Raw genomic sequence first — 288,358 nt, 5'->3', positions numbered from 1 at the left:
GCATTATATCATTAAACACGAACATTATTGAATTGAAGCATGTTGAATTATTTTCACTGCTCATTTAAATTTTTTTTAAAAAAATGTATACATTCTTTTAAACGTTGATTCCTGCACGGTGACAATGTGAGGCTTTAAAACATTACTGAAACGCATCTGTGAGTTTTGATCATCTGGTAGTTGAAAGAGCATCAAAAAGTAATTTATCTGACTTTTGGAGACGCTGCAGAAATTCCAGAAAAATCTTCCGGGGCACACTGCGAATATATTGTTTGGAAAATCTGAAGAGTTTGAGTGTGTGCAGCACTGGAAATAGGATTTACCTTTTGAATTTGGCTAAATAAAAGTGACAAAAAAGCAGAAAAAAAGTTTGAGGGTGACATACAAACTAATGTATGAAAAAAAACTCCACTGTCACATTTATTAATAGCGTGTTTGCATTTATTTAAAAAAATGCTGCATTTGTTTACACTTTAGTGATTTTTTTTTGCACTCTTGTTGATCAAATTGGTCACGAAGGACCTCAGTGCTTGTTTGTGCACATAATTATGTGGATTTTTATCTCACATCAATAAAGTGTTAATTTTAATGCAGAAAAGTTTAATTTGTTGTTAATTAATAGTGTTCATTTGGACGTTTTGCTGCTTTTACGCACTACACGTTAAAAATAAAAACACTTAATAAAAAAAAAAAAAAAAAAAACACCCCTCCCCGTTGTCACATTATTACTGTGATAAATGTGTGATGTTTTGGCTCAGGTTTTTGAGCTCCGCTGCTATTTTAAAACTTTTTTTACCTCTCCCTCCTCCTCTGATCAAAACAGTGGAGAGCTGGGAGCTGCTCGCTGCGCGCTGATTGGTCGCCCGCACCTCATTGTCACGCTGTCAATCTGCGTCACATGATCCGGCCTGTAGGCCTATTAACACATGAGCTTGGCGAACAAGTTTGCAGACTTCTGTTTCAGAGCCGAGGGAAGGACTGATCAGCAGAGAGAGGAGCGGAATCTCCGGGCACTTACAATCACTTCTGCCTCTCAGGGCGAAACTTTTTTTTTTGTTTTGTTTTTTTTGTTTGTTGCTCCATCCGCTTATGAGACTGCTCAGCACCACTACCTCCCTGAGCTTTGGTGTTGTTTTTTGAACTTTTTCTTCTTATTTTTTGGCGCCTGACAAGAGACCGGTAAAATGTATAACATGATGGAAACCGAGCTCAAGACCCCGCTCCCGCAGTCCAACTCGGGCTCGGCGCAGGGCGCAAAGAACAACAGTGTCAGCGACCAGGAGCGCGTCAAGCGGCCGATGAACGCCTTCATGGTCTGGTCCCGGGGGCAGCGGAGGAAGATGGCACAGGAAAACCCCAAAATGCACAACTCTGAGATCAGCAAGCGACTCGGTGCCGACTGGAAACTTCTGACCGACGCCGAGAAGAGACCATTCATCGACGAGGCCAAGCGTCTTCGGGCCATGCACATGAAGGAGCACCCGGATTATAAATACCGTCCCCGCAGGAAGACCAAGACCTTGCTCAAGAAAGACAAGTATTCTTTGCCCGGGGGACTGTTGGCGCCCGGAGCCAACGCCGTCAACAACCCGGTGTCGGTGGGCCAGCGGATGGACGGCTACGCGCACATGAACGGGTGGACGAACAGCGCGTACTCCCTGATGCAGGACCAGCTGGCCTACCCGCAGCACCACAGCATGAACAGCCCCCAGATCCAGCAGATGCACCGGTACGAGATGGCGGGCCTCCAGTACCCGATGATGTCCACGGCGCAGACCTACATGAACGCGGCGTCCACGTACAGCCCGGCGTACACGCAGCAGACCACCAGCGCCATGGGCCTGAGCTCCATGGCGTCCGTGTGCAAGTCCGAGCCGAGCTCGCCTCCCCCGGCCATCACGTCCCACTCCCAGCGGGCGTGTTTGGGGGACCTGCGGGACATGATAAGCATGTACCTGCCCCCCGGCGGGGACAGCGCGGAGCACTCCTCCCTGCAGAGCAGCCGGTTACACAGCGTCCATCCGCACTATCAGAGCGCAGGGACTGGCGTCAATGGCACGCTACCGCTCACCCACATCTGAGGGGCGAAGAAAGAAAGAAAAAGAAACAAAAAAGGAAGACTTTGAAACTTTTTAAAAGTACGTCGGATACTTGAACTTTTATTCTATTTTATTTTTATTTTTTTTTGGTTGCTTAAGAAACAACGTTCAAGGAAAGAAAATAATAAACAAACAAAAAAAAATCTTCTGAGTTTGTCCATTTTGAAATGGATTGAAACTGAGCGTTGAGCCCATCAAAGTGAATTGTATTGCTAAGGGGCGTTTTATCACAAGTATAAGCAATCAAGCCTATGTAGAAGAATTGGACTTCTATATTTTAAACGATGCCATATTTTCTCTCTGTGAAAAGGCATAAGACGAGCCTCGTCAAGGGGCTGGTGTATTTCAGACAAGCTGGATGGGAAGTTGGTTCATAAATGTTTACACCTAATTTGTAGAATGTCAGTTGTCTCGACTGTGTCCAAATTTTTGTAGTCTTTTTTTTTTTTTTTTTTCTCCTCCCCATTAATAGGTTAAACGACATGTTTTAAGACTGTGCGGGTCTCAAACGCAAGTTTTATTTATAGTAAGTTTTTTTTCATTTTTGTTTTTTAGCTTGTGAACCTGCTGTTTCGTCATGTAAAATGTTCATATTTTGTTTTTTTTTGTAATATGTTGTGTTCTGTGATGGTTTTTCTTTTTTTTTTTTTGACAGTGTCATGTTTACTCATTATCTTGAGCGAAAAAGGTTTTATTTAAACTGACGTTTCTACATATTTTAAGACCATCCTCTATTCTTAAATGCTGAATAAATTTCTACGAAACGTGATTTTGTGACTCCAGTCTTGTTTGTGTCGAATCTGTGCTTTGGAAGTTGTTTTGTTTTATTTTGCTGATGCGTTCAAAGTCGCTTGACAAATGGGGGGCAAACAAATTGAAAACGCATCAAAACTTGTTTTTTTCTTTCTTTTAAATAATGGAATTTTGATAGAACCTTAACTGATCCAAAAATATAAATTGTTTTACATTATCAAATAACTTGATCAAATTGAATGAACAACTTGGTGAACAATCTAAAAGTGATCTCTTTCAAACAAACTCTTCAAATGAACAATATGGTTAACATATAAAACATTTAATGAAATTGGCTTCAGTTTTTTTTATATTTAAATATGTGCCCTATAGCATTTCATTCAAACTGTTCCTGAAAACCTTCATATTCTTCCTTTAAAACTTGTTCTCATAAGTTAGTGCAGGTTATAGATATTTTTTTCCACTGTACTTTCTTGAAGTGAGATCAGACTGAACAGTTTGCAATACATTTTTTTATATGAATTCACTTATTTTGCAAAAGTTAAAATCTCAAGCAACTGAAATAGGGTCTCCTTAATATTCAAACAAGTTAAATTAAGATATAATTCAGAGGCATTCTGCATTAAAATCTGTAATTTGTCTCTGTTAAATACTGTTAATGTCTTAATAGTGAGAATGCTTTATCTTCCACAAAATTCACGACATTGATAAATATACTTCAGTTGTGCTCATGTACACTTCAAATATAGAAAAACTGTTGGTAGCTGAAGCATTTGGAGTTTGTCCTGTCAAAAACCCAAATCAACTGATCAGCGTCACACACTTTTATTTTGCAACAAATCACAGAACCACCATTAACATCCCCTTTCCTGATGGCGCTCGCTGTGACTGACGCTAATTCAAAGGTGTTTGGAAGAATCGGCTGGCCTGCTGCTGCAGTGTACCTTGGGATGAATAAGCCGCGGCCACCAAGAGGGCCGAAGCAGTGGCGGTCCTGCTGGCCTTCCCACACTCCCTGCAGGACTTGATCCACAGCTCAGCACAGCAGCCTGGATTAGCCCCACACACCTTTGTGGAGGGAAAGATTATCCAGACCTCCCTGCATTCACTGACAGGGTTTAAGTCACTCTAGCGTGCCAGCAGCCACCCGTCACCTAATCGCACTCTCCAACTCATTTTTTTGTAATTAAGCAGCTTTTCTCTCTTCCTGGTCCTCGGTGTCAGGGGTTTGAGCCGAGCAGCGCTCCGCGGCCGCCCATCAAACTCATGACATTCATCTCAGAGGGGGGTGGGGGTGGGGGTTATCCACCTGCCTATTTCTCTTGAAAAATAAACAAGTTACAGGTTAACCTGGGGAAACAATTCGGAGATTTAAGCGAGTAGAAAACTCGTGCTCAGGTTCTTTGAGGTCTGTGGAGTGAAATGTTTGAACAAAATGTGCAGTGGGATTCAGATTTGGTGTCCAGAAAACTGGCCCAGATACAAAGTTCCCTTTAAATGATTTCAAAAATCTGCTTCAGGAATAAATGTGCGTCTCCACTTTGTGTTGTGTTGAGTGCTCTGACAGTTTGGCTCTCCAAAGTTGAGCCCCCCATCACCCCCCCCCCCCCCGCTCTCTCCCTGCTGAGTGCCCGGAGGGCCTCTCTCTCCTGTCATGTGGAGCTCTGTGCCCACTCAGCAAGTGCAGGCATATCCCACTTCCATCTGCCTATGACCTCACAGCCCCTGTTTGTTTAACCCCCTCTCCAAAAACTAACCTAATTATAGCCCTGTAGAACATGGATTCAGCGGATTCCCGGTGGATCCTGCCACTGTGTGTCTGTGCGCACCTATCCGTGCGTGCGGATGTGCGCAAAAAGGGCCGGAGCCCCAACGGCTGCGGTGCCAGAGGCCGCGTTATCGTCCGTCCTGTTTCTCCTCAAACTGTGTCGGGACATGCCCCGCCAGTCTCGTACGAACGAGGTGGCAGACGCGGCAGGAGTGCGTTTGTAAGATGTCTTCTTTTACGTCAGTGGAAAAAACTCATTACACAAATCCATCTGACAGGCTCATGACGTCTGTGACATCACCGCCTCTCCTGCTCGACTGGTTTGACAGCAGAAACACACCTTCAGAACACACGCTCGACTATTTTTTTTTTTTATTTTCCTTTTTAAAATCTCACGCTCAAATCTGAAACCTCCTCTGAAGTGCAGACAAGACATCACCGAGCAGCATAGTTCCAGTGGTAATGGATGAGTGGGTGAATGCTGCTTGGGATTCCACCTGTGAAAGATCCAGACGGGGATCTCCAGGCGGCTCTTTTGATTTTGACTCGAGAAAAAAATGTCGAGTGGCCTGTCCAGCTTGGGCAAGTCTGTCCACAGCGGTAGGACCTGTATGAGGTATTGAGATTGACAGAGGAGTGGTGTGTGTGTGCATGTGTGTGTATGTGTGTGTGTATAGAGGTGCGGGGGTTGGGGACAGGGGGGGTTAATCTCCCTGAACTGGGGCAGATGTTGTTAACGAGCTCCTCTCAGGTCGGCTCCCTGCGTGGGAAAATGGCATCAAATCCTCCTGGGGTCAGGGCTTTTGGGCTGACCCACTGAGAGCCATCCCTCTCCACCGCACCGGCCTGCGTGTCCCTCTCCATTCATCCAGACACTCACTCACTCATTCACTGACAGCACTCACCAAGAGACACTAGAAAAAAAAAAAAAAGAAAATCACATTTGACCATTTTTTTAAATCTTTTTTTTTACACCTCTCATCCTCTGAGGACATCCCAAATGTTCAGGTCCTCGCCTGAACCGGCAGACTTGTTGCGTGATGCGAACGTCTCATTAATGATTGCTGTGGTTGGCGCAACGTGCCTTACACCACCGCACGGAATGCTGAATGGGAAACGCTTCAAAGACAAGTATGCCGCTACTCGAGAAAGCGGCCTCCGCCCAGATGCAAGTTACTCGCGTTTATGTCAGAGGAGAGTAAATTAGATCAATTAGGGCCTTATAGACTTTCAGGCGCCCGGGATGCTACAGAGTCAGGACTGAACACAAGTCGATGGCTTAAAAGTACTTTTAGACCAAAAATTAGGCTCAACGTTATGTCAGTGATTTTATTTTTTAGATCACGCAAACATTTTTTTTTCATTCACATAAGGACTAAAAATTGTGTGGTGGTGGTGGTGGTGGTGGTGGTGATGGGGGGGGGGGGGGGGGGGTGACAAGCACCATCATGTAGTTCGACCTGTGAGCACACTGAACTCAGCATTCACAAGTTACCTGTGATGTGGCTCCTTCTCATCAATCACATCCAGAATGGGCACGTCTCTGTACCATGTCATGTCAACATGCCCGCTCTCGGGTTGATCCCGCCTCAGGTTTTAATGCGAGGGTCATCCATTAGGGTGTTTGACTCCTAAGTTGTGTTTACCTTGTGCCAGCAGGTGTGTTGTGAATATGAGACTTGTCAAATATAAGACAGGATTATGGACGCTTTTGTTCCAAACAAAACAAATACAAATCACACGAGCAGCTGAAACGGGAGGAATCTGTTTTTCTTCTTTCCGTCTGGGTTGTGTGTTTACAGAGGTTTTTTTTTTTTTTTTTTTTCCCCCGCCGAGGATCCTTTGACATTTTGCTCTGCTAAGCGCTACTGGGCTTTACTTGAACTTGTTTTCGCTTGTGATTGAAGTCGGAGGAACCACACATACGCATGCACGCACATGCATGCACATACGCATCGCTCGCAACCCGAGGAAGAAACTGGATTAAGAGGCTTCTTCCTGAATAACCTGTAATGACAATTACATTCAAACGGTTGGCCCCAGTGTTCGCTCTGGAAAGCTCAGACGCCGAGCAAGTCACTGTTGTGTAAAAATCTCTCCCTGCTGCAGATGGTCGCTTTCTGTGGCGGACATCACTTTGTCTATGAACAGTGGAGCATGTAGGGTTGCTTTTTAATTTGCCAAACTAGAGTTCTGACCCCACTTCTGACCCGTCTTGGAAGCCTTAGAAAGAAAAAAAAAAAAAAAAAAATTGGGCCAAGTGTATGTGTGCAGATGTATGTACTATGCCTAGGGACAGTGAAGTATGGACGAGACCGCTGCAAGACAATGCAGAGTCGGGGGAGAAGGACTTAAGGGGGTGGCGAGGGGGAAGATTAGGCCACTCATCTAGGCCACAGATATTGATTAGTGTTTGTCGAGGACAGCGAGAGGGAACCCAGATTGACAGACGCACAAAGGCAGTGCGGTGACTCTACTCCATCAGAACCCCTCCGATCATGTCACTTATTGTCAGGAGCTGCGTTCATTCCGCAACCTGTGCGCACGTGTGCAGACCTCCACACACACATGCACAAGCAACGTCAAAATCACCTCGGAACGTGTAAAAAAAACCAGTTGTTTTTATTGAATTCGTTCAAAGTCGAGAAGATCTTTCTTTCTTTTTTTTCCTTTTTGTTTTCTCAGGGTTTGGGCCAGGTTGAAGGCTTTGTCTTCTTTTAGTGTACCCACCCCCCCCCCCCCCCCCCCCCCATTAATATATATGTGTGTGTGGTTTATGGGAGTGTAACCCTGGGAACATGGGGGGAGGTGGGGGGTGGGTGGGGGCACACTTAGCTGCGGGTCAGTCCTGACTGACTCTGTCACTTATTGATTAGTTGCCATGGAGAGTTAGTCAGGCCATCTCTCTTGGAGGTGTGTCCCCGAGGGCCAGCGGCACTGCCCAGATGAGCCTGTGGAGGCTTTGTCTGCGGGGGTTCAGTGTGTGTGTGTGAGTATATCCTCTGTACACTATATGTGTGTGTGTGTGTGACCTCGCTAACTCTCACTCACACTTCCTTCACCACCCCCCCCCCCCCCCTCCTCCCCCTTACTGACCTCCTGTGGCATTCCTACCTGCGTTGCTCTCACGTGTAGGACCAACTCCGGCGTTAATCTGCAACGTCTCAGAGCAAATGCGTCGATGTTTATGCATAGACCTACTCCCAAGGGATCTGCAATAATGGGGATTGTAAACAAATTGTCCAAACTTATTGAGCTGTGAAATCCCTTTCATGGCCCCTGAATTTGCCCACTCATATGATCCCCTCTCATCTCGGTTTCTGTATTGTCCTTGTTCCTATCAGAGTGTAAAGCGGAAGGATGAAAGCGGGACAGGGAAGGATAATGAAGACTTCGTGGGGCTTCACCTGCGGTGAAAAGTTTCAAAGATGAATCTCAGAACATGGTGGAGGTAAAAAAAAACAACCAAAAAACTGCATTCATGACACTTTATAGGTAAAGCGAAACATTTCTCTTAATTCATTGTTATAATTCTCAGGAACATTTTGATCAAAGTAATTTATTTTAGTATAACGTCATTATTTGGTCAAGTTTTTAGTCAAGTTTTTAGTCATTTTGATATTTTAACAAGTTAATGGCCGTGATCAGACACTAAAGACAGTTTACACATGTTCATACAACTCTCCTAATTGCTGAAGCCTATTTTGCAGAAAAAAAGAAAAAAAAACCCTGAAAAAGTAATATGGGCGGTAGCGAACAATTACCTGAACTATTCCCAATAACTAAAGTTTTTGCATCACTTATTGGTTGATCTCTTAAAAGATTTTAATACCATCGGTAAACCATTGACCCACATCATGCATAGAGACTGCTAAATGCAGAAAACGTTGTTAGTAAGTAAAGTCCATTTACAGATTTTACAAATTACAAATTCATCACTTGAGCATTGATATTCTGCTGGACTCCAGGTGTCAGTCTTCCGGTTTGATAGATAGATAGCGATAGACACTTCAGTAGCCCATATACAACAAAAAATAACAAAAAGACAAGAACAGGCAGGTTACCAACTATATACAACATTTTGAATGAGACAAGTTTTATTATTTAGTACAATAAGATTAAAAAAATATGTTCCAATCACACGTTAAAAAAAGATGACTTGACAATGATTTACACTGAGATGCACCCTAACCTATCTATCTATCTATCTATCTATCTATCTATCTATCTATCTATCTATCTATCTATCTATCTATCTATCTATCTATCTATCTATCTATCTATCTATCTATCTATCTATCTATCTATCTATCTATCTATCTATCTATCTATCTATCTATCTATCTATCTATCTATCTATCTATCTATCTACAGACACACACACACACACACACACACACACACACACACACACACACACACACACACACACACACACACACACACACACACACACACACACACACACACGCACTAGAGAACCACTCCTCATTTCCAGACCATAAACATGTGAAATGTGGGCTTTGTGCTTGATTTGCAGTCGGTGTCCGTACAGCTGCAGGTCGGCCCCCGACTCTTCACACAGAAAACACCATGTGTCAGTGCGTCCGTCTCTAAAATTAGTAACCTCAGAACTTGCATGTACCCATATTTGCTGTGTACAATCATCAGTATTGATGGTATGTCGTCAGACTCCAATAGAAACTCCGACCAGCACGGCTGCTGTTAACCTGCAACTGATATTCACTTTGTATTTTGGCAGGTTTGCCCACAAATGCACATCTTCAGACTATTATTTTAGTTACACTTTGAAGATTTTGAGTTAAAGTCTGCAGTCTTTTAGATCTTTTACACACGCTACTTTTAGCTTTAAGCTTTTATTCGTGCTCCATGTTTTGTCTCGGTGTTTCTTCTTGTGAGGAGGTTTTTTGATGTGTACTGCTGTTATAACATACTTTTCCATCATTTAAGTATCTATTTTTGAAGCGTTTAAAGTTACAATGATTTCACCAGAACACAGTTTTTATGCTTTTAAACTTGGTCCTAAATAAATAGACTCTTTACAGGTACATCAGTGCATCTTGTTAATATCTTATCGTTGTTTGCAATGGTGAGGTTTCATTTGTGCAGCAAGCCAACATTGGCTTTTGTGTTTTTGGCTTGACACTGTGCACGGATTCTATTCAAATAAACAACTAATGCCAGATAAATGCCATGTATTATTGCTTTGTGACCTTTTTCTTTCACAAACAGTGGATTTCTCAAGATGTTCAGACACTTTGGATGTTCACATGTTCATGCTGGGGTTTCCTGCATTGCGGCTCACACAGTGGTGAAGCTGTTAACCTCATAATGAGAAGATCACTGGGTTTGGTTTCAGGCCTTTTTGTAGGGATGCACCGATGCCACTTTATTTCAAAATGGGTACTGTATGAGTACTTGCATTTGAGTAACGAGTATTTAGGTCAATACACACTTTTATTTATTGAATTTTTCCCCCCTACAGTTGTTATTTGAACAACATTCCTACATTGTGATGTACTGACACTCAAAATGAGTTATTTTATGGCACTGTCACATATACTATAAAAAGCATGTCAATAAAACTTTGTCATAAACGGTTTCTTCTACATTAATTTAGGAGTTTCCTAAATCCTGGCTGCTGCTGCTTCAAATGTACCTTTTTTTTTTTTTTAATTGACGCGGATACACACCGCCTTCAGAGCAGAGTCCTGCACTGGGTTGGGTTCCCCGGTATCAGTATCAGTGTATCCCTACTTTTTTGTTTGGTATTTGCATGTTCTCACCATGGGGGGTTTCTCCAGGAACTACAGTTTTCTCCAACAGTCCGAAAAACTCCCAAGTTGCCTGTGGAAATGAATGCAAATTTGTCACCGTCCTTCTTTTGTTATTCACTGTGCTCGACCTGAACTCTGCCTTCACCCATAGTCGGCTCCGACTGGCTTCAGCGTCTCATGTTGGATGGTTTTCGTGAATTGTTTGTGAAATGTTGTATTGAATTCTTTTATATCTGGGCCTGTCTGTGATGCTTTAAAATATATATATTTTTTTTTTTTTTACCATGTTAATTACTCTAGGAAGTTGAGTAAATCGGACCAATCAAGATTTTTTTTATTTTTTTTTAACATCTTACATATTACATGTTTACTCTTTTCAGTTCAATTTAGAGATTAGTAGATTAGAGATAATGTCTTTCAGTTTCATTGAATGCATTTCAGACAACATCCCAATTTTTTCTGGAATAACAGTTTCTATTCTGATTAGCAGGTCTTTTTTTCTTTTTTCTTTTTTTTTTTCAATGAAGGTAATCAGATTTTCAAGGAAGAACTCATCCTCCAGTTTTAATCAGTGTTTGTAAAATTTGATACAACAACTTGAGATCAGGAACCATGGAAACATGCCAGGCCACTTTACAAGAGTGCACGGACAACTCGACAAGTCCATACAACAACCCAAATTGCCCAAACTTATTTGGGAAGTGATAAACGTGGGTGGAAAAGTTTTCGCTCAGGACTGTATTGTGTAAACATCCTCAACGGCGGGTCTACTTTTGATACGGCGGATTCCCACCACTTTTTACGGTTTATGTAGATTGCCATTGGTTTATTTTCATTGGAAATCATGAAAACCAAGGCTCGTTACTTTATTTTATCAAACACGCAACAATGTTTTTGCGTGTAAATGAATGTAACAGCTGTTTCAACTCTCAACTCTGTGTTTTAAGAGGGCTGGAAATCTACATGCGTGATTTTCTTTTGCAGTCGTTAGTTAGTCGTCAGAAAAATGCGAACTTCTTCCTTAAAGAATATGCACATAAACTTCTTAACCCGAAACTCGACGACAAGCCCCCACTGCCCCTCCCCGATATCACACCTTGGATGCATAAACATGCCTGCGCTCCACACATCACCCCACCCCGGGGGGGTTGCATGGCTTTAGTGCCGCGCTGTGACACCAATCAGGGGAGATGGCGGGCTTCTTTGTCATGCAAACACCACTCGCTTCTTGTCTTATTCAAATGTCTTGCCCTCTCTCTTTCTCCTCTCCCCTCACTCTCTCTCAACCCCTACCCCTCTTCACTCTTCACTCCCCCCCCCCCCCCCCCCCCCCCCCCCAATCCCGCACCCGTCTTCCCCTCCACCCCCGGACTTCAGCCCTCTCTTTGCTTTCCATCTCAAGTCCAAGTAAAGCCTCGCTGAGAGAAGAGGCAGCCTCTGGGCCTCGAGCAGCCCAGGCAGGCCTCTCTCTCCTGGGGGTCAGCCTGTGTCTCAGAGCATGGGGCTGTTTCCAGGCCCAACCAGTCTATTTCATATTCAAATGTTACAATCAGGCCTCTGACCCACAGGGGGCTCTTTATGGTTGCGGCCCCAGGTCGCCGGGTCAAGATGGTGATTTAATAGCTCCGGCGGAGGAAAAGAGGTGGGGGAGTAAAGTGATTTAGGGGATGAATGAGTAATAAAAAAGCATTTTTCCTAAGTTGTCATGTAAATTTCAATCCTTATTCAATATGAGGCTCCCTCCACACTAGAAACCTTCCTCAATGGCCTTCTAGTGGACTTTAGTCTCTCAGGACGAAGAAAGTCCATTTTCTGCTTTCGCTCTTGACTCTTGGTTGGTGTAAACAGTAGCTGATGGCGACGCGGCCGGGGCTTAGGATGAAGATAAGGAGACGTTAAAGAGTCATCGTGCTTGTATGGTGCCACTGTGTCTCAGATGTCCTCGTGCTGTGGAGTGGCCTGTTATTCCTGTCCCCGAGGGTGTGTTCCCAGCACAGCGGCAGCTCCAATAACACATCGGAGTGTCGCTGCATGTTGACGCGATCAGGAGCTGGTATGATTTAGAAAAAGAAAGAGAGTAACGAGTGTGGCTTTTTTGTCTACAGGTGGATTTTTTTGCGGGAGACACTTGGACCTGTTGCAGTAAATCTCAAATGATTTTTATCTCTTAGACTGGTGTTTCCTTTTTGGCACCACATTGAAAACGTAGCTCGTACTCACGTGACACGGTGTGTCCCCTTCAGGCCTTACAATAAAGTTAGTCATTTTAAAGACAAACTCTCACAGCCTGTTTGACAGCAACACTATTTTGATTTCTTTACCTGTTTTACAAGTTAACATTTCCCTGGATGCAAGCCCAGCTCTGATGTTTGCATGTTACATTTATTTTGAAGAGACAATGCACAGTTGTCTACTGATTTATAAATAGGCTCGAATTAGAATATCGATGCCAGAGGATAACGTATGAACTGATTAAAAGATACCTTCAGGGTGAAAGCAGTAGCTAATAATTATAATAATAATCAAAAGGGGGTTGATAGGCACTGTTTGAAGTTTTTAATAATGAACAACTTAAATGTACAGCCAAAGGTTCCAAATCAAGTGACGTTTTATGCATTATTTATTTATAATGTTGCAGATGAAGAGTGATATGAGGAGACACATTTTTCTTAGATTATTTCGCTCACACTTTCACCTCTGTGCATGTTGTAGGGAAATGAACAACATATCAAATGAAACGATGAAGAAATGCTCGGAGAAAGCTAATTTTGGCTCTGAATGCTATAATCATTGAACTCAGCTCAGTTTATTGAATGCAAACCAGTTACTGCCACAGTTGTTTGTGGCGTTTAGGAAAATGGAATGACGAAATATTGATTCCTTAATGAGGAAACATCAACGTTGCATCTGTCTATCCCATGACGGCCATTTTTTTTTTTTTTTTATAAATCCGTCACCTCACGCTGATGTTTGCAGCTTCCAGTAGCAGCAGTGGCCAGAAGCAGAAGGCTCAGATGAGGTTGAGGGGCCACTGCAGGGCAAGGTAGGGCAAGCCTCAGTAGGCACAGCTGTAGCTCACAGTCATTACTGCTCCTCTACTGCTTTAGAAGAAAAGGGCCTCTCCCGCCACATGGCCAGTCTGCCACGCCTGCCCCGGCCGCTGCCACACACACACACACACGCACACACACACACACACACACACACACACACACACACACACACACACACACACACACACACACACACACACACACACACACACACACACACACACACACACACACACACACACACACACACACACCCAGGAAGGCCTGGTAGCACCAGGCAGCACCACTCGCACTTTGCACTCCTCTCACGTGTGGCACGCCGGCAGAGCAAAACAGAGAGGCGTTGCAGGGCAGCGGCGAGGCTGAGGTGGAGGGGAAGGACTGGGTGGATATGGAGGTTAACCCAGGGTGGGGGTGGGGGTGGGGGGGGGTGAGGGGGGGGGGGGGGGGGGGGGGGGGGGCTCTGTTCCTTCCCCTCTTATCTCACGACTGACCATTCTCTTTCCCATCCCTTCCCCTCCTCCAGCCCCGCACTCCCTCCTCCTCCCTTTTGTGGCCTGTGCACCTGCAGCCCTTGAGTCTGGGCAATAAAGCTGAAGGATTTGTCTCCTGGAGGTTGGAGGAAAAGTGGGGCGATCATTAGACGGCATGGGGAACACAAAAGCAACAGGTTCAAACTGTGGTTGTTTGATATGGTGCAATGCCATATTTCAGAGTGATGGGCTTGATGTAATGCAGTTTGACATGGAGAGAGCGAGTTTAAGCAGATTTAAGACCAGATTTACACACTGTTTGGGTTTGTGTCAGCACGGATCAGGTTGATGATTGTAACGACTCATGATGAGCTTTTAAAGCTGGGCACTTCCATTTAGTGGCCTCATGTATGTAATTTTAAACAACTTCTCTGTTAGGTGACAACTTTACATCCCTTAACGCTTAAGCCCTGGATAAAGCCTTTTGTACTTGTACCTTTTCGAGATCTTAGCTTTAATAGTTTTAAAAAAGTCAGCTTTTCCACTAATTAAAGACACATTTTTTTTATTTGTACATCTGTAAATGGACTAAAAATCATGTTGGAGATGCATTGTTTTCATTAGAAAGTGATAAATAGTCAAAAGAGTAGTGGTCAAATAAAAATGAGCTATTATTCAGTGTCGATTACTTTTTCTCCATATTCTATTTGGGAAATCTCAGCCTTTGACTTATTTGATGCTTTCTAATGATAAAAGCACAATTTTAATCTGTAAATCTATGGTAAACCTAAGATATATTCATCAACAAATTAATAAACTTACTGACCATTCTTCTGTGTATGTTATTTGTTTTAATTATTACCACGTTAACTTTAAATTAAGTGACAAGTCCACCTGCAAAATGTGTTTTACTGACGTTGGTTGGCTAAAAACAAAATGAATAAAATATTTTACATTTATTCATCTTAACTAAGAATGGAAACAAAATGCCTCAGAAATTGCATGCAAGACAAAAAATAAAAAAGATTTTAACGTGTATTTTCCAGACCATTCCTTTCTAATGTAATCTAATATAAAATGAAATATATTATCGGAATGTGTGATGTGTTGCACTGGGAGTCTGGTTGGATATTCACAAACTCATATCAAGGTAAGTGTGGTACCATTGTGTTCCTTTCTGATCAAACTGAAAAGGTAGTTTAGGTTAATAGGGATATATAAATGAGAGCTAAATTTGTTCCCAGCGATGTTCTGCAGAGTTTCTGTTCATTACCCCACCTGTTGTAATGTTATGTTCAGTCATGTAGAACTTTTCTCTCACCAGTTGCATGCCAGACCCCCCACATTGTAAATCGGCGCAAAGGAAAAAAGATTCAGCTCTTTCAGAAAGCGACCATGAAGGCAGAGGAAATCACTCTAAACGGTCTTAATTCTGCCATTAGATGAGAGGCAGCGCTGTGGGGATTGGCTGGCCCTATGCTCCATATTCACAGAAGCAGGATGAGGCTGGGAAGCCCGCTGAGAAAATGGTGTCGTAATCAGGAGCCAGCAGTTCTGCCTGATCAGGTACACTAGCCCCTCTTCTCCTCTCTTTTCCTCAAACCCCCCCCCCCCCCCCCCCCCCCCCCTCCAACCCCTGCGCCCCTCATTTCTCTTCCCCTCCCTTGCCCCGTAAGGAGATCCTAATAAGAGTTTGGATGTGCCGGGCTCCTCTCATGTGAAGATCTGGCAGGAGGGAGCAGAGATGAGGCCTGAGGTGGGGGGGGGGGGGTTGAAGCTGGAGGTATAGAGTTCTGATGCAGGAATGGTGGAGGATGGGGGGGGGGGGGTAGTTTTCTTTTTTTTTTGTTCCCACATTTGATTATTCAGGTTGGCTGAACTAAATTCTAAACCCATAAAATTCGTATCCCCTCTGGGGGACCATTTGCATATATTTCAGTGCCCCCTCCCTCGCATTTTTCTTTCTCAGAAAGTGAAAGAGAGGGTGAAGCGACCAGGCCTGTCTGGGCTTTAAGATGTCACCGTGGTGTGAAATATGGGCGAACAAGCAGGGTCTTTGAAACTCAAACTAACCCCCCATCATCCTTTGAGCTTCTGCCACACATACATGTACAGATCCAGTCATCCTCCTACACTCCACTGGCGACTTCCCTTAAGTAGGAATCAAACGTCAAGTCAGTTCCATGGACCTGTGACTTATTCTCAACTTGTTGCTACTGAGAAGCTTTCAGGTGACGCGGGATTCTGCGGCGCGCTCTGGGGGGGCGATCACATCAGGACGCATTGAGAACGTAGTCGATTTCATTAAAGTTTGCATTCGTCTGCATGTTCGTGGCTTGCAGACTCACCCACACATGAAATCTGGAAGCATCTGTTTGCGACGTATGCACATGCCGCTATTTAGCAAATAGCATAAGCCATTAGATGTCAAACTCTGCCATCATATCAGCGGGGCAAACGGCTGGAGGGCCGAGGCAAGTTCCAGATCTTTGATAAACATGTCAAGGCAGCAAAACCCGGACTTGCAACTGTGCCAGTTTTACTTTGTCGATGTGGGGGATTAATTTTCAGACAAAAATGTCTGAAGCCAGGTCTTAAAATTCCGTTTAGGATGTGTGCCCAGCAGTATAAAGATGAAGGGAACACACATGTAGCCGGGCACACGGAGAGGCAAGCGGGTAGAAGGCGGGCTTCCATATCGCCAGTCACCCATAAGAGACACCTGTTCGTTTGTTTGGCCAGCGAAGTCGAGGTTTTGTTTTTCAGCTGTGCCAACTAGGCCCCACTGGCACTGGCTTTACTGCCCATCTGTATGGATGGGTGAAGTTAGACGATGGTCTTTGTAAAGGGGGAGGAGGAGGAGGAGGAGGAGGAGGGAGTTGATACTTGATGGCATTTTGGTCACATGGGGTGAGTTGCTGTCATCCCTTAACCCTTCCCCCCCGGACCCCCTCTTTCCCTCCACACCCCCCCCCCCCCCCACACACACACACCCCTTCCCGTGCCCACTCCCTGGTGCACAGGCAGAATGCAGTGTCAGGAGGGTGAGCACTGAGCGCCCATTGTGTGTGCTAACCAAAGCGGAATGCCCGGGTGACAAAAGGGGGAGGAGTGGGCTCAGGGCGCACAAAGCCAGGGGGAGGAGAGGGGTGGGAGAGGAGGAGGAGGAGGGGTGGGGGTGTGGGGGGGGAGCAATCTGCTGGGGGCTAAATAGACCCACTCAGCCCCAAAAAACTTGAGGCACCCTAAAAATCTCCTCCACCATCACCTCCCCCCGTTGCCTTCTCACCTACACTACACCCCCCCCCCCCCCGCCCCCTCCGCCCCCAGGCTCCGGGGTGTACAGTACAACAGACGACTGAGGTTTTCTCACATATTCTCAGCGGCATGAAAAAGGGGAACCTACAAAAACAGAACTTTCAAACTATTAGGTGTTGGTTTTGGGCATAATGAGTCATGCCCTGAAGGTGTAAAACAGGATGTATTTGCCAAACGTAGTCATGGTTTCCAGTATCCGTCATAAATCAGGGACGTCTCATTAGCCTATTTTACCTTTATTTACAAAACACACTGGCAATCTCACAACTTGAAGAACTTCTAAAATTCAAGTGTTAGTATTTTTTTATTGTTTTATTATAAATATACAAGACTTTTTCTGTCTAATTTCAGCCATGGACCATCCCGAACACAGTTCTGTCAATGAGTGCTATTACCATGTGACCTGTGAGTTTGTTTCCATGTTTGTGTCTAAAACATGGATACACGGGTGGGGGGGGGGGGGGGGGGTTGGGGGGGGCACGTGCATGTACTCACCTGCCTATACCAGAACCTGGGAGCAATCTCATCCGTGTAGTATGGCACGTCAAAACCAACCTCTCAACTCCCACGCAGGACCCGGGGCAACAGTGCGGCCACTTTAAAGCAAACCCTGAATTAACTCCTTCTTTATATCACCGTCTGCTCCAAGTGCAAGTAGGAACAGATCAATTTTAAATAAGCACCTTATTACTGAAGGACCTAATACAAGTATTCAAAGTTGTTGGACTTGCTTTTTTAAATGGATGTCTAAACGGTCATTCGTCACTTCGGTCCTGTGTCCATAACTGAGACAAGACAAGAGTGACGTTTCAGTAGAAGACCAAACACTGAGCAGGTTGTTAGTTATCAAGACCCCACTTTGAATGGCTGAATCCAAAACTTTGGTAATCCTAAAATTCACTTTTGTATTATTTAAAAAAGAAAAAAATCTAAATCAAATTCAAACAGTTTAATTACTTTTATTTATACGTCTTGATTTTCCTTATGTATAAAATGAGGACACCCCAAGCGTTTATTTTAAAAGAAATCTTTCTTTTTTTTAAAATTTTGGTCCGGTCAATCATGGTGTAAATGCCCACACAGGTAACCATGTTGCCTTTGCCACAGCGACCACGGGGTCAAGTCGCGGAGACCTTTCATCCCTTTGGGTCTTTCGTCTTTTCCAAAATGATGACTGGGCAGATCAAAGGGGTGCCCTAAAGAAAACTCTTCAGGGTGACACCCCCAGCTCCCTGCCTCTCTCTCTCTCCCGCTGCTCCCCCGTGTGCACTTAACATCTGAACCCCCTCTCCTTCTTTCATTCACGCAAACCTCGGCCTTTCCCGTCGTATTTACATACGCTGCTGCGGGGCAAAGGTATCTTCCCGTTTTATCTGTGGTGAGTTCATAGGAAGTGGCTTGCTGGGTTGTTTTGGTGTATGCGTTGTTCGTGAAATGCAAAGGGTCAGATGTGGGCCTCGGGGGCGTGTTTAGGTCAACGAGTGAGCCTTCCAAGGTTGATCCCAACAGTTTTTTTTTCTGCTGGTGTGGGTGTTTTTTTTTTTTTTTTTTTTTGTGGCAGCCGTGTGCGACGCTCCTGCGCATGTGCACATGCATGTATGCACATTAGGGTATGAATGTCAGGTGAGTATGAGCTGTCTGTGCTGTTTCAGTCAGAGCCCCTCCATCAGTGCTGACCCAGGCGGCCATCATTGTTCTCGGGCTGCAAATCACCCTCTGCCGCAATCAGGGCCCTGACTATGCTTCCCTGAGCCCTCTCCACTCCAGATGATTCGTCTACTGATTGGCCTAACTGGACTCCTGTCTGTGGTGGCAGATTAGCATGGATTGTTTTTTCTCTGTGGCATACAGATTGAGTCATGTTAGCATTCACGCCACCACACAGTGTCACAGGGCTCCCTGGAGGTTGCGAAATGTAGAGGAAAGCTTGACTTCACCCATGGCTTTGATAACTTTTGCAAGAGCAGAAGAAATGCCGGTGGCGGACAAAATAAGCACAGACTGGCCTAAGAAAATTCAGACTCCCAATGACATCCAAGCTGTATTTCTTTTATGCTATACAAGAGAATCTTTGATGTACCCTCTGAATGAAGAGCGCTTTGGTTTCTTGTTGATCTTGTTGCACCAAAGGATTTAACTTCATTTGTCCACCCTGAACGTACCTGCGTTGCTACTGTGGCACGCAATTATGTGTTCCTTTGAAGTATTCTACTTTCCTACATGAATCGGTCAGGAAATATGCTTTTGATCTGCATCGGGGTCACAAGAATAAGCAGGAAATATTTGCTTAACCTAATACCACACCGATAATTATGTCATTTAATGTCTTCATTGGAACCAGCCATTGAATATTTACAGTGAGTGCAGTATGAAATGATGTACTGATGAGCACCACACTGCCGTTCCACCCAAAAAGATGCTATGCGGCAACAAAATGTGTCAAAATATATATATATATGCTGTATATGTGGGATGTAAACAAAAACCTTTTGGGGATTTTCTCTTTATTCATGTTTCGCGAGTAGAACTTTGCCTATAGGCTTGTATTTCGAAGAGTTATCTCACTTTTTCTCTCTCTTGTTTTATTGATTTTTAAATCCACCTATTACAGGGTAAGTCTAGAGTGAAACTTCAGGTATCCAAGGAGTTTCTTCAACTACAGGACACACTGTTCTCCTCTCTGTACTTTTGGGAGGAATTTTCCAAACTTTACTGTCCTATCTCCTCTGGTGATGGACATGGCCCAGTGTTTTTTTTTGTTGTTTTTTTTTTTTTGCTCCGAACATTTTCCTCCACTTTCACACACCACGATACTAACACATTCAGTAGCTGATCAGGTGAGACTATTTCCCACCTAGAACATTGGTAGCTTGAATTCATGGTTTCTTGCTGTTCACACAGTGGGGGACCATTAGCCTGAACACCAGTAGCTGGCATCTCATTGCCTCCCATGGAGAGAGACTGGCTTATCTATGCAGATGTTATGGCAAAGACAGTTGTCTGTAGCATACAGCCGCAGGGGGTATGGACGAAGGTGGCAAAGATCTCACTTTGACGTTTTGAGATGTAGACGTTAAATGAATTGCATTTCATTTTCAGAACATTTTTGGTTGTCGATGGTGTAATTAAAGTTCTTGGTGAAGATCCTGCAGCCTGTTAACACAAATGACACAAGGGGGTCAACTTAATATAACCTCACCTAGGATTACACAAAGTTTGATTTGTGTTATGGAGAGTTTTTAATGACTTAAAATAGGTGAATAAGCAAGTCTTCATACTCACATAATTTTTGTCCTTCCAGTCTTGTGTATATCTCATGTGAAACCCAGCATTCGATCTCACAAGGTAGACTGGACGGCACGCGCGTCACATGCAAGCACACACGCAAACAAAATATTTATATGCTTTCTGGAAAAATTCATTGACAAAGGCCCTGTGTACACAACAAGGATAGATGGGAAATGGCGTTGTTTTTCATTGGCCTACACACAGAAATGCCAGTAACACTGAAAGGCTGTAGTTTGTGTGTGAAGCCACTAGTTAGTGCTATGCTTTCTGCAATCATATAATCACCCATGCATTCACACCAAGTACAATGTAAACATTCACGCGCTCTTTCCTCATCACATAGGCCCCCTCAGTATCTGGTGTTTGGAGAAAATTTGCCTCTGCTTGTGGTCCAGATGATGCTGTCATGTTAAAGTAAAATTCCATTTTCCCAGTTCACATGAAGTCAGAGATTTTTTTTCCAAAACTGCCACTTTCAGTGACCCCCATCAGCGCTGTGCAGACAAACTGCCAAAGCATAATGAAAGTTTGTCGTTTTCACGAGAAGGCATAGTGTAAATAAGGCCTTACATCCCATTCTTACAGCCTGACAATAAAACTCAAAATGTGTTGATTTCCCAAATGAGGACACACACCACACACACACACACACACACACACACACACACACACACACACACACACACACACACACACACACACACACACACACACACACACACACACACACACACTATCCCATAGCTGACTGTGTTCTGTTGTCATGGAGACGGTCATTGTGTAGGCCTCGTGGAATCCTGATGACATCATAGTGATTCCAGGCTGTGTGTGTTCAGAGATCACCGGGATCACAAATCCAGCTCAAGTCACCAGAGTGAGACGGATGGACTATACAGCAACAGAGTAGGAGAAACTGAAAATAAAAAAAAAAAACAATAAAAAAAACAAACAAATAAAGAAAAAATGTTCGTTTGTGATGCATGTGTTCATACTATACTTCTCGGGTATAGCCAGAGTTTATGAAAAAAAAAAATTAATATCAACTGACTGGAGAATCACAAGTGCAGGCGCTGGTTTCCTTGTGGTTAAAGGAGTGCACTTGTGTGCTTTGTGGCGTGCAGGCTGGAATCCCAGTGCAGAGAGGTTACCACTGTATTTCCTTGAGCAAGGCCACTTTTCATAGAGATCCCATAGTGTTAACATTTTATAAGTACACATTTCTTTTCTTTATTATTTCATTTATAAGTGCTGAGTGTATATTATCCCACATTTGTATTATCAAGAACAAATGCGGAATAATATTTTTTTCTAATCCAAATGTTTAAACAAATGATATGCATTTTATATTACATGCATTTTCAGTTTGCAAAATCACTCAGTTGGGAAGTTACACCAAAGTCAGCATGAGTGAGTGTGTTTTGCAATGGTAAATTGTCTTTCCTGTTTCAGTTCATTAGTGGTGTTACCACGAAAAGATAGTAGCAAATCAGAGATCGGAGAAATAAGGAACAACTTAAGATACTGCCTGTCAAACGTCAAAGTCCTCCTACTCCCTTAACCTGCATGTGGTAACCGTGCCAATCAACAACACAACAATGTCGGCTCAGGGTTGTGTTCGTGCTACAGAAGTTACTCAGCTTGTTTCAACAGATTTTTCACATTCTCTACTAAGGCCCTGTTCACACGACAACACTGTTTCATGGAACTGCATTAATTTTGGCTGATCATCCTCGTGTGTTTGAGAAGCCTGAGAACGGCATAGTTTGACGTGTGGATGAACAAGATGCACATTTGCTGAATACGATGATGTCATTGCCCCACCTCTCGCCCTGATGACCCTGCGATCTTCTCTGTGACGTCTCTTAACAACGACAATGGTGCGCAACATGCGCTAGTATCATGCTGCTGAAGCTACTGATACTATTTGGTTTAATAAGATGAGATCTTGAATTTCTTAAATAGGATTTTTTTTCATGCACTGTGTCTTCTTCTCCGGCTTTGGTGCATTTCTGTGGCAGAATAACCTGAATAAAGTATTTATCTATCTCTCTATTTATCTATTGACAAAACCTTTGAAAGTCTGCTCATGTGATCATCCAGGCTATACATTCAGTGTGTGGATGACGCCAACATTAATGTTATTAATTTTCCTGGCATCAGTATATTCAAATGAAAACGTGATGTGATGCCAAATATTGCATTCACCAAAATCATAAGGCAGGGTACATCCTGGACAGATTGCCAGTCCATGACAGGAGAAACACAGAAAGACACACAATCACACAAATTCACAATCTGGGATGGAAACAGAGAAACATGAGAAACTCATATGCAGTGGGAGACTATGAAAACTCCCCCAAAGCCAGAAAATTGAACCGGGGATTTTCTCACTGAGTGGTAACCATGGAGTGGCCATCAAAATCTCAAGTCACATTATAAAAATACTGCAAATACATTAGTGGGCTTGTTGCTTATTACAATGCTTGATTAGAGTTGATGCAGGTGCCAAATTAATGAATTCAATGACTTGCAGTTGTTGACTCCACCTCTTAAAAATGACTCAGTACTTCTGACAGTAATCAAAATTAAATTACAAGAGTAGCAGTGGCAAAAGAGCTAAATCTTTATGTAAGTTTTAAAAGAAAAAAGGACTGATAGAAACATAAGTACTGATTGGATTTATGTTTTTAAGTAAATGTAAACTAGTGAATAAACAGTGAATATTTGTCTTCATTATTAGATAATGCCTTTTGGGCTGTGGTGTGTCAGAAGGGGTGGGGGATTATCATATGTGTGCACACATATGATAAACCATTTTCATCGTAGTAATATGTCAGAATAAATGTGACAAGGTGTGTTATAGTTTCTTGTCAAAAACAGAATCCTTTTCAAAGTGAAAATAATCTTACTGAACTTCATTTCAAACCCAATGACTTTCCTTTGTCTCCATCTGTAGCTTGAAATCATTGAAGATTATTACGCTTGTCCAAAAATCTACCTGAATACATTATCCATCCATCCATCCATCCATCCATCCATCCATCCATCCATCCATCCATCCATCCATCCATCCATCCATCCATCCATCCATCCATCCATCCATCCATCCATCCATCCATCTATCCATCCATCCATCCATCTGTCCATCCATCCATCCAGCTAACCATGGGTAACAGCAGGATACACCCAGGACATGTCTCCAGTCCTTAAGTACACTAATGACATACTACAATACTACCAACCCCCCTTTAATGTTAGAAACTTAAACATTAGGCTGCCTCCACTGTATGTTAGATCAACTTAATCACACCTGTCTGTATGTTTGTAGATTACCTTGACTGTTTTGTTGCTGCTTCGCCTCATTCAAAAGAACATCAACTCCAAGATTATAAGGTACTTTCTCTTAATTAGCGTAATCTGACCTTAATGGGGGAATCAGTCATTAAACGGTGCCACATGGTGCTGACGGCTCGTGGGACGATTCACTTAATCACGTAATTATTAAAGCTACGTGCACATTAAAAAGACAAGCCCGGGTTTGTGTGAGGTTTACATTCCTAGGCGCAGTAGAACTTTTCACAAGTTTTTTTTTTCCGGTGACTTTGAAAGCAGTACAATATTGAATCTAACTTTAAAGTCGGTTTTCCAGAAGTGGAAAACTGTTTAGTATGGAACGCACTATGTGAGCTCAGTGAAACACACTGGTGGCAGTGAAGGAGCTTGAACTCAGGTGCTCTCAAACCAAACAATGACAGAGGGTGCTGAAGGCTAACATTTCACTGACTAAGCCATGAATCAGATCAAGAGCCTCTGGAGGAATTGCACATGAGGAGGAGGAAGAGAGAGAGGAAGAGTAGTCGAGAGAGAGAGCGAGAGAGAGAGAGAGAGAGAGAGAGAGAGAGAGAGAGAGAGAGAAGGAAATTGCCCTCGGTGTACATATCCTCATGTCTGATAATCCCCCCTCATATGTCTGAGCAAGAGTCTCCTGACATGGGCGTAATGGTAATTATGGTGATTTACAACTCGTTCCTCTGGTTGCTTGCATGATATTGCAATAGTGTGTGTTTTTTGTTTTTTTGGGGTTTTTTCCAGGCAAAAGCACCAAGTGAGTTCTGTCTCCTAAGAAAAGCCTCACTTTGATTTTTCGCTCACAGTGCACGGTACTTAAGTACAGACCATGTCATGTAACAATTTACTGGTATGACAATAAATAATCCTTGAATCCTGTTTGTCTACTTGCATTTTTTTTATTATTTTTTTTACCCTTGCACGATAAATGTCAAGCAATGTTGAGCGGGTACTCCAGTGTTTGCACAATTCTCACATGTTTATTGACGTATGATGCATGCATGCACTCATATTGTGTAATTTACCTTTGAAAGACGTGGCATGGAGTCCAAAGGGTAAACGGGTGAGGGGGGGTAGGTCAGCAGTGCCTGGCCCAAGCACCCCTGATGTACCCCTCGAGTGTCTACTACCCCTTGGACGTTCGCTCCCGATGCCCCAGAAACCCGAGCTGCGGCCTGTTAAGACAATGAGTGGAACACGTGAGACTCTGGCACATGGTGGCTAGTGTTACCTACTCACTTTGCCTCACTCTGAACTTTTGGCCCTGGGAGCAACACCTCCCCACCCCTATGACTCCTCTGTGGCTCGACTTGCCTCCCCGTCATGAGCCCTTCCTTCGTTGGGTGTCTCCCTCTTCCCTTGCATGCTCCGTGCGTCTTACTATAATTATTTGTGTCTGACAGGTTTGTGGCATGCACTGTCTGTTTGTTATTGTTGCTACAGTAGTGTCCCTTGGTATAGGTTCCTTTTCAGGCCTTTTCAGGTCTTCAGGGATCTCCAGAGTGAATCGCTTATTGACGGAATTCTCCCAGTTTTGCACTCCGGTGTGTTTGCTGTCTGTCTATCCAGACAAAAGGCTGGCTCGGCCTCTGTCATCAGATCTCCATCCATCTACAGTCCACAGTTGAACTCCTTCCACCAGGCAGGCAAACCTGCCTTACAAGTCTCCCACCCACACCTATTGGACCGCCGTCCTCTCACCTGTGCAAATATGAAAGAGAGAGCGAGCGAGCGAGAGAGAGAGAGAGAGAGAGAGGGTGGGTGGAGAAGTGCGAAATGGAAAGATATCCCAACCTTTGGTTACTAGGTGGGGCTCAGAAAAGAATACCGCACAGCTGAGCAAACCTCCATAGCCATAGGACTTCACCTGTACACTGTCCTCGCTGTTTTCTCTCTTAATCCATTCTCTCTTTCTGTAACTGGCCCCACAGCACTAGTGGGCTAAGGTGCTCTTTTATGGCCTCTGAATAGAGATTTCCTTTGAGGATACGGAGTAGATACACTCTCCAACGTCACTTTTGTACCCTGGTCACAATGTACAGTGATTTACTCGCTGCCTTAGGGGACACATACTCTCTTCAGAAGTCTTCCTGTGTAGGTGTGGGCATTATCTGGTTGTTATTCAGGAAATCCTTTTATCTAACAACATCCGCATCAGTTTTGACTTAATTTGAAATGCAACCTATAATCTTGATCACACTGTAGAAAACCAGCTCGATGACAACCGTTGAATGGGAGCAACAATGCCAGGAAGCTCAAAACGAAGTAGGTGCCAAACTGTGAGGACGTTGGAGGGGAAACAAACTGAAAAAAAGCATTAAGAATAGGTTTTGAGCACATTTCTTCCAACGCTTCACTAATGAAACACAATGCAGTCATCAACAGCGATGTGCCTGACTGAAATGTCAACGTGAACCAAAGATGACCCACATGTCTGCTCTCTTCTCTTTGATAGGCGAACTGAGCGGATATGAATCTCAAGCAAAATACAAGGAATTGAAAATCAAGCGAAAACTGCAACCGACCGGAAAGTGAACGGGTGAGTGTGAACGAGATGCACTTTTCCGTTTACTCGAGTCTTTTACGACTGAATCCCAAGTTCAAAACAGGACACAGAGTTTAGTTGTGTTGGGATTGACTGCGTCAGGAACTTTTAGTGATGGTGAAGTATAAATGAAGCATATCACATGAAGTCAGGCAGGCTCTCACACCTATTTGCTTTCTGCCTCTCTCTCTCTCGCTCTCTCTCTCTCTCTCGCTCTCTACTTTGCAGGTTTGGGCCTGAAAGACGTGCCAGACCTGCTGCCAAAGCAGCGGCCTCCACCTCACCCTGCAGACATGGCTGAGCACACACGCATGCATACACACATAAACACGCACACATATGCTATGTACAACATTTTTTTTTTTTTTTTTTAATTGTGCGCAGCTCCTTTTTAGTGTTGTCAAGCACCGAGGCATGCTGTCCTTCCTCATAGGTCTGTGCGACAGCCGGCATTATCTTCTAAAGACCCTCTCCTGTGCATATCTACACACACACATGCATTCTTGCCATCTTCACATTCTGTCTCTCTCTGGCTCTGTTGATGGAGTTGTCCCACACTCTCACGTCACGTGTCAAACCTCGACTTGACTGCGCATACGTTCACATAGCCTTTCTAAAAACAAACACACACACACACACACACACACGGTCTTACGTTCGACTTGTCAGTTATCTCTCAGGCATGGCCTATTTTTAAAACTGTAACACACCTACACGCATTCTCCCATGCGAGGCCACGCCCACGGCGGCCCATGTTATGCAGGAGGTCTGTCCTGGTATTGGAAGACACCCCTGCACAGTTGGACGGGACAACAAATTTGCCAGGTGAAGTTAATCTTGACACCCGACACGAGTGGCCTTTCTTTAAAGTTGTTTTCACCGCCGCCCCAGAACTTAATGGCACGGCACCCACTGATTATTGCATGCGCTGAACTAGTCTGGTAATTGCACAGTACATACCTGTCCAGGGTGTAAGCCCATGTGCTGAGCATGGGGCCCCTCTGTTAGATGTCCCACTATATTGTCATAGCTGAAGGAGGGAGTCTCCTATCTGTCAATCAGTATCAGTCATACAGTGCATCCCCAGTCTGTGACTCATACACGCAATTAATGAGGTTGTTTTTAATTCATCCTTCAATACAGACTTCAATCAACTTAGAAAAATTCTGCGTCAAATCACCAATTACTGTCTTCTTGGTAGCTTAAGATGGCACGTAATAAAACAATCTCCGCTTCCTGTGTCATGATGGTTTTCATGGCATCAGAATCAAAGCTCACTTCTTCTTCTTCTTCCTCAAGTTGTTTTTGTGAGACGTGAATGAGTCAGTCTCTGTGCATACCTGTGTTTTCCTGAAGGTCACAACTGTGGTTCCGCGACAAGTCGTCTGAAAACCACAAAAGTGTTGCAAGCACAACAGAAATATCTCACGTTTGTCAGTTCCTTGCACTTATATCAGTCTGTCTCTTATCATTAAAATCGAAGACAGTGCTTATCTACAGTTTTTTTTTGTCCCCTTTCGCTTATCTGACTGCTCATCAAACACCCACTCCAAGACAGTGCGTGCATGTGTTGCCGTAAAATGTGTTGTCTCACTATTTGACTTTCAAGTAACAATTTTTTTTCCCTCATTGATAAGCATTTTGACACTCAAGCCACATTGCAGATAAAGTTTGGTAAAATGTAAATAATCTTTTTATGGTTGTTTTTATAATAGAGAAGGGCGGTTTAAGAAAAACAAGGAGTGAATGGAAGTTAACAGAGATTAAGCAAATATCAGAGTATTAACAGTTCATTCCAGGGAGAAGCAAACTGGAATGAGGAGTGGCCACAAAAGTTTGTCACACAAGTCCTGTCTAAAAATACTCCGTTTTACTGTTTGGTAAAAAAAAAAAAAAAAAAAAACCCTCTGTATTATTCTTAATAACTTACCATACCAATACTTAAGTTAAAATGACTTATTTATTTTGTTTCATGATGCACCAGATGATTAATAGCCTAATTGTCTGAACTCTTACAAAGCAGGCAGGTCCAAGATCAAATTTTATAGGGCAGATATTTGTCTTGGCACAAACAGAATAAATACGTGCAACACGCAATTTCTATCTTTGACTTGTGTTGGCAGCCTGATTATGAAGGGTTTCATTTATGCAAATTATGTCAAGTGTGGACCAATCACAGCCTTGGTGTTAACCGCATTCAATTCCATGTTATGCAAACAGAACAACACATTTTCCCAAACTGAAGAGACATAGAGATACACCTTTTATGATAAAGTTTTCAGGGGCTGTTAGTATATTTTAACATGATGACATTTGGCTTTCACTGGGGACAATTTGGACACACCTGGTCTGAACTAATGTCAGAGTTATATCATAAAAAAAAAAGAAAAAAAAGTGTTATAATATTATTAATAATTCTGCATTTCCATATAACATCAACAACAGCAACGACAATAATAATAATAATAATAATAATAATAATAATAATAATAATAATAATAATAATAATAATAATAATAATAATAATAATTGGAGTGCCCAAAAAAGACAGGATCTAATCAAATAAAGGTATTAAGTAATATTAAATTGATACATTAAAGCCGGTTTGCAGATTCAACCTTCATTTAGGAGTTTGATGCAGGAAAGGGATATAAAAAGTGATTCATCAAATACATGTTACAAAACACTCAGATCTAGCCATGCGTCAAATTCCATTAAATTAGTGTTACTTGCGACTATTGGGCGTACAGTAAAAGAAAACCCCAAAAATAACACTGACTCACACAAAAGCTTTTAATAGACCTTTGACAAATCCGTGTGTATGACGAGTTAGATTTTTTTTTTTCTTGGGTGACATGTCCACTAAACCCACTTTACAAGGCTCCCATTAGCTGTGAGGTGTTGTGCTGGTTAGGAGGTGCTTGTTGTTGTCACTGATAGCCGCAGGCCTGTGGCTCTTCCTGGGTGACAGTAACAGGAGCTAAAACCTGTAAATCTTCATGAGACCTCCTTCCTCCCCTCTAATTCCTCATTACCTCACGGCAGGTTGTCCCAGGAGAGATTTAGAAGGCCTTCGGGGTTGCTCCAGTGGACAAGAGGTTTTTTTTTTACTGAGTGTGTGTTAACCGATGCGGTGAATGTGAGACCACAGGGAAGGACGGCGGACTGTGGCTTCAGGCCAGGTGTGTGACCATTGACCACAAGCATACAAAACCGTACGGGGTTTGCATCCCTGGCTGGGGGTGAGCATGTGTGGTTTCATGCTTGAGGTGGAAAGGAGCTGCTTTCTCTACCATCTTAAAATATGGAGACTGTACACCTAATTGGGACAAAGCAAATTCTAAATCTACTCCTCTGCTCTTAAAAGTAATTCCTGTCGCACCTCAGAATTTCAGGGCGAGTGTCACATTTTTCTCACTCTGTTAATTCTGCGTAAATGTTTACACACTAATGAAAGGACTCCGGGTTTTCTTATCCTTTGAGTGTAATCTAACACCCGGCCCCTTCAAGCTCATCTATTTAACTACCTGCCTGTCTGTGTCTTAACCTGTGTCTTTAAACAAACCTATAAAATCACTGTTGGTTCTCAACACTGTTCAAACAAGCACTTTTTTCAGCACTGGGGCCTGCAGGGGGATCCTCACGTCATCTGTTTGCTAGCTCCCACTAGTGGTGAAATATCAGCACTGTCAAAGCCCACTGACAGGTGAAAGGACTTTGCTTCACTTGTTTCTGTCTGGCATTTAAACCTGAACAGGATAACTATCTTGTTCTCCTGCTCTCAAGTGGAGGGAAATCCGTCCACATTATTTGGCGCCAACTAAATGTTAGTTTTATCACTGAAAATGATAATAATAGGCCTAATAACGAAATAAAATATAATAATACAAGCTCACAACATGACTACTTTTTCTATTCAAGTATACATTTCATTTCTTATCTTGCATCAAGCCAAATGGATGTACTGACAAGTGGCTGTAATGACTTTTCCTTTTCTCCAAAACTCTCCACTCTGTGAATGCGAGTTGTTGTGGTGTTGAAGTGAAGCATTCAGCAGTTTTGTGTGATCCCTTCGATGGCATTGTGTCTCCTGCGACGGTGTTTACTGATAATTGAGTAATTACCTGTAAAAGATAGCACTCCCGCGGTCCCGTTCAGCTGCAATCTTCCCATCTTTGTCCACTGCAGATCGGGTTTAAGCTTGGGAAGAGAGTAAATACAACAGTTTAGCACTGTGTGTGTGTGTGTGTGTGTGTGTGTGTGTGTGTGTGTGTGTGTGTGTGTGTGTGTGTGTGTGTGTGTGTGTGTGTGTGTGTGTGTGTGTGTGTGTGTCAGTGTGTGCGTGTGCGTAGGTAGCCACAGCATGCTCTTGCTAAACTGGTCTCGGCGACACCATGAAATCACAGGAAAACAGGGAAGTGATTAAAAAAAATCATTTGCCAACTCAGACAAGATGATGGCCGGACATTCAAAGTGACACAAAATCACAGGGCCATAATTTGACATTCCTTTGTGAGTTTCACAATCCCACGATGAATGGAAAGTTGTAACAGGCACTTTCTGCGTACTCTAGTGGCCTCACCCACAATGGCATTTGAAAGACAAACAGCCGTGCGTGCTGCTGGCCCGAGCTCCACTGCAGTGAAAGTGTTCTTTCTTTTTGACTTACGGTGGGCAAAGTTCAGCATAATGCCCGTGTCATTACAGTGCAAAGAAACCTTTGTAAGTCAACCCCATCCTCTCCTGGTTGTCCTCGCCACTTCTCTTTGTCTTAAAAGTCTTTGAACTTGCACAACTTCTTTCTTCTTTCTTTTTTGCCTTTGAGAACCAATAAAATATCATAGCTTCTTTTTCGTCTTCTTTTATCAGTGAGAGAAAAAACATCTACATGGATTGTGACTCCGAACCTTCAAGGATTTATCTCTCTTTTTTTTTTTTTTCTAAAGGGAATAATGAGAATATTTTTCCAATATTGTTGCAGAGCAGCCCATTGTGTTCACAGTGTAAAGTGCTTTGTGACTGTCATGACCATTTAACAAACTTCTCGTGATAGTGTCCTGTATACGGGCCACATTTCAAATCTTGAAATCCAGCTTCATGAAGCTTATTTGAGTCCGTCATATCAAGTGAGGATATTTCATACACTTTCCAGGTTTTCTTTAAACAAAAAAATGCTCTTATTGGAGTGTTATTGATAATAACTCAGAGAATGAAAAGAGATTTGTAACTATGAAAATTTAAGCTTTAGATAAACTTTTCAATGCTCCTATGGAATCTATTTGTCGTCAATGAAAAACATTTTAATTACCAGTTTGATTAGAAGGAATGTATACAATGACTTGAGCTGCTTCTGTAACCTTACAGTCACCTGGCATATTCATTTGAAATCAAAATTATGACAAATTATGAACCACGAAGAAGCTGAGTGATCCTCATATTCTGTCGACATCATGGTAAATTTCACTATTTCCGTGTCCTACTTTCTTTTCCTCTTTCTTAGGTTTTTTTTTCCCCCCTTTGAAAAGTACCTGCTTCAAACTGGGCCTCAAACCACAAACAAGAGGTACAAACTGGAATATTCAGTTACGGATTCATTTCCATTCGATTGTCCAAAAAGGGGACGAGAAGAAGTAAGTGATATGACTTAAGGGGATCATATTAATGTAACACACACACAATAATCCCACAGGACTTCCTTCCCATTCCCATTAGAAGCCACACCCAGGAGGACGGGTAACACGAGAACACCTTTCACAGGGTCAGATTGGAAGAGGTGGGAAACGCAGGCAAGGTGGATTATTTTTTTTGTGTGTGTGTGTATGTGTTCAATTTCTCCAATTTAATTTTTACACCTTAAAACTATACTAATTCTATCACTGGCAGAAAGTATTATCCACTTCAATACTGACATTGCATGATAATCTGAAGTGCCTCATGCACCAAACTGATCTGCCACTTGCTTTTTTTTTTTTTTTTTTTTTTTTTTAATCCCCTCCAGCATTTGCCTGAGGGCTTGTGCTCTCAAAGGGACAGTAATATGCACTGATGTAATGTGAGCGATAGGGATCTTTTGTGGGTGCGTTATAAATTGTACCATAATGTGAGTGTGCAGGGAGCTCCGTCAGGGTAGGGGTGGATGTGGTGTGTGTGTGTGTGTGGGGGGGGGGGGGGGGGGGGTGTCGCACTGAGAAGAGGAGCGGGGTGGATCAAGCAGTGTCACTGGAATCCACAGTGTTGTGAGAGCCCCATACCTTTCAGCTTCATTAAACCAATTTCACGCCGAGGTGAGCTAAGAGAGGAAGCTCTGAATCTCAGCAGCGGCAACAATGGTGCATTGAAGGGATGAGGCGAAAGTAAATTAGGTACCACTTCACAGACGGCAAATTAAAATCTGAAAGTTGGATAGGAAAAGTTGAGGGTAGATGATTATGTCTTTATTGTGCCCTCTCTCCTCAATCTAGAAAACCCTCCCTTCCTTTTAGCAACCACCTTTGCCCCCCTCCCCCACCTCCACGTCCCCACAACCCAATCCTCTAAGAAAAAATAATGATCTATTTCTTGTCTGGTAATTGGTTTCTAAGATGCTCCCACTCAAAGACCTGATTTCAAATAGCAAGCTGCTTATGACCCTCCTTTCAGCTACTTAATTTGCTTGAGCTTATCAGTAAGATTTCATATCCGGGAAAATCATATAAATTAAACATTAATATCAGGCTTATTTCTGCGCAATCACTGACCTCCAACAGCCATTGAGCCACTTTATCAGGGCCCGGGACTCAGTGTTTGTCAGTCAAACTGATATGGAGGCTTCAACACTCAGCGTAGCATACACTTTAATGGTTTCTGGCAAAATATCATCATACATACGTTTTTACTAAAGCTTCACCAAAGATAACTGTCTTTACAAATAGATTTTAACAAGCAGTGGCGTTATTATTTAAGTGCAGAAAACAAAGATTTAACAATTGAGCTTATTTGACCTGTCATCGGGTTCCTGGTCATTGCTGATCAGACGACAGGAACTATGAATGTATGATTTAAATGTTTTTGTCCCATAAAAGTGAAACTTTGTGCAGCTTGTTATCTCGATATGTAACATTGCATCTGTTCCAACAAGGATCATTCAAAAAAAAATCTCAACAATTCGATATTACCCCGAGACACAGAATGATCAGTATTATTGAATACTATTTACATGTTTGAAGTACTTTGTGTGTATATGTGAGGTTTAGTACTATAAATGATTTATTTAAAAAAAAAAATGTCTTGTTACTTTTAGAGTAATGTACATCATTCGGTGGTGGTTATTCCTTTATCACAATTAAGTATATTATTCAGTATTTATTATGGCAAAGGAGGTTCTGCATTAAAAAGTGAGCAGGTACAGTGCACAATATGCTATTGATTGGTTGTCCCAATGTACGTACACTCACATTTGTTCACTTCCTGCAACGGATTTGTTGACGCCAATGTTGACGTCCAGTTGGATTTTACACTATGAGCATGTGCGACATTTGTGGTGGGCGTTAAAACGAGCTCTCCCAGTAGCTGGTGGGGTCACTCTGGGACCACGGGGCCCCCACACAATGCCCTGGCAGTAGCGGGGCTTTTTTTTTTTTTTTTTTTACTAGTCCTCGCGCTGCTGGCTTTACGAGAGCCAGACAGACGGATCCCCTTCACGCCATAAAGCCATCAACAAGGGAACAAAGAGGGCAGGTGCTGAGGGCTGCATTGAGAGCTCACCTGCACCCAGCGGGAGAACACACTGCGTCCAGCCAAGCCAAGAGGCCCTCCACATTCACATCCCCACTCATCAGGCACTAACGTGGTAGCATGGGTCCACCAGAGAGGCATTGTTTCTCTTCACAGACAACGGCAAGTCGACGGTTGAGAGTGTAGACGTCGATGACAGTGCATGTACGCTGTGGTAAATGATTTTGCTCAATGAATGTTGGCTTCTGTAAGACTCCAAACAGGCTAGAACAAGCTGCTGCTAAACTCTGTAATTATCCACATTTGACAGGTAGAGGGAGTGAGGGCTTTTGGGAAGAAGCCAAATAAAACTGCTTCCCAGATTGATTTTTTTTTTTTTTTTTTTTTCCTTCAAGAGGTAGTTGTAGAGGAAGATGTGACATATCAGGTGTTTTTTTTTTTTGTGTACAGCATGAGTGGGGTATTACAAAAGGAAGAATTAAAATAGATTAGAGAAAGTTAAGTGGATTTTAGAGAGAGTCGGAGGGCCTCAGACAGACCGAGGCATATGGTAAACCAAACCCCAGCCACAGGTAGGCATGGCATCAGGCAGGCAGGCAGTCAGCGGGGGCAGCCTCAGAGCCGCCGCCTGCCGCCGGTTGAAGTGACAGATGTGTGGTGAATCTTTAACTCCACCAGTTCCCCACTGTCGCTGCATCTGTCCCTGCCTCTCTGCCCCCTCCTGTGTGAAAAAAAAAAAAAGGGTTGACTTTAAAAAGAGAGCTATCACTGGACTTATTGATTAGTCCAGGCTGCCCTGGCTGGATTCATTTAATGACCTCTGGGAGTCATTATTGGCGAGTCATTGTCTTTGTGATTAGTTCACACTTTCTCTCATCATATGGCAATCCTGCTGTTGCAACCTCAAGGGTGACATCCGTGCACGAGAACAAAAGCACACTTGTTGACTAATGCAAAATAAATGTAAAGAAGTTTGATTTTTCGTTTACATATCTAATCCTCTTTATTAAAAAAAAATGAGGTCACTGAGGGAGCAGTGCTCAACAACAACATAAATAAGAGGCCAGCGTATGTTCTCAACTGAAACAGCACCCCCTTTCATTGTCTACACTCAAATCCTACTATAGAAAAACATATCACTGACAGTATAAATGATACATCCCACTTTATTCTCATTTACACATTCTGTCTAATCTCCTCAGACGGCCCAAATGGCAGGGACAGTGTCCCTCTCTCTTTCCCCACTCAGCCATGGCACTGGCAAGAGATGGTTTATTTTAATTGAAAATTAGCAAAACAAAACAAGGGCAAGAGGATCCCTGAATGGGGCCCCTTTCTCCGGGAGCTCCTGTGCCGTTGAATAATGCATATGGGAGAAAGTAAACAGCAGCCGCGGGCCTTGCTGAGGGAACAATGGGCCGCACACAGTCCAACCAGGGCGCCTGATTTTATTACTGGCCTGTCAATCCCCCCAGCCTGGGAACTGTGGGACCTAGGCCAAGCGGCAGCTGCTGACCGCTCCACACTGACCCAACACTCCCATCAACCTGCAGGATGAAACTCTTCACACCGCTGCATACCTCCACTGACTGCACTGTCCACTCCTAATCTGTCCATTCACACTCTCAAAGAGGGTGGATTGAATCAATTTCCTGTCCGATTGTATAAAGCATTCAGTCTTCTTCATCGGAAACCAGTCTTGTGAGTAAGTCGAGGGATTTAATTGCTGTAAAAGTGCAATATGAACTTTGTTGCCAACATTTTAGACTGAAATTCCAAATGGGAATTTGAAAAAAAAAATTGAAAAAAAAGAGTAAATTGCTTCACACTTGTTGACTGTGGAACACCTTTCTGGGCTCATGAAACTATTTTGATTAAATTTGCTGGGTTTCATATCAGCTCTGATCTCGAAGGCACTGGTCTGGGGTCACTGTGGCCACTTGTGAACTTTTTCCTTCCACTAGAACATCCTTTGTGTGCGGGTTCCCTTTCTGGGCACATTGAGATTCTGGTCTTGCTTCTGGCTTCAGCCAAGTCCCGGTTGCCATGCCGACTGGCAACTGGTCTCCCAGGATGAGTAATGATGTGATGTGGCTGTGCTCTAAAGTCCCAACAAAGACCTTATTACCGCTGCAGCACCTCATAACACACTATTGTTGTCAAGTGCCCCTGATATTAACCTGCCTGCACCGGGGCTTCCTCCCTTTACATAGAAGGTGTGTGTGTGTGTGTGTGTGTGTGTGTGTGTGTGTGTGTGTGTGTGTGTGTGTGTGTGTGTGTGTGTGTGTGTGTGTGTGTGTGTGTGTGTGTGTGTGTGTGTGTGTGTGTGTGTGTGTGTGTGTAACAATTCTGAAGGCAGGTTCTGATAAAAGTTGGCTAAAAAGAGCCTTACTCACAAATTAACGCTGACTGAAGTTGATAAACTTCAGTCTTTCAGACTTTACACAATACCAGAAGTCATATTTTATATTTGACTAGTTTTCTTGTATTTTCAGCTTAAAGTGACCTATTTTCTTTCCCTATCTGAATTTCTAATGCATCCATCAATGGCTTATAATGGATTTAACCAATTTAATGTTGTAAAATGTAGTGTACACCTGGACACCATCGCCCAAGCAGGCATACACACACAGAGGTATGAACTCTGCAAGGTGCATATGTGTGGACTGTAATAGAACCAGATCCACCCTGAACGTCGCAAATGTAGTTATATTAAAATGACTTGTTTCACTGTAAAACCTGACGTGTGTGCAATCTGTTTAAACTTCTCTGACCGCGAATGTCTCTTATACTAAATCGAACATCCACTCATCCCGCCAAACAGCATCCGCAGGCCTGTGAACCGTCCCCAGTGGCGAAGCCCCAGCCAAGTGTGAACAGCCATAAAAGAGGGATGTGTGTACATGTGTATGTGTGTGAGGCTGGGGGTGTGGGGGCTGTGGGCTATATAGGCAGGATGATGCCACAGGATGTTTGAGTGTTTGACTTGGTTTAACAACATCCTCTGACTGAGACACCACAGGCTGCAGATGAGGTGAGAGATAAAAAGCAACTGTGATCCAGGCCTTCACTCTGGCCATTGTTGCTGCTTATCTCTAATGTAGTGCCAATAATGAGGAGGAGATAGAGGGCGGCGTCACTGATAAAGAACAAAGCCACTTTTTTTTTCCTAATTAAGGTGAATTTCAACATCCTTGTGGCATGTGTAGGAGTTGTGTTCATTCAGTACATACACGTTTAAAATCAATCTCTAGGAGAACTTCATTACTACTTAAAGTTGGAATTCATTTCACACATTTTTGCAATAATTCAGTTCAAATCCGCTTAGCAAAGTCTGATGTTTTTGTCGTCCTCGGACGTCTAAAATGGACTGGTTTGAGATTGGAGGTGTATTCGTTTCGGGCAGATGAGGCACACACTCAGGCGCATCACACAGGATGTCTTGTCCTATCCAGTTTCCGTCGTGGGTTGCACCAGGAAGGTTATCAGCCCAAGAAATCACCACTCCAAGCTCTCGACTCCACACTGGGGGAGGGGCTTCTGGCCCTTCTATACATCACTGTCACCGTGGGAAACTGCATCCATCAAATAAAGTCAAGCATTTACCTGTAAGGCTCAGGTGACAGTGGAGGAGGGGCTGGATTGGCCGAGCGAGTGGGTGTGGGTGGCCCCAGGGTGACAGAGTAACCCTGAACCTGTGCTGAGAGCAATGGAGAAGCACTGTTCGAGTTAGAAGGGTGATCATTATAGTCTGGGCTGGCAGTGCCCCCTGGTACAGGTCCAGCAAAACTGCTCCCCCTTTTCTCATCCTAATAATATTCTCCTCACCACCACCTTTGAAAAACGATGTCCTCGCCACAGTTTACTTATTGTTCCTACCTGGTTAGGTTAGTCAATACATATTATTCCATGTTTTTTATTATTATCAAGCTGCAGATACGTAGCCTATGCATGTGTGCTTATGTTCATTCACATGGTTGTGAAAGTCTGAGCGCCCATATGTGCGTCAAGTGTAAAATGAACAGGGTGTGGCACTTCTTCCACCATCATGACTATGTCATATTTCACAGAAAAACCCACTCTTATTTCAAAATTCTTAAGGAAGTAATTAAAAATAAATCACCACCCACACATTTATTAGAAAATCCGCTATAGATACTGTAGGGGAATTAATTACACTCCAAAGTCATTAAAAATAAGCCACGTCTCCTTTCTAATTACAATCATTCTTTAATGTGATCACTTTGAAAGTTCATCATATTTCTCACACTCTAATGACGCTACCTTCCATCACAAATACCATGATTCTTTTGACGTGTGATGCATTATTTCATTTAGTTTCCTCCTGGATAAATCACTTGTCTGACAATGCAAAACAGAGCTGGAGACACCTCGGTTGATAAGAGGGATATTTAGTTACACCTGGTGATATGTAGATAAGATTAAATTTGAGACAGAGGGATGAGGGGATGGAGGAAGGGTGGGGGTGGGTGTGGATAAAGTTTTACCTTGCTGGTGCATGAAGGCCAACATCTAAAGGTGGCTGGGGCAAGGGGTCGAGCGGCTGCCTATAAGACCTGGCCTGGACACAGACTCTCGGGTAAATTCAGAGGTGAGGGCTCTGAGCTGGGTGTTAAACGTTGTGGTCGAGATAATCCTTGGATTTGGGCCGAGGCAGACTCCAGGACGGGGATGTCGTCTGCTGAGACTGGGCCAGAGTGGATGGCCGAGGGGTCGAAGGGTCGTGTTTACCTGCGGCAGGTATTTCCTCTGGGAGCTGATAAGACAGAGGGAGGGGAAGTGCTCTGTTCCAGGTGAGTGCAGAGGGGCCCGCAAAATGACACCATACACAATCCTTACCTGAACCTCCCCTCTCTCTGTCAGGCTCCACCTCTACACACATAAACAGGTAACCTTTAATCTTCATGCATTGACCTGCTTCTTCTTCATTGTCGAAATGCTGCAACCGGATATATTTTCCTTATTTAAATTAACAATAATAATAATAATAATAATGATGATAATGATGATGATGATGATAATAATAACAATAATAATAATAATAATAACAACAATAATAATAATAATAGTAATAATAATATAATATTGTCCAAAATTATCCATATTTTATCTCTAAACTTTGTGTGTCAACAAAGTTGTTTTTTTTTTTTTTTTAATGCCAGCTGCATTATCATCTATACTCAATGCTATTACTGAGTTTCCTAAATTGTTTGACTCATAATCAAGGAACATGTGAGAGGCTTCGACGTGTCCCTGCAGTAGGCAGCTGTGACATGGCTAAGGTGTCAGCCTGTTTGTTTTCCTTCCTTCCGCTTCCTCACCTGGCTTCGGCTCGAGTCCCTCTACCCTCGGGTGCTGAGAGGAGTCAGTGAGGTAGAACATGTTAACAAGCACAGCCTCAACCACTGCACTGAAAGACACCATGCTCACCACACGCGGGGTAACAAAGCCGGGTGGGAAGAGGTCATGGCTGGTAAGCAGTCACCATTTTAAAAGCAAGTAAAACAATGCTTGACATGAATATGTGAACTTCTTTTTGACGCCATCACGTTTTTATGGACGGCGAATAATCAGTCATATCAGCTGATAAATTTCGACATGACTGTAAATTCAGGATAAAATGCTTTATGTGAAGGTCTCCTGTTCCAATAAGTTTGGGAAGGCCGTCTGTGTAAAATTTGCATGTTATTCCTGTGCGTTTCTGGGTTTTGCCCAGGTGCTCTGGATTCCTCCCACAGTCCAAAAACATAGATTTGAAGATAAATGGTGACTCTTAATTGGCTATAGGTAGGTATTTGAGTGTGAGCAACAGTTTTTTTTTTCTCTGTTTGCCCTGTGATGGATTGGTGACCTGTCTGTAGTTTCCCTTGCATTCCCAGGTGAGGGTGTACCCTGCATTGGCACGTGACTCCAGACCAACCGAAATCCTCATGAGCAAATAAATATGTAGAAGATGGACAGATGGATGATTGCATGTATAAAATGCAGACAAAAAAACCTAAAAAAAACAAACACACATCTTTTATACCATTGTCAGCTGAGTGTGTGCTGTCTACTCTGAAGATTTGAGGTGTGTGTCTTTAGTTAGCATAGCTCATCTCGGCAGAGGAGGTGAGAGTGGGGTGTGAGGTAGGTGTGCAGTGGTACACTCCTTCTCCTGCCTCCTCTTCACCTCCTCATGCTCTCTCCTTCCATCCCCACAGAAAGCCTCATTAGTACCAAGGAGCTGCTGAGGTAGCACACGGCTGCCATTGTGGCCAATCCAAACATCAGGTCCTCTCCACCCGAGCCCCCCACTTCAGAACCCCCGACCAAATCCCATTTTCAGGCTCTGCAGCTGCCCTGCTCTGCCAGAGCACTTAGCCGTGTCATTCTATCCGGCTCTCCAGGCCTCAGAGGAAACAGGCCTGTTTTGTGCTTGGTAGTCTCTGATATGACTCCAGAAATGGAAATGAAGCCATGGATCTTCATTAGGAGAGGCAGGTGTCCACAGAGATTCAGCCCAGGTGAAGGAGTGGGGAGGGGGTGACTCATGAGGATGAAGCCGGGTGAGAGGGCATTGGATTGGTAGGGCTTTCGATCCTTAAAACCCAATGATAGGCCTGTTACCCTCCCATACACTGGCTCTCTCTCTTTCTCTCGCATAGACAGAAACACACGCACATACACACTTCTTTGCCATCAACCCCCCCCCCCCCCCCCCCCCCCCCCACCCCCCCGCCCCAGAGCCACATCCAGCTCCTCCACCCCAGCACTTAATTGCCCATGTAATGAGCTGCAGTGAATGGGATTACTTGTGTGGAGGTACTTGAGGACCCTGTGCATCGGGGGCACCTCCTGCAGGCCCTCATCTCCAGGGAATACATTTAGGATGATGTTTTCTATGAAGCGCAGGGCCAAAAACCTCAGCTCTCCCTTCTGCATCTGGTCGAGTTGCATTAGGCCCTCCACAGCTCTCCCCCCCCCCCCCCCCCCCCCTCCTCCTCTACCCCTTCACCCCGCCGGGGCCTTTTGTTTCCTTAATTATTCATTACAGAGAGGTGGCCTTCGCTTTGAAACCTGTGGCGGTGGATGATGCTTGGAGCTGACCCACGAAGCACCAGAGCATCCTGGAGCCTGAGACGTGTCTTTGTGACAGGACACCTGTTATTTCTCCATCCTGTCTCAGCTTGGTCCCCCTATCCTTTAACAACACAACCAAATTGAATTGAATATATATATATATTGCAACTTAACTAGGTTTTATGTTCATTTAAAGAATTTAAAGAAGGAATTTACAAAATTGATCTTGATGTTTACTTTTTAGAAAATCAGAAGGCTTTTGAGATACTCCTGTGAGTTACGTATCGCAAAAGTGAGTGTACTTTCCAGTTGATGTCTGCGTGTGTCCAGAGTGTGAAGAAGCACTTTCCTTTCCATGGTGCTCGGGGCCGTTTCTCTTCTCACGCTGTTTTTGGTAAAATATTAGCCCCCGCAGGCCTGTGCAGGGCGGCTGACAAATAGAGGGCTGTTGTCCCCCTTCTCTCACAGGGCTGAGGGTTAATGATCCCAGTTTCTGGGGTTAAAGCTTGCCAGTAGGCCTTTCTCCCGCACCCCAACAGATGTTGCTAGGACTTTAATGTGGTTATCAAATCGGAGTGCCCTCTAAGCCCCGGGAGCTCATTGTGTGCTGGTGCATTCCTGGGCCTCGCCGTGGTGACAAGGCATCCTGGGGGCCAAGCTGGGCTCCCGCTGAGCCTTCCAGCAGCCCCTCAGAGCTGACAGCTTGGGCAGCCCCTCTCCCCATCATACCACCGCCTCCACCGGGGCCTGTCTGTTTCTGCCCCTGATCCTGTCCCCTCAGTGTCATAAAGTCATCCCTCCATCGCCCCACTATCCCACAGTGGCCCTCTCAGCTCATGCTCCACTCTCAGCAATGGGCCCACTCTCACTCTCACAGGCCCACTCACATTCCTGGTCACACATTCATCCAGCTTAGACACACATATGCCCACCGTGATGGCAAACAAAGAATCCTGGCAACGGCTACAAGTGTGAATGGTTGTAAAGCTGGTGAAACTATAACGATATGGATATATGTGAACTTTTTTTTTTTTCATATACAGTACTAATATTTACAAACTCCCTCTCTGTTCAGGTTCCAACGACAGCTAAAACATCCCACTCAATTTCCATGAGGTGTGAAAACAATGAGAATCAATCGGATTTTGGGAAAATATGATCGATCTTATAGAGTGCCCAGGGAGTATCCTACCATCGCCTATAGTTAGCTGGGATTTGTTTAAGTGCCCAACGGCTCTGCACAGGATAAAGCGGATGCAAGACAGATGTTTTAAACACTCCAACAAGTAGTTTCAGAATAATTATGGACAATAAGCTTGGGTTCCAGCATTGGAACAACTCAATAAAATAATCCAGGAAACTCTGTCCTTACAAAGATGTAAAAACGTTCCTTTTCAAAGAAAGCCTATTTCTTGCTGAGCTGTTGAATTACATCTGTGTGGACAGAACATTTAAGGCAAACAGAAGTTTACGCCACGCGACCAGTGCTTCAGCCGACACGAAATGAATTCTGTTGCTATCATCTTGAGTAATGACGCAAACACGTTTTTTTTTTTTTTTTCCAAAGTTCTCTGTCTGCAAAGGGCTGGCACACTGTGGTAAACAGTATGTGACAGCTAATTTAAAATTGTAAACAGGTTGAGTGTTCGTAGGTGTCACAGACACTTCCCAAATGAATAGAGAACGGTCCTGGAGGCGATACCAGAGCCCTCGGGTCAACCTGGGTTTTTCTCTGCCCTTTTCTGCATGTACTGTATCAATGGCAGCAGCTGTGAGATTGTTTGTACACAGATGCAGGGGTGCTTGATGATAATTGCCTTGCAGCTGCACTACAGGACTGAAACTGGATGGGGGTTTTTTTCACCCCCCCCTCCGGTGGCTCATATTGTGTGTGAAGCGTACAGAGCAGGAATGTGAGAAACAGCCCTAATTAAAGTGCCTTGTAACTCAATTAAGGACTCTTCCTCCAGAGTCTCTCTGAGCCTTAACTGCTATCCTACACCTGAAGAGGATCAGAGTCTGTCTTGAGCCCGTGGCCTCGGCAGCCTCAGTCACCTGGCCTCAGGCTTTTAGTGTTTAACCAAAGTCTGGAGTGGCTGCACTGAGAAAGGGGGATTTGTTCGGTGGAAAGAACTGTAGGTAAGATGGTGTATGAGGCGGAGCGAAGACAGTGAAGTGGAATAAATGAAGAGCTGGTGTTCCACGGAGGGCCGTGAACCTGGTTACCACTAAGAGGTGAGACACTGATTACAGCCATGAGTCATTTTTCATAGGCTGTTATCAACTCACTGTGCACAAAAGATGGATGGTTGACAATTACGCTCATGAAAACCTCACATACCCTTTTTGGCAGGAATAGAACGCTTAATAAAATCATTTCACCTTCATTTCCGAGTTCTACGAAACAGCTGCAATTTATGAGACCACTAAATAATCCTTTTGCTTTAAGATGTTTTCTAAATATCTTTAAATGCCGTATTACATGTTTATATAGACATATTTTTAGAGGAATCGCTTTCTAGGAATCCCTTAAAAATGCAGCTGGCTGGTAGCTGGAAAACGGAAAATATATTCCAGTCTTTTGAATGATGACAGGCAACAATCAAGGTGCTCAATTAACTGTATAATGATTAAGACATCAATTACCAATGTGATTGATGAGACCAAATGATCCGATTCATTTTCTTCATCCAGCGTAAAAAAAAAAAAAAAAAAACCTCATAGCAGCAAAATGAGAAAATTTGTTGATTAATGGTTATGATGTGCAGGAGCCTCTCAGCATAATAACTTGTGCAATTCAATATAATAAAATCACAGTAAACACTCAGAGTTATTGGATAAGATTTTACAAACACATGAGAATTGGACATTTAATTTAACAAAAAAAAAACACAGGCTGGTAATTAGTAGCTTATAGTCGACTTAAAAGCTCATACGGTTATATAAATAGCCTTAAAAAGCCAAAGCTATTGAAAGTTTTTATTCTCCTCACATATTTTTTTCTCAATTAATGTTTTGTATTGCGTAAAAGAGGTTAATGTATCAAATGAATGTTTTTCTATTCTCTATTGCCATTGATGCTGATGATGTTCCTCTGCCCCTCGAACAATAGCCAAAACAATGTTTGAAGAGCGCCTTGAGACCAGCTTGGACTACGGCTTTAGTTTTTATTCTGTTCATGTTGTCAATGTGTAGAGGGATAATTGAGGCGATCTTTGACTATGGGATCTATTTATACAGGGCATAATTCCCCCTGTATTCAGGCATTATCATGGTGTCAGAACAAGCACAATGGCACAATAAGGTCAATATAATGAAACTCCAAAACAATATGGTGTCGTTCGTATAATAAAATGTGAGCCACTTGTGGTTTGTTTAGACTTGAAGCAGTTATTGTTGAAAAGTACTTGTTGAAAAAGTACAATTTTATCAAATGACAATTAAAAATACAACTCGAGGGACAATGATAGTTAAACGTCATTGTAAGATGATATTACATTTTAAATCTTTATAAATATGCCGGCTTTTTACTTTGAATATGATTTGGGGTTTTTAAAAAATATATAAAATATGTGTTATTCATGCAGAGTATTTGAAATAATTCAAAGAAATGTTTTCGGGATTAAAAATATATATATATATTTTTTTTTTTTTCTGAAATGTAAAATCATGACATATAATCATATTCATCATTAGTCATTCCAGCTCCTTTAGAGCTTGATGTTGTATTGTGGTAATGCAATTCTAATGACGATTTTATTACTTGTTCTGAACTTTGCTCTAAACCCGATATTATTTGTGCTTTATCTCTATTTTCCTTAGTTCATGGTTGTACTCGGCTGCATCTGGAGCCAAATTTACATCAGTTATCCACTTTTTCACATTAGCGATTTGACAAATACCCCCTTTATAACAGCCCCATATCATTCTGCTTGACTTTCCCCTGGGTCTGAATTCAGTTATTGATTGCCTGTTCAGTTTCACTTGGAAAAGGTTGATAAAAGGAGGTTTTCACTTTCTCAATTCGATGTGACAGCTCCCTAACAAGAATAATGGAAGGCGCCCATTCACAGGCAAATCAAGCTAATCCAGCGTGCCCCTCCACTCTCAATGGAGAAGTCACAGTCCTTCCCGGCCCATTCCATCACAAGCCTCTCTCTTCAGAAACCTTCAAAGTTAGCCCAACTTCTCCAAAAGACAACATTGCTCTTTGTATGTCCCTCTCCTTCACCATCAAACGGATAAATAGGTCGATAAATGTATACAAAGTCAGAGGCGAAACAAAACTCAAGCATATAATTGGTTTGTTTTATGTGTAATCTGATTTCAGTGATTCCCACTCCCCTATTCTGTTCATTGTCAGAAGCTGATGGATTGTTATTATCAGACCGCTTGATGTGAAATAAAAATCCAGCCGGCATTAATGAAGCTCATTTTGTTGCTCATCTGTTTATTTCATCCATTTTTTCCCCACCTCTCATATGAACCCGGAATCTGGAAGTACATCTCAGCTAGTGTCATCTGCTACAAGATCGCACAAAAGTATTTCACTTTCTCATTCTTTTCGAAGCCAAGCTTTCTCCTCAAAGCTGTTTTCTTTAGCTTTGAAATGTCATAACCAGGCACGCCTGCATGTCTAAATGAGTCACAAAATGTGAGTATGTGTGCAGAGCAATTCTAAATATGCACAGAAAAAAAAATGCACTGCACGCATATTTCCATGCTTGAATGGCGAGTGAAAAAGATATATCCCAAGGCAGACAGAGGGACCGCTGCAGGAGTAACTAGTTTGAAGTCTATGGGCTTCATTTTTCCAGATGCAGCAGGGAATTCTGAAACTCTACAGATACTATTGAAGGCCCCCCCTTGTGTTCTTTAACAGGGTCTATTGACGGTAAGCAATGCATAAGAGTGAATTCTGAAAGTAAACTTAATGTAAGTGTTCCCGTACTTATATTTACATTTTTAAAGAATGTCTCTGTTTTGGGTCAAGAGATGACAGAGGTCTCATTCACATTTTACTGAGGAGTGACTTTGTAAGACTTTGGTCTGGCCATTAAAGTGCCACAGGTTCACTCCCATTCTGCTTTTAGATGAGAGAGAAAAGGGAGATTAACATGATTTTGCTTTATCCACCACATTCAAGCCTCAAAACCATAAAACACAACCCAAAGGCATCCCCGTCCTGCGCTGAATGTGCACTTGTTACTGCTCTCAATTCGGCTTTCAGCCCCCTCTAAAGAGACAAGGCCCAATCACAATATTGTCAAGGCTCTGTTGGTTTTCTGGTTCAAATCCTTGTTCACGCTGTTTGCTGAGTACTCATCTGCTGTGACAGCCTTCAGACAAACAGTGAGTCCTGAAAGAGGTCTCCCACAACCAGATCTTTCCTGCTGGGCAGCGGCTGAAATGTTCCTTTCTCTCTCCATCAAGTGGAACCCGGGCTATTGAGTTGGCCCCTGGGATCCTTCCATTGAGGTGGGCTATGGGCCAGTGCGTTGCCCCTCCTTGCCCCAGGCCACCCTCATTCTCCCAGGACACCTGTACCCCTAAACCCCATCGTGGGAACCTCGTAGCTGCCGCTGCCACCTGAGCTGCTCGCTGTGCCAGCTGGGCACATCTGACAACACCATTGGGGAGTCAAAGCAGAAAGACCAAAGATAGTCACAGCGTGCCAGCGTGTTTGAGCTCTTAGAAGTTTTTTTTTCGTTTTTTTTTTTTTTTTTTAAATGGAAATCCGTTGTTCTTTATTGAAGTCAGGCAAGATTAAGGAATCTCTGGAGAAGTTATGAATCAAAGTTGTGTCAGTACGTGATCTATAGCAACCATTTACAATTTGCATATCTGAAAAATACACTCACAAAAACACATTTCCAGCCTCAGAGCACAGTCCTCCCTCCTCACACACAGCCTCCCTCATGCACCCTACCCTCTAAATCTCCATGGCACACTGCAAAAAATGGCATCAATTAATCAACATTCATGAACCGTTTACTTGAGCTCTCCTTTGTGTGCTGCAGGGCCTAATCCAGACAGAGACCAGGCTGTTCTGCAGCAGTGCAGACTGCGTCACTCCACCCTTTGTGGGAGAACCCATCAACTGGTGTTTCAGGGAAATGTCTCCCCCCACTGAGAGCCTAACCTTCCCCCTCTCTCACCCTCTTCCTCTTGTGCCCTCTCAGTACTCAGGGCAGGAAGCTCTATCTCTTAGAGGAGGCCATCCATCCATCTCGCCTCTTCCAATCCAATTCACAGCCGCTCGACATGTATGAAGACATCTGTCCATATTTGATCAGATATTCCATTTTGCTGCAAATGATCTCAGCCTCCATCCCCACCCATGAAGAAGCAAGCTATTTAAATCTGCTGATACTTTACTGCATAATAACCTGCCAATTCTTTGCCTTGCAGAAGAAGCAAGTTTAATTGGGCTGTGCATTTAGAGCTCTTCTACAATTACACAATTACAGCGGAGATGCATTTCTGCACGTTGCGATGTTTGCCCCAATTTACTGCACTTTTCATACAGTTTAACTCTGGTTCTCTTTTCAGGGGATGCAAATTTGGCTCATTTGGCTTCAAATGAAGCATAATTGCTCATATTGAAATCCACACCTTTCTACAAGAGGTTCCTGCCAGTTAGTTCTCATTAAACCTAAGGAGAACAAAAATTCCCAATTTCATTTCAGCACACATGCCATCTGTATCATCTTGTGTTAAAAGCAAGGAAATTGGACACAAAATGGAAGCTGAGTGCGTGGATGGAAAACTTAAAAATCAGTTTGTTCAAGTTAGTCAGTGAGGGAAGAAAAAAAAAACATGTTTTTTTTTCCCCTCACTGTGATGCCTGTTTTCTAAATTTCTGACAAGTATCATGAATTAGAAATTTAGCATGAAGGTTGTGGGTGGAAAAAAAAACACAAAACAAAACAAAACAAAACAAAACAAAACAAAACGAAGGAACACGTCTGATGGAAATAAAAGCTATTTTCATTGTTTTCAAATACAGGATATGTTTGCTGTGTGCAAGCTGACAAAGAATTCAATTAAGTGCAGTCTAATTAGTTCGGATGGCATGTACGGTTGGCCTCACTACATTCAAAACACAGAATGGTGTGTCAACCCTGACATGTGATCACCATCAAACTGTTTTCCACTCCTTCCTCTTCTTTTATATCGCTGCCGTGAAAGTTATAGAAAACGGTCTTTTTCAAAAAAGGCCCTCTGGTTCTGAAGTGGTGGCCTGAGCCCACTCCAAACAATGCTTTACAAGATACTGTTTAAATTCATATCCGCTCGTCCTTTCTTACAGGGGGACAACACAACAAACCACTGACCCACTGATACACAATTAGAAGTGATGCGGCAGTTAAGGCTACAAGCAACTTTGTTTAACAGTCTGTCTTTGACCCTCCACCACTGAATAAATATAATGCCCCCAATGAGAGTAAGACACTGAGGTGGAGTGAAAAGAGAGCTGGGGAAGATTTTAAGCCACAGATAAGTAGTTAAAGACCTTTATAGAGTATAACACCATTATCCCTGCTGAATAAAAATAGGATTTAGTGTTTTTTCCACTTAATTTAAATCAAAAGAGTCCCCACCTTACATATTGCACTGGTAATGTAATGGAGAGAGACCCACAAAAAAGGCTTTGTGGCTCTGACACCTCCTATAGTGGGACTGTGTTGTCCTGTGAGCAAAAGGGAGAAAAAGGTTTTTCTTCCCTGCACTGCTATCTGCTAACACATTCTAATTGATGCTACTGCATTCCTCCACTGGATGCATTCAGTGAATAACGAGCCTTGGACTGAATACCCATGAATTGGTCCCCACCAAGCAAAGCAGTAAAGCCTTTGGCCCCCCATCTCTTAGTCTCCCCTCACCGCCACCATCGCAACCACGACCAAGACCCACCTCCCCTCCAAACCTTCCCCAAAGCTCTACTCTAGCTTTACCGCCCATTAAAGCACCACCATTGTGCAGAGATGGGGTCCACAAAAGCTGTCAATCTCTCCGGGTCCTCCAAAGCTTGGACTCACACAGACTAGAGTGACAGACCTCCCCCCCCTTCACCCACCCCGGTCCCCCCTAAAATCCTCTCCCTAAAAACTTCTCAGCTAACTATCCCCCACAACCCTCTCTCTCTCTCTCTCTCTCTCTCTCTCTCTCTCTCTCTCTCTCTCTCTCTCTCTCTCTCTCTCTCTCTCTCTCTCTCCTCTCCCTCTCTCTCTCTCTCTCCAGCCTCAGTGCACAAAGCATCAATCTGTCTTCAGCCCCAGCACCCTTGGCCCTTTGTCCCATCTGCAGGTGCCTCTGAAAGCACCCACGGTCGCCCCAGCCTCTGCGCACGCCACGCCTAGTCCAGGGACAGGAACTGCTGACAAAGACCCAGTGTGGGAATGAGGGATGTGCGGAGGGAGGGAAGGGGGTGTCGGAGGGGGGCTGCTCCAAGACAGATGGCTAGGGAAGTCTCCCGACTCCTCCACAGGGGCTGTCAGTTCAGATTCAGAACTACGAATGAGACGCACAGGAGCAGAAGCAGTACAGGAATTCCCCCTTAAATTTAGTAACTACTGTACAATTCACCCTAGAAAGCAGAGGCTGCTAAATTTACTCATAAAACAGATGATTTAGATGATCTAAAATAGAAATGTAGGCTGAATTCAGCTGGAAACATAGAGCAATAGATACGATGCTTCATGTGTCGAAACTATCTGGTGGGAATTTATTTATCTTAAGGGAAAAATCTGCCCTAAATATTGAAAATAATAATATTGTCATCATCCCTTTGGCCTTATTGTCACTATACTTTGACTGCAAGTGCGCATATCCCGGTTACAATACATCTTATGTCCATTTTTAAATTGTGTTGATCACTTTCGTGTATATTTCATATAGTATTGTGTTTTCTGCTCCGTTTATTCAGTCTTTTTTTTAAATCTAAATGCAAAAACCTTAACCAAACACAATGTTTTAGAGACTTGGGCTGATGCTTTGATATGGTTCAGTTGCAAGATTAAACAGAAATTATAATGTTTTGGGTTATATGTATTGAAAAGCTAATGACATCAGGAGGTCGAAGTTTCATGTTGACTTTCTTAAATTCTAAGTTATCAACTTATTGTGAGCTCTTCAACCTTGCGTTTTTCGACGGTGCAACAGGTTTGTGAGAAGTCTTTGATGCTACTGGGCTGTCACCATGTGGCCATGCATTGCATTACAGCAAACAGATGAAATAAGCTTGCTTTGCAGGATGGAGGATAAACGAAAGTGATTGCTTTAAAATGCAGGAAGCCACTCTTTCCAAACAAAAGACTTAATTTTAGGGATATTGACAGACCTGTCTGAAAAAGGTCAATTCATTGCTTTAGTAGATTCACTTCTCGAGCAGTGACAGATGCTGTCCAGTGTGTACTTTGTTTTAATCGGCTTGGATAAGATTCATCACATGGTTGGATGAAATACAGAAAAATGAAAGTACGAATCAACCACGTGTTTTTGTAAACCGAGAGCCTCTTGAAAAGGACATAAAGAAGTAATGAGATGTTGTCAGTCAAAGAATTAAGTCATTTTATCTGAATAAACAAACCTTGTCAAATTATTCAACTTGGCATAAAGCTATATTAAGTAGTTTCTTCATGATTGTTGACAAATAAAGTAGAGCATGGATAAATAACTTTTTTTTCCCAAATGGCCACAAAAAAATTTGTACTAATATTGAGAAATGAAACTCAAGTTGACTTTAATTTTGCTTAATACCATCTCATGATTTAAAACAAAACAAACAAACAAACACATTCTTTCCACACATTTTTATGAGCTACTATTATTTGTTTGTTTGTTTTTAAACTTGAAGCTCAGTATATATTTATTCATTAACCGTCTTTTTTCCCCCCAGTGTTAAACACCAATTTCAGAATTTGAATCATATTGACATTGAAGTTACTGAGTGGACACAGCATAGAGACTATTAGAATGGAAGAAAAAAACTGTTTAGGCTACTGCAATCAAACATATTAGATTGTTTTCCACGTAACTTGACGTAAAGACATGAAACATGTAATTCTTACATTTATCCACGTGGTGGCAGGAAAGTCCAACTTGTCCACGTATTGAATGACGGCGCTTTGACGTGACGAATATTTCCATCCTCTAAGATTACCATTACCATTTGATGGGACTTTCTTTTTACATACAGTATATATAGTTTGTTGTATCATTGATATCATTAAAAAACAACTTATGTGTTTCATTACAACGTTTGCTGCAAGTTTAACAGTAATGCGGCATATATCCTTCCATCTATCTTTTATAACCAGTTTACAATTGTAGATACTGGAGAAGATATCAGCTGGCAATGTGTGAGGCCATCATTCACACTCTACAGGTCGCCAGTCCAAAACCACAGAGAGACAGTAGTCAATCATGCACTCATTCACACAAACAGTCCTCAGACTTATGACTTTGGATTGTGGGAGAAGAAAAACACAGTACGAGCAGTACCACCCAGCCAAGGTCAAACGGAGACCTGGGATATTTTTGGTGTGCGGAAAGAGTGCAAACTACATGACTCCTCAGTGTATTTTCAAACATTCATATTTTATTCAGACTACATGTGAACCCAGGCATTTCATTTGAAATGTTTGGGTCGGTGAGGTGTTATAAATAAAAAATGCAAACATGTTCATGGGCATTTGTTATTAGTGGCCATGACTGCTGCAGTGATAGAAAGATTATATTGTCACCATGGCAGTTTTCTTTGCATCACAGCCAAGGTAAAGTACAAGGCCATTTGCTGATTTGATATGTCAGAGCCGTGTATAAGCTACATGCAAGATAATACAAACAACATGATCCTTCATAATGTTTCCCCCTATGTGTATGAGACAATAAAAATGTTATGGCTCTTTAAGCTGAAGCATTTCTAAAGTTATTCTTTTACAATCGGCTTTACTTCACATCATAAACCTCTATATACTTTATTCGCACTGTATCACCCACACTGGGAAATAAAAACATTGCATATGGCTAAGTCCAGCATGAATTGCTTAACAAGGTTAGTTAATCAAAAACAGGAAACTCCCACATAGTACCTGGCTTGCCTGTGGTGTATTCGCATGCCTCAGTCCTGCAATTTGTGTTGTGATACAGATAAACACCAATGCTTTGTACAAAAGCCTGAAAATGTGACAGTACCTGTGTAGAAAGAAGCTGGAAGTATTTTCTTTCATATCATCAATAATAAAAGACATCAAAGCGAGGATTCGAATCTGCAAACATCTGATTCAAAGTCAACAACAACACACTGTTTCTGAATATAGTGCTTGTAATATAAATATTGATAATGTAACATGTAAATTGATTCAAAGAACAGACATATGTAGCATCAAAAGCATCCATATTTTTTTATATTGACCATTTATAGTAGCAGGATCACAAAAACAAAGATGTAAAGTATTGTGCTTTTTTTTCCCCCCCACCCACTGTTGCTCAAAATCTTCAAATGATCATAAGACATAAAACTTGACAAAGCTGCACACCTGTCACTACCTTTTAGTCACACTCTTCACACTATAACTCTGTCTGTGAGCGTGCGAATGTCAGTTTGAAAGTCACTTCCTGTTTTTATTTCTGCACTTGAGCATTTTACGGGACATTTCACTTTACAGGGCGTTGCCAAAGTACAGGTTGAAACATGATGCCACATGCAAATAACTGGTGAGGTTGCTCATGCGATGACACACTGAAAAACAAATAAGCCTATGGGAGCCACAAAAGAATCACAAGAGAATCAGATTACAGGTCACTCTGTTTATTTCATATTGCATGAATGGTTTTCATAAACCGTGCAAATAATACAACAGCAAAGTACGAAGAAGCACCTGAGAGAAAAAAAAAATAATTTAACAGGAGCTTCATTGGGCATTTTATATGTTAATGCAGGTCATTCCTCCTCTCACATCGTGTATCATTAGGGAAACACTGGGTCTCCCAGTCATCAGGGAATGTTTTGAAATAGGTCACTTCTCGACAACCTGATTTTCCCATCTGTGCATCTGAAATCATGTCAGCCACCCATCTGTGTGAGGAAAGGGAAGTCATTTCATTTCCAGCAGAACAGCGACTGCATAAAGGAGTATCGCATGGCTGCAGGAGGGAGCAGATCGGGCCAGTGACCACTCATCCATCTTATACCTACTTTATCCAGACTAAGGGAGCAGATGGCTGGAGAATATCGTGGCCAACACCCAGCGAAAGGCAGGGTACACCCTGCACAGGTCGCCAGTCCAGGACTAACAGCGAAAGACACGCACACGCATTCACAACTGCAGCCAAGTCACCAATTAACCAAAAATGCATGTGTTTGGATTGTGGGGAGAAAACGTTATGAGAAAAGGCATGCAGACCATCGGAGAACATGCAAACTCTACAAAATAAGGCCCCCGGCAGCCAGGAGTACCCAACCAGGGTACATCCTCCATAGAACTTTAAAATAGCTTTAAACTATTCATGAGCAGGTACATCTGCAATGATACTCCTGCTGTAACCACAACCTATGATGGACCCGTACAAAACACTTTGATCCCGCCATTCAGGCTTTGTCAGGCTTATTTTTTTAAACGTTAGAAATAATAGGTGCCTATCAGATGCTTTATATGATTATTATATGGAATCCTTACTTGTTCGCTCTGTTACCATGCCGGTCTCTGCATTCTCACTGGTTGACATAACATAACTTTAATCCTCTTCATTTCACACTTTGTTCTGATATTTGATGTTTTGCTATTCCTTCTGGCATCTTCTCATAGATTATGTTCTGCCAATACCCTCTGCCTTCTGTATCCAAGAAGTACTACATCCCCGAATGCTGTGCTACATATATTTCATACATTATGGTAAGTCTTTGTATTTGCTGTATTTTTTCCAGCAGAAAACACTAAACATGTTCAGAAGTTAGTAAATATGGTCACTTTCCAAATAAAGGGTAAATCCTGACCCATTGTACTTACTCATTGTGGAATCCCTGTTGCAGAAACATTGACTGCATATGAGCCTTCTTGCAGCCTTAGATCCTGAGGCGATTCTCTTCTGGTCGCTCTGTCGTGGAGGCTCTGGTCTTCAGCTGACCTCTAATTACTTTGCTTAACTGCAGCAGTATTTTTTGCATACCCGTACTTATCTTTTCAATTCAGGGTGGTGCAGAAATGGAGCCAATCCTACCAGTTAGAGGACTGAGCTTGTGCACAGAGAGGTTTGCAGGCTCAAATCCGACTGCTGACAGGCGACCACTGTGAGTCCGTGACCTCTGACAGCTCCCTGTGGTGCCCCGCTGTGGCAGCTCACTGCTCCCATCATGTATAGTTAAAGTGAACAAGGGAAAGATGGGTTAACTACTGAGAAATAATCAAGGCATGGAACACTCTGGACGGGTCACCATTGCATGTCGAGCACAGAGCGATACAACCACACACAGTCACTTTCACACCTCAGGGACATTAAGAAGACACAAATAAACCTCTTGTGCACTGTAGGAGGAAGCTGGAGTGAAAGCCCAGCACACACAGGAATAATATGCAGACTCCACTTAGGATGGCCCACAAAGAGAATAATTTCAGTGTGAGACACCTGTAATAATGGTGGCTGATCCCGAATACAATCCTCACACACTGTTGGAGCCACTCCCCTCCTGTAGGCTTCAGTCAATCAGGGACAAAACCCACTCGAAAGGCCTGGATGGTATTTGAAACCATGAGATTCTCGCTGTGCTTCTGGATACATAATGGACCGAGCCAAAAACATAACCTTCTCGGCCAACTTTCATCGACAAAGATAAGATAGATAAGATGGGTAAATGGGAAAAAAAAAAAAAAAGAATTCTCCAAGTGGATTAATGACAACAGAATTTGGGCAACCAACAAAGTTGGGCGAGAAGGTTATTTGTTTGTATGTATGTATGTATGTATGTATGTATGTATGTATGTATGTATGTATGTATGTATGTATGTATGTATGACCAACTTTTTGCCAAAACTACTTTCTCGAATGGCATGAACTTTTCAGGACTGATTTGTCATCACCCAAGGATCAATCTATTAGATTTCAGAAGGTTAACAGCTCAGCGTATCTGAATAAATCCCCCAAAACTGCAAAAAAAAAAGTCCTTTTCGTCTCCTGTCATCACACTAAATTCTTTTAACATTGATAACGCTGCTGTGTGATCAAAGAATAATGAGCAACTTCTTGCTTTGGTTGCTGCTATGTTGCGTGTTTTCATAGAAAATATTTTGTTTGTAGTTTCTGCCGAGACAGAGGACTACATTTCCCAGAACACCCCGCGCGGCGGAGCTCGCCGCACCTTCGCCGGGTGGAGCCTGTGAACGTGGGAACGCTGCTGCTGCTGCTGCTGCTGCTGCTTGTTGGGAGTGAAAATTGTTTGACAGGGAGGTCTGGAGACCTGTGCGCAGCGAATTTACAGCAGAAGTTAGTTGCAACTGTGTCGGGGAGCAGTTTTCGAGTCAGCCGGCGGAGGGGAGAGCACACTCGGCGGCGACCAATGCTTCGTGGGAGTGTAAGCAACAGGGCACGGAGCGAAATGTCAGGGACTGTCTCAGCCTTGAGCAACGGGAAGCGCGACTAGTACACCGCAACGCGGAAAAAAAAAAAAAAAAAAAAAAAAAAAACCCCAGCGGAGAGATAATGCGAATGGTGCGAAGATACCGAAATCAAACGAAATGGAAAAGATGTAGCGTCGCCGCGGCACCTCATATAGCTAGAACTAACGATAGAGTAGAAAATAGATAGCTAAGTGTAGAGCGGCTAGCGCGTGAACTAACGTACATGTAAAGTTATTCCCCGGAGGAGCTGAAGCGGAGCCCCGGAGGCGTCGGTCGAGTCACGAGAGTTCATCAGTTGTTGTGGAATCAGATAATTCGGAAGATGCTGCGGAGAAGACTGAACCGTCTGGTACGTGTGCCTGACAACACACTCACATACACACACCTACATACACACACACACACACCTCATATCGTTAGCTTCTGCCATCCAGCTGCTCCTGCTAGCGTTTTAAAGGCTGTGATTGTGTCCTGAAAGAATGCACTGCTGAGCAGCCACTTCCTCTAATTACTGCGTCCCACATGCCCCCCTCTTCAAAGCACATTAAAGACTCAGCTTTACAGTATATATACATGTATATAAAAACACAGAAACCTGTTACTTCACATTGGTCTGACTTGAGTTGAGCTATCTGCTTGGTAAGTTCCCCTCCCAGCCAGGAAGTCACGACAGATGCAGAGCTGCTGATGTTGGGCTGAAATGGACTTTTCTTGGTGAATCCAGATGTGCAGTCCCCACCTGTACACTGGCGGAAAACAACCTCGAAACTCCCACCACTTCCCGGATAAGTGGGCTTCTCTTCTCTGGAGTCCCACATACTAAAAATACACAGTCAATTATGACACTCGTCAATCCTCTGTGGCTTTTTATGCTTCAGTTGATTCATTTTTAATGAGTTGCTCAACAAATCATTGGGTCATTTAAAACGTCAAGTCCATGTACTTTATTGTGCCCCCCCACCCCTTTTACTGCATGTTTTAAAAATGATAAGTCTGTGTATTGAGCAATCACATTGACAAAAACATGAAGACATCATCTTGGACTCCCTCCATTTAAAAAATTAGACTTGCATGCAAACAAAAAATAAAACAAAAACCCTGTCCAGTATGACTCACACAATGATTTTGCAATGTGTAAAAATGACAAAAAGTACTGCGATTGGAATTGTTTTCATCAAAAAAAACCCCAAAGTGAATCAAGGATTTCTGAGGAATTGCTGTGTTTTTTGTATCGGCATGAGATTTAAAACAGCACTGAGACTCAAGCCAATAGATGTGTTGCAGCTGTGAACACTCACTTCCTTACTGGGAAGTAACACTCACACAGTACCGTTGCCTCAGAGGATGTGGCTGTTGGACCGTCACTGGGATCCATAATTTTGAAATAGCACCTATTTTCTCTAGTGGGGTTTTGTGAAGCGGTCGTCTCCCAATCGGAAGGTTGCAGATTCGATTCCCATCTCCACCTTTCTCAATCCATCCTAATGGTTTGACAGTGCCTTGCATTGGTGCGTGAATGTGAAAAGTGCCTTGGGACTGCTCACCCAGTTGAAACGTGTTATTTCAGTGAAATCTCTTTACCATTTTAGTGTGTTTACTTTTGAAGGTCTTGTAAAGCATAAACATTTTAAGCATTTTCTTAAACAAACCCAAAAACATTTGGAATTGTCTCAGAATGTCATTTAAATGCTTTCATTTTATAAAATGTTCTGTTAGGCCCTGAAACCAAACTGAATCTTGCACCCGTGCTTTAAATGTATACTGCTCAATTTGTCTAACTGAACATCTCGTATCTATTGTTAGTACTTCAATTAAGTTGTTTTTTGAAAAATATTTTTGCCCCGAACAATTGTTAGTGTAAATATTCCATTCTACCATTCTTCTCTATTGCTGGGATGCTGCATTCTGTGTAACTACTACCGGTAGCTTTTTTTTTTTTTTTTTAACACAAGAAGTTGGTGTTTTGCCAACATGAACTGCTTTGCCATCATATTTCACGATTGGTCAATTTAATGCATACCCTTTTAAAGTTCATCCATTGGTTTCATTGCCCTTTTCATATGAGGGCTTGTTGAAAGTGGAGTAACTATCTGCACGGCTGGGTTTATAAATGCTAAACCGCATTTACTGCCTCTTTATCATCCTCTTATGCACCAGGAACCTGTTGTCATCATTGGGCTGATTCGCCCAAACACTACGTGAGCAGTATAGATACTGACAGTGAATAAGGAGAAGCAATATAATAATTATAGTACCTGACCCCCCTCCTGGCCTCTCTCTAAGTGTTGCCGGGTCAGCTGATTTTCCTCCTCCTGGAGAGGATTGCTGCTGTAATTTCTCTCCGGAGCGAGCTGTAAATAATATTTTGTGCAGCGCAGCCAGCCACACTGTCATTGATGCACACAGCGCCGTTATCTCGGGCTCAGGCTCTTCTGCCTCCCGGATCACACCGCACTCGTTTTGCCCACAAGAGGTACGCGTGCATAACGACGGGGGGGGGGGGGGGGGGGAGAACGAGCGAGTGGCTGCTCAAATCGAAAGAGCGCAGAGGAAACCTCTCGTGTCTCCCTCCACTCTACCAGCGTGATGCGCCGTGCCACCAAACCGAGAGTGTGTCTTTGGAAAATCATTAAAGATGGCTGTGGGAACAAGTGGGGCAGGGCTTTTCATAGGGGAGGGGAGGGGGGTTGGGGGGTTGGGGGGGGGGGGCGCTCCAGAGGTTGTAATGCTCTTGACAGGAATGCAAAATCACACAGTCGCCTTTGATGTTCGTTCAAGCCCTTGAAGGCGGCAGTGTGATCTGCGAGAGGTGGAGCCTGGCGGAAATGTGATAGTATTCATTGTGGGAGCCCCTGCCTTGAGTGCAAGCAGAGCAGCACAGGCGCATGAAAACACCATCGCCCAGGCAGCACCTCAGTATCTTCTTTTTTTTTTTGCACCATGGTAACTAGTAGATCTCCTCCTACTCACTTACTCAGTTAAAATTACACGTGTGAAGTTTCTGCTTTATATTTTTTGACTTGCACAGTAATGCAGCAAAGCCTCCTTTGGTCAAGTATTGAGCAGAAGGGGTACGTCCAGCCTCCCGTGAACTATCCCATTAGGAGGATGCTAACTCTGCAGGTGCCTCTGCTCTGTGCACAAAGACAGGAAATGATCCCATTGAAACAACCAGAACCCCTTTGTGCTTGGACTCTATATGATTTTTGGCTAAAACTTGATTATTTTCAAGGGGAAAAAAATGTGGGACATTGTCTATCTTTAGCTTTGTGGTTTTAAAATTCCACAGCAAAATTGCTTTTACCTTAAATCAACTGCTTATTATTGCTTAATTGCATGCTTAAAAAAAGTTTTTAGTTAATGCGTATATGTACAGGCTGACAGGCCTCACCATGCCCCCTCAAGCTCCGTCCTGACTTTATTGTGACCTTAGTAGATCACTAGCAGCCCCTCAACTGGCAGGAAATGTTACAGCACTGCGGGTCTTAATGTTTTTGAAGCCCCAGGGCTCCACAAACTTGTTTCCAGGATCAACCAAGAGCGCCCGCAGGTCTAAGATGTACATGCAAACATTCCTTCTCTCTATCCAACACAGGCAAGATTTAGCACACAACACACTTTAAAAAAAAACCCAACATATCTTTAGTTTTGTGCAAACAGATTGCCTCACTCTAAATGCATTAGCTCACGAATTTGTTCTTCAATGTGAAAGCTAATGTCTTGTGTGTAGGTGTATGGAGTCCTTTTTTTCAGTGTTCAATAATGTTCAGTACATTCACTTTTGTTGTATTTTCATTTAGTTCTTTTTTGTAATAAAATAGCTAGGAACACCTGTTGGAAATGTATTGGGGTTCGTTTAGTAAGTGATGAGATACCAGTGTCCTCAGAGTTGTCACCCTTGAGTGAGCAGTGGAAGGGAAGAGTGCATCTGACAGCCACGGACCGTACGACGCACGAGGAGCCGTTTGATTTATCATGCCTGTTTGATTAGGAAAGATGCGTATCGATTACAGCCGCGCTCCGTTTTGCCGCCATTAGTCTTGCAACCGTGAACTGGTTGGCAAACAGAATTGCTTACTCTGATCTCTTTCTCTTCCTTCCTCTCTCCGTATGGCCTCCTGCACCCTGTCCAGTAACGGAAGCGCAGCCAAAGGAACTCATCTGCAACACAGGATGATAAATATATTTAGTATGGGGAGGAGGCTGTGTGAAAGAATAAATCGCCGGCTATGGGATAGTAGGCTGACGAAATAAAAGCAAGGCACCCCCGAAAGCCCTACGTGACTCGAACCTGAGAAAGTGAAGTGAAACCAGGGGGTGTATCTCACCTCTTTGCACCTCTCCATCTCTTTCTCCACCTAATGGACAGACACTTTTTTCCCCCCCTCTTGCCTCCTGTAGTGGATAACATTGAAGTGGATGGTTCAGGTTAGTTATAAAAGGACCACGGGTGGCTTTTTGTGGCAATTTTCCACTTTCCTTTAAAAGCTAGGTTGAATTCTCAGTTTGTACCTCTAAATAATTCAGGTTGCTTCATTTATTTTGAATTCTCCTCACATTACTCCTCCCATTCCTGACCCACGTATCCCCGCCACGCTAGTGGCACTCAAAATGCATCCTCATCATCCATATATGTATAAAGGCTCATCCAGAGATTTTCTCTGCCATGCTCCGGCTCGAGCATTACTCGGAGTGCGTTTGCAGTGAGATGTGAAGAGAATGCTGAGATGTGTGTGTGTGTTTGTGGTGTGACTGCGTGTTATTTTTTCCCCCTCCGTGTCTGTCTCGCTCTCTGCTTGAGCTTGGAGGAAAAGGGGAGAGACGTCAGCATCTGCGATGTCTCATCATCCCTGTTTTTTCATTGTCACCTGAAATGAAGGGGTTCTCGCTGACACAGAGAAAGGCGAACAGCATGTGAGGATTTAACGAGTGTTTGAAGACATGCCAACCCCCCCTCCCCAACACACACACACACACACACACACACACACTCACACACACACACACACACACACACACACACACACACACACACACACACGCTCAACACATAGGTTAAGCAACAGCCTATAATATTTATCTCCAAACTCCCAGCAAGGCATGGGGTGTTGCTCACTCACAGAAAGAAAAAAAAAAATGCATGTGGTCACAGTTCAGTGGGAGGAAATGCTTGGTAGGACAAGCGCAACCAATGGTGCTCTTTCAGCTGGGGAAGCACGAGAAAGGAAGGATCATATTGATTTTTGTCATTAGTCTCGTTGCCCTCCTATAGAGTGTCTCAGGATAATTAATCAAATGGCAATTACACTCAGTGTTGCTCGGTGCATCATAGAAGATAATGTCATCAGAAGGGCTGCCGCTGAGATGGAGATTTCTTATTGAGGCTCGTCAGCATTACGACGCGCTTCAAATGCCCTTTTTGTTGGTATTGCGTGGCTCTGTGCCAGACATGGTGTGGGGAATGACGACTATTGTAGTGTTGATCAATGTGGTTAAGTCACAACCCGCACTGTGTAGAAACAGCAGCTTGATGGAGCATCTTCCTCTAAGTAGCTGGAGCTGGTGACTTGTCGCTCGCACACGCATGCAAGCAGGGCACAGAGAGCCTGTGCACTTGGCTGGAAAAACCATACTCCATTTAAGGCTATGCTACTTTAAATTCTCTTTAATTATAGATTAAAGTGTGACGAGGCAGGAGCTCCAGATGCACTCCTTTTTACCAGCCCTCTCAAAACACACAGTGTTGAGGTCTGCCCCCGAAGAACCCCAGAAAATAATGCACTCTTGTCGTTCTCTGCAGCACTTACTAAACTCACTTCTTCCCGAGCAAAGCAACTGCAGAGGCAAAGTTCGAACTCCATAAGGAAGAGTAGCACCATCTTACAACTAAATATTCTGTAAATGAATGTTCAAGACTGTTTCCACAGTTAAAACATAACTTGCTGACTGAATATAAAATATGTTTGTTTTGCATGTTCAGGCTGCATTTGTGCCCTTTGTGAGGTCTATTTAAGGTTATATTCAGAAGAACAGTGCGTGACTGGCTGTAGACCTGTGTCAGCATTGTGCGACTTTCATTCACGTTTCCTGTGTAACCGCGATCACTTAGTGTGCGCTGATGTGTTTTTTTCTTTTCCTCATTTCACTTTTGATATTCAACAATAGGTACGATCAGAGGTTTCTACCAAAAGTGCTTTATGGTTTCTTTTGGCATTTTAGGCCGATTAAAATTAAATGATTTATTTCTCCTTTTAGGGGAAACTGTTACGCTCCTGGCCACCTGTTACCCGCTTACAAAACGTCCAACATCCCTTCAGACGTCAGAAATTTTAAAAGTTTTTCACAAGCCTGTGTGTTGCAAAAACAGTTCACACAAAATACCGTCCGTGGCTTTTTGAAGCAACTGAATGATTGAGGAAGTGGCTCCCAGTGCGACGGGTGGATAGTGCGACGTGTGGATGAGATTCCCCTCCTCCCCATTGTCGAGGGACACAAGTCTAATGTAGGCCAGTACCAGCCCATGGTACAGTACACTCTGTGTCTACTACAGCTGCAGGGATACTACTAGAACAATGAGCCTTTGCCTATCCACGACAGCTCCTTCGGATCAGCCCTCAGCTCAAGTTGGACCATAATTACACTGTGGCGCTATTCATCACTGTGTGCAGACAGCGGACAGAGGCGAGAGTAGCTATTAATATGGGGTCGTCATGCTTTGTCATAGGCCAAGTGTTGGTGAGCCCATAATGGAGGTAACCCGTGTTACAGTATCTTTACGGAGTGTTCTTGCTACGTTTCTGATGTGAACTTAATGTTTGTTTTTAACCTTTTGCGATCTACCCCAATTCGTTCAACTATTTGAAATGCTGTTTTGTACTTTTGAACTGTTTTGTGATTTTATTACGGTGTGAGGCAAATTTCAATTTCTTCTGCTTGAATTGAATTGAGCTGTACGCTGTATTGTAATTGAGGAGGGCAGAATAATGCAGCATCTTTATATCTATGAACGGATTCAGTTGACTGTGAGTTTGTTGTGTGGGTCAGTCACCTCCTAAAATTATTTTTTAAATTTTATTTATAATTGGTTTTAAAACCGTGGATCCTTTTCAAACCATAGCTTTTTTGTTGTTGCCTTTTTTCTGGCCAACAAACAAATGGCAAGTTCACTCGAAATAGAACATGAATTGTGGCATAATTTACAGTGTCGTTCAGCCTCATAAACATAACTCGAACAATGTCCAACTCGTATTTATTTAGATTTTTTGTTAAATCATGATACATTTTTTGTGTATTCAGCTTTTCATTTGTAACAAATAATAAAAAGTTGCCATTGGTCGCCAAACCAAATAGATTTTGTTTAGCTTTCACGATTTCATCAGTTTAGACGCTTTCATCCAGTTCATTAGAAATCATATCAACTTTAATAGATTCACATTTAATTTCATCTGTATGAGTGAGTCTGGTTTCCATACTTTGTATATAAGTATGTTGGGTTTCATCCTCATGTTCCACCCACAGAAATTCAGTACGACATTTCATGTTAAATGGTTATTCTACGTTTTCTGTACATGACTGTGATTGTGTTGTGTAGTGTGGTGTAGTGGTTATTTCTCTCTCCATTGCCTGGATTTTCCTGGTTCAATTCAAGATTAGGCGTGAGAGAGAGATTGTGTATTGTCTCTGGGCTTGTTTAGGGAACTCGGCTTTCCTCCCACAGTCCAAAATCTTGCATTTGAGGTCAATTGGTGACTCCGAATATCTGAACGTGAGCATGTGCAGGTGTAGCCAGCCTTAGTTGCATAAAGCATTATAGAAGGTGGATGGATGGTATTTTGTGAGTCTTTTATCAGCTCAGATAATGAAGTTAGGATTTTACAGTCTTTATTTTATGAGCCGATTATGTTTGCCAGTTGGTATCGAAAATTTCTCTTTTAACTATGAATAAATAATGTAAAATATTCTACAAAATAAGCTCAAAAGATGTCACTGATACCTAAAGATGTTAATGACAGTGTGCTATTATATGTTCCAGTTGAATAGAGTAGCTGTAGTCATACTTAGGTTTTTTTTTGAAAAGTCCATTATACTTTATTATCACAGAAGTTCTTTGTACCGAAATTAGACAAATTAGTGCAAGTGAGAAAGCTTAATTAAGAACACGTTTGCTGCACAGAAGAATGCAAGAAAGAGGAGAGCACTTGGTGAAGTCATTGTAGTGACAATCTTCTCATTTTGGTTTGACAGTTAAATGTCTTTGTGCTATATTTTCCTCAAAAGGTATCGTCGCCTCTGTAAATTCAGCACTCGGCAATGAGTACTTGGATGTGTAATCAAACCTGAGCGAGCCACAATTAGTGAGACAGAGTGAGCATGGTGCAATAGCAAGAGAGGGAATGAAAGAGCGGTTAGTGCCAGATAGAGTACTGCAGTGACGAACCGCTTTGAGTCCACACAGGGATCTTTCTGCTCACATTCAAACGTTCATCACTCAACTCGATGGAATCTAACATAGTGGCAACTTTATGCTACTGCAGGCTCGTTTTTTTTTTCTGTTGTCATTGACGTGTATTGAAACACTTCGAGGGAGATTAGACACTTGTTGCATTCATTCATTAGTGTCTTCCCAGAACAATATAAAATTTTCTGCACTTTACATGTTGTGCTATATTACATTATCCTGACAATTCCATTGCACTAAAAAATGATATTATGAGAGCCAATTAACTTTTTTTTTAAATATTATGTCACAATACTGCTACCTGGATTGTCTCTGATCACAAAAACACCAAACTTGGCCAAAACACTAAGTGTGCTTTCACTGTGCCAAAAGAACAAGAAAAGCCACCTCTGAAAGTATGTGCAGTGTTTTGTTATTGTTTAGCATGATCAGCTTTTTTTATCAGCAGCAGTCAAGGACAGTTCTGAGTGTGTGTGATGCCTCATAGCCCAGGATACAATCGTCCTCGGAATTCATGTAGAAAAATAAACCCATTCCCTAAAAATGTGCTGTAAGTTCAGCTAAATTTAGAGCCGAGTAAAATTAAAAACAGAATCCAAAATACTGTTTTAAGGGCTGTACAAGGTAACGCAATAATATAAATTTATAATAAATTAATAAAAATCTATTCATTGTTGTTCACTTTATCTGAAATCAAAACGCAATAAACTTATGCTTACTGCGATTTGTTTCGTATTCTCAACAACAAATGTAACTTCAGCATAACTGAGTGAGTCAGTGACACGGACACGATGTTCACTGCTATGTGCGTTATTAAGACTCAACAAAAGAAAGAGGAAGGCAATTAAAAGAACTGCACAAGTTATTAAACCAAATAACTTTTGAACTTAGGGTCTCCATCTGGCCATATATATACATATATATAAAAAAATATATATATTTTTTGCCCGTAACAGTTTATTTGATTGCAAATAAAACTTGCTATTATTTGAAATCAGCCATTTTAATTGTTGCCCAGCATTAGTTATTTTTAGTCAGGAGGTCTGCGACTTCATGTTATGTCTTTTGTATGGATGCTAATTATATTAAATCAATAACAGTGAATACATTTTAAAATTTTGAATTAATAGTGATTTTTGCGGAACCATATCACCCACCCAAAGGCTAATATATTTATTATTTAATGCCATAGTTATTGTCTCGTTATAAATACACCAAAATTCCAGCACCCTCTTAAAGATGAGCAGGACAAGATGCAGTCAAAGCTGATGTTTAATGTTGTTGATGGACTAAGTACCTCACAGAGCACACATTTCTTCCAGCTTAACCACACGAGAAACCAAACCGCACGGAGCATGTTTCATTTTGGCCGAGAGAATTACACGGAGTGTGTTCTGAGGTCAGATGGGAACATGGGCTCAACAATGAATCTATCATGGTAGATGTAGTGCAGTTTGTTGGAGGTACACGTGCAGGATATAAAGAAGTACAAGCATCAGTCCCCGGTGCTCTCTCTCCTTTGCACAGCGCCCTCACACCTCATTAAATGTGTTTAAGTAGATTTTTGTGCGTGCGTTTTTTGAAGCTTAATGGCACAGTCCCGGCATCATGAGCTGGTAGAGCTTAGTGTTTTTCTCCCGCATACCAGAAGTTACAAAACCACAAAAGCAGGGTGTTCAGAAGAAAGCTCGACCTGCTGTATTCTTTCAGGCTGACTTTTTTTCAATTTAATTCAGCACTTTTGTAAGAAAAAGTTGAAGCATCGATTTTGTTTGACCACGAAATCTATTTGTGTCAGGTGAAATAATACTCACTGTACTAAGCCCCCCCCCCCCCCCCCCCCCCCCCCCCCCCACTGCTCGTGGTGTCATCTTGATGCCTCGTCTGGTGATATACACACGTTGGCTGCTGGAGCTGCACTTCAGTTAATCCTCAACGTAGCAGCTTAACAACTAAAGAAGCAAACATCAAAACACACTTCACTGTCCCGCGCAGCCCTTAGAGCCAGAACCACTGGTGGTATGCTCTCTGACTGACTACCTGACCATAAATGGGAGCATGTTTGTGTCAATGAAGACATGCCATGTCATAGGCAACTTCTATTGTTGTTATATTCTTGTCAGATGCACATTTCACTTGAAGGTTGTGCATTTCCACTGCTTGAACTTTGGCCCGGAACGTCTGGCTCTGCTGGAAACGTTGTTGTGGAAAGTTTTGAGAAGATGGCTTTATTGCTTGGAACCAGTCCCAGATCAGAGGAGAGTGTTTTCAGATGGTCTAGAAACTTCTAAGGTTGGGCTGACAGCTGCGGAGTTGTGTTGCATAATTCAGTCCAAACATGTTGTCTTGCTTGTGTTTGTGGTAAACTGTGATCGGAATGATGCAGTAATGGCAGATGTTAGTTAACTCACCAACCCTACATGAATTAACACTGAAGGAACTACCCACCCGGAAGGCGAAATGAAGAATTCCTGTTGGATGAGCATTGATCAGAGATGTTGAAATGGTAAATCTGGCTCATGTCATGTAATGTTTTAGTACACCAGAATTTCGGACCTACTGGTCTTTCTGTTCTGTATGCGATGAGTTTGAGTTGAAAACACTCCCTTAGTCTAATGAACATGGGTATCAACAACGCTCAAAAATAGTGATACGTTTGCCTTGTTCAGTAAATGCCTCATGAAGAGGAGCTTTAATCGAATCAATGGTGTATAAAGAAAATCTGTGGTTTGTAACCTCGTGGTGTGAAGCTCCTCCTACTTGGTTTTGATATTTAGAACAGAAACAACTTTCAAAAGGCTGCTTCAGCTCAACAACCACATATGAAGTTGGTTCACAATTTATAATCTTAGGTATTTATCACCTTCACTTACAGTTACAGTGGAGTTGTAATCTCGTTCATTTCCACATTGCAGATCACCGCCCCAGAAATTTGGGATGCAGCGCCAAATGTATTTAAAAATATGATGTGAAGAGTTTGGCAGCGACCCTGCTCTTGGTTATCACATCAAGTTGCAGCAAGCGGGCCTCGTAGTTTTCTGGTCACTCAATGCGCTTGTTCAGCCAACAGCGTGCAGATTGTGTCAAAACAGTAGAGCCACTGAACAGTGAGATGGTGTGACAGGACGCAGTGTCATCAGACCAAAGTCATCATTGGGAGTTTGGCAGGAGCTGAATGCAGTCTTAGGTCAAGCTCTCAGTAGAGCACCAAACTCTCCCATCTCCGCATGAGCTCCTTTTACAATATGTGCATAATTTCATTTATAGAATCGTTTAATGCAAACTTTCAGCCTCACTCAATTCTCTAATGCCCCATTTATTTCTGTCTGAGCAATTATATAACGGCTTAATTGACCACTGGATGTTGCCTTTATTGATCTCTTTTCGTGTTTTGTGGCTCAAGCTTTTTCGTCAAGGATGAATGTACTGTTAGATATTGACACACCGGCACTTGACTCTCTGCTTTACTTACTAACATCATTGGCATTGAATGGCTTTGTTTGACCGTTTGACAATGAGGCAAAGGTAATGCAATCAATTTGATTTTTCCTTACATTAGCATTTCTTTTACGAGCCTTTCCCTCACTATTTTGACGCTGGGCATTGCAATCACGTAACGGCTCAGAAATTAAATGAGTGCCTCCGTCTGGCCCTCATTATATTTTATTGTCACTAAACAAATAAATCAATGGTCATTCAATAGTTCTTTTCTTATCTCAACGACCCAGTGTGCACAGTAATTCTTTTAAGAGTTTGGTACAAGTGTAAGATGTTCACTGGTGGGAGCCAGACTGCTCGCATTGCTGCCTGTTTGACCTGAAGAACCAGCCAGTACCCCTTCACTTGTGCTTTGTCTCAACGCTAATTTGGTTTGCAAATAATGTCCACAGTTGCATTTTTTTTTTTTGTGTTTGTTTTGTTTGTTTTGTCTCTGTACATTTTTGCACATTACCATCTTTCTGGCCCTGCATTGTTCCTCAATGTATTATTAATTATTCACAGCTTTGTCAGCAGTACAAGCTTATACGGAAGAAGGGCAACTTGTAGAAAGGTTGTATCTGATTCAAATAAACAAACGAATGTAGTCCACGGGAGTGCACTTGGCTCACGGCTCCTGGGAGCTGGTTGCCGTTTGATATAGAAAACCTGGCAGTGCCTATGTCCTTGGATCTTGTTGTGCTTCCTTTCTCTCACTCTTTTTTTCCCTCCCACTCTTTCTCCCATCCTCCTTTGGCAGCCAGGCCTTTTCCGGTCCTGCAGGAGTGTCAGTGTCTGCAAGAGTGTGCAGGGGATGGTACAGTTGACATCCATGCCGAGGCGTCAACATGGCTGCTCATGTATATGGCAGCGTTATGCAAGATTTCGAGGCTTTGTTTTCTCGAAGATGGGGAATAATTCAGCCTGAACACCACGCATTTGGCCTTCATTTTTGTGTTGCTTGACCGCTAATGAGAAACAAATGACTGTGCGAACTGGTGTTATGTAGTCACTGTTGTTGTCCCCACATGCATAAATTAAGCTTCTGAGTGTTTGAGGCTATTCTTTGATCCAACCTCTTGTCAGAAACAGACTTCGAGCAGCCTGCTCTCCAGGTGGCCTCAATTCACATGCTCCCTGGCATTTTTCCAGGATCTGTGGTTCATGGTAATTTGTCCCTTGAATCCACACGATGCCGTCTTTAATGTTGAATAAAACTGACCCCCCCCCCCCCCCCCCCCCCCCCCCCATCAGCAGAAGTTGAATGAATTACTAACGAACTTTCAGTTGAACACATAAGATAACAAAATTTTAAAACTATAACCCGGGGGTAATGTTTTTGTGGTCGCAATGTATGGGATCAACCATTCACTTATTGAAAAACATGAATCACCATCATAGGGATTTTTGTGAGTGAACTGCATCGTTTTCAGCTTTTCTGCTGCCTCTGTCTAAATGGACATTGTTTTCAAAACGCCATGTAAACGTGACGCTAAACAAAAAGGCAAAAATAATGTGTTTTCACTAGAAACATGATGTTAATGGTGCCTTAGTGTGTAACTTAATACCGTTGACACTACATGGCACTGTTTCTCATAAGCAGCGAAGCACTATATGCTCAACATTGTACAACGTGACACACATATTCCTTGTGTAGTTAGTTGGATTATCTGGTTTTTCAAGCCTTTTCAAACCTCCTCCAAGACTTGGAAAGTTCTAAAAAAAAAGAAATAAAAAAATCAGGATTTGGAGGACTGACCTGAATGAAATGCAAACACTAAGCGTACCATTTCTTATTCTCAACTCGCAGATCATCAGGTGTGTGCTGTCGTTTCAAAACACATTACGTTTCAAGGTGGCTCTTTACTGTCACCCGTCCAAGGAAAGGCTCTGTAATGGTCACACATCATTAGTATTGTTGTTGGCACCACGCCAGTCTTGTCTTGGAATTAGGAATGGTTTGCCTTGCATTTGTCTTTCGGTTTTCTGTTTACTTATGTCAGTTGACAAAATGCAAAATAGACGGACCCATTGGTGTGAACATTATTTTCACATCAATAATCAATTCCTTTTAAGTAAATCTGGGAGGGCTGATGTTCTAAACTTGATCACTTCCAAGAAATCTTTGATTTTTCACTAAAGAGAGTCCTTAATGTCTTTGGCTGCTTGTTTAAGGTTTTCTGTCCTTCAAGATTTCCTCCCAAAATGGCAGAATAGCAGCAACTTTCAGAACTGCTGCCAAGTTTTGTACGCTGCTCTGTGTATTAGGGTATTTATATGACATTTGATACAGCAAAAATCTTAGCAAACATTTAATACATTTCATCATGTTAATATTTAATGAATATCACATATGAAAATTAGTTATAAAGGTGAGTTTGAATGAAGCGTGATTGTTGGTGCCAGATGTGCTGCTCTAAGCTTTTCACAAATTTCTGAGGTCCATCCATAAATGAGCATTTTTGAGATTTACAGTGAATGATCACAAAAAATACCGTGAGAAACGGTTGTCGGTAGGCGCAATACTTTGAATATTGGAGCACATGGACAGCAGCAGAGAACCACACCTGGTGCCTCACCAACCACAGGAAAGGGAAGTGAACATTCAGCGAAGGACAATATTTGCATGCCCTCAGCATCCAGCAGTGTAACGCGACATGCCACAATGCTTGAATAATCTTGGACTGGCTTCCTGAGCATGACAACAAGCTCATTGTTCTCAGATGATCTCCAGAGTCACCAGTTCCCAATCCAACTGAGCAAAATCGATATGGTTGAACAGGAGACTTAAATTATGAATGTGCAGCTGACAAATTTGCAGAAACTGGTGACAACTAATAGTTCACAGCAGTATATTTGTGGCCAGACAGGCTCATCATGTAAGCAATTAAAGTGCTTCTCATACTATTAAGTACTTTCCTATTGATTCTCTTAGCTGTTGAATTGAAATAAAAAACATGGAAGGGCAGGATGAGGGGAGACAGAACGTTGATGACAAAATACTTCACAACTTCATCTTTTAAAAATTCCTTTATCTAAATCAATGGCGGTTTAATTCCCCATCTAGTTCTGAGCATATGTTTGAAATTACCTCAGGCAAGGCACTAAACCATGAATTGCCACAGATGGTGTGCGAGCACCTTGCACGGAAACAGTCATGACTGGTATGTGATGATGTGCTAGTCTGCACAATGTATGTGGTATTAACTTGAGTATAACACATACTCTACTAATCAGTAGGTGTGCTTTTGCCCCCAATTAGGTAGACGTGTGTGGAGCTTATTGAGCATCATGATGATAGAAAGTTTGTTGATAAGCAAGGAAAATTTGAGCAAAGAAGTAACTTGTGTTTAACCTTGAAGTCACATCTGTCGCATACTCTGTGGTGAAACACGAGTATGCTGCAACACTCGGTGAGACTCATGGTTGTTGAAAACAAATGCTCGTTGTTCCACCATAGTCAATACATCTGTTCTTTACAGAAGCTCCTTCAAGCTGTGTCAAGACAATTGAACCAAACAGGAAGTTGACACACAAAAGGCACTGAGAATCGTTTCATTTTCAAAATAAGTAGTATGTTGAGAACAGACTGATTCATTTCTTAACTTTTAACACTATGTCATGCCTGGTGGACATAAGGTGTAATTCAGATGCACAAAAGCACTCAAATCAAGGCAAGATGGCCAAAAACAAGAAACTGCTCCTCTCCTGAAACGCTGCTGGTGGGAACTGCAGATGCACATGTGGTGGGAAAAACAACACCGCCCAGTCATAACTGGTGAACGATAAGTGCAAGAGACACAACACCGGAAAGACATTAACGTCATCGGCTTATGCGTTTTTAATCTCGAAGTCTTACTGCGAAAATCTGAACGTACAATATTATGACACATTGTATGTTCTCTTAATATTGTCTCATGCTAACAGCATGTGTGGATGGTCAAATGTGACTGAAGTGCTTCGAGATTGCAAAAAGTGGTGTGAGGCAATATATAATTAAAGTCTGTACACTCAGTCTTTCATACTCTGGATCATTTCTACATGATTACAACAGCAGTGTGATAAATAACAATAACGTCTTAATTGTTGGAGGACTTGGGGTTAAGTTTCTGTCACCAATAATTGTTCTTGACTTTATTCCTTTTTTCTTAAGTGTTTTCTTATAAAAGTCCCTCTTGTTAAGCTTCACTTCCTTGCCTGTTTTATGAATAGTAATGAAAGGCAAACACTCAGAGTAAAGTAGACTATTGATTCTGCCCCTACAGGGTCAACAACTTGTCATATCTTACGGGGATTTATTGATTAGTCGGTTAGTTGATCCTTGATAGATGTAAGAATTGCCTTCATTCCTGAGATCTTCTCTTCGATAAGGAGCATCCATGAGCAAAAGACAGATGTGCGTTGGAAACAAACGTGAGCGTTGTTGCTCGACATGATCTGACATATTGGCTCTGTTAACGCATTCTTGAAGCCTGTTATATTTTTCCACCCAAAGCCTTGTGATGTGTTGCATCAGGTCAGAAACTGAGGGAACTGGCACAGGATAAAGCAGTTTTTCCCATTACATTCAGCCTTCTTAAGACAGGGAGTGTGTTTAAATTCACAAATTTGCTATTCAGTGACATTAATTATGACCTTGATGCACTAATCAGGGATACTGGATTCGGTTCTGGCACATAATGGCCTTATTAAAGCGATTGGATGTCACTGATCTTCATAAATCATGTTTCTGAACCACTGTTATAAAGTTGTAACGGTGCAGATGAATAACCTTTTACAGAACAGTGTAATTAAAGATTTCATGAGCCTCAAAAAGACTGTTAATGTATGCAGTTTATTTTAATTCACCACAGAAGAAAAAAAAAAACCTGCGGTATTGAGTCATTTTTTGGGGGGTAGGTATACTGTATACAATTTGTTTTTGGAAGCTTCTGTAAAAATGATGAGAATCCCCTTGCTGGTGTGGCTTGCTCTTTGATTTAACTTACCTGCCTTTTAGGCATGAGGAATGTTTCGACCACCTCATTTTGAAGGTAGTCCAGCATTGCTCTTGTTCCTGACCTGCAGCCTCTCTGCTTTGTAATGTCAGGCAATGGAGTTAGTGAGCAGAAATACACATATCACAGTGCTTCCTGAGAGAAAATGCTCAACCCATAAATCTCAGAACCGTGTTTCCACTAATGGCTGCTCGTCTATATTTTATGTTTATCGCTGATGGATAACCAACTGGGGGGGAAAAAAAAAATGTCATAGTCCCCATACAATCACTATTCTGGCCCGCTGACCCTTGTCATACTGCCTTTCTCCACCTCCTGCTTGAATTATTGGCTTGTGCACAATAGTTTTATAGTGGAGTGCTTTTCAGGTCTTTTTAATTTTCTGCTCCACAGTCGAAACTCTAATCTCCTCATTTTGTGTGTGGAATTTAAGGCCTTGCCAGACTGTACATTCTTTATGGTCTCAACAAATCCTTTGTTATCACAGATTTGTACCCGATATAATAATGCGCCCTTTTTCCTCCTTCATCCCCCATTGCTTCAACTGGCAGGTGAAATTTGGGCTTTCCTGAAGTAATTCTTGTTTCTTTTATAATCCACACTTTAGCTTTAGTTACATTTCTCTTGGCAAGTTTGGTGTCTTTTCTATGATTATGTGAAAAGAGGAGCCCAGAGTTACTAAAATGTCCTCCGTCTTTCTTCACCCACCCTCCCCACACCCTTCGTGCCGTTTTCTCTCCTCTAGCTTGGTGTTGATGAGAGACGAGTAGACAGTAGGACAATCTACATCGGTCATCGGTCGTGTCCTGCCAATGAGGCTTTCATCCCACCAAAGTTCTGTGACAACAGGATTGTGTCCTCCAAGGTAAGACGCACACTCCCTCTGACCGTAACACAGAGACGAAATTCATATTCCTCTGTTCCGCAGCTCGCCCGCATATTATGCTCCACCTGCCTTTAGGCATTTTTCTTCATTTTTTTATAATTTTTTTTAACACTTGGAATGCAAAGTGCACTGTTGAGCAGTCCTGAGCATTCCCGTGTCTTCCCTTCCCTGTTCATCCTCCCACTGCCTCTCCACATACTTGTCTTAGCTCCCTACGGAAGGCGATTATTTGTCTGTCAGGGGAGCACTGACTGTGGCAGTGAAATGCATGGCTGCTATTAATGTTGTAAAGAGGGGGGGGTGGTGGTAGTTTCTACTGGGCTGTGATAGAATTCCCCTCCACCTCGTCCTCATTCCTCTGTCAACAGCAAAGTCAGACAACTGCTGGCTTGCTTCTGGATATGACCGGTACAAGCGATGAGGGAAAGGAAAGCGGAGTGAACGTAAGATGGCCGTGGGATTTATAGTGGTGCAGAGGGTCCCAGTGAGGAAGGGCCGATCAATTGCCTCCTGCCAGTATGTCAGGGTAAACAGCCTTTAATTACTCCAGCTGTAGTGTTTATGCTCCTCCATGCCTCCGCTCTCCATCATCCTGTTGCTTTTGCACTCCGGAATGACCCATCTCCGCCTCCCCCCCCCCCCCCGTGCTCCCGTTGCCACTGCAGCACCACACTCAGCCACCCTCGCTGCTGCCGCCCCCCTTTTCTCATTACTTTCACTCTCTTTTTCACTCCAGCAGAATGAGATGGGCCATTCTGCTGCCACTGCATTTGAGCGCTCCCCCGTGCAGACATTCCCCTTCATAAATAGTGCCCCCATTGCCGTTTCTGCGCAGGCACATGTTTGGATTTGTATTTTTTCACGCCCGCCCGTTATTGTGCAGCACAAAGTTAACAGCAGGGCATTGTTGACCCGTCTCTCTGGGATACGAGGAGATAAAAGTATCTCTTTTTGCCCCAACGGTATCAGCAGCAGCAGCAGCCACTTAAAGAACAAAACACACTAACAGTTACCAACCTGAGAAGTTCATTGGCTCTCCATTCAAGAATAGGGAAATTAAGCAGATAAACCGGTAATCCAACGCATTGGAATACCTCTGGTCCCCCCCAAGAGCCCTCTTTTCTCGTCACAACAAATAAGAGGCTGTGAGCTATTGAAGCTGCCTCCTATTTTCTTTTCCGAGCTCAGAAATAATACACAAGGACTGTGAATATTGACAGTCCCTAATCCCACCCCCCCCTTTCCCCTTTGCCAAACCTTTTCAGAACCTCTCTAAATGTGTCAGAAAACATGATCCCAGACTGGGAGACTCAAAGACGTTCATAAAGGATTCAACAGATCACAATACCCGTTTTATCTCTTTTGTAAGTGAAATGCCTGTTTTTTTTCTCTTTCCCTCGCCGCAGTATACAGTTTGGAACTTTCTACCAAAGAACCTGTTTGAACAATTTAGAAGAATTGCCAATTTTTACTTCCTCATCATCTTCCTGGTGCAGGTAAGAAACGACCCTTATGTCACCCGTCCTTTATTGTGTTTCACAAACATGTTTACGTCGTGTCAGGTTTTGTGTTTGCGAATGTTCTCTGTGAGGAAAATGTCATGTTTTTGTAGATTGGTCTGAACTGGTGTGTGTGGGCCAGCTTTATAATCTCTGTAATGTTCCCAGCCCACGCTTCCCTGAAAATAGGTTTGAGAAAGTGTTCCCATTTACATGTGGCCGTGGCAGGTGTGAGACAGTAACACGACGTGTGAACGGTGCATTTTTCTACTGTTTCCGTGTGAAATTGCCTCAATTTCTTCTGGTCGGAGAAACGGGATTGTATTTGAAATTGGTTTGTGAGGAAAGCTAGGTTTAAAAAAAAAAAAGAAAGAAAAAAAAAGAAGTGTACTAACTACTGTTGCGCTATCTGAGTTGTTAATGTTATAAAACTGGGTTAATGAAATATACAACCTTCTTAAAGAATGGTTAATGAAAATAATATACATTTATTTATTTACCGCATTTTCATGTTCAAAAATAAAATTAGAGAACAGTGCCAGAATAGCACGATATTGTTTGAATATTCAAGGGCTATTTCACAAACACAGAATAAGATTAATTCAGATTTTTCGTAGTTACCCTGGATAATTTCATGAATGTATTTCTGTATAACTGGATTTTGTGCTATTGACCGGGCTAAAAATGCAAGATAAAAAAAAAAAAAAGAAAACCTCATCACAATGAAGATTAAAACCAAATACAAACCAAAACTGCCAATGTAAACATTTCCAGCTAATTTCCACGTCGTTTTACCTTCTTGTGTATTTTGCTTGCAGCTTTTATCCACATTAAGTTACCGTAGTTTTAATTTGTTTACCTAGTCAGTCCGGTTTAATGCTAGTTCTCATTCTTAGAAGAGGTTTTTATTGTTGTGGCACAGTGTTGAGGGACGTGTTGTACAAGGGGACAGTTTGCATGGGGATGAGGTCAGTTCGTCATGGAAGGTTACACCCTGGATAATGTTACCAGTCTATCACAGGAAACACCAACACAGTCACATTCACATATAAACTCAGTTAGATAAAAGGATTAACCCTCCTATGCATTTTGTTGGGACTGTGGGTGGGTGTTTTTTTTTTTTTTTTTTTATTTCTGCAAGTGACAATATTCTATTATGCAGTGTGCAAAGGAAAAGAAATCTGATCAAATCAGCTGTTTGCATCATCTGAGCAGTTTGTTTAGCGATGTCTCAAATGAAGATGCATAAATTAACACTTCCAGTAAATTGTGTCTTGCCTGCCTGCATATTTAAGCAGAAAACACATTTAGGTGCTTAAATCTGGGAACTTCCTCACCGGTCATATGGAGAAAAAAAACTGTGAATGTGCTATTATCTCAATAGTTTCATCTGGCTTGATTTAAGCACCTCCTTCTCAGACAGGCTTGACATTTGTGAAACTTCACAGACTGGTGGGAACATGGTGCTATGTCAAGTCTGGCTTTTGTTGATTAGCCCTTTTATTTTCACTTGAGGGGAGAAACCTTGCAGTCGCTTTAACCCTGGCTCACTTGCAAAATGTAAATATGTGCCGTTGCTGTACTCTCTTTGCTATTTGCAAATGAATCCCAGTGTTACTAAGATCTCGTGCTTGTTGATCATTTTGAAAACCCTTAGCAAGAGAACAGCTACCATACAGATTGACAATACATTGTCCTCATGTTACCAACTCGGCCACAGCTGCCCACCGAGCCACAGCCATCCGGTGTTTTTCTGATCCACAACACCCACATGTTCCTCTGGAGTTTATAGTCTGCTTATTAGCTTCTGTATCAATCGAGTTAAACCTGATAATCAATTGGGCTTGGCTACAAAATGAACAGCTAAGAAGCCAGCTGGCCAGCTCAATACTTAGCAATTGTTGCTTGCATGGACAAAGAAAGAAAAGTGATTGACTTGTATTCATGAAGACATGCATTTGTTTATAGATCCCAAAGTCCATGTAGGGATCCTCCTGTTTGCATTCATCCTTTGGGATAGAGAGAGGTGGCTCAATGCCTATACTCAAAGTGGAAACTGTGAGTTGGCCTAGAATGCTGACTACCATCCGCTGACTGACATCTTTAATTCTGTTCTCTTAAATGATCATCCACCCGTTCCCTCCTGGGATCCGACAGTTGATAATTGCAATGGCAAAACAAAAAAACAAAAGGATTTGCGGTTTACATCTACTTCTGCTCTTCCATCATCGCTTCCTCTGTGTTGTTGTTTCTGAAACACTGTAATGGAAACTCAGCCCTCCTTTTAGCTGTAACCTAAACTATGGAAGCAAACGACCCTCCAGTGTAAACAGGTGTCGAGTCGGCACAGAAAAGATGCGCTTTCTTTCATTTGATGCTGACTCAATGAGCTCACAAAGCGACTGCCCCCAGAAGCCCCACAAGCACTTTACGAAACATCGCAAATATCTGTTGTCCATTATCACAAATCCAGGCTGGAGCAGTTTAGTTACTACATTTGTCTTGATTTTAAGGGTCTATGTGGTTTACTCCTGTAGTATCTCCAGCTAGTGTAAATGAATAGCTGGATTTTCTTTGAGTGCTAATGTGTGAAATCATTGTCACCTGATGTGGTGCACTCGTGTGGGAGAAGACCACCAAATTGCCTATTGCTGAATGTGAAGCACAGTGGGTTTTCCATGTGTCACGCGTGCAGTTTATACTGTCCATTTGTGTGCGACTACATGTACGTGTGCGCGCTTGTACACGTGACGCCCGAGTCAGTGGGTGTCCTGGGTTTGCTGGTGGTGTTTACCCAAGCTGCAGCGTGGTTGGCATTTCTCCACTAATCCAGTCTCTCTTGAGGGGCTCCTTATCCTAACCGCTCCGTTTTCCCCACGTAGCCCGCTATTATATCACAGAGCGGGAAACAGATACACAGATTGTGCACTCATTTTGCACTTGCATCGCACAGACCGAAATAACCCCCCCCCCCCCCCACCTTTTTCCCCTGAGAGGCGTCAGGGGAAAATGCTCTACCAACAACCAAATGTCATGCTTCTTCTGACTCTATTCTTTTCCCTTTTTGTCTCGCGGTGTCATCTGCTCACTCTCTCCCTCCTCCTGTCTTTCCCTCTCTCTTCCTCTCCTACTGTCTAACATAACCCCCATCTCTCTGCAGCGCTGCACTGCTGACGTCAGCAGCCAGGAAGCCCTCTGTACTTCTCGGTGCCACAAATAGACCCAGGCTGATAAAAAAGCACCACTCTCCTATAAATAGCCCCCGCATGTCTTTGCTTGAATTTGATTGAATGGGAATAAAGCCCGGTGAGAGAGTGAGTGAAACGGTGATGAGACAGCAAGAGACAAAAAGTAGAGGGGGGGGGGGGGGGGGGGGGGGGGGAAGAGAATAGGGACAGGGCAAAGGAGTAGGAGGACACGGAGACCCACGACGCCGGCCGGGGACCTCGGGGACCTGCTGTCTGTCGCTCACTCTGACACACTTCCCGGCTCAGATGAAGGGCTCTGTGCTGCTCTTCTCTGCTGCTCTGATAGCACACAAGAGCATCAGCAAGTCAGTTCACTTCTGTTGCCGAGATTTCTTGGCTTTGCCTTTGGTGCAGCAGAGGAGAGGTATTTGTCCATCTGGGATTTTGCTCGGCGTTGTTGGGAATCGGCACGGCTAAACCGTAAAACACAAGCTCGGAGAGATTCGTGTTGCTTGGCAAAATCACAACGGCTAAAGGTGTTGTTTTGGGTTTTAGTTTACAAAGATGTTTGTTGTTGCAATATATTGAGACTTTATTTGTTGCACTCAAAAACACTTTTTTTTAATCGGCATTGTCGTGACAATGATTTTGAATATGGCCAGCATCACTCACTGATATTAAACCAGTTTTCTATGTGAAATGTACATAAAACAAGGTAAAACTTTACTGTATCATGATCAAAAGACTTTAGATATTCCCCAAAAGCCTCCAGCTCATCAATCTGAACACATTAAACGAGAACGTTTTGAAGTTAAACACCACTTGGTGCTAAAAATACTCAAATCTATTGAATCCTTTTCTTTTGTAATTTTAAAGTGCATGCATTGATTGGAAACTAACAGCCCTCATCCATGCTCACTGAAAAATGAGCAGTCTTTGATAGTGTCAGTCTGTACAGCCTTGTCAAGTCTGATTTCAAACACTATTGTAGTTCCAGATAAAAGCTGTCCTGTCTTTGTGGGGCTTCAGAATCACTGTTGAAGAACGGATATTATAAAAGACATAACCAGCAGTCTCTTTTTTAGACCTCTATTAAGAGTCGCCAAGGATAAATCAAGAACAAAGCACATTTAGGCTGAAAGTTTTCCTTGTTGGGCATATTATGTGTGCTGTGGTCAGCCTGTTGTCAGCCATGTGCACGTTTCAATCCCTCCCGGAGTTGCTATCTCAGGTTTTTTTCCACAATAATGTGAGAACTGTGCATTGGGTTCCTCCGGGTACTTCGCTTTCCTCCCACTGTCCATGGGAGAACATGCATGCATGTGAAGTTCATCATGTGAAGTTTATGCATGTGAAGTTAATTGGTGACCCTAAACTGCCCCTGTATTTGAATGGTGGTTTGTGTGGTTGTTTATGTGTTTACCCTGGGATGGATTGATGGATGTGTTGATGTGTTTTCACCGGACGATTGGGACATGACAAACAGTGACCAAGCTTCTCCCATTAGACATTTACTAATCCACAAGCAACACTGCCCAGAGCAATGTGCTGGGTCTAAAGGGTTTTTAATACACAGCTCTACATAAAACTCTTATGTACGCTCACTGCTCTTTTGAAGCATTGAGTGCTCTCATCTTTGGCTCACAACACCTGAGGCTACTGCGGCAGGATTATTACTTTCGCCTCTGTCTCGCTGGAATCGCCAGCTCTTGCAAATATAATGCAGACTCTCCTCTGTATCTGCACTTTTTCCGAATGGTCGATGTGCACCAGTCCATCTCGGTGTCGGAATTGATTTGTTCCTACAGTTAACTGTAATCACAGCAACGCTTGTTAGCACTTTTCGCTTGCTACCGTTGTAGTATGTGCATTAGTGTGCGTTTCATTAGTCTGAGAATTTGTTTGTGTTCATATCTGGGCAGGATTTCTAAGTGAGCAGCCGGTTTGTTTCATTTTAGGTTCAAGCACAGGCACAGGTGAGGAAAACACTGGAGACTGCATCAAAACGCATCTCTGACTCTGAGTTGAGCTGATGTCTATCTGGCACTTTGTAATGCTCCTGGTCAGAATATCAATGAGCAGAATGTGTTGTGGATATGCGTGCTGTAATATTTCCAAACGGCACTTTGCAGGATCAGACATTCCAGAGCAAATCCATCAGATGGTTTTAGAGGACACACAAACACTAGCAGTATTTGTTTTCTACAGATTTACCCCAGAGCCTTGGTCAGGTGACGCTCCTGAAGTGGTTGTTGGGGATTTACCATATAACTAAATCCATATTTTTACTAAACACTTGTAGACAAGCCATGCCCCCAAATTGCCTCACAAGTAGCTCAGGCAGTTAAGGTGAGTGTGACAAAGCTTTCTTTTGGCCCTCTCTCCTGCCTTGGCACAGATGCAGAACTGTTGGCATGCTGGCAGATTAAGCACTCTGTCCCTGGTTCACTTGATTAAAAGTTCTGTGGTCCAGAACCGCTCACACTTCCTTCCAAAATGTAAATCCTCCCTTGTGTTTGCTACTGATGAAAAAGTATAAGAATGAGTTGGAATCTCTCACAGAGGAGGACTACACCCTGCATTTAGAGGGCTCGTCCCATCTTTCAAACCACGACTATGCAACACTCCCCCTGCACCCACAGCACCAAGAGTGTCCAGTTTTAATCTATAGTTTTCGTGTTTGAAGTTTTTGTTTTCATTGTTAAGCACTAACATGATGAATGCCATAGGTTTGTTTAGTTTTTTTTTTTCCTTGGGAAATGATTAAATGCATTTTACTCCTTAGAAAAGCATTTCTTTCACAAGTGAGTTTTATTTTTGTTTTTAAACAAGTTGCTTTCTATAACTTCTGTTTTTCTTTGGAGTTATTTCTTGAAACTTTTTAAAATCTCTCAAATGTACCTGCCCCTTCTCATTTGAACAAATTGAGAAAGAAATATGCTCACGTCTAGTTCTCTCATTCAAAGCACTTTTTCTCAAATAACTCATCCTTCTGATACCAATTCAACAGATTTCATTTGATGAAAAGTGTCACATAGTTTGTTTCACTGAGACGGAATGATGTGAAATAGCTGTTGTACCCTTTAAAGAATATTCCCCGATGATACTTCATTGGATGCCAGCAGAAAGCAAACTGACTGGATGGAGTCCTATAATACTGCTTGATATGTTTTTACACTGTTCAAAGAAAAATATACAAAAATATTTCTGACGTTGCCTGTTTCTGATGTTGTGTCTCCCCCCCACTCAACAGGTGATAGTGGACACTCCCACCAGCCCAGTCACCAGTGGCCTACCCCTTTTTTTTGTGATCACAGTAACTGCTATCAAGCAGGTAAGATTGTGCCTATTGAAACAGATGAGCATTGATATACGAGATTTTTTTCTTTTTTTTATAAACTCCCTATGGCCTCATTTGCTTGACCTGTCTTTCAGTGTGTTTCCTTCTTTCCTCTCCGTAGAACATTTAATGTCCCCCTGCTTTCATAACTCCCTTCTGTGATTTTTGTATAAAGTACGTGACTAATGGTCTCTCGGGTTTTGTAATAATGTGCTCTGCCCGTGAATTCTGATTAGGGTGACGACAAAATGGGCTCTAGGGGACTGTGAGTAATTGGAGAGAGCGAGTCTATTACAGAGATACAAATTGTCACGGGGAGTGTCCGCCTCTTGTACTCCCTTTCTACCATGTTCCAGCTTCAGAAGTATTGTTGAAAGATTGGCTTTTTAGTTGGTCTACTGCTGGGACTTTGAAATGCACAATAGTGGGTGGACTTCCTTCTGAAAATATATGGGAAGCTGTGATAGTGCTGGACCGCCTTGAGACGAGCTTTGAAGTGGGACACCTAGGCAGGCTGCCCGAGTCTGTTAGTCAGGCCGATCTGAACAAGATAGTTCAACTGAAAGCCTCCTCTTTACTTCTCCCTTTCCATCATTCAACTGAATAGTCCACATTGCAGTCTCCGTATCGGCCCTTGTGAGTTCTATACCAGGTCTTGCAAATTATGAGGATCTTCTACCTTACACAGTATTTTGTAATTCTATTATTTTGTGTTTCATCTGTACTATTTTGTGTTTCGATGTTCATTGCAGTTAACACAATAATCAATCCCAGTCTGCTGTTCAACACATTCATACTCAAAGCATTAATCATATGCACACACTTAAGACTCCATAGACTTTTGTGTCCTTTTTTTTTTCTAGGCCCAAAAATAGATGACAACCACTGCTCTCCTGTAGTCTACTAATACCCCTGACATTTTTTTTCTTCTTATCTCTAAGCAAATAAGTCATCTCTGTTTTTCATGTATTGCTGTAGGGCTATGAAGACTGGCTACGGCACAAGGCTGACAATGAGGTGAATAAGTACCCAGTGACGGTGCTAGAAGACGGCCGGAGGACACGAAAGGAGAGTGAGAAGATCAAGGTACATTTTAGTAGACTCCCACTGAGTCACATCAATTGGGATATATAATTATTTGGAGAAGCTGCTGCAATCTTGATATGACTGTTTTTGAATTAGTGGCACAGGGGAGAGCGTGCCCTCTCTGTGCTCTGCTGATTAGTTGTTCAACGTGTGTGATGGTAATTATCATCCATCCAGAGTGTTGTTCGCAGGTTATTCAATGTACTAATTATATGTCATTGTTGGCTATAAGAATTTGATGACTGATCACAATACTGAAAGATATTCCGACTGAACTCACTTCAGTAATGGTAACAAGCGAGTGCTGCTAACATCACAGAACATCTACATCCAGCTGTCAAAACTTTAACAGTGGTGCTTTGTTTAAGGCTGCAGACAGCTGCTTCCAGCACAGGAGCTCACACAAGTGAACTGTAAACCACCTCCTAGTGTTCAGTGGCCTGAAGCTTAAGTAAACACTCAGCAAGGCGGAAAGAGGCCGTTTTTGGCCAAACAACACTGAGATAAGTGTCTATTGACCAGTAATAAGACATGCCTTTGGATGGATTCCTTTTACTGCTCATAGACTTGGCCATTTACACATTAGCCAAAACAACTTGATAGGAACCTGGCAGTGAATTTTATTTTAGACTATTTCTGCTCCTGCGTGGTATAATTGCTTAAAGTTGTGATTGTTTAAACCTTTAACTTTCTCTGTGTGCCAGGTGTTTCTGACACTATGCCTATAAGGTGCAAACAAATTGCATTTTGACAGGTGGTTTGTGATTTTTTTCGTCAGGTTGGGGACGTTCTGGAGGTGGAGGAAGATGAGACCTTTCCCTGTGATTTAATACTGCTGCAGTCGAGCCGAGATGACGACACATGTTTTGTTACCACAGCAAGTCTGGATGGAGAATCCAATCACAAAGTAAATGCCTTTTCATTTAAAATGATCACCTCATGATTGTATTGCTTTTTGTTTTTGTTGTTGTTGTATTTTCCATTTTTCCTCAAAATATTGTTGACATGGAGTCGTATATTTTGGATCCTAAGGCATGTTGACAAAAAGACGAATCTTCCCGTTTAAAAGAATTCGTTTGTGTGACAAACATACAGTAAACAAACATTCAGTGTTTGGTGTCACTAAAACAAGCCAGGTCGTGAAGCCGAGAAAACATTCCAAAGTTTGCACATCAGGAAACTGAATTGGAGAACACTCAGAAATCCATCTGACAAAAAGATTAATGCACTGTTTTTGGGATTGATAAGCTATTGTCAAATGAAAATTTGCTGTATTGAAACATATGTTGTTTTTTTTTGATGCATTCATGCATCACAATCACAAGGTATCAATTTAGTTTATGTGTTGGTTCTTTTACGTTTCCTTTATTGTTGTTGGGTAAAAAGTAGGGAAAGTCACAGATAATTACTTGACCTCAGTCAGAGGCTGCTCACACATTCTCTCCCGCTCTCTCTGCCTCTTCCACTTGTCCAGACACATTACACAGTGCCAGACACAGAGAAGGACCTGGAATCTCTCAACGCGACCATTGAGTGTGAAGAGCCACAGCCTGACCTTTACAAGTAGGCAATCATCATGTGGCCCCGACGGATTTACACTAGATGCATGTGTTTCCTGTGGTGTGTTGCACAGTGAATTACCTCAAGGCCCCCCTTCAAATACCATAAAAAGCTCAAATTTTTAACACAGAGATTGAGCTTGACAATGTTTTCAGGAAACCATAGTGTTCTCATGATGGACTAGTTTCATATGGCGGCAATAAATTAATCTGTTTTCAAAATGTGTTCTTAAAATAGTAGATTGCCTTGGGATTTCCCTTTGCTTAACAAATAGTTTTGGTTTCATTAAACTCGCCTTCAGATTGTTGTTTGAGATGTTCTATTCAATAAGTATGGCAGCAATTTGTCTGGCAACCAGATGCTTCTAGCTGACTTCCCTCCATGTCTTCCCTGGAGTTTAAACTTAGTCTTCTGGAGTGAAGAAACTTTATATATGTTTGGAAATCGGGCAGAAGCCTGCTGTTTTCCACACTGAACGATGATATATGTGGGGGGGTTTTTCTGAATGACTCAATGTAGTGAGTGTACATGTTGTTGTGTTCCAGGTTTGTCGGACGTATGCACATCTACAAAAGCAATCAGGAGCCCGCAGTAAGGTGAGGCACTCATGCACAGCCATTTCAGCATGCTTTAAGTGAGAACTAAATCAAAACACAGTTGCTTAAACACTCATTTGTTTCCCTTTGCATCACCAACAAATCATTATTGCATTGATCCTCCATAGCAGACAAGCATTAAAAATAAAATGGGCTGGCAGGGCTTCAGCCACTGCTTCCCAAATCACTCCCATAGGCATTTATCATTGACTGCTTTGTAATGGCCATATAAACAAATTCCAGTGTCCTTCTCAAGAACACTGGAACCAGTGTGAGCCCAGACTGCAGCCATACTGTGTACGGTCACTGCGTATTTTCGAGCGAATGCCAGCTCGCCTGCCAGGTTTCCATTTAGAGAATAGGCGAGTGTGTGGCTTGTGCAGCACCTGTATGACTAAACAGTTTGATCTGCCCGTGTGACCGCACAGGTCATTAGGACCAGAAAATCTACTGTTGAAGGGGGCAACTTTGAAGAACACCCAGAAGATCTGTGGTAAGGCAAAGACACTGGCTTTATTACGACGACGATCTATATTTGACTTAAGATAACTCATTATCTAAAATGCTGATGCCGTCTCTTTTCCAGGTGTTGCGGTTTACACTGGCATGGAAACAAAGATGGCTCTTAACTACCAGGGCAAATCACAGAAACGCTCTGCTGTGGAGAAGTAGGTTTAGAGAAGGAAGTGTAAAAGACTGTTGCAATCAGCCCGATGAGCCTCTGGCAGTCATTCATTTGTTTTTCCTTTCAGGTCAATCAATGCCTTCCTTTTGGTGTACCTTTGCATATTGGTGAGCAAAGCCCTGGTCTGCACTATACTTAAGTATGTGTGGCAGAACAAGCCTGGACAAGACGAGCCCTGGTACAACGAGAAAACACAGAGAGAAAAAGACACCAATCTTGTGAGTTCACATATTTTGAAAACCGATTAAAATCTGTACTTGCTGAGGTTGTGAATGATGCTTTTACTGTTTGATATGCAAGCGCGAATCATGAACAACATGCTTGTTTGATTTGGATCAATGTTTATTATTGTGCTACTACACACTATACTACTACTAGAGCACTATGTTATTAGGATAAATTTCCACTGTAGGATTTTATTTATATCTTTTGAGGGCATCCTTCCATTTGTAGGATCAAACCAACTCAGAAGCTTTCTGTTTGGTCTCACAAGTGAAACTGTAGAATGGCCACTGCAGACCAAAACTGGTTGATGTCATTGCTATTAGTCTTCTGCTCCAGTCCTCAATGACTCGTACACCGTACTCCATCAAAGCTTCGTATTTATTGCATGTGTAAACTAAGACTATTGATCCCAACTTAAGCACATGGATCTGTCTGTGCACACATTCTATAATTGTAAAAACAAATTATTCTTGCATCATTTGAATGGCAAAATTTATACAAATATGTTTCTGTTCTGTCAACAGTATCTTAAGATGTTCACCGACTTCCTGTCCTTCATGGTGCTCTTCAACTTCATCATTCCGGTGTCCATGTATGTCACAGTCGAGATGCAAAAGTTTCTGGGATCCTTTTTCATCACGTGGGACAAAGATTTCTTTGACCCTGAAATCAAGGAGGGGGCGCTGGTCAACACATCGGACCTCAACGAGGAGCTGGGGCAGGTCTGGGAAAAATGGCAAAAATGTGCTAATGTATGAGTTTCTGTTGTATTGGTCAAAATATAAGACAGAGTTTTTTTCCCCCCTTGAAGTAGGTGGGGAAAAAAGTGGGAGTCTTTATTTATGACCAATACAGTTGGTAATCTCTGGTTGAAGTAAAAGGTCCTGGAATAATAGATTATCTGCACTTTTCTGAACTTTCCTCTTGTCATAACATCGCTTATCCAAACAGTGTTGTCATCAATGACTCAAACTTAATTTGCCAGAAGAGTACATTACTTTAACAGAGAAATCACACCAAAAAAAATAAATGTATATATCTTTTTGTTGCCTCACAACTTTGCCTGCAGGTGGAGTATGTTTTCACAGACAAGACAGGCACCCTCACCCAAAACAACATGGAGTTCATAGAGTGCTGCATCGACGGCTTCCAGTACAAGTACAGGGACGCGAGTTCCGAGCTGGACGGGTTCTGTGTCACAGATGGACCCATGAACAAACTACAGCAGAAAGCTGGCAGGGTAGGTGCTGTGGTGTCCCTCCATCTGTTGTTAGAATCACACGAGCGCTAACATAAGGACATTCTATATTGTGGCTCATTGCTCCAGAAAGGCCCTTCGTAGGTCACTCCTGCACAGGCTCCTCGACATGTTAACATATGCAGCGAGCATGGAGGAGGATAAAGTGGCTGCCTGCTCTTAACATTCATACCTGATAACACTTTACAGCGTTAGCATGTTGACCTTATTATCAGTTAGGAATGTAAATAAGGAGTCATAAATAGATTTCATTATCTCAATTCTACCATATTGCTACTGTATATGATTTCATGTATCGATTCATGTGTGATTGTGGTTTAAAAAAAATAAATCTTTAAAGTGATGGGATTTCAGCATCAATTTCGTGCATTCACCTTTTGATGTATTTTATTGTATTTGATAAAACGTTGTTTATATTGTGTTATTAGGAAAAGGAAGAGCTGTTTCTGCGAGCCCTGTGCCTGTGTCACACAGTCCAAGTGAAAGAGTCCACAGAACAGGGTCAAAGACAAGCGGATGGACAAATGAACCAGGTGGATGGCTTAGGGGTAGACGGAGATATGCTTCATCCACCGCAGGAGCAAAGGGGCTTTATCGCCTCCTCGCCTGACGAGGTTGCACTGGTCAAGGGTGCGATGAGGTAAGACGCTGCTACAACTTATATTGAAGTACAATAACATTGCATGAAGCATTGAATGTACACATGAATATTTACAAATGAGTCATTTCTGGTGATTTGCCTCCCATTTGCAGGTACGGCTTCACATTTCTTGGTCTGGAAAGTAAAACCATGAAAATTCTAAACAGAAACAACGATGTTGAAATGTGAGTCGCTGGCTACGCAGGCAAAGCCTTTTGAGATTAGTCCCAATTTTTATACCGACATGTGCGCCACAGATGTTCTTTTAATACATGTTGTCTCTTCCCCAAAGGTATGAGCTGCTTCATGTGTTGAACTTTGACCCTGTGAGAAGGAGAATGAGTGTAATAGTCAGAACCAAGTCAGGTGAGCTTGACATTACTTTCTGCTTTAGTGCACTGATTGTTCACCATCACTGATCAGTGTTGTGTGTTATTGTGTGCCTAGGTGATACACTGCTTTTCTGTAAGGGAGCAGACTCTTCCATTTTCCCCCGTGTCAGACAAGAGGAGGTTGAGCGGATACGCTTGCATGTGGAACGTAACGCAACAGTGGGTGACAAAAAAACATCTTTCCTTCCCCAAACCGCTACAATACTTTCTTAAGAGATTTTCATGTAATAACACTTACCTGCTATTTAACTGTTTAGGAGGGCTACCGAACACTGTGTGTGGCCTACAAACATCTCAGCGCGGAGGAGTATGCCCAGGCAGACCAGGAACTGAAGGAGGCCAGACTGGCTCTGCAAGACAGGGAAGAAAAGCTCATGGCTGTTTACAACCAAGTCGAGACTGGAATGAGTCTAATTGGAGCCACTGCTGTGGAAGACCGGTGGGTGCATTTATAATGTACTGTAACTACATGGCTGCTGCAACTGCTACTTTCTCTGTGATCCGTCAATGAAAAGAAGTTAAGGTAAAAAGTAAAGAAAAACCAACATGCAGAAAACTCTACAACAAAGAGAAAATTCCGATTGTAAGGATAATGGCTGCTTGTAAACTTCTGGGTTTCAGTTTATAGTATAGAGCATAATACTTTGTCAAATGAAGCTACCTTACAGACACTATTCTGCATTGTGGTGTTGTTTTCATTTGCTTTTTAGAGCTTTTGATTGTGAGCTCATACTGCCATCTAGTGGTCACCCTGCCTAAACGCCACCTGCATGCATCTTTAAAACAAGTATAATTTGTTCAATTCATTGTGTGACAGGCTTCAGGAGGAAGCTGCAGAGACGATGGAAGCCCTGCAGGGGGCCGGCATCAACGTGTGGGTCCTCACGGGTGACAAGATGGAGACGGCCAAGTCCACTTGTTATGCTTGTCGACTGTTCCAGAGGAACACCGAGCTGCTGGAGCTAACAGTACGAACTCTGGAGGATGGAGGGAGGCGGCGCGAGGAGCGACTGCATGAGCTGTTGCTGGAGTACCACAAGAAAGCCGTACAGGATGTACCACCAGTGAAAGCAGGCGTCACCAGGTTGGTTCCATCGACCAGAGTTGATACCCTGAGATTGTTTGTTGAAGTTTTACTCATCACGAAGAGTTAAAACTTCAACACTCTCCCACATGTGTTGCAGAAGTTGGTCGATGGCCAATCAGGATTACGGTTTTATCATCGACGGGGCCACGTTGTCGATGGTGCTCAACTCATCGACGGAGTCCAACTCGAGTCACTATAAGAACCTTTTTCTGCAGATTTGTCAAAACTGTACGACCGTGCTCTGCTGCCGCATGGCTCCTCTCCAAAAGGCACAGGTCAGAATAAGCTGTTGTCGGAAGCTGGGGGAGATTTTTGTAATTGATCAAAGATAGCCTTCACATCTTTGAAATTGTTGAATCGTTTGTTGTTCTGATTATAGATTGTGAAAATGGTGAAGAACTCTAAAGGCAGCCCGATCACCCTCTCCATTGGAGATGGAGCCAACGATGTCAGCATGATTTTAGAAGCTCACGTCGGCATCGGTAAGAGACGACATGCTGAAGTTGACTAAGGGTTTCAAAGTGACCGCTCCAGTTTTAAGTGTCGCTTGTACTGTGTCATTTTCGGTCTTCATGTTTCAGGCATTAAGGGCAAGGAGGGTCGGCAAGCCGTGAGGAACAGTGATTACGCCATCCCCAAACTCAAGCACCTTAAGAAACTGTTGCTGGCTCACGGACATCTCTACTACGTCCGCATTGCACATCTGGTGCAGTATTTCTTTTATAAGGTCGGTGTGAGACATGTGTCTGTCTCACTTTCTCAGCATTTCTTCAGGGTTTCTCTAAAAACTGTTTAGACTCATACATGTTTGTGATTTGTTGACGTGTGTCGGAGTAAAGTTTTGCCAGGATTAGTTTTAACAAGTTTTTGAGGTTGAACGCAGGTTAATGTATTGCAGTTTTAGACGTGCGTGAAAGGCACAGAGGGTTTTATAAAATGATTTGATGTTCTTTGATCACCGCCTCCATCAGGCTGATCCCGCTCTCTTGTCTGTTTTTGCCTGCAGAATCTTTGTTTCATCCTACCACAGTTTTTGTACCAGTTCTTCTGTGGCTCTTCCCAGCAGGTGAGTGTGTCCTGAGTCCCATTGAGGTTCAAAGATGTTCTGAACATCAAAGGAGGCCGAGTCCCTCAAATCCACTCCTGTTCATCCCCCTGAATGTCAAACTCCTTTCCATCAGATCGCCCTCCTTCACCTCCCCTGGGATGTTTGAGCTCCGATAGATGTATTCGATGGCTTGTACTCCCCAGAGTTGTTCAAATAATGCAGCTTCTGCCATCATGCCGCAGAATTTCTGTGTAGTACTAAAATCTGAGGGCATATATGTAAAACACATTTGCATCTGAGATCATTAGAATCAGGCTTAATGATTATTTGTCAGTCAGTTCAGAAAGTGGAAATGGTCAATTCTCTCAACTCCGTTTGTGCAAACTAAAATGTTTGAGCTTCTCCTGATTTAATTTGTAATAATTTTAGCCTCATAAATATAAAACAAGTGTCTATCAAGTATATGTAAATCAGTAATTGTGCATTATGAATGCTGTAAACCCTCGGGGTCTGCTTCATTACACTTTACTACACTAATGGGAAAGATGGCTGACCTGACATTTGTCCAGAACACACTCATTGCTGCCCTCCGCAAGGGAAAATAACCCACAGACGATCATTAGTGAGAGAACCGGTTGTTTACAGAGTGCTGCATCATAGATGATTCATGGTAAGAAAAGGTGCAACAGGGAGAGCGCCGACCTTAAAAGACTGTCTAGCACGGCTAACTCAAGAGGCTGTGGCGGAGGGCTCCATGATCAGATGACTGACGCAAGAATCGGCACTCATAACATAGACGCACATCGAGATGAAGCACTTCAAGTGTCACAATTCTCTTGTCAAGGCACTTCTGAGCCACGTCCAGCGTGGGAAGTGCTTCACCTTGCTCACTGCTCCAAAGTACTTTTCTCTGATCAAATGTGAAATTGAAACATTTCTATAAGCCGGTAGACCGGCCGAACCTGATCTGCGGGTTATTGTCAAATGGGAGGTAACTCGACACCAGACACGCGATACATACGCTGGAGACGACTGTCAGTCCAACCTGTGCTTCCTGCTCAGTCCCTCCGGGCTCCAGTGTGTCCTTAAACAGACAGACGTTTCTGGATCATTATGACTATTTTTATTTAACAGAAACGGTGTTTTTAAAAGAAGACTATAAATGAGCTAAATTTGGCCCAACAGATCTAATTACATCTCCCAGTTCCTAAAATTGGCAGCCTACAAAAAAAGTAGAGTCATATACAGATATTGCGCAAGAAAACTAAATAAAATGTGATTCTTTTTCTTTGTTATCACATACTAATCGACCAAACAAAGAAATATCTGATCCAATCTATCTTTATTTATAAAGTACTTAAAACAATCACAGGGACACAAAGTTCTATCCACAGATTTGAATAACACAAATATACAAGAAATCAACTCGTTTTATTAAGTATGAAAATATTTTGAGACATTTAATTATTTGTTTTCATCAGTTGTGACCTGTAATTATATCAAGTCAACAACAAAACAAACAAAAACATGTTTTAAACCATACTTGTATGTTGGATAAAAATGTGTTGAAGTGAAGTTAAAACAGAAACATGACCTTATGAGCACAATGAGAAAATAGTCAGATATTTTTGTACGTTTGTGAAAAGTGAAGGCGGCTCTTTCTTTCTCCCTCATGTCGCGTAACCGCTGACATGAATCTTTCATAACTGGATGAAAGGGGTATATAAGCTTGCTTATATGACTCGTTGAAGTGGTGGTGTGTCTGAGTTTGGTCCTTTCCACAATATTAATCCCTGGTTTTCCCGTTCCCCTTCCCCCCTTTACCACCCCATCTCCTTTCAACCTTCCTCCGGCTGCCATCCTTCCTCCCCAGCCCCTGTATGATGCAGCCTATCTGACGATGTACAACATCTGCTTCACCTCTATGCCCATCCTGGCTTACAGCCTTTTGGAGCAGCACATTTGCATGGAGGTTCTCCTGAACAATGCTCCCCTCTACAGGTACAATTTGGGATTTCATTATTTTTTATTTTTTTATTTAATAAAAAAAAATGTTTTCCTGGTCCACTGATCATTGGTAGAAGTAAAAATGCCAAACTACATCCAAGTCCATGAACAATTAGGAAATTCAGTTATCAATGAAATCATTCTTTTGAGGATTTGAGTTCATTCAACATATTTAATTGTCAATGAACTAACAGATTAAATATTTCTACTTTTTCAACACATCACTTTGAAACTGTTTGAAGTTTAGGTCACTACTCCAGTAACTTTATTTCCCAGGATTTATGGTCATGTTTTTATGATGAGGTGCATCTTTTCTAATGCACTGATAATCATTGTTGATCTTAATGTGCTTTGCAGACCATTTTAAAGTTTGCAAAAAACATAATTAAAGGTGTATGAGTGTGAACTTAACTTGACTTTGCTCATCACCATGTTATGTTTTCTTTCTTTCTCAGGGAGATTGCCAAGAATGCAATGTTACGTTGGAGGCCGTTCCTCTACTGGACGTTACTGGGGGTCTTCCACGGCTTGCTTTTCTTTTTTGGCGTTTGGTTTCTGTTCAGTAACTCGGCGCTGCAGGACAACGGCCAGGTTTGATACAAGTCATTGTCTAAACTGGTTGGATGATCAGGCCGTTTCATCAGCATTCTCTTTTTTTTTTCTCGTCTAGGTTTTTGGAAACTGGTCATATGGAACAATTGTGTTCACCGTCCTTGTCTTCACTGTGACGCTGAAGGTAAACGCTCATCTTATTTATTTGTAATCATGAAGAGTTTAGAGCGGATGTGTTGCTGGATTTCTGATATATGCTTTCGTTGACTTTCCCACAATGCTAGCTGGCTCTGGACACGCGGCATTGGACATGGATCAACCACTTCGTGATCTGGGGCTCCCTGGCTTTCTATGTGTTTTTCAGTTTCTTCTGGGGAGGAATAATATGGTGAGAACACGAGTCAAGCTGATTTGCGTAGTGACTGCGGTTAGCCTTTCTCTTATTTTTCCGCACGAACTGAATTGTTTCCTCTCTTGCAGGCCTTTCCTGAAGCAGCAGCGTTTGTACTTCGTCTTTGCCAACATGCTGAGCTCAGTGACGGCCTGGCTGGTCATCATCCTCCTCATCGTGCTCAGCCTGCTGCCAGAGATCCTGCTGGTGGTGTTTCGCAAACCCCGCGGCCCCCACGCTCGCCAGGTAGGGCTGAGTCTTCCTTACTTCCTTCCTTCCTTCCCACCCACAAAGGTTAGGGTGTCTCTTGGTGCCAGCTCTGAACACATTATAGTGCAGTTTGAAAGATTTCAATGGGGCAAAGTTATGCTATGAAGATGAATATTATACATTTTGATGAAAATTATTTTGAGAAGTTTGCTACAAGGGGTTAAAAAAAATGTTTTTCTGACTTTTGAATCGTACAAGAAAATGTTTTTTGAATGAGAACATGTACACAGCTGTAATTCATTATAAAACCAACATTACAGTATATGAAACAAGACTTATAGTAAAGTATTTTATTTTATATATTTTCGAGTATCTTTACGTCAAACTTTATATTTGTCTCACTAAAAAGGAGATAAAAATGCTTTTTGCTACGAGTATACAAAAAGATAACATATTGAAATAAGAAAGCAGAATTAACAGTCAACGTTGTTTTATATGAAATTACTTCTGAGGGTTGATTTGACTAAACTCACATTTCTTCCAGTGGACTTACTCAGACAGCTTTACAGTTCACTCCCTGTGAAGCTGATGTGTTTTCCAAGCAGCTGGAAATGTGAGGCGGTGTGCAAGTGCTTTTGAATTTATCCCATTTTCTTTTCTTTATTGAGTCTAGACTTGTTTTATTTGGGGGAAATGGTTTGCACGTCTCCGAGGGGAACCATGCAATTTTCACATTTGTACAATAAACAAAAGCCACTGCTGTACATGCATGTTGCTGTACATTCATGCCAATTAGCAGTGGCGCAACCAGTCATGCAATCTACAGATTTAAATGATGGTTGTTCCCACAAGCGGCCTCTTTAAGTTTATGAACATAAATTTTGACCTTATTTTTGCCCATTATCCACTTTTCCTGCTGTCTTTTCCAAACTGGGACTATTGCGTTTGCACTTTACCACATTATTTCCATCTATTTCAACCTCTTATTTGTTTTCTCTCTTCCTTCTCTGGACTTTGCTCCTCAAAGATGAAACATCGCCTTCCTTCCTCGGGGACATCTACTATCTTCATGTTGTCACAGACCGCTAGCACTCACAGCTTCTCATGGAGTGACTGAGGTCTCTTTTTCTTTCTGTCCGCATTTGTACTGAAGTTTCTTTGTGCAGATTCTCTGTGTCTGCCAGACTTGCTTGTTCCCCCCCCCTCCACTTGTTGTGTCCTTCCTCTCCCACTGTTTGACTCCTTCCATACTCTATGAAGTAGTTTGGGCTGGTGATCTGTAGATTTGTTCGTCTCACACATCGGTTGCGAAGTTTCATGACAATCCAGATGACTTTCCACCTCAGGAATGCTATCCTCGGAAGGGACCCCTTTTTGAACCTCGTCTCAAGTGCCTCTCTTTAGATGTTTTTATTAAACCTGGAGGGATTGTTTGTGCCCAGCTCTGGCAGCAGTGTGGAGTAGGACAGGGTGTCCTTGCTGAGCGCGTGCAGTCAGTCCTTCATCCCTGTGTGTCCAGTCGAATAAGTCAATGTCTCCTCCCAACTGCCTGCGCTGCTCCAATGCCTGTTGCCTTCGCATGTCTCAGTCCGGTGACTGCAGCACGCCCAAGCACCCAAACTTTACCTGCATGAGGCTCGAGTCCGCAATCTCATCCTGGATCCTCAACACAATCCCTGCAGGCGTTTTGTCTGTCTGTGTGTGGTGTGTGTGTTTGCAAGTGACATATTTCATGTATTCCAACGAGAAAATTGTCAAGGATAGTAGCTCTGGAATAATTCCTCAAACCACAGAAATTGATTCCTATAAAGGCATCTGGGTTCATGTTCACCATTCTCCTGTCCACTGTTGAAGTCTTTGTTTTTCTGTATATGTCTGTTCTCTGTGTGTGTGTGTGTGTGTGCGCGTGCGTCTGTGTGTGTGTGTGTGTCTCAGAGCGAGCACAGGATGGAGAGAGTCAGAGTGTGTGTGGGTTTGCCAGCATAGTGACGTCACTGGTTTCTTTTGCCTCGCCTTTCTAGAAGAAGCTGGTTGAGTCGAGCGTGGGGGGCCTCCAGTCTCCCCGGTCTTCAGCCAGGCCCCTGCTCATGAGAACCTTTTCAGATGAGTCCAATACTGTCATGTAAACAGGTACCAGTCCACCTTCAGGTCCTTTAATCCAATCAGTGACTCGCTCCCGCGACTTCCCTCCAACCTCTCCGGCAGTTTGTGTCTCTAACTTTTGAGTTTCGACAAGGAAATCCAAGACCTGGCTACCATACGGGCCACGTTGAACAAGAGCCAGGGTGTTCTTCTGTGTTGTGTGAGCTGATTTTGGCTGGCTGAAGAGATGCACTTATTAATGTCACTATTTTTGTGTCAACACACTTTTTATCTGAGCAAATGCTGCTACCTTGTAACATCTAAGATTCACACGATTACGTGATTTTTCGCCCTAATGTACTAAATTCAGAAATGTTTTTATATCAACATAGGCTCCTTTCAGCCTCCCTCTGGGTGCCCAGCTTGTACTACCACCTGCATGCGCTCGTGAAACCCAATAGTAAAGTGTTTTTTAGTATCTGTACCATCTCATTTTTGGACTTGGAAGCGTGTGTGGGTGTGAGGTGTCGGTGTCAGTTTGTCTCGTCTGACAGTGTGTGAAACAACAGTGGGATTCTCTCCACTCTCTGACATCCCCGTGCTTTCTGTGGTGTTAAAGTCCAGGCCGTGGTCTCTTGTGAGCACGCACAAACCTGTGTTGGTGGTCACTGCCTGCTTTTGTGCTCTGCAAATAATGGATTTGTGCGGTGCTTTTCCTCAGTGCATGATGTGACACCAGTGTAACCTCAGCTGAAAGGCTGCTGCAATATGCACGGGGGGGGGAGGGACAACAACACAACAACATGTATAAGTAGATACTAAGATGAGACATTATGTACTAAAAACAATAGAATAATGACCCAAATCATCATTTTTAAATCCTCATTTTGGAAGGATTGTGTTTAATGTTGAATGTCATAGCCAGTTATTAAACTAGTATGTGAGATGGCTGGTTATTTAACCGTACATTATGAAATAACCAAGTAAATACATATCTATATTTCTCCAACACACAATTGTAGTTGAAGAAATGTTGCTATGGGATTGAGGATTGTGTGCTTATATTGTCGAGAGTTGTAACCCCCCCCCCTCCTTGCAGGTAGGATTAAATGTCACACCCTCTGTTCCTGTTTCCCAGCCTCACTGATTGACCTAACAGTCCAACCCCCTTTTTCTCCAACAGCTTTCACACTTTAACATCCATTTTTATTCTCCCTGTAGCTGTCAGATGGTGGCCTCCTGCAAACACCCAGGTAAACGGAGACGGGCGTTAAACCTCTCTTCTTGTTCCATGTCTCTGCTGAGCTTCTACAGATCAGTCAGTTTGGATGAAATACATTTCCTTCACTAATGTTGGCTTGATTCTGGTGGCGGAGAAGGTCTAATCATCTTTTGTGTGTCTGTGTGTAGCCAATCACTGCTCATTCTGCCATGATTTGGGGTGATTTCAATGTTGTCTCGTCTTCTTGGTGGCACAAGCGTGTGATGAAAACACGGAGTGAAACTCTCTTCTCTCTCTTGGCTGTTCCAGATTGCGGTAGTCACACCACTATCCTATAAGCACCTGAAGGAGCACGAGTGAAACGGCAGCGAGGACACGCAACAACTGCGGCACCACGAGCCTCATTCAGGGTCCGGCTGTGGTCGGAGCTGCCGGTCATCCCAACCCAGGTGTCTTAAGGGGTCTAAAGTGGCTCAGCGGTTATTTAACTGGCTCTTTTCCGTCCACCCCCTGCCCCTTTTCCCATGCATGCCTGCAGAGCAGTGCCCTGCATTATTGCGTCCACCAAGGATGGCATAAAATCATTGGCGTATGTTTTAAGGATTACGTCAAAACGACATGAGATTTTCACCAAAATTTTAGCGGTCTTCGGAAATCTCTGATTGCTCTTGTTTTATAAGCGATCTACTCAGACGACAGGCATGGGTTTTCCTTCCTTTCACTTTCTTTTAATACTAGCTTACAAATGAATGCATACATGGCTGCCTTGTCAGTAGCTCTATCCAAACTGCTGTATCTCAACAAGCGGTTGTAAAGTCCTCTCCTAAGAATGGTACATGTGCATGAAAGAAGGCCCGAAACACCATGTCACTCCACTGATATCCAGCCACTGTATTCTCCCAACGGTTATATTTATACAAATTATTCTTGTTCAAGCTTAATATCAATCATTATTTTTACATGCTTAGCATATTTTGCATATTCAGAGTTGTGATGAAAAGTTACTGAAGGAGATTTCTATCTATTCTCGCTCAGAGAAGAGTCCTGTAGTTTATTGACGGTTACATGATTATTATTTTTCTGTTATTTTCTTTTCTTTTAAGGAATCTGTAGTCTCTGTTGAATACTTAATAATACTCGGTCAACAGGAGCTATGTTACCACTCGATCCAAAAAGCATGTGTGCACCTGTGTGTGTTTGAGAGATAGACTAGAGATGACCTAAAACGTCCAGCCTCAGAGATAATTTATGAAAGTAAAATTAATATGAGAAATTTAATATATGTGCTATATTGTGTATAGCTGAATGATGTTTGTTAGCATCTGCTCAAAGCCAAAAAGAGAAACGTCAACACGATCTGTGTGTGCGCGTGCGTGCGTGCGTGCGTGCGTGTGTGTGTGTGTACTGGATGAGAATAGCCACAAATGCCTGAGTGTTATGAAAAACCAGGATTACTTGAACTTTGTTGATGTAGTTCAGTCTGACATTTCCTGCACTATTTACAGAAGCTGGTTTATTTATCGCGTAGATGGTCACGAAGGCACATAAATACATGCCCGAGCACGCACACACACACACACACATCAGATAGATACACACACAGTGTATGAGTTTGCACACATGCACTGAAGCCTAAAATGAGGTATTTATGTTCATCAACCATTACCTAGTTTTGTACCACTGAAGCGCGAGTAAGGAATGTGAAGACGGTTCCCTCCAGGTCTGCAGAATCATAAGAGTCAATGTCACTGTGAGACGACTCGACTCTCTGAGAGGAAAGTTTTTGGCTTTTTGTTCCTTCCTTTCTCTTCTCCCGTTGTGCTTCATACATTCCATTTCTACATGATTCACACACTTTTTGATACTGCTTTTGATTTTGATTTTCCTTTCTTCACACATATATTGTCTACTCTGTGTATTTATTAAGTATACTCACAAATGTTATATTTTTATTACATATCTTTTTTTTTTTTTTAATGTGGAGATTGTTCAGTTGTCCTGATGTGAATCCTGTCCTGTTGTCATGTGTACAGAGACGGGCAGCCCCACACAAACACATACCCACTTACCAAAAATCAGCCTCGGAACCAGTTCCGCTCCCTTTTTTCCATGTCTGTTCATGTCTTGCGTCATTAAATGTTCATGAAAACTTTTGGGTATGATGACTTTCTAGCCTGCCACTTCATTGACCGTCCAGAACTGGCCTTGTGTTCAACCCGCAGACTGTAGCCCGACATTGTCACTCCAGTGCGCCTGTTGAATAGCAAATGTCCCAATGCCAAATGGAGATTCAAGAAGTTGAGCTATTTTCAACACCAAGAACAAAAAAGTACATGCCTTCCAGTGTCATTTACTTCCAAGGCCATTCATGTCAAAAAGGAGGAGGCGTTTTAGTTTTTAACTCTGTGATGTGTCACCTCCAGACTGCACTGTGCCAGACGTCCTGTGAGAGGGCACACTGAGAGGGGCTGCCTGCTTTGTTAACAAAGATGAAACCTTTAACTTACATCAGAAATGCTATTTTCAAAGCTGAGAATATGTTTGAATCTAATGTTTTGCCTGTTTAAAGTTTAAAAAAAAAAACAATAATAGAATGGACTGTATTTTTAATGCAACCTTTTTCCAGCCACTTTTGTAAGAAATGAAAATTTTAAAATGTCACAAAAAAAAAACAAAAAATAAAAAAAAAACCAAACCAAGCACGAGAGGCTCTGTGGTTGCAGTCTCTGTCTGCTGTGAAGGGTGGAGGTGGGCACCTTCGGGCACTTCAGCAGCTTTGTGTCATGCAGCAGGGACGCGTTGCCACCTCCAGCCCTTTGGGTCTCCTGCTTCAACACTCCAAACCTCCGAGCTGAATGTACCTCTTTGAAACTCGTATATTCAATAGCTGATGATTTTCTGTAATAAAACAGAATGTTTTGAAGATAAACCAATTGTCTCGAGGTCTGTTCTCTGGGCGGGTGTGTGTGTCTGGTGTGTGTGTGTGTGTGTACACACACATTTGACCACACTAAGCAGATGCTGTGCGGTAATGAGATGGCTGAGCAGCTAAGCTGGATCAGCTGAGTGGCTGCTGCCGCTGCTCCATGTGTGGCCTCTCGTCCAGAACATGACAGATATTGCGTGTGCACAGAGGGAATTTATATAATTTTTTTTTTTTTCTTTCCTCGCTATGGTGTGCAGTGTTAATGAACTGAACTGATTCATTCAGAGGAGTTGTGGGTTGAGCAGTGGGGAGCGGAGTTGCTCTGCATCACGGTGTGAACACAATGACACCCATTCATATTTGTTCCTCTGTTTGAATGTGATTGTTGTGTATTAAAGGCTGTGTTTCACACAGGCCAAACTTGTTGGCTGAGGGTGTGGTACAGTTTTATTTATTTATTTGTTTATTTTAACAATGGACCTATTCTACAGTGCGTTTGTGCATCTTTATATATTTGGCATCCAGAGGGTGAAGCTCATGTCAGCCAGACTGCGGAACATTTGGCCTACTGTTGTACAGTCGGACTTTCACTGAAGGCATTAAAAGAAAAGGCATGACAGTGTGTGAAGTGAGAGGAAAAGTTGGGGAGGGATTTGGCAGCGTGTCAGGAGCAGACTCTGGAGTGCTGCACAGTGCAGAGCTGACGCATTAAAGCTCAGGGAGGGAGGGAGGGAGCGAGAGAGAGAGAGAGAGCAGTGGCCAGATGGAGCTGTGTTTGTTTTGAAGTAGCTGACTGCTGCTGAGAGCCGGATGGGCTGAAGGAGGGAAAACACATCAAACCCAGCCTGGGAAACAACTGCACTGTTTTTGAGCTGATGTGGTCTGGACTGCTGCTCGCTGTGGAGCCACTCTATGCAGCTCAAGGTCAGGAGGAGCCAGCTGCAGCCTCAGGGGACCGTCCCATCCGGATCCTGGGACCTGCGGAGACGTGTGGGTGGAAGTTTCCCTGCTGTTGCTTGTGCAAACTTACGCCATGAAGGGCCGTAGGACTCCGGGGGGGAGGATGTGACGGCTGTCGGCGTCTCGTCGGTTCCCCAACCCGGCCCGATCCCCGAGGCAGAGACGAGAGGAATGGGCCCGGCTTCGCTGCAGGCGGAAAGAGAGCAAAGGAAAGAGTCCAAAGTGGAGATGGAGAGCTACCACAGCCTCCTGCAGGCCGGCTCCCAGCTGGAGAGCACTCTGCAGCGTGAGTACAAGACGTTGACCTTTCTTATTTAACTTTTGGTCCTCTCGCTCATCCTGTGTCGGCTTCTCCCTGTTCTTACACTTCTTCTACTCGTCCTGTCAGCCCAGTGCAGCATGCTGCAATGCACTGCAGAGGACCATTTAGTCTGATTTATGACCGTAACCTGTGTGAACCCTCTCAAGATGTATCTGCAGAGATGCAGCTGGGTCAGTCGGTATTATTGATGCTTGGCTCCACCAGTGGGCCACTGCAGGGATTATGTCAGATATGATAAACCGTCACAGATGGTTCATAGTGATGATTTATAGCTTCAGCAAATGTAGGCTGGAGGTTGAAAATGAGAAATGGACAGTGATGGATATCGTGGCGTAGATGCCAACTAAATCAAGAAAATAGGCAAAGATTAAGATTTCATTGCTTGTGTAATGTCTTATATCAGACTACAGGATCGTAAACTGTCAATGAATTTGATTTCACTGTAAAGGAAACTTTAAGGTAAAGTTCTGCAATAGGCTTTTTGAATCAGCAGCACTCATTGCCCTGTTTTTTTTTTTTAATATATATTTCAGTCATCATTTCAATGGTTTGTTATGCAAATGGGTTCCCAACTGAAGAAAAGATGGACAGAAATAACATTTGATGAGACTGATGTGAAAGAAGCAACATCTCCCTGAGGATAATGTGATTGCTTTGGGATCTTGGCAGTCTTGAATTACTGCCTAATTGATGAGCCTTTGCCTCTCTGTATCCCCTATGGTTTATTGCCCTCACCCAGAAGTGTGAAAAAAAAAAGCCATGCAGAGTTTCTGTTACGGAGTAGGGTGAAATTTTTCACTTTTTGTGTGACCTGAGTTAGTTACAGGAGCTGCATAGCTAAGCTCAGATGATACATAGATTTAGGATTCATGTCATGTGAACACGTTGAGATACTGTCTGGAGAATTATCACCCTGCGTTTGAGTCACTTTTCTGTTTAATAGAGGATTCCATTTCAAACTGAACCCACACTTTACGCAACTGTTTTGACATCGAACCTCATGACTTTGTTGTTGGATGTTTTCTAAACCGAGACTGAACAACTCCTGGAGGAACAAATCACCTGTTTGGAAACTGTAAACCGGCTTATCCTCTTCACGGGGCTTTTTAGAGCGTCTCGCTACTCTCATAAACTAAAATGTGAAATGCTTTATATGTTAAAAAAACAAACAAACAACTGTTTTCAAAATGTCAAGTAACACTTATCACACATTTTGTGTTTTACCTTCAGCTGACACCGGAACTGCTGTAAATGCTCAGACTTCAACTCCCACTGACACACATCACTATAATTTAGTGACATTTTCACTCGGTTCCTTTGCAGTTTTCAGCTTTGCCAAACACAAAAAGATGGAATTATTGTGCTCGGATAGATTTTCATTGTTGTAGACACCACATGACAACACTGTGACCATAGTGCTTGAGCTGATGGAGTTAACTGCAGACAGGTCAAGTCTTCATCAAATGTCGATAACAATAACACAGACAGCGACTCTCGCACCAACAGGCAATGTAAAGTCACCATTTAGCCTTAATGCATGATTTTGGAAACTCTTACTAACCATTACACCACTGTGCTGTCGAGGTGTAGAACATAATGCTGTTGGACGAAAAAAAAAAAAAAACACTTAAAAACCGTCTGACAACAAGCTTAAAATAATCTTACATACACACAAAATGTTAACATTCACATCTATTGCCCGAAGCCTTTCATGAAGGATTTCAACTTTTCAGCTCTCCACTCTAAAACCAGTGTATTTTTCATGTTGAACTCGCCGTCAGAATGCAACCGCCCCTCGGTCTAATCCCCTCCGGCTTTGAAAGCTTCATTTACCAAATAATTCCTGACCTAAAAGCAGTGCGAGGCTGTGCACTGCGGACATGTTTGTATGTGTAAGAGTGGATTTCCTCCCTGCGGGGAGATTACATGGGTTGGTATTTTGGGTGTCTAATATCAGACTCAACACACGATTTATGGGTCTACATGCACACCAGCCACCGTTTGATTCAGTGTCATTTCCTGCACTATGGATGAAGTGCAGTGCCGTGCGTTCGGTGAACCGTGAGTCACTCGGTGCGAAAAGGCCAGTCACTTGTTTTCAAGTTCAAAGCAATTCAGTTATTGAAGTAGTATTCACCTTTCAACTGCTTGAACTCCCTCCCCAACATCACACAGGAAGGCCCCTCAAGCCCACCCGCACTTAAACCGGCGACATTCTTGCAGTGAGTCGAGCACGTTAAACCACTAAATCACTGTGCAGACCTGCTTCAACTTGTTGCTTTTACTTCACTGACATTTTATACAGACTCCTCATAACACCTTTGAAATGTATATTTCATTTGCCGGCTTTGTTTGGTAAAGATTTTACATTTTCCTTCTCTGATCATGATTAAAAAAAAAAAATCTAATTAACTCAGTGTTGTAAAACATAAAAACCAGAAAGAGTCCAGTGAAAGTTTTTTTTTCCCTTGGAGAGATGTGTAATAAAACGGCTTTGATGGTTATCGCTGTTTGGACAACAGAGATGAGCTCCCTGCTTTCAAGCTTTGTACACAGACAGAGAGGAGTCGGTCTGATTAGAAATCTGGCAACAAATCTGTGTTTCCATCCACATCAGTCAAACATTACTGTCTCTGTGTGTTTAAGAACAGAAGACTAAACAGAAGTTATTTGACTTTTGTTGGCACACGCTGTCCTGAATGTACCTGAGAGGTCATGAAGAAGAACCGGGTGGTTTTCCCAAAAGGAGATGCTATATAATAACTCCTTTGAGATGCATCGATGTTTAATTGTTGCACAAATGATGATTACTTTTTAATGTTAGACTATAGAGGTTTTGAGCAGATGATTGATTTCTACATGTTTAATCGATCTTTTAACGTTCCTCTTTATCCAGAGTGGAGCATGGTCAGGTATACAATTGATAAACTACAAGGCATTTTATTTGACGGTGTGTTTTAAATGCATTCAATCATGGGATGAGCTGGCAGAGTGAAAAAAAGAAAAAAAAAGGGGGGGATGCAGTGTTTCCACAACCTGGCAAATTTATGATACACACTGCGGTCTGCTGCACAGGCTGTGCTGCTCACAGTGGAGGTCTGCAGTGTGTAACGCTTGTGAAGCTGCAGAAATCATTGTTTTTTGCATGAATCCCTGCATAATTAAACATTTAGGTTTATTACGCTTCATATATTTCAGGATTGCACTGCAGTCAAACCGTCTGACGATGTGCTGCAACATGACGGGATGTCTTTTCACTTCAGGGCCTTCCACAAAGTCTTGACATGATTATATAACCGAGTGTGACAGTAACCTTATCCTGCGTCTATGCATGCGGAGTCCAGGCTCTGGTCCTGCTGTGGCTCCGCTCCGCTCTGTTACAGACGCCCATCAAATATTGAGCAGGTACCAGTCGAGCTCATTACTGATGGACACTGTCACTGCAGACGACTCATGGAAAATAACACCTGCTTTGTTCGTCCTTCCTTTCTATGAGTTCTCTCGTCTTTTTTTTCCTGATTGTGTTTTTCTATCTCTCCACTCCTGTTTAATTTGTAATGTTTTGCTTTTTTTCCATTTGGATTGAGGAAGGGATTTTGCTGTGAGGAAGTTTGCATATCTGTTTGTTTGTTTGTTTGTTTCTTAAACTGTTGAAGAAAGTACCAAAACAATTTGCATAGTTGAAATTAATTAGAAATGATAAAGAATGTGTAATATTATGACATAATTCTTAATTTTTCAACTTGTTTATTTGACAAGCCTTAAATCAATGAAGTTCAGTGTGACCCATTCTCTATGCCGACGCAACATTTGGTGCAGCATGAACTTATTTAAAAGTGAAAACATCAGCATTTCTGCCCATTACACCCCAGCTGCATAAAGGGCTTCACATAATTGTGTGTTGATCTGCACTAACTAATTTATAAGAACGACTACTCAGACAGCAAAACTAATGGCCCTCAGATGTAAAGCACTTTCTCCATTAATTCAATTTCTGCACAGCGGATGAGACACCAGATGTATGGTTTCCATCCACAATACATACATCGTGGCTATAAAGACTGTGATAATAGAGGCACCGAATATTTATACAGCTTTCAGTGAAGCTTGATGTCTAATTTTGGACAAAACATTCTGCCTCCAAGAGCCACTTAAATTTATTTTTTTTGGCCACCCATTTATTATAATTTAATTTAATTCATCTGGATATATAGTATACATTTGTATATGTATTTACATGGAAGTGCAGGAGTTTATTATTTGTACAATTACTAATGATTGTTCATTCTGTTGTTTTTTTTGTGACGAAGTTGGAGGTGCATGTTGTCTGGATTCTAAAATAAAGATTGACCGGTTAATTGATTCTTGATGTTGTTGTTTTGTTTTTTTTTTTAAATATTGGAGTTTAATCAAATGGAGTGAATCTCCAATTACACAATATCACAAAATCTGATTGTTGTTCAGATTGTGCATGTTTTTTTTGTTTTTTTTCTTTGTCCAGAGGTGACTGTGCCTGTGAGCATGAAGGAGGTAGGAGGCTATATACAGAAGCAAGTGGCATATTTGTCAGGTGAGGTCTATTTTTCTCCAGATCAGCCATTCCCTGTTGTTTGACCGTCTTGTTCATTTTAAATAAAGTATGTGTTTTGGTTTTTTTTTTACATCAGGGGGGCGTGGAGAAGATTCCAGTGTGATCATCACCCTCCCAGAATGCTCTGCTTTCAGTGACATTCCCGAGGAAGCTTTATCCAAAGTGTTTACATACCTCACTCTCATCCCTCGGTATGCCTGCCCGAGTTTCTCCCTCCCTCTTTCTGCAGTGCACCAAACGCCACTGCTTGTATTCTGAGCACAGCCTCGCTGGCCTTCACTGCTCCCCGGCCCAGGATCAAATGTCCCCCTCATGTCCTCTGTGTCCTGACATCGTTCATCTCTATGGAGGTTTATCGTCACATTGAATTGCAATAAAAAATCCTTCATAAAGAGGCCGGATTGCCATATATTGATTGTTGAGCATGATTCATCTTCTTTTAGACCGTCTATAGTTTGGCTAAAATCCAATAATTATTGCACGTGATTGTACAAATACCTGTTTGTGCTTTCAGGACGAGGCAAACCGGGGTCAAATTTATCATTATTTTAGACAGAAGACTGGATACATGGGCCTCCATCAAAACTGCTCTCGCCAGGATAGCAGTAAGTTTCATTTTTCTTTTCTGTTTTAATGTTGCAAAGCTGCATCGTGGCTTCCCCTGCGGGGTTAATGTGTAGAATTGTTTATTTGCTGTCCATGGTGCTGAAATCAAACACAATATAGCTGCAGTCGGTTTTGCATTGCATATTGAACGGATGGTGGATGTTTCGAAGGGGACTGTCAACATTATTCTCTGTACCGAGTGTCCCGGTGCGGACTGATGCAAAAGTATGAGTAAGCAAAAAGTGCGATGACGCTGTGCCGTGGAGGCGGGAGAGATATGAGGAGGGGAAACATTGCAGACAGCGCCGCCACCCTCCGTCTGAGAGGCGGCAGCAGCAGCAGCAGTTCTGCGGCTGTGGTCTGGTCAGGCAGCCGCAGGGAGCGCTACGCAGCGGGGCGCTGCGAACCGGGGGGGGCTCGGTCACCGAGCTCTGCAGCCCAGCTGGGGGGGATTCATTCAACCGAGATGGCTTCTCACACCATGAGTTATTGCTTTCACCGGAAAGGAATGCCGAAGATCCGGAGGAGTCCGGTAACGAGCCGCCGGCAGAGTGTTGAGGACTTGAGGGTGAAGTTTTTTGGGCGGGCAGGGTGTATGCGGCAGTGGGGCTCTGCGCTGCGCTGCTGCGCTGCGGCGCACGGAAAAAGCTTTGCTTAGTCATGCGTCCGGCTGTGCGTCCGAACCCCGGACAGATGAATGTCAGAAGTTGCGTCACTTGCTTTGCAGCTGATTTAAACACGGGGAACGGAGTGACTTCGTTGATGCTGCTGCAGGGCTGACGTTAACACTTTTGCCTGCACGAATGTTACTCACTAGACAAGAACCGCTGTTAAAATAGATATATTGCATTTTCGAGTTTATTTGGTGAGGACTCTGTGGATTAACAATGGTCTGCTCTGGGCGGGTTTCTGGACAATCTGTGTAGTTGTTGTAGTATAAATGTTCCCTGCAATGTCAAATAATGACCTTAAATGACTCAAATGACGCGCGCAGTGTGATGTGTGTAAACAGTGTAGTGAGTGAACCATGAATCCACTTTCTTGACAGTAATCAGGAGAGTGACAGACCAGCAGGGACCTGAAGTGTCTCCTGTCAGACATACAGGATGAAAGCCCAGCAGAGCTTTTTTTTTTTTTTTTTTTGTCCTGTGACATTAATCATCCTAGAAATAGACCCCATAGTGATGTAGAGTGTAGCTCTCTGGCCCCACAGTGAGAAAATCCCTGCTTTCAATTATTGCTTGGGGGCTTGTCTGTGATGGGTTTGCATGTTCCCTGTGGGTTTCCTACCACAGTCCAAACACATATATGTGAGGGAAGTTACAACAGTTTTTATCAATTCACTTCTTTTTTTTTTTTTTAAATAACAATCTTTACTAGTAAAGTCAACCTAATAACAATGCCAACAGCATGACTTTGTCCTTATATTCCCTGCATGTGGTGTTCATGTTGACTGACATGTTATGTGTGTGTGTGTTTCCTCCCAGCATACATCTATTTGAGGTTGATTAGTGAATCTTAATTTAGCATATGCAGGTGTGTAAGTCTTTCTGTATATGTCCTGTGGCTGTCGATCTGTCCAGAAGGTACTCTGCCTTTGCCCAGGAGTCGAAACAATAAATGGATCGCTTGCTTTTTCATATCAACTGATAGGGACTGGGCTATATTTAGCACCAAAGGAACATTTTGTCCTCTCGGTTAAGGTGTTGGAAGTCTAAAAAATGGGCAAAGTATCCCTCGAAAGTGGTTTACTGACAGGGTTGTGGGTGACCAAGTTTCACTGATGTATCGCTCATGGAGGTACCGTGTCACAACTGAAGCGGTCCAGTGGTTTCCTTAGCCTTGATGGTTCAGGTCTATTTTGGCAACAAAAGGTGGACATATTTGATATTCACCAGGCGGGCTATGATGTAATACATAGAGATAATGCAGGGTAAGGATGATACAGATAATGAAAGGCTTGATAAACCTGGTGCACATTTGTGCTGAATCCTCCTCAGTCTGAAGCACCTCTTTCCTCCCCTGAAGGCTTCCTTTCCGGGGAACCTCCACTTGGTCCTGGTACTCCGACCCACCAGCTTCTTCCACCGAACTGTCACTGACATTGGCTTTCGCTTCAGCCAGGAGGACTTCATGCTCAAGATGCCAGTAAGGCAGCTCCCCCTCAGTTACCTAACATGTCTCACACCACAACAAGGTACAACAAGGTTGTTTTTTTTAACATTTGATGGCAACATGATTTTCATATTCTGATATTTCCGGTGATCCAGACACTTCAAAATTCATCTGTTTCTTGTATATTCCAATTGATTTGAAGGATTTTCCGGTTGTCCACATTTGATGGATTTTGTCTTTCGTGGTTGTGTGGACAAAAGTTCTCCTGTGTTGAAAATAAATGAATAAATAAGGTGCAAACTTTTTGTTTGTGAAGTCTGAGATTGTGTCTGCGTGTTTAGGTGGTGATGCTGAGCTCTGTCACAGACCTTCTGCGCTACATTGATGAGAACCAGCTGACTTCAGAGTTCGGAGGCACACTTGATTACTGTCACAGTGACTGGATTGTTTTACGAACGGTGAGATTCAATGACTTTTTTTTTTTTTGGTCGTTGTATGTGCACTCAGAGAGTACTCTGAGTGCACATTTTCAAACCACTTTCTTAAAGTTGCTACCAGGTGTTCAGCACCTAATAAATTGACGAGAGTATTGTGATGTGCCTCACAACGTCTCCCTGGATACCGTCTTTTTATTTTCAGAATTACCTTCAGGGCTTCTTAACTTTGTGAAATTGTCCTCCATCTACACTGCAAACATGCCGTTTGCTGTGCAGCGCCGTCACTTTGCAGCATTTTCTCTTGCTTCCGCTGCAGGCGATTGAAAGTTTTGCTGTAACAGTGAAAGACATTGCACAGATGCTGCAGGGCTTTGGTACTGAGGTGGCCGAAACGGAGCTGCTTGATGACGCCAAAACCATTGAGCGTCTCCTCGACTCTCACACTGACAAGTACAAAAGACTCAAGGTATGATTCCTTCATTTTCTTACATTGGTTAGTATGATTGCATTGATATTGTTGTGCCATTAAATGTGCAATCTTCCTCTTTTTTTTTTTTTTTTTGAAGGATGCAATCAGATCAGTGTCTAAAGAAGGTCGTCACCTTCTCTCCAGCCTTGAGACCACCGTGAAGGAGGATGACTCGCAGTGGGATGTGAAGCTGGACTGGGAAACAGTTCAGCGGTAATACATCTTAATTGCAGTCTTTGTTAGGTTTAATTAGTAAAGTCTGAAATCACTTGATGTAGATTGTCTTCTAAATTCCAAAATGGCAGCCCACTTTCATTCAAGAAGTTGCTAATATTGTATTCCTGTGGAAAAACATACATTTTCATCGATAAATGATTTGTGTTTCTCAGGCTTCTTGCGCAGCTCAGAGACATGGAGTCGGCCTTTGATGGCTTCTTTGAGAAGCATCACCTAAAACTTCATCAGTTCCTTCAGCTGCTCAAATACGAGCAAAGCTTTCAAGAGGTAAGGATTTCATATTTTTATTTCTGCATTTGACATGCACTATGTTGCAAAATCATTAAATTCCAGTCACCTACATGGCCACAAGAGTATAAAAAAATTCAAGCCCCTGAGCATCGCATTCACTATTTGTGAAAAAAGAAAAATGGGTCACTTTCAGAGACTCGGGGAATTCCAACGTGGTACAGTGATAGGAGGCCACCTGTGCAAAGCCCATCCGGTGGAAATTTGCGCAATCAGCTTTTAGCAGTACATAACAAAGTGGAAGTTTTTGGGAACAAAAGCAACTCAGCCAAAAATTACAGAGCGGGGTCAGTTGAAAGTGAGGTACGTCATGGGCACAGATTGCCAACTTTCTGCAGTCAGTAGCTATAGACCTTCAAACTTTATGTACAGTATTTTTAAACTTTGTCGAGGATACCATTTTTTACTGTAGGACTCCTCAATAGATATCAGAATATAAACATCAATACCAATGTTTCAAATCTGACATCTCCAGAGGCTGTAAGATTGATTCATTCTATATCATTGGTCTTGTTTTTTTTTTTGTTCAATGTGTATGTGTGGTTCTTTTCCATTTAGACTGAGCTATGTCTGGAGCATCTCATAGCTCAAGAGCGAGAACTTTCCATATCTGTGAACACGCTGGCTCAAACAGAACAGGCTCTAAAAAAGCTGGATCATCTAGAATCCAATGCACAGGTCAGTGTTTCTTTTTCTTTTCTTCTGAATGCTACTATTCATCCATCCATCCATTCATTTTCTATTCCACTTTATCAAATTGAGGGATGAAGTCGATTCCAGCCAACTTTGATTAAAGCAGAGTAAACCTTGTTTCAGTCACCAATTAACTTCAAACTCTATGGACTGTAGGAAAAAAAAACTGAATACCCATGGTAGAACATGCAAACTCCATACAGGAAGGCCTCCCAAGTCCAATCTGAAGGAATTAAGGACAATCTCACTGTGAAATAAAAGGGAAAACCACTGCAACAGTCACCAATCATAATTTTAAAACGACCAATACTTTGTTATGTAATAAGAAGACAATTGAAGTTTAATTTTTAAATGTTAATGTACCGTTAAACTAAAAATATCTTTTGAAATACAGCAAGAAATACATGTACTAAAGTATATAGCATAAACAACATAAATAGGTGAAGTCGTTCTTTGTGGAGTTTGCATGTTCCCACGAGCTTTTTCCTCCAATCCAGTGACACTAAATTACCAGGAGTTGCTCTCATGCTTGTGTTTGTGTCTCGCGGCGTTTGCTGTTACCTGTTGGAGCTGCACCCTCCGTTTCATTCAATATCAACAGGTTTCAAACCTCAATATAGATTAAGCTGACATTGAGGATGGATGAATGGATCTGTGGACGGAGGCCAAGCGCTCTCAAATGTTTTCATATAGTCGTATTTCTAAGTGTTTATATATTGTGGTCTCCCATAGGACGATCGGTTGTGTGCCGTAAAACTCCCTTCCTTCCTCTTGTGTTTCAGGAGGTGATGGCTCGAGCCCAAATCATCATCCTTCACGGACACCAGCTGTCAGCCGGTCACCACTACGCCATGGCGCTCATTATGCAGCGATGCAACGAGCTTCGCCACTACTGTGACACACTCAGTGCTGCTCTCAAGACCAAACACTCTCTTCTTCTGCAAACGCACCAACTGCTGCTTTGCCTCGGGCAGGTAATGCCAAATCTGCATTTTTTTTTTTTTTATTTGACAATCACGTCACACATGCATGCACCTTTATAATGACCCTGATCTCTTCCTGCAGGCCCAAACTTGGTGTGATGATGGGGCGTATCTGTTGGCCAATCAACTGGTGGATAAATTTCAGTCTAAGGAAGGAGCTCAGGCTGCCTTAAGGGACATTGAGAGGTTTCTGGAGGGGGCGCCGTCCATGCTGAGCTCAGGACTCAACCTTTTAACACTCGAGTACGAGGCTGTCATCACACCTCACCTTCAGGTTAGCAGCTTCCTGGATTAAAAAAAAAAAATAAATTAGAAAGATACTGCATACAGTGTGGCTGTGACGTCTGATTATTGTTTCCAGATTTGAATGATACGATGAGAATTTGATCTGAATTTATTTGGATTTTCCACATGCACATACAAAATTAAAACATACAAATCTCGATTAATCATTAGGATGACACAAAAAAGTCATAAGAGATACTCATTTGTGGTCCTCAACAAAACCCCATGAAGACATACGAATTAGTGTTGTTTTTATGGAACGATTAAACTCAAAATTGTACAAAAACGATGGTTTTTTGTTAAATTTAGAATGAATAGATAAATATGAGTTCTACCTATAAAAATCTATTGCACAAAATTATGTATCGCAGATCAGAAAACAAGTTTTTACAAGCTGATTAATCATGGAAAAGAAGTGAACAAAATAATTTGTGTAAATTGTGTGAAGCCCCTTGAAAAGACTGTTGTATTTAGTGCTATAAAAAAAAAGGTGAATGGATTAGTAAATCTTTCCACAGTGTCAGAGATGCTACATTTTCCATCGAAACTCAGTCTCCACCCGTTTGTTTCCTTTTTCAGGCACAAATTGAGAAAACGTTTGAGAAACACTCGACGGTCCAACAGATGATTCAGAACCGACAGACTTGTCTGAGGAAGTTGGCCGACAAGCACGTGCGACCGGTCCAACTGGTGGCCCCCAGGCCGGAAAACCCCCCTCGCGCCAAGTCTCCGCTCTTCTCCCCGAAGCACGGTACAACGCTGACACACAGGCTTTGCATCTCAGCTTTAAAGAGGGAACTGCTGTTGAGATGGAGAAGCTGTTCTTTCATTCATGCTCGCGCATTCAAAGGGACGTCTTTGTTACCGTGGATGAAACGGCACTTGTGCGCGGAAAGCTTCCCGCACGTGCAGCGGAGATGTTCTGCTTTCCGCACGTCAGCTCCCTCCCCGCCGTCCTCTGGGTTCCAGGCCCAGTATGGGGTCTCATCCCAGCGTTCGCGCCGTGGCACACGCCGCTCTCCAACCCTTCCATCTTTTCTTCAGGCACCGGTGAATTAACACATCACAGGGTCCCACTGTAAAGCGCCAAGGTTTTTCTGAATGGCCCCTGGGGTTAACGCACCCCTCTTACAAATGAGCCAGAACAAGGAATACAAGGTATAATCAGTCCACCGGGAGATATCTGACTGCTCTATTAGTTACAGGAGGTGCCACAGAACCATATGTGGTTCATATACATTAAAAGAACTTTTCATCTGCCTCCGTGTCTCAAGAGAGGCTGAACAAAGCTCACCCTATAGTGTTGTATCAAATTAGTGCAGTATCTGTGTTATCTGCTGTGTGTATTCTTTCACCCATTGAATCTGTAACTGGAAAGATAAATAGGCTCGTTGCTTGCGCTCACTCGTGCGTTTGAGGTTCGGATCCCTGTAATAGAAAGCAATACTAATGAGACTGATACCAAATGAGTGACAGTGATTATAGCCCCCTCGGAGAATCCTTTGATACCTGGGACATCAGCCATCTAAGGAAGGTAGACAAAGGAACAAGCGGTTAGTTGTGATCGATTTGATCTGGTACAGGCTCACATACGTGTGCACGTCATATGCGTACAGGAGGATGAATGCAACACATGTAAGACACGGCACAACACCGCGTTGGAGACTTGGACCGTCATACGAGGATTCGGGATCAAAAGGACTCTGACGGTTCTGCCAAACGCCGCTTCAGATCTGCGTCGCACCGGATCCAGGCCACACCTCGAGAGGACGCCACCTATTACCGCTGATTACCTGAAACGTCCACCATAAATTATTCATGTTTTCTTTAAATTAGTGCGATATGGTATAAAGGTCACAGGCAAGGGAGAGCAAAACCCCTTTGAGGCGGTGGAGTTCACACTGTGCACACTGTCATAAAAAGATAATCGTGTTTGATTTCGCGGTGGCTTGTAAAGGAGTCATCTCCTCATTACGGCTCCTCAGAACGCATGGAAATGGACCGTGAATTGCACTATTACTCTTTTGAAGATGGTGTGACTTTCGCAGGTGATGGCTTGAAGTTCACGTTCGACCTCTCTCTGCCCGGGAAGAGATCGTCTAGAAAAAGCCCCAATCCCAGGAAAGTAAGTGAAAATCATTCAGAAATGCTATTTACTCACATCCTCAGTCATCCGGTAATTCTACAATTTGAGTCTTCCAGTTTTGCGATGTAGCTTTAACATTTTCAGATGGAGAAGTGCAGTTTTCTCTGTGGTGTGTTCAGATCGAGGTGATTCACGACTACCAGGAGAGCCGGAGCTGCGTGTCGTACGGTCTGGACGGCGACGACAGCCCAGATCTGTTGAAGCGGTGAGGGGAGGCAACGTCCATTCATCCAACCATCTGGAATCCAGCACTCCTCTTGAAGTTGTTTGTTTTGCTATTCTCTTTGTTCAGTTCTAATGATGCCCTCTGGCTCTCTCTTTTTTTATTTCTCTGTGTGTGTGTGTGTGTGTGTGCGCGTATCTCTGCGTGTATGTTTCCATCGCAGTCACGTGATGAGGGAGCTCATAGAGACTGAGAGAATCTATGTGGAAGAGCTGCTGTCAGTGTTGCTGGTGAGAAGCGACCTCTACAGATTTGTTGTAACCTTTTTTTTTTTTCTTCAATTACGACTGGTGATATTATATTCCATGTGCACGACTCTCTCTTGATTGCCCCGTTTTAAATATTGCAGGGCTACAGGGCCGAAATGGACAACCCCGCCCTGTCGGGGCTCCTGCCCCCGATACTACGCAGTAAGAGAGACATTCTCTTTGGGAACATGCCTGAAATCTACAATTTTCACAGCAGGCGAGTGATTAATGACTGACATCACACAGACGTGTTTGGAAACAGAAATACATAGAGAGAGTCCAGTCCAGACCATGATTGCGATCAAACTGACGCAAACTGTTGAACAATGTGAGTTTTCAGCTTAATCTAATTCACGTTTTTTTTTTTTATTTAATTATTCAAATACCGGTACACGTCTCCTGACAGCCTGTTTACTTCTGTCATTAATGAAAGAAAAAAGGGACAGTTGGGAACATTTTCCATCTCAGGTTTCATCAGGAGGCTATAGCAGTTTTTATATGGTTAGTACAGTTTAATGTGCTTCACAGATGACTGACAAAAGAAATATACCGTCATATTAGTACTATAGTTCAGACATGGATCATGATAGGACAATAAGACAAGTAAGACAAGCTTTAAATTAAGATTTTGGTTGAATATAAATATAAATACCATTAAAATGCTTTTGAGAAAGAAGAAAAGACTGATATATTGACATGTATTATATAATTAAATGACTGAAATGAATATTAAAATTCAGAGAAAATGCCAAAAGGGATATCAGGTGAAATAAAATTTGACAATGAAAATGGAAGAAGTGAACATATAAAAGAAACAAAAGGTTCAAACGGACCAAAACACACAAAGCTTTCAAAGGTAAAGGCTTCACATTGTGTGGATAAAGGGAAAAACAAATGCTTTGTGACAGTCTTTCGATAATAGAACTGTTTACAATTCATTGCGTATGATGTTTGAAAAGTACTTTGTTATGATAGAGGTACTTTACCAGACAAACGATAGAGAAAGTTATTCATATAAAATAAACCAAATAAATATAGATGAAACTCATTTCTGCTTCTAATGAGGCCGTAAGTGAAAATCACTTGCAGTTCTTTTTCTGCATCCAAGAAGTAACTTTGGTGTTTTCTCTTTTTGTTAATTCAGGGTTTTCCTCCAGGACCTTGAAGGATGCCTGGAGGCTCCTGAAGGAGTGGGAGCGTGTTTTTTGGAGCGGGTGAGATGACGGATGTTCAAATAGTTCCTCTTACTTGAAGTCTGTTTGGATATCATTTGCATTCAAATGATTAGAACTAGATTTTTCTGTCCCGTCTCCCCAGAAAGAAAGTTTCCAGATGTATGAGTGCTACTGTCAGAATAAGCCTCGCTCTGAGGCGCTGTGGAGACAATTCTCAGACTGTGGCTTCTTTCAGGTCCGTTTTTATTTCATATTTTGTCATAATGTATCTTTCTTTGAGCAGATTTGTTTTATTTTAACAACTTTTCAGACATTTTATCAGATAGCTTCAAACATTTAAACTATAATTCAAACAAGAATGACCGAGGAGAACCCGGGTTTTAATCCCAGGCGCAGGACATGCACTTTGTTGTGACTTTACAACACATTGCAGGAAAAAAAACCAACTAAGAAATACTCAGTGTTCATCTGCCTGAACTGGTTGATATTACAAGATAATAAAGAAAGGAAATGACAAATAGCAAACAACCGGCATATTGCTGCCTGTTATGAGCACAAATCACAAATAAGGAAGTATTTCATTGACACGCAGCAGGAATTAGTGATTCCGTGTCTTTGAAGGAATTAAAAAGACTACGAACTACAACTTTTTGCCTTTGTGCCTTTTTGATATTCATAATTTGAGAAAAGTGGCTTTAAGTAATTTATCTTACCACATAAATCTTAGGTTTGCCCTCATAATCATATCAGTAAATATTTGAAATAAGATCAGTGACATTGTACATTTTTAGCAGGGATATAGGAAGACAAATGGATAATTAAATTCCTGGAGAGAAAAAAATGAAGCCAGACAATGAAGAAGCTGTGACTGTTGTCTTTGATTGATTCTGTATTTCCTGTGAAGGAGTGCCAAAAGAAGCTGGAGCACAAACTGGGCCTGGATTCGTATCTGTTAAAACCTGTGCAACGCCTCACCAAATACCAGCTGCTGCTCAAGGTCAGAGAGCAAAGTCGCACACATGCACAGAAGCTCAATCGGCTCAGAGATTGTGTTTCATTGTTGGATTTAAAATGATTTTTGCCCCTTTAATTTGTATTTCAGCGAACCAAGCGAGCGCTGCTCTGGGTGAGAGCAGTGCTAATGGATTAGTGCATTCCTAATACTTCCTTTTCATCACCGGCCTCGCTGTATTTTTAATATTATCACTCTGAAATAATCAGCAGATGAAACGACTGGCCCAGATTCACAAGCATAAATTACTGCAATCCACTGAATCTGCTGACTGAGCACATTTTCTCAAATAAACAGCATTTCCAGTTTAATCTGTGTCTGCATCATTCGACTGCACTCGTTTAGTTATATATTTGTGTTCGTTTGTGTGTGTGTGTGTGTGTGTGTGTGTGTGTTTGCTTTCTCAGGAGCTGCTCAAATACAGTACAGACTGTGAGGGTACATCTGACCTGCAGGGGGCGCTAACAGCTATGCTGGACTTGCTCAAATCAGTCAATGACTCCATGCACCAGATAGCCATCACAGGATATGAGGTGAATTAAATATGTTATTATCTGCTCATCAATTACAATTGCCTTCATTTCTTATCTTATGACAATATTTTCATGCAGTTTCCATTAAAAAAAACTTTTTTTAAAAATATATAAAGTGCATGCAATGACAACAAGACAATGAAGACATGAATTGTACCCTCCCTTATCTGCAGGGGGACATTTGTGAGCTGGGCCGTGTGCTCATGCAGGGCTCCTTCAGTGTGTGGATCAGCCATAAGAGGGGCCCCACGCGCATGAAGGAGCTGGCTCGCTTCAAGCCCATGCAGAGGCACCTCTTCCTGTACGAGAGAGCTCTGCTGCTGTGCAAACGACGGGAGGAGCATGGAGACGGCTGCGATAAGACCCCCTCCTACAGCTTCAAGCATTACCTCAAGGTCTGTCTGTGTGTGTGTGTGTGTGTAGAACACACGTGTGCCTGGGTTGTGGTTTATAGTTTCCTGGGTTGAACTACGTCACTAAAAATGCTCAAATCAACCACGAGGCAGTCGCTACCGAGTTGGGGGTCAAAAGGTGAGGGTTGGGAGCTTGCTTCTAGACTTGTGTCTAATCGAACATCACCAAAATCACTTTTTGTTCTAATGACTGAACAATGTTTTTGATAGGAACATATCTACTTTCTTTAAGAGAAATAAAAAAATTTAAAAAAAAAACGGTCTTAAATTATTAAATCGTAAAATCATCCATTTTCCATTTCATTTTAAAGAAACCACGTTCACTTTCTCGAGTCATCTTGGGGCATCTCCAAAAGACTTCTAACTCATTCAAAATGTTGATGTGACTTCCAAAAAAAGATCACTAAAACTAGTGAATTATCACAAGGAGGATCTGTTTTCTGCTGTTAATGTCTCACATCAGTCAAGCCAGAGCATAACATGGAGACAAAGAAAAAAACTTTTGATGTGTTTAAAGTCAGTCATTGCTTAAACGTTGTGCAGTCTCTCTAACAAAAAGTACTTTTTCAATGTGTTGGTTTTTTTTTTAAGATATGGAGAAAGACAGTAAAAAAAACCAAGGGTCACTATGCAAACTCCACACAGAAAAGTTGTCCAGCCCAATCTGGAATTTAGCCATCACTTTCATTATTACTAATAATAATCACGAAAGAGTTTCCTTTCTAAAATACATCAATAAAAGTCTAAAGATCTCAACATACTCATAACGCATTGTGTTTATTGACCTTGTCTTTGTTTCGTAGTGAAACGAATGAGACACAGAGCAGTTATTGGTGTCTGTAATATGATATTTCAACATGTGTCTGTCGCTCCCACAACCTGTCACTGTCTTCTAACCCTTCCTGTGTTGTACGGGCGGGCGGGTGGGTGGGCGATGTCAAAGCTCGTGTCACACCAACAGCTGCTGCTCTTGATTTATTATTGAGGATATGGGAAGGAAGCAGCCACACAGCCGTGGTGTGTGTGTGTATGTGTGTGTTGTGACAGGACAGATGTGTAACATGATGTAACTGTGACGTGCGGCATGTCGCCGGCGTGCGGCGTGTCGCGGTAAACAGCATATGTTTCTTGGCAGATGACGGCTGTGGGGATCACGGAGAACGTCAAGGGGGACGTGAAGAAGTTTGAGATCTGGTACAGCGGCAGGGAGGAAGTGTATGTGGTGCAGGTGAGGAGTGTGGTGTAAGATATAAACGCGACATTTAAGAAGAAATTTACCTAAAAATACTGTGTGGCAAGTCAATTTTGCTTGATGAGAAATGGTATTCTTTTAAATCTAAATTTAAGATAATATTGTAAGTTCAAGGAATGAAAATAACTTTTAGAACAAGCCGAATTATCTATCATGTTTAGAAATAAGGCTTTACCTTTTTTTTTTTGTTTTAAAACTGGTTTCATTGAATTTGTGGGCCCAGAAAATACAAAAATATAGACGTAAACACAAACCACTCAGAACATTTCTTGAGCTAAATATCACAGACACGAGCCTATGAACACTGCTGCCATTTGCTGTTAAGTTGTTATTGTTGTTTTTTTTTTGTTTTTTTTAATCTCACTGTTATATTTACAGTGAAACAATTTTGCAGCGGTTTTATTTCAAAGTAGCAGTTAATGTTTTATTTTTGTTGCGTTTGAGGTAAAAAAAAAAAAAAAAAATCATCCTGCAGAAGGATTCAATGTGTTTTATTGGGAAGGCAATTCATGGTTAAGCGATTAAAAAAAATAAATTATAATCACAATTTAATTTCAGACTGACAAATGAATGCATTTGACGAAACACGTCAACATATTGAAACTGTATTCAATATTTTTTTACCACTTTGCTTCCATCACATGAACGAGAACAGGCATTGTCCATCTCGCGTTGGTAGTTAATAAATATGCAGAGTTTTTCAAACCTCCTTGACAGATGCCTTTTATTTGTCTTGTCATGTCTCGCTTGTTGCTCAGGCTCCCACCGTGGAGGTGAAGATGGCCTGGCTCAACGAGCTCCGCAGAATTTTGACGAACCAGCAGAAGCTGCTCAGAGGTGTGTGAAACAACCTTAAATTAATATGGGCGGAAAAAGCCTGAGCACAAAGGTTCCCTTGAACTGGCAGAGCTTTGAACCGGTTCTCACAGTGCTCAGAGAGCTTGAGACACCGTTGAAAGATCCACAGCTCGAAGGTGAGCCTTTGTGCTTTAGACTTTCTTCACCATATCCTGTTCCCAAAAGGAAGGGGAGGACGTGCTCATCCCCGGCCAGAGTTAATATTCAACTTAGGATCAAATGAATCCTCCTCAGAAACCAGAATCTCTCTGTGTATCCCCCTTAAAAAATTAAATAAAATACACCCTTCTTTTTCCACAGATGAAGCGTATCAACACGGCCAAATGGTTGAACACATGCAGCTTTCTCCTTCGCTCTCCGAGAGGTCAGTGTCCTGATTACACACACTCATTTGAGGAGTGTGCTCGGTGTGTGACTACACACACACACACCCACACACACACACACACACACACACACATGCACTCTTGTTACCATTTCTTTGTGGGGCCGTTTTTTTACTGATGTGATCCATCAAACTCTGACTTCCATTATCAGATTTAACTTCCTAACCTCTCTCATATCACAACTCAAATATAACGTTTACGCAGGGGTTTCAAATATCATGCAGCCCCTTTCGTTTATTTCAAATATAGTCTCATCTTATGGATTGATTTGATAAGTTTGACCCCCCCAAAAAATTAGGATTTAAAATCAGTATTTTGTCAGTCAAAATCCATTCTACTCTGTCATCTTGCTGGCAGCATAAACTGCAGGTGAGTAATGTTGAGTTTTTAATGCAAAGGCCTTTGTAAAGTAGTAAGAAAAATATACAAATAAAAAATGTCCGAGAGTTCACTTCAATATCAACCGGCTTATTTTGCCGTTTAACCTTTGTAAGTTAAATATGTCCTATTTAGGCAGACTCCTGCTTTAGCTCTAAAAGCACATGCTTTACATATTTGGCCATTGCAACTCTTTCTTTTTTTTTTAAGTGTCCCACAAAGACAGAAATACACAAACACACACACACGTAGCTCTACAACCTGCATTTGCTGGGATTCCATATCTAACCAACGCTTGAGGCAACGTGACGATCGTCCCACGTTGCCTTGGTATGAGGCTTGGTGTGTGACAATGGGCACAGGCCCCACTCTCTTCACTGCTGTGTAGTTGCCTCTCCCCATCCCTCCCATCCCCTCCCTGCAGGGGCATGCGGCCGTCCAGAGGGGTCCCCAGGGGCTGTCTGCCGGGGCTGGACTTTGTTTCGCTGTCAGCTGACGTGTTTCTGTGCCTGCGATCCCGGAGCCCCCGTCCCCGAAGCCCCCGGCAACGGCCCCGGACGCGCCCCCGCCACTGCCCCCAGCGCCACTGACCTGCCGTAACGCTCAGTGGTAAACTCAGCCTGGCCCAGCCTGGCCCGCCTCACTCTGGCATGACCCATCTGGCCCGGTTTGGGGACCCAAAACCTCCCCAGGCTGCTGTGTTTGCATACTGATCGTCAGCTGCACCCCGTTTTATAAGACTCCATTCTGGTTCATAACTGACCCGCCATGCTCCCTTACTGCACCGAGAGGCCGAGGTCTCAGCAGCTCCTCCATGGCTTTAATTTGACATGATACCTAAAAACTGTTTCTCTTGTTGATGCATAGCCGATTTGCTATTTTGCATGTGATGCAAAGGGCAAACGAAAGGAGAGTTTAATTTCCATTCCATAAAGTTTTATCATTTCCTCATGACAACTGTCTTCCCAGTTGGGGCTCATTTTTGAGATCTGATTAAGAAAAAAAAAAAAAAGCCTTTAAAAAAAAAAATGTAATAAAATAAATCTCTGGATCGAGTGGACAAATCTCTAAATCTGGATCTCAACAAATCGAGACCAGATCCTCCCTTGCCTTGACACATGTGCGCCTTGTGTGAACACTGTGTCAGTGGTGTGGAAATTCCTCTGCCACCTTTTATGGAGAGGCTTGTAAATGGCTGCTGTGTGTGTTTGTGCTGTTTGCCTGGTGCCTCGATGACTGCGGTTGTTGGAGACTCGGCAGGAGAGAGTTGTTCTCGACAGTGATCCGGGGGCGGCTTTACTAGTGCCTGGCATGAGTCAGACCGAGGAAGCTGACCTCGGATTGCTGAGGACAACATCTATCCTGAGCGCCTGTGACTGTGTGCATTTGGTGAGATTGTTGTTGCTGTCATTCCCCCAGCAAGCAGCAGAGGGCGTCGGTGAGCTCAGAGGACACGGAGTCGGGGAGGAGCAGTCCAGACCATCAGCCTCACTCACCTAAACACCAGCACAACCGGAGGAGTGAGTACTGCTCACCATCCACACCTGTCTGTTTTAATCAAGTAGATGCTTCGTAACTAAATCTAAAGGGAAGTGATCAAATTCACATTTGCTTTGCAGACTTCGCACTGCTGTTGCTGACTTTCTCCATAATCATTAACTAATGTAGATATTTGACTTTTTGCCCTCGTCAGCAGTTCAGGTGTACTTTGACCTGAAGAACCAGGTCCATCCAGGGATTTTGGGGAAAAAGGTCCGGCTCCTGAGATTAGCATTTGATTCTACATTCTTGTTAATTTCCCAGTAAGTGACAAAGGGATATCATCAAGTCGATTTAGTTACAAAGTATCTACATGACGTATTCTCGGGTGTCGTATTGATACAAAGAAAATCAGAATAAAAATAATCATCAGTTTAAAAGTCGTGTCTTGTGTGACAGGTTGGCCCGGAGCGCATCACTCAATAGACATCTGTGAGGGTCTGGAGGAGTGGTCTGGAGGTCGCAACCCCTTCCACCCATCTGACGCAGAGGAGGAGGTTTCCATGCAACTGGTGAGAACAGATCCGGCATCAAATAACAAACACAATATATTTTCAGGAGTATGTGTGTTTTTAGATAGACGGATAAATAAACGATTATTGGCCGTGAGAGTTCACAAAACAAGTACTTGTTCTAACCTCTTGGTGTATTGTTGAGTTTCTTTTGACTTAAATCATGAAAGATATGTTATTTTGCCTTCTGCCACTATTTAAATAATTTCCCGTCAGTTTCGTTTCATTATAGGTTTTCAAGCACTGACTTAAAAGAGTTTATCTTAATTTATACTTCGAGGCACTCTACTCAATAAAGCTACTTTCAAGTGTCGTGCTGACATCAAATAAAAGACCAGAATTCTGCCATGAATGAAAACAATATCTGTGATCTGAAATAAATACAGTTTGTCTATCTACGTCAACACCACTTTCAATTCTATTTGCCATAAATAGACAACTAAACGTACACGGAATCAGACTGTATGTATAATAATAAATAATATGCATAAAAGTCTGAGCTTCATTGGCACGACCAAGTTTACTACTTCTGAAGAGAATCTGTAAAACAAGCTTTTAACTGTTCTCACAGGTAACGAATCTAACTAATGTGCAGAGGCCGATTATCTTTTCAGCCTCGAGTTCCTTTCATTTTATTTATTTCCTATTTGTGATTTTATGTGTCTTTTGTAAATAGAAACTTCTTTCTCCCTTTGTGCCTGATGGCTCTGTGTCAGTCTCCAGGCAGATTCAGGGCTTTGGCTGATTATCTCCAAAATGGACCAGACAGCATCACCATCAAATGTGGAGATGTCATCCAGCTACACTGTGAAGACAACAGGGGGCGCTGGTGAGGTTTGAGCCACATGTGATCTACAATAAGCAGCCTGGTGGCTTTTCTCATGTAAATGGGGAAAATGTACAATATGAGGTGTGTTTTAAGAATGTGACATCCTTCATCCAAAATGTGAAAAAAGTAAAACAAACAAACAAACAATTAATAAATAAATGAAGTAAAGCAAAGTTTCTATTTTTAATTTTTCTGTCCCTTTTCCCCTTAAAATCTTGGTCCTGATCTAAAGGCTGGTGAAAAATCTGAGTCGGCGACAGGAAGGCTTCGTAGCATCTGCCAGCCTGCCGCTGATCGTAGGAGCCAACAGACGAGAGCTCGCTTCCCGGCTGGGGGGTAAAGAAAACTCCTTCATGATGTTGAGTCATAGTAATTCCTTGTTTTACTCCTTTAAAGGCTGTGTGTTTTCTTGTAGAGCCTGGGAACCTGAAGATGAGGAAGCTCAGCTCGCCGTAGAGGAGAAAGCACAGAAAGTGAATCTGGTATTTACCTGTGGATGATGAACACACAGAGAGAGCAGACTGTCTCATGGAAGCCACCCACTCTTTACCCCCCCCCCCCCCCCCCTGTGCTGTCTACTTTCCGCAGCGCAGTTCAGTCGCCGAGGAGGAACAATGTGAGAATCCGCAGAGCCGGTTTCCTCTCGTGGCTTTGACTGATGATCAGTGTTTTCTGTCGGTGACGCTGCGCGGAGGGACCAGCACAAACGCACAGGGGGGACGTTCAGCCCCCGTGGACAATCAGTCAACGTGTCCCTGGATCTTCCGCGGTCTTCCTCTTCTCTTTCCGATTCGTCATTGAAATCGTGTCCCTCCGGTGCTTCTTCTGCAGCACATGCACTCTGGATGGGAGTTTGCTGTTGCAGCGGTGGATCATTGAGAACTGTGGACTCTTCATCCCAGCTTCTAGTTGAGGCTCTCTAAGTGATTGTTTGTATTCCGGTTTGTCTCTCTGTGTGCTGGATGGATGTTGACCCAGGATTTGCCTGAACCATTTCTTAAGACTGTTGTGTATATATATATATATATTATATCATCTTTTTGTTTGTTTTTTACATTTACAGTATTTCACTTTTTCATCTTTGTGTAGTTAGTCGCATTTCCGATTTGGAGTGTGTTTTCTCACATTTCATTCCCTAAGGCACTACACTGATGTACGGTCTCGAGTCAAAATGCCAAAATGTGCCATGCCATAATGCCTTTTTATTCTTGCTCTTTTGGAGTCTCTCGTACTGTTTGCAAAATCAAATACCCTGTTTTTGCTTTAAAATGACCTCACGAATATTCAAAAAGGCACTTTATTGAGGTGGAAAGACAATAGACATGAAGAATCTGTCCAGTGAATGTGCTCGTGCTTGATGCTTTGTACCTCCCACTGTGCTTTCCCCCTTTTTAGTCTTGCTGTTATTGTTGTTTGTTTTGTTTTTTATCATTATTGTTTATTCTTGAATGTATGATGCGTTGGAGAGACAGGGGCGACACACCCCTGCGCACAGCCAGCATTTTGACGTGTCAGTGATGGTAATGGAAGACACGGATATATCTGATGATGACTGATGGCACTATAATCCTCCAGACAAATGGGATGCACATGCCTCAGAGTGTGAAATACTGTCATTTTCCTCAGGATCTTTTGGGAGCAGACTGTCAGTCAAACGGGAGAGTGAGGTGAAAGATGGAGAAAGCTTATGCTGGGCGTACTCCTTATTTCCTCTGCAGCATTACAGCTCAGTTTATCCTGGATTCCCCATTAAAAGGGATCATGGAGCCAACATGAAATATACCCTCTGTGTCGAACTCTTAATTAAATATTGATTGCAGACTTATATGAATTTACCACATCAAATTGTGGCCCCGGTCGGGAGGCTGCCTTTGATTCGATGTGTTTGATATGGAAATGAGCCTGGAACACAGCAGGGGCCACTGCACTCAACGTATTTCCTATGTTGTTAATTTATTTAGCTTGCCGTCATGTTGTTTCTCTGCATTGCGAGGTATCTGAGTAGTACCAAATGAAATTATGTCTCTATAGGAGCCATGCTCCTCTCGACTAAAATGTCCTTGAAACAAACTCAATATGAGACTGTTCCTTTGTCGTTTCAGTGTAAAATGCTGCAGAATTTGCACACAAAAAAGGAAAATGCTTGTAAAGATGTGTATTCTGAAGAGCCAAAGCTTGCTGCTGACTATTTCTTTATTTGAAAACGGCATGGCAACTCAGCAATGAATAGGCCTGTATTTTTGACAGACGCCGCTCAGCTCTGGTTTCTTTTTTACAGCGTCAGATATTCCAATGAAATTCAAGTATTTATTGCGACCATTGTTTTTTTGTTTTTTTTTAAGAAAATGGAAGGATTCAGTAACTCTTATTTTGACATAGCAATGTTAGGCTGAAAACACCCTGATTTCATGTATTAGTTTTCTATATCATTTCAATGGAAACTGGCTTGTATAATAAAACTGCACAGACTTTTCCCTTTTAGGATTTTGTTTTTTTGTATAGACTCTTTTTAACTTATTTACTTAAAAGGAATTGGAAATGAATATTTGATGTAACACAGCTGTGTTGGAAACTTGAATTCATAGTGTTTTTGTATTCGCACTTTAAAAGACACAAAAACTACAAACCTCTAAACATTTAGATGAATTCATGAATTATGTCATGAAGTCTTTTATTTAAGCCATATAATCTCCACATTTTACATTGTTTCTACATGTTATCTAAACATGCTGATATATTTTTTTTAATAACAAATAAGTACATTTTATTCATCATAGATAGCACTTTTCACAGATAATCAAAAGTAGTTCAATATAAGATGCAATAAAGCAATACAATATAAAATACTACGTTTTCTAACAGTGTGTTTAGTTTCCCAACTTGGATGCAAAGCTGTTTCAAGACTTTTCCCCTGACGTACGACACATTTACAAACAATTTTCTAAAAAAGCATCCTCTTTAAACCTCAGGGTCAGGGTCTTCCAAATCCACTGCCAGCCTCTGCTTAGTTAATTCCATGACATGGCTTATCCAGCGGTAATACAGAGACACCCGGGTGTAAACACCATATTTCCCCTCTTTTGCACACTCTTCCCCCCAGCTTACGATTCCAGTCAAGAACCAGGTGTCATGGATCCTGTTGGCATGTGGCCCTCCGCTGTCGCCCTGGCAGGCGTCTTGGGCCTCGTCGTAGTATCCCGCACAGAACATGACGGGAGTGATCCTGGCGCTGCTGCTGCGCTTACACTCCGTCCGATCTGTGAAGGGAACCTCCACCTTCTGCAGGGTGCTGGCTGTTGCACCCAGGAAGCGAGTTCGGCCCCAACCGCTGACCGTGGCCGGGGAAGACGCCTTCACTAAAGTCTCGATGAAGGGCTTGGGCCCAATGCAGATCGGTCGCACGAGCTTGGAGAAGGTGATGGAGCGCTTGAGATACAGCAGGGCGATGTCATGATTGTACAAGCTGATACTGGCATTGTAGCGTGGGTGCAAGTGCGCCTCCAGCACCTCAAAGTCCTGCTCTGTGTCCTCGTGGATGTGGACGTTATGCTCTCCTGTAGTTGGAGATATCAGATATTCATTACTTTCTATCATTACTTTGCTAATTTTGGAAAATGCACAGTTATAAACTTGAATCAATCGGTTTAAAATCATTCAAGATGAAGAAAAATACCAATCCAAACATTTTGTAAGAAGCACATTTAAAGAAGTGTGATTACAGATAAAGGAGAGAACAAAGATAGTTTAGAAGGTACCTCCAAAGCCAGATAAGTTCTGTCATTTACAAGTATTATTTAGCTACTCGGGGTCCAGACTTAACCTTTATTACATTTTCCAGGTTCTCAGATGACAGAAACCTCTGACCTTGGAGATTTTACACCACATAAAACCCCATAAATTGAACAGTTGATTAAAATCATTCTCATCCAGGACAAACTGCTAATTAGAGCTCCTTCATCCTGAATCCGCTGTATTTCTTACCTACTCTGACGACAAAGGCGCCCTGTGCCTCCACTATGCAGTGAGCGGCGGTGATGATCCAGCGCTCACTCAGAATGGAGCCCCCACAGAATAGCTCACCACTGGGATGTGCCACCAAGGCTACCTGCATGAAAGATGGAGAAAAGAAAGCTGCGACTGGCTGCGAGAAATTGATAATACTACACTCGTGGATTTCCCCCGTGAGGCCCCGACATGCTTTAAATGCTTTCACTTCCGTCAGATACCTGCCATGGGATCTCCCCTGGAATGACCACCTCTCCTCCAACGATGCGCCGGTAGGGCCTTACCGGCTCCTCCGAGGGAACCTCAGAATAATTGTACATCCATGTGGGCAGCGTCTCCTCAGAGCTATTTGTGGCAACAAAGGACTCTGTGGTGCCAGCTGGCGCTGAGGGGGCGGATGTAGTTGTGCTCACATTGCTCAGTGAAGTCGTGTTTTGCAGGCTGGTGTTCACGTGATGGAGCAGCGACCTCGTGGATACGACGCTCACCTCTGTCAAGGCAGTTCTCCCACATGGGAATTCAACTGAAATTGGCGGACACTGGAGTTAAAAACGTACGTGATATGATGAATTTGCAGATAATTTGCCGTTCAGAAAAGACCTTCTGCTTCACAGCTGGTCCCGTCCTCCATCAGGCTGTATCCTCGTGCACAGGAGCATTTGGCTGCAAAGGTTCCCACCGACTCACAGAAGTGCATACAGTCACCGTTGTTTATGTCACATCTTTTTGCAATAACTGCAGAGGAAAGAAAATTCCCTGTTACTTCAAATTGATCACATTTCTAAATCAGTTTAGAAGATGGATGGTTGGATGTGAAGTTGCACCAAGGAAAACTCGTCAGTGTATCACTTTAAAGTATGATAACATCTATTACAACAAGCAATACATCACTATCCGTGTGTAAATGTGACGGTTGTTCAAAAGTATAATGGGAAATTGTGAGTCTTGACTTTGTGAATAACTGCACGGTCAAACCTGATTCAGGTAGATGAATCGGGTAGCTGACATTTTAGATGCTTTATTTAGAATTACCAAAAGGACAAACACTCTAATTTTGGAACCCAATATGAGACTGAAGCTGGATGAAAGCCACTGATCTAATTTAGCAACAAGCAGGGACCAAACTGGCATCTGGCTGTTTTTCCTTTGGGACTGTGATCTGATCAAGCCTCGCATCATGTTCTCACCAAATTTGGGCCACGTAGCAAAACAATCTAATATTATGCGACTGCGTTTTTTGAATCCAGGCACAGGACATCGACTCACCAATTTCACAGTTCCTGCCGGCGTAGCTGGATGGACATGTGCATGAGTAGGAGCCAACGTGGTCGTTACATGAGCCCTGGTTCACGCAGGGACTGGACTTACACTGATCGATATCTGACGAACAGTAAATCCAGAGAAAATGGTTTGTAGACAAAATACTAGAAGGCTTACATTGAGAATTACATTTACTTTGCTTTGTACTGTAAATCTGAACGTGAAAACACAACAATTTTAAGCTTTTACCAATATATCCCACCCAGAACTCCATCTGAAAACATAGTACAAAGTCAATAATTGTGAGCACGGCCAAAAAAGATGGGGATCTGTGTAAAATAATCAAAATGAAAAAATATGCACCGTCTTATCATCATCCTCGAAGAATTCCCGGGCCTCTTCCAAGTCACAGACTTCCTCTTTGCACTCTCTCTCCAGGTTTCCCTCCAGCACCTCCTCAAACAGACCTGTGTTGTGGCGTTTGTGTCTCTGCAGGACGCTGTCGGCGACCCGGCCGGAGAGAAACACTGGAGCCGCCGCTGGAGCTGAGAGCATCAAAAGAACAGAATATGAAGTCACCTTGGTCACTGTGACAGAGATCAATGAAGTCTGGAGGTTTCGTTTTACTCATTCTTTCCAGATGAAATAGATTTTAAAAAAGGAGAATTGTTCACCTGCCATCTGTGCTAAGAGAATAAAACTACTTTACTTAACAAATAAAATCAACCCCAAGTTGGAAAGGAACTATTCAAAATGTTATAATACCTCCAAAGCCCAGCGGAAGCTCCAAAAGCAGCAAAGACACCACAGGCAAGGCAACGAGTGACATTCCAAACTCAGGTGACATCCTGACAGACAGAAACTGAGCCATCACTCCAAAGTACAAAATCTGTGTTTGTGCACACACACTCCCACGATGAGTTGTGTGTTTGCCCAGAGGAACATGTCCGTCTGTTAAAAAAAAAGAAAAAAACAATGTGTCAACAATTACATGCACACACACACACACACACACACACACACACACACACACACACACACACACACACACACACACACACACACACACACACACACACACACACACACACACACACACACACACACACACAAAGAAAAAGAAAAAAAACACCTGGGAATTTCCTCTACATGACATGTGTGTTGTTGTTTTGTAAAACAAACAGTGGGGAATATGAGAATAGATCAAAATGTTCTCCAAATGCAGATATTTTCATCTCAGAACTGGGGTCAGGAGACTTACTAAACTTTGACTGTCGCTCCAAAAGCTTTAATGTTCATGTTCAGCTGATGTTGGTGTCCTCCTCACAGACCAGATTGTGGCACTGTGGTCAAAGTTCTGCTCCAGGATCCATCGTGTTGACATTCTGATCCAGCTGGTGGGACTGGGGAAACTAAAATGAGCTTGTCAATTGTGAAACTCGGTGGAACCAGATGTCCACTCAGCACAGACAGTGAAGAAATCCCTTCAGTCCATTATTGCACAATCCTAACTTGTTGGGACTATTTGTGTTTTTTCTGCATTAAGGATTGATCTAGTTATGTCTATTGTGGTGGGCTGTCATAAATGACATATCAATTTAGTTTAGGTAACTTGAAAATCAATAAATCACTCGTATAAATTATTTTCAGGGGGCTGGTAAAGTGGTTAACATTGGTGCATTTGAGGTCTTTCTCCAGTCACTCTTATTTTCACCCAGAGACCAAAAAGCTGCGTTTACTGACTGTGCGTGCTTCATGGATGATTCGAGGTTAATATGTGACTATAATTTGCTGTAAGGGAATGAGAATGTGTGTTCGTGTATGTCTCATTTTTCCCCCTGTGATGGTTTGTAAACACCTCCAGAATATTCAGATGTGATTGACAGAAATGGCTGGATGGATGAATTTGATATTCTGTTTTAATCTTTTCTTTGTAACACAGTAATCGACGGCCTGACCTGCAGCAGACATTTCTCTTTCATAAAATTATATGATTAGTGTATACAAAAGCCTCATCCTGGTTAAATTAACCAAAGTTCAACTTCACGACATTATTTCAACAGGCTTTACTCATGTTTTGACGACGACCTCCTGCTGATCTGAGTGAAGGCCAGGCCAAGGGAACGTGAAGGTAATTTGAACTTTTCACCACAAGATGGCGTACAAACACCTCAGATAATAATATTGAAAATCATTGTCACCAGGGCCATCATGTTCCCAATATATTTAGTTTTGACAGAGAGAAAGTTTGGCATCGACACGGCACATCTCATTGAGTTAACGGCCATCATTTCCCCTGTGATACATCATGGTAATGACTTTAAAAAGAAATCAAATTCAACCACATGATGTGTGTCACGGCTGCTGGACAGTGGCAGAGTGGGAAGAGATATTGAAGATGGATGGATGGATGCTTTAGTGTTTTAGATTTAAAGGCACTAATCTCTACTTTAATTTCTTCGAGATTTTTATTTTTTTTTTTTACTGTAAAATGTGACAGAAACAATCTTTTCAAAGAGTTAATTATGAACTGCTTTGAAGCAAGGGGTTTTTAAACACATGTGATATCTGCTTTAGAAAATGGAATCTAGTGAGCTTAATCTGCCACTATTACTTAAATATAATTGACCCTGCTCTGCTGAAGATGGCTGGAGGTTATTTGACACTGCTTGTACAGTGTTAATGAGCAGTGTTGTCACACATTCCTATTTATATTCCCAATGGATTAAAAATAAAGGTATTGCTTCGTGACTAAGGTTTATTCTTTCACTGAGATCAGGTGTAACTTACAATGAACGTAATCAGAGCTAAATGACTTAAGCTAGATCAGCTGGTCCTACAAAAGAGTTTTCTATGTGGAAGTGAAGCATCTCAAACCAATAAATTCCTTTGCTACTCACCTCTCAGGCTATATTATCGTAGCCGATGCAGGATCTAGCTTCTGTCAGTGCTGTCAGGAGAGAACTAATCATCCTGAAAAGATATCACCACAACACAGACTAAAGTTAACATTTGGGACAAAGTTAGAAAACTTTTGAACTCCTCCTTTGTCATAACCAATCAAACTTCTCCATCAATACTCAGAGTGCAGATGCACTTTGTGGTCAAGGGCGCTGATTCAGCTTGCCAACTGAAGATTTACCTCTGGTGTCATTTTGTGGTCTGGCATCCAAGATGCAACCCATCACAGGCTGTGGAATCCCCCCGGAGGGAGTCCAAAGTCTTCTCAAGTGTTGGCAGCTATTGACCGGAGACATTTATATTTCACTGAATCGTTCAGAGACTGAATAATTCATACTTGAGTAATTAACACTGTCTGCTCAATACAAGTGCTTCTCAATCTTCCCCAGCCAGGATGAGTAACAGAGTGCTTGTAGTGTCTTCACACATACTGGTATTCCAGATTTTCACTGCCTGGAATAATAGAATTTCATTACAGTTTTTTGTTTTTTTTTCTTTTCATGGAGGTTCAATCTTTAATGCAAAGCAGTTTTGTTTTTCATAACCTGGCTTGGTTGTAAGAAATGGAGGGAGCGTCTGAATGTGAAATTTAGCTGAATGAATGGGATGTGAGTGTCTGTGTCATCAGTAGTGAGAATGAAGGATGAGTGTAAATGTGGTGTTGATGTGCAAAGAAAACCCAAAAGCAATGCAGGCTTCTGGCAGGAAGCAGAGCTTTTATTTCCTTCTGGAGCGTTGGACCCAGGTGCTCCAGAAATTATCAGCAAACTCTTATAAATACCCGGCACCCCTCTCACTGAGTCATATTTCTAAATGTGAATCTGTCACTGAGTGTTCTGAAGAGACAGTAGGCTTAATGATCCTGACGCCATACTTTCCACATAGTCTCTCAACCTAGTTTAATAGTGCCGAGGATATGAACCATTGACTGGGCTTACTGTGGCATGCGTAGCAGAAAATAGAAAACAATGGTATGGGCTTCCAGAGGCGAGGTGACGGCTTGTCAGGTGGACGGCGCGGATGGATGGAAGTAAAATTGTGACTGACTATTGATTCATGAAGATCTTCCTGACATCTCTGTCTTCAGTCAGTGTTTGGCAGCGCCACACAGCTGGGGAATCTGTGTCGGCTCCAATCAGATTAGTCACTGTACAGCGGAGGATCGAGTCAGAGCCTCAGAGATGATAACAAACTCTGACGCTTGCTCAGTGCTATTGATTGCTACTATACAGCCTCTCCTGAGCTGTGAGAGCGAGCAGGCAGTCAAGACCTCCGCCTTTCACCAGGGAACACCGTGTTGTTATTTGCAGGGTTTTTATGTTGTTGTATTTTTTTCTGTTCTGAAACCTTCTTCTGTTACAGCCACTACGCTTGTTGGAGCTTAAACAAGCACAGCAAGTTTTTTTGGGGGTGGGAAACATATGAGTCAACGCTGTAAGAATTGAATCTTTTGACGCTTAAAGGTATTTAATTTATCTAGAAATTAGAGGGTGTCACAGTTGTTTGGGCAGTGATTCAAGGATGGGCTTGAATAGTCCAACAACATCCGGAACAGGTCAAACACTCATCCACACACACTCTCATTCACACCTACGAGCTATTTAGAGGTGTCATTTAACTTCACATGAATGTTTAATTAAAATTAAAATTAAAATTAAAATTAAAATTAAAATTAAAATTAAAATTAAAATTAAAATTAAAATTAAAATTAAAATTAAAATTAAAATTAAAATTAAAATTAAAATTGATAGATGGATAGATGGATAGATGGATAGATGGATAGATGGATAGATGGATAGATAGATAGATGGATAGATAGATAGATAGATAGATAGATAGATAGATAGATAAACATAGGGTTTATGAGTTAAGTCTACACATTACAATATAGCAGTAATCTTAGTTCAGTCTCTCACTTTTCGAGAGTCACTTTATATTTACTGATCAGAGCTTGTCCTCTACTGTTCTCTGTACGTGAAACATCATACATACATCATTAGATTTGTGGTGAGTTTGTACAGCGTGACATTTGAGTGATGACTTGAGAATATCCGGGGGCAGTGGCAAGGAGTTATGTTAAGCAAGATCAGCCGTTCCTTCCAGATGTTATGATGGGCCAACACGAGCGCCGGGCCTCCTCGGGCCATGACATGTAAATGTTAATGCCGTCACGCGTGTGCATATTCATGAAGCGACGGAAGAGAAGAGTGGAGAGTTCAGCTTGTTATGGGCGACACGCAAGAACTCTGTCTACGTCAGTTCGTTTGTGATCGCCTCCTGCCGGAGTCAGTTTTATGTAATTAGCTCACTGCAAGCGTGAGGAAAAATGAGCTGCTGTGGGAGATTTATACGGGAACTGAAGCCTGAACCAGCAGTGTTAGATATTTGATTCATCACAGATTGTCTCTGATACATTCTCAGCATATCAAGTTAAGGCAAAGTGGGACTTCAGTTCAGCATTGACATTCAAAAGAAGTTGTCCACCGACTCTATTCTTCACTTCATAGTGTTGAAATTGACGGCTTGTAAAGAAACTGATTATCATTAAGGAACTAGAGTAGCGCCACCCTAACTCACACCGCCTTTCACTGGCATGTCATCATTTTGGGAAAGTAAAAGTTAACCTCTGTTTATCAAAGGTCAACTTCCTTTCCTTTTCAGAGAAGCTAATAAACATATCGGTCCATTTTGTGAAGATACACACATTTATCATCTCCGACAGTGATTTATTTATTTATTTATTTATTTATTTATTTATTTATTTATTTATTTATTCATTTATTTATTCATTTATTTATTCATTTATTCATTTAAATCATAATATTAAACCGCTCTTGTAGTTTTGATGCCTTGGGCAGAAAGCTATACTGGAAAATAAAGATAAACGCTGCATCTCTTTGACACTCTGAGAGCAAAAATTGTGCTTGTGGGTAATTTTCCCAGCACTTCAGTCTTGTACAGTACAGTAAAAATCTCCTGGGAGCAGTACAAAGAGGAGCAGTGGCCCTGAAAGCACCACCCCCCCCCCCCCCCCCCCTCCCCGCCCCCCCACCCAACCCCCTTCTTGATAAAGCCATTGACATTAATGTGATATTTCAGAGTGCCTCACTCTGTTAATTAGTACAGTCATTTCAGTAATTTGAAATCCTGATGTTTTACCATCCGTCTTTTAACATGCATACACACCAACCCACAAACTGGCTTATAATTTTTTTTCAACTAAAGAGTTTGTGTGTATTTTCTGAATTCCTGTGTCGTTTTAATTGTTTTGTGGTGAAGGTGCACAAGTAGTTTAGATATTATTTACTGAAATATCAATGAAAATCATGTAGAGTTTGAACAAATCACAAAGATTTCAGCTAAAAGGAACAGTTACACTGCGGTTCTGTGATCTATGAACTAAACAAACTAATAAGCTTCATGGATTAGAAATGTGATCCTGGTTCACAGGTTTAATTATTTATTGGGGCCTACATCCCAGATTGTTTCAAGGTGCATGTACACCACAAATGCAGACGAGGGGAAGGTGCTAACAGGAGCACACACACACACACACACACACACACACAAAGAAAAAGAAAAAAAACACCTGGGAATTTCCTCTACATGACATGTGTGTTGTTGTTTTGTAAAACAAACAGTGGGGAATATGAGAATAGATCAAAATGTTCTCCAAATGCAGATATTTTCATCTCAGAACTGGGGTCAGGAGACTTACTAAACTTTGACTGTCGCTCCAAAAGCTTTAATGTTCATGTTCAGCTGATGTTGGTGTCCTCCTCACAGACCAGATTGTGGCACTGTGGTCAAAGTTCTGCTCCAGGATCCATCGTGTTGACATTCTGATCCAGCTGGTGGGACTGGGGAAACTAAAATGAGCTTGTCAATTGTGAAACTCGGTGGAACCAGATGTCCACTCAGCACAGACAGTGAAGAAATCCCTTCAGTCCATTATTGCACAATCCTAACTTGTTGGGACTATTTGTGTTTTTTCTGCATTAAGGATTGATCTAGTTATGTCTATTGTGGTGGGCTGTCATAAATGACATATCAATTTAGTTTAGGTAACTTGAAAATCAATAAATCACTCGTATAAATTATTTTCAGGGGGCTGGTAAAGTGGTTAACATTGGTGCATTTGAGGTCTTTCTCCTGGAGCTTCATGGATTAGAAATGTGATCCTGGTTCACAGGTTTAATTATTTATTGGGGCCTACATCCCAGATTGTTTCAAGGTGCATGTACACCACAAATGCAGACGAGGGGAAGGTGCTAACAGGAGCACATACACACACACACACACACACACACACACACACACACACACACACACACACACACACACACACACACACACACACACACACACACACACACACACACACACACACACACACACACACACACACTCTCAGCCAAAGCTTCCTCCTGCCGATAATGACCCAGAGACTCGACACTATCGCGAGTTCCCAGGAAGAAAGGAGTGCAGATCCACTCCTGGTTCTGTCAGCCGTGATGCAGCGGGGCTGACACATGCTGCCGGCTCAGGAGTGCTCAGCCACCGTTAATGAAAAGTGGAGCTTTCATCCCTCCTGGTCACTCACAATACTCACCGTTTTCCACGAGAATGTCACAAAAGAATTTGCAAAAAAGCTATTTTGGACGCAGTCAACGAGGTAGAAATGGGTCAAATTGCAGTATTTCCGACCTGCGCTCTTCAAATGATGCAGTTTCAGATTTCCTGCGATCACATGACAAAGTATTTTCACAGTTAGTTCTAGAAGTGTCCCTGCCCTCATGTAGAGTCATTTGTGTTCCCAATGCAGCACCCACTAGGGAACCATTATTTTCTATTGACCTTGTCCTTTGCACACAGCGATTCCTCTGAATACTTTGGTGATATCAGGATTGTAGATGGTGGGATCAAACTACAATGCATGATGCAGAGAAACGTTTTCTCTGAAGCTCTGATTTCAGCAGATTGGTTGACCTTTGCTACCGTCACTTGATAGAGCCTCTCCAAACAGCTCTTTTAACAGTCGCGTGAACTTCTTCATCCAGTCACTAATGATGGACGCAGACAGTGTGGCACCTCGGGAGGGAGAAAGGTCATGGGCCCATCACAGGGGCAAACACAGAAACACACCCCGCTGTGAAGTGGTGAAGGGAAAAGGTGAAGCTTGTTTGGATTGGACTGCACTGACACGCCTCTGAATGGTTTATGAGAAACACCTGCGTGATTGTCTGGGTGCACAGCCATGTCTTCAAGAAGGACACACACCCACAGCTTGGGTTTGATGGTGTGACCGATAAACCACAGCACAACACTTTATTGAAAGTTACCCCGTGCAACCTAAAGAAATTGTTGAGGGCAGAGAAGCAGCTAGTGAAACAAAGAATAATTTTAGTTAGTTTTCTTTTCAGCTATGTTCTTAAAAAGCGGCAAACAAGAACATTATTACGAAATATTAACTGTCCAGCAACCAAAAAAGGAATCGACTGAAGCCTGCGGCTTATTTTGCCGAGCAGTCAAAAAAGGGTGAAGTATTAAAAAGTATTTATGGGGGTGATTGTTGGATTGGTGATTGATGAACGTATCTGGATGTTTGAAAGTGATTATCTTAGCTTTGAAATGTAGTTAATGTTGTTGACTTACTTATTTAAACAAATATTTTTTCATAGTCAGTGCTTGGGCAATTTGGAACTGTTGTTTATGTAGGAAATATTAAACCTTTCAGTGATTAAGTCACATACACATTTGTTATTTGCATAATATACTTTGTGCAACAATTAATAATTGTCTTTTTCTGTTAAAGGTTTTCCACCTACAGCAATGACAAACTTGGGACTGCGTGCAGGATTTGTTTAAGTTGATCGCCGCATCCTGAAACAACAGTTCTGGAAAAAGAAAAGTTGCTTCTTATAGTTTGTATGGGATCTAGTGACTTCTGCATGGATGCTCATCCTTTCAAGTTGGGAGTGATACTAATGAGGTACAGACTTGACACACACACACACACACATACACACATAGGTGGAGAAAAACCATGCGAGCACAAGAAGAATATGCAAACTCCACACTGGACTGAAGCCAGGAACATTCTCCCAGTGTGAGCCACTATACTGTCATTGCATCCTGCCTATATTTACAGTTTAGACATCATCTCTGCCTTTTTGGGATTGGGGTGGGAGATTATCTGTCCAGCAGGTGAAATATAGCCTGACACTGACATGAGGGATATGAAAATGCAATCTGGGGAGCAGCCAAGTCAATTATGTGGAGCGTTAGGGTGGGGAAGTGACAGAAATACGACATCATGTCTCACTTTTTGACCCTGACCTCCTTCAGTTTGAAATAACTTGCTGACCCTGCCCTGAGCTTTGAAACCGAGGTCAGTGAGCTTGAGCTCCGAGACTCTGAGATGGATGAGCAGTTACAACAGTATTAATAGTATTTGATCAAATCCATCACTTATATGGTTTCATTTTAAGCCCTTGGCTTTTATGGCCGTCAAATTGCTTCTCTGCCACATTCTTATTCGTCATGATGTTCAAGATCAACAAATGAATATCACACTTGCATTTCCTGGTGCTCATCTCATGGGCCTGACCTTTGCTTTATTGTGTCGCATAATCTCAAGAAAGAGCTTTCAAAATCTGTTCAAGTCAGGATAATCTTTATTTCGAAGTCCGAAAAATAAGTTGGTAAAGTTAAAATTCCATCAACTTTTTAATGATCAGTGAGGTGGCAATTTTCTGACAAGGATAAATGCCCACATTTCTGGCACATATTGAATACATTGCATGTGAGGAATACCATTTATATGACACTACAGACAAATTCTCCAAAACACTTCCTTGACCCCCATGATAGCAGCTTGTGTCTGCTGCCATCAGCACCAGTCTGATTACCTTATCAGCCACTCTCAGAGCTCGAATCGAGCCGGCACCTAGAATCGGGGGCCAGCGGCTCACCCAGCAGCACAATATTGGGGCATTAATCACCCTCCAACACCTCGCTGCCTGTCCCAGAGAGTGATCTCTGGGACTGATCCCTGCCTACCACACAGGCTCTTCCACTAATATAACCTTGGGTGATTTTTTTAGTCTCTGCAAGTAGCAAATCAAGCAGGTACTTCTCTGTTGGTTTGGCGCCCCCGTCCCATGCAACTGATTTATAAGTCAGCTATAAGTGTAGGCACAGTGTGTGCCTGTTTCATGTGATTGGAAATTGAGTTTGAAGGGCCGTGATGAATCCGCCCGACCAGAAGAAGAACTGGGCGGCAGCGCCAGAAAACTCGTGTGAAATGTCCTCTGGATGACGCGTAGCACTGCACACAGATAAAACATTAGTGGGTGAAACCATGTTTAACCTTTGGCAATTTGCTCCTTACTATACATCCAGTAATGGGTAAGAATGCACAAAAAACAAAGATGCGTGATATCTCAGCAAAAAATTCAATTATGCTGGATGAATCGGCATAGATGATGTATGAATGTGTGGACGGAAGAATAAAACGGTTGGCGTAGTTAACATAGGGCTTTACGTAGGATTGCAGCTTTCCAGAAAAGTAGCAAGATTTGCTAAATGTCATATTTTAATGCACTTGCATGTGCCTGAAGAGCATTTTGAAATTGCCCGATATCTGAATGGAACACTTTACTTGTCTGGCTTCAACAGGGTTTAATGTGTTTGAATGTTACAAAGGGAAATTTGTGAGAGAAAATAATCAGATATCTGGTAAATGGAGGTATTTTGTATTGTGTTCCAGTGAAAAGACATTTAGATGTGGAGACTCTGAAACTATTTTGATACTTTATAGTCGCATCATTAAAGAGAAAATACTGTTCCTTCTTTTTGGCCGCATTATTTTTATACCAACAGTGGTTTGTTATGTCAGCTTAAATTTTTTTTTTTACATAAAATATGTACTGTATCTTATGAAAGACCCTTAAAACTGGTGTTTCTAGACATTTTGGACCTCTGTTTTAGCGTATTGATATATTGAAATAGTAAATAGTAAATGGTACATTATATGATGAATAATTTCATTCATTTTAATGCTGGATAATTTTGAATGCATTATTTAGTGTATTAATAATGCTATAGTTCCTTGGATTATTTTAATTTCTTTTTCCAAAGTGTGCATTTTAAAGTAGCCAGTGACATACGGAGACATGCTTGTGGAGCAATGTCGGGGTACCGATGCATTTTGAAGCAGAAATATTGCAATCGGCAGACAAAAAGAAGTGGTTCAGGGTTATTCGGTGGCAGAGGGTGATTCGTGCTGTGAAGTGACATCAGAGGTGACAGAGTGAGAGTCAGGAGTTTGTCAGAAGCGCTGAACCAACCGGGCCCTGGGGGATCGCTTTAAACCGGGCGGGGATGGACGTAGCGCTGTGGTGTGACGCCCTGCTGGAAAGGTCAGAAGGGGCTACAGGCCGTGGACACAGTGGGAACACAACCCACTGACATTTACGCTCTCTCTCCAACCCTCCTTCTCTATACCTCATTCCCAACATACATGAACATGTCTGAGCTGGTATGTGAGGAGTCACTTAATTTAACTTTCTGAATTCTTAAACTGTGCAGAGATTGTATGTTCTCTCTGTGCACGGGTGAGTTTTTTCTGGGTACTCAAAATTTCCTGGGAGTGCAACTGTGTCTCTGCAATTGCCCTGTGATGGATGGATGGATGCGTTTTTCCACTGAAAGATTTCTCTTGTATATTTTCAGTCAATGTTAAAGAAGTTGCATAATCTGAAGTCTTCCACTGTTACTCAAGATGTTTGAGCCTTATGATTTGTAACAACGCTGACATCTAATCAAGACAAATTGTAATGTCATTGTGTTGTTGTTTTTTTTGTCTCCTCAGGATTATATCTGGACGACGCTGCCTATACGTTAATCGAGAAGGAATGAATATTCAAGTAAGTTGCTTTATTCTTTCCTGAGATGAAAATACTTAAACTGACCTCCCAGACCCTCCAGCTCTGTGGGTTGTCTGTTTCTATTGAATCAAGCTTCTCTGACGTTATACATTGGCAACCACATAAATAAATATATTATTGAATATTGCCACTGAATGTTGTAGATCATTCAAATCAGATCTAAAAATGAAATAAGCTTTTTTCTCCCCACAAATAGGTGGTCCACAAACAGATGGCACTAAAAATCCCTGTCTTTCAAAAGCTATATGTTCAGATTTATTTATGGTAACCAAATACATGGATCATCTCAGCATTTGCAAGCTAGGAATTACTTAAGTATATCGATTCTATCTATCTATCTATCTATCTATCTATCTATCTATCTATCTATCTATCTATCTATCTATCTATCTATCTATCTATCTATCTATCTATCTATCTATCTATCTATCTATCTATCTATCTATCTATCTATCTATCTATCTATCTATCTATCTATCTATCTATCTATCTATCTATCTATCTATCTATCCACGTAAGTAATAACTAGATTGCCTGTAGGAAATACAAAATTGGGTTTAAACTTTATGAGAAAAGAGTATAGAAATGAGGAGGACTGACACAAATACATTAGAAAGTAAAAGGCCAGTACCAGGATCGATACACCACTTTTAATGGGATCTACAGATGTGACGTGTTGCAATATTCAGTGAAATGTTTTTGAAATAATTAAAAACAAAAACAATACAAGACCAACAAATGTGTATTGTTGTTCTGGATTGAACTGCTTGTATGTCCTTTGATTAAAATAAATCAATGGAGACATGTTCTTGATTAGAGTTTGGTTTACTGCAGTGTCAATGAAGTAGCAACCAATACAACAGAAATCCTTCTTTAGATATTCCAATAATTTGTTCATTTGAGCCAAAGCTGCCGGTTGAAACTGATCAGTGTGCCTTAAACGTCTCTGGAGGATTTGAGCATGTGAAGAAACTTGGAAGGGGGTCCAGTTTCCTCTAAAAATAGCATCCATATGGATCTGGTAACCCTCAACCTGCATGTCTTTTTCTTCTGCTGCTTCTGAGAGCCACAACCCTGCAGGACCAGGAGATGTGACATAACGCCCGCAGCAATCGGACTGGGATTGGACCTGGACTTTGTTGATATAAACTACTGCAGATAAAACACCAAAAGTGGATTAAGAGTCCTCGAAGAAAATTCAGACTTTTAGCTCTGAACAGCTTCTTGTGAATTCAAATAAAAGATAAGGTTTACCTTTTAGGCTCCATCTCCACAGTTTAAAGGTAAGACTTCTCTTACACATCATCTATATAAACATTAAGGTGCGACGGATTTATGCATGCCAACTTTCTGTGCAGAAAACTTTTAATCACTTACCAGAGCAGTAGGTTGTAATAGTCACTCCCACACGGTGAACTCTTATCATGAATGGATACAGCTTGTTTTGATAGTCAAATACATTGTTTTATACATAAAATTTAAATAACTAAGTGTTCTTCATGAAGTGAATAAATGTAGTTGTTTTTTTTCCCCAGTTGGTGGCATTTCACCTCATCATAACTGAGGTAATGACACTAATGTTGGTGCAACATCTTTAGCTGAACAGAAAACACATTTTAGGTTCATGCATATTGAGCTGAACCCATCTTAACTTCAACCTGTGCGTTCTTTCTTTCTTTTTCTTTCTTTCGTTTTCTTTCTTTCTTTCTTTCTTTCCCTTCCTTCGAAAGTAATTTGTAGTGTGATGATTTTGTTTGGTGGAAACGGTGTATACATGTTGTGGGAATAACAATATAAAAAGTGTTAATTTAACCCCATGTTTCTTTTATTGCTCATTTTATAATCTCTCGACTCAAGAATAAAAAAAGTATACTTGTGTGCTGCATGAACATTTAATAAAACACCTCGGATGGATGAGAGGTTTGATGGGACGAAAACGCGCAGCCTGGGTATGAATGGTCTGAAGCACAGTCCTGGTAAAAAAAAAAAAAAAAAAAAAAAAAACGACCACTGAATGAGAGCAACAGCAAGATGGTGTGCGTCATGCAGCACGACCTCCTGCTTTAATTCCGCACCGCGTCGACAGCACGGCGGCGCAAGGCGCGCAACTGGCTGCGTGCGTTCACGGATGGAGCGACTCGTTTTCATCGCGGCTGTGATTCCGAGGTCAAAAAAACAAACGTCCACAGTTGAGAATCGGCGCTGTGGCGGGTGGAGCGCTCTCACGTTGTGTATCCTGTTGATCCTGCCTGCGCGTTAAAGAGGAGCACGGGAGGAGGAGAGCGAAAGAAAAAAAAAAAGCCTCAGACAAGAAACGCTGGTCGCAGGAGCTGCATTGGATGGCATTTCTCAGATAGGACGCTTCAATGTTTTGACTTGTGTTGGTTTTTTTTTTTGTCTTTTCTTGACTGGAGACCTCTGGAAGGGGGAGCGAACTGCGCTACATTTGGCGGCTTCTTTTTTTCTTTTTAAATGCTCCGTTTTCTTTGTCACAGTAGAGTAGGTCGTGATTCCTTTTTGTATGCAACATAACAGGATTCATGGTGGGAGAGATTCCTTTCATCAATGTGCATTGATGTAGCAGAAAACGTGGAGGAGATAAGGTAGGTTCACATCGGTGGACAGGCTGAGATGTTGGTCTTCAGTGAAAGTATATGGGCTCTTTGTCGAAGTGTGCGTGTGTGTTTTGAGACAGCGTCTGTAGTTGGATGTTCTCATTGATGTCTAATTAATGAAAAGCTCGCAGACCGAGCAGCTCTCACGGTCCATTGTGTGGTTTCCTGGCCCCGCTGAAACGCTAAAAGCTGCTGATGTGTTGTGACAGGGAAAATGCAATTTTGATGAATATTTTCCTCCTCCCCTCACAGAACCCTTATCTCGGCACCTGGAACCTTTGGTAAGGATTTCACTGAGGACAGTCGGCAATTAGGGGGATTTCCATTCTTATCTAAATCGGGAATTACACATCCAAACTGGGATCTATGAGTGGAAAAGTGGCGAAGCCTAAAGAAGACAAGGATGCTTCCAAGGGTAAGAGACGACCCCTTTGCCTTGCGCACAGACTGCTTTATGCCCTAGAAATGACAGGCTTGAAGGCGAACACGCTCCCATTCATCTCCCGCATGGTGCGCCTTTTGAGGCTAGACTGGCAACAGCAGCAGCCACTGGATGGTGAACCAACCATTCTCCTCCCAGCACGCTGCATGTGGTGATTTCTGTGCGAGATCTAAAGCATTTGCTCCTGTAGGCCTACATGCTGCACGGATGTGTTGCTCCGAGATCACGTGCTTAATTTGCCTTGACTTGATGATCGTCCAAAATAAATATATATTTAAAAAAAAACGATCCGGTAAAGCGTAAAGTCACAAACGCTGCAGACCTGCAGGTCTACAGAAGTGCTCTCAAACGTCACGTTTCACTAAAAGTATCCTTTATACGGTTGTAAGGATAACAGTGGTATCTCGTTGCGTCCCTGGCATCCTGTTGAAAGGTCCCCTTTGTGTTTTTTCGCTCGCACCGCATCCGCAGAGTCTTCATTCTCATCACATCTGTGCAGCCACGATGCGCGGATCCTTCTCGGTCCTGCAACCCGACAAAATATGACATATGGCGTGAAAGACAAAAATAAAATATAATCAAAGAAAATAAACGACATTGTGGGAACAAAAAGCAAGTCGGTTGCCTTATGCATTGCCATGGAGACAGAGCGGAGACAGAGCTGCAACACTGATCACTGTAACATCCACAATGGAGACGTGCGCCGCACTTTACGCACCGACACACGCTGCTGCACCTTTGTCTTTGTGGTGCTGCTTCTATGAAAAATTAGGGGGGGGGGGGGGGGTAATTAAATAAATGTCGAGGACATGGAAGCACGTTGGATACGTACAGGGAGCACACATGTGTTTGTAAAGATAGAAAAGTATTTGAATCGAGTGTCTAGCAGCCTTCATACTGAGGAGCGCCCCCCCCCCCCTCCTCCTATCCCCCCAAAATGCTTTTGTGTGAAACGTGCTTCAATTAATTAATCTATTTGTTATTCTCGACAATTTCCGCTCATCTAAAACAAAACAAAAAACAAAAAGAGGCACTGCTCCATCGTCCTTCATCTTAAACATTGTATATATTTACTAAAATGTATATTTTTGCTCACCAGCGCAACATTTTTTTTTCTCAGTGTAAAATAACAACAAGCGCCTCTCACTCTATGGCAGCTTGCCTATTGCAGCATGTTTGTTTATTTACATTATAGCTACAATTGGATATCCCCGTTGTTGTGTCCCTGCTCTGTTCAAGGTGCTCACAACAAATCAATACACCTAACTGCTTTATTTTGGCAACACTGCTGCAAGTGATGGTGTCATTTGTTGATGTGACTAAGTGGTGCATACAGAAAGCTACTACGGATGCTGATACAGCACATCAACTGTGACCAAAATGAAACGTATAAATGGAATTATTAATGGACTACAGGCTATTGTACCTCACAGTTCAGGTTATATAATCTGTGCTAAGTAATGCACATTATTGTTGAAACACTGCCCACTCTTCTCTGTGACTAATTGTTTGATGTACATCGAATACCTTCACTCAAAGAGACAAAAGCAATATTCATAAGATGTTTATCATAGTTTAATTGGGGTTGAGCTTACCAGACACATCTGCAGTTTACGTTCAGTATAATGTATGCAGATGTAGTTGCATGTACGCTGATATTTTAATATATTAACTGCTATCAGAAATGGAATCTGGTGCACACTGTTTTTTTTTGTTTTTTTTTAGATAACATGCATTCAATATACTTTAATGTGCAGTGTCTGGCACTTAACTTTTAGAATCCAGACTGCATGAAAAAGTGATAGAAATACTAAGCTGCTATGTTTTTCTGATGATGCAGCCAGCAGAAATATGCTAAAAAGAACTGATTTCAAGATTAATCTCCGCAACAACTTCCACTGTCTTCTCCCAATGGAAATCAATCACGTGTGCACAGTTGATTCTTTTAAGCTCTACGGCAGCAGAAGCATCGAAGAAATTTCTCAGAAGGAATAATAATAAAAATAAATCTCCTGCTTAACTAAGTCCATTCAATAAAGCCTGTGCTATTTTTATAGATGTACTGCCAAAATCGAAAAACTGATATGGCAGGCTGATGTTGCCTTCCAAATTTAGTAGAGGAAGAAAAAAAAGAAAACAGTCTCTGCATCACTGTGTGGGTCACTTGGTGCCAGCTGTCCTCCATCAGAGAGTTGAATGGCATAAGCGCAGGGAAAATCACTGCTGACCCTGCCAATGTTGGTAACCACCTGTCCCACAAATTATTTCAGGCAAACAGTCCATTAAGGCCGGAACCACCTGCCATCTCCATAGCCTTTTTTCTTTCTGCAAGCTGTTGGTGTACAGAGGGGTCTGGTGACTTTGTCCCATATCACACCATGAAATATCAAGATGTTAAAAGGATATGCAGTTATTGCAGCTTCTGAAAACTGAGGGAATGGTTTGGAAACATTAACAAAAAAGTTCCTTTTGCAAAAATATTTTATAAAATGGTGACATGGGGATCGACAAGCAATTCTGCCTTGGTTAGAAAGGACCAATTTCAGTCTTGAATATAAGAATATAAACTGGATTAATGGAAAGGAAGCTTCATTATTTCCCTCCATGATAAATGATAATGAAGTAATGTTTTCTCTGTGGTGGTCCAAATTATAATCACGTGAACAAAACATGCAATTTTAATACAATGTCATCGGTTGATTTTATTGGGGACTCTGCTCACTCTCAGGCTGATTTCTTAAGGCGGGGAGGGGGGTTTCGGTTTCAGAGCTTCAGTATCAAGAGTGAATCATGTTGTGTGTTCTTGTCCCCCAGTTCTTGTGACGCTAAGTTGTGTAGACTGCGTGATGTGTCGAAGCGTGTCGCACAAGCTCTCTCAGCATTATAACTTCCATTGCCTGAAGCCTCAACAAGATAACTTTAGTGTATATGGATTAACACTTAAAGGGCACACGTTCAAAAGTAACTAACTATAAATAAGATGTGAAAAATGACGTTTTCCAGATAATTATGATATATGTACAGTATTCTTGCAATTCTGAAATTTCCTCCAACTGTATTGATCCCACACAAGTCACAACAAACTGTTTAGTAGTACTTTTTAATCATATACCAGTTCATTGTCATCAGATATATTTTGCTGTGTTTTATAGAAAATAGGAAATGCAGATACATCCAAATATTAACGTCACTTTCTCGTCAAAGGGTAAACCATTTTGCATTACAGGTGCATCAAAATTACAACCAATCACAGCGATTTTACCACAAGTTAAACAAACCTGCAGTTTTTTTGTCAACTGTATTGAAGTTATTCAGTTGCTCCATGTTCTAAATGCTTGGTAGGTGTTAATTTACAACTGTGTCTACATTTCTTCTCATCACTCTTAGACTTGGCGTCACTGCAGCTCATTGATAGACTTCCCTCCTGGGCTGCAAGTGTCAGCAATTGGATTCATGTCAGCCTCAAACTGCAGGCCCGAGTGTGGCACAAGGCATAAGTCTTGCATATTTTCAGGCAGATTAATTCAACACAAGCCCAGCCACCAACTGAAGTGAATCAATAGATATCCTGAGAGGAGTTTAGTTCTGCTTCATTAATCACAATGCCGGCAGCTTTATCTCCCACAACACTGACACCTGCTCTAATCTCATCAGCAATACAACCTACCCTCTACAATGTCATCAAGATATTTCAATCGAATCACCGGCTTGTCAAGAAACTTCTCCAAAGAGCATGTGGTCAAGAAATTAGATGGTATAGTAGTTTAACAGGAGAGACTTGGATTTTAGATATACCTCATGCGTGCGTGGGCGAGCCACGGCAACATGCTCATTTCGCAGTGCAAAAGCTTTTCATTTGGATGTCTTGAAATTCTAATCCCCAGGTTTGGAAAACTGCTCCAGATGAATCTTGAGTTCAGTAAGCCGACAGGATTGACTGCTATTCCACAGGGTCAGCTTAAACAAATAAAAGATTCATTTTTCATTCATTCTCCCTCTATCAAGTACATGTATTTCAGGAACAGTGCAAACCACAATTCGAATGGGCAACTCGACTACCTACAGTTGAAGAATGACGTTCACTCGTGACACTTTGTTCAGAAGGAGGAGAAACCCATAATTCCACCGCAGGATGTCGGTGCACTTCCTGTTTGTTGCAATCACACACCGAGGTGGGGAGAAGAGACATTGTCTTGATAATGCCTGTGTTGTCAGGATAGCAGAGTTGTTCTTCGTCAGATGTCTTTACGGTACAGACGCAGATCCGGCGACACGGCCTGCAGGAAACGGGCTCGCCTCCGGTCACAGGGTCTGATGACACTCGCATCTCTTGAGTGGCATCGGTGGCCTGCCACTCTCCATTGCAAACCTGTCTGTTGGTTGCTGTTTGACAACGCTGAGCGCCAGTCTCTTCAATTTCTCTGTCAGCATGGCTTGGGTGACCTGCGTGTGCCCTGTGGTCAGTGCACACCCTTCCGATTGGTGTGTTTTTTTGGAGATTGAGAACAATTTTCATTAGCGGAGCTTCTTTTCCATCTTAATTTCTCCATTTTTAAATGGAGTCACATTCCTCACTACATCATAACTGTTCTCTGCTTGAAGTCTTTAAATACCTGACTCTCTGTGCATTAGTCCACTAGCTGCTGGTAATCCACAGAGCTGCATGTCTTCTGAAGGGAGCTGCTTTGTGGACTGCTCCCTCAGTTTCAGTTAGAACATGCCTCCTCTGGTTGTAAATATGCAGGTCCATTGCATGTCGGTGGCATTTCTGCATGATGTCTTTTCCACTTTCAGATTTGGGGTCTTCCCATTTATACTTGTTCATCTGGACCCATTTTTAACGGCCTGTGCCTTTCTCTCTAAATAGTGTCAGTCAAAGGGATTTTAATCCTCATTAATAAAAATGTAAATTCATCACCTCTGCTGTAGGTTGACAAACGTCACAATATGAATGCATAATAGAAGGTTCAGTTATTGTAATCTCACAAAACAAAGGATTTTTTAAATTATTTTGTGTAATTGTGACATTTTAACAGTGAACGAAAAGCAGGAGTAATTTACTTTGACATTCACAGTGTTCAGAAATTATTAAAAAAAAAGAATAAAAGTTAAGCATTCAAATGTACGTTAAAGGGGCCGAATGCTGATAACTACATCTCTCTCTCTGTGGCCTGCGTCTGCGATGTCATTGATCCACTGATGCTGGAAAACAATCTAATTCCTGCTCCAAATTATTTCATCACAATAATGCCATAGATAACAACGATGAGGTGCAAGATTATCTGCTACCTGCAGATTGTTGGATTACGGCCTTTTTTTTTTACTTTCAGAAATGCACTCTATGCAGTAGTTAATCTCATCTGCAGTTAATCTCCCATAATTGTGGATACGCGAGTCAAACAAACGAGCAGACAACTAATGGTGTCCCTCAATAAGGCCAGAACAGTGACATATTCAGAAATGAAGCAGCTGCATATTAAAAACTATGTCATGTAAGGCTTTGAATTGACGTCAGCTGTATGGGACCTACTAACCTTTTCTTGTAGCTGCGAACGTCAAAGTTGAGGTTGAGAGTCTTCTTGTTGGCTCTGGGGCTTAATGAAATGAAGAACATTACCATTTTCTTAAAGGGTTATTATCTGTGAAATCGGACAGAAATGACGTCAGCAGGTCTGAAAATAGTGCTCACTGTTATTTTTATTTTTCCCCCTTCGGATACTGAGTGACAGAGGGAGAAATGGAGAGAGAGAACATTTTCATGGAGTTTTCTTCATTGATAATTATTATTTTACGGAGAAAGTAACAAGTAGCAAATATAATCAATTCCTCCTCACATAATGCTTTTGCCAGGCATGTAACAACGCAGCTCTGAGTGTTAATGGAGTCGTCGCAGATCAAATGCTGTTAGCCGGTGTGAGATGAAGGAAGGAGCTCATCTGTTCAACTGAGCATGTGGCGACGTTGACTCATCTGGCCGTAAGATCACTTTCAGATTGTCGGTGCTGCACGCAGCTTCGTGTGAGCTGCACATCGCACGTGTCTCCTTCATTTATCTCCAGCCATAAGATCCCACAGAAGGCCTGCAAACTTCATGCGGATTAATTTGCAAGCGCATACTAATCAATCAATCAATTAAGCTTTATTTATAAAGCACATTTAAAAAAAACCCAAAAGGTAACCAAAGTGCTGTACATCAAAAACATTAAATAAAATAAATAAAACAATTCAAAAGTTACTTCAAAAGCACAGAAGAGACAAGGCATAAAACATAGAAAACATGTAAAACAAACAAACAAACAAGCTTACTACAAGTTATATGATATCAAAACAAGATGAAAAAAAAAAAATCAAGGTGTACTAAAAGCCAAAGAATAAAAGTGGGCTGTGTATTTCTAGTTACTATAGTTACTGAGAAGCTAATTTTATCATGTTTGATTTCGATAATCGTCCAGTGTATTTGAAGATGCATAAAGGGGATACCCAGAAGGTTTTTCTTTTTTTCTTTTGTTTCCATGGAGGGTCATATTCTGAAAGCCACTACAGAAGAGCATTTCATTAATCTGTACAGTGCTATCTGAAGGTTGCCAGGTCAAAAGGAGGTCACAAAAGCAATTACAGTATCTCAAGGTTACCGTGGAGGCCACGAGGTGCCATCATCGTCCAAGACTGCTCGAAAAAAAGAGCCCAGCAGAGCTCGGGACAGCGCTGCGAATACCATAGTAGGCAGAAGATTGAAATGAGCGGCTTTTTACTGTGAGAGGGACGCCAGTGAAATATTTCTGCCAAGGTCTCAGACTCGTGTAGTGCTCAAAGGTTTTATGGCCTGCCCCGATTCTGTATTTTAAATCATGCGCAGGATTAATAGTTGCTCTGGACATGAACTAATTAAAGTTGGTGAAAATTATAAAGGGGATTAAGACGAGGTAAGAAAGGGAGGAGATAAGGCCGGACCAGGGGTAATAAACAGGATCTACAGTCTGGAACAGAGCAGGCCTAGGGAGACAGCGTCTTGACTGGCCAGCAGGCCTTCCTAGTGCTGATGGGGAGGGAAAAATGATTGCTTCAGGTTTGAGTGGAATGCAGATTAGAGATTGACGGTCTCTCGACTCTGGACAACGTTGTAGTCTCCGTAGTGGGAATTCACGAGGAAGACCGTGGAGCTACAGGCCACCATCTCCCTCTGCAAACGTGCAGGGAATGGTGAACAGGGGCTACCTGCTTTTTGGTCTCTTTCAATACTGCAGCGGATTTCACGAGCAAGTTGCAAGGAGGGTCACACTTCAGCTTGCATCAGTGCTTCACCTCAGCAGGACTCTGTAGCTATGAGAAGAAACATCAGCTTAGAAAGCAGGAGGGAAATCCTGAACTGACCTGATGGACTAGCAGACGGGAGGGAAGATAAAGAGATTTTAAAAGGCTGAAAAGGGCTTTATGCAGCCTAATCCACAGTTTATCATCACCTATGGATCTCAGTGTGTGCAAAATGTGAAAAAAAAGTAACTGTGCTTCTTTAACGTCCTGTAAAGTGCTCTATCGTGCACAGCACTGCGTGTGAGTGAAACACAACAGCCAGCAGTTTCACTTAATGACTTTCGCACTGACAGGAAAGAGGGAGTAGAGCAGGTACAGGTTTAAAAATGTAGTCATTTTGAATTCATCACTGTGACATGGTGCACAGTCTGCTATTTGTCGGAAATTGTAGTATCATAAAGCAAGATACTATCTCCTCATTGACCAGTCATTTTTTACAATAGAGAGACAGAGATTAGCGCTGCAATAAAGACACACTTTCATGCCTTCAGGGTACAATGGAGTGACTCACTTTCATCTCCTGTGGATTAATTCTAACCCTAACCTCAAATATACCTTGTACTTTCCTGGCCCAAACCTGAGTGACTAAATACTGTGGTTAAATGATAAATGTATGATTTTGTGGCTTAGAAATCCTCAGTTTTATGTTGTACGGTGAGAAGGATTAACAGATGGCCATTGTGACCACCGTGAAACCATTTCATTTTCTGACATCGTCAGACATTTTCATGACGACCATCTCATTCTAAAGCTGATGACAACTAATTGAAATTCAGCAGAAACCAATGTGACAATCATCGCTGCACTGACAATAGTTTGCAGCTTCCCAAGGAGGTTAAATGGTCGAGCCTGTCCTTCTGTTTCCAAACCAAACCGTTTTCCCTTCATAAATCCCACTACAACAATGGGCGAAATTCCTGATTCTCTTCATTTGTTTCCCTCCAGTGGAGAGTGATATCTTGCATCTAACACTATTGTGCCTCATTTATGAAGTATACCACCTTACAATTTTAGAATTTGTATAATGGTTACATGATTTATGTCCCAATATGGGAGTCGAGACAAACAAGTGATAAAATGTAGGTATTGCCAATGTAAATATAATGGAGGCAAAACATGGAGATCTCTTAACACCTGCTATTTCATGGCTATTAGTATGTTTTGGCCTCTACAAATGTAAATAAATCTCCATTTTGATCAAATGTTTAGAATTTGCAGGAATACACAATAAGAAATGGCTGAAATTAACTTTTTACTATAACGTTTCCTCTCATGTTTCCGCTCGCGCCACACGGTGACACAGTGTTTAGCACTTTCGCTTCACTGCAAGAAGGTCATGAGTTCCAATACAGCCCAGGGCTTTTATGTGTGCCTGCCTAGCAATGGGTCAGTTCGGTAAAGAAATTTCCCCAAGGGAATTGATAAAGTACAATTAGTCTAACTCTAAAACATTTAATGGTATTCTGTAAAAACACACATTGCTTTGTTGATGGTCGATGAGTTTTGTTGTCAAGAGCACATAGTCTCTGTATGCAGCTTCAAGCGAAGGCGCAAGCAATTTCAGTTGCTGCTCATTAATTAAGGTCTAGACGGACTCCCCTAACACCACAAAGCTGCAGTGTACTCCGGAGGATAATACTATTGACTGCATTGATCTCCGGGTCACTCTCTCAAAATAGTTGTTACAGTATAATGGAGATATAAACACATTCCCTCGAGGGACAGCTGAGCTTCCAGGTGTCTTGACTGATGGAGAATAGAGGTCAACACTAACTAAATATTAGCGCAGGCCAAATTAGTAATGAAGATGGATGTAATCTGTGGCAGTCGGCTGAAAAGCTGTAATTGCTACTGGACAGACACAAAGAAGGAGACAAAAGCAGTAACTGTACTTAATTTTAAGTCAGGGAAATGGGCTGTTTGGATTCATGTATTTGGGTCATGTTTAATGTCAGGAATGACCAAGACACTAAGTATTTGTTTCCCTGGAGTCGGAACATGAAAGATGATATATAGTGGAAAGCCATTAGTACCAGTCCTCAGAGGAAGCACATTCATTCAGCTTTGATGAGGACAGGGGATGGATGAGTGATACATTCAGAACATCATTTTTTTTCAGTAGAGAGAAGTTAGGAAAAATGTAGATAAGGTGCTGGAAGTAGTACACATCAGAACTCTCCATTTAATCACGGTGGCGTGCCATTGCGTTTTAAACGGCATATAATATCTGCGCACTCACTGTGTGAAGAAGATGAGGCAAGTGTTAAATGCAAGCGGGCCTTCTGTTTCAAAGATGTGAGAAAAGAATGGAGAAGAAAGACATTGTTAAGACGACTGCTAAATATAGCAACGATCCTTCACTGGTCCCTGAAGCCAATTTTACACAGTCTGGAGCAGTGAGCATCACGGCTGTGCCTGCCTCCTCCTCATCAGGGAGACATCATTTACATAATGAGACGCTGCCACGGCAACAAAGCCCCAATAAGCATGGGAGTCGTCAGTCATGGGTGGTGGCTACCAAGGTGCCTTCCTGACGTGCACTCTTGTGAATGCAGCGCTGCAAAATGCTGCCACACATGTTCACACAAACGTATGAGCTGAGCCGTGGAGGGAACTCACATGGAGAGACACGCTTGTTAAGAAAATTAAGGATGGGGAGGAAACGATAAACGAGGGATACGGGTACTTTAATTTTAATGTAGTTCACTTGAGTAATTTTTGTCACAGCCACTTCAAATCTGTTTGATAGCTATATAAAAGGAAAATGTTGGATTTTTGTTTCGCCCTACCACGACCAATAGGAGTAGTATGATAATAGCCTTGAATAATATTCAGTGTAGGAATGGGGACTCAATGAATATCGTTTTGTACTAGCATGGGAAAATATTTGAAAAATAATCTAAACTCAGTTGTATGTCATGTTTAATGCAAAAACTACTTTTAATGAGTATTTTTATCCTTTAACACATCACATTAAAAACAGTGATTAAATGTTGATTAACAAGAGCAACAGAGAAAAGAAAGAAAGAAAACCTGGCTTGATGACCCCGCTGGTTTGCACTCAAACTGTTAAGAGGTTCTAGCACAAATCTCATCAATAAATATTCTTAATAGATTTGTTTTAGTCGATATAAATCCCTATAAATCTGTAACTAATGAACCCTGGGTCCTGTTATTATTTAAAATTGGTTTAAAAACCTTAACAGCATGACCATGCCCTATAAAGAGCTTAGCCTGAATGATTTGGCTCAAATCAATAAACAAGTGGTTTGACCCTTTTTACCAACCAGACAGACATAGAATGACCTTAAAAGTCACAACTTTGTGGACAAATTATTGTTATATTAACCTCTAATGCCTCTCAGTGATCAGAACCAAGAGTTCGGTCACCGAGATTCTGACCTGTGTAGAGTTTGCATGTTCCCATTGTTTTTTCTGGCTTCCTCCCTTAATACAAAAACGTGTTGGATCAATTGGCAACTTTGTTTGAATGCAAAAATGTCCTCGGTCAAGATACCGAACCCCAAAGTTCTTCCCAGTGTGAGTTGCTTGCGTCGTGGCTGCCACCATTGTTGTGAGTGTGAACATGGTGGTTTTATGTGGATAATGTAAAGCATGTTGACACTGCTAAATCACATCATTGCGCTGTACAAGTCAATAAAGTCAAACTTTTGCTTATTTCACACAAATACTTGTTAAAGAAGCCTTTTTTGTGCTTGTCTGTTGGTGTCTTGGATATTGTTGCAGGCCTGCGTGACGGATAATTTATAACATCGCAGGTGCGATCAGTCACGAGAAGCACGATTGACGGGGGATCATACATTTTTATGCTGACACTTGGTAAACTCGACATCATGGGGCTCCTCGTTAGTTCTTCATCGGCTGCATCATTAATCTTTATCTTTGCTGTCAGCGGAGTAGCCTTCAATAAATGGAAACATTAGCCAATTATGACCGCTGTGTGAACCTCAGTTATTTATAGCACATTGAAATCAGTGTCGTCTCCAACATTCAGCAGAGGTGCTCGTGGTTGGTTAAGGTACCTAGAAAGTGGAAAATAAAATCCCGGGTCAACAGTCAGAAGGAAAGAATTTGGCAGAGAAGGATCCACATGGTGTCTGATACAAACCAAAGATTTAAAAAAAAAAAATATATACCTAAATGGCTTTGCACAAGCCGTGTGTGGAATTTAGCAGGATTTTGCAGTAATTATTTACAGTTGGTCGCAGGAACGCTACAACTCTTATTATGGTCAGAAGAACTTCAGTTTAAGAGAAGTGTGAATCACTTTCCTACCTGACAAACTTTTTGTTTTGTCAGATGTCAACAGAGATTCTCTGTAGTGAATGATCACATCTTATCCAGTGTAATTAGAGGAGACAAGTCTGTGCCTACACTGCTGCACAGAGACGGGAAGATAAAGACATGAGGAGTTAAGCAAAGGAACAAAAAAAAAAAATGGGAGAGAGGGAGGGAGAGAGATGGCAGCCAGTGATCTAACAGTCATCCATAACAACTGAACAGGCTACCATAAAGAAGATGAACAGTGTGCTGTAGGCGAGATGAAAAGGTTACATGATATAACGCCAAAATGCTTCAGCTTTGCTTAAAGGTTACCGCAGAGAATTAGGACAGAGACAATTGCAAATTGCTTCAATTCCTCCACTCGCTCGCTGGGTCCTTGATTAATATCGATGAATGTATTAATAATAGCTGTATAATTTTTGATTCCACTTTAATTATATTGCTCTGCTTGGAAACAGACCCGACTCATTTCGTAAGAGCAGATGGGTTTTTCAGGTCTAAATTAAGTACTCGGCACTAGGTAGTTGTGTAGCCAGTCCTTGCTGCTGACCTTTAAGTCAAGTCCCTAAGTTGTGCTGTGTAACCAAGTGGTCAGATTTGCTCCTAAGATGTATACAAATGGACATTCTATTTTGAAAATGTTATATGGTACTATTTAGACTTCAAATACGTTTGTATCACAGCAGCCTTCAAAGTGCGTCTGGCTGAGAAGGAAATTTACTCAACCACCCATGTCTGATATGACTCTTGTTTTCACATCATGGCCTCAATATAGCAGTCTTTATGTGTGCATTAGTGTGTGTGTGTGTTTTCTGTCTAACCCGGCAGTGGTACCTCTGGATTTGTAGGGCTTTCTCTGTTTGTTTATACTGTGTACATCATTTGGTATTTGCTAAAAGAGCTGATTTGATTTTCCATCCTTTTGTTGTCTGTCATGTGCTCTTCTGTGTGCTGAGCATGTATGGGTGTTTACATGCATTTCGGATTAGTGTGTCAATGTGCCTCTGTCATGTCAGGTTGGAAACATGTCTCTAATTTAACATAAAAGTAGACTAGATAATAGCTTGAGAAGTCAATGATATAGTTCATCTGTCAACACAAGACATACCAGTGCTCACATATGAATCATGGATCGTTGCACTTCCCCTCTTTAAAATTTCTTCCATCTTCCTCACCTAGTGCAAAAAGATACAGTTGAATTAGCGACACTAAAATTGCCATGAGTGTGTGTGAATTTTCCCTGTGATGGGCCGGTGACTTGTATAGAATAGCCAGCATTTGCCTGTAGTCAGCTGGGCTTAGCCCCGGCCTCAGGCGACCCTGTGTTGAAAAAAGCAGTTTAGAAGATGGATGGAGGAACAACCGAAGGGATCTACCATTTTTTTTTTTTTTTTTTTTTTTTTTTTGCTTTGTTATTGTCATGACACACATTTATGGCGAGCGTAAATAATTTAGAGAATGCGGATACCTGGAGACAATCGGCTATTGCCACATAATTGTAGTATGTCTTTCGGGTCATGTCAGTGGTGAGAACAAATGTTTCCTGTAATAGCTAAATGTTTAAATGGTTTCTTTAGGCTGAATGCTTTGATAAAGAACCTATCAAACATTTCAGATCTGTAAATGTTGGTATTACTGTAGGCCCTTGCTGCTGCCACAGTTTTATCTTTGATAGGAGTGATTGGTTGTTGTTGTGTGTGTCTGTGTGCGTGTGTGCTCACAAACTGTATTTGGACCCCGTGGGCACTTTTGGTAGGCTGAACAGAATGTGTTGTTAACACTGTGTGGAGGCAGTCCTCACACTTTCTCTAAAATCAGTCATCACACCCATTAAAAAAAAAACCCCAACAACAACACACTTTTATGGCTCCGTAGCTGTGAGACACAAGACGCAAATAAAGAGAAAATATTAGTTTGTCTGTCAGGTCAGTGAACTTTATTGTTTTCTTGGAAGAAGAAAAACACCACAGTCAGTTGGATATCTTTCTATTTCTGTGGCGCACAATATTTTCATCTAAATATATCCTGATGATGCAAAAAAAAAAAAAAGATTTCTTGCACATGAAAACAAAGCAACTGTTTAAAATGTATTGGTTTATTCTCTATTTTTTTAATGGGTTGCCACGAGTAATAGAGTTCCTGTTAGGGAAATATGCACAGCAGGTAACTCAGATTGCCTGCAGATGCGTGAGCATGATGTGGACAACATTCTCCACCAATGTACAATGTGTGTGTCCAGTTTGATAAATGATTTTGTGTCGCATGTGTGTACGGTCGGAGTGTGTTTGTGTGGGAGGACGAGTGCTCAGCACACTACATTGCACAGCTCAGAGGGACAGATGGCCGCTCAGTCTCGTTGCAAGTTTCTCCACCGGTTTCTTCTCCTTGGCTCTGGGTCTCCATCCTGTCCTGGCTGTGGCATCGTAATAACAACCAACTATCCATACAGTACACACACACACACACACACACACACACACACACACACACACACACACACACACACACACACACACACACACACACACACACACACTCGTGCACAGTTGGAAGTATCTGGGTTCCTTTTACCCTGCAGAGTAATCAAGCTTGCCTACGCCGCGATAACCACTAACCCCGCTGCAGAAAGTGACTTGACCCACGCTGCCTACAAAGCTACAGGCTAATCGCTGTGACAGACAACTGGCTCAGCTGTTTTATTTTTTTTAATTAAACAAAATGGCATTGCTGTACCTAATAAACACGAATGTCAAACATCCATATCAAACATTGTTTCTGCTGGCATTGAATGAATGTGATCTTTTTTTTTTGAGTTTAAGAATGCTGAAAACTTCTATATATGCATGTAGATTAAATTATCATAGAAATGTTGACATACGTCACTATTGGTTATCATGTATTTCAGCCTTTGAATCTGTGTCATTTGTGAGGTCTTTCATCCCTGCAGGATCTTTATTTTGTTCTTCCAAATGCATTCATATTCGCATATTTTTATGGGGCTCCAAATGTTTTGTCAGTTGCGTCTTTACTGCCCATCCATTCATCTTCGAAAACCCTTCATCCAACATCACAAATCCCTGAAGCGGAAACGCTTGCATTGATTGACTCACATTAACGCCTCCGGTTACTTTAGTGTGACCGCTAAATCTTCAAATGCATGCATGTAGAGAAAACGTGTGCATGCACAGGAAGAACATGCTCACTTCACATGGAAAGGCCTCTAACCTGGCTGTTCTTGCCAAAAGGAACGAGTGCAAACCACTACACTTCTGTTTAAAATTTCTTAACTGCATCATGCAATCCGACATTTAAAATTTCGATCTGAATGTACTACCCTCACACAAACTCAGCCAACTCAACTGTTTGTTGGAATCCATCCCTGATTGTGTAATTAGCCACCACCTTAATAATGAGGCACTAATTACTAGCAGACTGTGAGTGCAAATGGAATGAAAGAAGCAGTACACATTTACACTGTGCAAATATGGCCCTGATGACCCACAATTAAGAGTGCAGAGACGGAGTGAAGGGAAAAGGTATACAGAGTAAGCCTCACTCATTCATAAGACAAAGCAAATTATTGCTGGTGGACATGTTTACAAAAGGGCCTGGCGATATCTCTGTGCACCTACCAGAAGTTAATGTCACGTTATTAAAAACCCTTGAATATTATGTTTATAATGATATAAATACTTGTTGAAATCACATTTAGGAGAGCCAACAGTACGGTGTGAGAACACAATAATAGGGGCTTTCTATTTGAAACTGAAATCAAAACTTATCCCAGACATAATTACAGTTGCGGTGATGTTATGTTTCTCACCCGCTTTTCCAAACTATTTTGAGCCGAACCTATTAAAGCCTTGCTGCCACTAATTAAGTTGTTTGTCTTCGCAAAGTGATCTTCGCCTGCCCACTGCTGCTTACTAATGAGTGGTTGTGTCACGGCACCCTGCCTACTGACTGAAGGAGAGATGAAAGCAGAAAAATAGAGGAGAAATGACCCGATGGTGGAAGATTTTCCAACAAACTGTGCCAAAGCTGTCGCGCAAGATGCTGAATCGTGCAGGTTGGGACTTGTTAACAGAGAATGTGTGTGGGTGCTCTGAAGGCTCCTGTTGAAGTTATAGTCAGGATTTTGTTGAATTGGTAATCAATGGGATTTAAGGAGAACTTGAGCCTCTACTTATTGGCTCAGAAATTAAATCTTTGTCGCTGGATTGTAAAAAAAACAACCCAAAAAACGATTTGTTTTATTTTTATAAAAAAATCAGAATTTAAAAAAATAAATACTTTACTTTTTCATCCTGTCAAGATCTGAGAATCAGTGATCTTCACAGTTTTCCTTTTATTTCTGTGCAAAAGTGACGATAAAAACACTGAAATCAGGACAGTGCAACAGTCTTGTATAAATAATTTTTAGGTTTCAACTATTGCCTTTATCTTTCTAATGTATAAATGTAGTCTTTTCGCAATGGTCAGTGCAGGTAATATGAAAGGTTTTTAATGATGAGGCAGATATAATGTTGATGTATCACCGAGTGGTGCAATAGATGGGCAGGAGATAATGAAGCCAAGCATTGCTGAGAACCTGCTCATCCAAAAGGTTTGACTGTGTTGGAAAGAATTCCCAACAGACGTGGGGCTGGAAATACATATTTTGGTTGAAATCTTCTTAAAACAAGAATGTGGGGAAGTTCAATACTGTATCCTGCAAGTGTGGTTTCAGTTTACTTTTAAAACCACATTTACTCATCCAGAAAACAAACTAAATACAGTATATTTTCAATGACTTTGAACATGCAGCGGTTACGTACCACATTTGTCAGTCCTTGCTAATAATATTTGGCTTGTTTACTTTACTGCTCACAATTGTTCTGGCCAATAGAAGAGGATGATAAAACTGACAAGGAGTGGGAGGAATTGCAGAGAGAAGTATGAGGCTGTCAGTCAACTGGCATCTTCAGCCCTGCCATGCACATTTGTTGCTTTGGATCTGAGTGAGAAACATAAAGCAGTGCAAAGTGAAGCACTGTGTTTTATTTTGAAGGATCAGAGTTTAAACCATTACTTCAGACTGTGTAAAAACAAACCCTCAGAGTGTTATGGGAGCTAGCATAGACCTAATGGCTTTCCCATCTGTTGTGTCTGGGCAGCGCGAGGCTGTTGAGGGGCCCCGTGCTACTGCATGTCATCCAATACACAAAATGGAGCGGGAGCAGTCAGGTAATTTTTACCCTACTCTGAAGCCGTTACAGGAAACAAAGTGTGAGTGCTTGCATATCTGAATTTGTTATAATATGAGGTTACTCTGTGGATATCTCCATGCATACTATATGTACAAGTGAGGATGTAAAGGCACATTTGCATGCAGATACATGCGTGCGCTGTACCGTGAATATTCTTGCTTCTTGCATGGGTGAAGTCACAATGTGTGCTTATATGCAGAATAATCCAAGCCATCTTATCCGCGTCCCCCATTGTTTTTTTGCAGTGACTTCTACAAATGCAGTCAGAACAACACAGCACAGCAGAATAGGTATAATTTTCAGTATTTCTAAGAATCACAGATCTCAAATATTTTAGCCCAAAAAACAAACAAACTGATAATAAACCTATGTAATTATCTGTCAGAGAACAGTCCTTTCCCTGCTTTCCTGCTGCTGTTTGACCGCCAGCGTTCGTATGTGGAGGGTTTGCACGTCAGAGGATTGTGCATGTGGTCTTGCAGGGTTACTTCATGTGACTCCTCTGGCTGGAGGCTTTGTCTCCTCTCACTTCTCACCGCCTATCCCCCGTTGAAGCGTGCGCCGCTGTAGGATGCTGTCCGAGCCAGCAGCAGTCTGAACGCTGATGGATGTCCGCACAGATAATCTGCGACTGATCTTGCTCGTCTTGTCCGTCTACTTTTAACCCTTTCACCTGTCAGACAACTTATTGAGGCTTAAACTTATTCACACCACAAGTGATGTTACATCACGTTACTTTTGAACATTGTTTTTTAGTAAAAATACTCTTAACCTCTCCAAAATTCTCCAGTCGTATGACCACTTTCTTAAGCCCCTAAAAACTTCCCAAAAGACTTTTTGTCCTCACCTCTCCCCACACCACTTACTGCTTCCTCTAAACTACTTCTAGCAGCACATTAGTCGTCCCGTTTTAAGAAAGGGTTTAAATCTTTCTGCCTGTCTACTTTCCCTTCTATCATTTCCACTCCAACTTACTCTCCAAACACCGGACTTGGTAGAGCACGCCACTTAACTCTTCCTCCTCTTCCTCTCTCAGCAATACTTAGATTTCAAGTTGTCAAAATTGATGTCACTCTGCTGGGCAATGAGCTTGTAATATCCTGAGCCAGAAGTTTTACGGTGTGGGTGCCGTTTGCATCTGGGCCGGTTGTACGAGTGCAGTGCGAGCAGTAATAACTGCAGAGCGCTGTGCCAGGCATGCAAGCGCTGCGCCTGCTGTTAAAGGATCAGCTCTCATAATGAAGTCGGACTGTGCTGACAGTTCACAGCCTAAACCCTGTTAACCTGTTACCTCCTCCCTGCAGAGCATATTCAACATTGCAGAGATGTATTAAAGCAAGATGAGTCGAGCAGATTTTTTTACACTATTTGGCGTTTAAATCAGATATAATCACTTGGATAATTTAATGTTTTAGCGTTTTTACAATGTGTGATTCGGGGCTTATGTAAAACATTTTGCAGTTTATCAGTTTGTGTTTATCTTTAACAAACGCAGCTGCAGGAGACTTTGTTACAGACAAGAAATTATGAACAGAATGATTGCCTACCTTTGTGGTTGATTAATTTAATGAACTAATAACCTAGTGTTCTTTCAACGTCTAGCGATATGGGCAGAGTTAAAGAATCCAAGCCGCTGGTGGTGACAGTTATCCCAACTGAAGCTGCTGAATATGACAAACTCAAGAGGGATTAAATTATAATAATGATGATTATATGCCAAGACTTCCTGTTTCCAAATAAAAAGGTTTGCACAGATTTTTGAGTGTTGTATGTAAAAAAAAAAGATTATGCTGCTGTATACACACTGACTTGGTTTTACAATACTGATAGTTAGTGTGTGAGTGACTGTGTGTGTTTAGTGTGTTTACATTGGCCCCCAATTCCCTCACACTTCTGCCACCATAAAATACTTTGAGCTGCCTTAAACTCACAGTATTGATGAATGAAAATCAAAGTCTTTTTCTGAACTTTTCTTACTTTGCATGAGTAAATAAGTCAAAAAGCAGAAAAGCTCTGTTATTTTCACTCAAGTATCTGGAGTTCTCCTCAAGTGAATTGTCCAGATAAACACAACTGTCAGTCATCATGGACTTGTGACTATTTTATATGACCTCCTTTACTGACTCACTCCATCATTTCACATCTTTCTTAGCCCAGATCTCTCTCTCTAACCCTCGGCTCTCTCTCTTGGAAAAAAATAAAAAATAAATTCTCTCACACCAAACATGTGTGTGTGTGTCTGTGGTCAATGACGTACTTTTAATACACATGAAGCAACACAAGAGTGGAGATCCCAGGGTGCACTGGGAGTGCTTGAGGAAATGTAAGCAGCTTAAGCAGTCCATGATGTTGTCATCTCTTCTCAGCTGAGCTCCCAAAATAACAGGCCCTCTGGGTGCAGACTGGCAGAGCTGAACAGGAGGGCAGTCAACAGACAGACCCAGAACAACCCACCCTAGATCAGACCAGATCAAACTAGCCCAGTTACTCAGTCCATTTAAGCTCAAATTGGTCATTTTGAACTCACAAAGAGGAAGTTATTCCAGAGGACTATGCCTTCATTTGAGATGACAGCTCTCACCCTCTCTACCCAGAAAATTTGCGCTGCTCAGCTTTTTTTTTTTTAATGACGAAGGCCATTTACTAAGATGCCCCTTCTTTTTGCCAGATCACTGGCTCATGTGTTGGGCAGTGGACCTTAAAGAGCCTGAGCCTTGTGCGGCTCGTGCGGCGGTGGTCGTGGTGCTGGTGGCAGCTAAAGTAGGATTAACGTGCCTCTCTGTGACACGTACACAAACACATACCCAATAGGCCCCATTAAGTGGCTAAGTGTGTCGAGAAGGAGGACTCTACACTTCCACTGAGACAGTCGACAGAGAAAAGTGTTTAAGTCTCCTCACTGCCCCTCTTTCTCCCATCTAGGTCATAATGTAGGCTGTAGGCTAGTCCACACATATTCCAAGTATGGCAACACAGATCATCCATAAATGTAAATGGGTGATTGACCCACTCCATGCACGCCCCGTGAAGTTACACACCGAGCATGAATGCTGGATTCTGTTTTACTTCATATTGTGAACAGATGTGATCGGAATATAGTGGTGGAATATGTGGATGAGCTCATTGTCACCTATGATTTCTTCACTGAATTATTTATAAATGACAGCTTAAAGGGAAGAAGAGACAACAAGGCTATTTATGGACAGTCACATGTGATAAACGCCAAAGAAATAGCAACACTCAATCAAGTACTCTTTGGTTTCCTATCTTTTGTTAGTTTCAGATCTAAAAATATGTACGTAAAGTGTTTTAAAGTCTCAAATTAATTTGTTTCTTTTTTTAGTCAGTGGGTCCAGTCTTTGGTGTTTTGAGCAGCTGACAAGGAAACATAAAAATGAACATGGACACAGATAACAACCAAAAGCTTTATTTAATTATATCCTGTAGATCCATATTTGTCTGCCTTAAATTTGCAACGTTAGATCAACAATAACTTTTAAAATATTCATTACTTGTTTATATACAGTTTAGGCATTCTAAATATTTAATTGAAGCTTGCCAGTTTTTTTCTTTTTTATATTAAGTTTAGGGGCCCAGATGGCTTGGCAGTGAAAAACCTCCCCGTTCTGGTCGATGTTAAACTCACAGCAGAGTAAATCGAGCTTTGCCAGGCATCCTTGCGTATCTGATTTTCAGTATTTGCAGATGGACAGTCATTTAGGGTTCAAATGTGTGTCCATATGAGTCATGAGAGACACTTGGCAGTTTATTTCTTGCCCTGGTTGAACAGTGGGGCATAACAGAGGGATTTAATGACTCCAACAGTGACGACAAGCAAAACAACTACTAAAGCACAGCTACTGCTTTCATTTAAAACTAAATAATTACTATTGAAAGCTAAAAATTGCAATTTTTAATATTTTGTCCTCACTTTAGACACCCCATGTGGTGTATGCTATATATAATGTCTCTATACATTATCACATTACCAAGGTCAGAAGTGCAATTGCTAAAAATCTCATCAGCCCTTCATCCATTTTAGTCGTCAAACCCAAGGTTAGGGTCAGCGGTCCTACTGGAGAACGAGATTTATTTAAGGCACTATTGATTCGTCACCAAGCTGTCATCGTGCTCTCGTTCTTGCGGTGCCACGTTCACAGTTTTGCTCTTACAGATTGTCAGTTCACCTGTTAATGGCACAGGTCAGGGGGCAGGGCACAGGGTGGGCCGCTGGCAGTGACATGGACGAGGAAGAAGATGACGGCTGACGTGTCTCGGATTCCCCCCTGGTGTATTTGGCTTATCTTCTGGTTATGTTTAATTTATTTTGGGATGACCTCTGAGGTGGTGAGCATATTTATGCCTGTTTCATGCTCGAGATTGACTGTTTTTGAATACTTCTCAAAATGGTTCTCAAAATTCAAATGCGATTTCTATCAATCCAATGAGGCTCGTTCCAGTTACATGTTGCTTAGGGAAACATTTCAGGGACATTTCAGGACTTATCTTTTGAGGTCTTTACCTTTTGTCATCCGGTCTGCCTTTTCCATCTCAGAGTGATGCTGTCATGACGCACACTTCCCATCATCTCTGACTACCCTGCCCACAATCCCCTGTAAATCGCGAAACTGCAGGCCAGCAGTTAGAAAGGTCACGGGGAGCCACAGCTGATCACTTTGTTGATTAGTTTTTTTTTTTTAACCTATATTGTTAAACCTTGATGTAAAGCTTATTCTGCTATATAGTGCATGTTGTATTGCTGAATTTATTTTTTGATCCTCTATAGGTGTTCCCTTTTAAAGCTGAAGTGATTGACAGTGCAAACTAGATAGAATGAAGGGTATACACAAAACAAACCTCACTGTGTAAAATGGCTACTTGACCTTAATGGATTTTTGACGTACCATAGTAATCAGAGTTACATGGAAAAGTACAGTTAAGGGAATTGCGCTGGGCCAAAGGTGCTTTATGTACTGAACTGAGATCCCTTTGGGCTTTATAGCCTCAAGCCATAGTGGAGTGTTTGTGGTCCAGGTTATGTGAAGGACAAAGGCTAAATCCAGTTGGCCTCAGATTTAAACCCGATAGACTGTGAGGAAAGCAGTAGTTGTAAGTCTGCGGGAAAGATGTGTACAGTTGTAAGCTCCTCAATGTTATTGCCAGTGTTTACAATTACCAGCTTGGGTTTACCGCTCTGACATCAGCAGCAGAGTGACAACAACCTCTACTGAAAACCATTTAATGACTCCATGACCTCAAATTGCTGAAAGCACCTGCTGTGTGACAGAAAGGAACGCATGGCCTTTCCTATTGCCTCCATTGTTCAGTGGCAGAAATGTGCACACACACACACACACACACACACACACACACACACACACACACACACACACACACACACACACACACACACACACACACACACACACACACACACACACACACACACACACACACACACACACACACACACACACACCAAAACTGCTTGAATATAGCATTGTACACAGGAAATTAGTGTAGGTTTGCAAATAGTCCTTTATTGTGAGATGAGAATCCTTGACTCTACATAATAAACTGAGCTAATTGGGAATTTGAGATGCTGCATTCAAGGGAATATCATGCCCTTCTCAGTTTGTCCTGTAAAAATATCCAGGTTAAAAACGAGAGACATGCCCTTTAAAGATCCTAAAGCATAGGTTATATATGGTGGTGTTCTTGAAATATCACAAAATTGACTTACTGACACAATCACAACAGTTATGATAAAAAATACAATACTATTTTTATCTTTCAATGGGTGTTTAACATATAATTTGTACTTATGCATTTCTAGATTCATTCAATTTAAACAATTGCTTATCTTTTAAAACAATAATCAATACGCTATACATTTCCAACACTGTTTTACCCTATTTCATATTGCCATTATATGTGTCCACACAAATGAGGTCTTCACTAAAAGCCTGGTGGAAACAGACTGTGAGCTAAAATTGACTCCCCTTGATTTGCATACTGTGTTATGCATGAGGACAAACTCTGGCTTGGATCCAAAACAAGAAGCGGGACCAATGACTGCTGATATGGTTTGGACCGTACTCACGCTTGTCTCAAAAGCTTCAGTGACGTCTTTGCTGTAATATTACCAAGCACCGAGAATATTGGGTTTAATCTTAGTATCTCTTCATCTTGGCTGAATAGGACATCTGGCCCTGTAACCATAATCAGCATGAGGAAATGGATGCTGCATCAAGACTATGCAATTTTCATTGGCGTAGAGCAGCAGTGTGGCATTTGTTCCTCGTGTGCTGTTTGGTTGTGTGTTCAAACAAAAGGGCAGTGCTGTTAGTACAAACTGACCTATGGATCCGTCGACCATGCTTATTATTTCCAGCAAACGGCTGCCTGGATACATGATATTAGCACCATCAGTTCATAGTGAAATATATTGCTTTGAAATTGAACTGCAATTCACAGTGCAAGTCATGGGCCCTTGCATGCTCATAGACATTTTGTTTAAGAATAGCCTTAATAAAAATTCTGCTGTCATTGCTGTAAATCTGTTGTCGCTAAAATGCAGCACAGACGCACTTTGCAGTGACTGAATCAAAGCCTGTCTTGCCGCCTGCAAACAGCCCTTTGGTGTGCGTACAGTATATGGCCATCAAATATTTAACATCCCATAGTGTAGTTGACGAGGATTTTTGCTGCAGAGGAAAGGTGAACAAACATGGCTTTTACTTCTGGACTGTTTGCCGGGGCGACTTTTGTGCTTTTCTCGCCACAAGTTAATAGTTCTCCCAAGCAGCAGGGTCACGCATACACACTTCTTTTGGTTCTACTCTCATATCTGCACTAATTCGCCATTGCTCGGGTTGAATGATCTGTGACAGCATGTTGAAAACAATCACTGATTGGCATTAGACTCTCACTCACAAACTATTAAACTGCGCAGACATAAGGCCAGAAATCTGTGATGTATTCATTAATGCTTAATTGATACAATTGTTCCTCATTAAATTAGTATCGGCTACACCAATGGCTCATATCCCATGGGAGAAATGGCCTCATTTGATCGATTTATGTAAGGTTGCAAATATTGCAGTGTTTTTTTGTTTTTTTTTTCCCCGAGCTGTGGATGTTGTCATGGCAATTATCTGCAACACTGTGTGGCAGGTTAATGTGGCCTCAGTGTCTGTTCGTCAGTGTCTGCTGTTTAAATAGACAAACATCCCAACAGGACTATTAATTAGGGAAGACCACAGCAATCTCTCTGTGCAGAAGGACGAGGATGTAACCGTAGGCTAGGTGTTTAATTTCATTCATCACGGCTTTTCATTCATCTATCAGCAATCTATCAATGGGTGAATATTGAAATGAAAATCCAAGAAAGCACTGAGAAATAAAGAGAAGATCTGTATTGTTTGGGTTTCCGGTGACTCTCCGAGCCCCTCGGATTATTGTGCCCTAACAAGTGGTTTTTATTTCAAAAGCCATGCTCACATGCAAACCATTAACAACCCTTGTTTTCCTTTGCCTCGCATCATCCCCCTCTGTAGCTGTCACTCAATCTCACATGACATCGGTGACTACTTTGGCTGCCTTTGTGTTCCATTAAAAATAGCTGCTGGATAACCCGAGCAACAGTCTAATTTTATTTCATTACATCAGCAACAGTTCTTTGTGTGAGAAAAAAAAAACCCATCTCGTTCCAGATCAATCCAGAACTGGCATGAAAACAGCGTCTCAGTGTTTTTAAATGAATATAATCTTGTTTCGTTACCGAGACTTTTTGTGTGTGAATGAAGCTATGAAAGTGAATATGTACCTGGGTGCACAATGTGTTTAAGAAAGAGCAATAAAGCCAATCCACTTCATGTGTCATTGACACTACATGGCCTCTAAAGTGTTCAATTCATTCCTTAATATGCAACAGTGAGGCGACTCTGGTGTGATTCTACAGCATTTTCTGGTACTGTGATCAACGCACTTTGGCTGGTTCTTCTTTTTCCTCCAAAAATATAAATGCCCGCAAGTAATTTGGTGAGTGAGGAATTTTCAATGACACACTTTTCCACTGCAAAACACCTTTTCTCACCTTGACCAACAGTCTTGGTCACGCTCGATGGCCGATACTGAACAACAAAACAAATCTTATAGTAGAGGTTTAGCCGACAAGGTACAGAAGCAGAAGTTATTTTGTACTCACAGTGGGAAAACCCTGAGTTTGAAGGTGATTGGGCCTTTCTGTGCTGAATGTATGTGTTCTTGTGCATGTGTGAGGTTTCTTTGGGTATTTTGGTTTACTTTCATAGTCTAATGTGTTTGAGATTATTAGTGACTACGTTTTCAGCAGGTATAGACTCCAGCAGCCCGTGACCCAGGGGTATAGAAGATAGAAGGATCCTATACGTTCTGTACATGTCTAGTCAACAGTTTATTTTGTAGTAAGCCTGCACATCTCCTCTTCTGCTATATTATTTATTCAAGAGCGATAACATTGGTCTCTTATCATAGTGATTGAAGCTAATTCACCAGAAATCTTGACCAAAACAGAAATGAATGTCTTTTGAAGCCTAAGTTTAGACGGCTTGCCAACCTTCACACAACACACAAACCCAATGGACCCCAAATTTTGCCTGATGTTAAGTTGTATTTTTTGGCTGAAGTCTGGAGTTTCTTTATTTTCAGAACAACATATTTGGATCCATACAGATTGAAGCCGGCTGGAAGCTTCCGATGAGAAAAGTTTGACATGTCTTTATATGAAGCCTTTCAGCCAATACACCTTATATACAGTATACAGTTTGTATTCATAATTGTAATTTGGATTAATTATATTTACATAAATTATGAAATAGGTTATAAAATGACAATATTCTCAATTATATATTTTTTTTATATATAAAGAATAAAGCTTGGTGATGAAGCAGATGGACTTTGCACAACTATTGCAAATGCCTAAAGTTGAATACGTGAATACAACAGTCACTGGATTTATTGATGCTCCATGCAGTCTTAAACAAAACACTGTGTCAAGACAATATTTTCTTTATTTAGTCAGGCTTGTCTGGAATCCTGGAATCCCCAAAGAGGTGTTGTCAATAAAACAACCAGTGCCTGAGATGTTTACCTGTTGCTAGTACAAGAGCCTGTAAATACCGGAGAGGGTGTAGATTACCGTTTACCACTTGTTGTGTGTGTGTGTGTGTTGTGGGGTGTCAGCGTATGGCAAGTGTGGGTGGTTTGATAACGCGGCTTAAAAGCAGCTGTCTTAAGCAGTTCCTGTGTAATTGTAATCCCTCTGATCAGACTCTCTGTAAACACCAGATAGTAAACCTAGCCTGGAGCTCGACTCAGTGTTGGACACACACATGCACACGTTTTCTCCTTTCTCTTCCATTTTCTCTGTACCTCCTGCTTCCATTTGTTCCAATGAGACCTGGATGTAGAGTTACATACACGTGTACACTCACATGCACACATGGAGACAAACACACACACACACACACACACACGTCAAAGCTTCGCAATTCTCTGGAGAGCTCTTTTATGCGAATTGTTTTTTAAACCACACGCACTTCATAAAATGATTGGCCTCTTGCAGCTCTTGTGTTTTTGATTGGTTACCATCTGCAGGATTTAACAGGATGACCCCCCTTGTCCATCTGAAAATTTGCACAGATGGTGCCCTTTGCCCTATTTATGCTCGTGACCAAGTGTGATTCTTGTAAAACCCTCACTCGGGATCAAAGTGAGGGAGGGAGAGAGGGAAAACTCTACTCCATGTATCATTTTTTAAATCCTTCAACTGCAGTGCCTGCATAAGACGGATGGAATGAACTCTTTTTGCTGCATTGCTCTCGGATGTCACTTTTTTTTTTTATCACATGTTGTGCCAGAAGCTCCTGTTGAAATACTCTGCTTCTTTCTCTTTTTATTATTGCTCTCTCTCTCTCTCTCTCCCTTGCTCTCTCCCTCTTGCCCTCCATGTGTGGCATTGAGTGATGGGAGGAAATGTTACCTAAACTTGCTTTGACTCTGTAAGGCATATATAAAAGATACACGACTACATGTCTGGATGGCCCAACTGCATAATTCATGCCTTGGTGAAGAGCTAAATCCCCCCCCCACACCCCTTTCGCTTCTCACTCTGCTCTACTCCCCAATTGTATAAAAGGTTTCATGTGGCCTTAAAAAAAAGATGGTAGGGTGGTATCATAATTCCAACCCTACTCCTATTTTGATAAACCAGAGTTTGAATGCTCGCTTTCTTTTCAGGATTGTTTCTGTACCTTTCATATTTCTAAATAATTCTAAGGAGAAACATAATTAGTAGAGCTGCAGCTATTGGCTGCTGAAAGATATAGAGAAATGTTCGGTTTGGACCCAGAAGTTGGTGGAGGAAAAAAACAAAACGACAACCTTATTGCACATGTGTTTGGAGCATTTGCTGTTGTGAATTAATGTTAAGCTTCTAAGACTGCCACTTGAAATAAGACTGATGCAGCTTACGTGTCTCACCGAAGGCTCACAGGACGTGGCAGGTTAAAAACGTACATATCCTGAGAATGTTGGAACTTCACAAAAATTCACATGAAACTCTCATCTCGGTGACTTGGTGGAAAAGCAGTGACATTTCGGATTTTTGTCCATCAGTGGCAACAAGCCATTTATAGTCACTTCCAGATACTTTGTGTTTATTCCCAAACATATCATGAACTCATCATTGTTCTGATACAAAAAAGAAAGACAGAAAGAAGTTGGAGGACATTTACAATGTGGTCATTAAGATGACAGAACAGTTTTTAAAGGCATCCAGTGGAAATATGAACCTATTTACACTTCTTTCTTTAAAAACTTGAAACTGTGATATAGATTATTATTCTGGTCAGTTTCACACTTTCCATAATATTTTTATTACATATGAAATCATGTACTCTTTATGACTCACTCTGAAAAGTGAAAAAATATAAAAATGCAGGTTTCAATAAAGAGGTATATGCAAAACTAATCTTTTGAACATGATTGTCATAGTTGATTTTAAGTTTTGGGATTTGATGATGTGAATTCTGGATTAAAAGCTTTGGCGACACATATTTTGTATATTTATATGTATTGTAAATGTTCCCAATATGAAGCCTGACTAGAAATAATCCTCACAAGTGTCCTTTTTTCTCCAAGTAGAAACTGATTTCCAAATAGTTCTTCAGAATATTGGATGTATGCAGGCTTGCATAGTTTCCAGAAGACCCACAGTCTCTTGTGCAGACGAGTTCCCAAGATGTTGTATCGTTCCTTCATCATGTTTTTTTTTAAGTGTTCTTTTGGTCTTTCTTCCTCTGTTTGCCTCCTTCTCTACACCATCAGCTCTCTCCTTCATGGACACTCTTCCGTCTGTCACCAGACTACATAACATCCAGCAGTTTCTCTTTTTGTTTGTTTGTTCGTGACTTCTCTATGCGTCTGTCCATCGTTCTATAATTTTTAATGCTGCCATTGTAGCTCGGCCTGGCTCGTAAAAGAGATCATTTGATTTCAAGCAGCTGTCTGGTAAAATAAAGAACACAAAATAAAAGTGGCTCGCACAAACGGCAGCATGCACAGTGATATTTGTAATACAGCATGTATTCACTCTCATTAACTCTATTCTGAAGGGGGAAAAAGAAAAGAAAAAAGCATGAAAATGCAGCTGACCAGAGACCATGACCTCACCGTCACACAGCGGGGCAGCTCAGCTATTGTGGTCATTGCTGTCGTGTCATGACGTGGGTGTTACGTGCTGCTGCTCCGATTTGATTTCCTCAAAGTGACAGAGCTCACAGAACAAGTTGTTGTTTTCATGGTTCTGGCAGGCTGACTTCAGAGGTTGTGTAGCATTTGGACAGGATGACAAAGAGGGACAGTCACTTTTTTGGGGACTTTTTTCCGTTCGGTACTGAAAGATTCATGCCGACAAAAGCACTTAAAAAAAAAACCACGAGCGTTAGAAAATTAGCAAAACCTTTAGTATCTGATGAATTCAGACAGGCAGAGCATTTTAGGAAAATAACAGAAGCGTCCCTGTTTTGAACTTTAAGTCTAACAAGGCTTCAGCATTGATCTCAGTAACCAAAACCCCCAATGGGTGGCTGAACTGTACTCTATATATATGCACACATATTTTGGCATTATCATGGCTGTTGACTGTTTGGCCACTGTGGCTTTGTGCGTTTGGGACAGTGTGTGCAACACATGATAGGTTAACAGCTGGGCGGACTTGGCTAATGTAGTTGGAAATGCTGAGGCTGGGGAACAGCTGCAGGCGAACAGGATCAGTCGATCGTCACATGACTACTGAGGGAAAATATCATTCAATTCATATCCTAAATGGCGTGCTACGACCAGAGGTTGATGGATTTATTGCACAAAGGGAGTCCAATGAACCGTGTCATGATTTTGAAGCACCTTTTTGAAATCTATATATATATATATATATATAAAAAATCAAAACAAATGATTGCATAATGTTGTCAAGCATCAATTATATTCGTTATGTCAGGATCAGTTTAACAGCATTCTGGTCGTTTTTTTCCCTTGAATTAAGTACATTTGTAAAGTTATTTCTATGAAAACAGAAGCATAAATGAGGTCTCTTGTCACTGAAGTCAGAGAACTACCATCTCAAACAATGCCTGCTGTTCTGGAATAACCTCATTTGTTATAGTTCAGCTCTTCAGGGTTCAGGCAGAGAGACACAACTTGGTCCTTTAAAAAAAAAAAAAAATCTTTTTATTTTTCAAAAACAGTCTCATGCTTCCCTTCCTCTCACACAGTAACAAACGCCTGGGCGTTTTCCCAACCGGACACAAGTGAAACGAGCATAGATTTGTGTCTCTTTCTAATGCATCATCAGGAAACTGAGCCATCAAGCACTAATCCCATATATTTGATGATTCAGATAGCGTTGGTGTTAGCTGTTCCTAAATCTCTTCTCTCTGAATGCCTGGATTTGGATCCTTTATGTAATCCTACATCAAGGCCTAGTAGGGACCCCTCAGTCAACTGCAATTGACAGTTTTTGTCATCCCTCAATAGGTAAACCATAATACATGTTCTTTTTTTGTTTTGTTAGTATTTTGTATTTCCTTTTTTTTTTCTAAATTTGATTTTCATATAATGGAAGGAACAATTGTTCCACACTCAATTTTAGTCTCACTTTATGCTTTGTCCTCTATGTGCTTATCTTCTTCTGGAGATTTAGACCCAAATCTATTTGGCCTCGACACTGTTATGACTTTACTGAAGAATTTACTAAGAATTTACAACCGATGTTTGGATCCTACAGCCATTATTAATAGAACTTTTAAGTGTGATGAGAGTCCGTGCCAAAATAAAATGTTCTACTTGTTGTAAAATAAAGAAGGTGTTACTTGACTTCACTCTTGATGTGAGAGTTTCCAGCTCTCCTTTACTCAGATTTAAAAATCCATTTAATAATGTAATCCAAATATGATATGATTAAATACACTTAGAACGTGTGTATTTACATTTTTTGCATAAATAGTTTTGAATAATACATTTTTTACAATGTGTGAGTTGTAGTTTTCGTGACTAAAGTCCTAATTGTGCTTGATTTGAAACTAAATAAATGCAAAATCAACATGGAAAAAAACCAGGGGATTGAATCAAAATTACTCTTCTTTTAGAGAATGTTTCTCATCACGTTCAATTAGAAGTAAGGCTACTCATTAATTCCTTTTCAAACATGAAAAAGGTTTAACAGTGCCTTAGAAAACGAGAAAGAGGAGCCTCTGTTGATATGTCTGTCTTGCTTGGGAGTTTACATCCAACTCTTTCTCCATCCTCTTCCCGAGCCTGTTTTTCCTGTGAAATACTGATGTGTTCCTGTTGACTGTTTGCTACATGCCTTTAGTGAATTTCTGTCGTACTGAGGCTCACTAATGGCTTTTTAAGGTCACCTCCTTTTGTATACTCCACCTTCTACTCCGGTTCTTCAAAACTGAGCACATGCCTTCATTCCTCCCCTCATCTGTTCCTCCTTTTTCCTCCTCGCTCCTCGCACCTGTCGAGAGAAAATTTTGAGGCATAAAATGAGCATTTCTAAACTAAAATGTGAGCAGATTTGCCCGTCCGGGTTCTGATGAATAGAGAGGGCAAAGCGAGCCTGATTTGCCAGTGACTGTGTTGGCAGAGAGGTTACGTAGGATCAAGAAATTTATTTTGGTAAAGTAATTAATGAAGAGGTTTGTCACAGCCTGTGCAAGCTCAGTGCTGATGTGATTATATGCTACTCATATCCAATTACATAACAAATGTAACCACCTATTAGAATTAGGGTCTGATCTTTTAGATGTTGTGAATAAGAAAATAGGCACAAACTTGATATTGTGTGTTATTCAAACTAACACAGAGCATTGAAGATGGAACCTGATGCACAAAATAACCCGATGTCCTTTCGATTTAGAGCATTTGCCTTCATGAATATAGAATATCAGGGGTGTCTACCAGATCATGCAAAATAATAGGTGTATGCTAATGGTTTCATTTACAACATATAATGAGATTTTGATGTTTTTGTTAACATTTATCTTCTTCATCATTGGATCTGGTTTTTTTTGTCTGTTTTAAAAGCATTCCACATGGAGGTGCGAATCTGCCAGTCTTTAGTTGAGATGCTGCTCTCATTATGGTGAGAGGCATTTCCGACAACCTTTGTTTGTGGACAATACAGAAAATGTAATAATGAATAAGATGCGAGATATTTTCTGTGTTGTATACCTTTTAGTGCAGGCTTTCTGAATATTTTCTGTTGAATTTATTCTTTACTTTTTTTGTATTTAGCCCAGATCAACTTTTATTTGCTGCAATGCTCCAGTAGGCTCGATAACTTCAACATTTCCAACCGCGTGGTGTTACATTTCATTTTGTGCTTTTTGTCATATTGACTAAAACATAAATCAAAAACTCTTTAAACCTTACGCTTTCCAGCAGATCATTCTAGTGTAAACAAGATCTAATGCAGGCAGAACCCTCATATAAACCTTTCTTTTTGTACGTGATGTCACTAACGGTGGTGTTTTTAGTTGATCACCCTGCAAACTGAAAGTGCAACCCATCTGCATAGAAATCATTGTAAAGAGGTAGAAATAGATTATTCACATTTTCAGTTTCTAACAGCAAAGAATTTAGTAAGCACGAGACCCCACATTGACTCATAGCAGTAGATGGAAGCAGAATGTGTGTGTCCAACGTAAAAGAACAGAGGTTTACGATGGCCATAGCAGCAGAAAGCAACTATACGGGGTCTCATTATATAATTATTCCGACAAGGAAAGAGTGCACATTGAAACGGTTGAGACGAGTGATTAAACAATATCTGATGACAGATCCTGATGCCAGTCCACAGCTTATAAACTGCCAAATGATTGGTTTCTTATCGGCTTGGATTTATTGGATTCTGTAGATTTATATCCGTTGTGCTGCAGACCGGTAATGCTGGTCCTCCTGATCAAGCAGCACGAACCTACCGTCTCTCTCTCTCTCTCTCTCTCGCTCTGGGCTGCAGGCTTCACACTGAGATTGCCTCCTGTTATGCAACGAGCCAGACGACAGTGTTCTGTTGGCAGCAAACCTTGCGTACTTGTGTGTGTGTGTGTGTGTGTGTTTGTTGGGCCTGGAAGGCCACTGTAGCCACCAAACCAATGAAGGACACATTTCTGACATTTGCAACCTTCAGCGTGCTTTACATGATGCTGGAGTGAAGGTTATTTCTTTCTTGTTCTCTCTTTGTTGACTAAGATAGGATATTGTAAGTGTATTTTATTTGTGTAGGTCGTGGCCAAAAGTGATCGTATATAGCTTAGACACAATCTCGTTTCTTATACTGAACTCTTTATAAAAAGGAGTTTTTTTAGTGACTACAATCTATATTGTTTTTTTTTTTTTCCCCATGTTAAGTGTTGCTTGCGGTGAGGCACAGTGATTCAGCTGCTACAGATTTCACCTTCAATTAACTGAGCATATGATTTGAGAGCAGATGTTTGGATTTGTTTCTTCAGGGCTTGTTGCAACTTCTTTATTGTTTTACTTCTTGTTTATTCACACGTTATATTGAGTCAGGTTCAGTGAGTACACTTTTTGAATTATTAAAATGATTAAACTAGTAATTATAACCATCTCTTTGCCAAGTATTGAACTCAACACTGTTCTGCACAGTCTGCAGACACCCATATTGCTGATGTATTGCATTGTTCCTGTTCATATGAACTAAGTTATCTTATAATTAAACTGCTTTGACACATTTGTATGAATTTGAATTTGGAAAAAGGGGTTCTCAGACATTTCTTAAAGGCAATCTGCAGGGACACCAAAGGTTTGGAAGGACTGTTCTACTTAACGGTTTTATAATTGAGACATTGTACAGCTTATCATGATTTTATGTGAAACCTACGGAACTGATTAATAAAGCCACACAAAGTCATTCTGAACTGATTATAATAAATGCATGATGATTTCCATTTGCACTGTGTGTGACTGTGTCAGTGTGGAGTTAAATCTTTGCAAATCCAAAGATGTTGAGTTCAATATTATTCCATAGAGGTGGTCGTTGCTGTGCTAATCGTCTTGAGCATAAAAGAAGACACGTTTACTTTTCAAATCCTTGACTGATGATGAGCCTCGCATCATGAAAACGTGCTTCCAAATACCTGCAACCACAGCATGATGGACAAGCACCACGCTATCCAGACTTTGTAACCCCATCGTGTGACATTCAATGTCGAGCAGAGTCGACATGAATGGAGCCTGAATCATGTGTGACTTTCGGAGCGGATTTGAGGTATGATATAGCGTAAGCTACTTGGTGTCACTTGATGCTCAGACTTTAGTGATCCTATTACACTTGAACCTCCCCCCACACGGCGTCAGTCTTCCTGAAGTCATAGGCCAAAAGATCGACAGGCAGAGGTATATGCTCCACAATCCTATTTGCTCTTGTCAGCTCCTAATTACATTGGAAAAAAAAGATCCTTTGCATTAATCTTCCTGAGCAGGGGTGTGTGTTTGATCCCAGTCTGTTGACACAGTATTCATGAACATGATGGTGATGGAGTGTGAGAATATGTTAGTCTAATTCCTATGCCAATGCGTGTTTGCGTGCTCACTTGCCCTTTTTCGTCATTTAAGATTCTCAGCATTAAATTCTCTATGCAGCAACAATGAAAGGGGAAAAGATAATACAAACGTGGAAGTGGGTGCGTGTGTGTGTGTGTCATCTTGAAATTCAGTCTTTGTGGAGCCCATAAACTTGGATCATCATTGGAGTATGCCTTGGACCCTGCAAGAGTTAAGAGTTTTAGAAATAATCAGTTGGGATCGGCTCCAGCGGTCTGATAGAAGGTGGACGGATGGATGATTACAATTAGTTCTCACCAGAGGTAAAGACCTTCAATGATGATTGTTAATGTTAGAATAGAAACAGTTGCTAATGAAGACATTTTGTCAATGAGAAGGCGCCCAAAATTTACATTAAAATAATGTCTCCATATTGATTTTTCCTCAGCTTGGCTTATTTTCAAATTGGCTGATGATGAATACCAGGACTTTAAAGCTCCATTATAAACTAATGCAAAAAACTTTTTTTTTTCAAGGGGAAAAAGTGAAACAAAAGCAGATTTTTATAAATATTGCCCAATAAACAGCCATTTCCAATTTGTAAGGAAAACACAAGAGTGAAATAGCAGTGGAAGAAACAATAATTCAAAGTTTTACATAATGTTTTAAATAAAGTGGTATTCTCCACAGATGTCTTGTAAGATAAGAATTGGTTTTCACATTGTTTGGAAACATACTTTTATGCAGCTCGTCTTACAAACTGGAAGTCCTCAGCAAATTAATTAAATGGAAATATTGATACCTGTGTTAAAAAAAAAGACTTTGATGAAAGTAAAAGTGGAGATAATCTTGAAAGAAGACATTCTGAAATGGCTCTAAATTCAAATGTGACTTGTAAACAGTATTTTGTTTTATAAACTATGCCTTTCTTAACTCATCTTTAACATTTTCAGAGATGCTGCAGACAGTCATAACTATTTTTATAGAGATACCAAGTTTGCCAGTGTGGATGCAGCTGCTCAATCATTAGCGATGACACAGATCATTACGCAATTTTAAACTAAATTACTTCTCATTAGGAAAATCAAGTAATATCCTGGTGGGACATTACATGAGGCAATTTGGTCTTGATTTTCTGAGATCCTGTATAAAGCCTGCTGGATTGCATGCTTTCTTGCATGAGTCATGCCTCTTGTCACTATAACAACAGCATTTCTGGTAACCAATTTGCTCTTTTTCAAACCTGTTATGGTTAAATAGCAAGCGTTTTCCTATTCAAAACATTGCAAGTCGTAAATTATTATCCTCCCAGTATTTTTCGCAATCTGTTCAACAAACCAGATATTCCACATTCATGAAGATAACCTCCTGCAGGCATTGTGTGAGTTATTTTGTGCGTCTGACAGATGTGAGCCTCTCATTAGATCAGCTTTCACATGCGCTTACACGCAATATCACGTTTGAGCTCATTTTTATAGACCAGGAAATACAACTGAAGCATTTATTCCGGAATTACTTTTTACTTTTGAAACCGAATTCATCCTCTGCTGCAGCTTTAGTATCACAAACTGTTACCATGAGCTGCTTTGATTCTCTCAATGTAAATCTTGATTGATGTCATAAATAGGTACGATAGGTACTTCGATTAAAGAAATTCAGAGTCTAAAGCCACTCTTTTCACCTCGGTGGTAAAATGATGCAACATTTTCACAGCTCATTTCCTAAAGAGCAAGAAGAAAATATAATCACATCACTTTAATGAGTGTTTTTATTCTACTCAGATATGATGGTATAGAACTTGTGGTGAATATAATCTCTCCTACTTTAACAGGAGAAAGCAACAGTTATTTCTTAGAAACACAGATGGAACATGAAGCCAGTGTCACTATTCATTTGTAAAACAACTGTGCAGTTTTATGTCGATGTTTGTTCTTCATGCTGAAAGTATTATTAGGATTATAACATGCAAATACCATCCCTGACCTGTCCACCTCCCCACACAGACCTTCTAGTAACAGATGGCGTACAACATATATCTCTGACTCGTCATGAGGACTCGCATGAATGTGACTGTCAACTTCTCATCCTGAAGTCAATGTCAGAATGTGGAAAATGAGGTTCTCTTTAAGGCCTTTTTTTTTTTTTTTAAATGCCGAATCAATACTTTTTCATACGAGTGTGTCTATCGCTGAACCTTCACCAACAGTTTGAAACCATTTATCTCTGTAGACGGGCCACATTGGCAGCCAAAATGTATTCCTCTCCCTCAGCCCCACCTGCTTATCTCCTTGTTCAGCACACATACACGCATGCATGCACACAAAAACAAAGCCACCCATACCTGATGATGCGACAAATGAAGAAAATAGAATAGAAGCAACATAATTCAGTGTCAATTAATGCCAATCTTTCCATCCATTATAAAGTCTACACGTGTCTCACAGATCAAACTCAAACACAAGTACATATTACCCAACATCTGAAAAGTTTAAACATGACAAACTAACTTTATTTTGCAATAACATCTAAGTTCAGTGAATCTCCACCTCTTTTCATTGTGATGAGATCCACGGGAGTAGGAAAGAAGAGGAGGATGCAGCCAAAAAAATGTTGTATGGTGCCATGAAGTTAATTGTCATTGACAATATTAATAATAAAGGTGTACAGAGTAAGGAAAGTGCCAACAAAAATTAAGCATGCACATCTTTTCTTTGCTGTTTTATCTCTATGTTAATTGGCGTTGCTATGGTTAGCTAAAAATGAATCTGATGATTACAAAACGTTGCTATATTATCCCCAGTGTCATCACACCATACAGCCCCTGGTTATGATGAAAATGTGCAACAAAGAAGAACAAGTAGGGAAAAAAAGAGGCGGAGAAAGAAGACTGACAAACAATGAGATCAGAGGGATGAAAGAGCATGAATAAAAATGCAAGCTCATTCTGCGTTTCAAAGAAAACCTCAAGTTCAACCCGACTTACTTTCCCCGCTTGCCTGCAAGGTGACTTACAACCAAAATAAAACTATTCTTTCTTGAGATGGAGCCACACCGAAGTAAAGGCATCCCAGAAGACAATGTGCTAGATTTTGCTCCTTGTAAAAGCGCATTGAGGCCAGGCTATTTTCGAAGCAGAAAACCTCTGGCAACAGACCTGTCTGTGCTTAATTTTGATTCTAATTTAGTGAGTGTGCTATTCGTCAAGCCCGCGACCAACGTGCTCCACCTCACTGATGGATATGAGCCATGACTCGAGCGAAGTGTGCAAATTGCAGCTCATATATGAAAGTGAGGTTCATTTTTTTTCTTCTGAGCCTGACTGTGCTTCAGTTGATTACACACGTCCTTGAACCCCATGTGAACACGATGTAGGGGGCATCTGTGAGCACTGATGATGCTCCCGCTTATCACGCCCGCTCTTCTGTCGCAACGCATTATCCAGGCTCACGATCTCACTTGATTCATACTACGCATGGTAAATACTATTCAAACAGAGAGCAGAACTCGTCCATAAAATCTCTACATATCCTGTATGGTATCTTAAATAGATGAGCAACTAACCACAACAAGATACCCCCCACTGCCACCCCATCTATTTTATTTCATCCCATTTCTTCTCACCGCGAGATTTATTCCTGTCAGAGAGGCAAGGACATCTATTGCATGCTGCTGAAGGTCCAATTTGGTATCAGCACTGCCTATAGATCACGGGCTATCATGAACCGGCGTGACAGCTCACTCTGAGTGGCTGGCCTGCTAGAGAGTGAGGTCTGAGGCCCTGCTGCATCATCCATCACGCTTCCTTCAGTACCAATATGCACTCTTCATCAAGGCCGGGGCAAGGATGAACGTTGTAAAAGATGGTGCCCGCCCTCTCCCCTCTTGTCACTCCCGCGGCCCATCTGTCACTTATTTTTTTATGACATCTGATGAGCCGACAGTTAGGTCATTAATATATGGCGGCTGGAGTTAGAAGTTTGTTGAAGTTGTCCTTAGCCTGCGCTCACTGTGTCACATACTGAAGTCTTTACATCAGTGAGGAATACAACCTCAGAAGAAAATACACTACTGTTACTCTATAATTTGACGAGTGGGTGTGAATCTGTGCACATGTACTGCTGGGGCAAGTCTTTAAGTCTGTTTTGTGAAAAGAAATACAAACCAAAACATCACTCCCTTGAGGACTGTGTGGATGTTGAAATGTATTTAGTTCAAGGCGGCATGGCATACTGTAAAATCGCAGCAGGTCTGTGTCTCAAGAGCAGGAAATGGGATATTATCCCGAGAAGGAATATTAAACTCTGCCTGTCACCCGAACAACAATACAAGTTTTATCATTGCAGTTTTCTTGGGGATTGACTTTGATTGATCGTGTGTGTGTGTGTGTGTGTGTGTGTGTGTGTGTGTGTGTGTGTGTGTGTGTGTGTGTGTGTGTGTGTGTGTGTGTGTGTGTGTGTGTGTGTGTGTGTGTGTGTGTGTGTGTGTGTGTGTGTGCGTACTCCAGACAGATGGAGGGTGTTTGGGAGTTTACGCTCAAATAGTGTCTCCATATTGATTTTTCTCAACTTGGCATATTTTCAAACTGGCTGATGAATACCAGGAATTTAAAGCTCCTTTATAAACCAATGCAAAAAAAAAAAAAAAAATCGTTTAAGAGGAAAAAGTGAAATATTTGTTAAATAACCAGCGATTTTTCAATGTAGTTGTTCACTTGAGTAAAAACAACTTGTAAGGAAAACATAAGAGCCAAATAGCAGTGGAAGAAGCAATTATTTCACTTTATGATAGTTTTAAAAGACAAAATTGTATTCTCAACAGATGTCTTAAATGATAAGAATTTAGTTACAATCTAACCTGTGACATTGTTCTGAAACATACTTTTATTGTCAGTCTATCGGGTTGAAAGTCCTCGTGAACAGATACAGTACATGTGTTAAAGACGAGGAGTTCAAAGGTAAATCATAAAAATACTCTTTTATTGATACACCATACCGTTCTTAAAACTGCTCAGAGATGCTGGTGTTGTCATATGTAGGTGCATGAGCACATGTGCACACGTTCGTTATAACTCTTTATAACTGTCGACTCTCTACTCGTTATAACTCTAAGATCTGAAATTTAAACAGACTGCTTGTATTGTCAATATATGTTTTAATATTTGAGTCGCAAAAAAAGTGTCTGTGGGTTTATTGATCTATTGAAAGACACTCTTGACACTTTGTGTAAAAAAAATAACAAAAACAAAAAAGTGGTAGTCAGTACGTGGTGGCTGTCTATAAATCAGTTATTTTAGTTTATATTATATGCCGTGCTCCTCTGGGAACTGAGACTCCACTGTAATCCATTCTCGTTTTCACAATCTCAATGGGCAAATGAGAATTTGAGGGAATAAAAGTGACTCCATGTTACTAGTGAAACCATTAGTCATGGTTTCACTCGTAACGTCATGTGTCGCGATGACTTCATCCCCACTGAAAATCAAAAACATTTGTTTTCACACATCATAAAAGAAAGATGAAATAAGATGATAGAGATCTCTAATTAATAGCCTACTATACAGTCATTTTCATTCAGTAATAAAGATTTCGAAGAGAGACTTGGCACTCGAATCCATTAAGAAGAGAAGATGCAGTTTATTTGGAGTGATTTACTTGTAGCTAATCCATCAACAGTGAGAAAATAGGTCAATGATCGAAGCCAAGTAGGGATTGTGCCCAGAAGAGGACAGATGCATTACATCCAACATATACAGACAGAAACACAGGGATTTTCACAGGATACCACAATTCCTACAGACACATGCAGAGTGATGTATGTAAAGCTCTTCTTTATGCCACTTACAGTACGCATGACTTTGTAGTGAATGGAGATACCGCGGTGTGACTTGAAGGTCTGTGCATGCCTTTGCATCTGCTTGCCGACACATGCAGTTAACCGGGGGTGTTCATCATGGGGGGGGGGCATAATCACCACCTGACTTAAGCTTCTGTGATGCTAAGTTAGAATAGAGCTGCAGATTGCACGTTTGCCTGGCAATCCCACAATTTACCAGCCCTACAATCACCTCATTACAATGCAGCAGCTCCTGATCCAGTGCTATCCTAACACTTGCCATAACATGTTTTTATACAATGAATTGTGCTTTTCCTCCTTTTATCGTTTCCTTTTGTTATGTCAATGCTTTTCCTTTACAGTGACCAAGAATATATATTTCCTGGAGCCCTGGAAGATGTTAATTTAGTTGTTTTTATTTATGTTTTTGGATGTTGGTGTTCTTGATCTATGCCTGTTCATTTGTTTTATTATTCGTTTTGGCCATCTTGTGTTCTCCCTCTCTTCTCACTGTGTGACACACTATAGTTATTTAACGCTATTGCTGTTGCTAATGTTTGATGTCTTTTTATTTGCCCTGTGTTTCTGCCTCCTGATTTTACTGTTGTTGTTTTCTTTCATTTCCGTGTGGTGAGCTTTCTAACCCCAGTTCATTCTGTTATGGCACCACCGCAGTCCAGGATGACGCTGCCCCAGGTACCCAGGAGTACATTATGTTACGGCAGGACTCCATCCACTCTGCGGATATAAGGAGTAAAGGGTCCCCATTTCGTGCTAAGTGTCACGAAATCTTCTGCTGCCCACTGAAGCAAGCCGTCCACAAAGAGAGCGCAGAGCCCGAAGGTTTGTTAGCACCCCTTACTTGTTTTGATTTGCTGATGCTCTTCATCTCCCCTGCCCACTCTCGTCTTGTTTTCCCACCCTCTCTTATATTCTGTGTGAACTGATAGTCACCCCCCTCCCAAACTAAGTTCTCTTTCATTCCTGTCCCATTTTTTTTTTTTTTTTTTTTTGAGAGCATCTGGTACATTTCTGCCCCTTTCTAGCATGTCGATGCACGGGACGTGTGGGCGAAAAGTGTGACTGCTTGTCTGTGTTTGAGCATATAGTCTCCAATTATATTCGTTTCTGTAGAATGGCGTCTCTTCCTGGACGTTGTCCAGTGTGATGAATGTGTGTATGACTGCGTAGCCCTTTACGTTGGACTGAGGAGCATAGCATCTGTAGCTCCAGCCCGCCCCTCCCTGTGCCAAACCATTAACTCGGTCATTGCTACCCGGAGGCCCTTGCACAGACCAAAACAAAGTGCAGAAAGAAAAGGAGTTATAGATGGAGGCAGCTGCTACCCTAATGAGTTCAATGACTTGCCAATTTCAGCATGTGCTTTCACTTGAACTGGCCTTATAAAGCAAAAAAGGTGACACTCTTTTATCTTCCTGTCCGGTAAGAATATGTTTTATATTCATGACTATAGAGTGATTTACTCAGCGACAGACTGCAAGTCAGCAAGCCCTCCCTTCTTCCCTCTCCTTGTCCCTGTGCTTCCTGTGCGGCTCTACGGGCTTGGTGGCTGCAGTCTTCCCACTCGTTGCCCCCTTTCCTCTCACCCTGTCCAATACATTATTTCCCCCTCCACCCCCACCCCACCCCTTATCCCTCGTACCTGCTTCAGTGCTTGCAGAGCAGCATGATGATGATATGACTGCACACAGTATATATCGTGGGCTTTCAGTTTTCCTGTACAGTTAAGGACATTATTACAAAATGAAAAGAACCCCCTTGTGCTCCAAGCATGCTGCCATGCCCCCTCTTCTTCCTCTCAAGCCTTTTGACGACATCATTTATCATCTTTACTCGAGTAGAGTGCTAAGATTTTAGAAATTGCTTTTCCTTTCAGACTTCCCAATAGGTAAGAGATCACTATTACTATGTTTTATTTTGCAATGTACTGGTCTTTCTGCTCTTGTATATAAAACTGGGTCATGTTTGGCACAGTTTTTCAGCGCTTAGATGCCAGTTAACCTGTTGAAAGCCTGTCTGTTTTCCCCACTGAAGGATACAAGCACATGTACTTACCCTTGTGTGAGAAAAGAGAGGAGACACGGAGATTAAAAAAAAAAGTGGTATAGTCGCAGAGGTCTGACGCTAGTAGTACAGATGTATTATTCAGTTTGTCTGCAGCTCTAGTTGGACGTGACTGAATTTACAAAGGATGGTGAGGAGACTACAGCTCTTACGTAAGCTCTTCATGAGGACGTCATTAATGCTGATGCGTGATGCAGATGGAAACTGTGTTAAATGGTGTGTAGAGAAGGCAATGCAGAGTCTGAGATACACGAAGCCGGGGGTGTAGAAAAGTCTGCCAGTTCTATTTTGTAAGAAAAAAAAAGAGACTATAATACTTGTTTGAAAAGTGATGTATTTTGCATTTGACTCTGTTGAATAAACAATTTGTAGGTATTTTATGATTCTCTGAGCAAAAAAAAATCATTTAGAAGCGTAGATTATAGGAATACACCCTGTTCCCCGTTCGTGGTGTTGCCACGGCAACAAATTTCTGAATGCTGTCTGTTACTTGTTATTAATTCTCATGGATTTTAGAAGATCGAAGCATTAGCTGTGGATTAAATACAGTTTGTGGATTGCAGCTCAGAATATTATGGTCATATCAATTTAAGTAAAGAAAGCTATCGCACTTTGGAGACAAACAAACCTGCCAGGTTTTATTGACTTTTGCTGAAATCAAGATGCTCTCATAGATCTGCAGCTGTTGACACGGACACGTTAAGATCTCCAGGCTTTGACAGAGTCTGTGATTCACAGTCTGATTCCTGGGACGGAGTGCGCCGAGGTGACTGATCGAGATTGATCCACGAGTTTCACATGCTCAGACACATGCTTGAACACAACATGAACAGCACATGGATTTAGACTGCAGCCCTTCGGAGGATAAGTTCACATCGGATCAGTACATCTCTGCTGAGGCCGCAGGGAGCGTAACAACACATCTCTGTACCTCAGGCAAAGGGCTCCGGCTGGATGTGCACGACCTACTGTCACTCATGCATTTAGATCTATCTTTCATTTGGTACAGATGATGTCACCACTCTATTCATTCATTTTTCTTTTTCTTCATTCTCAAATCCTTGATATAAGTTTCTTTTTGCTTCTGTGTTTCTCTTTAGCACCCTTCTGTTTCCCCATGCAGAAATAAAAGATGTTGCCTGAGGGGCCGATCTGTGTAAATAACCATCCATAATTCAAAACACTGCAAGACTTTGTGTTTATAGTTCTGGGCTATGCAATGTATACACAGACAGCTATGCGTATAGAGACATAGATAAAGAAATATAAAGATCAAGCAGTTTGTGTGAGATATTACAAGGAAATCGAGTATTCCTCATTACATTACAGTATTTTATATTCGACCGTCATATACAAATCTTATAACACTTTGTCCATGGAAAACTTTATTTAATTCCTATGCAGGTACTTCGAGGGGTTTCTTTCATGGGCACAAGAGAAACTTTGCCTCTCATTTGCTGCATTTAGATTCCAGGAGATTTAAGATGCTAAACGCCTCACAAATGTGGCTGCATTGCGAAAATGAAAAAGTCACAGACTGTCACTTCTGAATTGCCTATTTCACAAAACTGTCTGAAGATACTTACCACCTTCAGCTTTTCCTCTCAGATATACACATATGCATGTCTCTCTTTCAAGTTCTGTCTCGCACGCACGCACGCACACACACACACACACACACACACACACACACACACACACACACACACACACACACACACATGCGTGCTCTAGATTTCACACACCTTCATATTCAGGCCTATGAACTTTGTAATAGGTTTTTCTTGCTGTAATCATTTCTCTTTTTCATACTAGTTATTAAAAGATCCCCTTCAAATTAATTTTAATACAAGTGGGTACAAAATCCAATGTCGTCTCACTCTGAAAAGCTTGTGTGACAGTTTATTTAAACCTCACACCGGGACTCAGCTGAGGTTGCTAACTCATCAGGATACATTTCAAAGTCACTTCCTCTTCACTGTCACATTGCTAAGAGCCATCTTTCTTTGTGTTCATAAAAGTTTTCTATAGATTCCTATAAAGGTCTAACGGAGAGCTCAGGAAACCATCGGAAAATGAGCGTACACTTGCTTCCATTTAGAGTCCGTTGATACATCATGTATGTATTTGGATTTTACATGAGAGATTCGTCGAAGGTTTTAAAGCTGGAAAGAAAACAACCAAAGTCGGTCCTCAACATGACATTTCATACTTCACAAGAAATTCCAGATCAAATGGGAATACATGCATGTCAACTTTTCCTCATGAATCATGTCCGTTTTAAATCACTGACCAGTCACACAATAGTTATCAGACACCACATGAGAAAAAAGTTTTGCCAAAGATGAGAAAGAACAAATCTCTCCATTCTTGTTGAATGTTTACAGATCTTTTTAAACCCATGACACAACAGGAACTTGATGATTTTTAAAGTTAGACTTGAAAAAAAATATGTCAGAAAAAACACTAATGATTTATATGTGGTTACAAATTATGACTGATAATGCAATCACTTTGTATAATACAATAATTTGAACTAATTTGATGTCTTTGTTCATCTTTTAACTTTTGGAAGATATTTAATCTCGGGCCAGTTATCCTATGCTTTAACCTAGTATGTGCTTAGAAAGAATACAATCATTAATGTAATGTGTTTCTTACACAGTCAGACTGAGGTGCAGCGTCTATACTGGTCAGCTTTCAGGCTTCTTTCTACTCTGTTTCAGCTTTTTTGACAAAATAATTCTTCTCCCACCCACTCAGCCAAATAAATATAAGCAAAAGTGAACATGGAATGAGTAGCAGCACCATTTATTTCCTACATCCAAATGTAAAAGGCATAGTGGTGATTCACTACAGACTTGACGCGGAGCAATTACTCTGCAGGGGACCAGTGTTGCTGCTGATAACCGAGCATTTTGTTGAGGCGTCTCACCAAGTCCAGCACATTACCGCAATGTTGACACGGCACAAAATGTACCGCCACAGGATACACTCGTGGCAAAATAGCAGCTTGTTTAATTTTCCTTCTTACCTTTGCAGTTTGTCTTTCTGAAAGCAACAACTTTGTTAGTCTCGGTCAATACATAAATAGATTATGCATGAATAAATCATGTCTATGATAATGTGATTTGGTGCCGGGAGAGAGCGGGGAAGTGTCGGTGTCGCATCAGCACTGTGAGGCCTACCTTAATATAGTATAAACAGTAGAAAGTTTTGATTCGTACTTCAAACAGAATTTAAGTTTCAGCATAAGGTAGTATATACTTTCATCTATAAGCACAACATAATCAACAGCTAACTGTAGAGATGTACAAGGTTTCCTAACACCGTATGCAAACAGAAGCACACCATTTCCATGTTTATAACTTCCAAGACTTGGGCAGAAATGCAGAATCGTTTTTTATCGTCAATTCTCCTGGGTTTTAAACTGAAGGCATAAACTAACGGCAGGAGTGGGTGTGCATGACAACATTAACTAGAAGTGACTCTGGAGACCGACAATGAAACTGAGCATTGTAAAGTTGCCAAGCTCATTAAATGCCATCATTGTCTCTTTAATTAACACCATTCTTATTTGTCTCCACAACCGAGGCCCTCGCCTCGTGGCAAACAACACAATATGCACACAATTGTAAAAAAGTAGCCAGTGATGAGGAAAATTCTATTCATGAATATATTGAAATGGTTTGTTATGGATAGTCGGCATTATAATTTACTTTTAACAGTTTGGAAAGTGCTGAGACTATGTGCAGGAGTTCAGGGAGGAAGTGGAAGAATTCCTTTCCAGGCTCCTCGACACTGCAGCAATGGTTTTGTGTGAAATGCAACATGTGCCTGAGAAATGTTTTTCTGATTTCCGTATGTCTGAAAAGAAAATCTGGGAGCATATTTTTTTCTGAAACAGGGTTGTGCACATGTTTTGCCTGGGGAGATGTTTTTAACTGAAATAACACAGCAAAAAAAAAAAAAAAGTTTCACAAGTTTATTGTATTTGTGACAATGGAAAAAAAATTACAAACTTTGGGATCAAAATTGTTTTCTTAGTTATTTTGTTCAGTTACATTAATCTGAAAATCTATTTTTGAGAGACTCCTACCCACCCGCCACCCCCGCCCCCCCCCCCCCCGACACAATCCTTTTTTTATGGACCCATATCATTTACCTGTTGCCAGGTAAGCTTATTGGTTGCACAATTTTTCTTTACATTTACATTAATTTCTCCTTCAGCCATTTCTTGCAACTTTGTGAAAATGTGACGCTGCCATGAAACATAACGAGTTCTGGCACATCTCATCCTAGCTACATCTTTAATGAGAGCAAAACAATTATGTTCTATCATTGAGAAATGTAATTATCAGAGTAGCCATTTATGGAATCCTGCTCATATTTACTTTTTACAACATTTCACAACCTTATTTTATGTATGTGTTGTATATGGGGCACGGCACATGAGACATCCTTTACTGCCAGGCCCTTTAGCAGCAAGGTTTTGGCTGAGTACATCCTCTCTTTCTAAAAATATCTCTATGAATCAGAATACATTCTAGATTGCACAGTGCTTCTGATTATTATAGTGCTTGTGGTAAATGATTGCTCACATAATAACTTCTTCCAGCTCTGCATTGGTTTTCACAAACAATAGGAGCACAGTGGATCAATCTCCACATGGCTGCGTTTCTTGGATACCACAGTCTTCTGTCATAGTTTTATATCGATATATACAGTAGGTATACGTGATTATTTTAAAGCTGTCTAAAGGACAGTAGTAAGGTTCCATTTGGAATATAATAAACAGAAGCATCATGCATATCCTATCTCCTGTCTCACATTACCAGCTTTACTGATTTAGATTATCCCCATCACTCCCACTGCTTTATTCAGTGATGCCAAACTGCCACCCTGCTTTACACTAAAATCCCAGCTTATGGCACTAATGGACTTGCTGCATTTTTTTTATTCCATAAAGTTTCAGTTTATAACATTATTTCTCTATATGACTCTATAACAGTAGCAACCAGAAGAGTAGTCAGGGTAAGGTAACTGTGACACAAGCGGCGTGTAAGTTTTCCCAGGAGTAAACGGGCGTTAAGCTATTTAATTGGGGAAATGAGGCACAGTGCTGAGTCAGCACCGCATTAATGGGAGGCGAGCAAAGTGGCCCCTGACAGCTGCCAGAGTGGAGATTACAGGTGCGTGCAATTTAGTGTCACTTACAAGGGAGAAAGAAGAAGTTCAGTCGATCTAATTAGGAATGAAATATAGTCTATCCTCCCAAATAGCGTCACATGCTATGGTTGTTTAATTTCCTCCATCCGAGACAAAGTGTAAATTCCTTCATGTTGTCTTTACCCTCCATCTGTCCTCTCTATAAAGCTTTACCAAACTTAGTCATAAGGTTTTTGAGCCATTTCCGGCTGACGACGACTTTCTCTGCCTTCAACCACAAACAGTTCAGCAGTCATCACCTTTTTTTTTTTGTCTGGAGAAAAATTTAGCATTTTTGAAAAAAAAAAGTGATATGGGAGGACTGGTTTTTGTGTTGTGGATTGATGGTGAAAGGAACGAAGATAATGTTAGTTATACAATGCATTAAAGAGTTTAGTCCTACTAGTATTCTTGTATTTGTTGAAAGAGATATATAAAGTTTTTGGCTTTAATTGTATTATTTTTCTCACCATTGTCTCGTCCACCACTCAATACCAGCCAAAGTCAATAAGCTGTGCTACTGTATCTGGTCCTCTGCCAACACTGCAGCATGCCTCTGTTAGTTATTCAACAGCTTGCTCCTCTCCAGAAGTCATAACACAGACGTTTAGTGGAGACTGCCCACTCATCCTATCCTGTGATATTTTCATCATCACTTTGCATTTGAGGCTTATAATAACATTGGGTTTACTTCATGTTGTGAACTTGAAGAAAAACGGTTCAATGCCTGTCATCTGCTGTGGATATCAGATGCTTTTATGTGATTACTGCCGATATCCAAGGTGAAGTAAAGTCTAATATTTTTGGCCATTCAATCGTGGCTTATAATGAGGTTTCAACATTTGGTTACTGTAATACAGCTCATACAAATTTCTTTTCAATAGAATTTTTTTCACCTGCATTATAAAACTGCTAAAGAACTGATGATATTTTACGTTTCCATTAGAAAGTCAAAGGCATCTCAAAACAATTGAATGAGGTCAACTGGACTTGGTCTTTATCAGTTCACATTCCCTCGACTGGCCTGGTTAGTCTTTTAGTTTTCAGAGTAATTTGAATTCAGTACGAACTTCCATGATTTTAACAAACTACTTTCTTTTGCATGTATTGATGATGACACTTGTTGTGATATTGGGTGAATTTAATGTTCGTTGTAATAACAGTGTTAAAGAACTTCTCTCGTAGACTTGGTTATTTATAAAGGCCTCATATTATATTTCTATGATTGTGGCGAAAGTGGTGTTTCTATTTCTTATCATTACTTTGTATAATTTAAAGTCTCCATCTCAGCTGATAGCAGAACTAAAGCTGAGTTGCATCAGTACGTCACATTGATGAAAACACATATATTCTAACATGTCAGCTCTTCCTTCAGCTACTGTTAATGACCTTGTAGATAATGTCAGAACATTGTTGATTCCATTGCTCCACTCAGCACTAATGTAATCTGTAAATCTGGTAAAACCCCCAAAAAAGAGTGCAGACAGGCAGAGAACACAGACGTAAAAATTCTAAGCCCCACGTTCATTATGGCATCTACAAAAAGACACTTTAAATGTATAACCTACAGCTAAAAAGAGCCAGACAGTCATTTTCCTGTGAGATTATCACCAAACAGTCATAATGCTCATACTTTGTTTGCTGTTGTGGACAGGCTGACTAATCCCGTAGCATCAATCCCTCCTGAACTGTTATCGGACACAGCATGTAATGTTTTTGCATCCCACTTCACTCCCAAAATTATACAGATAAGACCGAGTCAGCCAGTCGATCTCACACATTTTGACTTAAACACCTGAGCCTCCACACAAAGATAATCTGTGTAATCTCTCGCATTTGCACCCTTTAGACTGTACAGTGCTTACCAACATTGTTCAGCTCCTCAAGCCCTCAGTGTGCAGCCTTGACACTGCCCACTGCCTTTTTTCAAGATGTTTTTCACTGTTTAGCTCCAGATGTACTTCAGACAGTCAACAGTTCTCTTCAGACAGACGTTTCACCAAAAGCTCCAAAGACAGCCATTATCAAACTTCTTTTTAAAATCTTGATGCGTCAGTAATAATTACAGGCCCATATAAAACCTGCCTTTTTTAGGTAATATTAGTGAAAAGGCAGTTTTAATGCTTTCATGGCACAAAACAATTATTCACTGTTTTTCAGTCTGGATTTAGGTCAAACCACAGCACTGAAACTGCACTTATTAAAGTGCTGACTGGCATCTACGTGAGCAGTGACGCTTGTGGAGATTTGGTTTTAGTGTTGCTGGATTTTAGAGCTGCTTTCGACTCAGTTGACCACAACATACTGCAGGACGGAATTCAAAAGTGGTTTGTATTTTCTGGCACTGCATTAAATTGGTTTGACTTTTCTGTGTCAATAAGTGATTCTGAATCTGAGTGTATGAAAATTACATGTGAAGGTCGTCAATGTTCCATCTTTGGGCCTTCTTTGTAACATCTACATCTAACATCTTCTATCGTAATTATGTAGACGACACACAGCTCATTGTATCAGTGTCAGTCACTTAACAAAGCCCCTTATACCGACTCAGTAAGTACATAAATGGAATAAATAAGTGGATGTGTCACAGCGTTTTTACAACTTAACTCAGAAGAAATTGAGGTAATTGTGGTTTGAAGTGCTGCACAAAGTAGCTACGAAAGGGGACTCCAATTATAGCTATGTGAACATGACACTTGTCATCATGTTGAGCAGGTGTGGAAACACCCTCACATTCACCATCTTCCACCCTCGTAGGCGAGAGCAATGAAAGATGGTCCTAAAGATGACGGAGGCAACAAAATTCTCATGTGACTGGAATCCTTGAAGAAAGAAAATCGCTTGATAAGTGGATTGTTTCTCAGTCATAGGAAACTGATGATAATGGTTGTCAAAGAACACCGGCAATTGTTCTGACTATAAAGAGCAGCCCCTGACTTCTCTGCACGCTGCACCAGAACTGCCTAAACACCACGTGAGTTTTGCTCTGACACATACCAACCGTCCCGGGGGGGGGGGGGGGGTCATCTTGAAGCTGGCAGGGTTATGTAAAACCCCTGCATGTTAATACGTCCCGCCTGCCAGCCAACGCCACTACTGGCTAGGATTCATACAGACGCCTAATTTTTCCCATCATGTCGCCTGCCGGCCCTCGAGACAGCTTGGCTATTTCACAGAGCCAGATGAAACCCAGAGTAAGGACTAGAAAAGTCACGCTGTCCTCCACACACACAACGGGTGTACTGTGCAGTCACATTGCCAAATGTGGCAGAAAAGTTGGTGAGACACCCAAGAACATTTCGTCTAGAATGGCCTCGGAGTGGAAACACGAGTGTTAAATGCTGTGCCAGCCAGACACACTGTCTTCCCCAATTCACTACAACCCCAAACCTTGCTTTCATTCCTTGGTCATATGGTTTATCGCTATGCAGATGACAAACTGTTTACTTCATTTTCAATATTAATTGAATATGTGAAAACTGTCCATGCTATTCCACAGTCTGCTACGTCAATTTATTACTGACTCTAATCTATCTTCTGTGGAATCTCATTCTTAAATGACTTAAATGGATTTGCTCATTTTGTTTATGTGGACACTTCACAACAGTATATTGCAGTTAGGACTAACTTCTGATTGTTTTCCTAACCATAGCATGGAAAGCTTATTGAGATTCAGGGTTTGCATAAATATGCTCACATAAAATCCTCCTGGAATTCCCTTTGGGGTTTTTTTTCCCATAAAATGTGTCAGGAAAAAAAACAAAAAAACTTGTAAAATACAATATATAACAGAAGTTACTGAGTTGGTGCTGAGATTCATGTCCACAGTGAAGTAAAGCAACCTTTTAAAACAATTCTTCAAGGTCATTGTTCTTGTTAATGATATGCTGCCGTTAATGAAATTAAAATTCTTCTGCAGTCCAAAAGCACTCCCTCTTTCATCAGCTCCCTGAAGCATGCTTGTCTGTTCACTAAGGGGTGCACAGTGTCTTCGTAACCTTCTGCAGGTGTTTGTCAAATGAGCCCTGATGTAACTCAATTGGCCTGTATGACGTGCCCTTTACCTCAAGCGAGCTCCAGCGCGGCGTAGCGCACCGACGCCATACAGCCTTGTTCTTTCTCATCGCTTTAACTGCACACACACACAAACACACACAGAGTGGTGTGTCTCACATCACCATGCCGTGAACTGGAGGCCTGCGAATCATTATCGTGGACCAAAATCTAATTTTACAGCTTGGATACAAGCAACCAAGCAGGACGAGCCAACATACTGGACCAGAATAAACAATAACATAGAGGTGTTGCGTCTCGGTTGCTTGACTGAACCCGGCAAACTGCTGCTAAGGCACTGCAGTGTACAAGTAGAAGCATGTGTAGGCACACAAACCACACTTGTCAACCGGCAGTGATGACCTTGAACTTTCCAAATGTCCAGTTTAAGCAACTGCAAGTGTGAAAACTGTTTGTCATTTTGAACTTAAATGGCACGTTTTCTCTGAGAAGAAATGCTTGGTTGCCACTTGTCAGCTTGACCTGCATTTGTAAAGTTTAAGCATGTTGTCCCAGAAACTGCAGCCTAACTGCAGCCATTAGTGTTTGCGCACTAATCCGAAGGCCAGCGGGATAATTAGACATCACACATAACATTAGATCCTGCCAGCACACAATGACAGCTGTCTCTTTTTTCTTTTTTTTTTTTTTGAGCTCTTTCGCTCTCCCACATGCACACACGCACGCGTGAACACACACACAGAAGAGCATAGGAGAAAAAAAAAGGTTTATATCATTGAATCATAATGTTTATGATCGGTCAGACTGCTAAAATCTGAACAAAACAACAGCTGACTGTGTGTTGAAACAGCACAAGTACTTCTTCGTTATCATGATGAACACCAGGCATGTGGTCTTGGCTCGGCTCTTGGTGTGTGTGTGTGTGTGTGTCTGTGAGAAAGAGTAGGATGTCACAGGCCTCAGATGCATGTTCGCTATGATGTAATGGGTAGCAATCAGGCAGGCAGTGAGGCAGTCCTGCAGCAGCACTGATGATCACACGTAAACCTCATCACAACAGGCCAATGTCACGCAGCCTTCCATCTCTAATCCTTTCCTCTGACTGCCAAAGCATTGGTTAATATGTCCTAATCTCCTGATGTTATCTCCTCAATTTCAAACACACACACACACACACACACACACACACACACACACACACACACACACACACACACACACACACACACACACACACACACACACACACACACACACACACACTGACCCAGGACGATGGTGCGAAATCACAGGTCATGCCTAGAGATTCAGAAATGCTCCTTTTTTCCTAACACTCTGTTTTGCTAATCTCCTGCTGCAGTACTGAGACAAACTACTGACTGTAGAATATGAGCACATGTTCATGGCAGCTACTTTTACAAACTGACTGAGGAGTGGACACAAAATACTTCGGCAGCTGTGCTGCTCGAGGGCCGTAGCCTGGGTAATGTGATATGGTAAGCGAAGGGTTCACTGCGATCGCTCAATCATGTTAAAGTCTGACCTTTGACTCGCTGCATGTCACAGGGGTCAGTTTGCCTCTAAAGCCTGATTTGTTTCTGCTTTGTCACATGGGGAGTGATCTAAACACAGTTTTAAATCCACACTGGGTGGGTTTTTTTTTTCTCACTATTTCCATTAAAATGATTGTAAAATGTGCTGGTTTTATGCTTGCACTCAGCTCTAGTGTATTCAAATATTTATGCTGAAGTTGGCAGGTAAAAACTGAAGTTTTTTATGAGTTAAATATCTTTAAAATGGACAACTTTGGAATGTATAAAACAAGGAATTCAGGTCATCTGGACCATTAAAATGATGACTCAACATGTGGCGTATATCATTTTAGATTAACTTCTATTAACATATAATCATAATAATCTACAAATTACTGCTCTGTTATTCTGTATTAAACATTGCTGCCAATTTGTCTTGTTAGATAAGTTCATAAAGCAACATTTTTCTTTTCTATATGTACCCAAGACAAGAGCATATGTCTGTAATGATAATATAAATAATAATTATAAAGCTAAAGCTGCTACACATTTTTATATGCCACACAGCAAACATAAACGAGTCTCAAGGTATTTCTTTCTTGCCTTCATTTCTGCTGCACGGAGAATTTGTAGCTTTTTTAAATTATTATTTGCAATATTTACACATGTGATTTGATGTCTTGCAACATGCTGTTGCTCAAACATTACAGCTTGAAAAAAGAGAAATGAGGATTCTCGTATAGTTTTATTTGAATGAAAAGGTCACAAAAAACATGGCCTTTGCAATACTGGCAGAATATTTAGAAAAGATGGCAGTGCGACTCCAGGCTTCCTTCTGATTGTTCCAGTCTGTTCTCTAATAATGTTTGTCTGTGATGCACCAGAAAAAGCCTCCGCTGCCTCACTGCTGCGTTTTGTTCTACCTTTTCCCACCTCGGTGGGGTTCTCTATCAGCTCCACACAGCTCCTCCCACCTGTTCGGATCTGAGCACCAGTCCAACACAATCCATTGTCATCATGCCTCCATTGATTTTCTGTGTGTGCCGACTTCACAAACAAGCAGAGGGAATGAAAGTGAAAAGTGGGGTAGTCCGCATTGGGTGGGGAACATGACCTATTTACCCACCCACTCCCATCAGTTGACTCATGTCTCCTGTCGTGTCACTTCCAGCTTAGCTGATCAGTTCCACCTAACACTTTTTTTTTTATTGAAATGAACTATGCCAGTGTGACACCATGCGACCACTCTGGCATGTTCACACACATTCTTTTTTTTTTGGTAAACATAATCATTTTAATGTCAGGCCTTTCACCAGTGATTTAAATCCACAAACAGCCATTCATCTGTTGGTGCACACACAAGCTGAGGAAGTGTTCTTTACATCGGGAAAATGATGCACATACCACCTTTTTATGAGGACAAGCATCACTGGCGAGAAAAACCCAGAGTGCGGCCAGACTAAAATGAGTTCATTAACGCTCGCATCCAGTCCACTGCACTCCACATTTAACCTCATTGCATAATATTCCCAGTTATTCTTGAGTCTTCGATCGGGGTTATTCTGAGGACAGAGGCCTGTCTAATTGCCAAGATCTGAGACTGTGAGACTTGTCGCGGGATGAAAAACACAGACAAAAGTCTGTCTCTCACAAGCAAAATATTTTTAACTCCTAAGGCGTTTTTATTCTATTTCTAGTTCAAGACAACATATAAGCCACAAGTATAGATGCTTAAAATAGCTTTGTTTTTCATTAATTCTTTCCTGAGTTGACAATGTGTCCTGAATTCGCCACTCTTAAAGAAGCAAGTTTGACCCTGTGCTCCCGTGCCTGTCTCAGAGCTTTCCCTTTGTGTCTCCATCAGTGAGTAGACAGTTTAAGCCAGCTGGTGTCTGAGATGATGCCTTTAATCTTACTCCATCCCCTTCCTTGATGTGTCATACTGGAGGGGATATGTAGGACAACATCGCTTCACATTCTGGGACTAAGACCGCTCTCACTTGATGGAGTATAATTAGCATGGAGTTATTAATACAAACTTTCAGAAAGTCTGCAGCACACTTCCTAGATTTCTCTTTGATACCAGATGTCCTTCTTCAGTGTGACGAGAGCCCATTTCCTGGGTGTGTTCTGCGTAATGGAGGAGGGATTAGTTGAAAGAGAATAAAAGTAATTTTGTTACTTGTGGTCTTTCAACTCTTAAATACAATCTCTCTGCAGCGGTCCCACCATGATGTGGATATTGCCAAAGGACTTCCACTGACTCACCATCTATGATTCACACGTGTGACTGTCATTTATTTTGGCAAGGGAGCGTCTCCTGCACTTGATTTCCTCCTCCACCTGACTCCTGTTGTGATGCTGGCAACAAGAGACACTAGATGGTGCTTTGATAACAGGCATTCAGAGACCCATGTTAGATTTGGCGAGGTGAACATGCGTATATGTGTGAAGTATGTTTGGGTGCTTATCGAATCATCTATATACACACTTGTTCATGTGTGTATTCATCATGCTATAATGCACTATTGTGACCAAATACACTGAAATATGTTTGCATGGCTGTAAAGTTTAAGTTGCGTTGAATGGAGCCACTTGCCTTTCCTGCTGTTGAACTGCTTACAACACAAAATTTTCTTATGAAATCTACATGATAGTGTACATCAAGTTCTGTAAGAGCTGCCGCTGTACAACATACTCTGTGTCTGGGACTCTTTACACAGCAATCAGTCATGGGAGCTTTATCCACCTCCCTCTGGCTTACAACTACACTAGTTATGATTTACCCACAATCCCCTGTGGGACCGGATAACGTCAGGATCATGCATTGCAGACACATGCCTAGAACAAACATGGACATGCTCTCATGTACATACACAGATATATGTTCTTAACATACATTTTCATGATGAATGTGATTTTTTTTTTTTTTATGTTGTAATGCAGTTGAAGGCAACTGATTGAAAAACAAGATTGCTCACTGTTAATCATTGGTTTTTTTTGGAGTTATTTTTTGTCTGTATGATTTGGCTCAAGGGGCTTTGAGGTCAATTAACACAAGGTTTTAGGTTAAGCATCAGTAGCCTTACTCTTCCTTGAGATCTGAGGAGAAATAAGGTTCATGTGGTTAGAGGACAGGAGCTTCTGTAGCTTGTAATTTCACACTCCTAAACGTGTTGGCTTAATGAGTGCACAGAGCTGGTACCGCATTAGTCATTCTGAGCAGGCTGCTCTCTGAACTCTGGCCATTTCACACATCACTTGGTGCCTCTGATTGAGATTTCTCCTCTTCATTAAAGCCTGGGAACTCGCACATACTCACATAGGCACAAATGCTGAGATTCTAGGGCACAGTGAGAGCAGAGGCCATAGCATGTGAAAGTCCACAATATGCTTCCCAGTTAAGATATGCAGTGAAACTAACAAGTGACAACTTGTGGAGTCAAAATGGTGAAAATGTATTCAGAATTCAATGTGTTTTCACTTAATTCTGTGATTCTGAGGATATTGCACCTAACGCTAGCATGGGACATAAAATGTTGCATAATGTTGTGCACAGACGTCCTCCCATCCATCCACTTATCTATTCATCCATCAGTATTGTTGCAGAAAGCCAAAAGGTTGTGCACACGCTGGATGGGTCACTCACAGCACAAACATGAATGAAGTTGAAGATAAAGCTTTACTCTATAATCAGTCAATAAATCAAGTCTAGTATCACAGCACCATGATTTATTAAATCAGATTTAATATATCCATACCTCACATACTGTAATATTGTCTGGGCTGCCTCACTACTTTCTTGATACAAACAAATAGTTGTTATACAAAAGAGATTTTTTTTTAATTCATTAATTTCAGGCATGTGACATTTAATACATTTTGTGGAATCATATACATATCCAATATTCTTATACACACACACATCCAAAAATATTTATGTTTGATGTTAATAAATAAATATCTTGTAAAAGGTATACAAAAATATATAATATGTGAGATTAGACCCACACATACTCATCAACATACATACACCCATACTTTCTATGGACAAATTACTTAATATATTTCCCTTGTTGGTCTTAAAGACATTTTTTTAATCTATTTGTCCAAATAGGAGCCTACTGGTTCTGCATTAATATGTTGTGCGATACTGGCAACTCTATACTCCTTTGTTAATTCACTCTGCTTGTTGTCATTTATATTTTCATGAGGAATATTTCATATAAGACCCCTTGGGCTTCTTTTCTCTTCTGCAGTTTAGTTTCATCTTCTTGAATTTCTGCGCTATATTCTTATTTTCTACAAATAAAGAAAAACATATTATTTAGCAACACTACAAACTGAAATTGTGGTTGTTTCATGGTGGTGTTTGGGGATATGCATGCTCACTGAAAGTGTTTAATCTTGTGTGCCTCAGTTGGCCACTTTAACTGTTCTCTCCTCACGCCCCATCCATATGCTGAATTGCCAAACGACAAAACCTCAAATCGCTCAAAATGGAGGTTGAGCTCTACATATTCATGGTTAGTGTGTGTGTCTGTGTGTGTTTTTTAATTGGTCTATGGAGTGAAGCTATTTCAACATTCATATTTCTGTGTCGTGAGACTGTTTGTTATAAATCAAGAATCCTACTTCTCTGTAAACAAAAACCACAAAAAGGGCAATGATAAAGTAATGCGGTCTCCATATCCTGGTGTTGGAGGCGTACACACTCAGTGACCCGGAATACTACAGAGGTCAAGTTAGCGATTGAAACACAGCATTTACATAATCAAATGTTGTTATGAATAAATATGTAATGTTTTGTGCAAAAGGCCAAGACACACATGAATGAAGGCTTGTTGACTTTTTGAGGTAATCATTACTGTCCTCCCACCTAATGAGTCACACTCAGCTGCAAATGTTCAGGTTGCAAACAAATCTCTAATGGATGAAAATTATTCAGCACTGAGCCTCCATAACTATTTATCATTCCCAAACAAACAGACACAGAGTATCTGGCAGATGCTCAGCTTCTGAATTTGGTCGAGTTCTGTTCCTTCGGTGCCATTTTTAGCCGTTACTGAGACATGAAATGCAATTGTATTCCTTTTATTTGGAAAATAAAAAGCTCTGCCATTATTCTTCCCGTTGTGACAGAAAATATGGCAGTGCTAATCAGCAGATAAAGACTTTGAAGACAGTTGTTGTACAAAAGGTGAGAGGATACACAACAAATGCCAGGCAGTCCGTCTGTTCCTCGTTAGTTTCAGCATTTAAAGGGAGGAGGCGATAGAAGTGACAGTGGTTTAATGAGGAGCAGACTGGCACACAGCTCAGAGATCAGTCTATTCATACAGTATTGATGTTTAAAAATATGTTTTGTTTCATGTTATTTTCACTGGCACTAAAACAAGATCGACTTCTCTATTAAAAAGCAACAAAACAATTAGGGGAAAATAGCACTGTCTAAATTGGATGAGACACTCAGTATTAATTTTTTTTGAGATGTATGATATCATAGCAAAAGTTCTTGGCGTAAGATTTTGTCTGCGAGTACTCCTCTGAATCTCGTGGTGGAATTGTTGGCACTTTCTCAACATGTAGCCTGCATGCTTTTTTGTCCCCCGGGTGGATATCAACCTGAATTACCCACTGGGGAAAAAAAAAAAAATGTGTGACTCATGTCCTCCATCTTCAGGCTCCTTGCTCACATGCACTGAACACAGCCCTGTGGTTCAAAAGGAGTGGGACAGATCACACAATCATTTCCAGAGGTCTGGCAGTCAGCTATGACTGCAGCTGCCCCCCCCCCCCCCCCACCCCCCCACCCCCCACCCCCCCCACCCCCTCCCGCACTACCACATCCTTGAGTGACTGATGGATCCTTGGTCTGTGATACCCAACCCCCATTCTCAGCACACATACTCTCCCTCTCCAGCTCTATCTTTCACACACACCCTCTTACGTATGTGCAGTCGCCATGGTAACGTGTGGTATCACTATGGAACTGGTGGCCTAGCACGCTGCAAGCTGCTGTTGTAGTGGATTTACTGTATTGCACACATACAAAAAGCAGGCAGCCACCAGCATGTCGCCAACAGGCTGAACAATGTGAGAAGCAACCTCTTTCCGCTTATGAGAGATCATTCCTGTTTCCCGTGACAATTTTCCACTTTATCCTCATCTCTGCAGCCAAAGGTCAAATCTTGCTGCTGCACGCTTGTAACAGTTTGTAGTGATAATAATTTTGTGTGACATTAAAGATCCTGATATAGTCCGTAGCAAAGTCCTGGGATGCCCTTTATTAAACACCAAGACCAAGGTTAACCACCCCATTTACTCTGTGTTTGCCCTTGGAGGATAATTTTCTCCCTGAATTTAAAAATTCATTAAAATCTAGGTGTTATCACGACAGCCCCGGGTTATTAAAAAGACAAGATAGCTTTAATTGTTAGGTCATATTCAGTAATACAAAGGTTAACACAGTGCTCAACCTTGGCAGCACACTGGAAATTCCCGCCTTCTCCTCTGTTGTGCCCTCTGGTGGTCAGAGATGGAAAAGCAGTGGTGTGACCCTTGGGCAATGTTGAGGTGTTCTTTTAGTCAGAATCACCTGATTCTAAAAAAATCAAAAACCTATATAGATATAAAATCATATACTGCATCACATTTGAATGTAATCGGCTTGCAACATTATTAACGTGTTTTGTGTGTGTGTGTGTGTGTGTGTGTGTGTGTGTGTGGTGAAGGTGCCCCTGAGAGGCCACAGTAGACTGGCATCTGGGGCACTACAGTAATTAATAGACCCAGGGCACATTGCTACACAAGCAATCAAAGTGTACACACACACACACACATCGTACATGTTAGCAGTTTCACTGATTGTGTGCGTCCTTGTACACCGGCCTGTCTTGTTTACTGCATCCACAGTTGCTGGTAACAGAAGGGCCCTTGGTATTTGTGTATGTGGTTGACTCAGAAACATTTTATGTTTTTGTATAAAAACACAGAAACTGGTGAGTGATGTCATATTTGACGGTCTGCTATCTGACACCATAGTTTATTCGCCCATCAGTTCAGCCCGATATGGTTTTGTTTCACATATTTCAGTTAAAAAGGAAAAACACAGTTTTTGCAAATGTGCAGCGTTCCTGCCAAAAGCAGCAACAGCATTTGGTACATTATCAGGACTGAGCACATTTGTTCTTTTGGTATCATCTTCTGTCCTTGATTAGTGTCACTGTTGTACATTGCAGCGTGACTCTCACCACCTCCCTCTGTCTTGATAACTGTCAGTGATAAACTCAGTCATCTTCCTGAAGGGCCCCACTGTCTGCTTGAATGATGGCCCGGATTTATCAGCAGTGTGAGGAGTGATGCAAAGTAGCAGAGTGTGGAGAGGGATTTTTAGCTGGGTTCGTACGTGGGAAAATTGAAGAAATTCGACGATATGAGGCACGGACTGCATATCCTGAGGTACATCCTTTTATCCTTTATGCAGTTTTGTCAAGATGAGGGTGGCTGGATGCCGACGCTGATGCTCTCTGAATATGAGCAAAGTCACCAGTCAAATGCAGGGCGAACACAGAGAATTACGCACGCTCGCATTCACAGGTGTACTACCTTCTGTGGAAGGAAACTGGAGTACGCATACATGAGATGCATGCAATATTTAAAGTACACACAGAATGGCCCCTAAGCAAGGAGGGATACTGGAAATATTCTCGCTGTGAGGTGATATTGCTGGTATCTACACCCATGTGGGGGCCCTTTTTTGAGACTTAAATTTGAAAAATGTTCAATATGCGTCTTTCCTAGAAGCACTATTACATGTCTTATAGTTGGGCTGATCTCTGTATTGCCCCTGCATAGTAAAATGTTCCATCATCCAAATTACTTCTAAAATGAGCATACACCTATGAGATATGTATTTATAACATACAGTACAGGATAGACCAGTAAAACAAATATCTGTAGTTTTTTTTTTTTTTTTCTATTTTCCCAGCTGGCATTGTTGGTTATTTCTCAAATAAATTATCTTAACTTTGAAATGTGAGATGTAAAGCCAGTGATAGGTGGAATTGGGGAACAAAGTAAGTATAGTTTATTAAATTCCTATATATAAGAAATTCCTACAGGATGCATATTGTGTATACATATTGTTGTGTATACACATTATAACTGTATAAGCCAGTCAGTTTGACTGTGTCCCAAAGGAAGGATCCAACTTGGGCAGGTCAGCAGTCAGTTCACCACAGAACTTTGTATGAGTAAAAGATTTCCTTCACAGCATTGTTAAGCTGTTCAAGTAATTTCATTCCACCCCCCCCCCCCCCCCCAACATTTGTAGTCATCTCTCCCTGTCATCGAGTGAATGCCAAGCCATAAAAATAATCTTTAAAAGAATGATAACAAGACAGAGTGATGATTGATGTTAGTTTTGCGAAGAAAAAAAAACCACATCATCTTTATCATCTATTTTTGCTCTAGCTGAAAGTGGAAGAAAGCATTTCACATAAAAAAAGAAGGAAAAAAAGCAACTACTCGACCCAGAAAAGATTTCTTTTCTCAGTCGTCCTGGAGGATAAAAATTATACACAGCTGGGGGAAATGAAAGGAAATGTGAAAATAGCACGTATTGATTATGACAGCATGACATTGTTATTTGGTGTGTAGTCTATATGAAGGTAAGAATAGCTGAGATATTAATGTACAATCGAGCACAAGTTGCTTTTGAGAAAATCATCACATCCAAACTGAGTTCAACCTTGAAACGGCCTTTTACCAGCCTCTCCTCTCAGAATGCTTCAGGTCAAAGGTTAGTGTGTTCACGAAAAGGCCACTTCCTCTTCATCACTATGAAAAGCCATCCACTGAGAGTATCAGTGGTATTAAATGGGAAAACCGATGCCTTTTATCGGTAAAGTATGCTTTATGTCATTTGAGGCACATCCTCTGTCAATCAATAAAATGGCGTTGACCCATGAACAGTTCATATTTCTATCTCGCAGATCAAACTCTACAAAATCACTAAAATTAATTAACCTTTTACAAGGGCAGCGATGCACTTTCTTCCGCCCTGTGTACGGGTTTATGGGTCAATCTCAGGATGAAATATTTATGAGTTTGCAGTCTTGACCTCCTTGATTTTCTCTCTGTTGGGTTTTGATATTTGTTAAGAAACATTGGGAAATAAAGATGCATTTCTACACGGTTACACAATTATGTGCTTGTGAAGGTCACTGTTCGTCGGTGGGCCTGGCAGCCCTGCATCACAACCAGAACACTCCAATTTGATTTCAATTTCTCTGAGTTTGCACGTCCTTCCAGTGCTTGTCTAACTCCTCCCATGACTGGAGACGTTTTTAAAGGTGTGCTTTTACTTTCACCCGCTGTCAGCTGGGATTTACACCACCTCCTTCCAACCCTAAAGTGGGCACAGGAGATGGATAGTTGGAATGTTTGTACATTTGAAGTTAGTTTGTAATTGTAACTGCATGAGGTTGTGGATTATTGTGCTATTTTATCATTACCGAGACTGTGCTGCGCTAAACATTATGAATAACTATGTTGTTATTTACCCATGAGGATGCTGCACGGTGGATTACCAGTTACTTAAGTTTTTTTTCTTCTACATTTCACTGTATTTTACACCAAAAGCTATCATTAAAGTTGGATTTATATTGAGTTTCTGTTAGAAATGGTTTAGTTTGCAAAAAATGTTGACATTTTCATTATGTATACTCTGTACCACAACCAAAGAAAAACTGTTGAGTTTGAATTTCAAAGTTTTTATGGCACTATAATACCCTTATAATACCCAGCCCACTAAAGATGAAATTGGACTGTATGTGACCCCTGAAGTAAGCTGTTTTCGACACCACTGTTGTGGGATATACTCTGCGTTTACTTTACCATTCATCTATCACTGACTACAGTTAAACAGTTCTGCAACACCCCTGAATATGTATCTCAAATGTTATTTCACTAACAGCAAAAGTAAAAAAATTACAGTTTAGATTCCATGGGAAATGTCTAATTTCTAACTTACATGCTGCTTCAAAACTGGACTTCCTTTTTTTCTCCTTTGAGTGCCTGTCATAGAAATAGCAAGTCCGCTTCTGCCATCTAGTGTCCAGATCCGTACTTCAATATCAGTCAATCGGTCCAGTCTCTCGGTTTATTGTACTGTATGCGAGTAGATTTTATCCATACATCTGTAATCAAGCCTAAAGAGGCTTAGTCCATACTCTGAATTTAAGCATACAATTGGATTAGTTTGTCATACAGCTGCATGTATAAGTAAAGCAGGATGACAGGTTTTATGGATAGTATTTGCTTTCTTTTGTGAAGTGATGCTCATAAATATTTACAACTTCTATTTTGGTAAATCTGGATATTCATCTGAGCCATGTGAGAAATATAGAGTTTCTGAGAGTTGTCGGTAAAAAGAGAGAAAAAAAACCCCTCTAATGTACACTGTAGTCTCAACTGATGACTTGTCGATATTTTTCAGTTGAAAGTGGTCGGGCCTGTATAACCGGTTTAGTCGGCACATTATCGGATCATTTTACATGATTTTTTTTGTAACATGAGAGCAAAGTCTTCACTGCTCCAAGAAGGAAGTCCAATCCCATCCCTTCGCTTTTCTCCCATCCAACCCCCTCACATCCCAGCAGTGCAATTGAAGGCACGGTCGTGTTTGCCGGATAAACAAGCCCTCCAAATGAATGTTTAATGAGCATTTTAGAAGTCATAATGGCATGTCACTAATGTCCTGTAACGATCTTCCTGTTGATGGCCACGCCTCGATGCTTTCTCTTCCACTGCGCCTCTGACAGTTGTCTGATGCTCTGAACTTTGCTGGATGTAGTCTGCTCGCTTTCTCTCACTTCGCTTCACAAAAGGACACCTCAACTCTTTGCTGTAAAGAAAATGTCTTTTCCCTTGAGAAAAGCTGTTTCAGGTAGGCTCTGCATTTTTTGTTTTTAAATTAAATGCATTTAATTCAAAGTTGTGCTTTTGTGATATTGGTGAAAATGTGCTTAATTTACTTGTAGTAACATGCTTTTTGTGTCTTTAATTACACCGTTTTATTGTATTTCATACATATCTCAGTACTTGATCGTGGCCGTTTGTCCCGTAGCTGTCCATGGTGCTGAAGTGGAGAGAGTTTTATTATTTGTTTTTTTCCCCTAGAATTTTGTTTTGTTCCTTTTCTATGTGAGCTTGTATCATATAAGAATGATTTTGATTGGCGCGTTTATTTGTACTAAAGAAAAAAATATACCTATTGGTGTGTACTCGTGACCTTTGTGAATAGCAGAAAAATGACTAAATAAAAAGTCGGCGACAGTTTTAGTCAAGGACTGTAGATGGCACCATTGGTTAATATATTAAATCGGTTCATCCAACCCTACAGAAATTGAGAGCAGTGACACTCTTAGATTTTGGAAAGAGTGACACATCATGACCCTTGGATCAGACTCCAAACCTCTTCAAACACCGCTGACCACACTTTGTGAAGTATTTTTTTATTTTTTTATTTTACCGAGTAATACTTCTTCTTGATTGTGCTGTTTTTTGTCTTAGAAAACATGCACATTTTACTTGCGCTTATGACGCTGTGAAGTCCACCGGGATCAATTTGTTTGGGCCATAATAACTCGCATGTATATACAGCGAAGCTGACGTCAGCCAAATGGCACCCTGCTATCTTCATTTAGGCTCCAAATATGCAGTGAAATGAAATGTGTGCCATGGATTGAGTCCATGTTTAATTATAAAAGGTTGGATTCATTCTTTAATGGTATCGTGAATTCACACGTCCAGGTGCTAATAAATGTATTTTTGAAGTCGTTATAAAGCATACGGACCCCTGTATGATAAAGATTTTGGGGTGTCTATTTTTCCCACAATATTCACAAGTCAATATCCCTGATCGCCTGTGTGAAACTATGGAAATAAATAAATCAAAAAATTCTTGGCTTTTTAGCGCAACTTTCTTCTCAAATCTGATCGATTCTGTCGATTGTTTTATTCTCCTCAATCTGCTCCCCCTCCCTCCGTTGGTATTTAACATGAATGGTCCTATATGACAGCAGGAGTTTGGGAGATGAACGTGTGCACATGGACTGGGGGGGGTCTGCCTGTGAGTCCTCTGCCTCCTCCTCCCCACTGCTCCTGCTCCTGGTTGGCGGTGGGATGCTCTGCTCTCAGCTGAGCTCAGCTGAGTTTCTCTCTGCGCTGCGCTCGGATGCTGATCCTCCACAATGAAGCGCCTCCTGCTTTTATCTCACGTTGCTTTGCTCCAACAGAAGGACTGAAAAGAAATGGGGAAAACTCCTCTGTGACTCCTTGCATTTCCAGAGCGCGGGTTAAGTCTTCAGTGTAGAATTTAGTCAAAAGCGGATCTGCAAACAGGTGTTTTGCACCCCGAGTCTTCATTTATCTGCGCACCCGGCTGCCATGTGCGCGACCATGCAGTGTGGTGGTGGGATGATGCAAACGCGCTCACACGCGCTGGCTTGGTGCGTGTTTGTTGTGAAAGCGAGAAAATGATACATTTGGAGGAGCATGCAACGTGTCGTGATGAAAGTCTTTTCACAGCTTCGGGTGGAACGTGCGCTTTTTATTTTTTATTAAGCCTCACTTTTTTTTCCCACGGAGATGCACAACGGATAGTTCCCGAATAACGCCACAACCCGTGAAAAATGATCCGTTTGCAGATCATCTAACTGGCTTCGACGCACCACTGGGACTATTGTGTTTCACAGTTTGATTGTTTTTGTGCACTTCGCACAGTCCTGAACTTGGCGCATCGTTGTGGTTGTTGCCTCAGACAGTTGCAGTTGTCGCCTGGAGATTCCACCCCCTATCTATAGTCCAATTTTCTGGATTCAAGCGGGACTGATTATTTTCAATCTCTGGAAGTTTTTTCCAGAGCGCTGCCAAACTGGCTATGGCTGCAGCGATCGCCAGCTCCCTCATTAGGCAGAAAAGGCAGGCGAGGGAGCGCGAGAAGTCCAATGCCTGCCGCTGCGTGAGCAGCCCCAGTAAAGCCAAAGGCAGCTGTGAGAAACCCAGCCGGCTCAACGTTTTCTCACGGGTCAAACTCTTTGGTTCCAAGAAGAGACGAAGAAGACGGCCAGGTCTGTTTTGACGGGTCGTGTAATTTTTATTTAAGAATGACTTCTAATCCAACAATAACCTATAGATGACCGAATGTACTTGTTCGATTTTTGTTTTGTTTTTAAAGATTAATGACTCTACAGAAGTTGGTATGAGAGTGAGGGGACTTTTAATCAAGTTGATCCATAGAGAAGTCACCTTTGGCTCCTCAGATTGTGCTGAGGGACATATTAGACTGATCTGTAATCCGTCACTGTCTACTTATTCATTCAGCACGGGAATAAAATTACAAAGGAGTTTAATAAGTGAATCACTTAAGACATCACTTTAACTTACAAGCCATGAGTCACTCTTCAAATTAAACTGGAAAAAAAACATCACTTTATTAGATGTTCAGCAAGGGGAAACTTAAAATATCTGTATATCTGTTTGCAAAATAAATCTTGCTTTGGTGTTTTAAATACTGTTTCCTAATCAAAGTACAATAAAACAGGGAAAGGTTGGCACTCATTTTAATTATTATGTCTCCACTTTCATTCTGAATTGCAAGCAGACCTCACAATTAGCTCCAGTTTTATATTTTCCCCGCACTTGATTGCCAAGTTCTTTATTGTTGAAATGTATCCAGCTTTTAAAAACTGGAATTGGCAGATAAGTACAGATAAAAAATCCTACCCGATTGTTATAAAGTTATTAATTTTTTTTTTTTTAATGACTTTGTAAGCATGTTTCTCAATCACAGACATGTGAGCACAGGATGAGAGTGTCTGCTATATTGCTGTGAGGACTGTTGTCCATAGTATTGCACTTTTTTTTTGCAGTGTTAAAAGTGTTCTTTAAGCCCATACACCCACTCCATTACCAATCCAGTGCTAAAGTGACCATCTAGATATCTTCTTTGATCTTGTTCAGGTTAAAAAGCTCACTTTTTGTCTGCAACATACCTCAATGTTTGTGAACATACTTTATCCAGCATTATTCACTTCTTTATTCTCAAAACCGTTTTATAACTCTTCATAGGATGCACCTTCAGGCAACTGCAAATGTTTATATAATAGTACATTTATCCTCCTTTTTTTTTTGCACCCCTCACTTCCCCTTTCCATTTCTAACCTGTGGAGGAAGTGATGAAGCGTCTGCATGTGACTTACACATTGTGCCTCACCAAAACACAAAGGATTGGCGTGTTTAGGAGAGGCAGTGCAGACAGTGTGTATGATTTTACATATGATGTCGTGCAGTGTGTTATCATCTTTGTCTGTGTTGACAGTTTGTGCATGTACGCAGGCCCTCGGGCTACGGGTCGTCTGTCTGCATCATATCTTGACAATCAAACGTGCAAAGTTTCAAAGCAAAGTCATTACAATACCTCTGGATACCTGCTTAACTCACTGTGCAGCTCAGTGGTGGGAGTGATGGCAGTGCTGCACGGTAAGTGAGATGAAAGGATGGATGAAAGGTGTGGTTAACCACAGTAAAGGACGCTCCACTCCGCACAGTAACCAGAGAATGACGAGCACTCAGCCTCTACCAGACATTACACAGATGTACCTCAGACGGGCAAACCAGCACTAAACTTTTGGAAGTCATTACTTTTTGTTCACTTAATGAAGAAAAAGACTTTTCTTCTTCACATTGTCAATATGTTGTAATATTGATCTCTAGATTCCTTGCAAATGTCACAATATCATAAACCACTGATTTGCCAAAAGCCTCTAAAGCCATTTTAATGTTGATGAATTGATCATATCCATCTGAAGTCTCATTTATGTTTTAAAGCCATATGGTTTTAGCCAGTTTTGTTCCACAGTCGAGAGCAGCCGATAACCATTTGCCACTACCTTTTTTTGATTGTGAACACAGCAGATCACATTTTACTCTGTCACTTACCATTTAAATGCTGCCACAACAGCAAGTGACGACCACTGTGGCTGAGAATTAAGTGTGATTTAAAGTACCGGGTATTGAAAAACTGCCACTTCTCTAATGCTTTCCAGATCCCAATTCGAAAGTAATCCGGTGGCACGTGATTGAATTAAAGTTTCTCTAATCCGTTTCAATATAAAGGTCAGATCTAAATGGCTGAATTTGCTCTGACATGTTTTTCTGTGGAGATCTTGCGATGTGTTTGTGAGACAGACAGGTGTCTGAGCTCATTATTGTCATTTGTTATATTTGCTCTTTTTTTGTTGCCGTCTCTGCTCGCATGCAGCCTTTCTGCCCTTTTGGCTGAAATGGATTCACGCGGATTCACTAACTCCTAAATTGACGGCAAGCAGTGAGAGTTGAGCCTCGAATAGTCCCATTAAGAACGGAGTAAGAGACGTCACCTTGCATTCATTGATTTCATTCTTGTGCCTTCTTGTCCCTCTTGCTTCCACAGAGCCCCAGCTGAAGGGGATCGTGACGAAGCTGTACAGTCGACAAGGTTTCCACCTGCAGCTGCAGGCAGACGGGACCATTGATGGAACAAAGGAAGAAGACAATGGTTACAGTAAGTGTTGTTCAAATACATCGCTTTGAAATGTATCAACCACTCTTTTCTGTAAAACAAAAAACAAGACATTTAACAAACCAACAATATTTGATATCATATCAGCATCTCAGCTTCACTCAATAAAGTTTAACTTTGTGTCTTTCTGTGATTAGAATTACTGGTGTATACATTTGCATCATTAATTCAGCTTTTGTACCTGGCATTAAATAGTTAATAGGAATTTAATGGCAATGGGACAGAAAAAAAAAATGTATCCAGGTGTGCAGGACTAAGTACCTTTTTAATTTGATCTAATCTGAGTCGTTGCATTCTCAGTCTGAACGCACATCACGAACAGCTTTTACTCACCTACACATTGCCTCAGTGCTTGGAGCCAGTGTGATCTTGTACTATGTAAAGAAGCATTCCTATCACTGCTATAACACCCACCAGCTCTTTTGTTTTCAAATGAATTAAACAGGAGATCAACGGAAGAGTGACAGCGCAGCCACTTGTCTGCCGACAATACAGGAAGAATGAACTGCTGTCTCATTAGACAGCGCAATAAATACTCTTCTTTTTTTTTCATTAATGACTGGAGAGATTCACTTTTAGCGTAATTTTTAAAAAATAGCATTGTTGAGGGAGAAAAAGATCTGAATGATACGCATTGATGTAATTTTCTCTGTGTAATCCCACCACTAAGCAGATGTAAACACTTTTGGAGCCTCTAAATTAGTACTGCTGTCTTCATTGGGTCAGTGTGTAGAGATTGCGTTAGTCTTGCGTGCAAATAGGAGCTCCATGCATGTAGAAGCGACATACTCCACACTGCAGACGCAAAAACAAAGATACTGAAATGACCACCAATATGCACCCACTGGCATTATTATCCCTTTGTCCACACACTGACCACCCCACCCATCAAGTTTGCATGGGCAACAACTTCTTCTGACTTGCACAACAAATGGCCTGCATGGACATGAAAATAATTTTTGAGGAAAAATAAAATTAAATAGTGCTGCTGAATAGAAAAATAAGAAAGAGTGAAGCTCTTTGCGCGGCTCCAAAAATAGCATTGTTAGGTGCTGGGTGCGCTTGTCTCCATGGTGACGGAGTGCGCAGTCCTCTTGGAGATACTGGTGTCTTGTGATGGTGGGAGAGGACCTTCTCCGATGGTTGTGCACACCAACACACACACACACGCACGCACGCACGCATGAAAGCAATGATTTAATCTTTGGTACTGTAGACTGCTCGGGCAACTTCGGACATCTGGCATCCAGAGTGACATTTCCATGAGAGAGGAAAACAGTGTCAGCAAGATCAAATCCACGTCTGATGTATCTGAGTGTTTTCCCTCCTATTTTATACAATATCAGCTGTTTTCTTGTGTTGCATCACGACTAAGCAAACCCACTGGGTATGAAGGGAAAATAAACTATGAGGCAACTGTGAATGTGTTTCTTTGAGAGAAGTGTTTCTCCGCTCAAAACGCAGTCCATTCTTAGCCTTGTTCTGATATCATGCTTCCAAACCAATATTTTTTACTACAGTCTCCAAAAGTGAGAACAAATATTGTCAAGCCATTTTTTTTTTGTTACCCAGAAAATGTCTGTTTCATTTGCTGTGCAAGCAAATTATATTAATATGCGGTTCAAGATAAATATCGGAGCTGCACATTAATTAATTCATTGACTCAAGCTTCTGTTTTTAAGTTACTCTGTTATTTTCTCAACCAAAGAGCCACTGCATCTCGACACAACCCAGTCTAAATATGAACTTTGTTATATTGTCTCCAGAGTTCTCTTTTAAACTATGATACTTTGTCTTGTTGTCATATTCAGGCAGTTGTAATTGTAGGCGTTGCTGCTCCCGGAATGAGTAAGGGATGTGACAAATGCTTCAAATGTGACTAGTTATTATCAGGAAACTTCTGGTTTATTGTCACAGTGGATTGGTCATAACTCCTCGGTTGTTAGTAGGTGGAATTCTGACACAGATACAGTCTGCAAGCGATTGTGAAACCTGCCCTCAGGCCTACTCACCCTACTTGTTCCTTGTGCCTCTGTGCACCAGAAAGGTCTGCACGTGGGTGGCGGCCCTGTCATCCTCTTCAAGGTGCTCAGGTGTTTGTAGGAGTCAGGAAGTAATTGAGTTTCCCCTCTTGAAAATGTCCGTCAATACACTGGCTGGTAATCTTCCTGAAAGGAGTGAAGCTGCGTGTGTGTGTGCATCATGGTGGAAGTCCCAGGGGAAGGACGCTCTGTTGAAGGCTGCATTTATAAAAACAAGAAGAAAAAAAAAGAAAACAAGAGCTTCTCAGGTAGCCAGATGTTTCAGAAAGTAAGTTACTGAACAATTTCATCTGCACTCTTTTTGCAAACACGCAAAAATGTATTCATACCAATACAAAAGTCTCTAATTCACAGCAGAATGAATCTACAAATCTTGTTGCTTTGCCAGGGTAGAGTTAGAGATTACTCATGAAAACACTTCCTCACATCCCCTCTCGCTCTATTTACAGCAAAGCCAGCATGGATCAATCTGCACAATGGCTGTGTGGAGAAAGTTTTCTCATAGTGCCATCTGTAACCTGTAGCCTGCATTTCTGGCAAGAAGCTGCTGAGCCTCCGCACTGCAGTATTCAAGAATACTTGGAAAAGTAGAAATAAAGTTAGTCAAGAGTAGTCTCCCCTTGATAAACTGTTTTCTATTGGTTCATGGTGGGGAGGAAGTAACAGAGTTTGAATTAATTTGCTGTTTGCTAATTATGCTCTTGGAAAAAGTGCAGTTTATGTTAGCGTGAGAAGACGAGAAGGCTACCATACCTTCACCTATAGTTGGCTGGGATCGCCTCAAACTGAATTTTGAGGGGAAATAGTTAACAGATAAATGTGCATATGCCTAATATATATCTGTTTAAGGGTTGAATATAATACACCAAAAACAGGCTATATATTAAAGGCTCAGTGTGACCATTCAACCGGAAGTGTCATGTGAGCAATGCAAGCATCGATACAAACTGTAGACAGTGGTTTAACTTTCCCTGGGGGAGGGGGACATTCTTTAATATCTGCAATAGTATTTGACTGTTATGAATTTGAGAGACGGTGCACTTTTAATGTGAGGTGAAGTCGGTTAACAACGTGACTCAGCCATGCTGTGCTCGAGAATATCAGTGAGAATTTAGGATGCATGAACAACAGCATCGGTATCAGTAAGCTGAAGTCAGCTGCAGGAGAAATGAACAGGAGGTCTGGTTATGTAATATATAAATAATAATACAAAAAAAAAAGAGAAGAAATGTTCAACACTGAGAACTTCTGCTTTTGGTATTATACTAAAGATTATAATGACGGACTGTGTCCACGGCAATGCCTGTTTACTGCACGCAGTGAATGTAGTGGTATATTAGGCATTCCCATCGTCCATGTTTATATAGAAACAGAAAAGAAAGGATGTGCAGAATGCCAGCGATAAGACAAAATGAAATTTAAGAAAAGCCACGATACGGCACTTCGCACAAAGGACTCTGCAGATACACATCCAGTAAGTGGCTGACAAGAGCATCTATAGTAAGGACATGACTCACAGCTTAGCTGCACAAAGATGCAAGAGCTTTGCTTTTATTTCACATATGTGCATAAACCCGTCATAGGACATCAGGCAATGTTAAAAATGAAAAGATGTATACAAGCGGTGTGTCATGAGTCTATTTGCAACATTATTTGTTGAAATCACATTCCTATAAACAGCAGTACTTCCCTTTTTTGGGGAAAAAGAAGCAGGCAGACGGTCAGGTGGAAATTCACGTGCTTTCCTCTTTTTCGCCTGTGGGTTCGGTGTGTACGCGCACACACACACACACACACACACACACACACACACACACACACACACACACACACACACACACACACACACACACACACACACACACACACACACTTTGCAGGCTGACACTAATTATGTGGAGATGTACCTCACTGCTGGTGGCTGTCTCAGCCTCAAAAGCTTCCAGGCTTCATTCAGCCCCCTGGTGGTCACAGATATAAATATATGTCCCCACTTTGTTTGGTTCCACTTGGCACTTTGAGCTTTGCGCCATGGTGTGGTAACCTGTTGGAGCTGTTCATCAGTACACTGTGGTCATTAATTGATGTACATGATCAGCAACAATGCTCAGTTAGACTGAGGAATTTCAGTGATACTCAATTGATAGAAAAGAGTCCAAAGTGTGCCAAGATAATACCTCCACCATCATCATCACACCAGCACCGGCCTGAACTGATAATGTTGTTCACACAGAGATCTGACGCAAGTGTCTGAATGTGGCAGCAGAAATCAAGACTCTTCAAATGAGGCAACATTTTTCCAGTCTTCTGTTGTGTAATTTTGTTGAGCCGATGTGAACTGTAGCATCAGTTTTCTGGTCTCAGCTGACGGCAAGTGTACTCTTCTGCTGATGTAGCCCATCAGCGTCATGATTTCAACATTTTATGTGGTCATAAATGGACTTCTGCATACCTTGGTTGTATTAATCGCTCATCTTCACCATCCGCCAATCGAAATAGATTGTGTCTGACTAACTGTTGCTTATACACATGTTTTTTACTCACTGTTTCCCTGTTTTGTTTTATTGTTTTATTATTACTTTTAACTGTGAAGCACTTTGGTCAACCTTGGTTATTGTGTTAAATGTGCTATATAAATAAAGTTGGATTGGATTAGATGTATATTGTTATCAATTAACATCTTGGATCAAATAAAATGGTCAATAACATTTTTTCATTCATTTTCTAAAAATCATTACTCTTTTTAATGGACACGATAAAGGCTGCTTTGTTGTTTGCGTGTATTATTAATTTTCTACTTCTTTATTGCTTTGTTCCAGCCATGTTCAACCTTATTCCAGTGGGGCTGCGAGTGGTGGCGATCCAGGGGGTGCAAACCAAACTCTATCTGGCTATGAACAGTGAGGGCTTCTTGTACACATCGGTAAGTGTGTTTGTCTGTATTTGATGGATGGACCTCACCTTCCATCTTCGTTGTATTTATTGCAAAATATGGGCTCTGTCTGAATTAAAGAACATGACATGATGACGAAAAAAACAAAAATACAAGAGAGGAGTGATAGATGGAAATGTTGTTTTGCTGAAAGTGTTGTTGGTTGTTTATTTATTTATTTATTTTTACTTATCTGTGTAAATGACAAACAATCTCTGACATTGCCCACTCAGACACATCATCCGGGCTGATTAGGGAACATTATTTTCTGATATTATTTGACAACAAAAAAATCAACAAAAAGTTCGAAGAGTGTCAGCAGGCTAAGCAGTGACATGTCCGATTGTGGCAGGTGGCTCTTCATATTTAATTAAATGTGCTAGGTTATGAATAATTCAGCTGCAAACCGAACAGTGTTCCTGGTCATCTTCTTTCCTAACACACACACACACACACACACACACACACACACACACACACAAGACTATTATGTGGTGGTAAATGTCTTACAAAGAGCTAAAAATATTGACTTTAAATTTCTGATGTTGAAAATAAAATCTGGCTATGAAAAACACAACCTGAACCGAAAAAGCAAACATTGGCTCTGAAACGCTCTTACTGGAGCAAGATGTCCTAGTACTGGAAGAGTATTGGCACAATAAAATACTCCATTAAAAAATTAAAGCCATATTAAAACTCATCAATGGTCACATCTTATTGCATTATAGTCAGTATGTTTTATCGGGGGCATGTGAAAGTGATACTGGTTTGTAACTCATTTGGCATGCAGGGAAAATGTCACCAGGAGGCTGGTAAGGAAAATGCCGTACTCTTCAAACATTTAGCATACTGAGAATGCCATTCTTTTTAACCTGGTGGGTTCTACCTGAAACTCTCTGCTGGCTGGTATGATAGTACAGATGGCATTTAAATACTTAAAATTTGGGCTTGTTTTGCTGTAGTTTTTTTTTATCACATAAAACTCCACTCGTTTAGAATAAGTTTTTGCATCATAATAGTATTTCAATATGACAGAAGCCCTGCTCAAATATCCAAAAAGTCATGTTCACTATTCTGTGTTGATTTTTTTTTTTTTTTGTTATTTAGTGTTAGTCTTCCTGCTGTGTAATTTGTCCAATTACAGTTTGTAAATCTAGTGCTATTCCTGCAGATCAAAGTTTCAGATTTGAGCAGCTGCATAAATGATAAACCAGCATGTTGCTATTAAATATTTTCAGATGCTCGATTTACATATGTGGAACACACTTGCTGTTTTCACTGTGATGACAGAAAGTCGTGTAAGTGTACCTCTAAAATTACTGAAATGACCTACAAGCACCAATTAATTGTTCTCTTATTTACAATGTGATCCCAAGTCAACAAAATCATGTCAAAATTCAATAAGTACATACGCATCATATCGGATTAGAAGCAGGGACTCTTGCGCTATAGTATTCAAATTAGTGCCATAAATTAAAATCTTGATAGTCACTTTGAATTAGTGGGAAGAGGTATGAAAGGTACACTGAATATGTTGAGGTTTTCACTGGTAGTGAGCAAAACTGACAAGATTAGCAAAGACTACACCAGAGGGAGATGGTTTAGTCATGTATGTAGGAGAGAAGACATCTATGTAGGAAAAACGATGCTGACGATGAAGTTGCCCAACAAGAGTAGAAAAGGAAGGTCGTGGAAGCAGTGAGAGAGGACATGCAAGAGTTCGATTTGAGGAATGACTACACAGGAGAGAAACTATCAGAAGATGATCTACTCTGGCAACCCTGAACGGTAAAATACGAAAACAAGAAGAACTATAACATTTACAGAACGAGACAAATCACTGCTCTGCGGCTGTCATTTAGTTTGTCTGTTACTGGATTAAAATGAGCTACAGCGATATGTATGTCAACATAGGTACTGCCCCAGCTAAACATGCCTGAGGGGGAATATACAGAATTAATTAAAATATAACACACTCCATCAACTCCTCCGCACACATACACACTCACATTAACATACTTATTGATCACAGTCCCCCACCAATCCACAGCACTTAGTGAGAGGCTTTAATGATTTGAGTTTAAAGACGGTCAGTAATTAAGCAAGTTGTTGGATAACATTTAAAGAAAAGATGGAACCTTATCATAAAACCTCTACAGTTCAAGTAGCTGCTGTAGAAGTATTTTCTGCTTTTGTTCACTGGCAAACCCTCAGGAACATATTGGATGTCAGACAGTTTAAAACTTCCTTAAAAGGGCATAATATTCTTCATATGTTTTAGTCTTGCTTCCATCTGTTGCACTGTTACAGAAATAGCTCTGCACCAAGTCCTCCATAGCATTTTATTTGCACAGTGACACACAGAAATACCCAAGGTTGCTGCTGTTAGGATTCTGTAAGTATTTTTCACAATGCTTAACTCAGATGGTGTTTTAACATTCAACAGCAGTACAATGTGCATTTGTTTTGTTTTTCCATTAATAAAACATCACCATGTTTGTAATTTCATCCCCTTGATATGAGGATGATCTGTGACACAAAGATGTGTTCTCAATATAATGGGATTTTTGTTTAAAAAAAATTTTTAAAGCCAAAAGATTCCAACTAAAACATAGAAATATTGAAGAGAAACGCAATACTGAAAATGTAACGTCTAAAAACACCCAGGCTTACTGCAGCATCAGTGCTGTGTTAAATAGCAGCCCTCACATTAAATACAGTACATAATGTTGGTGTGTAATGTTGGAGAAATGCTGTGGGGGAGGATAGGTTGTAGTGTGTACTATTTCAGCTAAATTAGACAGGGAGCTGAAGTGAATGTAAACCTGGCTCCCTATTAGTGCCCGTCTTGCCAGGTCTGCTGCTGCTATGGGAAAGTGTTGCCTGCAACTGCACGTTAAACTGGCCAATAGCTGGTGAGCGTCCAGGGGAGAATCCCAATCAACAGCGAAGAGACAACAGATGACGTATAATTCAGGGTAGGGGGGAGAGAAAGAAGTGTGTCGCTTCTGCTGCTGCTGCTGCTAGGATCGACTTTGCACTGCTGTGCACCGACGCCATGCATGAAACATGCATTTAAAAACATCAGTGACTTTTAGCTTTTAGAGCCGACAGAACCGCCTCACATATGCATGTAGAGTTTGAAGCAGATAACATACACCAAGAAACAAGAGTGTGAGAAATGAGTGAGAGAAAAAAAAAAAAGAGTGCACATGTGTGGGTGAGGCAGAACGCACCAGTGAAAATATATTCATCCATCAGCGTCAATGTGTGGGAGAGGAAGAAACAAATTAATATGTATTCTACTTACTATAAGCTTTTTGTTTTTTCTGTTGACCCGGCTAATTCTGTCCAAGCCGATGATCACGTCTTCCTTCAGAAGTGTCTTATGGTTCGAATAAGAGGGGGAAATTAAGTTGGTGGTATAAGTGGAATCAGGAATATATAGTTTAATCAACAGATTTCCTGGGGGGGAAAAAAACATTTTTTGTGGGGTGTTTTTGTTTTGTTTTTTTAAATGAGAACTATGTTTTTACGTACCCAGCTAAGTGGGGTGCGCATATCTCACGAGGTGCCGTTGCAGTGCTGTTAATAATTTGCTGGTGGGTCATATTTGAATTAGTGTGAGTCACCGAGGCTCCAGTTGATTCTCGTCTAGACTGCTGTGAGTGTGTGTAAAATGGAGAGATCAGTGCTCCCGGTGCAGAGATATTTATCAGGTTTTACAGGCTCTCAAACAAAACAAAACAAAAAAAAACAAAAATGTGCCAGTTAAATCCGTACAGTTGTACACTTTGTGAGCGAATCGCAGCATCATACATTAACCCATAAATAAGTTTTATGAGCCAATTCATTGAAGATGCATTAAGAGCCATATACATGTTCAAAATGAAATGGACTTCATCTCAAGTGATGTAAAGTATCAGTCACATATTTTTATGTTGGATTAGGGATATTTTCTACTTCTAAAAAAGATTAGAGAAATTGATATCTTCTATTAGGGACATTGGAGTATGGAAAAACATTTTATCCTTTAAAATTTGATACCATAATGGTAGAGAGGATTTTTTTTTTCTGGAGATAGTTTTGGGAAAAGTGGCCAAGTTATGCAGAGCAGAAGAAACGAGATGAACATGTTGGATCCATGAAGACACTCAAACCTCAACGAATGACTGGGTGATCATACCAGAGGAGGAGAATCCAGAATCACGTGCTGGATATTGTTAACAAACTGTTTAAGGTTTAATGTGATACACATCAAACACGCAGCGACAATGACATGGTATGAAACCACTAACTATGTCTTATAAAAAGCGATTCATCTTGTATAATTGAATCAGTATGGTATATATTTTCAGCTTGAGTGTAGAATGGAAAAAAATAAATTACTGCCAAAGAGATTTTAAAGAAGCTTGTATTTCATTGAGCTTTTACAATATGTGTTCACGTTTAATGCACTTGTGTTCGACATGTCGTTGGCCCACACCCATGCCTTTTCAGCCCTTTAGCAGCCACAATGTCTGTGGTAAATAACCACTGCTGTAAGGTTTCACTCCAGTGAGCTGTGTCATTAACTACTCTGTGCTGTGCTGTGCGTGTGCGTGTGCGTGTGCGTGTGCGTGTGCGTGTGTGTGTGTGTGTGTGTGTGTACATCCAGGTTGGATGTGTACACTGTGTGGGTGCGCCTATTTGTGTTTGGTATTTGCGAGGGTCTTTTCCACTAGATTAAAACCCTCCAATTTATTTTCCAACACTGTGAGTGTACTAAATCTTCAGCCAAGGAAAAAGGTGCTTTATAATCCACTTCCACCCTCGTAAGGAGACAGGAGCTGTGAAAAGCCGGATTTAACAAGATTTATCTGTGCGGCCCAGCAATAGCTTTAGTTTTCCCAAAGTCTCACAAGCATCGATGTGACTGGGAAGAAACTGGAACTCCGCTCTGCTCTGAGTGTATTGGCATAATTGGTGTCATTTTAGTTGCAGTATGGCAGCTGAAGACACTGGGGCCAAGCACAGCATTGAGTTGGCTTGTTTTGTGAAGGGTTCGGCCAATATCTTTACAGAAGAGATCAGATCCAAAATTTCTGCCCCTGCTGATTGGATCAGGGAATCATTACTGGGGTGTAATTGCCCCCTTAAAGCCAACCGAACACTGCATAAGAGTGCATCATAATTGATAGGGCTTTCTTGATGAGACTGCTGTGCTCATGCAATATTCATTTCACAGCGACCATTACCACTTTTTCATTGTGTGAGGGAAAAAAAGGTGTCCCAGATGGACCGTGGGTTAGATGTGTTTTATAGACACGGACATTAAAGATGACAAGGAAACATCTTTCAGCTCTGTAGGCGCAGCACAGCCGATAAAACGTCTCCTTGCTATAAGCAGTTATTAGACACTAAAAAGCCCAGCCAATACAGCCATGATGCCAGCTGGGATCTCCTCTTGTTGTAAAACATAAGACCATTCTCTGCATCTCTGTGACCTTTGCCTGTGAGATAATATACTAGTGTAAACAAATTTTTGTACAAGAAATGTCTGTTTGCAAGAACAGCCATTGGGAGGTGAAGACATTGACAGCTTGTTTACATTGCAGTGAGCACAGCGCAGTGAAACAAGATTTCCATTTCTGTCAACAAAGAAATTCTCCACAGAGCTGAATGACTTGAAAATAGGATCTATGAATTTGTTAGGCAATGCTTTAAATGCCCGTACCTGCTCTTAAAACTGACATTAACTTATCAAGCTGTGCTGTACTGCTGAAATGTCGTGGTCTGTGAATTCAATGAAAACAAGTTGTGGATGTTTTGACTATACTTTTAAATATAATACAGTATACGTTAGGCACCAGAAATATATCCCCAAAAAACAGCTTGAGCGGAAAGGCGTATAAATTGGAATGGACCGCTGGTCCTGAACAGGATGAAGGTGTTAGAAGTGATGGAGAGATATAAATATAAATTAAGCAGGTCACACTGTATTAGAATAATAATAATTACTAATTCTAAATCCTTAAATATTCTTGCCTTCGGTTATCTTTGTTGCCTGTGTCCCTGAGGCATGATCACCCAAGAGCACACGTTTGAGCCGGAAAAGATGACTCACCCCTGAAGAAGAAGAAAAAAAAATCTCTTAATAATGGGGACAAACTAAAGAAAGCAGAGGATGTCTTGCAGAGGCTCAAATACCAGTCATCTATATTTTGGACATGAAATTGTTACAATTTTATATTTTAAGGGAAAGCCCAACTAACGGGTAATTTAAAGTCCATTTGGTCCAAACAGCCATTGAGATCTGTGCAGAGAGATGCCACACCAGATAACATTTTTATGCATATTGTTTCCTGCTTTTCTTTTTTTTTAAGTGATTTCTCCTTCACTCCATCTGGCACTGGAGTCGTGATTAAAGTGATGCAAGCGGGGTTTTTTTTTTTTTTCCATGGGGAGATTGGTTTCAGTGAACAATAGACCTGCTATTGACTGAAGAAGACGTGACTGGATTCAATTCAAAAGAATGTGAATGTTTCTGTCTGTCACTGTAAGAATAAAAATGGGGATCCCCTGCCATTTTGGCCCCTCCTTGTTTTAGTCTGAGCGAGTCTGTTGTCCACAGACCCACTCCAACACAGCAACTATAGCCAGTAGCCTCGTCTCCATTTTGGCTGTAACTGCCTGCATCTAACTGTACGTGTCTGTTTATCAATAGACTCGTTTATTCTCCAGGACAAGTGTAACCAGCCAAATCCACATAAGCTCATTATTAGAGGTAGAACAGAACTCCTGGCTTGGGAGCAGCCTGTTGTTTCGCTTCCAAATGCTGCTCGTGCAGTCTTTCTAAGACTGCCGCTAATCAGGCTGAATCAGGCTGAGCCTTAAAGCAAGCGAGAGCGAAGACAATGAGGAGCTGATGGAGGTGAACAGTTAAGACAGAAACAAGGGAGAAAGATTAAAAATACAGGGGAAGACAACAATGAATAAAAGCTGTTTTTGTAATTATGTTGAGAGGATAGAAGAAATGTTGCTTTAAAAACAAACAAGATAAAATGTGCTTAATGCCAAACTCGCTGTGATCATGATACAGTCACAAAAAGCGCAGTTGGTATCTTTTTGTCCGTTTGTGACTGAAAATATAAAATGAAATTAGACTAATTCAAAGTCCAATACACCATGCACATTTATAAGTGGATGAATGTGTGAAGTGAATATGAGAATAAACACACAAGTATGTAAGTAAGTAAGCACTTATGTACAGGGGCATAGACGTGAGTATGTGAGTCAGTATGTGTACAGTCCATGTGAGAAAGTACATTAGTATTGAAGTGGATCTGTAAGTATGTGAGTCTGCGAGTACTTGAGTGAGTGTGAGTACGTTTCAATCCAAATGACAAACTGACTCATTTGATCAGGAGAATGTAATGACTTCCTGTATCCACTTCAAAATTAAGACTGTTTAGTGCTTCATAGATAGTCTAGATGTATACTTTTCCTTTAGTGGGGCAACTTTCTTCAACATGTGCAGATAGACACCACAAATCTTTCACTACTCGCGTTGTCCTGAATGCAGAACAACGCGTGCTGCACTATGCTGGGGCATGTGCTTTAGTGGCAGAGTTGCAAACAAACTGAAGACTGATCAAAAAGGCAAAACTGTGCTACACCAGCTCTGGAGCTGTTAACAGTTTGGAAAGGAGGATGTGGCACAAGCTGATGTTTTTCATGGGAAATGTCCTGCATCTTCTCCAAGAACTGGTAGTTAAACAACAGAAATGGCTGCATGATAATCTACTTTACTCATTCCTCGTCTTTGAATAATGTCTTTCTGAAAGTAATTGCTGCCTTCAGCAATGTTGAAATAAATGTTGGCTTTATTTGTGCTTAATGCCGTTTGCAAAGGGTATGACAGGAGGATGTTGGAATGTTCACCCACTTAAAAGGAAAAAGATGGGTTTAGTGCATTGTATGAGATCTTCAATTTACCCTGCTGATGATCAGTTGTGCTGACACTTTCTAGTGCTTAATGGCAGTATGTGATTTCAGACAACCTTTCACTCATGCCTGACTTGTGCACGACTCAAGCAGATGCATTATCAGTGCAGAAAAAAGTTGATTGGGACAAAGCATATTTAGAAATGCTTGGAGGATACATATATGTGATTTTTTAATATGAATTTTCTATGTTGTATTGTGCACACCCGACCTTTAGTGTTTATATGTCCATACAGTTTAGAAATTAAAGAAGAAATGCAAATTCTTTTGAAGAGTGTGTTTCTAATAAATCATTATGGTTTAATAGATTACTGGTTGTTAGATGGGCTTAATATTTGTGTGATGATAAAGTTTTGGATGACTAGTGTTGAAACTCAATCGATTCAGGGTTGATTCAACATCACCAAGGAAGTGGTGTGTGACAACTTTCCTGGAGCTCCAGCGATGCTGCTGCCATGACATTTGCGTCTGTAGTGATCTGTGAAAGCTAAATCTGTAAGCTGGAGTGACAAACAAGTGTGACTGTCAGTAACTGTACTGTAGGTAGGTGTAAGCTTTGTGTCTCGAGTGGGCACAGTGTGGCAAAAGGCTCCAAGTGACATAGCAGAGCTCTTTTAACAAATTCATCAAGTGAAAGTCATTGCCATTCACTGCTTATACTTCAAACAGCTTATTCGGTGTTTTAGCAGCATCACATACAAAGGCCTCATTTGAAGCACGTCATCAAACATGGATCTCATTCAGCCTTTCGAAACCGTGCTACTGCTGTCCGTGAACAGTGATGCTGTTGAACAGGCTGATACAGATGACTCCCATGTCTGATAGTGACACATTGTTGGTTTTGGTCTCGCTGTGGTTCTGCGGCCTTACTGACGTATTATCAGTCTCACCAATGTGATGTATTCAATTCGGTTATTCTAACAAGATGAGCTTTGGTCTGACAGAGACATCCGAGCTCTCAATGCCCATTGCAAATTTGACCCACGAGATATTCAAACTGTGCATGCATATCCTGAGTGTATTTACATTTGCAAGGCGTTCTTTCAATATAATGATAAAAAGCAGAAAGGGCTCACCGCTGATGAGCCTGTCTTGTCTTTAGTTGACTTGAGTGTTGTCTGAGGTCCCTCAAGGTGTCTCGGGGGGAATTGTCTTCTAACTGATTAGACTTTGTTCTGCAGGCTTAGTGCCCAAGCAACTCTGCAAATTGAACACACACACACACACACACACGCACGCACGCACGCACGCACGCACGCACGCACGCACGCACGCACGCACGCACGCACGCACGCACGCACGCACGCACGCACGCACGCACACACACACACACACACACACACACACACACACACACACACACACACACACACACACACACACACACACACACACACACACACACACACTCGTACACAAAATCTTGCCACAGGGGAAATAAACCTCAGCCCCACTGTTGCACTAATGGCCAAATCCCACTGAAGCACTGGATTCTAAAGCTAACGCAGAGGGCGAGTGAACTCTTGCACAGTTTGAAGTCCAGTAGATGAATTTTGCATGTCTCTAAGGAGTTTTCTCTCACAGCAAGTACATTAGTGCTCGAAGAGAGGAAAGACTTGGATAGCACATAAAGAAAGGTGGACAAACACCTTCTGCGCAGTACTCAAGTGCACTTAGATTACATGTAATCCTATTAAAGACAGCTTGTAAAAGCATTGTAATCGTTTTTGTTGAGTTGTTTGGTTTTTTGCAGCATGAAAGGACATTAGTGAAGTACAGAGCGACAAAGTCAAATGGCAGCAATAGATGGGCTTGTCCAACAATATCTTAAATACAACGGACAAACCTCTAAAAGATAATGAACTGCCCATGAATAATTAAAAGCTGGGACCAAATGAGACTATACCATTCATCTCGCCTGAATGTTTTATTAATGACTCTCTGTATCTGTCATATCACTGTTATCTATGCTATAAAGTGCTACATTATTCAGCATCATAAATGGAATGAATAGATTCAGAAGATTCTCTGGAGATAAAAATTTTAGCGCAGAAGCCTTGAGCCCTGAGATAGTTGCTACGTCGTCATCCCATTCAGAGTGTGTGTGCTGAATGTGCGGTGCAACGTACCGTTATTAAGTTGCACTTTAACGTAATGAACTATTGCATTTCAAACGCTTGAGTTTATAACAGGATGTCAAAGACTCTTGAGACTTTGGAAACCACTGTCTGACAACTCGTATACACTGTATCTGCTTGTCCTCCCCCTGCAGGAACACTTTACACCAGAGTGCAAATTCAAGGAGTCGGTGTTTGAGAACTATTATGTCACATACTCCTCCATGATATACCGGCAGCAGCAGTCGGGCAGGGGCTGGTACCTCGGTCTGAACAAGGAAGGAGAAATCATGAAGGGGAACCATGTCAAGAAGAACAAGCCAGCAGCCCACTTCCTTCCAAAACCTCTAAAAGGTAACTTTTCTGATTCCTTTTCACATTTCCATGGTTTCCAAAAAGATCATGAAGTTTTGCCAGATCATGAACTGGCATCAGCATCGGGGATGAAGTTGCTGTAACTCAATTGTCCATTGTGATCGTTTTCTTGGTGTATTTGTTGGTGTGTGGGTGTAAAAAAACAAAAACAAACACATCTGATTGAATTTCCCAGTTTGTTTTTGATTTCCGATATACTTCAGGTTCATGCAGCTAATAATTATTATTTTAACTCCTAAAAAAATGGTTTCTGATGATGACAGTCCAAGTGAAACCAATTTGTGATTTTTGGTGGGTCAGAGTACAGTATCCTCATTACAGGTTAAGCCGAGCCATATACTGAAACCAAATTATTTAAATTTATTAAAAAAATAAGCAGCTCATTCACAAATCCCATTTATAAAATACAACTAAAACACAGGTTTCTTCTTTTCTTTTATTCCACTATTGTATTCTGCATCTAATTCTGCATTGACTTGTTCAGATGACAACAAAACACGGGTCAAACATCATATTTAACTACATACAGTTGGGACAATATGCTGAAATATGAAGAGTAGCACGCAGGGCCTCAGCTTGATGACAGAGCCGCACCCATCGATATGTGTGGTCGCATGTAACAAAAGAAAAAGGGAGGAAAAGAGAGAAATGGCTCTGTTGTCTCAGCTGAAAAGGCCACAGTCCTTTCATCTTCAACACGACGCAGATTTACCTGTCAGCAGAGCGGAAACAGTGGGAGTGTCTGTTGTCTCTGAGACAAAAGCAGAGCGCTGTGTTTGGGGGATTTTTTCATTTTCTTTTTAGTCTCAGTAAGAAATGAAACGCTTGCAGCAAATATTCTTTCCTTGAAGTTGGTGATTGTTGAGCACAATCTAGATCTGTTGTCTCGTTCTTTATATAGTTACGATCATCTTCTTTCTGCCTTCACATTAACGTTTCTACTAATGCAGCCAGCCTTACCCTTCACACTAAACATGATTTTTTTTTTTATGTACATGTTCCCCATTACGCCTTTATATTCTCGTATAATCTCCTATGATTATTAGGGCACATGTCACATATGTGACTGTTTTACTTTACTTGTATGGCTGTTGATTCAGCTGCATAATATTTTATATAGATTGCTGTGTGAAATATTGTGTATAAATCTGCCTGTGCCAAATATATCAAACTTTAAGCTTTTCACCAGTATATTTTCTTCTGAGAAATAGGTGAAAAAAATATTGTTGTCTTACATTGAGGATCTAATATTCAGCTACCATTGGTTTGCCAAGCCCCGATTAACAGTACTGAGGCCCAGAAAACAGGACGATTTTGTTGGTGTTGGATGGTGGAAACCTGACTGAATCAATGTCCGCTGTACTGCTGCAGCAGCTAGTCGTTGTTAACAAGCTATTCACAGGACTTAAAATCTCAAATGTTTTGGATGGCAGTGAGGATAACGCACGGAAAGAGGCGGGTGGAATCACAGCGTGACAGCAAAGATAGTCAGAGCTCCATTAATGAGGCAGGAGATCTGTGCAAAGAAGAGGCTGAAGACACGGGAGACTGTAGACCAGACATGTTCAAATATAGACCTCCATTTCTCTTCTTGCAAAATCATTTCCAAAAATTAAAACAATATTGGTTTAATATCTTCTCAGAAGTAAAAAGTCATTCTGACCACATTTGAACATTTTCTTATTTAAATTATCATATTTGAAGTGTAAAATTGAATTTACATTTTATGAAACTAGAAACCATAATCCAATATATCCATGTTGTAGAATTACTAATTACTCACTACGTCATAATTAGGTTCCTCATAAAAATCAATGTTCCCATCCCTGCTGCAAACTGCATGCAAGAGTTATATAACACGGAAACACTGACAAGTTTGTGCCTGCCTATAAATGTTGATATCAATATTTCAAAATAGAATGGAATGAAGCGCTCTTTAATTTGACATGTTTTCATTATTTATAAGAGCATTTTTTGTATAATAATCCCAGTGTTTATTTATAACTGAGGAAAAAGCCACAACAGTTCAACAGCCATTCAAAATATTGCCTGGCAGCTTTAATTTCAACAAAAAGCACAATGTATTTGTGTTTACACATCGATCAGGTCGCTCATTCAGCAATCCATCAGAAATTATAGTGCTGACCGTCTGATATTTTGTTTTTTATTTTTACTTTTTGATCAAATGCTGCTTCGACTCGATGCATCTTTAGTGACACTTCTCCAGCTTGCATCGTATTAAGAGTCCATATCTGCCCTCTGAGATCACCATAATAGCTTTTCACTTTCGTTTACCGGGCATTCCAGGGGGTCTCGAGCACACTTAAAGGCATTAGCCAGAGAATGATTGCCACGCTTTTGCTGAGAGAGAAATACTCAGAAAGTGAAGAAGTGAACAACAAGGATGAATATGAGGTGCGTTGAGACAGTAATTGTAACAGATGACAGAGACCATTGCCCTTGACTGCCTGATGTGGGTTGCATCTCAAATCAGATTGAGGAGTTTGCTGAAGAGCAGCAGAATAAAAAAATAAATTAAAAAAATAGGAAAACATCAAGTGTCTTCCTGGAATATCCATACTCCCAACACAAAAGAACCCCTTTTTTTCTGTATTTGCAAGTTTCACATTCAGCTAGTTATTCAGTGAGAGCTTTCAGATAAGTAAAGTGGTAAGTGAGTTCCAGAATCCCATAGAGATTTAGAAGCAGTGTTGCGGGGTGCAATTAGGAAGCTGTCTGAGCGTTTACGATGGCATCTCCTCCGGACATTGCTCCCCTCTCTTTAGGTTCCAGTCCGTCAAGACTGGCCACATCCTCTCATTCTGTCTTCCTCTGGATGAAGCAAGTTCAACTCGTGTCAGTCCTAAACAGAAAAATATCCTCTTGAAGTTCTTCCAGGAAGTCCCGATATAAAAGACAAATGGCTGCCTCCAGAGTGTGTAGCCTGTCAGGTCTGGTCTGTCAGTGCAAGTCTGGAAATTTACAAGATTGTTAGTTGTCGTTCAAGGATTAATGTTTAAAAATGAAATGCAGCTGTAGTGTGGAGGTGACGCCACAATCCTGAGGTCCGTCACCCACCATTATAATCGCACATCAAGCTGTCACTACCAAGGCTGGCACTCATCATTAGCAGTTTCCCAGCAAAATCCTGTCGATGATTGATGCGTGCACACAAGACCTGTCTCGGGATTGCTGCTGTAACATAAAAATGCTGGGCTAAGTGAAGCGTCAGAAGGCCTGCATTTGCTGTTTCAGCCACAGGCTCCCTGAGGAGTGAACATCAAATAGCATTCTAGGCAGAAGGATGTTGACAACATCCTGAAACCAAAGACTGTGAACCTCAGATTACTGATTTTTTTTTTTTCTCCGAAAAGGCTGCTGAGATGCACATTGGACTGATGCTGCACACACAGCAAAGCCAAAGCACTAGCAACTCTTGAATTTATAATGACATGCTGTGAATATGTGATTTTTTAATTCATTTTTTTTCTACTGCTTCTTCACCACCAAGCTAATCTACTGAGATCTTGGGATTCAGCGGATTGCAGAGACGATGTAGTGAAGGTTCAGTTGAGTGTTTTGTATGACTTAATTTACAAAATATCAAAATAAAAATCATTAGGTTAACTTTTTTTTTTTTTTGCAGTAACATGAAGCATATCATTAAATGTCATTTGTACCTATGGACTTGAATTAATTTAAGGAAAAGATAAAACTCGCTATATAAAAGAACATCACCTTATTAATAAAAAAATATGTGGTTTTAATAATAAACCTTTAGGTGACATGGACAAAAAATGCACATGTTCACTTTTGCATAGTGTCATTAATTTGCTTCTGCATCCACTCCAACTCATTTAGTTGATGCTTGTATGCACTACTGAACTCAATATAAACCCTAATCATAACTAGTTCTATTTTCACACTGTCATGAAACATCCATGACTTCATTACTTTTTAATTCACGCTGTTACCACTGCAAATGGGTTCCTCCTCAACTAAAAGCGAAAAGAGTTTTCAAAGAACTCAAACTCTCACACAATGGTTGCTGGATGGCTGTCACCTCTGATGCTCGTTTCGTTTCTTTGAAAGCATTAAAATGCAATGAGTCGAGCGAATTTTCAGTTGTACTGCAACATTTCCAGACCCAAAGACCTCAACTTAGGTTAAGAAGTTTCAACTGCCAGTGATAAATGGAAAGGACAAGTTAAGTGAGCTCCTTGAGAAGATATTTAGTAGTGTAAGTGCACAAGGAGTGAGATGGCAGAAGCCATTTTTTTCGAGTTCAAAGAAAGAGACAGTTTGTAAAGGAAGCAACAAACGAACATGGACAGAAAGGAGCAGCATTTGGAAATTTTATTTTTGGGTGAACCTGATAGATTGCTTGTTTTGAGAAAACCATAGGAAGAATCAACAGAAGTAACGGAATGAGAAATGGCATGTGTTACTTTACCTTTATTTTGAAAGATGGTTAATTGATTTCCATTGTACATTTTAGAGGTTTATCCATTTCAACACACATTCAATCACACTATTGATGAAGGCGTCCCAGCAGATGTTTGCAATTTCATCAACGAAATTTCATCAACCCAGTTGAAGTTGAAGTTTTTGTTGGAAAAACTGGCCTAAATATCACAGGTCATCATGCCCATGCTGTACAGTAGATTAAATAACAAATATTAGAGCAGCTGAGTAAATGCATACTCGGATGTTGTCAAATTGTTAAAAGCCACGAGTGCCTGGTCTTGTTCTGAGTTGTCACTTCTTTAATATTTAAAAAATCTAAAATGTCACTTTGTATGACTTCTTGTGTGTTTCCACAGTGGCAATGTACAGAGAGCCATCCCTTCATGACTTGACAGAGTTCTCCCGCTCTGGCAGCGGCACGCCCACCAAGAGTCGGAGTGCTTCAGCTGTCCTCAACGGAGGAAAAGCCGTGAGCCAGAACGAGTCAACGTAGCCCGTCAGCCCAAACCCAGGCCTGGGGCCGAACCACGAAACCTTACCTCTAACAGAGCATGAATCCAAGCAGAGTTGTTTCTCCGATCAGCGGTTCACTACTAGCTAAGACAACAAATCACACATCAACATCCAAACACCCTCAAAAAATATTACAGTTAAAAATCCATTGTAGTCAGTCACCCTTAAATCAGCATCAACGGTTAAAGAAAAAAACAAAAAAAACAGTGGGAAAAAAAACAACAACAACAATTTAACAGCACATAGATCATTCTGGACTTAAAAACAATTTAGAATTTTTGTTTTGGGCTTGAGATTTATTTCCTATCTTAGTCACTATGAGGATGCATACAAGTTAGTTCATCTTTATATTTCTTTCTAACTTTATTTCCTGTGGACAAAAAGTTTATTTAGGTCTTGCAGACATCAAGCACACGTGCATCTGTCAGACGGGGACAGCGAGCTAGACATGCAGGTGTTCAGGGCGGCCGGTATCGATGCTGGTCGACGAGGCTGCAGTGGCACAGTACAAGCCCTGATCTTTGTCTCATCCATGCTTCTGTGAATACAAAGCCTATAAACTCCCTGGTGAGGCACAGTCTACCGCTACTGGGACTGTGGCCAACCAGATGGTAGCTCTCCTGCGTCCTAGTGCACACGCTCAGAGATTGAGCTCTCTAGCATGGGAAAATGAAGCCTATGTTTAACTGACCTGAAATATAAGGGACAGTGTGGCTCTCTTGCAGATTTTGTGTTTGTTTATTTGTTTGTTTGTTTGTTTATTTTCTAGAGATGCCGCAGCTGCACCTTGATTTGTGCTAATTTTCTGAATTAGCTGAGAGCTTTTTATTTAATAACTGTTTTTTATGTTTTTGTCTCCTCTTGTCCTCTTCCCTTGCCATTGTTCAGTATTTGGTTTTTTTTGTTGTTGTTTTACTTTCTTTACTGAAATGGGTTCCAGCAAACCAAAGACAGAACGAAAGAGTGTCCCTTTAAGCCGCTGAAAACCAAGCCAGTGTAGAGGCAAAGCTGGATTTTTTTTTTTTTTTTTTTTTACATCTTTGATGGAAAAAAAGCAAGGATTTTGTGAATAGAAGAAAAATTGACAAAGGAAGTGATTTTAAACACTTTGGAGTTGGCAGCGTGCTTGATGTTGTGCTTTTTGCTGATATGCTCAATGGCCAAGGTATGAAACAATATTTATGTGTCCCCCATTTCCTTTCGTCACCACTGTGTCACAATGTCTCTAGCTCTTGTCCTCGTGATCTGTTTCCTCCCTCTGTGCTTGTGTCATCCTTCGATTCGACCCCCCCACCCCTTCAGCCTTCCTTTTTTGTCAACTTCTATTGACTGATACGATTCACCACAGAAATGGTGGAAAAACCCTTCCCAGGATGCTTGTTATGTGTTTGAGTAACTTCTTGTGGTGACAATATTTTCTATATTTAAAATAAATAAATAAAAAAAGAATACTGTGGACTTTTAGGTGGCTTAACATTTTATAGGACATGTCATATTTGTAAAAGTGAAAAAAAAATGGAGAAAAAAAACTTACAAAAATGAACATCTTCCCTTTCTTGCACAGGGCATGTACAAACACAAATATGTACAAAAAGGACCCATTTTTCTGGGCTATGTACTCTTCCCTACAGCTACATAAGTTATTTCTGGCACATGCTTCTGGGAGACTTTCCTTTCTTGGTTTCCTCTGGAGGTGGTTTGTATTAGGTGAACCTATCTGTTGCATGGGAGAAAGCAGGGAAATTCTGGTCTAGGGCTGCATGATGTAGGCTATGTGTATTAACCCATGTTTGATCATGTGTTCCAAACTACCAGGCTAAATCTGACAAAAAAAAAACAACATATACAGGCAGACATTGAAACTGCCTGGTAACTTCCAGTTGTTTATTATTTGTTGTATACACAAAAAATGCACTGAATAAAATGTTTATATTAAGATATACTTTTAAAAAGTGTCAGACCTTATTTTTCTAAACCGACGACTTCTGTTTTCTTCCTCATCAAACACCGCTGCATTGAAAGAATTCTCGCTTGAATTGCCTTCCCCCTTGAGAACCTCCTGAACATCCTCTTATTCCTGCTGCTCTCCTGTCTACGGACACCAGTACATCTTTTAAAGGTGGGATATGCCTTTAATTGCCTCGGGGTTGCAGCAGGTGTACCAGCTTATAAGGTTTATTCCATCTAATAAATCAATATCTCCTTTAGACATGAAAGAAGACTTGATACTTGAAAATTGCTCCACTGCTTCAGCTTTTCCTGTGTCTGTGTCAATGCTGCCCAGTGAGTACTCTTGCTTTTCTCCAAAGGATAAACATTAGTTTTCTTAAAGAATAACGCACAAGAGCCGGAGGCTTTATATTCTTTGTCAGCAATAAGCGCTGCAGACCTTCCAATCCCAACATAAGCAGTTGTGCACATGAAACAACAGAGTGAAATTACAAACCTTCAGTGCTATAAGGTCTGTGCTTGTACAGGGAAGACATCACAGAAGATACTAATTGCCTGGCAGGTCTGCCATCGGTAAAACAAGCTGGCAAAAGAAAATTAAAAGACTGCATGACACCGACAGAGCTTTGTTAATAAGGTCAGCTCTATCCCTCCCACTCTGTCATCTCACAAAAATTACTTCATTTAATGAGGGCTTATGTCCATGATCACTGCTGCATGTCAGGAGATGCGAGTTGAAGGTGTCACAATGGGATGCTAAGCACAAGCCATGGAATACCAAGAAAAATACCAAGCTGATCATAGATTTGTTGGCAACAGCATAATCACTAAAGATTTATTAACAACAACAAAAAGACTTAGCTGGCTGTATGCACCGCTAAAGTCAGGATTTATTTTATGAAATATATTAAAAAGTCTTACCATTCTATGCTCAAAGTAATGCATAGTGTCTTTGGTATGCACGCTTACATGCAAACGTATATGTCCCTAAAGATGGTGATGTTAAAATGTGCGGCCAGAAACATTGACAGCACATTGATGTCACGCGAAGAAAAATGGTTGCACCAAAATGAAATGGCTCTTAAGACCATGTCTGTGTTTTCTTGATATTTTAAAAGTCTAAAATTCTATTCGCACACATAAGTGAGTCCTAAGTCGCACTCTTGTTTTGAAGGTGTTGCATAAAAGTTACCAGGGATTTAGTTTGTATGAGTAGCATGGCCAGGGTGGAGCAGAGTCTGACAGCAGAGGACACTGTGTGATTTCATACAGGTGAGATTTCATAACAAACACGGTCCTTTGCAACAGCAGTGATCCTCTGTTCTGAGCTCCAGCTGTCACTTTCACAGCTGCTTAGCGAATCTGCTCTCATTATTGCATTTTTAATTTCATTTATTCGGTGACGATTACAACACAGTCGTTTGTCAGTGTCAAACATAACAAAGTCAAGTCGAACAACAAAGAGGCAATAATCCAATAATTATACAATAAAAAAAACTGACTGCGGAGGGACTACCTGTAACATGGTGAGGTTCAAGATTACCACGTGATCAGTGGTTGCCCAAAATAGCCGATGAACAATAAAGAGGCTCGGAATAACCTTTATTAAGCCCTGCTTCAGATTAGGCGCAATGATTTTAGACTGTTATAAAAGAAAAAAAGAGGATGTGATCACAGAGCATGAGCAAACAAGACATCACACTTTCATCTTTGCACTTTCATCTATTGAAATATTGTTCTTTGACTTCATTAACAAGATTGAAGGACACTACAACATCTGCAATGGCCAAAGAGTCATGGCCTTTTTACCTGCCAAACAGCAAACAAACTCAAACCCTTGCGAACACAAATGCTAAAACAGATCTGAAGACGTAAATTCACATCACAGTACTATAGTCCAATATGGAAAGTTCAGCTGCCGATGACAGCCTTTTGTGCACTTCTGCAGTGAGCTTCTTCCTCAGCCCTCAGCATTCGAGTGGGCATCAATCTGGTCTTTGCAGACTACCTCATTACGGCCATTGCCAGCAGAGACAGGAGGACTAATAGGCCTCTGTAATATAGGCCCTGATATGAGCTACTTCATCGTTCATGTAGTTTGACATCCTCCTACTCCCTTCATTTCCTTTTTGCCCATCTTGAGACTCCATTCATTAGTTTGGGACAGTCCAATTCATTAACAGAGGCTGCAAGCCTTGTTCTGAGACGGTGATGTGAAGAGAAGCCACTTTTCCTCCGTCGTATCTCTTTCTCTATTTCCCTCTCTTGCTTGCTCACTGGCCAATCAGTTATTCTGCCCTTCGCTTGACCAGACTAATGAGTGTTCATCACAAACTTCCCCAAAAAAAGACTGAAAAACAAAGTCTGGGTGTGTGTGATGTGTACACACACCCAGCCACACACAGGGAGGCATTGCCGCTCCAGGATGCTCGGGTCTGAGATGAGTTAATTCAGGATAAAATATTCTGTCACGCATCAGCTGATGGAGCTGTGATATACTGTACATGAGCACTGTGTACCTGTGAATGCTATAACTCATTACCCTTCATCACTGCCAACGCCGGCTGAAACGCTCTTACCCAGTCTCGTTAGGTCTCGTTCTGTCTGTCTTTGTCGTGCCCTCCAAAATCATATTTTAATATAACTTTCAGCACAACATCCAATGCCTGAACAGAAATTGCATTCTGCATAATATCAGTCACAGTTGTCAGTTTCATAGACATAGCTGAAAACAAAATTCATTTGCACTTCATGTATTGATAATCCATCACGATTAGAAGTTTGGCCTTGCTTCGTGAGTTTTTTCTCACTGTGTTGTCATGGGAGGGGCATCGTACAGAAAACAATTTTCCATCTGCCAGTCAAGAGGTCCACACATAAAATTACTGTAATTATAAGACAAGCTGGGATTGCTGCATGCATCTTGCACTTAATTTGATGTAAAATAGCTTCCCAGAATTATTAATGTTTTTTTTCAATCTTTGGAAGAAGACAAAGACATCTGAATTTAATTGAGTGGTTGAAGCAGACGGGAACCTCCCACATGGAGCAGCTGCAGCTCACTTTTCTTTCTCCTGCTCTCCTCTTCCTGACTTCCAGGCAATTAAAAAATTAACCCATATACTGGCATGGTATTTTCATGTGAAGTAGACAAATATACATTTTAGAAGTCATGTTTTTTTGTTTTTGTTTTCATTTTGCAAATATGATTACTGAAATAGTCAATAGTCAATAATGTTGACATTTGCCAATGCAATAAAGCCCATAATGCTTGCCAGTAGTTTGATAAGATAAAGTCTGTTGTGAGGAGTCGGTTGATCGTGTCAGTCAGATGCTTCACACTCACGCACTTGTCCATTTTCCCAATAACATCTGCTAATAATCTAATAAAATAATATATGGTTGAAATAACATAGAAAAAAATTCTTTCAAAATGTAATAACTGCAGCCAATGGTGTAATGATGAATAAATATCACTGCAGTTCTTCGAAACAAAAGCTTTTTGTTTTGCAGGTTTTTTTGCAGCTTGCTATTCAAAAATAAAAATAGTGGCTGGGATAGTCAACTTATTTAAGACTTATCTACAACACTCTCTCAGTCACGGTTGTAAAAGTGATTCAATTTTATTACATTATTCTCAAGTTATGCTATCAGCTTTATTACATTCAGAATTAGCCATTGTGCCATTAGAAACAAGCAAAAATCAACCAGTGTTCAGAGTTTGCATATATGTCTTGGCTTTTACATGAAAACAAAAAAAAAAGCATTTTAATTGGCAGCAGTCCCAGGCTAAGCTGCAGAACATTTTGCAGGCCTTTAGCACACACAAGAAGAAAAAAAAAACTGTCAAGACAAGAAACGGATGAAACTAAATGAAATGGACTGCTGGTAACCCGTATGTACTTTGTCCCTCTGTCCCTCAGCACCCCTGTGTCCTCTGAGAGCTCGCGATCCAAATAGAGTTGGATGTTCTTTGTCCCCCCCCAACCCCATCGACCTACCACCTCCATTTGCCACCGGTTGGCACAGAAAAAATAGCAGTCTTCCCAGCAGATTACCCCGAGCAGAAAGTGTCTCACACCTCTGCTTGTCAGTGCCACCAGCACATCTGAGCACCGGGGACTGATGGGAAAGATGGGTACGACTCACTGGCCAGAGAATTCACATTGATAACATGGTCCACAAATAGCATCAGACATCACGGCTTCCACTATCAGAGGGGGAGCGCAGCCACAGCGCTGCTCGCTCTTCATGCTTCAATTTAATAAGGATTGTTTATCAGGGCTGAGAGCTTGACTAACTTTTGATTACCGAAGCAAACAGAGTGATAGGGCTTTCGGTTGTCTTGCTACTTAAGTCCAGCATGCTGCACTGATTTTAACATGGAATAATGACTAAAAGATTAAAGTGCTGACTTGAAATCAATTTTTCAAAAGTATTTTGTTATTTACAACCACATCAGATAACCATACAATTGGCTTTTCACAACCCCAAGTGTTGGCTTGGGAAACTACAAGGGAGATATCCTTTACAGTCTCCTTGTTTTGTGGCACACTGGCAACAGTAAAAAACTGGGTTCTTCATTAATTATGTTGCACACAGCCATTTTTTACTTTCCCTTCAGGAAACACGATTGACTTAGTCACTAAAAATGGCAATAATTGAATTTGAAGAAAACTGCAATATTTTAAGGAATCCTTCCACATTAAATGGAACTCCATTTGGCCAAGAGTTGTAATATCTCTTATACAATTTGAAGCATCTCAGCAGATTTTACAGTTTTGAGAAATGCTGCAATATAACTGTATTCCCCACCATTATGATTAAACTTTGATTTGCTGAAGATGGTGCACCATGCAAACGTGATTTCTCCAAAGCATCAGACGTATCAAGTGAAGCCTTCCCTGAACTCAAACCAAGTCAGACGTGTCCCCACAAGTAGTGGTAATAGTAGTACACATCCAGGACAGCCTCAGCCAACATGCAGCAAAAACATGGGCACAACGGCAGCAACTATAAGAGTCCACTATTGAAAAGAACAGAACAAATATGCATGAAAGCACATCAGCTCAGATCTACTGCCGGTTCACTGTCAATTCAAGAAGGAGGAGGATAAGGAGGAAGAGGAAGAAGCATGTCTTCCCCTAATAAAAAATAAAACTGAAGGTTGACATAAAGGTTGGGTTTATTCAACTTTTATGTCAAGCTTTTTGTATTTTGTTATTAATTTAGCAAAAGTGTGTAAAGAAGACAAATCACTTGAAATCCTGCTCATTTCATGAACTGTACTATATTGCTGTAATTCATTCTGTGGGTATTGTTTCCAACCCGCACCTTGCATACTAAGGAAAACTTTACTGCACTTCACTTGAAGTTTTTTTTTTTTTGACAAGCATAAACTATTTATGGCATTACATTTGAGAGCTGTGCCTACTTTTAGAACCTCAAACTTTTGCACAGTATTGTAGATGCATTTCTACCCACACATCCAAAACTGTAGGCACATGTATGTGTGTGTGTGGTTTTTTTTTCTCCTCGCCTGTGTTGGTGCTTCTATTTTACTGCAATAAATGCTGCTGCTGAAAATAATTCATCTGTCGATTAAATATTAATGGGATGGGGGCATATAATGTGGAAGCAATTCAGTGTCAGTGCGTAGAAGCTCCCTTGTGTTTCAAGTAGAATGTTGACTGTAGATCGCCTATATCGAAATGTATGTCGGGTATCATGTCTCAAGAGAAGAAATGACAGTTGTTGTATTTTTCCTCTCAAATCCATCCGAGGATCTCTGGCAAGAAAGGGAAATTGCATAAATGTGGAAGCTGTTAGTTTCAGCATCTGTTTGAGATAACATATTTAGACACCATTATTTGACAAATTAAACAAAAGCTGATTAGAAAGCCATTAATAAAAAGCCTTTTGTGCTGTGTCAGCATCTTTCTGCAAAATCCATGGACGATATGAATTTGCACATCTGCCGCAGTTTGGCTGCACATCTGGACCATCTGGATGCGATGTCTGGATCACAGAAGCACCGTTTTCGACGAGCCTCATCATTATGTCAAAGACTGCACAAACACACGAAGAGTAATTAGACTGAGAGGAGGACAGTAATTGATTGATACAGTGTCACAAAAGTCCGATAGAGACCAACCGAAGTGGACACACATATTGCATGCTCAGAATAAGATTAACATCATGGTAATCCAGACCACGGGAACATCGCATTACTTTGATGAATAATCTAATCCTCTGTTTAACACAATATAAGACAAATCAGCTCTTTTTGTGAATTTACCAATAATGCAAAGAGGAAACTGTATGTTTTTCTTTTCTGTCTGCAAGTATGTTGTCTCATTATTTTTTATTGTGCTTTATCATCCTTCAGAAAAATAATTAAACTCAAGTGACTAAAAAGCTTTATTAAGATGGCTTCTATCACCAAAGTTGAGAGGGGGGTGTTATACACAACAGGAATTAAACATACTCTGCATTTTATGTACTTTGAGTAACACTTTAAGACACATTAACATTTTTTTTTTAAATGTGAAAGTGACAAATATGATATGAGCAATGACAAAATGCATGCACAACACATAGTAACCTATACTTGACAAGACAGACAAACAAATCACTATAATAGAGCAAATGGAGGCCTGCAATTACTACCAATAAAAAGAGGAAGACGAGGGGGCAGACAGGACACGGCTGAGTGCTTCAGTTCGAGGAAAGAAATACAAGGATGTATGTCGGCACCAGTGAAGTGTAGAGAGAGAAGAGGGACACAATTCCTTTTGAGGGGATGCATCGGTTCTTATAATGTATCCTGATATAAGCTATTCAGTCAGATAAAACATGCCGGCATTTATTAAACATGCATTGAAAACTGAGTTAGTGCCCATCGCATCATAGGCCAGCATCCCACACTCCACACGACTTTTCTGAAACTGTCCTGCACAATCGTACCACGGTCCCGGTCAGGAGTTCCTCTACATATCTGAGTAGATAATGAACAACAACAAAAGAGGAATTCATAGCGTTTGTGCTTTAAAGTGTACATTTACTCCACCATCATCTGGATCACATGACACATTTCTTTACATTGAGCACAGACTGACGCCTACACGATGAAGAGCTTCAATCTTTACACTGCACTATTATCTACTTGCGAGCGTGGGTGGTTGCAGCACCAAGTAGTGGATTACAATGCAAACTAGAGTGTTTCTGGCATTTTTGTGTGTCCTCCAGTGATCATTTGCAAAATGTTGTTTTCTGAAAAGTTTTTGTGAAGCCAAAGTCATGTTAACAGGGAGACGCTGTGACCCGACAGAACCACTGGTAGTTCTTTAAGCACTCAGCGGAAATCTTGACTAAGAATTTACTAAGATATTTAAGCTCAGTATATTATAAAGACGACAGTCAAGTGCATGTTTGACCTATAGTTTATATTATCCCTAGAATTTGCTATGAGCAAATTAAATCAGACCACACAGTAGCTCAGAAGCCATATGTTGAATACTCAAACAATCATTAATAACCACAAATGAAATAAAAAAGAAAAAAAGAAAAAGGCAGTCGAACTATTTAAATGAATAAAATAATTAAACATCTTGTTTGGTCTTTCTTTGGTTAAATGTAAAATGGTTAATGTGTAATAATCAGTAAATGCCTGGAATGATAGTTTGCTAAACAAAGAAAAGTAATTAAAGCTCCTTGTGGCTGTTTTTTCTGGGTCTGTTGAGGTTTAGGTCTGGAGACGGTTTCTATGTTTGGCTCATTTAAAATGCATTTCTCCCTGAAGGAAAGTTCAATTTCAGTGCAAACTGTTTTCTGGCTAAAGGTTCTCACTGCTTAAAACTGTGGAACTAATTCTGAAGCCTTGTTTGCCTTCAAAAGTGTTGGATTACATTTTTGTCCTAATTAGGATCACAGTTTGTTTAACTGTCGATTTAGCTGTAAAGGACAGATTCTGGGTGTAAACTGGGGCGGGGTGAGACATTAATTCTGTTCGTGCACTTTGGTTTGTACCAGGAGTTCTGTGACATTTTATTACACAGGCATGTAGCCGAGCCACCTGTGTGGGGTCCTCAAAGAGAACATGCATGTTTTACAGGTGAGTTCCAAACCTACATCTATATAAATCCATTAAATGGGCATAGTTCAATAACAAAGATGACACCATGTGCAACTTTTAAGCTAAACGTTTTTCAGCTTCCAATATGTTTTATCAGATTGACATGTTGGGTCGCTTTTGTTGATGTTATCTATGTGTTTAGCAGGTATTGTTGTTGTCATGATTTTGGCCTATGTTATGGTAAATGACAGAGAAGTGTCAGTGTTTATACCTATTGATGATCAACAGATGTTTTTTTTTAATATAATGAAAGTAGGAAATTACAAGATATTGTATTTTTTCCCCCTGTTTTATATTTTCAACATCAATTTGTATTTTAGTGCCAACGACAACATGGCCAACATAAAGGAAAATAGACGAGAGTGGAGGAGGAAAATTCTCTCTGGAAGAAATCTGTGCAGATTCAGAGTCTGGGGCTGCAGCACCTGTTCGGTTTGAACAGGGGTCTGCAACTTCTGGCTCTGTAGTTTGGAATTCTTCTCACAAAGACTCTTATCTCCCTGCTGATATAGGGAAAAAATAAAACCACAAATATGAAATTGGTTCAAATTGCCAGAAGCTGTGTTGAAGGAACTGCTGCCAAAATGACCGAATAAGCAGCTAAATTGGCTCATAGTGCTTAAAAACGGCTTCTAAAACTGTTCAAGATAAAAGAAAAAGTAACTTTGTAAATGCAACATAAAAAACACTTCATGTATAACAAAACTACATAAACAATTTTATGAGCTGTATTATTTTAAATTGAACAATTAACATGTTTTGTAGCTCCATATTATTTCATGAAAAGGGTTAAAAATTGATATTTTGCTCATAAAGTTTGTGCAGCGGTTGCAGGACCTCTGGTTTAAGGGATCGTAAGAGAGAAAAGCATAGGACGGGGAGTAAAAAACATGTTGAGATTGGACTGTAAGGTAATCAACATGTTCAGAGAAAAAAATGAATGCATTAAAAAGAGTTTAAACATTCAGGAGCTTAACTTGGAATAGTCCGGAGTGGCCTGAGCCAGTCTTAACTGGAACCTTATTGAAATCCAAGCATGCATGCTTGGATGTGGAATGATATAAATGCATGATATAAATGTAAATCATAACCATGAGTGTACAAAATAAAATCTGTTAGTTAACACAAAAGGGTAAGTATTTGAACTTTGTTCCCAGTGTCTGCTGTTCATTGTGATATATTAGATATATCTCATCAGAGGCCACAGATAAGCCAAGCATAGTGCTTTTTTTCTTTTCATTCCTGGTTTTCCTATGATACATGCATTGTATAGGACATTGAGTAACCTTGAACTTCACTTTCCCCTTTGGAAAAAGAAAAAAACAAATCAAATGAATACTTGCTTGTGCAGTGAATAGCGGTGAGTCCTGCATAATAACAGAATGAGGTGAGAAACACTTGCTGTACTTTGATATCGTGAGTTCAAATAGCAGCCACTCCATGAGGTCATGGCCTCACTCTCTCTTGTCCTTTCAGGCAGTCTCCTCCACAACAATCACAACAAGGAAGATTTTACATGCTGTAAGTATCTTTGTTGTTTGTTTGATTGTTTGTGTATTTTAATATGCAATGTCTTTTTTTTTTTTTTTTTTTTTAAATCAGTGCACCTGCTGCGTTATGTTTTCGAGTTGGAAACACGAGACCTGTGTGTATCCTTTAAAGTACATTCAGGGTGGCACAGTGAGCTGTAGGCTTGCTCTTTATGCCCAGGCTGAAGTTTGGCCGACAGCCTTTTTGCGAGAAGTTTGTATGTTCTTTTTGTGAATGTGTGGGTTTTCTCCAGGTACTCCAGCTTCCTCCCACAAGCCAAAGACAGGTGTACAACATTTATTGAATAACCGAATAGAAATTGGCTGAATGTATGAGTGTGTGTCTGTTTTACCGTTGAGTCTGTGGTGGCTGCCTGTTTGCACATTTACTTCAGTGTCAGATGGGATATGTCTTCTTCTGATATGATTGAAGTTTATGAGATCGATAGATTTAATGTCTCATTTCTCTGTACAGAAAATAGCTTTTCTGGAGATCTGGATTGTCCCACAGTTCCCAGATTTTCTTGCAAGTTGAGTTATGTTCGTACAAGAAACATGAATTGAACAAAGGCTCTGAGACCAACATGTGGGGCTGTAGAGTACATACATATTCCAGGGCAGCAAAACAAATAAAACAGGAATGAGATGTATGCGAAAATCATTTTCTGACCTGAATCAACTCTCAGGAAAACATGCATATTTCACATTTCAGACACAAAAACGGGGTAGGAATGAAAACATGTTATTGTCCTCATTTTCACACATTTTACAAATCATCATATTGTATTTCTTGAGCTTGCAATCCATCAGTAAACATCATTCCTTTCAGCCAGTGCTGTTGTTTGTAGCCATCATGACAGTGGTTCTTCTAGTATACACATCATTTGTTATCACAGACATCAACACTCTTAACGTGTTTCAACAAATCAGATTTTTTAAAAATAAAAATCATAATTTGTGAGCAGTTCATTTGGTTCCATTAAACTCTTTCAATCTTTATAATTAGATTCATTCAAGAGATGCCCAAAAAAACCCAGCATGGAGTGTTATGCAATTGGGGTGGATTAAAAGCAATCTTCTAATTTTTGTGTTACTACCTCTGTACCTGTTCCACCTGGATTCCTTTCAGTTCCCAACCACAGCCTCATCAAATTTCAGCCCTCAAAAACAAGTCTATCCCTCAGGATGGGAAGTAACGCATTTCCTGCGTCTGACTCACATAATGACAGTGTCATCTTCAGCACTGTTAATCATTCCTTCTCCAATATCAGTGTGTGTAATCAGTCACTCAAACAATGAACAATACATGTCCATCAGAGTGAAGGATCTGATAATACTAATTTATTGCCATTACAATTCATCACATACATGCCACCTTTTTTTTGGTGGGGGCTATTCAAGTTAGTCTCCTTTTATTCTGCCCCACTCCACAAATCAAGGGAAAAACCTGATTTTATTAGTTTGCAACACAGCATGCTCCTCTCCTCCTCTTCATCTCTTTCTTCCTTTGTCCCCATTGCTCGTTTCCATGTGCGGGAGGGAATCCCGGCTCTTGCCTCACTGCAGTGGATGAGGTCAGGCATTATGTAACTGGCAGTGAGCAAGTCAGACAACTAGCACTCACCTCTCTCAGCATGCAGTCAAGCAATAAGCCGGCATTGAGAAGCAGTCAGCAGCCAAAAGCCACATCCAATATTTATGAAGCTCTGCAGCACAATTGCATTTTTCCTCCACTCTGCCACAGTATGCTTACTGCATTCAGTAAACGGCGAGGTGGGGAAAATATTGTCTCTGATGCTTTGTCTTCCCACCATCTCCCCCTCACAAGAACCACCTCTGCCATATAATCTGTTAGCTGCTTTCTACTAGATGAAATTGGAGCAAACGTCATGAAAATGTAATGTACTGACATTACATTGACTACGGAAAATGGGTTAACAGCGAGACAAAGGGAGTGCAGAAAACAGGGAGTCTATGATATTTGTCTCTGTCAAAACAACATGAACTGCTTTAATATCCTGCTGGGTTGACTACCACAAGCGGAGGTCCGCTAATGAATCAATATTGTTGCCTGTTATTGTATTGGTGGGATGCCGTGATTTGCTGATATATGTGAGGAAAGCAATTTGTTCCACTGAGAAAACATGACAGTTTGAGATGGCTATTTCCTCGTCTGCATATATATATACTGTACACCCCCACACAATAATTGGCCTCAACAGTAAACATGTAAGAAACGGAGGAAGCGAATTAACAAAAGCTAAAGTGAGACTTAAGATCCATATGAGCCACAAGAGAGTGAAGGGAGAAGAAGAAGAAGAAGAAGTGTGTGCAGTGAACAGAACAGAAAATAGGGCAAAATATCAAGCTGCCTGCAAGGAAGCTTTTTGTTTGATCATAGGTTGTCTGCCTGTAACAATCAGAGGGTTCTGTTAGGAGATATACATTGTCTGCCAAACCTGCAAAATTATACAGTGTCTGTGCCATGTTATTCCCTCCATTGGTCCTGAATACATTTTACGTTGTTGGTTCAACGACAGAATATGAACATATATGTCTGTTTCAATGCTACTGGACTGGATCTATATGGATTCATCAAGAGATTCAGTCAGTTGTTTTTAGATATTTTTCATTTTCCATATAGTATTTGTTAATTTCATCACCTGATTTATTCACACCGTGCATGTGTGTTGTCATCTTAAACATCTGAAGCAATTATCAGTTTTTAATCACAGTAGGTGATAAAAGTTAATGTGAAGAGTCAGTCCAACAACTTGGTCTGATCAGTCATGTTTCCTAGATTATCAACACAATGGGTATCTGTCCTTACACACCAAATCGTGTCCTTGATTTGAGCTCTCTCTCTCATCTCCATCTTTCTCATCCCCTTATCACATAACTCGGCACTTCCTCTCCTCCTCTTCCACACCATTACACTCTCATTGTCAGTTTCTCCCGTGGCTTTCTGTTCTCCCATCTCCTGGTCTTATCTCTCATGCACAAACACTTTCTCCCTCCCTCCAGCTACGGCTTTCTTGTGCTCTGTGTGTCATATCTGTAGTGGCTATCTCTGCCTGATTATTGTCGCTGAGCTTCACATGAGCTCTTATTGTGGTGTGGAAATTCCTTTCATCATTAAAGAGATTCATTCTTCTCTCGGATAATTTGGTGTTGATTCCACTGATCAATAATGGGCTTTGTGGTTAGTAGGAATAATGCACGTGCTTGAAGATTGGAGGCTTGAAACCCCATTATTAGCTCAGCATCTGAACCACGATGTCAATATCTTCACCAGCTGTCTATTAGGTTTCTAAGTGCAGCTGAAACCAGCAACCAGGGGATTCCAACCAATATACTGGGTTGAAGCAATAACTCCAAGGAGGAGCTTTGCAGCAACTTTGCAGATTAAAAAAAACAAAAAACTGAAGTATTATGAAACATAAAAAAGTGGAATCTGCTACTAGTTTCCAGAGTTATGCAAAATTCAAAGTGCAGCACCTATTGCAGATTTACAGATATATGTGCAAGGATGGATATGCCATACAATGCTAAGCAACCACTGAAGCAATCTGTCGTCCATGTGCACAGAAGCATCATTTCAGGAAAGTTGCTTTTTCATCCATGGAAACCGCATTGAAGCATTCTCAAAAAGTTCCACCTTGCCAGCTGTTTTTTGAAATGTTGCATTTTCAGTGACTCCGAGCACCGAAGAACACAGAGAGGAAGCAGGAACAACAATCCATGACAACAGCGACAAAACCAAACAAAAAAACCGGGCCTGACAGTAAATGGCTTAGATTTTGGCTCAAAAATCTGCATTCACGATGACTATGTATTTATGTTATTTATCATTTGTTTACCGTATAAGAGACAGTCATTTCAGTTACGTTTCTTTTGTTGCGACATGTCCTTTAAACTTGTCTTTATTGAATCTGACCATGTATTTGCAAAACGCCATCCACTGTTTACATTTGGAAACTGGGAGTTTAACTGTTTTACCAAGAGGCAGTGCTGTCTGCCAGTATCACTGGGTGAGCTGGCAACAAGACGGCATCTCTGCCGCCCACTACTAATCAGCAACACATATGTACATTTGTGCACAAAGATTCACAAACAGAGGCCCACACAAAAACACAAGACTTCCCAGCATTGCCATTCTGCTCAGGGCTTTCAAGACCAGACGCACGGTCGTTACATCTGCAGTTACTCAGCCACATAAAGTTTCTTTTGTTTCTTTTGATGTGTTAAAAAAAGAAAGCAATTTCACACTTAGTCAAATGGAGCCGCACAGTTTTTCAGGAGTTTTCGCTGTCATTATAAAACTTTAAGCATTTTGCCATGTTAGATTGACTCCACCATGTGAAGGAACAGCAGATTTTTTTTTGCAAAATGACATATTTTGTCTGACAAGGGACAAGAACATTTTTCAGCAGATATCTGGACAGAAATTATTCATCAGGGGATGGGGGACGTCGGCTTCATTCATCTTTCTTCAGAAGTAAAGTCTCTACTGAACTTAATGCGTTTTCAGGGGCTCCAAGCACTGTTGTTGTTTAAATGGGGCCTAAGAGGCTCTGAGTGTTACATTACCTTCAATATTCTGAACTCTAGTAACATTGGCTTTGCTGAACTTGCTTGAAGATTATGAAAAGTTGTACCAAACAGCTGACAATAGGCCTTTACTGGATTTACTGCAAAAAAAAACCATCATCAGGGCAAAAAGCATACGCAATAATAGGTTACTCATATGTCAAACCAAATTTGAAGTATTCACATAACAGCATGCAGGCGTGGGAACACATGATGCCTGAGATTTCAGTGGAAGTCTTCCTTCATGCCATATTCCATAATCCTGTGTGGCAATATATAATCCCCCACCAATCGCCATATAACTGATGGATAGTCTTTAAAGATTTTAACCTGAAAGCTCAGCTTTTATTTAGCAATATGACTAAAATGTGCTGAAAAGTAGGAGCATAGTGCAATATAGATTTGAGTGTTGGTGGATGCACCTAATTAATGTCTTGTTATTGACAGTAGTGGAGCATCTCAAACACCTTGGTTTGACTGGAGATTGCTGCAGTGGGAAGGGAAGTGTGTGTTCTTACACACACAGTGTTGGTACATTTGTCACTACCAGCTGTATAATATATTGGTTTTATGCAAAGTGAAATTATCGAATGATGTTGATTAGCCTGTCAAAGTATTTGACAGAATGTTTTTTTTATGATTCTTTAGGAAAATAACAATTAAATGGACTTTAATTGTGCTGACATTTTCCAGTCTTATCTTTAATAAATTCAACTGATCTGCTTTTCAGTGGGAGGATTATTTACAGCTTAACCCAATAGCCTCACTGAATACAAATGCAATACTACAGCTGGTCTTGCTTTAATGTTTGACCATACAATACAGACAACCATGTAGGAAATTGGAGCCTATGTCCACATTAAAGCTATTTACTCTACCTCAGCTGCTCCAACATCATTTCTCTCTGCAGTTTAATCAGTGCGATTACAGAACATGATGTTAGAAGCACAATATTTTCAAGTTGAGCATAAAAGTGACAAAATACACTGGAAATAAGACCAAGCAATGAGGCATCATAAAAAAAAAAGATATAATCTTATGGTGGCACTCAGCGGAGTGTTGCTGGCCAAATGATAGTCCAGGCTTAATGGACTTTTTACATCCAGAAATATATCATGGCATGTAAAATGGGAAGGGAATAATTATTTCTGGGGCAATATTTATAAAGATTCTGCATTAGTGAGGTAACGTTCACTAGCATTTCACTTCAGGTCATGTCAGTAGCAAATATCCTGTGGGAACATAAACAGGAGAGAGAATTATTTTAATAAATGGGAGCAATATTTAACTATGGGATTGGTCTACTGGTTTACTCTGTCCTGACAAAGTACATGTAGCATTTCTGCGTCCTCAGGCTTCTATTTTTGTGAGGAAGCGATTACAGCACAGTAAGATGAACCTAAGCCCCCGTTTTGCTTCGTGCGCAATAATTATTGGTATTTTTATGATCATCCAGCACTCTGTACAATGTATGTTCAATAATCTTCAAAAGATAGCTGGCGCCTGCTCTTATGTGACATTTCCAGTCGATTGTGCATTGGTGAAGCCTGAGGCATCTCAGAACAACGGCAATGATTAGATGAGTGGTCTGCTTTTGTGACATTTTGATTGTGACAGGTATACTATCATTTCCCCCAAAATACAACAATTGAGTCTCTGATAATCTAACATTTCTTACCTGGTAGTGCTGCTAAAAAGCATCTCAGAATTTTGGAAAAACTGTTGAGCAACACAGTCAGTTATGATAAAAATGCTAATTATGGGTAACAAAAATGTTAAAAACAATCATCAAAGATAATCAAAAATGTGTTCTATGTTATTGTGTTGCACAAAGAGAACCCGGTCAATTAAACCCTAGTTTTCGAGACATTTACTGAATCCTTATGTCATGGATGAATTGAGATTGGACTAGAGATTTAGAATCACTGAATGAAAGGGACCTTTTAGGTTGTGTTTACTTCTGGCTGAGAGGATGGCATTTAATTCAGAGTTAATGTGCCCATGTGTACATAGCTGAAATTTTTGCATCTGCAAATGAGTGGAACAGAGCCTTGGAGTGGATCACTGTGATGTGTGGGCGTGTCCTGTGGGTGCGCTTGGTTGCTTTTGGTGATGTTCATTCCCAGTGCCACATTGTGTTGACACAGTGCATATGTTTAATGCGAATGCTGTATAATCCACAGAGTGGTCCCGGTTTGATTTGTCTTTTCAACATCTGAAAGCAGATGCTGAAGAAGTGGAGCATGAGGAGTTCACAAAAAAGGAGGATGTGAAAAAGGGAAAGAGAAAGAGGAGGAGGGTCGGTCCTTCTGGGCAGCATGCAGAAGGGAGCCATGCAGTTGCCATGGTTTCCGAGTAGTTGTGGCTGGTGTTGCTGGGCCGATGGGAGACAGGCAGCTGGTTGCCTAACAGCAGCAGATGGAGCAACGCAGGTTTCCAAGAACAGACAGGCACTGTCCCTCGCCTACATGTGTCATATCATTCCTGTCATCATTATCCTCCACACACACTCACACACAGACCCCAGACTACACCACAGGGAGTTAGGACTTGGCTTCAGCAGACTTCCAACCTTTTAGGTGGTAGCATCTTCGCCACCAACATGACATCATCTTCCAAACTATCCAGTTAATAAGATCAATAAATATAATTTGACATATGGACAGAAGTCTACTTGGAGGGTTTTATTTTTTTAAGGCATGAATGTAGCCAAGCATTTTTTTTTCTCATAACTCCTTTTGCTGTCGTCTTGTCATTTCTTTTAGGGTTAAAATGTATTCCCTCCCCTGCTTTCACCGATCAATGCTACTTCACCAGCAGGATGAACAAAGGACAAAAAATTGTGTTTTAAAATCTGTGGAAAACATTGTTGCCCACTCTCACACATAGAAAGTGAAACTCATCTGAATTCACACTATTTACAAACAGTAAATTTTGGTTGGATCCAGGGTGCCCAGTAATTTGTTATAATAGAATATTGTTGGCATTCATAGGCAATGAATAGTATTTTGTGATAAGTTTGAGTTATTTTGAAAGTAACCTGCATTCATTACAGTTACTACTGTAGCTTTGACTTCCACATTTAATACCTAGTGTAATCATTTAATGCTTCAAATATCTTATCCTATGTTATATTACACACGGAAATACATGCAAAAATGTAGAAAGTGTACTGGGTAAAGTCATTGTTTGAACTTGCCTTCACCAATAGAGAAATTCATCTCCAGGAATATCTTTACCAAATATCCTCCATCTGTTTGAATTTTCTTGTAGATGACAATCCCATCTACATCCATTGATCTACTGTATCTTATTTTTCCGGTCATTTAACTTGTGGCCGCATGGAGCTGGAGCCAATTCCACCAGACTGTGTGTCAAAGCAAATGTACATCCTGCAAAAAAAACAGAGAGACAAATAAAAACACACTCTTACAGTCACATGTACAGACCATTCAGAGAGACACGGCTTCAGTTTACACACATTTTTCAGGCTTTGGGAGGAAACTGGGGTGACCAGTGAAAACCCACACATGCACAAATAGAGCATGCAAAAAGCAATCCTCAAGCCGAGGCTTCAACTGGGCTTGTCCTTGCTCACCATTGCTATATTGCTTTACCTAGATCTACCATCAGATTTAATAATACTCATGGTAAAGTTAGAAGTAAGACTCATTAAACTTTTGCAGTAAAAAAATGCCTCAACCACTGAATGTATGCTGAACCTCTATTTAATTTAATGAGTTCTGACAAATGCACACATGCACCCCAATGTCTACCCCCACGCACCTGAAGTTGCAAAAGAAATATCTGTTGTAATTAAAGGTTGACAAGAATTAAAAAAAAAAAAAAGTATCTGACCATTTCCAAGGTCAGTGTACAGAACGTCTTTGTGTATGTTCATGTGTGCTTGCGTGCAAGGTTAGTTGTTGAAACTTACGAGGGAAGATAAGCAGAGGAGGCAGCAAAAAACAATAACCAGAGGATCACTGAACCCACGACTCTGAACTTTAATAACTTCACAGACCTATACTCTCACCCTGGCTAAGACGATTCTAAACATAGCAACTCGGCGAGAGATAGAAAACACGAGAAGTTCTATCATTCCCCATCGACTGTAATCTTCTCACCATGCGCAATGACACCAAATCATTATTAGAAATGTGAACTTATTAGATCCTGAGCAGGAAAAAAGAGGATGTGAGAATACTATTGCATACAGTATCCATAATATTTTCTCCTCACAACTCTACTGTAGAGAACCTTTTTTTTTAGAGTTGTTGCTATGGAAACCATAATTAGCGTTCAGCACGATGACACTGTTTCCAATTAGGATGTGGCGCTGTACCAGTCTTAACAGTGCCAACTGTTTGCAAGGTTTTATTATATCTCATTGACAGTGCATTTGTCAGAGTTGGCTGTGGAAGAGTAGAAGAGGATATATATATATATATATATATATATATACACACACACATTCATGCTCTATATCATTTCACTTACATTGGTGGCAAAGGTAGTTAAAAAAAACGACAAAAAATGGTGAAGTTGCATCTGATTGAAACTCAGTAGAAAGAACACTGTACACAAGCCCAAAGGCATCACCATCAAATAATAAACTGTGACAATGCTTGACAACATTATCGTATAGCTCATGCTAAACCAGTGGTTCTCAATTATTTTCTGTCACGCCCCCCCTAGAGGACAGAATTTTTTTCAGGCCCCCCCCCCCCCCCCGAATTGTACTACCATTGAGAACTTGATAATATTTATTTATTTATCTGTATAAACCACTGTATGAGTTGCTGGCACCAGCATTCTGCATACAATCGCCTGATTATCAAAATAAATCTGCTATGGTGTGATGTTTTTTGCACCTTGCGATGTGGTGGGCAACTTTGTAAGAGGCTAACAGTGCTTTTTTGTTTACTGATGCTGCGCTGACAAAATGACCGGCTTGTTGGCGATACTCATGGAGTTTACGATGAAAAAACTCCAGTGGCTTACTGACATAACGGGTGTATGGTCTCCAGGTGTATGGTGTATGGTCTCCAGGTGTATGGTGTATGGTCTCCAGGTGTCGTCTTCATTTATTTGGTTTCATGCTCTGCTGCCAGAGTTTTTAGGCATAAAACACAAACGGGTGTTTCCTGGTTTCCGACGTGTTCACGGTAAACCCAAGGGCGATGTAGCATCGTCATATCTCCTGCTCTTACTAGCTTTATGTTTACTCTCACCTGTTTTCTTTTCCTCTGACGCCTCATCCTTTTTTCTTTTCACTCCTGTCAGAAACTTCTCCACCTCCTCCTCCTCCTCCGCCAGCTCTGTACACCGGTGTTCATGTGTAGTACTTCTACTCTACTGGTTGAACAGGAAGCCTGTTGATTAGTTTGAGCACTGCTGCCACCTAGTGGCTGGAGGCCCTTTTTTTATCCTTCAAGCATGAATAAAGACAAGTCGCGCCCGCCTCGCGCCCCCCCTGACACCCCACCACGCCCCCCCAGGGGGGCGCGCCCCACCATTTGAGAAGCACTGTGCTAAACTAATATCATAAAGTCCCAGTCATAACACTGTTTGTGCAAACATGAGCTTGTTATTGTGTTAAACTTAAAGCCACACGGGGAACAAGGACGTTGGGACACTCCGTTTCTTGACAAAATGTCATATTTTTTAAACTATATATTAATGAAACCTGAAATTCTTTGTCTCAAGCTATATCGGTTAAGAGAATGAAGCTATAAAACGAGCTGCTACAGCGTTCATAGTGATCCATTGGTTAACCTCTCCTAACTCGTTACCCCCTTGCAAAGAATGACATAGAGCTTTCAAAACTAATTATGTTCAATTAATACTTTCCTCCACACAAGCCTGTCTCTTATTACATGTGATTTCAAATATTGCTGAAGCGGCAGTATTTTGCTCCCTCACCACATACCAACACTTCAGTCCCTCCCAGGGCTACAGCTTAAGAACATTTACTCACTGCATCCATGTTACTGCTCCACTCGATCCCACATCTAATTCATCTTGCACCATGCGCTGGGCAGGAGGAATTGAAATGACAGTGGAATTACACCCATTAGAATAATTCATTTCCCATGGTGGGCCAAAATGATAATGTATCAGCGTTATTAATAATGTCGTAGCGAGGTCCAGAAACAGCCCTGTGATGACAGAGATGGAGGAGGCCGGTCAAATTAAGCGGAGAAACTCACCAGAGGCCTCAGACTGCTGCTAACCAATGCTGAGCTGCACTTTACAGGAGAGCAAGAATCAAGATGTTGTACCTGGACAGAAGACATGGAAATGCACTAGTTTATGCAACACTTATTCACGTCTACTGAATATGTGCAGTGCACTATGACACCAGGGTATGAACTCAGTGTATTGATTCATTTCCATGGTTTCAGCAGGCAATTCATCATTTCAATAGAGTGTTATGCATTTCCCAAACAGCTATAAATCATGCTATGTAATTGCCCACTGCAGATCTTTTTCACAACACCTGGACTCCAAGCTGACAGGATATTTTCATACATATTGATTCACATTCAGTTTATTCTGTCAGTGTATGTGACAGAGAGAAAATCCTCTTAATATTTTTGGAGCCACAGGTTATTAATTACCACTTTTCTTGTCTGTTTTATTATAAAAGGAGGTGTCAGAACAAATTGTGTTTTATATTGCCTCAAGTTTTTTAATGCCTGAATGAATAGCCATCCATCTTGTGACCTGGGCAGATATAATACACTTTTTTTTTTTTAATTAAAAAAGACACAAAATGCATTATTCTTTGTGACATAAAATGAATATTACACAAGGATGTCATAACCCATCAAGGCCTAAAAAGCTTTTACAACCACAATGTTAAAAGCCACAGTGTGGCCACACCCATGACATGTGAGAATACACAGATCCTCCCACATGCATTTTTTTGTGAACAGATATTCCTGTCGGGAGTAAATACACAACAGCACAGGACTACCCAACATATAACATCATAGTTGTTGGTGACATCTGCACATACTTGTTACAAAACAACAGACCTGCCCTTTGGAAAGGTCACATCCGCTCCGGCTCAAACGTAAATGCACAGATTAAAGCAAATTTTAAATGCTGAACTTCCACCCGCTCTGCTGCTTTGTAAGCCACCTGAGGTTAAAACAAGTTAGATAATGTAATATGCAGCAGTCTCAGATTTTTCTGTGGGGCTCCGATATAATCCATTCACCACTTTGAAAACCTTCAAGTTGGGCCCAATTGACTATCTACAAAAAAATCCTGATGATAGACAGTAATTAATATTTTACTTTTAGTTGATTATCCATTTTTTTTCTTTATTTATCTTGATAATTCCTCTTTCTCTAGTGTTACATCCATATTCCTTGGTTTATATTCTTTAATGCTTGCACACAGCATTCAAAAATATGAAATAGTATTGTATTTAAAGTAGTTCTTGAGCTGTGACGAGGATGGATAGGACTGAAAATGAATAGATCAGAAAGATGGCTAAGGTTGAGCAGTTTGGACACAGCTGGAGAAGCCGGGTTGAGATAGTTTAGATATCTGCTGAGGAAAGATAGTGAATATACTGGAGGAAGGATGTTCAGGATTGAGCTGCCAGGCAGGAGAAAAGAAAGACCCAGACCAGGCTGCATCAATCAGAACTTGATGGACAAAATGTTGGAAGAATGTACGACTTTGAATCACCATTTCTTTTATGGTAAAGTCCATCACCCAAATTTTTACATGTTAATGGGATTCAGGTCTGTTTTGTTAAACTCTAATAGAGAATCACGGTGTCTGTATAGCCAGTGGTTGTAAAACCATTATAAACTTGACGTGTGTCTTGAGAGGAAACATGTCGAGTTTTGCTCAGGGATTCACTGTATTGCAGCCACTGGATGTTTCTGTATTTGAATATCATGGCATCATTATTGTAAAAGTGGGCCTTTCTGAAGAACAATGGGAGTGGAAGTACCTGGTGTGGGATGGAGAGAGGTGTACTATGTTAACACCGCAATGTGAGTGAGTTTGTTTTAAAGTGTCCAGCCATCGGCTTAAAAAGTAATTGGATGCTGATGTAGCCATTTCAGTTCACCTCAGCATTTGAAGAGCTATACTTGTTAATAATTCATGACTTTAAGCAAGGCAGCTTCTTTTTTTTTTTTCTTTGCCTTTACTACAAACAGCCACAATGTGAGATCTGTGCTTGGTTTGCTCACAAATCAGGCCATGAAAGCAGCCAAGCCAAAGCACTATTTGACAACACAATGCCTGAAGTATTCAAGTAGCTCCAAAGACTGTTTGGATAAGGACTTGCGGCAGTGAATGGCATAGACCAGTTTGAGAGAAAGCATCTAGTTTGTTGGCTCAGCACTAGTATTAACCCTCCACACGTCTGGGAGAGACTTCTTAATACTCACAATGAAGGCTCTGGGCTGCAGCCATGTTTGCATGTGGAAAATGACAACACAGCCTTTCTTTAAAAGGTCTCTTGAATGATGGGTAATTGGCTTTTATAAGAGCAAACAATCCACAGTACAAATGTGATGTGCAGGCTTTACCAACTGCAAATTGCTCTCTGTGCAATTTAGATTTATGCTGTGCTTGTTGTAATAGTTTGGAAAATTTCACACCTCGAAGGGATCCATGGCCTAATAAAGTCTCAAAGTCCCTGTGCTAGATGACCCAACTCTCACTTTTTGTTATATTTATGTAGATTACTGTTATTTGGTGGTGGAAATAAGTATGTGGTGCTTATTTACAAAAATTAAGCCACATAAGAAACTTGAATGCCCTTTAGGATTTTCTTACTTTGGCAATAGAAGAATGTTTCAATGCAAAAGACTAACAGTTGGGGTGATTTTAAGGATTTAACATGTTTTATTTTTGTTGTAAGTCATATTAGAAGGAAGTTGCTTGGCATTTTTAAACTGGGAGTGTATTATCAAAGCTTTAGTATTGACATCATAATTTCCTTTACGTGCTGACAAGAGCATGGTGAAATGGTAGCAAAACACAACAAATGCAAGACTGATTTCTTGATACCATTATTTAGATAACCTTTACTTTTACTCGCAGACAATGTGGTTTTTATTCTCTTAACAAAATGACAGATTGCTGATCGACTCACTGCCAATGCAACCAAAATGTTAATATCGACTGCTGTTGAGAGTTATATAATTGCTCATATGATCTGCTATAAACAACACTCAGTTAGCGCGGATGTTAGTCAGAATTGTGACAATCTTGTCTGATCATCAGTTTGCAAATCAAGCAGTCACATTAAAAACTGCTGCAGTGACTAAAATGCACCAAAGGCTGAGAAATGTATCCAACCGCCTTCAATATTGCTCCATCAAACCTTGGAGTACTGGGCTGAGGCAGGGTACAACTTTTCCGAGACACCGGTCTAGCAAAGGGCAGACACAGAGAGACAGTCGCAGACTCACTTTGCATTTTGTCACTCCATGGTATAAAATCTACAAAGCTTGTGCATTGTTAGTGAGACACAGGACGATTTGGATTGTCTGTCAAAGGGATTGTGAAAGAAGAAACACCAAAACATCCAGGATTAATGTCGTCCAGGTTTCAAAACATCCAGCTGTTGGACTGATTAATTAGGATGTTGCTTTTGATTATGACGGTTATTTTTCAACTTAAGCTCTCAGAGAGAAAACTTGTTGTGATCGGTGCTGCTTCAGTGACAAGTAGCCACAATCAGCAGGTGTCACATTGCTGTCAAAAAAATAAAGCCTTTATGAAGTGAGTTAGAGTGCAGTGTGAACATCTAAATCACAAATTTCAAAGGACTGTGAGAAATCTTTACTTTCCACAAAGACATTTTAAAGACGAAGCTACAGGGCAAACGATGTTCGTGTCAAAGCTTCCAGACATCACAAAGCACAGCTCCCTCAACAGTTTTGTATTCCATAATGATTGCACGAATGGATTTGACATAAACCAGCTTCCCGCTATTCCTGTTAATGAGAGTCACTGTTTCTAATCTTACAACGTGAAGTGATACTTCAGCTCTATCAAATATACAGTGTGGCTTGGTTGAACTTGGTGCCAAAGACATTATATAATAGGAGATACGTACTGTTTAAATCTAGTATGCTCTTGTGGTGAGTTTCATGTATTATTAATAATAATAATAATAATAATGATGATGATTAATAATATTAATAATACATTTAATTTGGAGGCACTTTTCAGGTTACCAGGTTTCAGGTTAATAAAAACATCAAGACATCAAAAAATCCTAAGAATAAAAAGAAAAACATAAAAATAAGTGAAGTGAAGTATACAGTCTCCAAAATGTAGAGAATGTACTTGATTTTCAAGCCACATTCAACATTGTCTCATTGATGGAGACCCCCATTATTACACACAGACACGACTTGGACATGAACCACTGAGGACTTTGAACTGAAAAACCCCTCAAGCATCGCTCTATGAATCTGTGCTACACAGGTGCATCTCCATGGACAAGAATATTAAAAAATATATCAGTTGGCGCTCATGTCCTGATATCCTGATGTGAGTCACCTATTGAACCAGATTGAGACCATTTAAAGATACAGGAAACTGGACGATCATCCACATTTGCAAATGTTTTGAGTGAATAAGCTTATTAAAGTGTGACACCATGAGTTCACGTTGGACTTTTTTTTTTTTTTAAAGAATTCTGATTTTCTGAGATACTGGATTTGGCTTTTCATGAGCACTTAATAATAATAATAATTATTATTATTTATAATCAGGACCCACAGTGGTGACCACACCAGCGAACTACCGATACTAAGTCTGCTTCTTTATCAACGAGGCCAACACGATCCCAAGTTGTTATAAATATTTAAAATAACAAATGCCTGAACTACATCACCCTGTGTGGAATAAATCAAGATTAAGTTTCCCCTTTTGAATTGAGTCACCGGAATAATCAACTATTTAATGATATTCAGTGTCACTGAGTTGCATCTCTTTGCCCCGTCTAAGTTTTCCGTCTGTTTCACAAGTGAACTGTAGCATAGACTGTTGTTGGGTTGGAAATGTCTTCATGTTGATCTTTTATTTGATCGTGTTGTGGCGTGTGGTTGTTTCTTTCTAACTAGATTGTAAAACAAGTCAACTTGGGTGACAAGCTAATAAACAAAACTGAGCTCAAATTGTGAGTGAGCGAGTCAATGAGTGATTAAGGCAGCAAATGAGAGAGTGAATGAATACAACATGATAGATTGTTCTGCCATTTATGTCCTTAATGGCTGACAGTGATGTTAACAACACGCCGCTTTTGTGGTGCTTGTGTAGTTACAGTACGTGTGTAGGTTTTGAATGCTTGCGTATTCATATGTGAGCGCATGTGTGTGTGCGTATTTGTATATCGGGCTGTCAGGGCTGTCCTCCACTCCTAATTGTTTAATGGGCACCCTGTGGTGCCTCTCAAGCCCCCTGGAGTGGGACACACTCAGAGAGTGGGGAGCACAAAGGCGCAGCCATGTCTCTAGAGAGAAGTGTCTTTGTGGTGAGGGGCCACTGCTGTGCTGACTGCTGCTGGCCTCATGGTGATTACCCTTCCCGGGGGGTCCGCATTGTGGTCCATGAGACCCAGAACTTCACCTTTACATGCCCCCCTGCCGCGCCTCGACGGGGAGCTAAAACCTACTCTGTCCATCATCCCACTTCTGCTAAGAAGCTGATCTGCCAGACAATCCGTGTCCTGAATTTTAGTTAAGCGCAATTCTGTGGCTGCACCTTAAAATCACAGTGATGCCTGAAGTTTATGTGTGCAAGTATTTTGGGGGAAGGTGTTGCAAGTCATTCGGACAAATTACATAAGCGCAGAGCTAAAACTTGTGTTTTTGACTTGGTATTTGGACTAAAAATACACATTTCCTGTAAAAAAAAATCAACAACCCCAGACATACCAAGTGCATGCATTCGTCAACTATATGAGCAAATCTCTCATTTCGTGACCTACTTTTTGAAAAAAAAATGCATATTTTCATGTCAAGCAATTTCAAGGGAGAAAAGCTCACACACAGAAAGCTGAGTACAGTATGCAGATCCAGTCCCACACACTCTGCCCACTGGCTTCTGCGCTCCACACTGAACACTGTGCAAGGAGCTATAATTGTGCATTGACTGTAATCTTTAATAAAGCAACTCAAGACTTAATATGCCTTTGAGAAGGATGCAGCCTAGAGCAGAGGAGCAGGCATCTCAGAGCCTGGCTGCAGGTCCAGGGCAATGGAGGCGAGTAGCTTTGCTGCTCTGATTCCACTGATCAGGGTCACACTGCGGGGGCCAGACCCTGGTGGATAGTTTTGACGCCCACCTTAGAATCTTGCTGTCATGGCGACTGCACTTGATTTCTTCTTATAGTCTTAATATACTCTATCTCAAGAATGACTAAGTCCGATTAATATCTGTGTCATGGAGATGATTTACTCTGAGTTTAACATTTCATTATGGTATATTATCTCAGTTGAAGTAGTGAAATATAATGTGCTACGTCAACAGAGAAAGTGTGAACTAACATTTCCAAAAGTAAGCAGTAAAAATCCTGCTTAACGAGCGTTTAAACACAAAGCACCATTATAAAACATAACAGAGTGTTAAATGAAGGGTGCTGAATGGGGTATATACTTGTCCTCGTAGGCAGTACATAGATAAGTTATGCTGCATAAACTATGCACAAAAAAGGTGCTGAATCAGTCAGTGTACTTATATGAAGGAGCTTCCTCACATCTTACAGTGTAGAGAAAGAAAATGAAAGTCTGATGTGAGCACAGTGAAATGCAGCATGTAGCGTACAGCGGAGAAGACAGCCGTCAAAATGTCACACTGCAGAGACGAGCAAAACTTCCACATAATTAGTGTAAATCACAGACCAGCATCTCCGCAGTGAAAACAGAAGAAGCCCAATTGCAAATGAATCAGCCATGGAGGACAACCTCCATCAACATGGAGACAATTGCAAAAAAACCCCAACAACAACAAAAAAAACAATGACAGTGAGCTGACTGTTAATCTGCCAAATCTTTACGCATCTGTGCAGGCAATGCTTAAATCTCATATAAGTAGACAACTGATGTGTTTGTTCTTTTTTTTAATGAAGAAACACTGAAAATTGCCCTAAGCTTCACTATTCCTCTATATCGTTACACTGTGTTGACATTAGTGTTGTCAAGTAATTGTTTTTTCCCCATTAAAATATTGCATTCCTCATTTAGCAATAATGCATCTTATTATGTCGTAAAGTAAAATCAAAAGAGTATAATTTTTGATTTTCCTCTTTCTCAAACTCAGACTACAATTATGTACCCTGCTTTCAAAAGAATATGATTAATGTTTCTGTTTCTGAGTGAGGATACATCTGTGGTGTCTGGCTGTCCACCACAATCAATAAGCTCTCTGAACAGTGTCTGGGAACAACGTTAGAAGGAAGGTCTTTCCATCTGGATCAGTCGGATGACCCGAGTGTCTCATAGAATATGAAAATTGGCAGTTTTATTTCAGAGTGTGTTTTGGGCTTTGATTTATTAGGCAGTATGTTTTTTTTGGTTTTTGTTTTTTAAAGTTTTTTTCAGTTTTTGCCCTGTGCAACTGTGCACGTGTCAAGCGTCATCCACTGAAATGGACTCCTGTAACTGAGAGCCGACATACCGCCTGTTTTAGTTTGTTTCTTATTTTCACTTTCCAGAGTAGATCAGTTTGCTCTTATTTTTCAGATCTCGTTGTAGTTAAGAGGTATGGTGTTTACAGGATGTTGCTGGGGTCATCTTACTTTACGCCTCAGCTCCAATATGTTCTGGAAACCAGTGTTTACCAGCTTGAAGTTTTCTCATATAGTAACAAATAATTTTAACTCGTTTTCATAATGGAAGTCTAAAACCGTCCCAAAAAGTCTGAATTTACCACAATCAATTCTCACTTATTGTTCTGGTGGGTTAACATGGGATACTTATAATCATTTCACAATCATTTCGGTGTAAGACAGATCAATTAAACTTGTAATTAAATTATTGAAATGAATTGTTGATGAAGCTCTAATTCATTGAGGTGTACTTGTAATGATGAAAGTCTAATGTGTTGCTGAACCACTGCATTAGTGTGCATTTTCCCAAGAAAATCAGTAAGTGATCAAATCTGTCACCCAGAGCATTGTAATTTAATAGCAATTAATACAAATAATTGTGTGGACTAAATCAAAGAATTAAGATTGGGAAATCAATGGAAAATATTGATGTTTAATTAAATTGATTGCAGTTTGAAATTCAGTACCGCATGGATGGAGTAGCGATACAAAAGCAGGCCGGCACTAAGACGTTATCCTCACTCACTTATAATGTCTCCTCAGGAAACCCAAAAGTTGTTAGGAAGTGTGTGATCTAAGAATTCTTCCATATGTTTTGATTTGTCCCCAAATGTTTTTTCTACCTTAACGTGAGATGAATATCTCCAGAGGTTTTCACCCCATTGAAAGTAACTTACACTTGTTTGTTGTTGTGAGCCTGGCTACTATGTAAACAAGATATTTTCATTGGTTTCTGTTTCATGACATCATCAGGGCTTAAATATGGATCTGTTTGTACAAAGAATGATCCGGTCAAAAAAACCTATACAGCAACCAAAAATGTTGTTCACCGATCTGTTCATACAAAGAAGAGAATCACTAAACTGATTTGGAAGTAATGATGGTGCAGTAATTGGTCATTTTGCCCCGACGATGCTGGTTCCACATTTACTCTCCGCTTTTGCTAAGTTAGATCTCAGCTGCTGTTTATGACCATTTGATGTTTTCAATAGGAGACTGAAGATGCAGTGGGTCGTGACAAAGGCAATGACGTCTATTTCCCAACTACCCTCTTCAAGTTTCAATTAACTTCTTTCACACTCGGCTGTGATTCGACTCCACAGAGAACATCCAAAGGCTCCTCCCTGAGTGATGTCTAAATACTGACTTGTTTAATGGAAATATTGGGACAAGAGATTAAAAGTTACTTGCTAACCGGTTCCGGTTCAGCCTCCGTTTGAGCTTCCATTTTGTTTTCTCCAGTATTATAAGCCTTGATTCCATAATGTCTCTCCACCATGCAGAAATATGACATTTACAACCAAGTGGATGATTCAGCTGTGGTCACACATAAATATCCATAGCATAGATTGGGAATACTACACACATTTATCAAGATAATGTTCTTCTACTGTCACGCACCCTCAAACATACTGTGATTTTGTGCTTTAAAAAGGATCATGATCCTGGAAGGACACATACATTTCATGTATTGCACCTGCAAGCCATGCATGTCCATATGTATAAGCACTTTGTGTGCTGAGAGTATTTGTGGTTGCAGGGGCACATGTGTAAGAAAGCAAGGGGACATTGATTTTGTTTTAAATAAACAGAATTATATTTCTGCATATTCTGTCATCCAACTCTTAAGCATTATGCAATTCTGTAGGAGTTTCCAGTGTAAAGTCTAGCAGCAATTCAGAAGTTGCAAGGTATGCTACCGCCTGCAGGAAAACTGCAATGAACTATTCATGACATTTCCATTACAGCCACAGTATCCCTCCATGCTTTTTCCTATTTTTTAACAGCTGTGCAAACCTGCCATCATGCAAGAGGTCAGAAGCAATAAAGATCTTTTTTTTTTTACATTAGTGTGTTCGTGTATTAAAGGCTATGCTCTTTTTGCTTCAAATAACTGAGGCCACTGTGTTTTTCTTACTGTCTCATAAAAGTTGTGAGTGTGTGTGTGTGTGTGTGTGTGTGGGGGGGGGGGGGGGGGGTGGGGGGGGATCAAGGCTAATCAGGTATTGCAAGTATAGGACCCTAAGTATGGAATGCTAACTGGCAAATCATTTGCTTAATTCAGCTCAGCATTTCTTTATAAGACAATGATTCAAAGAGTCCATAACTGCAAGTTGAGTCTGTGATAACTGCATATGGCTCATAAGAGAAAAATGAACTGTAAGAGCTAATTCATTGTTAATAGCCCATCTCGCATTCCCCATGGCTTTAATGGTGGTCTTTAACAGTAAAGCTGAATAAGAGTGAGGGTGGCATGACAGCCTCCTGCCAACAGGGTGGAAGTGAGATAAAGAGAGAATGAAGTCAGTGAGAACTGACACTCTTGCAAGTAAAAAAACCCCCAAAACAAAACAAAGAAAAAGCTGCAAGGAAAAGAAAGTGTTAAATAATAACACAATAACACATGCAAGAATAATTGACTCAGCGCTGTGGTGAAAATGGGGTGTATTGTTTATTCATGAAATTTAACATATTCTGTCCTTCGCAGATAACTGCGCAACAGCCAGTTTCATGGCATGGATAAATTACATAGATAAGAGGTTATTAAGAAATGCAGCACTGAGAGAAGCAATCCGGAGGATGTTAAACCTCTCTTTGACTTGTGGACAGCAGCAAACTGAAGCGTCCTTAAAGCAACAACCAGACTCAATCTGCTGATTTAAACATCTGCCATGTTGTTACTTCCAGTGTTGCTTTTTCAACCATATAGAGGAGCACCGATTCTGTTAGCCGACAAAGTTCAGCCTGAAAACAACAGGAAAAGAGTGCAAGAAAGCAAATGCATGCAGCATGTAGTTTGTTATTCTGCAAGAGGTTACTCAATATTTTATCAGGCTGCTGTGCAGAATGTCCATGTGAGATGAAAAGAAATATTCTGATTGAGCAAATCTGAGCTTTGAGGCATTGTTATGGAACCCCCTCAGTGTGGTCTGCCACAAAGCATGCAATGATTTCATTGGTATGTTTAAGAGTGTTTTTTTTCACGTGTCATACTTTAAAAATCAAAACGCTCCGAGCAGTTTCCGGTGCTTCAGCAGAGCTTAGAAGATCATGTTCCCACTTCATGTTGAAAGGTCATTATGTTGCATTGGATATTACCAAGAATCACTCTGTGTTTTAAAGGGGCTTTCCTGCTAAAGTAATGAGTGTCGAGGTCTCCAGCAGAAAATACTTCATGATATGAATCCAGGTGTAGGGGGAAGCCGCGGCAGTCACGCCTCTCTGGGATGTTGAGGCGGATAAAAACCTATTAATGGTCGTGCACAAAAGCCTTCTGCTGGCTAACGGCACTTGAGAGATGGTTTGCAGTTTTCCGTTTAATCTAATTATGAGTGAAATTGTGCCTCTTTGTAAATGTTCCTTGCAGCACTAATAACATGGTACTGGAGGGAGATTTCAGTCCAGCAATATCCATATTGCAGTGCTGTACCACAAAGGATCTGTGTTAAAAAATACCACTTCCACTGGGTTGGACATGGATATACAGTATATCTGCCATGTGGTTGCAAACCTACTGCACCATATGCTGTGTGCAGCAATGAAGGCTGCGGGGATGGGGAAGGAAGGTAAAAAGGGTCAGCTGGAGAAGGTGCGGTACAGTGCTGTGCATTAAGTGTCAAAAACTGTGTGCATCTGCAGCAGACCTGCCTCGGTTATGTAATGGATGAGCCTGGTCTGTGAAGCCTCTGCTGTTATCATTAATTCATGTCACCCAGGACAACATCCACAGCCGCTGAGGAGCCACGGTGGGAGACGCCAAGAAGGAGGCCACTCCTTTGGGAGGATCGAGTGGCACGGAGGACCGAGGGTTGAGAACAGATTGGGTCGACTGAGACTTGGGCGTGGTCCGCCAGCAAAAAACAATGAAAAAGCCAGACAGACACACTGCAAAGAAGGTACAGTGCTGACAACAAGAGTCAAATTGTGACCGTGGTGTTTTAGATTAATAGTTATTTTATGATGTACTTTACCTTTTATGGATGAATCACACCGTTCATGTGACAGAATAAGAACACATAATGTGGATGAGCTGAAACCTTTTGTTCTTTCAGCCTGCAAGAGAGCTAAATCTCTAACAACATGTCCAATCGTCTGTGGCAAACAGTTACACCTCTCTTTAATGTGCTCTGAACCTCATCAATCATGCCCCAAGGGAAGACATTTTTGGGAATCATTGCAGTGGTTTCTCCTATTCCAGACCCATTCAATGCTTTACAACAGTACTGGAAAAAAATAGCTCACTGTTACTGTTGAAATAAGATTTTTAAAAAAAATGTGATTGATATTAGAGCAGTGGAAGGTACACCTCCTTTCTATATGGAGTTTGCATGTTCTCTCTGTGCTTGGTTGAGTTTTGTCCCATCTGCAGGCAGTGTGGCTGGCTTTAGCCTCCAGTAACCTCATTTAGTGGATAAAGATGGATTCATGCTGGATGAATAATGGATGGATGCTGGATGGTTAGATGGAATGCTGGATTGCAAACCAGTTTGCATGGTAGGTTTTGTTACGTTTTCAACGGTTTTACACTGACGCACAGTCAAAATTCTATTTAGAACAAGGTTGCCATTGGTTACAGGTGACGATTATAGCTTCTGCACAAACATCCTGTTTCCTTCCTTTTACTATCACTACAACTATAGCCATGTCACTAACGCATATATCTAAAATGTGCACTTTATTGTACAATTCTTCAAGCTGTGTTACTGTGCAAGTACATTTTGACAGTGCACTATTTACTGTACATGTGTAAATCAAATGTTTTTGATGTCTTCTGTCTGTGAGTCACCTTCGTTCAAGAAATTTTGTGTAGTTACAGCTTTGTAGGTGGAGATTAATGGTGTCTGTAGCTGACACAGAAGCCTTTTAAGTTCCACGGGGGGACCGGCCAGGGGTCTGTGTCAATGTTGTCTGCTCGTCACTGACAGATCACAGGACAGCACCTCCTTCCTCTCCTTCCATCTGGCCTCGTAAGCTATTGTAGCACCGATAAGCCTTTGGTCAGACTTTTACATCTATCAGAGGAGGCATAAAATGCTTGACTTCCTTCCACACAGATTGATACTCAGTCCCTCTCTGTCTTGTTGCTTCCCTCGTGAGATTTACAAGCCCAGTCATGTCTGCCGTGGCCTTAAGCTTCACCTGACCTCTGACTGCACTTAACCCCAAATGTACCACTCCCAGGGGGACGGGGTCATAATCAGAAAGGGTTAGGCCTATAAACATTACTCCAGGAAGAGGAAATGTGTCATAAACTCTCTGTAAAAGTCCTAAGGCATGAAATATCTCTTCTTTTGACAAGACAATGAAAACTGTTTTGTGTGAGAGAGTTTATATTCACATTTGGTAACACAGCATAAACATTTGGCATTTGCACAATTGACAAAGGGAAAATTTCAACCACAATAGTGACACATGCTGGGTTTTACACCAGCCGGATGGCAGGTGGCTTCACTAGATGGAAGTTATTGTCATCAATCAACAGAGAAAATACACCCATTTGCTCTTGAAATGAGGACAATCTGACCAAGGAAATCTATACAACACCATGAAGTTGTTAAACACACATAGTACACTCAAATTCCTCACCTTGGGGGTCAAGGTACATTTTTGGTGTAATCTTTACTATATAATCTAAACATGTCTTTTTTAATTGATGCTAGGCTTTCACCTAAAACGACATTAATCTTTTGTAATGTAATGCAAATTATCTACCCATTCTGTTTATAGCTACACATTAATTATTCAGTGATGGTGCAGTCAGATTAAATAATGATTCATTATTCTTTGAAACAAAATGGTGCAAAAATGGTACTTTATATTGGTGGAGGCTATTTTGGCGTTAATCTCATCCTCAAATGAGATAATGTGTTGTCACCTTTCACAGAACATAGAGAAATATACATTTTGAGCTTTTCTGCAGTACAGACAATGGATTGAGAAGCTGTTATAGTACTAGGATGAAGTGCGAGATAATTATCATCAATACAGTATGCCGGTTCTTGTCTTCTCTCCCATATTCAGATGCTGGTTATGCAATCACAGCATGCTTGGTCTGTGGAGGCTGACGGCGTTGGATGTCAGACTGCAGATAGAGATCACTTTTATAAAGCTCAAAGTCTCTGCAAGCTGCACCTTCGAACTGAGGTTTGTCATTTGGATCAATTAACAATTTTCCTGAAGTAGTATTTGTGAGGAGGGTGGAGCTTTATTCCATATACTGACAGCCCTATAATAGGAGAGTAACTTGAACTGAACTGCACAGATGTTTAATAGATCAAGCGGAAAAGGAAGTTGGATGACGCCTGGGTGAGATGAGTCAAGGCAACCTATTGACGGTTAAAGAGAGGAGAAAGACTATGTCGTTTCTATTTGCTGAGCTGTAAGAAAGAATAGTCTGTATATAAAAAAAAAAGTAGAGGATCAGACTTAAGGTGTATGAAAAAGCATTGATTTAAACATTGTGGTGAATGGCTTGATGCCACTGTGCAATACATCTTCTTCCCAAGTGGGATGAATATGGACAGAAGAAAATAGTGCCAATGTAGGGGATTCTTAGAAAAATATTAATATATATTTGTCACTTGAAGTTAAACTAAGCTCGTCCATGGACTGGTGTTACAACATTTTATAGCCAGCAACAGTCTAAGCATGTGTGCACTTTAGTGTGAGTTCACATATGTAATTTTTTCCTGTGAATTCATGTTAAGAACTGATTGATTAAATCAAGCTATAATCGGTTGCACAGAAAAGAAATGCCTCAGGGTCTTCTATCCTTTTTTAATGGCTATGCTATATTGCGAAGTCCTCCAAGTTTTGGAGTTACTTTGTAAGCACAAAATCTACAAGTACAGAATTTGCAAGCCTTTCATTTTCAGATTATTTTCAGGGATTTCTTCTCTCCCTTCAGAGGCAGAAACTGAGTAATATTACTCCTATTTCTTATGATGCGGAAACCCAGAGGAATCTAAAAGCTACTCAAATATCTGCTCAAACAAAAAATGTTTAGCAGCTATATCTATATGAACATAACACTTGTCCGATTGTGATTTCTCCACGTAAACCTATTCAATTAACTACTAGCGATAGAGACTGCAGCGTTAGTGTCCCCCGTGATCCAACTAATTTTACTTTACACTTTAAAACCACATCCTTCTCCTCAGTCAAATCACATCAGCTCATGCTTGTCTTGGAGTTTTCACCACTTCCCTGTTTGCTGTTGGGTGCATTAGGAGTGTGGAGACACCCAGCCACAGCATTTTTTAGTGCTTTCACAAAGTGGCCCTGAAGGTTGGCCATCGCAAGTGGAAACTTTCCCCGCAGAGTGCAGCCTATCGGGCTAATCCATTTCGCACTGAACAGTCATTAACCAGCCCCGTGTGATAAGATGCACGAGCAAGTAAAGAGTGAGAGGCTTCATGGGTCCATGGCTCCACGGCTCCATGGCTCAGGCTTCGGCTTAGTTCCCTTCAAGTGGGGTGTTGATAAGAGTGTGCACAAATGAACATGCTGCCATCCTTTTCCTGCAGTGGGGAACCTCAAACAATCTGGGGGAAAAAAAACCCCCAAAAAACAACTTTAGATAATTGTTTCAGCCTGTCTTTTTGCATCCATTGATCACAGTCACTTTTGGAGAAAGATGATAAGGAGACCGAGGGGCACATTGCAGGAGTCCCATGAGAAGCATGTCAAAACACGCCTTCATGCATTCTGTCATTGTTATGTAGGCATTGAAATAATCTGTCATCTACAAATGAACCTGTGTCAAATAACAAAAAAAAAGTTGTGGCTATAAATACATCAAGGACAGCACTCGAATTCATTAAGGCCACTTTGACATGTTGTAAAATATTTGTACCTGCTTTCCGCAATTATATGTTATGTACAATGCTGCCATCTTCTGGGGAAACGCACTAACTGTTGTGAACACCCACCGGTCTAGAATTTACATCACTTTATCCCACTCGGGGTTGCAGGAGGCTGGACGTGATCCAAGCTGACTATTGGCAAAGTGTAGATCGCAAATCTCAAAAGGTTTTTCCAAAAACAAACTTTCAAACTTTCAACAGGATCTGATTATCGTACCTGCTGAACCATGGCGGAGCTTTGAAACCTTCAATAACAGAGACCAAGTGGGATGGGTTACATGTTAGATAATTGTGAATTGTATGTTGGGAAAAAAATCAAAGCAAAGAAATATACCCTGCTGTTGTGGCAAAACTATAGAAATTATTACATCGGTATAAGTATAACAACAGATACAGCTGCCTTATGTCACTTGAATCAAAACAAGAAAACATAGTCGTTGTATTTTTCTTTCACCTGCTCCCATTTGGCCGAGTGAAAGCATTGATTCTTAAGGATATAATTTCCAGCTGATTTGAAACAAATTCAATAAAGTATATAGAAGGCATGATTTTGTGTCCTCTCCATCTCCTCTCATGCACCCCTATCACCTCTAGTTTGTGCTATAAACGTATTTTACAAAACTCCATACCAGAGAGCATTGCTTTGGAAAAAAACAAGAAAAACATAGGCCAAGACTCTTTGATGTAGCAAATCCAATCCAGTAGAGGACAGTGAGACACACCCTGCTGGCCACATTGAGGTCCAAGATATTTCCTTGCATCACTCAGACCTTGAGGCACCGCAGATCTGTAAACATGTATCCTAATCCAACATGGCCTCATCTCTCAGGGTAAACAAAAGGAAAGATCAGTGGAATCAGATGCAACATAGTTCTTAGACACTTAACAGTTTGCAAGCAGGCTAGACTGAGGGTTTGTGCCAAGATTAGTTATGTCTTAGACAGCATCCTCTTTCCTGGCTGGCCTGTGTTTTCAATGGGATGCTGAGGGGAAAGAGTGGGGCAAGAAAGAGCAGCTTAACCTTCCTACCTCTTATCCTCTCCTCCTAACCTACATTAAATTAAATGAACACAGTCCCAGTCCTTCATATGTGTGAAAACCCTGGGAGATTACACAGTGGCAATTAATAGGAGTAGCTGAGATTACAAATTCCTTGTATGTGTGTGAGTGTGTGTGTGACCCCCACACACTCACTGGAGGTTTCCAGCCGGACATACCCCCCACTGACCATGCCCCCTACTGGGAAATGTCTCGCCAAGGTCCATATTTGAGCGGTTTCCTGTTTCTGTGTCATTACCCCTTCTGCTAAATTAAAACTGCGTCACTTTTCTATGAACAACTTGATATTGCAGGAGTTAATTTTTTTTTTTTTTTTAGAAAGAGACATGTTTGACTTTGTGAAGTGTGTTTTTTGTGTTGAGAACAAAATGTTTTGTTTGAAATTAATTATTACAAGTGATGTGAAGATAAAGCAGATTTACTTCATAGAGCTTATATGATCCTTATAAAGTGTCCACATGTTGTACGTTCGCTTTCATCCTCACATAAGTGAGACTCATAACTGAAACATGTTAGAACTGGTGGCAGCTTCAGATCAGCTGCTCCGATCTCAACAGGAAATCATTTACATCATTCATTGACTTTTTTTTCCATCAGTGATACTCAATATAAAAAAGCCTCACCAGATGAGCAAATACTCACTTGATTAAACAATAATGCAAACTGGGGGCAGGCAAGCCGACTCCCCCGTTCTCGAGAAAGCAATTGCAAAAACACAGGAAGGCACCTAATGAAGACTACTCAATTCTGTCTGTATCCAGATGTAATGGATGTGCTCTCGGATCTCAGGGAAGGAAAGCATGGGGTGAACAGTGAGATGTCAACACTTTCATGTCGTGCCTTTCTCACTGTGATCGAACATTTCATCAGCTGTGCCCTCAAAACACTGTTTTCACCTCAGATCTCCTCGGCACCACTCAACTAGTCAATATATGCATGAGAGCAGATCAGAGAGCTGTTTGGAAGCTGCTGCTGGCACACTGGAGCGCCCTCTAGTGGACTAAACGGGATCCACATGCAGAGGCAATTGGGACAACACTTATTGTACCGAATGTAAAACAGTGAATTGAGTGGAGTTGAACAACATCGAGAAGTTGTACCGTTTTTCTTCAACAATCTTTACAAACCAACATAACAGCCTGGTTCAATAGGCTATAGCATGGTTTTTAATGAAAAATAAAATATAACCCTCAGGTCTTCTGTATCACAATCAAGCGTTATTAATGTTTGGATGTGGATGTTTTGTTTTTTTGTTTTTTTTAAAGAATTAAATCAGATTGCTTAACATCTTAGCAAGTCAAGCCTGGTCCTCTCTGCTCATCAGACTCAATCCTTAATTACATAATGGGATGAAACAATTGATTCCATTAAGCCAGGTGACCATCTGTTGGCCAGCCTCAATCCAGACAGTGGTCCTGTGATAGTGTAAGCCAGTCCTCACTCAACCTTCCGTGCCAAGTATCACTTCCAGTCTATTATACTGTAGTAGACTTATGGCTTTAGAAGGTCCTTTAAACCACGGACTGGACATTTGAAGCTTCATGTTTCTTTGTTTTTTCTTTGCCTGACTTGATGCAAACTGGGTCTAAAAATGTGTTTTGCAAGTGGTTAGTTTGACATAGATGTCAGATAGAGGGTGGCTAAGTGAACACCCCCCCCCCCCCCCCCCCAATACAAATTTCTTATTGCTTCTCAGCTGTCACACCGTGAAACGGGAGGAACAAAGCAGAAACTTTGTGTCATGTCATTTCTGAAAACACAAAGCAGCAACTTTTTTTTTTCTGAAAACTCTTTTTATATCTTCGTCTCTCTTCCATTGTTCTCTCTACTCCTTTTCTCACTTCAGGGGCCTCAGTCGGCTCTAAACTTTAATGCAAGTGTTCAGACAGGTGCAGCTTGGAGCTTTGCACACACACTCAGCAAGCTGGGAACAAAGACCTACCTTCACCTGCTCTCCAGCCTTTCAACTTGAATATCAGCCACCTTATCACTTACTAGAAAATGCTCAATAGACTTTAATGTAGTGGCATGTCAATTCCACATTGAATCTATTGAAATATTTACGATGCCTTCTATATTTTCTGTAAAATTACGTGTGTGTCCATTTGTATCTGGGGGCGGGGGCAGCAATATTCTCATTGATGTCATTTGAAGAAGAAACTTTGCAAAGAACACTTTCATGCAGGTCTCTATTGATAGTAGTCTGTAGAGGAAAGATTAGTGAGGGCTTGGTGTAACTATAACACACACACACACACACACACACACACACACACACAATACCGAAAGTTGCCTCAAGCTTTGTGGTGTCTCAGGATATTTGCAAAAGTATTTGAGACAGGGATGCTGATGTGTGTCATTCTGACCCCATGAAAACTCATGAAAAGATCTCTTCAGTGTCATGTGGTCCAATAAATCGAAATCAATCAATCTCCGTCATGGCTTAATACTGTGATGTTTAAACTGATTAAACTTTTTGATGAGAGGAATCACACGGCCGAATAATGGTTTTTTAATTATTATTATTTTGTCCAGCAGAGGGCGACACACAGCTTCTTTAAGAGTCCATGTTAACGACGTGGCCTCAGCTGGCGGACTGGTTCCAGTTTAAGACAATGATTGAGAAAGTAACAATTTGTATGAGGCCATTTACTGTTGATTTGAAAAGCGCCAGAGAAGACTATTTTCTCCTCTATTTGCCACTTTCCCCTCTCCATTTCTGACTGAAATGTCCTTCATACGCCTGTTTTTTTTTATAGGGGTAATCAGGACAAGTGTTACGTAAACCACTTTGTGAAACTGGTAATTTTTTGTTTCATATTGTAACTTGTAAGCCCCTCAAATATGCATAATTGAGTTGTTTCACCAAACACTAAACACCATACACTTCTGTGGTGTGATGAGCTTTTTCTTTCTTTCTTCTCTCCCCCACTAAATAAATCCTTTTCTTTAAAAGAAAAAGGCCATCGTGAGCAGGAGGCATATAAAACTCTAAAGAGGAGGGAGAGCAGAGACACAGTGAGATGAGATGGGAGAAGCGAGAGGAGAGAAGAGAGACTTCATGGTTTGTGCCAGATCGGTGGCACCGGCAGAGGGAAAGAGGGAATGAGTGCTCCTCTAGTCTTAGCCCCATTTGAAACAGATGCTGTTTATAACCCAAAACCTTAATGGGGAGCTCTCTGGTCTGGTGCTGGCCTATGATCACGTTCCAGCCTAGCTCCAGTGCCCATCTTTTTTTCTTGTATGGGGAAAAATGCCACAGGAAAAAAAAATATATATATCTACTCTCCTCCTCCTGTACCAGGGGCAGCTCCTCTGTGAAGCCCTAGATTTATCCAATCAAACCCAGCTCTCTCTGCACACTTCAAATAGCCGCCCCCCTGAATTTAGCCCCGCACTAAAAGCAGCCCTCATCTTTCCTCTGACCACACAGCAATATGACCAAAGACATGCTTATTATTTTATAGACTGTGATCTCTGAGCACATGTAAAAGCATAACCTAAAAGTGAGGATTTTCAGGTTGCATGTGATCCCTTAATCAATCTGCACCAAGCCGACTTGCACCACATTTTAAATGAGAACATCACAAATACGTGGCGTTAGATGAGTTTGAAGCAGATGTTGGTATGGCGACCATACGCAAGTGCCTCCCTCGTTTGCATAAAGCTCATTTTCTCTTTTATACTTTCATTTTAGCTCCCCACTAGAAAACAATTCAAGATTTATTTCGATTTCGTGAACCTTTTAATCTTCCTCTTTCTGGTTAGTGCACAAGATGAAAGGGAGAGCCCACCACATTTCATCATGCAAGAAATAACATAATATCTCTTCCATTACAGCACAACATTGCTCAGATTATGACAGATGATTACTCATCTATATGCTATCTCAAGCAGAGAATTAGCTGGTATTTAGGTTTTGCCCACTGGTCAAAGTCACACTGTGGAATTTTAATTTTGGGTGCGCACAGTGTAAAATGCACTCAAATGAGTGTCTCAAACCAGCTTAATGAAAGTGTGCACACATAATAATGTCTCTTTACCAATACTAGTCTTCATTAAAATTGTTGGGTTTCCAGAACATTTCAGCATGCTGCTTTGCAACCTGGAGTTTCTTTAATTCCATTGTTTCTTTAAATTTGAGCTGTTTTGTAGCGTGATTGCAGCTGCCGTCCTTTTTAATACTTGTGTTGCATTGCATCACTGCAACACAATTCCACTCAATGACAACTGGTATATGCACCTTAATTAACATTCCAAGGATTGTTTAAAGCATATAACCAAAATATTGGACGGTCATTACAAAAAAAGGGGGAACAAATTCTTGGTGTTTATAGCTCACTATAGTGTGATAATACTGTGGTAATGCCTTGTTCTGAATTAAAGAATCAGACTTTGTGTAAAAGTCTGCAGGCTGGTTTACCACAGCAAGAGTTAATATTTGTAATTTACGGGATATCTGTAGTCTCAAAATTACCATGAGGTTGCAGATATGGACGGAGCTGCCTGACACACAAATGCTCTCCACACAACCCAAGGGCACATACGCTCTGATTTATAGCTAACACTGGAGGAAAATGAGGCATTGGGGAAATTATACACTTATTCCTTGGCTTGAGCATGAAAACACTTCCCATTCAAATAAAGAGTAAACTTTGCCACCACTGTTATTTTGCAGACTAAGAAAATCTTTGCACATAGTTATGGAGAAGCTCAAATCCTTCTGGGCCTCCATTAAAGAAAAGGGGAGTGTGTTCTACAGTGGATTTACTTGACTGGAATCAGGAAATAAAAGACCCAAACAAAATCTTACTGTTAAGCCCATTGTGTCCGGGGAAAAAATAAAGAGTCGCAGTTGTAAAGGCAAGTTGTTCAGACGTTGAGGTGAACTTTGCTCTTCACAGTCTCTGAAAGAATATGTGTGTCAATGCTGATTGTTGTATGAGGTTGAAGTATTTTACGGTCATGTTTTTTTCTCGTCTGTCTTCTTGAGTAGAACTGTACTGTTGCGGGGGAAAAAAAATCTGTGATTACCTTAACGCAATTAAATGTCACGGTTGACAAAAACTGATTGTTGGAATGCTCACCGACTCAACCTATTTATTTCTCCCCCTTTTTTTTCCTGTTCAGCTTTTTTTTTTTCTTTTTTTTTTGAACCAATAAAAAACTGTGCCGTTCAAACATTTTGACACCCCACTCCCCATAATTTACAATATAATTGACTGTTTTTGCCCATGCATTAGCCTGGGATCACAAGCCCGGGAGGTTCAGACATCTCTTTTCTCTGCACAGATCAAATGGAGGCAACTAACCAACACATTGAATTCCCTCACAAGGAAAATTGGGCTGCATAAATATGGATTTTAATGACTGCCCAGTATTTATCTTTCTTCTCCACTCATCTTTTGATGTTGCCATATTTTCAGGCTAAAATATGAGTAACATCTTAATCAGGGTATGACAGGAAAAGCTCTGTATTTCTACTATTTCCTTTAATTGTTGTGTCGCTGGAATAGAGATCCCCCATCTTTAATTAGTTTTGTAAACATCGAGTATCTGGGAAGTGGCTTAATACTGGGGAATAGCTGCCAGGAGGAAAGGAAAACTAAGAATCTACACCCAAGTGCCCGTGATTGACTTTTCTCATGGATCTGGAGTGCAGACAAAGACTCAAAAGGGGGTCTAAGTGGGAAAGGCCTAAAAATGTGCCCAGCAAGCTCCTTCAGTTTTTTCCAGCCGTCTTTTGTGGCTTTAGCCACATTTCTTGAATTGTCAGTGACTCTCCGGCACCATCTATACACATCAGTCACAGGGGCTGTCTTATTTATTTTATCTGTTGTTCCCCCTCTTTCTCTTTGTTTTTGTTTCTTTTCTTACTGTCAGGTATTTAAGCAGCCTGCCGGTTTTATGGAGCCCGCTGAATGGTCTTGATGGACCGGGGACTCAATGGACAGCATGTGACCCATCTGACCAAAGCCCCTTTATGCGCCGCTTCTCTTTGTTGTTTTGTTTTTGTTTGTCTGTGAGAAAAGGGAGAAAAGTCCACTTCATTGGGTAGGAGGGTACCAACTTGCTTTATTAAGGCGTTGGGGATTTCATTAGCCACAGTCAAACAAGACGATAAATAATAACTTGTGACCTTTGAAGTCTTACAGACCGAGAAGTGGGAAGAATGAGCTTCCATAAAAGCTGACACCGATGCTCCATTTGAAACAGTTTGCCAGGCAGACACTGAACCTGTTGCTTTCATCATTTTATCATTATCTACCACTCTGGCTACTTTAAAAAAAAAAAAAAATCGTTTTATTTTTATTTCTTCCGGTTTATTACAGGCAATCACAGCCAAGCAATCTCTGGTTTGGTCGTGTTGGCCTGTGTGACAGGGAGGAGCAGTGGAGTAAAACAAGGTTCATTATGAAGTGTGCGAGAAATGGTGCCTTCACGCTCCAGTACACATGTTTGCTCAGGGGTGATTAACTGCCTCCCAAAGAGGAAATGCTGTATTACTTTAGCTACTGTGTTTCTGAGAATGGGAGGGTTATGCTGAGTAGGATTGGCGACTAAGAGGTTCGACCTGAGATTGAGCCCAACAAGTTTCATTGAAAAGCCCCCAAAACTGCTGTGTCGTCCCACTTCTTATTCACCTTTCAAAGACGCTCCCGAATCCATTTTTTGTTTGTCTGCTAAATCTGCTGAGACAAAGCATGAGGGTTGTTTAATTAAAGAATAAAGAGAGCTCTACCCCCCATCACTCCACCGTTTCATTGGGTTCTAAATTTGCGTGACCTGGCCAGGATGGGGCTTTTGCTGAGTTGCCCCGTACAATGGCCTCTGGGAATTCACTGCCTCCATAGCCCAACTGAGTCCCTCACACCCGCCCCCAAAGTCCTGAGCTCCCCTGCAACTCTGCACCACTTCCTGTAATCATCCCCACATGTGGTGGTGGCATTTAGCCTCTTCTACCATGGCACACGTCATTAGAGTGGGCTTTAAGCAGGTCTATCTTGCCCCAGGCCAAAGGGGGAACTTTCTTCATGCAGGTGGGGGGTAGATGAGATGGTCGGAGGTGGGGGTTAATGAACCACCGACTGAATCATACCACCTAGAGAGGTTTTGACGTGCCGAGATGGCAGCAACAGCCTACACATCGGCCAGCAGTAGCTCATGTCCAGCTTCCAGGCTGGATTCACGTGAAGGGAGTGTCTGTAGGAGTGTTGAGTGGCAAAGGTCAAGCTAGTGAAAGCTGTAAATCCCAGAAGGGGACTGGCCTAAAGGTCAGTCAGTCATGGCGATTAGAGGAGCCATCTACAAGATGCAAGAGAATTGGGGGGTGGCACAGAAGAAATCCCCCATGGTCTCCTGAATTCGAGGACAGACACCATTGTTTTCCCAAAGGCCACTTTGATGACATGTGTTGTTTATATTTCGGGATAATAAAGAGAACTTCCTGAAAAGAGAAAAGAGCACTTAAAGGAAACACAGGAATAACGTGCAACAATGTCGCTGCTGTTCACTGAAGGTCCGGAGGCTCGCACTAATAATTTTCCGTGTCTCTTATTGGTGGGTGACAAAGGCATACATACACATACTGTCATTTTTCTGGCCGAGCAGTTTAAGAAAAACTTAAATAAATGTGATGTTTCTGCAATATATCAGTTTTAATGATCTGAACACTAAGATGTCAAAGAGGAGAGTTTTTTGTTGTTGATATTGTTTTTTGAAGGATTTGCATAAATTGCAGAGTTGCAAACATTACATTTCAGGAACATGAGACAAAATATTTCATAAAAATATGTGTACATGCATAATAACCCATGACAGCAATTGAAAAACTCGACAACAATGTATTAATGAGAGTCTGAGTCTTTTATTTAAAGTTCGAAACCAAATAACCCACAGGATTTGAAGCTCTGTGTATTTTTTTTTGCTGGTGCATGCACAGCTGGTCAATAAGACAGACTATTTTCTCCCAGCAGCCACTTAAAACCATCTCTTTCATTTATGCTGAGGTATATTTTGGGGATTTCTGTGCACTCCTGAGACTTGCTGGTGGGGTGCTGCACACAATCTCTCTCAAACTGAGTTGTGATTTTATTATTATTCTTGTCATCTACCAATGCTCAGAAGGTATCATTAAATGTTACTAGTTATTTTCAGCTGAAGCCTTGTTTTATATAGTTTTTTGCCCTTATTTTTGACTAAACATGTCATGATTTGATCAGCTTCTTCCCACGGCACTATCATATTTACATTTTTACAGCAATATTCTGAAAACATCCGAGTTATCTGGACCCTTGATCACATGAGAAATGTTAATAATGTCTAGCACACCACATTATGATACTCCCTTATGAATTTCTTTATTTTACAAAACTGCTTAAACAAATATGTTGGATGTTTCAATAGATTACATCTGTTTCAAGTCTCAAAGAATAATGTGATTTGGTTTAAAGTTTTTATCCATGGTTAGTGCTGAGAGAACTTGTGAAGCAGTCCTGAATTTTAACATTTTTCCTCCTTTTCTCACCTACAGATCACAAGAACAAATATAGTAAAGAGTGGGTGTCATAACAGTGATTAAAGCAATTATTATAATAAAAAAAAAAAAATCATGTATCTATTTGGTGTTATGTCTAAACTTTTAGTTTATTAAGTCTCGATTTCGTTAACACTATATTACAGGTAGTTTACGATTTACTATAAACAGCGAACTGAATGTCTTTATATTAAGCTTATGGAATAAGAATTATTGTAATTGGTAATATCCACATTTAAATTCATTCAGTTAAACTGTATACAAGGAATAACTGTAAGAGATATCGACTTCAAATATTGTTAAATTTACCTTTATCACTGTATCATGATTTTGGGTAATTATCTTGGCGGCCACAATGAAGGCAGATGGTGGCAGCATGTGGCCCTCGGGCCACCAGTTGTACATATCTGTTCTACACCATCAAAAGTAGTTTTTCCTTGTAAAATAATTTGACTGTGAAGAAAGGGCTTATATTTTTCTGGTGGTGGTGTGCACAGTCTTAGAATCAGCAGTTTGAAATAATAAAGCTGTTACAATGAACACTTACAAAAACTTTGTGTACAGTAAAGCTCATTTAAACGTATTTATTTTGGCTTCAGACTAGTCACAAGCACAAACACTGATGTTTTAGCTGTTGGAAAGGTCTTTACATAGATTCACACAATAGCTGGAAAAGTCCTCAATACCTATCTAGAAAGGCTGCGCTTCACTTCACACCCACATTGTGACCTTGCTCACCTCAAGACAAGTTAACTATGTCCCCCCACTCACCCTTGGTCTAAACTGAAGGAGGACTAGCGGTGCACCACTTAAAACAAGCCGGCCGCAATAGAGGCGTAGCCATCACCTCCCCACATTCACAAATGCCCCCTTAAATGAGGAGAAGTCAAAGACAGAAATTCTAATCACTTGCCTTCCCCTCCTTTTTTGTTCAAGGAGATAAATAACGAATAGAATACAATTTGAACTGAGTCCAAAAGCAGGGGAGGCACTCAAAGTATTGTTGGATGATCTCCACTTAGCGGAGGCAGGGGCTGAAAAGACTGCTGTCTTGTTAGTTAGTGTGTAATGAACAACTTTCACAAGCCAGTTGGTCAATGGGAATCACAATGTTCCATTCTTGTGCTTTTAGAAATTCCCATTGAAGATAGCTGGCATGCAAGAGACTTGCCTTTAAACAAATAATGAATGAATTAATACTAATATCATGATAAACAATTCATTTTTATCTAGTATGTTTGTGTCATACTGGTCACCAGAGACCTGAGCTTCATCTTTCATGTAGCTGGTTAAAAAGAACGAGAGTGGAGGCGTACAGAGGCTGCAAAGGACCGTCTCTGTTTGGTAATCGTTCTCTCTCTATCTTTTCATATGACCAGACCTTTCATTCCATCCTTTTCACCACAAAAGAAAAAGAAAAAAAGTTTGTCAGTCCCCTGTTTCTTTTGTTATGTGCTTTCTTCTCCATGCTCTTTCTACTTTTATCCTAATCCCAGCCATGCATGAGCGATCAGTTGTGTCCTGTTGTTTCACTGTTCTGCTAGTTTTCAATCAGTAGGGTTCCTCCTTTGTTCCTTTTCTTTGCCAAACATAGAAAAGGTAAGGAGAAGAACGAGTAATGAAATCTCCTCTGTAGACTTAGGCCTTTGTATCCCTCATCAAGATTTTTAGATGTAGCTCTGACTGTAATTAAGGGAGATTGTTGCTGTGTTGCTTCTCTCTGTTGCCTTTCCTGTTTGTCTTTAGAGAGTTAGACGAAGGGTGCATCAAAGCACATATCTGGAGTCCAGCAATGATTGAAACTGCACTGTTTTGATGTATGAAACCAATATCAGAACTTGTCGAAGACTAGTACCTGAAACGCCAAGACATGACTGTTTTTGTCTTAAGACACAAACAAGATGCCCGAGCATCTGAAAAAAACAAAAAAAAAAACAAGAAAAACTACCTGGAACCAAAAACTGAATTTTGAACCGATTTCTGCAGGAAGCCATTCTCTGTTGCCCAGAAGACATGTCAGAAGAACCTTTTATCTTCTTTTGGAAATTTAGTTGAAAAAAAAAAAAAAAAGCTTATATTTTCTTTAACACTTGTATTGTCATGACGTTTAGGCCGTTAAGTGTGAATTTATCTGCCAATGTCACTATTATTTTTCGGTCAATGCATTTGCATCCACAGAGACAAGTAGATCTACAGAACATGTGGTCCAGTGTGAAGACCACTGCTGTGTGCTATTGCTAAGGTGATCGTTATTAGCGTCATCATGGCGCTATGCTCTCCATATGGGCTCAGTGGGGACAGAGGCTGAGGCCCGTTCAAAGGGACAGTCATTGTTACAGGCTGATCTCTAATCTCTGTGGTTGTCTGTCCTAATTAAAAGTCTTGTGGGTGTGTAGGGTGCCTGGGCCTCTGCTCTGCAGGAAATTATGATCGCAAACGTCTTCCTGTCGAGTCCTGCACTTGGCACTACAAAGTGATGCAGGCCGCCATTACCTGAATGGGCTGGAATCAGAGCAGACAGCCGCATCATCCCGGCTCTTAGTCTATCAGGGCCATGCACAAGTGGCCATTGTTGACGCCAAAAACTGGATTAAGGAGGGTCTTCAAGGGAATTGATTTTCATGTGAGAACAATAGTGGGGCGCAGAACACTGGGGCCTGGGTCTGAATCACACGGCCAAAGAGCTTTATGAAAAGGGGTGCGCCGCGAGCACTGAGATTAAAGCAATCAGGTTCTTTACCCCCACTCTTTTTGGATAACCCTCCTCCTGCCGCCTCCCTCCCTCTCTCTGTCCTTGTCCGCTCTGCACAGTAATTTTAGCCCAAATAATGACCAAAGAGGAAAAGCCTGCTCAACAAAGTGTGGAGGGGGAAAAAAAAAAAAAGTTGTTTACTTTTCCTCACATTTCCTTTTTCACTTTGGCCTGACAAAGGTTCAAGGGCCATCGAACGGGTGGAGGTATGTGAATCATGATGCAGAATGTCTGAGCAGATTCTGGACACTCTGTCCAATACTAAGAACCAGGCCAAAGGCTCATCTGTGTGTATAGAGAAAAGCTGTAGGGAGTGGGTATCTGGACGGGGAGGCGACATGGTTCTTTGGCGGGGAACAGTGTTGGGGTGAACATGACGTGTCACTGAGAGGGGATCAGGGGTTACGGATGAAAGGGATGGCCGCCTTGTCCTCTGTCTTTGGCTGACTGTGTGCAGCTGTAGGCACCATTGTGGACAAGCTCATTTGCATACGTTTGGCAGGAGCTCCAGGAGGCAGCACAGGCCAAGAGGAGCGGCCCTGTTTAAAATGGAGGCAAAAGGGCAGGCAAGTAAACACCCAGTGGTGGCAGATACATACCCATACATTATTCGAACTACAGTACACACAACAGCGGTGGCCAAGACAGATAGAAAGGCCTGTTATTCCAATGTCAACGTGTAAATATAAACAGTGGTGAGAAAGAGTGTACGTTGGATTTCATTGGCTGATAGGGCCATGACACCCTGATGTCATAATGACAGACTGCACGACTGACAACTGAAGGAGTGTGCTGTGTGGGGCTCTTGGCTAGCGGCAGAGGGGTGTGTCCTAGCCTGACTAGAGACAGGTTTATTGGGTCTGATGAGTGCTAAGCTCCTGTGCCTAGCCACAATGGAGCCTGTGATCTCCCTTTGTGGCTCATTGGGAAGCACTGGTGCGCTCTGCAGCCCCCTCTCTGTCATTAGACAGATTGTGAACAGGCTGCACAAGGCCCAGCCAGGGATGACGGAGCCACCAGCCACTTCATTAGGGGCATTATGAAGAGGACTAAAGCTTTCTTCTCTCCGCCTGTGTCCAGAATTCACAGGTCTGTTTAATCACATAATTCTCCTCAAGTGCCCCAAGGAGGCTACAGCACAGCAAGAGCCCTTTAGACCCATGACAACTTGGAGAGATTAATTATATTCATCTTTTGGAATATCTGCAGAATAAGAGGGAATTTAATATTGGCTCGCTTTTATCATTTTTTTCGTCATGTCTTTTTCCAACTGAGTCTTTGATGTCCTCCTGTTATTGTTGGGTGACGTCTGTGCAACTCTCTGCTGCTGGAGCTTTGATACGCTCCAACAGGGGTTAAGGGTTAGCGTCCAGAGGTCCAGGGCCAGGACGTCCTAACTTCCCTCTTGGCGAAGGGCGACCTCTGGACCCGAGGGTTGGTCAGAAAAACTCCGAAGTCCGCCTCCCTTTGATGCGCACTCTTTCACAGCAGTTAATTAGCTGGGGTGGCTAAACGTTTAGCCCGGGTATGAAAGAGTCTGGGATCGTATGTGTGTCCAAGACATTGCAAGCTTTTTTGTGTGTCACAAGGTCTTTTGAAACAATGCAGTACTTGGGACAACTTGTTTGCATAGGATAGTGAGTGAATGCTTGGGCCTATTCACGAAAGCTTATTCAGCAGAGAGAGTTTTGAGAAGGCCTTTCTGGCAATAAAGAGAAGTCCTTGACATTTAACTTATTTCCTCTAATCAACTACACGATTCCCCACTTCTACAGTGTCTTTGTTGTCAGAATCTATCCTGAGGAGTAAAAAAAAAAAAATTCTCTTATCTCACAAGTGGCAGTTGCAGTTTCTGAATCATTTCAAGCTCCTGTTACATATCTTTCCCTCATCTTCGTACGGTCTTTGGGGGCATTAAAATAAATTTCTGAGGAAATGGCTTTCATCAAGTATCCAGTGAGCTGCCGCATCTTCGAGCAGGATCCAATTTTCTCTTCCTCCTATTCCTATAAGCAGTCATGAGCCAGAGTGGTAGCCTCAGCTGTAACATACTGGATTCATCACTGCTTAAATATCACTTTTTTACTGCTGCATGTCAGGGATAATAATTTCCCTGCGTGACACTTTGAAAGGGCAAAGAAAGACTGTTTGTTCAATTTTTGGAGAGGTAGTAAAACTCCCCCTTTGCCTGCTGGCCTTCCATGCACGGGCCTACAATAACAAGGTAATATATTGTGTTGAGTCTGAACTGCAATAGACTCAAATTTAGAAACGGCAGTGCATGTTATAAGCACATCTGTGCCTTTTACTGCAGTGCTTGGAGAGTACAGTCAGCCATTAGACACCAGCCGTAATGTATTTAACTTTTCTTTTCCTACCAAATCTTTTCTAGCCTTGGGCAACCTTCAATCATTTGCCCATAGAGCAACATCAAATAAAATTTCATTTCACGTTGTTTGTTCTTCAAATAGTAGGAGGAGGGAGCCAGGTTGGGTCTGCTTGATATTGCAGAGATATTGATCCGCTATTGAGTGCACACTGTGTCCAGACAGTTTCCAACCCCAGGGACTCGAGCACTAAATCATTCCCTTCATTTTAGGCTAACTTATGTGCCTGCACAGTTGCAATAGCTCTCAGTTTAGACAAACTAAAGAAAAGTATACTCCTCTATCCTCCTTGGTTTGCTCTTCATCGTTTACGTCTTATTGGGATTCAAACGTTCGATGCTGCCTTCTCAAACTGTGGTCTGATGTAAATGTTCCCAAACAAGACCCTTTTGTCTTAACACGGTCGAAAGGATTTTAGAAGATTTATACTCAGCTTATGATTTAAACATCAAGGCTTAACCTATTTCTTTATGAATAAGCACTTGGAGGAGATGCTGCTGCTCTCGCTACATAACTTGATGATTCACTAATTTGTGGATGGATTGATGGAAAGAAATGGCTTCATCTTATGTATATGAACAACCACAATGTTAATGTTGTCATTGTATTCAGGCCAGGAAAATTGTAATCTCAGTCTTCGAGTGAAATATTTCCCAATTATTTGATGAAGGACATTTTTAAGCATTCATTTACACAGTGCTTAATCATTGGCCATGATTCACAAGCTGAGCTAAAGACTGTCATTCACCGTAGTCACGCAGAGACTCAAATCGTTTGTTCAAATATATTTGAATGCTGTGAATGTTATTTTCAATACAACGCCACATTTTTTTATCTCCCTTTTATGGAGATGTTTTGGGGTTTTTTTTGTGCCTTTTTTTAACTGCCTGCACACCCCACGTTTCTCAGTTTATGTGAAGAAAAGTAATTGCATTATAATGTAGTCACTATAAAGATATTATTGATTTTAAACATGTTCTGCAGTAGTTACATCTCATTTGATAATTCCAGGGGTGTGCAGTCCTTAAATATGTGTGAATGTGTTTGTGTATGCTCATTGCTTGGTGGTCAGGACAGGTTTTGGACTACTTTATGCTGTTCACTGGCTTGGCCACCTACAGATGGAGATCGATGAGCTCTCTGGCGCCCAAGCCTAACCCCCCTCTCCATCCGGCCCCCACCTCCAGAATCCCATTCTGTCTCGGGCTGTATCAAGAAGACCAACAGGGGGCTGCCTGTTTCTTCATTCTCTGGTAAGAGTGAACTTCACATCCACACTTCACGACTGTGCAAAGGACACGTATGCCAACATCAGCTGACAAAAACTCCCAATTTGTATAGACCTGTATAGTCACTGTAAGAATAGATGGACACAATGTTGTTGTTTTTTACATGTTTCCATATATATATATATATATATATATAATATTGGGTTATAAAAAATTATATTTCTGTTTATTGTTAGTTAAAATAACCTTTTTGTTTCTCTGATTTATTGTGACTTTGCTTGTCTTCAACAACTGATATGAATGAGATATAAACACATTTTATGACACCCTGTATTGCATTTGTAATGGTGAACACATGCTCATTATTGCATGTGTCACACAAAATGAGCCTGTACACAACATGTTAATGAATAGCAAGAATTAACACAATTGTAATAAAGGAATCTATAAAGGTCGTTTCCAACCTGGCTTCAGGTGGAGGCATTGCATATCACAGAGGTGTTTGGGAGTCCATGGCTTTGCCTGCTTTGAGATTGAAAACATTTAAGAAAAAAAATGGACTGTTTTTAGAATCGAAAGCAGATCTAGTGAATTAAATGTTTTTATGCTGAATGTCCATGCTATTTGGGTTGTGTGTATCAGCCAGCATTTAGCCTCCCTCACTCGGTCTTGGTAAGTCTGAGATTAGAAATCTGTCTGCAGCTTTTCTTTGAGGCAATCTGAGAGGTTTCAATGCATTCAGGTTATGGACTACTGTTCTAACCTTCTTTAATTAGTTTAATACTGTAGGTCTAAAATACTATCATGGTTATGACACCCTTATATGCGTGAACAATTTCTGAAATGCTTGTGCTATATTTTGATGCGAACTTTATTTATTGCTCAAATGCATTGAAATGAACATACATAATTGCATTGTGCACAGGTTTAATCAGCATGATGAAATGAAACTGCTGCATACAGTCACACAAAATGTGAGGCACACACTGCTAAAGGCTATCAAGAGATGACAGGTAAAACATTACTTATGGTGCACCACTCCACACATTAAAACTAAGGAGGTTTGGAAGCCACGCTGACTCAAATCCCTCTTATTTTACAACTCCTACACCTCATCAGCCTCTTTGTGGCACATGGGTTTTGACAAGAACAAACTGGTCCTGCTGGAGGAGTGGAAGTTGTGCCAGACCCTGACAAGGTACTCCCTGCTGCAGATGCAGAGGAGAGAAGTTTTCTATTATCAAGGACTCTCCCTTAATGATGAAAGTAAACAACATGAACAAGAGTGTTTAATATTTCATAGCCCACCCACAGGTGTAGTGGTGTGCGGGGAATAACACATACATCCACACATATCGATGCGGGGCTGATTAAGAAGAGGGTACAGTCCCAACTGTAGTTGGTCGTGTGTGTCTGTGTGTGTGTGTGTGTGTGTGTGTGTGTGTGTGTGTGTGTGTGTGTGTGTGTGTGTGTGTGTGTGTGTGTGTGTGTGTGTGTGCGTGTGTGTGTGCGTGTGCGTGTGCGTGTGCGTGTGCGTGTGTGTGTGTGTCCCTCTTTTTTTTCCTCTTTTTGTGGGGCCTGAAAACAGCGAGTGCACTCCGCCTGCAGAGCCCACCTTATGGGAGGTGAAAGCCAAAATGCGGGGTTATGCAATATTTAACATATTTATCATGTATTTAGAGATCAAGATGTGTTTTTTGGGTCGAGGTTCATATCAGGTTTGGGTTATAAGAGGCAACTGCAAGTCGAAGGCCCCGCAAAGATATGATGCTGCAAGTCCTTGTGTGTGTGTTGGATGTGTGTAGGATCTTTTGAACGTATTTGCTGCCTCAGTGTTTTTTTTCCCTCTCTCTCACTCTCTCTCTCCACAAGTCATCGCTCCTTCCTCCTCTCTCTGTGGTGATATATGGAACATATGGGAAATTATTGTGGGGTTATAAAGGGCTGTTGACTTCAACAGGCATGCAATAAATTAGGCTGTTTGTGCAGGGGAGGAAAAGCATAGGCTCTTTATGAACACTTAGTGCAGATTTTCTGTATGGACTGGGTTCTGTTAGTCCTTCTATCTTTCTTTTGCCGTGTTTTCTTTTCAAACCTCCTTGAGCCCTTTCCCCCCAGCCTCTTTTTCTGACTCCGTGTCACTATTGTAACACAGGCCACAGCACAATCTCATTCTGTTCTCCTAGTTGGTGGTAACACAGTGGGATACATCCACACAAATTACACACATAAAACTCGTAAAGCCTGGAAAATATTTTAATAGTTTCCGCACCCCCTTAGTGGCAACAAGCTGCATGTGCAGAGCCGGTGAGCACCACCAACATTATTGGTGCAATTAAATGTGAAACACAAGAGAGGAACATGGGGGAGTGGGAGCCCAAAATGGCTGTAAACAAGGAAA

General features: G+C 41.2%; 5 protein-coding genes across 9 annotated transcripts; 4 read left to right on the top strand and 1 right to left on the bottom strand.

Annotated features, from left to right (window-relative positions):
* The first annotated feature begins 976 nt into the window (after nt 1-976).
* Nucleotides 977-2,733, top strand: LOC308134380 (transcription factor Sox-3). The gene has a single exon (XM_080502089.1). It carries the CDS (start codon nt 1,185-1,187, stop codon nt 2,079-2,081), a length of 897 nt encoding a protein of 298 aa, XP_080358215.1. The 5' UTR covers nt 977-1,184; the 3' UTR covers nt 2,082-2,733.
* Nucleotides 2,734-55,636: 52,903 nt separating this feature from the next.
* atp11c (ATPase phospholipid transporting 11C (ATP11C blood group)) lies at nt 55,637-99,666 on the top strand. 4 transcript variants are annotated; one of them, XM_080502163.1, is made up of 31 exons: nt 55,637-56,206; nt 73,535-73,654; nt 75,082-75,171; nt 81,616-81,696; nt 82,681-82,788; nt 83,567-83,695; nt 84,263-84,351; nt 84,894-84,944; nt 85,373-85,437; nt 85,531-85,612; nt 85,697-85,847; nt 86,379-86,576; nt 86,924-87,094; nt 87,541-87,752; nt 87,866-87,937; nt 88,045-88,118; nt 88,200-88,303; nt 88,402-88,583; nt 88,962-89,228; nt 89,329-89,506; nt 89,611-89,713; nt 89,813-89,958; nt 90,238-90,297; nt 92,153-92,280; nt 92,742-92,877; nt 92,957-93,022; nt 93,123-93,226; nt 93,319-93,475; nt 95,461-95,569; nt 96,743-96,774; nt 97,053-99,666. In XM_080502163.1, exons 1-29 carry the CDS (start codon nt 56,180-56,182, stop codon nt 95,563-95,565), a joined length of 3,456 nt encoding a protein of 1,151 aa, XP_080358289.1. In that variant the 5' UTR covers nt 55,637-56,179; the 3' UTR covers nt 95,566-95,569; nt 96,743-96,774; nt 97,053-99,666. The 4 variants fall into 4 exon arrangements, with proteins under 4 accessions (XP_080358289.1, XP_080358292.1, XP_080358290.1 ...); XM_080502166.1 differs by lacking the exon at nt 95,461-95,569; XM_080502164.1 differs by lacking the exon at nt 96,743-96,774.
* Nucleotides 99,667-100,800: 1,134 nt separating this feature from the next.
* On the top strand, nt 100,801-125,640 carry mcf2a (MCF.2 cell line derived transforming sequence a; the record flags this gene model as incomplete). The annotated part of the gene is made up of 30 exons (XM_080502501.1): nt 100,801-100,915; nt 105,453-105,521; nt 105,619-105,733; nt 106,057-106,147; nt 108,177-108,296; nt 108,605-108,721; nt 109,017-109,166; nt 109,267-109,382; nt 109,559-109,673; nt 110,253-110,372; nt 111,170-111,361; nt 111,453-111,644; nt 112,235-112,406; nt 113,704-113,780; nt 113,921-114,006; nt 114,188-114,254; nt 114,374-114,489; nt 115,417-115,486; nt 115,590-115,682; nt 116,352-116,444; nt 116,867-116,992; nt 117,166-117,387; nt 118,541-118,633; nt 119,416-119,494; nt 119,816-119,879; nt 121,699-121,799; nt 122,218-122,330; nt 123,047-123,159; nt 123,392-123,641; nt 123,748-125,640. 30 exons carry the CDS (start codon nt 100,801-100,803, stop codon nt 123,958-123,960), a joined length of 3,660 nt encoding a protein of 1,219 aa, XP_080358627.1. The 3' UTR covers nt 123,961-125,640.
* Nucleotides 125,641-126,117: 477 nt separating this feature from the next.
* On the bottom strand, nt 126,118-129,295 carry f9a (coagulation factor IXa; the record flags this gene model as incomplete). The annotated part of the gene is made up of 8 exons (XM_080502408.1): nt 126,118-126,713; nt 127,141-127,264; nt 127,386-127,687; nt 127,765-127,899; nt 128,431-128,544; nt 128,674-128,698; nt 128,788-128,969; nt 129,190-129,295. 8 exons carry the CDS (start codon nt 129,293-129,295, stop codon nt 126,118-126,120), a joined length of 1,584 nt encoding a protein of 527 aa, XP_080358534.1.
* Nucleotides 129,296-142,532: 13,237 nt separating this feature from the next.
* On the top strand, nt 142,533-233,995 carry fgf13a (fibroblast growth factor 13a). 2 transcript variants are annotated; one of them, XM_080502558.1, is made up of 7 exons: nt 142,533-142,939; nt 143,204-143,366; nt 183,881-184,048; nt 211,544-211,654; nt 216,534-216,637; nt 226,905-227,103; nt 231,948-233,995. In XM_080502558.1, the coding sequence occupies exons 2-7, from the start codon at nt 143,318-143,320 to the stop codon at nt 232,082-232,084; spliced, it is 768 nt and encodes a 255-aa protein (XP_080358684.1). In that variant the 5' UTR covers nt 142,533-142,939; nt 143,204-143,317; the 3' UTR covers nt 232,085-233,995. The 2 variants fall into 2 exon arrangements, with proteins under 2 accessions (XP_080358684.1, XP_080358685.1); XM_080502559.1 differs by lacking the exons at nt 142,533-142,939; nt 143,204-143,366; nt 183,881-184,048 and adding an exon at nt 208,988-209,180.
* The last annotated feature ends 54,363 nt before the right edge of the window (nt 233,996-288,358 follow it).

Source organism: Blennius ocellaris (genome assembly GCF_963422515.1).
Source record: "Blennius ocellaris genome assembly, chromosome: 9".
Taxonomy (NCBI): domain Eukaryota; kingdom Metazoa; phylum Chordata; class Actinopteri; order Blenniiformes; family Blenniidae; genus Blennius; species Blennius ocellaris.
The sequence above is the reverse complement of the archived record's forward strand: the minus strand, read 5'-3'. Positions and strand labels throughout refer to the sequence as shown.

Excerpts from the sequence above, each read along its gene's own strand:
- LOC308134380 (XM_080502089.1), top strand. The coding sequence starts at position 1,185 with ATGTATAACATGATGGAAACCGAGCTCAAGACCCCGCTCCCGCAGTCC.
- fgf13a (XM_080502558.1), top strand. The coding sequence starts at position 143,318 with ATGAGTGGAAAAGTGGCGAAGCCTAAAGAAGACAAGGATGCTTCCAAG. Across the intron at positions 143,367-183,880 it reads AGACAAGGATGCTTCCAAGG|TCCAGGATGACGCTGCCCCA; the intron begins GTAAGAGACGAC and ends GCACCACCGCAG. Across the intron at positions 216,638-226,904 it reads AGGGCTTCTTGTACACATCG|GAACACTTTACACCAGAGTG; the intron begins GTAAGTGTGTTT and ends CTCCCCCTGCAG.
- atp11c (XM_080502164.1), top strand. The coding sequence starts at position 56,180 with ATGCTGCGGAGAAGACTGAACCGTCTG. Across the intron at positions 87,753-87,865 it reads CTGGTCAAGGGTGCGATGAG|GTACGGCTTCACATTTCTTG; the intron begins GTAAGACGCTGC and ends TCCCATTTGCAG. Across the intron at positions 93,023-93,122 it reads TCTTCACTGTGACGCTGAAG|CTGGCTCTGGACACGCGGCA; the intron begins GTAAACGCTCAT and ends CCACAATGCTAG.